Raw genomic sequence first — 235,884 nt, forward strand, 5'->3', positions numbered from 1 at the left:
AACTCAGCTTATGTCCTGGGGATCCAGGTTCGAATCCTGCAATAGCAGATGGTGGAATTTGAAATCAATAAAAAATATCCGGAATTAAGAATCTACTGATGACCGTGAAACCATTGCCGATTGTCGGGTCCACTAACGTCCTTTAGGGAAGGAAATTTGTCGTCCTTGCTTGGTCTGACCTACATGTGACTCCAGAGCCACAGCAATGTGGTTGGCCCTCCATGGGCAACTAGGGATTGGCAGTAAATGCTGGCCAGCCAGCGACACCCCAAGTCATAGAATCCCTCACCTATGTCCTCTCCCCTGCCCTATCCCTGTAATGCCACACATTTCCCATGGCTAATCCACCCAACCTACACCTCTTGGGACACTAAGGGGCAATTTAGCATGGCTAATCGTGAACGAAGCCCATTCCATCACACAAACTAGCCTCCCATTCACTGATTCTGTCGACACTTACTGCTGCCTCAGAAAATCAGCCAGCATAATCAAGGATCCCATGCACCCCGGACATACTCCTTTCCACGTTCTTCTGTCGGTAAAAAGGTGCAAAGGTCTGAGGTTACGTACCAACCGACTCAAGAGCAACTTTTTCCCTGCTGCCATCAGACTTTTGAATGGACCTACCTTGTATTAAGTTGATCTTTCTCTACACCCTAGCTAGGACTGTAATACTATATTCTGCACCCTCTCCTTTCCTTCTCTATGAACGGTATGCTTTGTCTGTATAGCGCGCAAGAAAACAATACTTTGCACTGTATACTAATACATGTGACAATAATAAATCAAATCAATCCGCCTAACCCGCACATCTTTGGACTATCACACGTATGAATAAGAAAAAAAAAACACTGGTGTGTTTCAGAGACATATGCAGCTGGTTATTCTGCAAAGGCAAATTCTCTTGGGGTGCGCGCGGCTCGCGCGTGTACGTGGGCGCTGCTGGCTCGCTCGCGCGTTACGCAAATGGTGCGCGAGACCCAGTCACGGCGGAGGGGAGGAAAATAGAAGCTCCCCGAAAGGAGTGGAGAGGGGGGGGCGGGGGTAGGGAGTTAGTGTCTCCGGGAGTTCCGGACCAAACGACGAGGTGGGAGGGCCCAAGGATCAGGAGGAAATTGAGGCCACACGACGCTTCCTGGGAGTGGAGAAGCGAGCGGTTGCCTGCCAGCAGGATTGACTTTTTAAGTAGGTGCGGAGAGAGGTGGCGCTCCGACTGACTGGGAGGCAAAGGGACCAGGCGTCTCCTGGACCCCCCCTTTACAAGAGGCACGGAGACGGGGCCACCACGTCACCGAGAAGTCAGCAGATTTGATAGAGGGACTCGCACCTGATAGAAAAAAAGAGGACGGACGGAGGGAGAGGAGGAGCCCCCAGGAGGAGGAGAGCCATCACCATCGGTTAACTCACTGACACGAGTGGCATCGGGCGACTATCCCGCTCCGGGTCGGTGTTGTGCCCGCGGACGGAGTGAGGCGGCGGCTCGAGCGCAGGGCGTCCGTTACTGGGGAACGTTCCATTTGAACGCTCGCGGCTGCCTCTCCCCGCACGGGGTGCCTGCCGCGCGCTGGCTGCCCATCGCAGCCGCCACTGCGGTGCTGCTAACTCCCGGCTGCTTTCGGTCACACTTGTATTTTGCGTGTGTGGCTGTTGTTTATAATCTCTCGCCCCCACCACCCGCCCCTTCAACGACAATCCCGCGGTAGATGTTTAACACCGAGAAAGTGGCCCCGGGCGGCGCTGCTGCTGCTGGTGGTGGTGGTGGAAGTGGTGGGAGAAGGAACTCGATTTCTCCGGGCGAACGGGGATCGGTGAAAACAAACACCCAGGAGAGGGCGAAGAGCAACTGCAGCAGCCCGACCTCGGCGGCGGCAGCAGCAGTGGAGTCAGTGCCCTCGGTGCGGTTAGCTCCAGACGACCAGCAACAGCAGCAATACCATCCGGAAGCTGGCAAGGTTGTGGAGGGTTTGCTCAGCAAATACACCAATCTGATCCAGGGATGGCAGAACAGGTACGGAACTAGGGACATGCAACGACCTTGTTTAGGAAGCATATCAGGAACAGGCGGCTTTTATGTTTAACTATGTGAAGCGCCTCGCAATCCATAAACGCGAGGCAATCAAATCATTCAACCGTCTCTTTAGATATAGTTACACCGAAAATATCTACATTTTCTGGATTAGCAATAGTCTTCTGTTATGATCCTACTGTGCAACTTCTTGTTGAAATATGAGTAGACAAGATTGATCCCCATTAAGGGCCAGTGAGAGAAATCATTGAATCCGTGCCTCAGATAGGGATGCTTAAATATCACTTTTTTTCCCTAAATTGCTGGTGCCCGCTTCTGATTAAAGTTGTTTACCCGGGTAGTACTAAAGTTTAAAGCTTATTTATTAGTGTCACAAATTAGGCTTACATTAACACTGCAATTAAGTTACTGTGGAAAATCCCCAAGTCGCCCATGCTCCAGCACCTGTTCGGGTACACTGAAGGAGAATTTAGCATGGCCAGTGTCCCTAACTGGCATGTCTTTCGGATTGTGGGAGGAAACCGGAGCACCTGGAGGAAACCCACGCAGACATGGTAAACGTGCAGACTTCTCACAGACAGTGATCCAAGCCGGGAATCGAACCTGGGTCGCTGGTGCTGTAAGGCAGCAGTGCTAACTACTGTGCCACTGTACCTAGGAATAAGAATGCTTAAATATTACACAGCCACTGGAACCAACTTTTTTTTCCTAAATTGTCATTCAGTTGTACTCTTGCCGGTGCTCTCTTCAGATTAAAGCCGTTTACCTGGATAGTACTATGTTATGAGATGTAGTTTGTAGCACAAATTTATTGGTTTGCACTCATTGACCAAGTATATTAGTTTGCACTCATTGATCTACTTAAGCTTTGAGTTAGAGTAGGAAAATAAATAGTACTGAATTATATATGTAGGGTACATTTTATTAGTTTAGTAGGTAAGTGCTGATCTGAGAAATCAGTCTGCTTAATATTTAATATAAATATACTTTAATTGGTAATCTTCCATTTCTCATTTTGTATTCCTTACATTCAGGTATAGATTTATTATCTGTTTGATATAATGGTACTCAAACTATTTCCAGGCCTTTTGTGAGCTGATCATAACTGTCTGATTTTGCTTATGTTATGATATTGTCCAAGTTGCATCAGACAATTTTACACTAGTTTTATTGGTATCTCCGTTTATCATTTAATGAGAACATGTAAGATTGCTCTTGAATGAACAATCAGCACAAAATATTTTTAGAATAAATAATATTGAAGATGTAAGTTTTACCAACTATCTTCCAGTTCTGGGAAAAAGAATTTCAAACTCAGTTGCACGAGCACTGATTAAATTGCAGGGATTTACTGTTTCATGAGTGCCTCAATAATAGCTACTGTAGGTTGAGGATGTACCTGCACTTCCCAGAGATAGTGTCCAATTGGGTGAATGAACCGTCTCCCTTCATTGCACATCGTAAATTCTAGTAGGAGATGCTGTCAGGACTCCTTTTTGTTGTTAGATTCCTCTTTGGTTTTTTACTTTGAGTAAGTGCTTTATAAAGCATTTTTAAAGTAAATATCAATGCCAGTAACGCATGTGGCCTGTTGCACTGTACTGTCACCCAAACTGATGCAATATGTGTTTCAATTGTTTTTTGTATATTGAAAGATTCTAATACTCCTGATTTTTTTAACGTCCTGTGATGTCATAATATGCATAATTTGTACAATTATTTTCCCAACTACTTCTAAGTAACAACTTGAGTAAGCGAGTGTGTGACAATCTTTTGACACTACAGCAATTGCTGACAAATTGGATTAATACTGTTCAGCACAAGTGGAAAACATTTCCTTGTGGAGAATAAAAGCTAAGGAACTAAAATCTCCTCAAGAGCTTTATTAAGATGTGGTATTAGAACATAGAAAGCCACAGCACAAACAGGCCCTTCGGCCCACAAGTTGCACCGATCATATCCCTACCTCTAGGCCTATCTATAGCCCTCAATCCCATTAAATCCCATGTACTCATCCAGAAGTCTCTTAAAAGACCCCGACGAGTTTGCCTCCACCACCACCGACGTCAGCCGATTCCACTCACCCACCACCCTCTGAGTGAAAAACTTACCCCTGACATCTCCTCTGTACCTACCCCCCAGCACCTTAAACCTGTGTCCTCTCGTAGCAACCATTTCAGCCCTTGGAAATAGCCTCTGAGAGTCTACCCTATCCAGACCTCTCAACATCTTGTAAACCTCTATCAGGTCACCTCTCATCCTTCGTCTCTCCAGGGAGAAGAGACCAAGCTCCCGCAACCTATCCTCATAAGGCATGCCCCCCAATCCAGGCAACATCCTTGTAAATCTCCTCTGCACCCTTTCAATGGCCTCAACATCTTTCCTGTAATGAGGTGACCAGAACTGCGCGCAGTACTCCAAGTGGGGTCTAACCAGGGTCCTATAAAGCTGCAGCATTATCTCCCGACTCCTAAACTCAATCCCTCGATTAATGAAGGCTAGTATGCCGTACGCCTTCTTGACCGCATCCTCCACCTGCGAGGCCGATTTAAGAGTCCTATGGACCCGGACCCCAAGGTCCTTCTGATCCTCTACACTGCTAAGAATGGTACCCTTCATATTATACTGCTGCTTCATCCCATTGGATCTGCCAAAATGGATCACTACACACTTATCCGGGTTGAAGTCCATCTGCCACTTCTCCGCCCAGTCTTGCATTCTATCTATGTCTCGCTGCAACTTCTGACATCCCTCCAAACTATCCACAACACCACCTACCTTGGTGTCGTCAGCAAACTTACCAACCCATCCCTCCACTTCCTCATCCAGGTCATTTATGAAAATGACAAACAGCAAGGGTCCCAGAACAGATCCCTGGGGCACTCCACTGGTCACTGACCTCCATGCAGAGAAAGACCCCTCCACAGCCACTCTCTGCCTTCTGCAGGCAAGCCAGTTCTGGATCCACAAGGCAACAGCCCCTTGGATCCCATGCCCTCTCACTTTCTCAAGAAGTCTTGCATGGGGGACCTTATCGAACGCCTTGCTGAAGTCCATGTAGACCACATCCACCGCTCTTCCTTCGTCAATGTGTTTGGTCACATTTTCAAAGAACTCAACCAGGCTCGTAAGGCACGACCTGCCCTTGACAAAGCCGTGCTGACTACTTTTGATCATACTAAACTTCTCTAGATGATCATAAATCCTGTCTCTCAGGATCCTCTCTATCAACTTACCAACCACTGAGGTTAGACTCACCGGTCGGTAATTTCCCGGGCTGTCCCTGTTCCCTTTCTTGAATATAGGGACCACATCTGCAATCCTCCGGAACCTCTCCCGTCTCCATCGACGATGCAAAGATCATCGCCAAAGGCTCCGCAATCTCCTCCCTCGCCTCCCACAGTAACCTGGGTACATCCCATCCGGTCCCGGCGACTTACCAACCTTGATGCCATTCAATAGTTCCAACACATCCTCTTTCTTTATGTCCACATGCTCGATCCTTTCTGTCCACCGCAAACCAGCAGTACAACCACCCAGATCCCTTTCCACCGTGAATACCGAGGTAAAGTATTCATTAAGCACCTCCGCCATTTCTAACGGTTCCGCACAAACTTTTCCCCCTTCACCTTTTAAGGGTCCTATGCCTTCACATCTCATCCTTTTACTCTTGACATATTTGTAGAAAGCCTTGGGATTCTCCTTAATCTTACCCGCCAAGGTCTTCTCATGACCCCTTCTCGCTCTCCTAATTTCCTTCTTAAGCTCCTTCCTACATCCCGTATTCTCCTCTAAATCCTTAACACCTCCTAGCTCTCTGAACCTTCTGTACGCCTCTCTTTTCTTATTCACCAGGTTCATCACAACCTTCGTGCACCACGGTTCCTGTACCCTACCAACACCCCCCTGTCTCATCGGAACATTGTCATGCAGAGCTCCAGACAAACATTCCTTGAAAATCCTCCACTTTCCTTCAATTTTTACATGGGGAAGTAAGATAAAACACACTTTCCCAAAATTTAGAGGAAAAAAATTTCTTCCTGACTGGAGAGCATGCAAGAAGTAGGAATAATACTTGGATATTATAGTGTTAACTTGCACTCTGGAACTTTTGTTATAAAGGAATAGATTTTTAAAAATAACAGTTAATGTAATTAGGTCACACTCTCTGATGTTTAAATTTTCCATTCTTTAAAAGATGTTTCAATGACCTGCTGATTTGCACGTAACTCGTTGGGAAATAAGAGAACATAGTCTGGTGTCTTGCTGCGCATTTTAACTTGTTTTATTGTTTTACTCTTTGCCTGTAAACAAAATTGCCCCTGCTTAGTATCTGATCTGTGATTACATGCTATAATCAACAACCCTATTGACCTGCATTTAGAAAATTCGGCACTGATGGAAATCTGCTTGCTTGCCAAATAGGCGTTTGGTAGATGGCTAGAACACTCTAGTTGTTAGGAAGCTTCTTAATTTTAGATCAGATTGCTAATATGACAATTCCATATGAAAGTGGCTTCCTTTTATATTGTCAGCTAGATTTACTTCTAAATCTCAAAAGTTGTGCTAAACCAAACCACTACTGTTAGGCCATGTTATTTTCCTACCAAATTAATTAAACTTGCTTGGGCAAGGTGCTCCTACAAAAAGCTCCCCTTTCAGGCCATTATTGATTCAGTCAGACTTGAAAGTGAATGCTGAGCATGCAGTTTCCAAATTTGATCCTTATGCACTCTTGTATCCACAAAGGGTTACAAGCTAGTGATCATAAATAGGAACCACTTAAGGGAGCCAATGGATTTTTATTTCTGTTTTAATTAAGTTGATAAATCTTTAGTGCTTCTCATAGCATGGATGAATAAGTGATCACTGGCATTGACAAAGTTTCATAACTTCATTGGGCAATCAAGTTTTAACACACTTCTGAAATTAAAATCTGAAAACTAGATTAAGAAATTACATTTGGACATTCAAACAGTTCAAACTTTAGATGGTAGACATTGTATCCCATTGTAGATTTATATTCCATTGTAGATTTTTGCCCCAGCAAGTTATATGTCCTGAAAATAAATTCTGCACTGTTTCCTGACTCGAGGGCAATCTAACAAATCTTAAGTGGTGAGAAGTAAATATTCTTTCAACAAATAATTTGCCTCTGAATTCAGCAACATAAAATCTCTATGTTCTATTGAATCCCTGATTTTTCTTTTTCAGTATTTTTCATTTAACATATTTTTTAATTCCATTCCAAATCAGAATTATGAACTTTCGTTTAACAATCTTCATTTCCACTTTGGTCCAAACATCTGCTACCCTTGAAGGAAGACTAATTTTTCAGAGGTTAATTTGGTCCTTTTGTTGTTGAATGTTGAACTTAGTCCAAGGTTGATCAGATGCATGTTATCAGTACATTTCATGATCATTCATCCTTTCTCCAAAACAGTTTTGTTTTTGAGTTGCTTTTCATTTTTCAGCCAAGTTATAGAATTGTTGTTGCTTTTCTCTTAGTCTTTAGCCAACAAGTTAGTTTATTTGAAGGAAGAATGCCTGAAACAATATTCTACTGTGGCCTTGTCACTGATGTATATTAAATTAGAATAACATGTTTGAACTTGATAATCAAGCACCCTTGAGATGCCTCTTTATAGTTGATTTAGTTTTGTTGATAATGGCTTGAGATTGACTGGAAACTCAGCAAAATGGTTTCTTATATTCAAATATCTGTGTTTGATTTTGAAATTCACTAAGTAACCAAAGTTGTTATGAATCCAAGTAAATTGCCAACTTTTGCAGTCATTTGCTAATTATTGTCTTTAAGATTTTCAACAAACTTTTGATGCATAACCTATTGGTACTAAATAGTTAAAAGCAGAAAATGTTTGCTCAATTTTAGTTGAGTCATGTCCAGTTATGCATGTGGAGTAGACAGTTTGTATTTAAAAAGATTTTAAAAAGGAGTAGATATAGTTGATTTAACATTATACCATGTTGCTTAAACAACCATAGAAACTAAAACTAGTGCTTTTGCTTTCAATGTATCCAGTAATGCAGTGCAGAAATTGTAAACTAGTATTATACAGTTTAATGCTGCATTAATTCAATTAATGCTTATTTTGTTTATTGTCTGATATACTGTACTATTCCCTAACTGGACAGGCAGGTGACTGTTCCCAAGACTCTGCCAATACTGTTCTAAAGCCAGCTGGTAAGAGGTGTGCTCCATTTTTCATACCCACTGGGAAATGCATAAGACTTGGTGCTTCAACTCAACAGCTGTCTTTCATTGCACAACTGAATTGTGAGCTTGTCATTTGATAAATTATGGATGAAAATCCATCTTCTAATACCATATAGCAGAGTGCATACATGTGGAAAGGATTGTTTAATTTGCATGTCATTGATTCAACCTTGCCATGTTGCACTATTATAACAGTGCCTGTTTATATCCTGTATTACAGATAATTGGTCACATTGTTACAGCAATAAATTCAGAAAATCTTATAATTTATTTTAGAAAGCCGGTGGGGGGAAGGGCACGGGGGAGGTGGTGTTATCTGCACATAACTCAAATGCCTGAAGTGTGTTAACACTGAACATTTATTAATATCAGTTAGCAGGCAATAGTTTAAAATCAATATTTAATTTAATTATTTCATTAAGAACAGTTCATTAATTGCTGTAAATTTTATATTTTTAGAAAAATACTGCATTGCCATGGAACTATGGCAGATGCCCCATCCTTGAAACAAGTTGCAAGGACGAGCTGAGTGGAGACATTCCTCTAACGGGGTGTCAAACTCATCGTGGGCCTTATCCTGCATCGTGGTGCTTGGCATAAGCTATGTTCAGCAAAAGTTAGAAAGTGATATTCTGCAGTCTTTTGGGTGTAAATTGATATACACTGAGCCCATTTGTTGGGTGTGAAGTCTGTACCTTATCACATGGGCAATGTGGCTGCCACCATATTGTTCTTCACTGTTTTCAGGCGCACTGGCAGCTACCTGAATTCAACCGTGCAGTGTTCTAAACATGCAAGGATTGTTCCTTTGTCTCTTTTATGATCCTTCTGCAAAATCTGTGGAAAATTGTATGGGGCATGTACTATGCAAGCTCCAACTAGATTTTCTAGTTTTAATGTGGTCCAGAAAGAATCACTGGATGCTGCGGGAGAAATAGCAAGGTTATTTTTACTTCCCCCTTTTATGGTGCTTGGAGAAGCATGGGTGTTTGTACTGATTCCACAGTACCACCAGTGGCTACTCGTGACGATATTTGGCCCTTCTACAGCTCCTCTATGTCGCAGAATTTGTGATGTTCCTTGAATGCAGTGGGGATCCTCAGTCTCTCTCCTCATTCCCCATTTATCCTCCAGTGGAAATTAGCTTTGATCATTTACCCACATTTTAAGATCCCTAGATTTTGCTCACCCCTTTATTCTCTCATTACTCTCATTCGTTACGTTGCTACTTATTCCATGTGAGATGCGAGACCCCTCACCACCCCAGTTGCCATTGCACAGTTCAGTGCAGGACACTAAATATGTTTGAGCTGCCTGCTCAAAAAGAGGAAAAAGTTATGGTTAAACCAGAGGGAAAGAGCAGTAATAGTGTATGTTATATATACTCTCAGGAAGTTGTAACAAACAAAATTGATTGGGGCAAATTTTTATGTATCTGCTGCATTTTTGTAACTTTGCACCTGCTTTATTCTCCCATCTGGCCTGACAATTGCAGCTGAGAGGATAATTCAAAGTCAGAAAATTGGCTTGAAGCGCTGCACGTGTTTTGTTTGTTAACAATAGTAATGCAGATTAATCAGATCAATAGAAATGAAAGGATTATTATCAATTGGCAATTCAGATCAATATGACTCAGTTTGGGAACTGAGCCGGTTATGAATTGAACTCGTATCCATTTGTGGCACTGAAGTCTGGTATGTACGATCACCAGGGAAGAAAATTGACAAGTAGAAGCTGCTGAATCTTCCACAGGACAGATAGAATACCCATAATTAAAACCTTTGCATGTGTGGTTCTTAGCTGTTCCTAATGGAACCTGAATGAAATAGAAAAAATGAAATGGAGTGGGCCATTTGACCCTTCCAGCCTTCTGTGCCATTCAGTAAGCTCATGGCTGACTGGTTGTAAGTTCAATGCCACTTTAAAAAAAATTTGTGTCACAAGTAGGCTGACATTAACACTGCAATGAAGTTACTATGAAAAATGTTCTGCCTGCAACCCCCCAGCACATCCCTTGGTTCCCTTGTCAATCAAAAATCTTTGTCTTAAATAAATTCGATGAACCAGCCTTATTGCTTTCTGGGGAAGAGAGTTCCACATCTAATGGTGCTCCGAGAGAGAAAATAAATCTCTCATCTCCATCTTAAAAGGGAAATGCTTAATCTTAAACTTTGTCCGCTAGTTCTTGTCTCTTCCACAAGTGGAACCATCCTCCTGGTATCCAACCTGTTAAGTCTCCTCAGTATCTTGTATCTTTCAAAGAGACCACCTCCCATTCCCCTCAACTCCAATAAGTGTAGGCCCAACCTATTCAACCTTTTTTCATAAGACGAGCCCCTCATCCCCGGAATGAGTCAAGTGAACTTCTCTGAACTGCTAATGAATTGTATCTTTTTTTCAAATAAGGAGATCAAAGCTACATAGTACTGAAAATGTGGTCTCACCATTGCACTGCACACCTGCAGTAAAACCTTCCTATGTTGTTCCACTTGTCTTCCTAATCACTTGCTGTACCTGCAAATTAACTTGTGTTTCATGTACCAAGAAACATTTACTATTATTACATTCCCCCATTATGGCATCTGTTACTACTTTTATTAGTCAGACATGCATTTTGTCACATCTGAATTCCCAACAAACGCCAGGTAAGTAACATTTATGCTGATGAAAACTAAACTTTAATTTACCGATTTTGATTTTTTTTAAAAAGTGCATTTTGTAATAAACTTTTCAGTTGGCATTCACTGGAGTTAATGCCTTTGATATCGAAGAAAATTTTTAGTATTTAGTGTTTTATTTTTAGTGTTCTAAATAAACACTCATCAATGGCACAACATGTCTATATATTTAAGTATCAGTGGTAACATTCTCACCCAAGTTGGGTCATTCGTTCAAGCCGCATACCAAAACATGGAAGACCTAATTTAGTCTGACACTTCATGCAAGGACCATTACCTTTTGCTGGAAGTAAAATCCCATAGTGCTATCCTGACAATTATTTATCCCTCAATCAATGTAACATTTTTAATTGACGATCCCTACCTTATCGCAGTGACCATATTCCCAAATTATATTCTTGACTGAAGTGATTTGGGATATCCGGAGGTGTTACATAAATGTAAGTAGTTTATTTCTCAAGTTTAATCTATTTACGTTATTTTATAAGTAAGAATTTTCTGTTGGGTATCTAATGCTGTCTTTTTGAAGTTTGAGCAAAGGATTAGTCTAATGTGTCAATTTGCACATGATCCATTTTATAGGAAGGATTGAAAGCCACTGACTGTTCCTCATGAAACTTGTTTTCTTGGGCCTAATGCCATTAGTATGAACATCTTGTACTCTTCACATTGAATGAAAGACTTCAGTTTCCTATGTTGTTTACTGTTTTGGCAAATGCTTATGTTTAGTCTTCATGAAGTGGGACTGTGGAGACATGGAAACTGGTAAATTGAATTACAGTTTAAATTAATGCTAAATCTGTCCTGTTCATCAACCATCATATAATCCAGTTCTCCCCAAACTTCTTTGCCACCGTCACACTATTTTTGTTTTAATGCTTGAAAATTGGTGCCACACCAGAGTGTAGGAGAGCTGAGCTGTGGAGGAAGGAGAGTTCATAGATCCCTACAGTGCAGAAGCAGGCCATTCAGGTCATCAAGTCTGTATCAACACCAATCCCACCCAGGCCCTATCCCCGTAACCCCATGTATTTACCCTGATAATCCCCCTGGCACTAAGGGGCAATTTAGCATGGTCAATCAACCTAACCCACACATCTATAGACTGGGGGGGGGGGGGGGGAGGAAACCTACACAGACTCGGAAAATGTGCAAACTCCACACAGTCACCCAAGGCCAAAATTGTACATGGATTCCTGGCGCTGAGAGGCAACAGCGCTAACTGTTTGCAACCATGCTGCCCTTGTTGAGTGGGAGCCAATGGTATTGTCTAAAACAGTTTTGGAGGTATGAATTAAGAATGAATATGTAGTGGAGCTTTGTTGCCAATCCCTGGGCTCTCCTGCCAGAATCTCCACTCAATAGTAACCAGTGCTGCCTTGGAAAACTCGATCCCAAATGATCGATTATGAATCCCTGATATGATTGCTTGATAATGGATATATTCAAAATGATCAAGTTTAGTTACAATCTGAAAGCCACCACTTCCATTTATATAACACCTTAAGCATAGAAAAATATTGCAGGGTGCTTCAGAAGTGGTAGAAAATCTTCCATTGAGCCAAATGTGAAATGACCACAGCTTGGATGATTTGGAAGGCCTTAAAAAGGATGATCTGTGGAATATCCCAGAACATGGCGGGTTTGGAGGTGGTAGTTCATTAACATGAGGCCAGAACTGGAGGAAGGTGGATGTGTGGGGACACGTGTGTGCATCTGAGAGGTCAGTAGTAAGTGGGAATTCATGTGGGACAAGATGCACACAATAAATGTTTCAATAAGTAGAAGTTCATGAAGGGATAAAAGATAAGGTGTGTTGGGAATGCATTGCAATGAATAATTGAGAATGGAGGTAGCAAAAGGCATGGAATGAGGATTTCAGAGACACTGCCTAAGATGGAAGTGGCTGCCTTTGTGATGGAAGAAATATGGGTTTGGAAACCCTGGGAATATCTAAGAATGAGACTAATACTGTTTTCGCAACCCCTGGACGTCTCGGTGTCTTGCATCACGGTAACAATTGCTAGCCAATTTATGTACAGCAAACAACTGGAATCTGATAATGATCAGATGTGTGAGATTGACTGAAGGATAAACATTGACCGAGACAGAAGGGCTAACTTCCTTGTTCTTTGAAGTAACACCATGGGATCATTTATGCCAGTCTGGTGGGCATATGCGTGCATGTGATGGGGCCATGTCCACCTTTACTCTCTCAATATTGTGCCATGGTGTCAATCTTGAAGTATGTGCTCAAGTCCTGTGTTTGACTGGAACCCAGAGCCTTGAGATTCTTACAAGAGTGCTACTATTGTAATTGCAGTTAAACCGGGGGTAAATATTGGATGCAACAAATTGATGGACCTTTTGAGAGAACAATAAGGTTAGAGATGGAGTAGTAAGTGATAAATAGGATGCGTCATCAAAAGAAATACCTGATAAATAGGGTTGCGTGTTCTTTGACGTCAAGTGAAATTATTAAACTTCAAAATTTGCAACACTCAAAAATGGAGTTTGAATGATCAAACATAATGTAATCGTTTTCAAAAAATACTGAGGGGAGCATTCACTATTCCCTACTTATCTAAGTGATCACTGTTGCATTTATCTTGGGTTGAGTAATCATAGTGCTGACATATCTGTGCCACCTCTCATTTTGAGTAGAAAGTTGAAGTTTTGTGTCAACAACTGGATGCTAAGGAAATACCTATATTTTCTTAGAGTAGTGCTACAGGATTCTTGATGTTCCCTCAATACTGGACCTTCAGTTGAAATGTGACTTGAGATTCAGTCTCCCATGTGAATAATTGGTGAAATGTCACACCTGAAACTCCTGTTCATACCTGTACCTTCTGACTTTTGTAATTTTTATGTTACCATTGCTATCTCTCCTAAAGAGAAAATAGACTGCGACTCACTTTTAATCTTCAATTTTAATATTTTTAGATTATTCCTGAACATCCCACCCCAACCTCATTGTTCCATTCCATTGCTGTCATAGTTGTCAAGTTTAACCTCCATCTCGACTGGTGGTGTGGAAATCTGAAATAAAAACAGAAAATTCTGGAAATATTCAGTAGATCAAATAGTACCTGTGGAGGGAAAGTAATGTTTCGGGTCTATAATTTTTGATCAGGACTTGTTCTTTTGATTTGAACAAAATTCGGAGTTTTATTTCTCTTGGAATTCTCAAGGTATGTATCTCTGACTTGATCCTTTCAATGTTGCTTTACTCTTGGTCTAGCTTTTGTTACTGTTCAACCCATTGCTAAGAAGGTAATTCTGCTTGACATTGCTTTCTAAAGTAAAACTGGTGTCACATTGAAGGATCACCAAGGTATAAATTATCTTGAATGTACGGGTTTGAGTCAGACTCAAATGTGGCATTTGATAATGTACTTTTCATCAGGGACATTGCCTGTTTGAGCTTTAGTTGTTCAAAATGGGGTAATTTGTTTGTCTTTCAGTATCTTTTTGACACTTCCAAGAGTGCGGGAACACAAACATCTACGCAAGTAGCTGTCATATAGTTTCCACTTGGCCAACAGCTATCTTCTCTGGGTGATTAAGGGTGATTTCTCCACCCTTAATCCTCCATCTTTTCACATTCTTGGTTCCCTATATCCTCTGTCCTAAATTGAGTGCGCATACATCCTTTAAAATGTCACCCCTCATGTCAGTTTTTTTTCTCTGTGAACTGTGTAAAGCTCAAGCATATGCAAACCTTGGCACAGTCTCTCAAACCTAAGTAGGATGCAACAAAAAGCATTTTATCCGAGCTTAAAGTCATTGACCTCAAAGGTTAACTCTATTTCTCTCCATGGTGTTCCCTGACCTTCCTGATAAATAGTGAAAACTTGAATCACATGTGGCTTTCCTTCAGGCTCAGGTGGTGCCACAAGCCTGTGTTTTGCTCTGTATTAGTGTTTGACTCAATGCCACTCCTTTTCCAAGAATGTGTATCTGATCTTCCTGGAATACCCATGTTTTTCATGTTCATCTTCATTGTTTTATTTCCTTGTTTGATCAGACTTTCATAGCAACACCTCCCTCTTTAGCCACTGTCTCTGGCTCCAACTCATTCCGTTTGAACACCAACTGAAATTCCACCCTTCATGCTTTTGGTCCACCCACAATTACAGATGTCTGCTAGTCATTCAGTATTGCTTGAACCCAGTTCTGCTGAAAGATCATCAACCTCCAACAATAAGCTAGATTTCTCATCAACCTGCAACGTTGAGCTAGATTTTAAAATGCCCATTGATGTTGATCAGAAAAATCAGTGTGCGAGAACTGCCTACTGGTTCGCCAGCATTATCTTGTCTCCAGGACACTTTGAAGTACAAAGAACAAAGAACAATACAGCACAGGAACAGGCCCTTCGGCCCTCCAAGCCCATGCCGCTCCCTGGTCCAAACTAGACCATTCTTTTGTATCCCTCCATTCCCACTCCGTTCATATGGCTATCTAGATAAGTCTTAAACGTTCCCAGTGTGTCCGCCTCCACCACCTTGCCTGGCAGCGCATTCCAGGCCCCCACCACCCTCTGTGTAAAATATGTCCTTCTGATATCTGTTAAACCTCCCCCCCCTTCACCTTGAACCTGTGACCCCTCGTGAACGTCACCACCGACCTGGGGAAAAGCTTCCCACCGTTCACCCTATCTATGCCTTTCATAATTTTATACACCTCTATTAAGTCTCCCCTCATCCTCCGTCTTTCCAGGGGGAACAACCCCAGTTTACCCAATCTCTCCTCATAACTAAGCCCCTCCATACCAGGCAACGTCCTGGTAAACCTCCTCTGTACTCTCTCCAAAGCCTCCACGTCCTTCTGGTAGTGTGGCGACCAGAACTGGACGCAGTATTCCAAATGCGGCCGAACCACCGTTCTATACATCTGCAACATCAGACCCCAACTTTTATACTCTATGCCCTGTCCTATAAAGGCAAGCATGCCATATGCCGTCTTCACCACCTTCTCCACCTGTGACATCACCTTCAAGGATCTGTGGACTTGCACACCCAGGTCCCTCTGCGTATCTACACCCTTTATGGTTCTGCCATTTATCGTATAGCTCCTCCCTACATTATTTCTACCAAAATGCATCACCTCGCATTTATCAGGATTGAACTCCATCTGCCATTTCTTTGCCCAAATTTCCAGTCTATCTATATCCTTCTGTAGCTTCTGACAATGCTCCTCACTATCTGCAAGTCCTGCCAATTTTGTGTCGTCCGCAAACTTACTGATCACCCCAGTTACACCTTCTTCCAGATCGTTTATATAAATCACAAACAGCAGAGGTCCCAATACAGAGCCCTGCGGAACACCACTAGTCACAGGCCTCCAGCCAGAAAAAGACCCTTCCACTACCACCCTCTGTCTTCTGTGACCAAGCCAGTTCTCCACCCATCTAGCCACCTCCCCCTTTATCCCATGAGATCCAACCTTTTTCACCAGCCTACCATGAGGGACTTTGTCAAACGCTTTACTAAAGTCCATATAGACGACATCCACGGCCCTTCCCTCGTCAACCATTCTGGTCACTTCTTCAAAAAACTCCACCAGGTTAGTGAGGCATGACCTCCCTCTCACAAAACCATGCTGACTATCGTTAATGAGTTTATTCCTTTCTAAATGCGCATTCATCCTATCTCTAAGAATCCTCTCCAACAACTTCCCGACCACGGACGTCAAGCTCACCGGCCTATAATTTCCCGGGTTATCCTTCGTACCCTTCTTAAATAACGGGACCACATTAGCTATCCTCCAATCCTCTGGGACCTCACCTGTGTCCAGTGACGAGACAAAGATTTGCGTCAGAGGCCCAGCGATTTCATCTCTCATCTCCCTGAGCAGCCTTGGATAGATTCCATCAGGCCCTGGGGATTTGTCAGTCTTTATATTCTCTAACAAACCTAACACTTCCTCCCTCACACTTCTCCAACACTTCCCCTCCAAGACACTCCCAGTCAACACATCCCTCTCCTTTGTGAATACCGACGCAAAGTATTCATTTAGGATCTCCCCTACTTCTTTGGGCTCCAAGCATAATTCCCCACTTTTGTCCCTGAGAGGTCCGATTTTTTTCCCTGACAACCCTTTTGTTCCTAACGTATGAATAAAATGCCTTGGGATTCTCCTTAATCCTGTCTGCCAAGGACATTTTGTGACCCCTTTTTGCCCTTCTAATTCCCCGTTTGAGTTCTTTCCTACTTTCTTTGTACTCCTCCAGAGCTCCCTCCGTTTTTAGCTGCCTGGACCTAACATACGCCTCTTTTCTTTTTGACCAGTCCCTCAATTTCCCTGGTTAGCCACGGTTCTCGAATCCTACCCTTCCTATCCTTCTTTACAGGCACATGCCTGTCCTGCAGCCCTAACAACTGTTCCTTAAAAGACTCCCACATGCCAGATGTGGATTTACCCTCAAACAGCCTCTCCCAATCAAGAGCTGCCAATTTCTGCCTAATCCCACTAAAGTTAGCCTTCCCCCAATCCAACACCTTACCCTTGGGACACCACTCATCCTTTTCCATCACTATCCTAAAGCTAACAGAATTGTGGTCACTATTTGCTACATGTTCCCCAACCGAAACTTTGAAGACCTGACCGGGCTCATTCCCCAGTACTAGGTCCAGTATAGCCCCCTCTCTAGTCGGGCTATCTACATATTGTTCCAAAGAACCCTCCTGTACGCATTTTACAAATTCCTCCCCATTCAGACTCCCAGCCCTACGCAATTTTCAGTCTATACCAGGGAAATTGAAGTCTCCCACGACAACAACCCTATTTTTCCTGCACCTATCCAGTATCTCCTGACATATTCGTTTAAGTCAGAGACATAATACTACGTACTTGCAAGTGATGGGTAGCTAATTTAGTCCTATACTCATTGGAGTTTAGGAGAATGAGGCGTGATCATATTTGAAATAGATTCTCGGGGGGCTTGACAATACAGATGCTTAGAGGATGTTTCCACTTGGGGGATCCAGAACTAAAGAACAGTTTCAAAATAAGGGATTTTGCATTTAGGGCACAAATGAGGAGGAATATCTTTGCGGGTCCTTGGTGTTTGGAATTCTCTCCCTCGCGAGCAGTGGCGGCTGGGTCATTGATTTAGACAGATTTATGATTGAAAATGAGGTTGATGGTAGTTGGTGCAGACAGAAAAAGAGCTAAGGGAACAAATTGGATCCATCATAGTCTGATTGACTCCTGGGCAGGTTTGAGGGACTGAATGGCTGACTTCTCCTATTCTGATTTATTTCTTAAAACTTGCTGTGAAACACCATGCCTTCAACCAATCTTCCATTGCTGCAGTCACTTTTCCAGTGCTGTCATTTATTAACTTCACCATGTAAGTTCTATTCCTGATGGTCATTGTGTATTTTGTGCCAGGTATGATTCCAGTTGTTCTAGCTAGTGGAGAGAATCCCCCAATTCCCATAACTTCGATTTTATTTTCACAGTGCAGGCTGCCTTGGTGCCAAGGGCAGTCAGTTTCACCTCTTTTTTTTTAACCAATAATCTCACCACATGAACTGAATTTTCATTATTTTGAAGACCTCGATGCATAAGATTATAATAAAGAGTAGGAGTACACTATTCGGCCCCTCAAGCCTGCTCTGCTATTCAATAAGATCATGGCTTATCTGATTTGTGAATTCTACAACAAGTGATTTAACTCACCTTACCTGCTGCCCCCCACCCACCAATAATCCTTGACTCCCTTGTAGATTAAAAATCTGTTTAACTCAGCTGTACATGGAATAAAAATAAACCCCAAGATTAGTAAGTTTATTGTGGTAATCTAGTGTCCCTTCTCTGAATCTCTTCTAGGGTCTTGATCACCTCCCATGCAGGTGGACAAAATCTGTAAAGATTTGAAGCCTTTTACAAAGACAGTGGACCTTTTATAGCTTGGTATTAAATAAATGCATTACTACACAGTTATTAATTCAAATTTTACATAGGTGTTGGCTTTGCTTGTAAGGGTTTGTTCAGTAGGTCTCAAAAAGAGGTTCAGATGGTTGCTTCTGCATGCCTTGGACTGACCTAGATCCTGTATCATGTCACATTGTGGGCAGTATTATTTTCCTGTCCCAGTTTAACCCTTGCAATGCTAAATACTCTTACATTGACTGTCCTTACATATTTAGAGTAGTTTTTTTACACGCTACCCCGAACTTTGATTTTGTAAATTCTGATGGTCGGGAGGCTTGTTCGTTCCTCCGTACCCTGTTGTGCTCCCATTTTGGTTCAGCTGCTATGGGCTAGCTTTATTGATTTGGTGTTTGACTTGTTGTATTCTGTGCTTCTGGCACTTCGTTGTCCCATCTGATTTACTTTTTATGCTCCTTGGAGTTGATCTTTTCTTTATCAACCATTCATCTGCTCTATTCATATTCCATAGGCTTGTCCAGTTCCTTCCAGAGGGAGTGTTCACTCCATAGCTTCATGCTTGGGGTTTTCTTTATCTTGGGGTCCATCGTGATCTTGCTGGAAGTTTACATTTCAAAAGTGCAACCTTCATTTTTGCTTGTGACCCCAATATTTGTTTACGCTCAAGTTTGAAAGACAATTGGAAAATAAGAGTTTTTTCATTCTGCTCAGCAGTTACTTTGTTCAGTTGTCTTTGTTTCAGAGTTATCTGAATCCTTATACAAGCTTAACAATGTCACCTGGGCATTCAGTTCCTTTCAGAATCTTTCTTTCATAATGGTACAAAGAAGATTTGAAAGAAACCGAAAGTTTGAATGTTATTAGGAATGCAATAAATGAAAATCTGAATGGTGTGCCAACTCACTATGTATCTCCAGAAAAGCACAAGGAGGAAATAACCCTGAATTCTAATGTTGGCAAATCAAAGGAGGAGTTGAAAAAAAATCTACCAAAAGCGCAGCCAGACACAACAGCAGGCAGAAAATGTACTCCCAAGAAATTGCTCAATACATACCCCTGGAAAAGCATGTATTATCAATAGCAACAGAAATGCAGTCAGGCAAGAGCTGAACAAGAAAATAGACAGTTGAAAGAAAAGCTGATTCTCCTTCAAAATCAAATGTAAAGGTGTATGTAGTTCTTCAGCATTTAAAAAGAATGAAAACTGCTCTGAACAGCAGAAAAAGTCAAGATGACTCTTAATTACAAGGAAGTTCAAGTGAAAACGATAGAGCTTTACAAAAAATGGAAAACTGTTGACTGAGCTTCACATATTCCAAGAATCCCTAGTGTCACAATTTTTTCCTCTAAAATTACGAAGAGAAGCAAAATAAGTTTAATGTCATGCTGAAAGAACAAGAACCTTTTAGCAGAGTAGGCTCAACAATGTTATATATTCCAGGAGAAAAATGCCAGGCTACAATCGGACATCTAGACATTGAAAGAAGGATTACAGTTACAGTACATTTTTTGAGACAATGGAAACATTAAACAGAGTTTTGGAACTGTAAAAGGGAAAGAAGATGATGAAGAATCCTTATATACAGGGCCAACAAAAGTAGAAAATTTATAGTTCCAATTCGACAGTCAGTTTTTAAAAAAAAGTCCTCGATCACTTCTGCAGCATACCCAAGTGAAAGTAGAAGTTCTCACAAAGCATGATGTGTCTCAACAATTATCAGAAGTGCAATTCCAGATTGTGAGTTTTAGAGAAAGCAAAGAGAAGTTATGCTTTAAGGGAAAACTCATCTATGTGGAAAACCAATTTTCATGTATGAAAGATGAGTTAATGAAAAATGAGACTTCTTGAGAACACGGTGTCACTTGCAGGAAGAAGAACACTTGAAGAGGACTTGAAATGCTGTAGCGGGTCTGTTTCCTTCACTCCACTCACAGGCTGGTATCCGTGTGCAGCAGTACCTGTGGGGTCTCTTTCCAGCAGGCCCTGAAACTTCAAAGCCGAGGAACGCCGCACTGGGGCAGTTTCCGCCGGAGAGAGTGCTGGGCCAGGCTCACTGTTTATACTTAACCAGTGACCTGGACCTTATTCCACACCAGGTATCCTGACCACCACCAACGCCTGGGTGATTCTCTCTCTCGTTGGTGGAGCAAACGGCCACCCTGTAACCACCTCACTCAGGTAGTTTCCACGAGAGAAAGAAAGAGGGAAACTGCACTGTTTATCCCTGACCAGTCGTTTCCTCCGAGTGAGCATTTTCGAGGCGCTCAGATCACCCTTGGTTCTAGACTCCGGATTTACGATGAGAGCCCTTGAAATTGTGACCCCGCCAGAGTACACGGATGAGAGAACAGAAAAGCAAGACGAGCTCCAAACGGGTTTCAAAGTTGCAATTTATTCAAACAGCAAATCAACCTTCCCAACACCACACCATACAATAACAAAGCTTATACTTTAAACTATTTTCTATGGGAGGAAACACGATCGGCACAACGTAAATTCTTACTTTTACACAGTCTTATCACACTTAACTTCACTAAACACCACCCCCTTTCAACCCTCGTCCACTACCTTATATCGGGAACTTCAGCCGGCGGAGGTACTTACAACTTTGAGAGCGGCTTTACTTGTCTTGATGCGAGTCCAGCTGGCGGGCAGGAGTGGGTACACGTGGTGTGAGAGCTGAAGAGCTAAGTGCCAGGAGGAAGAGGCTTTTTCCGGCTGGATGCCTGTGACTAGTGGTAGAGATTTGCATTCTAATTAGTATTCTGTAACTTGATTTCTGTGTCTGTGCACTGTTGGAGAACAGATATCCACTCCATCTGACGAAGGAGCTGTGCTCCGAAAGCTTATGGTATTTGATACCAAATAAACCTGTTGGACTTTAACCTGGTGTTGTGAGACTTCTTACTGTGCTTACCCCAGTCCAACGCCGGCATCTCCACATCATGACTAGTGGTGTTCCGCAGGGCTCTGTATTGGGACCTCTGCTGCTTGTGATTTATATAAACGATCTGGAAGAAGGTGTAACTGGGGTGATCAGTAAGTTTGTGGACGACACGAAAATGGCTGGACTTGCAGATAATGAGGAACATTGTCAGAGGCTACAGAAGGATATAGATAGGCTGGAAATTTGGGCAAAGAAATGGCAGATGGAGTTCAATCCAGATAAATGCGAAGTGATGCATTTTGGTAGAACTAACGTAGGGGGGAGCTATACGATAAATGGCAGAACCATAAAGGGTGTAGATACACAGAGGGACCTGGGTGTGCAAGTCCACAGATCCTTGAAGGTGCCGTCACAGGTGGAGAAGGTAGTGAATAAGGCATATGGCATGCTTACCTTTATAGGACGGGGCATAGAGTATAAAAGTTGGGGTCTGATGTTGCGGTTGTATAGAACGTTGGTTCGGCCGCATTTGGAATACTGCGCCCAGTTCTGGTTGCCACACTACCGGAAGGACGTGGAGGCTTTCGAGAGAATGCAGAGGAGGTTACCAGGATGCTGCCTGGTATGGAAGGGCTTAGTTATGAGGAGAGATTGGGTAAACTGGGGTTGTTCTCCCTGGAAAGACGGAGGATGAGGGGTGACTTAATAGAGGTGTATAAAATTATGAAAGGTATAGATAGGGTGAACGGTGGGAAGTTTTTTCCCAGATCGGTGGTGACGTTCACGAGGGGTCATAGGTTCAAGGGGAGGGGGGGGGAGGTTTAACACGGATATCAGAAGGACGTATTTTGCACAGAGGGTGGTGGGGCCTGGAATGCGCTGCCGGGCAAGGTGGTGGAGGCGGACACACAGGGAACGTTCAAGACTTAGCCACATGAACGGAGAGGGAATGGAGGGATACAAAAGAATGGTCTAGTTTGGACCAGGGAGCGGCACGGGCTTGGAGGGCCGAAGGGCCTGTTCCTGTGCTGTATTGTTCTTTGTTCTTTGAAACAGTATTTCATTGATTTGTATTGTGCCTTGTTTGATCCCCTTGGTTTCAGTGTTCGAGTCCAGGAGCTCCCTAAGTAGCTTCTAATCCAAACTGGTTAAAAATTAAGTTGATGTATAATACCATGTAGTTCTTTTAACCAAAGTAACTAGTTCTTTTAATTTCTCTCTGGACTTTGGCATGCTCACATCATGTGTGCACCACAAAGCTAAATGCGGACACTGATATTTGAGAGGTTGGATGGCATTGTGAGTTACTGGACTGCACTTTCAATTTTGGGATGCATATTTCAATTTAGTTGAACTACCTTTATTCACCAGTATTATTTCAATAAGCTACAATATATTGCTTCTCTCTGAGTTATTCTTGTGTTGAACTAATTTACTGACAATGTGCAGGAAATTCAGAGACCTCAAGTTTTGATTAACTGGATGTTTATTTGTGCTGTCACACCAGGGGGAAGCACTTCCTGCACATGCACAGTCTGTGTCAGCTACTTGCATTAAAAAGAATAAGTTGTTTGATGGAGATGAGCAAAAGTTCAAGTTAAACATTTTTAGGTATGAGGTCCTTGACCAACTGCAATGTTGTTGTATCTGGTTTTTGGTTTTTCCATCTGTAAGACGTACTTCTCATGGTTCAGTATATGTTCATCTGGAATTTCAGTGATTGAGATTTACAACTTGCAGTGAACTCCGGAGAATTGATTGTAATTTTAGTTTAATGACAATTATCATTTTTTAAAAATCATTCAAAGAACATTCAAAAAATACTTAAGAAAAATTAAGTGCCCAGTATGGGGCTTAAACCTATTATCCATCAACTGGGTTGTATAGGAACTTCCTGCACAAAGACAGGATGTAAATGGACACTGTTCACTTCATGAATTGTCTGTAGCAAGTAGTATGTGCACACAACTGTAGCCAGTGTGTCTCATTGTTGCCTGGTGTGTGGCTGCTGAGGGACAAGCTTGTGGGAAAGAGATGGAGTACAAGTCTCTCCCCAGTAAGCGCCTAGCAAAGGGACCGGGTGCCTGCTGGTGCAAATTCAAACAACAAGGAGTGTAAAGTTAATGCTATAGCAAAGACTTGCTGGAGCCCTTGTATTCCAAGTTTCTGATGCCTTTCTGGTTGGTGGCGAGAGTTAGTATACTAATTTCTGGATTTGGTTTGGTTATATCTATTGTTTGGAGAAGTACAATCTTAACTTCAAATGATAGTCATTCAAGGGGAGATGGTGGCCTAGCCTCTAGTGGATGATGGCATGGTGGTAATGTCACTAGACTAGTAATCTAGCGACCCAGTGGCTGGTGGAATTTAAATACAATTAATTTTTTAAAACTTGAAAACGTTGTTCTCAAATGATGACCATAAAAGCATTGTCAAATGTCATATAAACCCACCTGAATGACTGACTGCTATCCTTACCTGGTCTGGCCAGAACATGACTCCAAACCCGTGGCAATATGGTTGATTCTTAATTGCCCCCTGAAATGGCTATTCTGCCCTTTTTGACAGTTGGGAATGGGAAAAATTGCTGCCATGTTGGTGATGTCCACTTCCCATGGAAGGATAACACATTTAATAATTGAAATTCTCACTTTGCATTATGAATTTAAAATGATTGTCATGCTTTGCTTGTTTGGATAACATTTAGTGTTTAACATCGGCCCAATCATATTTGCCAGCTGCTCATTGTATGTGTACTGTGCCCAGGTAGTGAACGTGTATGTTGGGAACTAATATATATTTGGCAAATTCAACTTTTATTGCTTGGAGGGTACTGTTTTAGGTACATAGATGGTGAGTCTATTGATGTGAAGGCTTTAGAAGTAACACAATTGAAATGATCCAATTACACCTATTGTATTGCTAATTTAGTTCCTTCTCTGCAAAATCAGCCCTTGTTTTAAAATAATTTTCATGATATCTTTGATACTGGGAAGGAAAATGAGGGGAAAAGAAAATTAGTGAAAATACTTCCAAGAGTATGCATATTATTGTATGAGTTTGTGGATATTTAAATAAGAAAACAATGAACATGGTGAGTGTTGATCCTATAGGAAGTGAGTCTGGGGAATTCATAATGGAAAGTAAGAATTTAATAGGTATTTTGCATTGCTGTTCACTGTAGAGGAGACAAGTAATATCCCAGAAATAGATGTAAATCTGGAAATGGAAGTGGAGGAGAAACTCAAAATTTCAATCATCCAGAGAAATGGTGTTGAGTAAATTGAGTGATACTGTACAAACTCCAGATGTGGTCTCTTTAGTGCTCTATAACAACCATAACCTCCCTACTTTTGTATTCAATAAATGATAACATTTTATTGGCTTTTTGAAAATTTCTGTTAGCTTTCTTCATGGTCATTTGGCAGGAAGAATAAAACAAAATGTTATCTGAATGGTGAGAAATTGCAGAGCTCTGAGATGTAGAGGGATCTGGTGCCTTTGTGCACGAATCACAGAAGTCTAGTATTTGGGTACAAGAAGTAAATAGGGAGGCTAATAGAATGTTTGTCATTTTCATCTGTTTGTCATTTTTGTAAATGACCTGGATGAGGAAGCGGAGGGATGGGTTGGTAAGTTTGCCGACGACACGAAGGTTGGTGGGGTTGTGGATAGTCTGGAGGGATGTTAGAAGTTACAGAGGGACATAGATAGGATGCAAGACTGGGCGGACAAGTGGCAGATGGACTTCAACCCAGATAAATGCGTAGTGGTCCATTTTGGTAGGTCAAATGGGATGAAGGAGTACAATATAAAGGGAAAGACTCTTAGTACTGTAGAGGATGAGAAGGACCTTGGGGTCCGGGTCCATAGGACTCTGAAATCGGCCCCGCAGGTGGAGGAGGTGGTTAAGAAGGCGTATGGTGTGCTGGCCTTTATCAATCGAGGGATTGAGTTTAGGAGTCCGGGGATAATGATGCAGCTATATAAGACCCTCGTCAGACCCCACTTGGAGTACTGTGCTCAGTTCTGGTCGCCTCACTATAGGAAGGATGTGGAAAAGATTGAAAGGGTGCAGAGGAGATTTACAAGGATGTTGCCTGGATTGAGTGGCATGCCTTATGAGGATAAACTGAGGGAGCTCGGTCTTTTCTCCTTGGAGAGACGTAGGATGAGAGGAGATCTAATAGAGGTATATAAGATGTTGAGAGGCATAGATCGGGTGGACTCTCAGAGGCTTTTTCCCAGGGTGGAAATGTCTCCTACGAGAGGACACAGGTTTAGGGTGCTGGGGGGTAGGTACAGGGGAGATGTTAGGGGGAAGTTTTTCACAGAGAGGGTGGTGGGCGAGTGGAATCGGCTGCCGTCAGTGGTGGTGAAGGCAAACTCAATAGGGTCTTTTAAGAAACTCCTGGATGAGTACATGGAGCGTAATAGGATGGAGGGTTATAAGTAGGTCTAGAAGGTAGGGATGTGTTCGGCACAACTTGTGGTTCGAAGGGCCTGTTTGTGCTGTAGTTTTTCTATGTTTCTATGTTTCTAATGTTGTTGTTTATGGTGAGCAGAATTATTTACAAAAGTAGGGAGATTATGCTTCAGTTGTATAGCACACTGGTGAGATCACATCTGGAGTACTGTTTTCAGTATTAGTCTCCTTAATTAAGGAAAGATGTAAATGTATTATAACAGTTCAAAGAAATTTCCTCGACTAATACTAGGAATGGGTGTGTTGTCTTGGAGGGAAAGTTGTACTCAGAAGGTTAACTCGGTTTCACTCTCTACAAATGCTGCCAGAACTGCTGAGTTTTTCCAGCATTTTCTGCTTTTACTTCTTGCTTTCATACTCTGCTTTCATCTAAGGTCCAAGATTTCTAAGATGCCATATACATGCAATCAAAGACTTTGTGCACGTACACACAAGGTTGAATGAGTTAAGCTTGTATCCATTGCAAAGGTGACTTGATTGGAACCTTTAAAATCCTGAGAGGTCTTGACAGGGTAGATGTCAAGACTACTGAGAGGGTGTCTTGTCTCCTCCTGTGGGTGATTCTAGAACTAGGGGTCACAGTTTAAAAATAAAGCGTTGCTAATTTAAGACGAGAATTATTTTTGAGGGTTTCTTACTATACTTCCAATAGGAACATTTTAAATTAAATTATTTAATGTCACATTTCTTTAGTGTGTATATTTAGAGTTTGAACAGACCTCACTCCTTCAAAAGAATGAGCAGGCTTGCAAAAACTTTGGCTGAACACACCTATCCCACATGTAATTTGTATATGTCTCTAATCTTTCAATTCACTAAGGGGCAAAAAAAGGACTAAATAACATGATTCAAATCTATGAAAAGCTCTGGTCAATTTCTGCTCACTTCCAATGTGCTCAAAGCTTCTTCCAACAAATTTATCTTCATTTTACTCAAATGTTATTCCCCCTCATGAACTTTACCACCTTTTTTTCTTGTAACTTTACCAGCTCTTTTTTTCCCCCCCAAGGACCACAGGAAGCCCATAATAAACACATGCCTCAGCAATCTGTTTTATGAAAGATGATGACTGACTAAATACTGCAAGTTTAATGGGTATGTGTGTACGTGCAAAGTCTTTGATTGCATTTATATGGCATCTTAGAAATCTTGGATCTTAGATGAGTATGAAAGCAAGAAATAAAGCAGAGTTAACCTTTTGAGTCCTCATACAGATTTGAAATGTTAGCTCTGTCTCTCTCCCCACAAATGCTGCCAGACCTGAGTATTTCAGGTGTTCATCGTCTATAGTATTTTGCTTTTATAAAAGCAAGGAAGTTGTGCTAAGCACAAGATGGAATATGGCAGTTATTTATAGATGCCATTTGAGAAGGTGTTGAGATTTACTAACATAGTACCAGAGATGAAAGACTTCACCTTGGATGGGGGGAGATTTAAATATTCAAATGTTTGGAGCAGAGCCAAAGCCTCAGTCAGGATTGCTATGGTGGACCCATCATCTTTAGCCTGAGGGCCGCTGTTTTCTGCTCCACTGAACTGATTTTTCTTTCCTTGACTTTTTCCCCCTTCTCTGGTCCAGTCTGCCCCCATCTACATCTCTGACTCTTGTGCTCTTCGCCGCTTTCACAGCAATCTCTCCACCTCCGTTCCCCACCTAAGGCTACTGTTTCTTCCTTGAATGGAAGTCTATACAGTTTCCATCCTCCACCACCTCCTTCCACCTGGTTAAATTTCTTATTGAACAACTTCTCTTTGAAGTTATAATTCTTCTAAATAAAAGTCTTGCTATGGGTACCTGCATGGGTTCTAATTATGTCTTTTTGTGGGGTATTCGTTGCATGGAGGGTGCGGATGACTGTTTCCTGCTCTCTTCTTGAATTTGAATTTTTGCTTCCAGTTTCAATCCTCCTCTTGCCTTCACATGGCCCACCTCTGACTCTTTTCTTCCCTTCTCTTCCCAGAAGAGAAAACTAAAATCCTGAATTGGAAAACTATTTTAACTTTGTTTACCAACTTGGTGAAGCAGATCATTCTGCGTGTCCCTTAAATTTTGGGATCATTTATTTGGGACCTTCTTAGTCCATTAGAGTTTACCAAGACTTCAGATAGCTTTGAAATCAACAGCTCATGCGATGAATCTCCCCATTATTTTCAGCACTTGATAGATTGCATTAGCTCTAGCAACATGCTCAAACTTGTCTTTTCCTAAATCCATTTCTATAATTAAATTTAAGCACTCGTTCCACCGTGGCATTTTTCAGCAGTGAAGTCTGTTAGGCACTTCAGCCGAACCTCATTTCTGACCTCCTGTTAAATATCTCAAAAGATTATTGTGATCCTTAATCATCTCATGGCTTCTGACTGTATTTTGCCACTATAGTTGCCATCATTCATTTATTTTAGCCATGCTTTCATTAGACCTACTGACTTTGTTTTTAATGCTTACTTTGCACCTACTTTTGTTTTTAAACATTATTTCTTTATGAATTTCTGATTCTGGCTTCACTTATCATTTGCAGAGCATACACACTTTTTATCATACAGTTACTTTAACTATGTAGCCCCAAAATCTTCCTCGGTGAAAATTTGAGCTCTCCTTTTTAAAAAAAACACGTTAAATTATCTGTAGCAGTAATTCTCCTAATTAATACCTAATAAAGTGATCATTATTGCAGAAATGTTCCCACTCAACCCGATATAGAGATCATATATCATCCCAGGACAGTGGTAAAGGACTAGATTCAGTAAGTTTATTCTTGCTCTCGTATTCTACCAAACTTGTGTACAGAAGCATTTGTTGACCATTGCCAATTGGTCTGCTTAATGGTTGATGATTGAAATTCCTCATGATCACAAAAATACAGCTACACTCTGGACTAACCTTTAATTTCTCACCCATTTCCTCCCCTAAAATTGGTTTAAACTATCCCCATTTCACCTTAAACTCCTTATCGCTTGAAATTGGTATTTCCAAAAACACTGGGTTCTTCATTTTGCTCCAACCAGCCGGCTAATCATTTTTTTAAAAAAAAGAATAATTTCTTGAATTTCTTTAAAAGCTTCATAATTCGCTGATCCAAAGAAGAAACTTGAATGCATTTCAATTGAGGTGGGGGTGGTCCTCAAAAATTTAACTGAATTTCTGTAACTTGATCTGTTCCACAGTCTAGGTAAAGATACGGGGCATGGTCTCATTGTGCTTGCCAACCAGTGTGGCGAGCTGGGAAAGTAGTGTGCAAAGCAAAAAATCCAATTTGCTCAATGCAGAATGGTTTACTATTTTCCTGGATCCTTTTGAATGGAATGAACCGCTTCTTGCCCAGAAAGGGTGTGAAGCTCATTAGCATGAGATTGACTGGATATCATTATTATCCCGTCTGCTTTGCACCTCTTTGGCATCACGTCACGTTGGCGTGAATCACTACTGCTTTATAAAAGTGTGGCTCAGGCACAGCAGTAGCGAAGGGGAGCAAAAAGGTAAGTACAACTGATCAGCAACCCTCGGGATGCAGGTTGCGGGGGGTGTGGGGTGGGGTTTCAGCCACTGCCATGGGGAGTTTGCATGGGTGCAGAGGTTGGGATTGGGGGCTTATACTGGTCTGGGGGTCCTCGGGTTGGGGGTTGTCGCTGGTTTAGGGCTTGTATTGCGTGCATTCCCCCTGTCTACTGGATTGTCCCTGAGGGGTTATAGATTGTGTCGAATCCCAACCCCACTAATGTCACTCTTGCCCTGCCATCTGTCTGCTGGACAGGCTCTGTGGTTTATTGCTGACATTCCATCTCAGGGCCCACTAACAGTTACAAGCACCAGGCTTAGTAGCTGCTAATCACAGGAGCTCTGCAGGTGTTAACATAGCTCGCTAAACTGCATGGACCCTAGAGTGCCCCCTACAATGGCTACCTGTCGCATGAAAGTCACAAGGGTGTTTCTCCTCCACCTGTCTGAACTGCAAGCCATTCCTGGAAGCCAGTGCACCAGATGTCCAGGTGGATGCACGTCTATGCTTCTGGGGTTCCCAATGGAAACCCCCGTCACAGCCACCCTTATGCTGTCCATGTCCACCTCGGTGAGGATGTGGCAATGGTAAGCAGCCCATTAAGGTGGCGCATGTCATCAGGGATGCGGTCTGGTTGCCAGCGTCCACACTCATGGGGACACAGGTTGCTGGGAGGGAGTGAGGGGTCCAGGATGGATAACCTTATGGACTGTTTCTTTCTCTCTGCCTCCCTTTCTCTCAGTCGCTCGCACTCTTGTCCCAGACCAAAGTGGAGACCCACTACAATGAGGCCCACGCTGCCATCTGGTCAATCGTGAGCATCAGTCTCCTGAGGATATGGCTCTGCTGTTGGGACTGCACTGGTGGGGCCCTCCACTACCGTGCCCTAAGGGTCTCCCACATCATGGTCTACTGTGTGCTCCACAACATGGCACAGCAGTGGGGGGACATCATGAAGGAGGAGGGGGACCAGGTGAATGCCCCCAAGGAGGAGGCGGACCAGGAGGATGTGGCGGATGAGGCCAAGGAGCAACCAGAGGATGGAGGACAGGTGGCAGCAAGGGTCCGGCAGGATGGTGAGGGAGGCCCTTATCGTTGCACGGCTCTACAACTAAGAGGTCTATAAGAAAGAAACAGTCCGTAAGACTATCCATTCCGGGCCCCTCACTCCCTCCCAGCAATCCATGTCCCCATGAGATGTGTACTGCCGCTCCAACATGCAACTGCCCCCACTCCTTGCCATGGGTCTCATTGACATCACATCAGGATGATGGGCCTGGGTGGGCCATGTTAGTGAGTTATTGGTCCAGATAGGAGCGTGATGATGACTTGTTATGCAGAATGCTGTGATGCTGCCTTAGTGCGACAGAAGTCTGACTCCCACCTGTCATGAGTGCACATTGGTGCCTAGGTCCATGTTTTGAGTGAGGGTTGGTGGCACCACCATGTGACCCAATGCCCCAAGGGTTGGGGGGGGGTTGATGTTTGGGGGGGGCAGTCCTAGGGTCTGATGGGTGCTGGGGATGCCATCCAATGCTGTCTGTCACTGTGGGCCTACATGTCCCCCACTGCTGGAATTGGAGCAGAGGAGCTCGGACTGCTGAGTTCTCCCATCAGTGGTGGGGGCTGGTGACCTCTTAACCCTTAACGGCGTTTTCAGATGAGCATTTGGAGTACCGTGGCAGTCAGGGGTCTGGCACAGGTGCTTCGAACTGGGGATCGCAGCCCACTGCCCATGAGATGTACTGATGTCAGAAGGGCTGGGGATGGCTGGGGGCTCCTGGGTGAAAGGCCCCGGCATGGGTTCATGTGCTTCCTCCTCCCTCAAGGTGCTCTCTGGGCCCTGGGGCACCCCACGGGATGGTGGGGCAGCTGGAGTGCGCTCCGGAGGCCTCTGCGTCACCTCCAGTCTTGGAGGTTCAAGTGCATCTGCCCCATGATGCGTGAGCCCTCAGCAATGGCCCTCTGAGCCTGTACCAAGCTATAGATCCCCTCAACGATAGCCCTTTGAGACTGGGCCATGCTCTTGAGGCCCACTGCGTGCCCTCTGGGACTCTCCAGGCCCGCAGCCTTGGCCCGCTGTGGCGCCAGCATTCTCCTGAGGCCCTCAGCCATGCCTTGGACCCACCAGCCATGGCTACCACTTCCTGCCCCAAGCTCTCCATTGTGGTTGCCACCCTTGCAGTGCTGGCCTGAGTGCCACCCGGCGGCATCTCGTGCGCCTGAAGGCTGTGGGACTCCTCCAAACAGCCTTGTGGTTGCTGCAATGTTGCTGAGAGCCCCTCCTGCAATCCTGGCGCTGCCTCTGCATCTCCAGCAGGTTCAGGAGAACTGATCCCAGTGGCCCGGCACCTGGCTGGGGGCCAGCTGCTGCTCTAACAAGGTCATTCATTTTCTTGCAGCACTGGTCCTCTGTGTCAGTACATGGGCACTGACAGCTGCTGCTCAGGCCACATTGCTGGGTCACCAACCGTCTTGGGGGAAGAAGATCTCCTTCTGCTCTTTCAGTGTCCAGCAGTCATCCCAACTCACCTTCCATAAACCATGGAGTTGTTCAACGAGATGCCGTGACTGTGGGTGCATTGTTAGTGTTTAAGTGCAGCTCCCCCTTGTTAATGGCACACAGCTGCAGACACTTTGGGCGAGTCACACACCTGGTGCGTCCATGCGGACGTGATTTGCGCAGAGACTCTTGTTGCACTAAGCGTTGAAAGATTGCGATGCGGAGCACACCGAAGAGACCGGCGCAGAGCACTCCTGTTTTCTCGCTGTTAAAACACTTGGATGAAATTTTACCAAATAATTTCTAAGATTGCTCACTTGCCAAATTGTTTTTATAATTTTATTTGAGGAGCTAAATCTGGTTCTTATGCTTCAAACAGCTGCTCATGACAAAAATTTGCTTGACTCAATAGCTTCCAAAAGCAATAGTTTTTGGATACAAACTTTGCTTGTATTCCAAAAGCAAGTTAAGTAAGCAGTAATATTAATTTTGAGTTGGAGCTGAATTAACTTTTGAAAAGAGAGAGATTATTGTGATGCTGAGCTGAGTATAGTTTATATCAAATTCCAGAGAAAAAACGCCACCTGTGCACAAGTCACCTTATTTTTGTTTTTGCCAAATCAGTTCTGTGCATGACTCTTCCTGCGTCACTTGCTGTTTTGTTTATTTACACTGATATTTCAATAATTAGCTTTTTTACAGATGACATTAGAAGTATTTATTTGCTGTTGTCTGCCTTAAAAATTTACAAATTTTGTTTCATTTTATTTTCATTTGTGTCTATAATATGAATTTAATCTTCCTGTTTTATTGTCTTCACTGTTATGCAATTGTCCATTTGCAGGGTAATAGACCCTAAAAATATTCTGAACTTGAGGTTTTGCCATGGACCTCAAATTGCATCCCCACTTCTAGTTCCAAGCATTTGGTCAGTATTTTTATTTGTATTTTCCAATTTAAATTCAAACTATTTTTCTCTAAAAGTATTGACCTAATGGATATTGTTGAGTGTTGGGAAAATATAATGCAAGGTAGAGAGACACGTCACATTTAAGTTGGCTTTATGCATCTATCAATGTGCTTGAATGACCTGTGGCACGAAGATCCTTGACAAAAGCTTATTTCTTGTTTTTTAAAACACCTAGAGTCGTATAACACCACTTTGTTGACTTCGAACAAAGTTTCTTTGCAGTGATGATGCATTCCTCTCGCTCTCACGTCCCTCGATGCATCTCTTGGCATCCTTTGAAGGGCCCATTTCAGCACTTGATACTGTTGCCCTTGAACTCTGGTCAATTGATCCTGTGACTCAAACTCTCAAATTATTATGCAACAAATCTCCTTTATTGTACAAGTTACCACAAAATTATGCTAGACATCAAACTTTGTTATACTCAAAGCATTTAACCTCTGACTTTGTTACACACAAAGCAATTAACCTTTGACCTACTCTGTTCTAGACGCAATTATCCAAAAGGGTATCACAACTTCACAAAATATCCAAACTGTCAACTTGAACTTAGAGATACTACCTGTGGCGAGGTGAATTGATCAAATTCTCTACTGATGGGTTTTGTTTCAATGCCTGAGTCCCAGACTCGGGACCTTGCTTCTACAGTGGTTGATCCTGGATTACTGTTGCCGATGTTTCATTGTCTCTCCTTCGAGATCCTGCTAGTGATCATGCTTCCAGTCACAAACTCCAAGGACAGGCACTAATCAATCGCTGTCTTTTTGTTCACAAATACTGAGATTCATGCCTCTGTCAGAGTTGTAATTCTTCTCAGGAACATGACACACAAGGATCTGTGTTTAATCACTGTCTGTTTAACGGCAAAGCAACAGCCACTGTCCAATCAGTTCCTGTGTTTATTCCATAGCTACACAGCTGCTCCCAAAGTCCTTAACCTGATACAGTGTTAGCCCTTTTACCCATCAGGCTTTGTTGGTGACCTGGGTTCAAATTGCACTATGACAGACTGTGAAATTTGAATCTGAGACTAAAAGTCTAACGACCATGAAACTACTGTTTGGTTTTTACAACAATCTGGTTCACTAATGTCCTTTTCAGGGAAGGAACCATACCAGGTCTGGCCTACATGTTACTCCCTACTGTTAGGATCTCAGCTGATGTTTGACTGGGCAGTCAGGTCTCAGAGCGGAACCCCGCTCAATAGATCGTAGCTTTTATTTTTGGTTAGAGACATGGATGAATAGAGTCACAGCACTGCTTTTTAACAAAAGAATAAAACATTTATTAAGATTAGCTATAATATAATCCCTCCATACTGGGGATCATCCTAATAAACTTTCTCTGAACTGCACCCAATGAAATAATATCTTTCCTTAAAAACAGGGACCAAAATTGCTCTCAGTATCCAGTTGTGGTCTCACCATTACCCTGTACAATTGCAGCAAGACTTTTCTGTTATATTTCAACCCCCTTGAAATAAAGGCCAACGTTCCATTAGCCCTTCTGATTATCTGCTGCACCTGTGTGTTTTGTGCACAAGTACCCCCAAGTCCCTTTCTGTTGCAGCTTTCTGCAGTTTTCCTCATACTCTGTTCTTTTGTTCTGCCTTCCAGGGTGAACAACTTCACATTTTCCCACATTATACTCCATTTGCCAAGGTTTTGCCCACTTAACCCATCAATATCTCGCAGCTTGCCTTTCCACCTATTGTTGTCATTGCAAATTTGACGACAGTACATTCGCTTCCGTCCTCCAAGACATTAATATAAATTGTAAACTGTTCCGGTAGCAGTCCTGATCCCTGTGAAACCCCACTGGTTATAGGTTGTCAACCTGAAAAAGGACCCCTTGTCCCCACTCGCTGTTTCCTGTCAATTTGTTATCCATGCCAATATACTATCTTCAACACCATGGGCTTTTACCTTATGACTTAATCTTTTGTGAGGTTCCTTGTTGAACACCTTCTGGAAGTCTAAATACAACTCTTCTACTGGTGGGCTGTATTAAGGTCACCAACTTTAGGATTACTTTGGATGTCTGCCTTCTGCTGAGCTTTACTTCTCTAGGTCTGCACCTTTATAGCGCTGTCTTTAACTGGGAGTGCCTCTGTCCCTTTCGTTTGAACAGTTTCTTGTTCAGATTCCAGTTCTTTCGTCCCTTTGACTTCAGCCTTCCTGGGTTTCTTTTTATTCCCTGATTTCTGACTGTTATTTAGCTTCTGGGACTTGTTTTCTGCCCTTTACTCCATTGTCCTGCTTGTACTGGCAGGCTCTGTAAACAATGTCTTGCTTCTTGGGTTACCTGGTTCCAGCTGAAAACAGCTGCTTCTACTCTTCAGTGTTGGCTTCTGGTTGCTAAGCAACAGCTTAGTTTTTTCAAAAATTGTTTTTACGTTGTAAACTTTTAATTACAATGACCAAGTTTAATGTGAAACTCAAACCTATAGACATGCAGGCACCTTTGTTTAACATGAAGCTAAACTAAAGTTTTAACCCTTGGCACACACATACAGAAACATAAAACTTAAACTGATACCAAATGAGATCCACTGCTATGTGGCTGACTCTTAAATGCCCTTTGAGCAATTAGTGATGAGCAATAAATGCCCAGCCAGTGACGCTCACATCCCATGAACGGATTTTAAAAAATGGACATCCTCACTGTTTTCCTCCTTCCGCCTCTGCATTGAATTTCTCATCCCAGCTGATTTCAATCTGTCTCTCCTGCTGTCTCTCGCATCATGTAACCTCCCCAACCCTTGTTCATGACCACCCATTTGACCTTGCCATCTCATGTGACTTTCTGGCCCCACTGTATCAATCACTGTTAAGAGCATCCCTGATCACTGCCTTGAATCTCTCCTTTACCTGCCCCAACCCTATCTCCTTCTGTACTTGCCTCAGAAAAACATAATCCCCAATTCCCTTATTGCCTTTTCAAAATCCCAACTGTCTAGCCTCCTGCTCCATTCACCACAATATTTTGTTACTATTGATTTGCTCGACTCTACCTTCACATTAGCCCTGGTCCCCAACGCAACCATTATTCTCTCACCCTCGTTGTTCGTCTGCATGCTCCACTTCTCTTTTTCCCCCAGGTCTAGGGGATGCAGACTTGAAATGATCATAGAATCATAGAATCCCTACAATGCAGAAAGAGGCCATTTGGCCCATCGAGTCTGCACCGACCACAATTCCACCCAGGCCCTACTCCCATATCCCTACATATTTACCCATTAATCCCTCTAACCTACGCATCTCAGGACACTAAGGGGCAATTTTAGCATGGCCAATCGACCTAACCTGCACATCTTTGGACTGTGGGAGGAAACCGGAGCACCCGGAGGAAACCCACGCAGACACGAGGAGAATGTGCAAACTCCACACAGACAGTGACAAGCCAGGAATAGAACCCAGGTCCCTGGAGCTGTGAAACAGCAATGCTAACCACTGTGCTACCATGTTGCCCAATCCATGAGACCCAACCCCTGATCCCCATGTTAGCCAATATTATTAATAGTTCCTGCTGTTCAGGTGCAGTCCCTCTTCCTTTAAATCTGCTATCGTTACCCTTCCCCTCGTTAAACCAAAACTTGACCCCTGCCTCCTTGCAAATTATCATCTCATCCAAAACTTGCATTCCCCTCAAATCTTTGATATGATGGGCAATGTCATAAAGATCAATTGGGTCTTGTTCCGAGCTGCTCAAAGTGCTCAGTATTTCAGGGTCATCCTGGAATGCAAAGATAAGCTCTGGCTGCTTTTCCTCCATTGCAAACTTTTTAAATTCTTAATGGCCACCTTTATTCTCCCCTTCAACATAAATGTGAGGAATTCATGGATTTCTTTGATCCCAAGATTGAGAGTATTTGATTTGTTGCCTCTGCCATAAGCCTTCCATCAGCCCACCTAATCAAACTTCCTCTAAAGCTATTCCCCACCCGTGTCAGAAGACTCATTTGACCTCATTCATATGCCAAGCACATCTTATCCACGAGACCCACCCTCTGATCCCCATGTTAGCCAATATTATTAACAGTTCCTGCTATTCAGGTGCAGTCCCTCTTCCTTTAAATCTGCTATCATTACCCTTCCCCCTCATTATACCAAAACTTGACCCCTGCCTCCTTGCAAACTATCATCTCAGCCAAAACTTACTTTCCCCTCAAATCTTTGAACATGTTCCCATCTTTACTGGAGCTCTCTGTTCGAATCCCTTCAATTTGTTTTCTGCCTTGCTACAATTTGAAACACTCTATTCAAAGTCACAAATAACATCCTATGTGACTGTGACTAAAAGTTAATGATCTCCTCTGCAGCTTTTGATACAGTTGACCACATCATCCTCTTCCAACACCATCTGTTATCCAGCTTGGTGGAACTGCTATCACAAGGTTTCATTTTTATTTAAACTTTGACACAACATCATTTGCAGTGGCTTCCTGCCCTTGCACTATTGCATCTGGTGACCTTGGGTCCATTCATATTTCTTATCTATGTGCTGCTCTTTGGCAACGTCATCAGAAAGTGCAGTTAGTTTTCACATATATGTTGATGACGCCCATTTCCACTTCTCTTGACTCCTGCGCTGCTGCTAAATTATCAGACTGCTAATTTTATATCCTGTGCAAGATGAGCAGAAATTCCTTCCCATTAAATTTTGGAAGACTGAAACCATTGTTTCTCCTAGCTACTGATGCCATTCCTTTCCCTGGCAACTGTCTTGAGGCTGAAGCTGAATCTTGTTTACAGCCTTGGCATCACATTTGATTTCTTGAGCTGCAGACGTAATTGCTTAACTTTATCCCTGTCTCAGCTTTTCTGCTGCTGAAATCCTCATTCGTGCCTTGTTACCTGTTAACTTGCCTTGCATTCTTTCTGGTATCCCATATCCTACCCTCTGTAAATTGGAGGTAATTTAAAACTGCTGCCTGTGACCTAACTTACACAAAGTCCTGTTCATCCTTTTATCCTTGTGCTGGCTGAGTTATATTGGGTTCCTGTCCTCCTCTCTCCTTCAAACCACAAGCATGGTCCAGAACTTTTTGTGGTCGGTCATTCTTTTTAATTCTCCACCTTGCTCTCATGCTGACATCTCTGTCCTTGCCTGCTGCACTGTTCCATTGCAGTTGAATGTAAGCTCGAAGAACAATGTCTCATCTTTTGAATAGGCATTTTACAACCTTGCAGATGTGATATTAACTTCTACAATTTTGGACCTCATTTTGTTTCCTTCGCATGTTTTGGTTTTTCTCTTATTTTGTTTTCAGACAGCAGCACACTTGCTTCAGGCGCATCTTTTGTTTATCTTCTTGCCTCATTACCATTCCCTTTGGACTTGTATGACCAACTCCTTTCGACATTCAATCTCTTCCATCTTCCACCCTATCACAGACTTTCTTTTGCCCTTGCCCCACCAACCCCTTGCTCAAAACTTATTACATCTCTAACTTTTCCTCAGTTCTGATGAAACATCATCAATTTGAAATGTTTTCTCTGTTCACAGGTAATTGATGGAGGATTTTAGCATTTTCTGTTTTTTATTTTGAATTTCTAGCATTCACAGTATTTCGCCTTTCTGCATGTTCAAAGTTGCATGTTATGCTTAGATTTGAGTTCTGTTTGTATGTTTCGAAGGTGCTGCCAAATAGTGTGCTGTACAATCCTATTGCAGTTGGTTTTTACCTTGGCCAGTTCAACAGTGCAGAAATCTGTTCAGGCTCAAGTTGGGAGAAGACATGTGTAACATCATTGTGTTCATTCATAAATTCAATTTGGAGCTCCCAGAGACTAAAAAAACATAACTGGCAGCCTTGTCTGCACCTAATTGTCTATCTTGAAAGTCAGTTACTGAGATGCAAGCATACAGAAGTACACTGGAACAATGGAATTTCACTGGGGTGGAAAGCACTGTCTGGTTATTACTTCATTGTGATTTCTTACAACATTGTGGTTAAATATTCATTGTTCTCTACTGCATTCTTCTTCCTGAAAATTAATCAGTTTAGTGCATTTGAATCTTGTTTGACAGGATATATGCAGCCTGGTAATTTAAGTCTATCTCTGTTATGTATAATTTGATGTCATATAGTTGCTGATGTGTATGTTCATGTGAAATCTTTTTTTGATGCAGGTATTTTGTTCTGAACTGCGAGTTGGGTGTGCTGCAATACTTCGTAAACGAGCAATTCAAAGGTCAGAAGCCACGAGGAGTTCTGCATTTGTCTGGTGCATTGATCTCTCCCAGTGATGAAGTTTCTCACATGTTTATAGTTCAAGCTGCCAGTGGTGAACTGTATAAACTCAGAGGTACTGAAAACAACTACATTTTTACGAGCTGAGATGTTGCATAAGTTTTTAATCTAATTTTAAAAATTTCACTAGATTTACTAAATCAACTTAAGTAATTGTCAAAGTAATAATAGTCATCTATTTTTGCACAAAATTCAAAATGATTAATCCTGAATGAGGCCTGTGTGTTATATATGAAGGCAATGACCACAGTTCAAGTGGTTGACCCCAATCTGAAGGCCGTAAGTTCCATAGTATCATCTTATTGGAACTCACTTGTCTCTAGGGGAAAGGAAAAAGATGCAAGTCTGCTTGGATCATTCTTCTTTTCTGGGGTGCTCCATCCAATGGAAGCAGTTTAGGAGTTACAGGCTGTACATAGTTAATTTTCTTTCTGTAATGTTCGAACTATGTTGGGGGTTGAGAGTTTTAACAGAAAGGAAAAAATGTGGTTTGCACATGTGGATTCAAACAAACACACAACAGGTTTTATTGAAAGCTGTTCTCTGCTCTGCACACTATACAAAACTGAAAGTAAAACAACAGTCTAAGCGCACACCTACTGACATCCCAATCAAATAATGTGATCAGCTCTTAAAGTAACCTGCACCCTTTCTTACAATATATAACATCTCTCCCCTTTTACTTCTGTGGTCATGACAACAAATTACAATGTTATACATAGGATCAGTAATACTCTAGACACAGTACTATGCATCATTAATCATTATACACAGTCAATAAGAAAGTTGATCAGGAGGACATCCATTCCCCATTGGTTGTGTATGACGTTCTGGAATTTGGCTGTCCTTGACCCTAGAAGTATGATTTGGAACTTCAGTAGACCATTTTCTTGAAACTAATTCTGTATTATTGCTACTCAGTATAGTAGCATAAACACAATGATCAGGCAACTAAGTCTTCCGTAGTAGTATTCACAACACTTTGCATTAAAGAAGTTGGTACTTCTGGAAAGGGTTCTGAGAAATCATTTTGAGATGACAATTGGTTAGCATGGCATCACCAAACTAGTTCATTTTTGGTTTGATCTGTGTAAGAAGTTGGAGTTGTTTTCACTAAACTATGGCTAGTATCCATCTCTTACCCATGGCATAATTACGTGCTAACACTCAATCTCCTTGTTGAAATGAACAACATTTTGCCTTCTCGTCAAGCAATGTGAGATGGCTGTTGACGCTCTTCTATCTCTGAAGTTTCTGGAGGTAATAACCAATCAAATGTAGTTCTCAACTTTCCTTAATTGTAATGCAGGTTTGGGTAGTCGCATGAGCAGTGTTCTATAAGATGACAAAAAACTATTCACATGATGCGATAATGAACCTTGCTCTTTTGAAGCTTTTAAAGAATGTTTCAAGGATTGTATGAATCTTGAAGCTAATCCATTGGTTGGATGATAAGGTGCGGATTTTATATGTTGAATATCATTTACTTTGAGGTAATCCTCAAACTCTTGTGAAGTAACTGTGAAGTATTATTGCGAACAATCTGTTCCAGTTTAACAAACCTTGAAAAATTTCATGAAGTTTGTCGATAGTTTGTTCAGATGTAGTAGATCTCATAACTTCTAGCCATTTTGAGTGTGCATCAGTTAAGATTAAGAATATGGACCCTCAAACAGACCAGTAAAATCTGCATGTAATTATTGCTAAGGCATTTTTGGCCATTCCCAAGGATGTAAAGGAGACAACAATAGTGTATTGCTTATTCATGCACAGGATTGGAGCTGTCCCACTTTTCAATCTGAACATCCAGCCACCAAAAATAACTGTTAATTCATTGTTCTGGAATGTACCAGGATGTCATTCATAAGGTTGTTTAAGAACTCTTCCACGCAAACTAGAGGAATGATCACTAGGATTCCCCACAATAGTGGGCGGCACGGTAGCACAGTGGTTAGCACTGCTGCTTCACAGCTCCAGGGACCTGGGTTCGATTCCCGGCTTGGGTCACTGTCTGTGTGGAGTTTGCACATTCTCCTCGTGTCTGCGTGGGTTTCCTCCGGTTTCCTCCCACAGCCCAAAGATGTGCGGGTTAGGTTGATTGGCCACGCTAAAATTGCCCTTAGTGTCCTGAGATGCGTAGGTTAGAGGGATTAGTGGGTAAACATGTAGGGATATGGGGGTAGGGCCTGAGTGGGATTGTGGTCGGTGCAGACTTGATGGGTCGAATGGCCTCTTTCTATACTGTAGGGTTTCTATGATTCTATGATACACACCCACGTTGGACGGTCAACTCCATCTTTCTTCACACATTTGGTTTCAAATTAGCATGTGGGTGATACATTCCAGCCATTGTTCCTTCCAATACCATATCCATCATGGAATAATTTCTGGTATGTCTCTGAACTTGAGAAGCTGTCACAGGCAAATTATACACTAGTTAGTAATAAAGAATATTAGTAAAACTAGTTGATATGTGCTCAATAAGGTAAAGGTAAGCATGATGATGCATTAGGATGGCACTCTGATTATTGATACTTTATATTACAAGAATGTTTAGATAAGACCAGTAACCATCTTTGTAATCAACCAGCAGCTAACAAAGGTTTATCTTTATATGGCCCAAAATAGTTGTTAATGGTCAATGATCAGTTAATAATGTGAAATGACAACCATATAAATAATGATGAAACTTTCATATGCCAAAAATTGTACTCCATGCTTTTACCAGCTGAGCATAGTTAGATACAGAACCAGAGTACAAGAAGCAAAAGCTGTTAGTCGTTCTTCTCGTAAAGGCATAAGCCATGATATGTGAAACTACTATCCCCAGTCCATAAGGTGAAGCGCCGGAAGCAAATGCGAACAGTAGATTCAGATTAAAATGAGCTAATACTTCAGACTTCTGCAAAACATCTTTGACATCCTTGTATGCTTTCTCACATTGTTGTCCAGTCCCATGACTGTTTCACACATAGCTACATTATTGAAACCATTGCATAATTTACGAAGTTAGGGACAAATATGACAATTTATTAACCCTAGAAAGGACCTCAATTGTGTCACGTTTGTTGGATGTGTGGTGTCTAAAATAGTATCCATCTTTTTTAGGTGCTTTATGTAGGCCTTCACTATCAAAAACTGTGGCATGGTAGTAAAGTGATTAGCATTGTTGCTTCACTGCACCAGGAATCTGGGTTTAATTCAAGCCACGGGTGACTGTGTGGAGTTTGCATGTTCTCCCCGTGTCTAAGTGGGTTTCCTTCAGGTGCTCCGGTTTCCTTCCATGGTCTAAAGATAAAGAACAAAAAAAATTACAGCACAGGAACAGGCCCTCCAAGCCTGCACCGATCATGCTGCCCGACTGAACTAAAACACCCTACCCTTCTGGGGACCATATCCCTCTATTCCCATCCTATTCATGTATTTGTCCAGACGCCCCTTAAAACTCACTATCGTAACTGCTTCCACTACCTCCCCCGGTATCAAGTTCCAGGCACCCACCACCCTCTGTGTAAAAAACCTTGCCTCGTACATCTCCTTTAAACCTTGCCCCTTAAACCTATGCCGTCTAGTAATTGACTTCCATCCTGGGGAAAAAGCTTCTGACTATCCACTCTGTCCATGCCCCTCATAATCTTGTAGACTTCTATCAGGTCTCCAACCTCTCCTCATAGCTAATGCCCTCCATGCCAGGCAACATCCTGGTAAATCTTTTCTGTACCCTCTCCAAAGCTTCCATATCCTTCTGGTAGTGTGGCAGCCAGAATTGAACACTATATTCCAAGTGTGGCCTAACTAAGGTTCTATAAAGCTGCAACATGACGTGCCAATTTTTAAACTGAATGCCCCGGCCGATGAAAGCAAGCATGCCGTATGCCGCCTTGACTACCTTTTCCACCTGCATTGCCACTTCCAGTGACCTGTGTACCTGTACACCCAGATCCCTCTACATATCAATACTCAAGGGTTCTTCCATTTATTGTATATTGCCTATCTTTATTAGACCTTCCAAAATGCATTACCTCACATTTGTCCGGATTAAACTCCATTTACCATCTCTCCGTCCAGACCTCCAACCAATCTGTATCCTCTGATGGTTGTCATTGCTATCCGCAAATCCACCAACCTTTGTGTCATCCGCAAACTTACTAATCAATCCAGTTACATTTTCCTCCAAATCATTTCAAACAGTAAAGGTCCCAGCGCTGATCCCTGAGGAATGCTACTTGTCACAGCCCTCCATTCAGAAATACACCCTTCCACTGCTACCCTCTGTCTTCTATGACCGAGCCAGTTCTGTATCCACCTTGCCAGCTCACCTCTGATCCCATGCGACTTCACCTTCTGCACCAGTCTGCCATGAGGGACCTTGTCAAAGACCTTACTGAAGCCCATGTAGACAACATCCACTGTCCTACCCTCATCAATCATCTTCATCACTTCCTCGAAAAACTCTATCAAGTTCGTGAGACATGACCTCCCCTTCACAAAACCATGTTGCCTCTCGCTAATACGTCCACTTATTTCCAAGTGGGAGTAGATCCTGTCTTGAAGAATCCTCTCCAATAATTTCCCTACCACTGATGTAAGGCTCACTGGCCTGTAATTACCTGGATTATTCTTGCTACCCTTCTTAAACAAAGGAACAACATTGGCTATTCTCCAATCCTCTGGGACCTTCCCTGTAGTCATGATGTGGAGGTGCCGGCGTTAGACTGGGGTAAACACAGTAAGAAGTTTAACAACACCAGGTTAAAGTCCAACAGGTTTATTTGGTAGCAAAAGCCACACAAGCTTTCGGAGCTGCAAGCCCCTTCTTCAGGTGAGTGGGAATTCTGTTCACAAACAGAGCACATAAAGACACAAACTCAATTTACGTGAATAATGGTTGGAATGCGAATACTTACAACTAATCAAGTCTTTAAGAAACAAAACAATGTGAGTGGAGAGAGCATCAAGACAGGCTAAAAAGATGTGTATTGTCTCCAGACAAGACAGCCAGTGAAACTCTGGGGGTTACAAATAATGTGACATGAACCCGATATCCCGGTTGAGGCCGTCCTCGTGTGTGCGGAACTTGGCTATCAGTTTCTGCTCAGTGACTCTGCGCCTTCGCGACACACGACGGCGCAGAGTCACTGAGCAGAAACTGATAGCCAAGTTCCGCACACACGAGGACAGCCTCAACCGGGATATCGGGTTCATGTCACACTATTTGTAACCCCCACAGAGTTTCACTGGCTGTCTTGTCTGGAGACAATACACATCTTTTTAGCCTGTCTTGATGCTCTCTCCACTCACATTGTTTTGTTTCTTAAAGACTTGATTCGTTGTAAGTATTCGCATTCCAACCATTATTCATGTAAATTGAGTTTGTGTCTTTATGTGCTCTGTTTGTGAACAGAATTCCCACTCACCTGAAGAAGGGGCTTGTAGCTCCGAAAGCTTGTGTGGCTTTTGCTACCAAATAAACCTATTGGACTATAACCTGGTGTTGTTAAACTTCTTACTGTACCTTCCCTGTAGCCAGTGAGGATACAAAGATTTCTCTCAAGGCCCCAGCAATTTCCTCCCTTGCCTCTCTCAGCATTTTGGGGTATATCCTATCAGGCCCTGGGGACTTGTCTACCTTAATGTTTCTGAAGAACCCCGATACCACCTCCTTTTTGATCTCAACGTGACTCAAACTATCTACACACTCTTTCCCAGATTCATCATCCACCAAGTCCTTCTCTTTGGTGAATACTGACACAAAGTAATCATTTAATACCTCGCCCATTTCCTCTGGCTCCACACACACATTCCCTCCTTTGTCCTTGAGTGGGCCAACCCTCTCCCTGGCTACCCTCTTGCTCTTTATGTATGTATAAAAAGCCTTGGGATTTTCCTTAATCCTGCTGGCCAATGATTTTTCGTGACCCCTTTTAGCCCTCCTTACTCCTTGCTTAAGTTTCTTTCTACTTTCCTTGTATTGCACGCTTGTTTAGTGTGTTCCCAGCCTCCTAGCCTTGACAAATGTTTCCTTTTTCTCTTTGACTAGGTTCACAGTATCTTTCGTCATCCAAGGTTCCCAAAACTTGCCATATTTATCCTTCACCCTTCCAGGAATGTGCCGGTCCTGAATCCCTATCAACTTGCACTTGAAAGCCTCCCATGTGCCGAATGTTGATTTGCCCTTGAATATCTGCCCCCAATTTGCATTCTTCAATTCCTGCCTAATATTGTAATTAGCCTTCCCCCAGTTTAGCACCTTCACTTGAGGACTATACTTTTCTTTATCCATCAGTACCTTTAAAGCTTACTGAATTGTGGTCACTGTTCCCGAACTGCTCTCCTACTGAAATGTCAACCACCTGGCTGGGCTCATTCCCCAATACCAGGCCCAGTATGGACAGTATATACTATTTCAAGAAGCCCTCCTGGATGCTCTTTACAAACTCTGCCCCATCCACGCCCCTAGCACTACGTGAGTCCCAGTTTAAAATCTCCCACCACAACAACCCTGTTACTATTGCACCTTGCCAAAATCTGCCTACATATCTGTCCCTCTATCTCGTGCTGGCTGTTGGGCGGCCTATAGTAAATCCCCAGCATTGTGACTACACCCTTCCTATTCCTGAGCTCTACCCGTATTGCCTCACTGTATGAACGCTTCGAGGTGCCCTCCCGCAGTACAGCTGTGATATTCTCCTTAACCAGTACAACTCCCCCACCCCTTTTACATCACCCTCAATCCCACTTGACGTGCAGGTTAGGTGAAATGGTCATGCTAAATCGCCCCTTAGTGTCCAAAGATATATAGGTTAGGTGAATTAGCCATGCTGAATGAGCAGGGTTACAGGGATGGGACAGAAGGGTGAGCCTGGGTAAGATGCTATTCGGAGGGTTGCTGCAGATTTGATGGGCCGAATGACCACCTTCAGCACTGTGGGGATTTTATGGTTCAAATAATGTGATCCAAGCATTGGACTGCCTCCTGGAAAATGTCTCACCTTTTTCGATATGCCTACCATTTGCTTGAAGACATTCCGATGTTGCTACTAAGTTATTTCAGTGCTCTTGTTCACTGGACCCTGTAATTAGAATATCATTCAGGTAACATTGTAGACCAGAGAGACTCCTTAAAATCTGACATTGATCTTTGGAATAGGGCTTGTGCAAAAGGCAATCTTTTACAATGAAAAAGACCTTTCATGAGTAACAATGGTAAGCAATGGTTGTGATTCATCTGTAAATATGCTTGAATTTCTGCCCACTTGATAAGCCTGCAACAAATCTTCAACTAAAGGAAGCGGATATTGATCAGCACACAACACCAGATTTATGGTGTTGAAATTTATGTTTTAAAATCACCACAAATACTAACTGAACCATCTGGTTTCATGACAGGTACAATGGGAGTAGCCCAGTCACTCATTGTAATCGGCAGAATCCAGCACTGACACCCTAGTGTTAACAAGTTGTACTAATTTTTTGACATTGGGGCAAATTGCATAAGGGAGTATTCTTGCTCAGACTTTTTTGGTTGACTATTAGCCTTTATCTTGTTTCACTTGAATTCCCTTCATTGAGCCGAGTGTTTCTTCAAATACACTCTTGTAATTATCTGGAAGGTGCTGTACGTCTGTTTTGGTATCGACCAATCTGTTGACAACACTCCAGTTAAGCTTTATCTTCTCAAACCATGGTCTCCCAAAAAGAACAGGAATATTTCTACGCACCACATGGAGAGACAACTCTGCCTTTTGTCCACTCAACTCTAGGTTAACCATGATGTAACCGTTTTAACGGCACAATCTCTTCCATGTATGTCCTTAAAAATCACATTAGCTGGTTTTAAAAGGAAGATGCTTTTAACGGCACAATCTCTTCCATGTATATCCTTAAAAATCACATTAGCTGGTTTTAAAAGGAAGATGCTTCAGCATTTGTTTGTATGTAGTCTCCGATATTAAAGATGCAGCAGCACCAGTTTCAACCTCCATCCTAATACCAAAAGAGAAAACACTGGAAAATCTCAGCAGGTCTGGCAGCATCTGTAAGGAGAGAAAAGAGCTGACGTTTTGAGTCCAGATGACCCTTTGTCAAAGCTAAAAGGCATAGAAAGTGGGAGATATTTATACTGCAGGGAGAGGGAATGAAAGATGAGTCAAAGCCATAGAAACCAGGGGGGAAATTAGGTCAACTTACTGTTTAGCTCTCACCCTCCATCCTAATATGATGTCCACTTAACTTTAGAATCACCCAAAATCTATATGATTCACCCTGCATGGATAAGACATTCAGTTGGAGCTCTTCTTCATATTTCAGGATATTCTCCTCGGTTGTAATTCTTTACTTCCATATTTTTAATTTTTTTGAGGAATGCAACTTGTTCTTCTTGAAGGTACCCAGATTCTTTGAATATTTGTCTCCAGGGAAGCTGATCTAGCCCAACAAGCTTTTGCAATGTGATCCATTTTGCCACAATTCTTGCATTGACTATCCTTCCTCCAGCATTGACTTGCTCAATGGCTCATTTTGGCACATCTGTGACCTGCTTGTTGCCGTTTTGACTTCATATAGGTAGTTCCCAACTTGTGGATCTTCATTCCTGCACTAAATTGTGAAGGCTCTATAGTAGCCAGTTCCAGTGACACTGTGATTTCTTCTGCTGCCTTTAATGTCAATGCATGATCAGTAAGCAATCTTCTTTGGATAGCCTCATTTTGCAGACCACAAACTAGACAATCTCAGAATATCTTCTAATGACCCAGCAAACTCTATTACGCCAGCCTTTTTAAGGTTGCCACAAACTGAGTGAAGCTTTTTGCCTTCCACTTGATTCCTTTGGTGGAACCTGAACTGTTCCATGATGATCAGTGACTCCTGGCTTTGCTGGATGAACCAAGCTTCGGAGCAAATTATAGGTTTTGGATCCAATTGTACTGAGTTAAAACTGGTACGCGCAACTAGTTTTCAATTTTATTCACTTGTACAAAGCACTGAAAACTCTCTACGTAGGAACTCCATGATTCATTTGAAAGGACCCACGGATCCTAATTGACCTTCCATTTCTTTTGCAGGCACTAACAACTTGAGACAGCTCTATTTTTTTAACATGCTGTCTTCCCAGTGCTCCACTTTTTTAATCTGAAGGCTGTTGACTTGAAGTATTTTTTTTCAAAAGGTCCCAGCTGTACACCAAAGCTTTTTTCAAATATACCAGATACTGTCTGGAATGTCACTCCTCTTTGAAAAGCAACACAGATCGCTTTTTCTTATTTGAGTCTTCCTGCAGTAGCAGTTTAATCTTTAATCCTGTTGTTGCTTTTTCCCAGCTTCTAGTATTGTGAAGACCCACATTTTTTTCTTCTTGGGATCTTTTCTCGATGAAACATGACCCATCTCGCCACCAATTTTATTTCTGTAATGTCGTAAATATGCTAGGAATTGTGGGTTTTAACAGACAGAAAAGAACGTGGTTTTCACACTGGATTTGAAGAAACACACAAAAGATTTTATTGAAAGTTGTTCTCTGCTCTGCGCAGTATACAAAACTGAAAATAAAACAGCAGCCTAAGTGCACACCCTACTGACATCACAATCAGCTTATGATCAACTCTTAAAGCAACGGCACGGTAGCACAGTGGTTAGCACTGCTGCTTCACAGCTCCAGGGTCCCGGGTTCGATTCCCGGCTCGGGTCACTGTCTGTGTGGAGTTTGCACATTCTCCTCGTGTCTGCGTGGGTTTCCTCCGGGTGCTCCGGTTTCCTCCCACAGTCCAAAGATGTGCGGGTTAGGTTGATTGGCCAGGTTAAAATTGCCCCTTGGAGTCCTGAGATGCGTAGGTTAGAGGGATCAGTGGGTAAATATGTGGGGGTAGGGCCTGGGTGGGATTGTGGTCGGTGCAGACTCGATGGGCCGAATGGCCTCCTTCTGCACTGTAGGGTTTCTATGATTTCTATGATTTCTATGAACCTGCACCCTTTTTTAATACGATTTAACACTTTAAGTAGTACTCCACATTCAGCAACGCTTAGTATCATTGAGGGCAGAAAGAGCAATGAATGTGCATGAGTGGAGGGCTTAAATGTCTGTCATCATGAGTAGCTTGGTGACACCATTGTGGCAGCGCTAACAGTCCTAAATAGCTGCCATATTTGGGCTTGTGGGTTCTTCCACCATCTGCTTCTAGAGATGCTACTTGACCTCGTCATCCCCAACCTACTTATTGCAGGTGCATCTCGCCATGACAGTATGTAGGAGTAAATACAGTTCTTGCGAAGACTCAAGTTCAGTCTTCAACTTGAGAATGCTCTACATCATGCCACGTGGTACTACCATCATGCTAAATGAATAAATTCAGAACACACCGTGCAGCTGGTTATCCATGGAGGTGCTCGGGACCATCATCAGCGGAACTGTATTCCACCACAATCTAACTTTGTGATCTGGTAAATCCCACTGCCATGTTCCCAACCCTGGTTCCATAGGAACGTAGGAGAGTATGCCAGGAGCAGCCACAGTCCTACTGACACAAGTATTACAAGGTGAAGTTACAATACAGGGCGATATGCATACATAACAGTAGAGATAGCATATTATAAGTTGAACTGTGATCCACAACCAATGGGTCAGATCAAAACACTTCAGTGCTGCCACGTTCATTCATGACTGGGGAGCTGAACAACTAATGGGAGCAGGATGCAGCAAAAGTTTTGGCCTCGACAACATCCTGGCTGTTGAGTAATGGACTTGTGCTTCCAGAGCTAGCCACATGTCTAGACAAGCTCTGGCAAGCTGGGCAATTTTCCACATTGTCAGAGGTTCCAAGCACATGTTCTATACCCATCAGCAGTTTTAATTAATTGCAAAGTGATTGAAGCCCAAGTGGCACTTTAAACCAATAACTGTGCACCGATGTTCAGTTTGGTTTCCACCATAAGTGCTCAACTCCAGATCTCATTACAGCCTTAGTCCAAATGTAGGCAAAGGAACTGATTTTCAAATGTGCGCTAAATTGGTAACATCAAGCCAGCATTTGACTGAGCATGTCATAAGAACATAACATAAGAAATAGGAGCAGGAGTAGGCCATCTAGCCCCTCGGGCCTGCCCCGCCATTCAACAAGATCATGGCTGATCTGAGGCGAATCAGTTCCACTTACCCACCTGCTCCCCATATTCCTTAATTCCCTTATCGATCAGAAATCTATCTACCCGTGATTTAAACATATTCAATGGGCAGAGGATTCCAGAGATTCACTACCCTCTGAGAGAAGAAGTTCCCCCTCAACTCTGTTCTGAACCGGCCCCCACTTATTTTGAGGCTGTGCCCTCTAGTTCTGGTTTCCCTTCTAAGTGAAAAGAATCTCTCTACCTCTACCCTATCCAGCCCCTTCATTATCTTATATGTCTCTATAAGATCACCCTTCTAAACTCCAACGAGTACAGACCCAATCTGTTCAATCTCTCCTGATAAGCTATACCCCTCATCTCCGGTATCAACCTGGTGAACCTTCTCTGCACTCCGTCCAAGGCCTTTCGCAAATAAGGGGACCAAAACTGCACACACTACTCCAGTTGCGGCCTCACCAGTGCCTTGTACAGTTGCTGCAAGACCTCCCTTTTATATTCTATCCCCCTTGCGATAAAGGCCAACATTCCATTTGCCTTCTTGATCACCTGCTGCACCTGCAGACTGAGTTTTTGCGATTCGTGCACAAGGACTCCCAGGTCCCTCTGCACAGTAGCATGATGTCATTTTTCTCCATTTAAATAATATTCCAGTTTTCTATTATCTCTTCCGAAGTGGATAACCTCACATTTGCCAACGTTATATTCCATCTGCCAGATCCTCGCCCACTCGCTCAGCCTATCCAAATCTCTCTGCAGACTTTCCGCATCCTCCACGCAATTCGCTTTCCCACTCATCTTCGTGTCATCAGCAAACTTTGATACCCTACACTCAGTCCCCTCCTCCAGATCATCTATGTAAATGGTAAACAGTTGAGGCCCCAGCACCGATCCCTGCGGCATGCCACTGGTCACCAACTGCCAACCAGAAAAGCACCCATTTATTCCAACTCTCCGCTTCCTGTTAGATAGCCAATCCCCAATCCACGCCAACACCTTACCCCCAACTCCGTGTACCCCAATCTTCTGCAGCAACCTTTTGTGAGGCACCTTATTGAATGCCTTCTGGAAATCTAAAAACACCACATCCACCGGTTCCCCTCTGTCAAGCGCACTAAGGAGCCCTTGTAAAATTGAAGTGGGTATCAGGAACCAAGCTCTCTATTGGCTGGAGTTATACTTGGCACAAAGGAAGGTAGCTGTTGGAAGCCAATCATCTCAGCTCCAGGGCATCAGTGTTGGAATTCTTCAGCACAGTGTCCGTGGCCCAACCATTTTCAGTTGTTTCGTCAATGACTTTCCCTCCCTTCATAAAGACAATTGGGGATGTTTGCTGGCAATTGCAGTTTTCAGCAGCACTTAAACAAATCACTTGAGGGCAGAAAGGGCAATGAATGTACATGAGTGGAGGGCTTCAATGTCTATCGCCACGAGTGCTTGGTGACACCATTGCTGACTGAGCTATCAGTCCTGAATAGCTGCCATACTGGATTTGTGGGTTCTGACTATTTACATATTCATAATTATTAATGAAGCAGTTGATTTCTGTATGCATCAAGACCTGGTTTACATTTGGGTTTATGATTTAAGTGGCAAGTAACATTCATGCTCCAGAAATGGCAGATATGAGCACTTCTAACAAAGAGTCGAATCATCTTTCCTGGATATTAAATGATACTATCGACTTCCAAAAGCCTGTCCATCTATTACAAGGCACAAGTCATCCACCATCTGCAAGGCACAAGTCAGGAGTGCACTGCAGCATCTCAGCTAGACTTCTTGGGCAATTCCCCATGCCCATATTCTTTGCCACAAAGGACAGGGGCACAGATGCACACCATCTCAAAGTTCTCTTCCAAATCACACATTATTCTGATTTGGATATTTTGCTGTTTCTTCATTGTCACAGAGCTTAAAATCCTGGAACTCCGTACATAACAGTAACGTTTTTTCATCCCATGAACTGCAATGGTTCAAGAAAGCAGTTCATCACCAGCCCCTTGGACAAATAGGAATGGGTAATTTGCTAGCAATGACCATGTCCCATCCAATTTTGAGTAAATAATGCAAGTGGAAATATAATATCACAGATTGAAAGCTGGTGACCAAATACAAATGATTATGGCTAACAGTTACAGTTTGGATTGGGGCGGGTTGGAAGTGGTATAGTGGATGTATGTGTTGAGTTTGCATTTACTCGCCCATGTATAAATATTTTGGACAGGCACTATCGAAATTTTCAGAGACACAGGTCAGGGGTTTACAAATTGTGAGCAATGAAAGACTTTGGACCTAGGCAATTCAGCGGAATGCATATATGTTTGGCAGGTGTAATCCAGTACATAGAAGTTTGTGGTGATTCATTATGGGAATACTTGCTTAATGGATAAAGTCCAAAAGGTGAGAAAGAATAGAGATCAGTGAGTGAAACTACATAACTTTCTAGGATTCTATAAAAATTCTAACTTGAAATTCTGAGACTATTTCACTGGAGCAGATTGTTACTCTCAAATAGTTGTGATGGAAGAATCAATCCAGACAATCGATCCTTTTAGGTTTAAGCTGGTTTATTGTAAGACACTTCCTCAGTCTTACTAACCTTGGAGAAGCTCTTGCACCAAAGTGTTCCAGCTATTTATTTATCGTGCAATCAGTGCCACATGTATAACTAGCAGTTCCTTTAAGGAAATTGCAATACACTGATTGATAGTATACTGACACCGATAGCTGCAAGGTGATGTTTTAACAATGAGCAGTTTGGGGTGAAAAGGAGAGACTCTTTACTCCAAGGAATTGATGAGTCACTAATATAGAATCCTCTAAGAGTGAGGAGAGGTATTAGATGATATTTATTTATGCAGGAAGTTATTAGCACACAGGATGCTTTGCCATAGTAAGTAGTTGAAACCATGACCCTTGAGGGAAATCTGGCTAAGTATTGGAATAATGGAAAATACATGACTGAGGAGTGTAGGTCAGTACCATTGCTCTTGGGTTGTTTTAGCCATGGGCACACACATACAATAGAGTGAAAAGCCTCCTCTTCCGTGTTGACAACTTGGTGGTTTTAAGCCTCCATTTATTTCATTTATTTAAAAATAATTTGGCCCATGTATGAAGTATAGATTGCTGATGTGTACCATATTCACAACAATGCAGTCCTTCCATCAAATATGGATTCAGACTCCTCACTAAGCTGATGGATCTCGGTTTCTTTCCTTATCTGGCTTTTGGGGCACCACTGAGATTTCATTTGTGGAACTTGGATGAAATATATCAACTATTAAAGCTAGAACTTCTCTGGTTAAAATTATTACAATAATTGTATTCCATTCCAAAAACTGAAGCAGGAGAATCCGTCAAAGAAAGTCATGCAGTGTTGGTCTGAGGAATCGGATGATCTCCTATGGGACTGCTTAGAGTCAGTAGACTGGTCAGTATTTAAACACTCTGTGACCAGCCTGAATGAGTACGCCACTCCAGTAACTGACTTCATTAGTAAGTGTGTAGAAGACTGTGTGCCAAAGAAGCAAATTCGCATGTTTCCCAACTGGAAACCATGGATGAACAAGGGGCATCCACTGCCTGCTGAAGTCCAGGTCTAAGGTGTTCAAGTCAGGCGACCTGACCTATACAAGAAAGCCAGATATGATCTATGGAGATCCATCAAAGATGCAAAAGACAATACTTCTTAACAGGTAATCAAGTCTTTACAGGTACAGACAATGTGAGTGGAGAGAGGGTTAAGCACAGGTTAAAGAGGTGTGAATTGTCTCGCTAGAATCCCAGGCTAGCCGCACGGACTCCCGCCGACTATGGCAAGGTCTGCAAGACATAACAGACTACAAGATGAAGGCAGGTAAAATCGCCAGCTCCGATGCATCCCTCCCTGATAAGCTCAATGAATTCTATGCCCGTTTTGCGCAAGAGGTCAGCCCTCGATCCTGGAAACCTCGGACGAACCTGTATCCGAGGTTACCACTGTAGATGTCAGAGCAGCCTTCTCAAAAATCAACCCACAGAAAGCAAGTGGCCCAGATAGGGTACCTGGACCAGCACTCGGGTCCTGTGCGGACCAGCTGGCAGAGGTATTCGCAGACACCTTCAATCTCTCTTTATCCCAATCTGAGGTCCCTACCTGCTTCAAGAAGGCGACCATCGTCGGGGTACCAAAGAAAAGCCAGCAGCATGCCTTAATGACTCGTCCGGTGGCTCTGACACCCATCATTATGAAGTGCTTTGAAAGGTTAGTCAAGGCACTAATCAATTCCTGCCTAGTAAGAAGTCTCACAACACCAGGTTAAAATCCAACAGGTTTATTTGGTAGCACGAGCTTTCAGAGCGCTGCTCCTTCATCTGGTGAGTGGAGAGTTGGGTTCACAAACAGGGCAGATATAGACACCGACTCAATTACAAGATAATGGTTGGAGTGCGAGTCTCAACAGGTAATCAAGTCTTTACAGGTACAGACAATGTGAGTGAAGAAAGGGTTAAGCAGAGGTTAAAGACGTGTGATTTGTCTCAAGCCAGGACGGTTAGTCAGACTTTGCAAGCCCAGGCCAAATAGTTACAGGTAGTGTGACATGAACCCAAGATCCCGGTTGAGGCCGTCCTCATGTGCAGAACTTGGCTATCAGTTTCTGCTCGGCGATTCTGCGTTGTCAAATGTCTTGAAGGCCACCTTGGAGAATGCTTACCCAAAGATCAGAGGCTGAATGCCCGTGACTGCTGAAGTGCTCCCCAACAGGAAGAGAACACTCCTGCCTGGTGATTGTCGAGCGGTGTTCATTCATCCTTTGTCGTAGCGTCTGCATGGTCTCCCCAATGTACCATGCCTCGGGACATCCTTTCCTGCAGCGTATCAGGTAGACAACGTTGGCCAAGTCGCAAGAGTATGTACTGTGTACCTGGTGGATGGTGTTCTCACGTGAGATGGCATCCGTATTGATTATCCGGCACGTCTTGCAGAGGTTGCTGTAGCAGGGTTGTGTGGTGTCGTGGTCACTATTCTCCTGAAAGCTGGGTAGCTGGCTGCGAACAATGGTCTGTTTGAGGTTACGCAGTTGTTTGAACGCAAGTAGTGGGGTGTGGGGATGGCCTTGGCGAGATGTTCGTCTTCATCGATGACATGTTGAAGGCTCTGAAGAAGATGTCGTAGCTTCTCCGCTCCAGGGAATTACTGGATGACGAAGGATACTCTGTCAGCCATGTCCTCATTCCTTTGTCTCATCAGCAACCGGATATCTAGAAGGTGAGGATTTACAGACAAAAATCTCAGACCAAATGTCACATCAACATCTGATAGAGTCACTCAATTCATCGGGACCTGAATATCATCAGCCTTCAGTTCTAAAGCCTTGTTTCCGGGTGCTCATTGAGGTGCATCAATTTAATACATTAACTGAGAATATGGAACAGATCCTAAAACCGGATCGTCTGACACTGGACCCACGTGCGGTCGGTGCAGCTAACACGTTCGAACATTGGTGGAAGTGCTTCGAGGACTACCTGGCAGCCTCGGTAGCTATCACTACAGACAGTGATAGACTCCAGGTCCTCCACGCAAGGGTAAGCGACACGATTTACCTAGCCATTCGTGCAGCTTCCACTTACCAGGGTGCCGTCGAGCTCCTAAAGAATAGGTACATTACGCCACCCAACGAGATTCACGCTGCGCATTTCTTTTAGGCTGTGCAACTGAAGCGTTTTCCACATGCAATGCACTGGAACAATCCTGTGTTTGTCTTCTGAGGAGGTCGGTGCGGTTTTTCGCTTTGGGATGTTGGAACTGTTGATTGATTGAGTCGAGCACTATATCCTGTTCTTACGAGGGTGTCTTTCAGCGTCTGGAGGTGTCTGTTGCGTTCCTCCTCATCTGAGCAGATCCTGTGTATATAGAGGGCTTGTCTGTAGGGGATGGCTTCTTTAATGTGTTTAGGGTGGAAGCTGGAGAAGTGGAGCATCATGAGATTATTCGTGGGCTTGCGGTACAGTGAAGTGCTGAAGTGACAGTTCTTGATGGAGATGCATGTGTCCAAGAATGCAACCGATTCTGGAGAGTAATCCATGACGAGTCTGATGATGGGGTGGAACTTGTTGATGTCATCATGTAGTTGTTTCAGTGATTGTTCGCTGAGAGTCCAAAGGAAGAAAATGTCATTGATGTATCTAGTGTATAGCATTGGTTGAAGGTCCTGTGCGGTGAAGAGGTCTTGTTCCAATTCGGTGCATGAAGATGTTGGCATATTGAGGTGCGAATTTACTCCCCATGGCTGTTCCATGTGTCTGGATGAAGAACTGGCTGTTGAAGGTGAAGATGTTGTGTTCCAGGATAAGCGAATGAGTTGTAGAATTGTGCGTGGAGATGGGCAGTTGTCGGCGTAGAGTACTGAGGCAGTTGCAGCAAACACATCAATTCCTGCCTGCCAGACTGCTTGGATCCATTACGGTTAGCCAGTTCTTTGTCGGTATAGTGTGCAAGAAACGATACTTTTCATTGTATACTAATACATGTGACAATAATAAATCAAATTTGGTCTCAAATTGCTTAGATCATGTAATATCACATGATTCATGGGCGGCATGGTAGCACAGTGGTTAGCACTGCTGCTTCACAGCTCCAGGGACCTGGGTTCGATTCCCAGCTTGGGCCACTGTCTGTGTGGAGTTTGCACATTCTCCTCGTGTCTGCGTGGGTTTCCTCCGGGTGCTCCGGTTTCCTCCCACAGTCCAAAGATGTGCGGGTTAGGTTGATTGGCCATGCTAAAATTGCCACTTAGTGTCCTGAGATGCGTAGGTTAGAGGGATTAGTGGGTAAACATGTAGGGATATGGGGGTAGGGCCTGGGTGGGGATTGTGGTCGGTGCAGACTTGATGGGCCAAATGGATTCTTTCTGCACTGTAGGGTTTCTATGATTTCTATGATCACTTTTCTGTATAATGACTTGATTGTATTTGGCTGTCTTCCCAGCATTCCTCCTATACTAAGATAATTTGTTTGCCATCTTTTGACGACCTATTTTAATTGTCTTTTTTAGTTGTGCTCTTATTAAACTTGGCACTTGAAAGCAGCAGTTCACAGTATTATGTACTAACGTTTATTTATTGAATACACTTCCAGGCCGACACAATGGGAATTAAATAAATTAAGTTGTGATGTACTATCCAAATTTTAAACTGCTCAAGAAATTTATGTTAAGTATATGATGTAGCAAAAGGATTTGGTTTGATTGTGCAATTAAATAGAAAATTAAATCTAATACATGAGGTTGGAAAATATTTGATACTGTTTAAACATATGATGAGTGAAAATAGCATATGGAAACTTGGGCATATTATGTGGAAACTTCGGAATAGACTTTCAGCAGTATTAAATGCCTCTTCATTGTAAAGCACTTTTTATTGTAAAGCACTTAAGATAGCAAGCCAGAAAAGGAGGATATAGAATAGTACTCAAGGTTGCCAGAAATAATGGATGAATGTTTATACGCTGCAGGATTAAAGTAACTTTTTTTGGTGGGCTCTGAGATTTTCCCCAGGTATCTTTTACTATCTAAACTCCATTATTAGGTGACGCAGTCAAGAAGTAACATTATCTTCAGCATTGTTGAATTTTTTGAGTTTTCTTCTTTGGATAAATAGCACAAATAACAAATATTGTGTATACACATTATTAAATCTTTGACTTTGGAAGATGTTTTTGTTAATTTATTATAAATAAATCTCCCATACTATTTCCAAAATAAAAATTCTAACTATTTGGCACAAAGTAACTTATTGGGAATGTGCCTGGCACCTGCAGTCCCATTAAAAAATTAATTGCAAACAATTAGCACACTCTACTATTTGGTTTTGTTCTGCCAATTTCAAGTTTCCTTTCTTTCAAGACTTCCTGTTGAAAATGACTGTTGACAAACATGTCTTCCTGAGGTCCAACTGTGCAAATATGAGAATACATACACATTTAATCTGCAGCACCATCAGATAGTGACCAGTTTGATTTCTTAATACTTCACGTTTCAGTATTTCTTTTTCTAAGCAAATGCACCTCATAGTTATTGTAATGAGGCAGATTGGGTGGACTAAAGGACCATTAATTTGTGTCTATATGAAAAATGAGCCATGTTCTTGAGACTTTTCTTCATAATATTGTTATGCTACTGTTGTCAGGGAGTTGAATGATCCATTTTATAAATACAATTTTGGGAAATTGAGTCCGATGTTAGGATCATGGAAGAACCTGAACTGACAGTTTGAGGTTGAATGATTCAACTTTAGTAGATGATGAACTGGGGGTTTTCAATTGAAACTTCGGCTTCAACAAATGAATTGATTGAATTCCAAGTATGTTCTTGGGCAAAATATCAAAAGTTTTATTTCTTCAGTTCCACAGCCATGTGTGCACATTATCATCGTCCCCTACCTCATTTTCTTCCCCCCCCCGCCCGCCCCTCTTCCCGATCTCTATCCATCTATTTGTTCAACAGCTGCAAGGTGCGCTGCTGTCCCTCTCACTAATTCTGGCCAACACTGTCCTGGCACGCCCTCCCTGACAGTGCTGAGCACCACACACCATCATCTTTGGTAGCATACCCCAGCTAAAACTCAAGTCTGGCACATATGGGTACTAGTCACACTCAACAGCTCCACAAAGTTGTGTGACGGTTGCTGCGGGCTCATTGAAGTCTCCTGCATGGTGACTGCAGGACCAGATAGAATAACTCCTTCAGCTTATCCAATTGCAAATTCCCTTGCTGCTCCTCCAATCACAGAGATTGTCTCTTGAGGAGCAGCAAGAGTGAGAAAGAGGAGACTTGTAATTGGAGGAGCTGAAGCAGTGAGCATGAGTGAGACTGAATCTGCGATTGGCGTAGCAGCTCCTCAGAATACATGTCTCCCATATATGGAGTCGACTTTTTCTTTTGGTGCCTCAGATTGAAATTTCCGTTGGTGTTTTGGGGGCTTTTGAGGATGAATTCATCTGTCACCCTTACATTTGGAACTATTTTGACAGAAGCACTAATCTATTTAAAGCACTAAAGCTCTTACTATAAAGCCCAGGCAGAAGAATGTTATTGGAATGTGTTAAATACTCATCTGGGATAATACTCGGCAGGTAAGGTGCCATTTATGGAGAGAGAAACAAAGTTAACGTTTTAAAGTTGTACACATTTTGTTTTGTATTGAATCAGAAAAAAAAGTTTTATGGTCTAGAAAGGAGACAAAGCATAACCTTTTTCAACATATGAGAATGTGTAGATACTAAATAATGAAGTAATATACACTATACAATTGTCGTAACATATACCAAGAAAGTAGGCTGAAAGCAGTTCAAAAATTGACATTTGATGAGATTTATAAATGATCAAAGTCTTTAATAATTTACCAAACTGAATAATGGCAGTAAAAAATTTGGGGTTATTGTCATCTAATTATATCCTGTATGTACTAGTGATGTGCGCCATTGTACCAAATAGTTGATCCCTTATTCATTGCATATTCTTCTGAATAGAATAGAATAGAATAGAACAGTACAGCACAGAACAGGCCCTTCGGCCCACGATGTTGTGCCGAGCTTTATCTGAAACCAAGATCAAGCTATCCCACTCCCTATCATCCTGGTGTGCTCCATGTGCCTATCCAATAACCGCTTAAATGTTTCTAAAGTGTCTGACTCCACTATCACTGCAGGCAGTCCATTCCACACCCCAACCACTCTCTGCGTAAAGAACCTACCTCTGATATCCGTCCTGTATCTCCCACCACGAACCCTATAGTTATGCCCCCTTGTAATAGCTCCATCCACCCGAGGAAATAGTCTTTGAACGTTCACTCTATCTATCCCCTTCATCATTTTATAAACCTCTATTAAGTCTCCCCTCAGCCTCCTCCGCTCCAGAGAGAACAGCCCTAGCTCCCTCAACCTTTCCTCATATGACCTACCCTCCAAACCAGGCAGCATCCTGGTAAATCTCCTCTGCACTCTTTCCAGCGCTTCCACATCCTTCTTATAGTGAGGTGACCAGAACTGCACACAATATTCCAAATGTGGTCTCACCAAGGTCCTGTACAGTTGCAGCATAACCCCACGGCTCTTAAACTCCAACCCCCTGTTAATAAAAGCTATGTTTGAAAACCAAATCATACTGCATGAAATCTCTTTTGTTGCTTTTTGGTGCTTCAGTTCTAAATTTACATGGAGAATCAATACGTGCTTATGGTGTTTAGTCTTCATAGAATCCCTACAGTGCAGAAGGGAACCATTTGGCCCATTGAGCCAGCACCGACAAAATTCCACCCAGGCCCTAACCCCATAATCCCACATATTTACCCTGCTAGTCCCCCTGACACTAAGGGGCAATTGAGCATGGCCAATCAACCTAACCCGCACGTTTTTGGACTGTGGAAGGAAACCGGAGCACCCGGAGGAAACCCATGCAGACATGGGGAGAATGTGCAAACTCCACACAGACAGTGACCCGAGGCTGGAATTGAACCCAGGTCCCTGGCGCTGTGAAGCAACAGTGCTAACCGCCGTGCCGACTGAGAATGCTGAGAATAAATATGCTGTTTTGTTGTTACCAGTTTGCTTTGAAAACGGGGTTGTATGTCTGTTTTGTATTAAAATGTATGTCTACTTTCTATACTGCAGCAGGGGATGCCAAAGAGAGATTATACTGGGTGAACCAGCTTCAGGCCTCTGCCAGGCACCACACAGAAAATAATGCCAAGGTAAAGAGTTACTGAATTTAAGTACCAGGCAGTATACTTCAATGGAACATTGTAAAATGAAGTGAAGATTACTAGCATTTAAAGCTGTAATATTCCTGTTGTATAAAATGTTTGTTTGATATCTAAATTATTTTCTGAAGGAAAATAAACCCAACTCAAAAAATAGTGCGACTAATGTACCTTGGTAATTTTTGTTTTTTAAAGGTTAAAAATTGAATAATCAAGCACATGACTGTGGCCAAGCACACACATTACAGCTTGGGTGTATTTTCAATCTAGTTGTGCTAATATAGTTGGCTCATAGCTGTTGAAAGGTGTACTAACGGGGAGGGGGGGGGGGGGGGGTTTAAATTACATGATCTATTACTGTAATTAAAAACCTGAACTTTTGCATTATTTCAAAATCTTAAAGGACAATTTACACGTGAAGATACTAACTTCAGTTGAATATTTGATGAACTTTTTTTATATTCAATGTTTCCACTTAATTTCTGTCTTGCCTGTTCCAATATTTATTAAGTGGTTCACCTTCATGATAGTCCAATATTGTGTCTGGCATCATATTATATCAACCAGTAATTGGTAAGTCAGGAAAATGTAATGAATGACCAGGTTATGTAACCACGAATAATAATCATTGTTGTGCTGAATGTAAAGAATCCATGACATTCTAGAGCAGAAAAGCTGTTGACCAACAGCATTTGGTAGTATTGATCAAAGATAGTTCAGACTTTTTGAATAGCATTTCTGTAATTTGCATCTGATGAGATGGATATCATTTTAGGAATGACATTTTTCATTTTCATCATCAGGGTAATTTTATGTTTTTGTTGTTGAGGTGGAAATTTGTAACAAAGCACCATGGACTTTTGCTTCCATTGTGTAAAATGGGTTGGCTTTGCAAGATATGGGAATAAGGAGGAAACTGAGGGATACTCCCATCTGGCCATTTAAATGTTGATCTAAAATGTGGCGGAAACTCTTGGACTATAGATTTTTGTGGACAAAGTTCTGATAGGTGGATGCTGTGCGCCTCCTGTGCTGCTATATCAGCTCTCCTTACCTTGTTGCTGATAAAAGCAAGATACAAGAGTATTCCCAATGGGAAAGCTTAAGCAAAATCAATAGGAGGATTTGCAGCATAGTCAACATTTACCTGTATTCCTCTTTTTTTTAAAAAAGCTTCTCTCAAAAATGTTAACTTTCCAGTTTAGGGGAGTTGGAAATAACTTTGTACCTACATTTAAAGGAGCTGCAAACCAAGCTGTATTCTGTATGCTTCCTGAATAGAATTTAAAATCTGCATATATCTTGTTCATCTAATATAATTAATGAAAGCTTTTATATTTCAGCTTAAAAAATATGCATTTTTTGGCATTATTTGTGTTTTTCACCACATCCTTGTATTCACAGCTAATCTCTTGAGGCTGCTATTTTGCATGATCTCTGCTACGAAGATCAAAATGGTCACCCTGGGCATTTCTCCTCTGCCACTTTTGCTAATAAGATCCTATCTTTGTTCCCTCAGGTGCTATTCCTGATTTTTGTATTTAAAACTTTTCATAGCCATACCTTTTCTATCTTTAATCTCTGAAGAACATAAATGGGAGCCACCATGGACCATATAGCTTTTCAAACCTGTTCAGTTATGCAATGCGATCTTGGCCAATCTTCTATCTCAACTCCATTTTCCAGCCTGTGCCCCATAACATTTACTTCTCTGAGAGATCAATATTCTATAATGAAACATTCCCAAACCTCTTGGGGTAGAGAATTCTAAAGATTCACAACCTTTTGAGTGAAGCAATGTCTTGCCTCATTGCTAATTAATTAAGCCTTTATCCTGAGACTGTTAACCTCCCATTTTAGATTTCCCAGCCAGGCAAAAGAAACTCTGTCTACCATGTCCAGCTCCCACAGAATCCTGTGTGTTTCCATGAGATCACCTCTCATTCTTCTGCACTCTTTATGTTTGGGTACATTCTAAGTGACCTTTCATCAAAGCAATCTCCATCCCCAAAATCTATAGAATCCCTACAGTGCAGAAGGAGGCCATTCAGCGCATTGAGTCTGCACCGACTCTCCAAAAGAACATCTTACCCAGGCCTACCCCCCTGGCCTATTTGCATAACCCTGCACATTTACCATAGCCAATCCACCTTACCTACACATCTTTGGACTGTGGGAGGAAACCTGAGCACCTGGAGGAAACCCAGGCAGACAGGGGGAGCGTGCAGACTCCGCACGAGGAGCGCCAAAGGGAGTGGTAATGGGACAAGTAAAGAAATTAAACAAAAATGGACAATGCTTTAAAATCTCAGCAGGTCTGACAACATCTCTGGAGAGAGAACAGAGGTAATGTTTTGAGTCTGGATGACTCTGACAAGAAACAAAATAGGGGCAGAAACAGTGGCCTGGAATTATTGAATCTCATGTTGAGTCTGAAGGCTGCAAAATCATTAAGATGCGATGCTTTTCCTCAAGATTGCATCGAATATTGCAGAGGCTGAGTACAGAAATGTCAGCATGAGAAGGAAATGGAAAATTAAAATGACAGGTGACTGGAAGCACAGGATCTTGCTTGGGAATTGAATGGGTGATCACCTTGCAGAAATCTCCAATTTGCACCTAGTCTCTCGAATGGAGAGCAGGCCGCATTTGTGTGTAGTGAATGCTGTATACTAAACTGAAATCACTGTTTCACCTGGAAGGAATACTTGGTGCTTTGGATGGTGAGTAGAGGCGAAGTAAAAGGACTGCTGCTGCATCTTCTGTGCTTGCATGAAAGGGTGCAACATTTAGAAACCTTGTTTTCAGGTCTTTAGGTGCTGGTAACCTGACTTCAAAAGCTGTTCTTTGAGTTAGTTAAAGTCTGGAATCGTGACAATTCCAATCTTTTGCAATAGTTAGGTGTGAAAAATGATTTTTGCTATCCCGCAGTGTTGCTTGTTTTCGCATCCTGTTGTTTTCCTTGGATTCCATTCCTCTTCTTGTTTCCCTATAGACTTTGAAATCCTATCTGCTGAATAAACTTTTGTAAATAGTGTAATTGCTCTTAGTATCATGAAATATCTACTCTTCACTACTTGCAGTTCAAAACACCTATTTAAAAGGCATAATGTTATCTACATTTTACTGAAAGATCAAGGTAGGGTGACCAGACATCTTGTTTTTTCTGAGACAGTCTGGGTTTGTCAAGGTGGCCTGTTTGGTTTTCTCCAGATTGGTCAAATGTCTCGATTTTCAGCTCTGCGGAATCCCCTTGTCTTTAACCCACCCCTCTATTGTTGTGTGTGTGTGTGTGTGTGTATATTGCTCCGTGTGTATATGTGTGTATAAGAGCTCCGAAAGCTTGTGTGGCTTTTGCTACCAAATAAACCTGTTGGACTTTAACCTGGTGTTGTTAAACTTCTTACTATATTGCTTGCCAGTGTTTTTTGTCTGTTTATTATTTTCAGTGTTAAAACTTAATGTAATAAAATAAATATTTGGGAGTTATTTCAAAGCTGAAATCTAAAACAAAGACACTCTATTTGTCCTTGGGTTGTGACCATCTCTGGCAGTTCAGTGTTATTGCTCATCCCCAATTTCCCTTGAGATGGTGGTGATAACTATTTACCAATTGCTGCTTTCTGTTGGCTAGACTCCATCCATTTTGTAATAGGCACATGCGCTGTAGCCCTCATTCTAAGTTTAAAGTTACCTTGAAGCATTCTTCATCCCCTGATCGTGCCAAGTCTTTTTCATCAGTGAGTGCTGAATCTTTGCTTAAGTTTGGCTTCCAAATTTCACAATGCTATGTGATTACAATATAAGACTCAGCTGCTGAACTACTGGTTTCTCAGCTGTATTTTTTGCTATTGTGTGGTTCCTGACCAGAAATGTGTTCTCCTAGGCTGAAATACAATTCTGTGCTGTTTTTGGTTCTGACTTCCAATATCGTCACTCTCTCTTTTGTCTACTGAGCTATTTCACACACTTCCTAACATTTTATTCCTGTAGGAATACTTTAGACAGTGCGCCCTCTCCCCTTGAAATAGTTTTTGGACTCATTTTCTTCCACAGCTATCCTCCAACCTTGCCTTCAGCTTATTTATTCTCCAAGCTGACTCTGTTCTACATGCATACATGAACTTTATCCCAGCATAGGACCCCTCACTTTAACTTTGGACTTCCTGTTAGTTTCTTCCTTCCTGACTTCATTAACTGGATATATCTAATGACAAGTAGGATATCGTATCCTAATCCGAAACATTAACTTTCTCCACAGCTGCTGCCTAACTTTCTCCACAATGCTGTGTGACTTGCTGAACACTTCCACCTGCTTTTCTATCCCAATCTTGCTAGGTAACCATGTCTGTATAAATTAACTTTCCATGTATCAATTAACATGTGAATTTGGCTGTCACTCTGGACCGTGGTTCTCACGTCTGGTTTTCCTTTTTTCCCTATTGTTTACATCTCCAAAGCTGCTCTGTCATTGTACCTCCTTTCTTTCCAACCCATTTGGGTAGTCTGTCACCCTTTAGCACTTCTCTAAACTTCCTGCACCTGCTGTTTTCCCAGGATTCACTCTCACGGAGTGTGATTCCACTGCAGCCAATTTTCTTCAGTTTAAATAGGCTGTCTCTGCTCGGTGGTTGAACACACTGATTAGATCAATATGTAGTGGTCTCCTTTGTTCATGGCACTTCTCTTAACACTGCTGGACTGAGAATATCATGTCAATTGTGGATCTTCCCTGTTCTGAAACTACACCAAGATTCAGGACAGATGTGTTCAGCCAAGATCTGCAGTCGAACAAAGTCAACATTAGCAAATACTTTACCATGATGCTCAGCATGGTGGTGCTTCGGCAATTGTTGCAGTTGCACTTGTCACAAGGTCACAATCTTTATATCAAGCATGTCTTGAGGCACTGCCTCTTCCCTTCAGCAGAGACAGAGTAGTTCATGCAGATGCTGCAAGAATGCCAGTAAATAACTATTAAACAATTCATCACATTTTGTCTTTTACAACACATTTTAACATTAGTTGGGAGTGATTTCTGACTTCCATGTTGCATTATTGTTTGGTGCACACTCAGGTATAGGCCTATCACTTGTGTGGTATCTTCATGAATTTCTTTAATACTTAAAATGCAAGTGTTAAAAATAATACATATAGCAATATATGATTTTGAAGTAGTCCATATCCAAAATACCCTTCCTGTCCTCTGCAATAGCAAGCTCTATGCCCATCATCAACTTTCATTCTCTCCAGTCATTTTTTAGCCCTGTCACAGCCTTAATCCATGACGAGGTGCATTCCTTGTGCTCCTCAAACTCCATGTAGGCTTTAACACGGTCAACCACACGATGATCCTGCAGTCCATTTCTTGTAAAACTTGATGGGATTACTCTTGCTGTTCAACTCTACCCTGTGGAGTCCCATCCAGAGCACTTCCTTAAATGGCTTTTCTTTCTCTCCCCACACATTTTCTGTCAGAAGCCCCAGGATTGATCTATTGCCCTTGTGTTCTGCATCTATATGCTTCTTCTTGATGAAATCATTCAATAGCATGTATGTCAAAAAAATATACTGCTGTAACTCTCCACCACTATCACAATTCCTCCTCTGCTACTGTGCTGTCAGATGCTTATCCAATGTTGGTTTTTGATGACCTTCAGTTTCTGTCATTGAAACATTGGGAGTAATGAAGCCATTGTTTTAGCTTCTGACACAAACTTTGTACTGATGGCATTAATTTTGTATTGATGGTATTGATTAATTTCCCCCTCACCAGCAGTTGTATCTGGTTGATTCAGATGATTCAGAACCTCATCTTCTGGTTTGAAGTCTAGTTTAGCTTCTGAGTCTACATCCTCCTTCGCAACAATATTGCCTACCTTGACCTCCACCTCATGCCTTCGTCTCTTATAGCTAACCCAATGCTTTCCTGGTATTACAACTAAGCTTCGCTGCCTGAACTTTATCTCATACCAAGTCCTGTTCACCCATCATTCTTGTCCTTGCCAACCTGCATTGGTTCCTCAACATTGTTACCATCCCCCGCACATCTCCAATTAAAAATGCCATCTTTGTGTTTAAATACATTTACGAATTGTGCTCATACTTCTGAAACAACAACAACAACACCCCCCCCCCCCCCCCCCCCCCCGTGCCGCAAGTCAGCTAAGCTCCATGCTCTTGGAATTCAAGTCTACTACATCTCGTCGTCAAACATACCCTCCTAAGTCAAGGTGAATAACCATAATTCACTTATCCTATCCTTGCAGCCAAAGGACCCATATTAAGGTATCTCCTTCTCTGCACCTTCTGAAGCTTCAATATTAAAACCCAGATCTCCAGAAAACTGGACCTAATTTCTGATCCACAGAGCTGTGATTACTGGGAGCTGATGTTGATGAAATTGTGTACACAAGTTATGGTTATCCATCGTAGATTTCACTTTTGAGTTCCTGATATGCATTCCAGGGGATGAAGCAGAGCATGCAGCCTGAAAAATTGCTCTGTCCAGTTTGGGTGATGCATAATCCATGATCAAATGTTTGTTGCTATATATTCTACGTGAAATAGCTGAGAAGACCTATTGGGTAGGTACTGGGAAGATGTTCCCTCTTGTGGGGAAGACTAGAACTAGGAGCCACAGTTTAAGAATAAAGGTGTTCTTTTTAAAACTGAGGAGAATTTTTTTCTCTCACAAGGTTGTTAGTGTATGGAATTCACTTTGTCAGAAAGCAGTCAAGGTTGGATCATTGAATGTATTCAAGGCTGAGTTAAGTAAATTCTGATAGACAAGGGAGTTGAAGTTTATGGGGAGTGGAGAGTAAAGTGGAATTGAGGCCACAGTCAGTTTAACCACTATCTTATAGCCAATTCCTGCTGTTAAGGTCTGAGCTGTCTTCTGAAGGTCCATTGGTAAACATATCCCCCAGTCTGTGGTACAGTACTTCCTCCAGAAGCGTTGATAACTTTTCCAAACTTCCTCTCCTGGTAATAAGGTTTCTACTTGGTTGGACTTGGTGCCATTTAGCCAACAGTCCAGAAATTAGACGACAGTACCCAAAACTGCCATTCCCAAACTGAGGGTGGAGAATGTGTTATTCTATCTGACCCATGTTGCATCTGCCCTTGAAGTGTTTGATAGGGCAATATAAAGGATGTTTTACTCTGTATTTAACCTGTGCTGTATCTGCTCTGGCAGTTTTTTGTAGTATTTTGTCTGGTAAGGTTCTTGATTTGATTAAATCGAATTGGCTCTGGACTAAAGAAATTGTTTACGCTTCTAAATTTTTTCTTATTCATTTTAGACTACTCCATCTTCAATAAGAGCTAGAAGTTTGTCTTTACTTCCCCCTGGGGTTTCAAACCCACCACCTCCTGGAAACCAGAAGCACCTGACACACAGTGGGCCAGGAATTGTCACTATTACCCATCACAAGTCTCCTGCAACTGCCCGACGTGCCAAGAATCCGTGTCCAGGGCGCCTTTTAGATGTTAAAGAGGTAAGTTTAAAAACTAATTTAGAATAGTGATGATTAGGATATTTGCAGTAGTTAATAAATAGATCATTGGATGGAAGAGCTTTGCATTTTATTAGAGCCCTAAAATATCTCTGCAGCTTTTTATTGAGGACTGCTCTGGGCCCAACCATCTTCAGCTGCTTCATCAATGATCTTCCTTCCAGTATTAATGTCAGATATGCACAATGTTCAGTACCATTCATAACACACACACTGAAGCAACAGGACATTGACAGCATTCCAGTTTGGGCTGATAAGTGGCAGGTATCAATGCCATTCATCACACACAAGTGCTAGACAGTGACCATCTTCAACAAGAGGTAATCTATCCAGTTCCCCTTGACGTTTCATCATTGCATCCCCCACCATCAACTTGGCCGTTACCATTGATCCAAAACTGAACTGGAGTAGTCATACAAATAACTGACTACAAGAGCAGGTCAGAGGCTGGATCCCAGGGGGAAGTATGTACAACGTATGAACTTGGAGCAGGAGTAGGCCACTTGGGCATTCAATAAGATCATGGCTGATCTAACTGTAACTTCCTGCCTGTCCCCAGTAACATTTCACCACATTGTTTATCAAGAATCTATCCACCTCTGCCTTGAAAACTTCAAAGACTTTGTTTCCACCCCACCACCTTATCCGCTGAGGAAAAAGAATGTCTTCTCATCTTGGTCTTAAATGGAGGATGCCTTAATTTTAAACAATCCCTAATTGTTCTAGATTTTCCCATAAGAGGAACATCCTCACCACATCAACCCTGTCAACACCCCACAGGATCTTGTATGTTTCAATCAAGTTGCCTCTTACTCTTCTAAACTCCAGTGGTTGCAATCCTAGTTTACCCTATCTTTCCTCATATGATGACCTGCCCATTCTTGGTATTTGTTTAGTAAACATTCTCTGAACTGCTTCTAATGCTCACCTCTTGACTCCTCAAAACCTGTCCACCATCTTCAAAGCACAAGTCAGGATTGGTCTTGAATACTGTACACTTGCCTGGATGAGTGTAATCTCAACAACACGCAAGATGCTTAACATTATCTGCGACAAAGTAGTCTGCTTAATTGGATCCTATTCACCACCTTAGCATTAATTTTCTCCACTAGTGTACAGTAGCAGTATACACCATTTTGTAGGTTGCACTGCAGCAACTTACCAATGTTCCCTCAACACCTTCAAATCCATCACCTCTACCACCAAGTTAAATATGTGCAGTAGGGATGTAGGAACACCACACCTGCATGATCCACTCCAGGTCGCATACCATCCTGACTTGGAACTATAGTGTCATCCCTTCACTGTCAGAGTGAAAGTCCTGGACATTCTTCCCAAACAGCACCGTAAATGGGTCAACATAACATGAACTGAATAATTCAAGGTGGCAGCTCACTATCATCTCCCCAAGGACTATTAGGGATAGGCAACAAATACTGACCTTGCTTGTGATGGTCGCATCCAGTGAGTGATTAAAGAGTAAATTTTCTGTGTCCATGCCAACAGTCAACACTGATACAATGTGTACACATGGAAAATGGTGGCTAATCTGTTCTGTAATTTTCCAATCTGTGTTCCCTGTAGGTTAGGTACTTAGATTGAAATGAGGATTTGGAAAATCTACCATTCATGTGTGAAATAATGCTTGGTTAAGTGGTTTCAGAGTCTACACTATACTTGCCTGTACTTGTCTCTTGTCGAAGTGAATAGTTAAACATAGTTTTAAATAAATATGATCTAATCTTTCTCGTACAAGTTAAGCAAATTTCAACTTTGAACAATCGTCCAGCATTGAATATTGATATCAAATTAAGGGCAGTTTTATGTGATTGGCAATCAGAGTTTGGGGCAAAGGAAGTTTGAATTGTTACCTACAATTTGACCACATAGTTTAACCAGTTCCAATTGAAACTGGTGTGAGCAAATATCGCAGTTTGTGAAAAATCATGCATTTGAACTGTATATTGTCAGTGAGTGTGACTGTACTAAAGGCACTGTGAAATTTGTAGATATCAGCCTTTAAATCAAAATTACTGCTACTGATTCAAATTAATTTTAGCACATTGGAAAATTTGAAACATTTTTAATCCTTTAAATTTAATGAGACCCCAGTGCTGAAAAGTTTGTATTATCAGAAAAATTGAATTCACAGAAAAATATTACATTTTAATAAGGGGAGTAGATATTATTCTGAATAGTGTTGCGAAGTTGGGCAAAGTAATTGTAGATTGGTGTTTTTAAATTTGTAAAAAGCTAGGGAGAAAGTGTTGCATGGTCCCTTTAAAAGGCGGCATGTTTTCTGTGCTTATAGAAGTTTTTAAAAATTGCAAGTACATAGAGCCCCAAACTGAAACATTTGTATTGAAAGGCCAAGCAGCAGTTTTTACCAAGACGACAAGCTTTTGAATTTTTTGAATTTAGCCAATCAATTTGAATAGGCAGTTAGATACCAAGGACCTATTAAATTTAAATCTGATGGTTTTGACAACCTAGGACCAATCTTGTTGTGGGGAATATTGATATGTCATCACGGGTATAAAAGAAGGGGAGCAGTGGGACAAAAAGAGAGAGCAACTGCCTCTGTTGGCGATCACAGCTCAGAGAGAGAGAACCTCTGGCTTTCATAGCTTCATTTATATCCTAGACAAAGCACCATCTAGATAGCAAAGGTACCAAAGAAGAAATAAGTTTGAGACAGAAGAATCAACAGAGGGCCCAGAATATTCCAGAAGAGAGAAAACCTGGTTGTAATTTAGAGAGTGACTAAATTCTATTTTTAATGAGTGGGAATTGTATTTCTTGGAACATCATAGCACTAGAATCTTGTTTTATTCGGGAATAGTTGATAGAAGGGATTTATTCGGTTTGTTAACAGTTTTTAGTTAATTTGTTCACTAGTTAGATAAATTTGTTACATGTTGATTTTAGAGTGAGTGTCAGGGATTTATTTTGTATTTAACCACCAGAAGTTGCTGAAGCGCAGGCCATAGCACTTCACACACAATTTTTTTACAGATTGTGTTGTAAGGTGGCACTCTTTTTGGGTGTTTCGGTGTTAATTCTCGGGGGTGGAGGGAGGAAATCAACCTCCGCTTTATAGCAGAAATGAAAGCGAAATACCGTGGATGCTGAAATTTTTCGGGTATGGAGCAGTTTTGAAGGTGACTTGCTCTTTCTACAGATGCTGCCAGACCTGCTGAGTTTTTTAATTTACGCTTTTCATTTTTTCCAAATGGAGTGCTTTTTCTGCTTTCCATTGATGCATTCAAAATAGCCAGACCACTTCAATATTATTGTGTAAAATAACAGTAATTGAGAGATTAGGACCAGACACTATATATGAATCCATGCTGTTCCTTATTTCCCATTGCCCTCTCCATGTAAACCCAATTCTAAAATGTATAAATCAAAAATTTTTGGACTTCTAACTTGATTGGCTTTGGCTTATCATTTGAATTGCACCCGAAAAAGTCTTAAACCAGGAAATATGAGCATTTTCATCCTAATCTCCTGAAATTTCTTTTCACGTTGAATAAACACTGGTGACATGATTTGTATTTTGTAATTATGTATTTATCGTCACTTCATGGTATGATCATTAGAATGTTGCTGAAAAAAGAGACATGCTGTGTAGCTTTTTGTCTTGCGCTCATTAGGACAAATGCAAGAATGCCAAATTTCAAAGGGAGCAACAATTTGTCCTGCATGAGAAAAGTGTGCTGATTGCTTGGCAAGTCGACTCTGGTCGAGGTGCAGTTCACTGGTGCATTCTCCATGGTAAGAAGTCTCTCAACACCAGGTTAAAGTCCAACAGGTTTTTTTGGAGCACTGCCCCTTCATCAGGTGAGTGAGGAGTTGTGTTCACAAACAGGGCACGTAGAGACACAAACTAAATTTATAAGATAATGGTTGGAATGCGAGTCTTTACAGGTAATCAAGTCTTAAAGGTTCAGACAATGTGAATGGAGAGAGGTTACGTACAGGTTAAAGAGATGTGTGTTGTCTCCAGTCAGGACAGCTAGTGAGATTTTGCAAACTCAGGCAAGTCGTGGGGGTTACAGATAGTGTGACATGAACCCAAGATCCCGGTTGAGGCTGTCCTCGTTTGTGGAACTTGGCTATCAATCTCTGCTCAGCAATTCTGTGTTGTCGTGTGTCATGAAGGCCGCCTTGGAGAACGCTTACCTGAAGATCAGAGGCTGAATGCCCGTGACTGCTGAAGTGTTCCCCAACAGGAAGAGAACACTCCTGCCTGGTGATTGTCGAGCGGTGTTCATTCATCCATTCATTGCCTCGGGACATCCTTTCCTGCAGCATATCAGGTAGACAACGTTGGCCGAGTTGCAAGTGTATGTATCGTGTACCTGGTGGATGGTGTTCTCACGTGAGGTGATGGCATCCGTGTGGATGATCTGGCATGTCTTGCAGAGGTTGCTGTGGCAGGGTTGTGTGGTGTCGTGGTCACTTCTCCTGAAGGCTGGGTAGTTTGCTGCAGACAATGGTCTGTTTGAGGTTGTGCGTGCGTTTGAAGGCAAGAAGTGGGGGTGTGGGGATGGCCTTGGCGAGATGTTCGTCTTCATCGATGACATGTTGAAGTCTCCAAAGATGTCATAGCTTCTCCGCTCTGGGGAAGTGCTGGACGATGAAGGGTATTCTGTCCACTGTGTCCCGTGTTTGTCTTCTGAGGAGGTCGGGGCGGTTTTTCACTGTGACGCGTCAGAACTGTCGATCGATGAGTCGAGCGCCATATCCTATTCTTATGAGGGCATCTTTCAGCATCTGGAGGTGTCTGTTGCGATCCTCCTCATCTGAGCAGATCCTGTGTATACGGAGGGCTTGTCCGTAGGGGATGGCTTCTTTAGCATGTTTAGGGTGGAAGCTAGAGAAGTAGAGCATTCTTCATGGCCAGAGCTGACTTGCCAAGTAATCAGCACCTCTTTCTCATGAAATATGAATGGTTGCTGCTTTTGAAGTTTGGCATTCTTGTGTTTAAACATAGAACAGTACAGCACAGAACAGGCCCTTCGGCCCACGATGTTGTGCCGAGCTTTATCTGAAACCAAGATCAAGCTATCCCACTCCCTATCATCCTGGTGTGCTCCATGTGCCTATCCAATAACCGCTTAAATGTTCCTAAAGTGTCTGACTCCACTATCACTGCAGGCAGTCCATTCCACACCCCAACCACTCTCTGCGTAAAGAAGCTACCTCTGATATCCTTCCTATATCTCCCACCGTGAACCCTATAGTTATGCCCCCTTGTAATAGCTCCATCCACCCGAGGAAATAGTCTTTGAACGTTCACTCTATCTATCCCCTTCATCATTTTTTCTTGATGAACGAAGATGAAAAGCTTTAGCATGTCTCTTTGCAGCAATTTTTAGACATATTGGGTGGGATTTTACGGCCTCGCTCATCGCAAAACCGTAAAATCCCGCCGAGGTCAATGGACCTTTTCATGGTCCGGGGCGGCCCACTCCAATTCCTGTGATGGGTGGGGCAGTAAAATTCCGACCATTAGGTTTTATTATGTCTTGATCATTTGGGCATGAAAGTCGTATTACTAAATTTGCTGATTCTGATTGTTCACCCAGGCAATACTTTAAATGGCCCTTACTTGTGACTAATAAACAAACTTAACTATTTTTGAAATAGTTTGTGAAGCTGAAATAAGTAATTGTAATCTGCTCTTTGCTAGAACGGAGGCTTATTATGCTGTGAAACTTTAGTAATCTGTCTGTAGTCACTTGCAATTTTAGTAAATTGAGTATGTGCTTCTGATATTAACCAAGCTCGAGATTTATCCTCATTAAACCTCTTTTTGTAGTGGATCTATTCAGAACACACATCTTTAAAAATACAATTGCAAGTGGTCAAAGGGCAAATAACCTTTTGGGTTTGTGCTTTTGTCATTGACAGAAAGCCAATAAGCAACTGCTTTTATTTCATTGCACTAGGGAACCACACTTCAAAAGTACTTAAATGGCTGTAAAATACTTTGAAATAGTGGTTCTGAAAAGTGTTATAGAAATGCAAGTCTTCCATTTGTTTCTTTGTTACTGTCACCAACTTGTGCAGTGATGAGTTTCCTTGCTACCTGACCAGGCAATATCCGCTTGTAGGGCATTATTATTTAGCGCCAAGTGAAAAGAACTGCAGCTTCAAGTGATAAGTCTACTTCTCAAGGTTCCATCACTGAGGCTAAACTGACAGTTTGTGTGATTGGTTTTGCACCATTTTCCAAGTATTTCTCCTTTCATAGAAACATAGAAGATAGGGCCAAATGGCCTCCTCCTGCTCCTTCGAGCCTGCTCCGCCATTCGTTATGACCATGGCTGATCGTCCAACTCAATAGCCTGATCCTGTTTTTTCCTGATAACCTTTGATCCCATCCACCCCAAGTGCTATATCTAGCCGCCTGTTGAATACATTCAATGTTTTGGCATCAACTACCTCCTGTGGTAATGAATTCCACAGGCTCACCACTCTTTGGGTGAAGAAATGTCTCCTCGCCTCCATCCTAAATGGTCTACCCTGAAGCCTCAGACTGTGACCCCTGGTTCTGGACTCCTCCACCATCGGGAGCATCCTCCCTGAATCTACCCTGTTTAGTTCTGTTAGAATTTTGTAAGTCCCTAATGAGATTCCCCCCTCATTCGTCTGAATTCCAGCGAAAACAATCCTAACCTAGTCAATCTCTCCTCTTACATCAGTCCCGCCATCCCCGGAATCAGCCTGGTAAACCTTCGCTGCACTCTGTCAAGAGCAAGAACATCTTTCCTCAGGAAAGGAGACCAAAACTGCACACCATACTCTCCCAAGGTCCTGTACAATTGCAACAACATATCCCTGCTCCTGTACTCTAAACCTCTTGCAATGAAGGCCAACATACCATTTGCTGCCTTTACCGCCTGCTGCACCTGCATGCTTACCTTCAGTGACTGGTGCACAAGGACACCCAGGTCCCGCTGCACACTGCCCTCTCCCAATTTACAGCCATTCAGGTAATAATCTGCCACCTTGTTTTTGCTTTCAAAGTGAATAACCTCACATTTATCCAAATTATACTGCATCTGCCATTGATTTGCCCACTCACCCAACCTGTCCAGATCATGTTGAAGGATCTCTGCATCCTCATCACAGTTCACTCTCCCACCCAACTTGGTATCATCAGCAAACTTTGAGATGTTACATTTTGTTACCTAGAATCATAGAAACCCTCCAGTGCAGAAAGAGGCCATTCGGCCCATCGAGTCTGCACCGACCACAATCCCACCCAGGCCCTACCCACATATCCCACCCGCTAATCCCTCTAACCTACGCATCTTAGGACACTAAGGGGCAATTTTAGCATGGCCAATCAACCTAACCCGCACATCTTTGGACTGTGGGAGGAAACCGGAGCACCCGGAGGAAACCCACGCAGACATGAGGAGAATGTGCAAACTCCACACAGACAGTGACCCAAGCCGGGAATCGAACCCAGGCCCCTGGAGCTGTGAAGCAGCAGTGCTAACCACTGTGCTACCGTGCCACCCAAATCATTAATTATCTCACCCAAATCATTAATATATATTGTGAATAGCTGGGGCCCCAGTACCGATCCCTGTGGCACCCCACTAGTTACTGCCTGCCAATTTGAAAATCACCCATTAATTCCTACTCTTTGTTTCCTCTCTGCCAGCCAGTTTTCTATCCATCTCAATGCACGGCTCCCAATCCCATGCACTTTAATCTTGCACGATAATCTCTCATGCGGGATTTTGTCAAATGCTTTCTGAAAGTCCAAATATACTACATCGACTGGCTCCCCCTTGTCAACTCAACTAGTTTACTTTCATAAAACATCATTTTGAAATTAAGATTTGCATTATCTAGCAAACCATTATTTAATCAATTGCCAGATCTGGTTGTGGTTACCTCCTGTAAGGGAAAGAAAAAGGTGATGAGGGTAACTTTTATGATTTGTTACAGCCAGTGGTGATTCTTGCCCATTAGCCTTGTAAACTAGAATTTTGGATATAAAGTGGTTAAAATTTTAAAAACGGAGGCCAATTTCCCATTTTTGTTGTCAGTGGGGAAAGCTCCCTCCAGCAAGGCAGGCTTTTTAAATTTACTCTGGTGTCCTTATGCTGGGTCATTATTGTGTGCTTCTTGGCACTCATCTAAGTGTAGCATCACTAAGAGGCATTCCTTATGATTCGGTGGCTAATGTTGCATGTTGTAATGCTTCCCATTCAGACCAGTTTCAATGCCTGCATTGTGTTGAGTTAGCCAATCTCAAGTGTAGTGTGGAGACGCTAAATTTTCCCAGTGTTTCTGATTTCCGAAGACTGTTACTATAAGTCTGTGTATAAACATCACTTGAGGACAAAATCAAGCTCTGCTCTGAAAGTCATGACAGTTACACAATCTGTTGACACTTGGGTGCAAGCCAATGTGATGTGTGACTAGAACAGAAGTAGGCACCACAGGATCGCATGTAAGAAATATACATACATGACGAAAATAGCACACCACATAATGTTCTTTTCAACCCAGGTGCAAATGTCCAAAATCTTGAAGTCTCTGCTGCCATATGATACATCCTAAGGGAGTGAATACAACCAGTTCTGAATTAAACCAATGATGACAAACCAGCAGAAAGATGAAATGCTCAGTTTACCAGCATTTCCTATTTTAATTCTACATACCATATTGTAAATATTTATGGATGCAAAAATCTACAGAGTATAAATTTATAAAAGAGGTGCTTGTGGACAAAAGGGAATATCAGTACAACCCGTATCACTATTACAAGAACCACAATGAAGTATATGTGTCACTGTTGAATTTGGAAAGCGGACAATTTTGCTACGCCCGTGGGATAGATTGTAAGGCTTGAACACTAATTCATATATTGAAAGAATGGATGTATTTTTAAGAACTAATAATAACCTTGTGGAATTTGAAGGTGAAGGGAAAGAGGTTAAGACTCAGAGGCTGTTTCTTGAGTGCAAGAAAATAATAATTGGCCCAGAGGTGTACAGCATTCAAACACATCTTGCCATCAATAAGACATAAAGGGCAGAATTTTTCCCCAAAAAATTAAGTGTCATATGGGGAGAGAACATGAGTCCTCTGTGCCGGTCTTTTCGATGCTCTCACTTCTTTGAACAGCTTCTTCCCCCAAAAACACTCCAGAGTCGCCGGCATCAGGGCCCTCCTGATGGGTTCCTTGGCGGACCTCTGACATAACTTCCCCCTGCCCCACCCTACAAAGAATGCATGCCTAACTTTCCAATCTTACAGAAATCCAGTCAATCTGATGCTAATTTGTGCTCTTAAAAAGGGACCAGGAAGATAGCAATCTGTTTTGCATAGGGCACAAATCAGATTTTTAGGCCTGCATATTATTTTCCCAGCTTGCCATGCCGATCCAAGGCTCAACGAGGTGGTAAAATCCCACCTATGATGTGCCATTCAAAACAGCCATCATTAATTTGGAAGAACTGAAGGAGATCAGTATTAGTAGAGAATTGGTGTTGGGGAAACTGATGGGATTGAAGGCTGATAAATCTCCAGGGACTGATTAATGACATCCCAGAGTACTTGAGGAAATTGCCCATGAAATAGTGGATCCATTGGTGGTCTTCTTCCAAAGTTCTATAACTCTTGAATAGTCTCTACAGATTGGACTTCACTATTTAAAAAGGAGGTAGAGATAAAACAGGGACTTATGGACCAGTAAGCCTGATGTGAGGAAAATTCTAGGATCCATTATCAAAGATTTCATAGCAAAACACTTGGAAAACAATGGCAGGATTGGACAGAGTCAACATGGATTTATAAAAGGAAAATCATGCTTGATGATAAATCTACTGAAATTCTTCAAGGATGTAACCAGTAGTTAATGAGGGGGAGCTAGTGGATGTGGTTTATTTAGATTTTCAGAAGACTTGGTGTATAAAAGAGATTAGTATATAAAATTAAAGCGCATGGGATTGGGGGTAGTGTATTGAGATGGATAGAAAACTGGTTGGCAGAAAGGAAACAGAGTCGGAATAAACGGGTCTTTTTCCAAATGGCAGGCAGTGACTAGTTGAGTACTGCAGGGATCAATGCTGCTCCGCAGCTATTCACTATATATATTAATGATTTAGGTGAGGGAATTAAATGTAATATTTCCAAATTTGCAAATGACACAAAGTTGGGTGGAAGGGTGAGCTGTGAAGAGGGTGCAGAGAGCCTTGTTGAGTGTGCGGATAAATGATTGGCAGATGTGAGATTATTCATTTTGGTAGCAAAAATAGGAAGGCAGATTACTATCTCGATGGCCATAAATTAGGAGAGGGAAATTTGCAACAAGACCTGGGTGTTCTCATACACCAGTCACTGAAAATAAGCATGCAGGTGCAGCCAAATGTTATGTTGGCCTTCATAGTGAGAGGATTCGAGTACAGAAGCAAGGATGTCTTGATGTCATTACACCAGACCTTGGTGAGGCCACACCTGGAATATCGTGTGCAGTTTTGATCTCCTTATCTGAGGAAGAATGTTTTTGCTCTAGACGGACTGCAGAGAAGGTTTACCAGACTGATTCCTGGGCTGATGGGATTGACGTACAAGGAGATAGGGTTAGTTAGGATTGTATTCGCTGGAGTTCAGAAGAATGAGGGGAATCTCATAGAAACCTATAAAATTCTAACAGGACTCGACAGGGTAGATGCAGGAAGGATGTTCCTGATGGTGGGGGTGTCCAGAACCAGGGGTCACAGTCTCAGGATACAGGATAGACTGTTTAGGACAGAGATGAGAAGTTTCTTCACCCAGAGTGGTCAGCCTATGGAATTTGCTGCCACAGAAAGTAGTTGAGGCCAAAACATTGAATGTTTTTGAGAAGCAGTTAGATATAGCACTTGAGGTGAAGGGGATCAAAGGATATTTGGGCGGGGGGGGGGGCGAAGGAGAGGGTTGAGGTTGGATCAGGCTATTGAGTTTCAAGATCAACCATGATCATAATGAACAGCAGAGCAGACTCGAAGGTCCTAATTGCCTCCTCTGCTCTTATTTTCTATGTTTCTGTGTATGTTTCCATGTTAAGTCATATGCCACTAGAGATAACTAGTTGAAAACTACAAATTTGAAACCAGGAGTCAGACAATCAATGAAACAGTTGGGTGAGTATATCATGGCTCTGAATGATCATTATTGTTATATATTTAATTGGTTGTGTGATTGCTTTAAAAGCACATCACATGACTTGACTTGATCATGAGGACATTGGGTGTTTCACAGGCTTTGTCTTGGTTTTATTTTCTGTTCTGTGCCAAGGACATCTCTTTCAATAAACTTGTATGTTACTTTGAATCTATGTGCACAAACCACATATTTTTCTTTTTTTTAAAAACCCACAACTCTTTTGTAAGAGGAATTTTCTGAAGGTGTTCCCCTGGGGTGCTCTGTACTTGTTGAACCTCACTCAATCAATACGTAGACTGTGAAAGACAGTATATAGTTAAAGAACGAAAAGGAATTTATTTGCTAATGCATGCATCAGGAGAGAGACACCATCAATGAGGGTTGACAGTCGAGCTAATATTGTATGGTAAAATTATTATATTATTCTGAACATTTCAATATCCTGTCTAGCCTTATCAATCAGACTGGAGGATCCAATCACAATATTCAACATTATTAACTTAGCCAATAACATTCCACCTGTCAACAGGAATAGGAGATTGCCCATGTAGGTTCCTTCCCCTTTACCTAGGAAATCTAACCCACGTCATTACTAGCATCCAAGGCCATTATTAACATCTGTGATTTTTAATTGGTGAAAGGAGTCATTCTTTCGCTGGAACCTGGGCCTCCTTTATCAGCTTGAAAGACTGCTCCAGCCTCGCTACCCATGAACAAATTTACTCCCTTAAATAGCAGGCCTGTAATTTAAACTTGTTTTCGTGTATCCAAAAACAAATAACAGAAGCTGCCTTTCTATGCTCCATTGTATGAAAAGAATTTGGCCTGTCTACCACTGTTTCCATCATGCTGCATTCAGAATGAAGATTTAATTTATAATAAACAATTGTTCTGTATTTATTGCAAGAGGTTTGGTTAAAGTCTCTCTTATTCTGCCTACCAGTAGGGAAGGTAAACAATTAGCCATTTTGGTGAGTAAATTGAACTTGCGGGGTTCTAGGGCTACATCATACGAGCATTCCTCCCATCCCAATAGTAACACCATTATATTCCTCAAATAAAAAGACCAGAACTGTACAGAGTACGTCAAATGTTGAGTATTGCTGAAAGAGAGGCATGCTCTCAAAGCTTTTTGGCTTACCAGGATAGCTTGCAAGAAATTACCAACAGTTAAGGGGAACAACAATTTGAACTGTGATGGAAGAGATTGTTAGAGACATTGCTATGGAGAATGCAGCATGGAATAGTTATCTGCCTAATTTTGTTCAAATTTAAACAGGGCAGGTTGACTCTGGTCAAGGCATCGCCCTGGGAAATGAACCAGGGAATAGCTATTCCCCAAGCTTTTGTTTAGTTGAAAAAGACACAATGTGTAGACATATTCTTTTTGTCCCTACTTCTTACTCCATTCCCGTTGCAGTGAAGGCAAGCCAGAATCCATTTGTCTTCCCAATCACTGTGCTAACCTTTTGTGATTCCTACACCAGGGAACCCAGATCTACAGCTACACAATACATTACATCTACTGGTTTCCTATTATCCACCCTTAAGGAACTCTGTGAAGCAAGCTTAATCTTGTAGTTTCATATATTTTAGAGGCATAGCTTTTTATTTTTAGAAGTTGAATTTTAAATGTAGGTTCAGTGGAGGGAGGGAAAAAGAACCCTGGTAAATATCCAAAGGCTGGCAAGCTGCACAGGCTTAAGATAGTTCAAAAGGTAACTTGTGCTTACTGGATAAAGCCAGGGTAAAAAAACAGCCATAAGACAGCAGATGGTCTGATGTGCGGACGACACAAAATTGGCAGGACTTGCAGATAGTGAGGAGCATTGTCAGAAGCTACAGAAGGATATAGATAGGCTGGAAATTTGGGCAAAGAAATGGCAGATGGAGTTCAATCCTGATAAATGCGAAGTGATGCATTTTGGTAGAAATAATGTAGGGAGGAGCTATACGATAAATGGCAGAACCATAAAGGGTGTAGATACGCAGAGGGACCTGGGTGTGCAAGTCCACAGATCCTTGAAAGTAACGTCACAGGTGGAGAAGGTGGTGAAGAAGGCATATGGCATGCTTGCCTTTATAGGACGGGGCATAGAGTATAAAAGTTGGGGTCTGATGTTGCAGATGTATAGAACGTTGGTTCGGCCGCATTTGGAATACTGCGTCCAGTTCTGGTCGCCACACTACCAGAAGGACGTGGAGGCTTTGGAGAGAGTACAGAAGAGGTTTACCAGGATGTTACCTGGTATGGAGGGGCTTAGTTATGAGGAGAGATTGGGTAAACTGGGGTTGTTCTCCCTGGAAAGACGGAGGATGAGGGGAGACTTAATAGAGGTGTATAAAATTATGAAGGGCATAGATAGGGTGAACAGTGGGAAGCTTTTCCCCAGGTCGGTGGTGACGTTCACGAGGGGTCATAGGTTCAAGGTGAAGGGGGGGAGGTTTAACACAGATATCAGAAGGACATATTTTACACAGAGGGTGGTGGGGGCCTGGAATGCACTGCCAGGCAAGGTGGTGGAGGCAGACACACTGGGAATGTTTAAGACTTATCTAGACAGCCATATGAACGGAGTGGGAATGGAGGGATACAAAAGAATGGTCTAGTTTGGACCAGGGAGCGGCGTGGGCTTGGAGGGCCGAAGGGCCTGTTCCTGTGCTGTATTGTTCTTTGTCTTTGTTAATGAAAGAGCTGGAGACATGGTTGGAATTTTTTGGTTTTGTATGCCCCACTACTGATAGCGAGGGGTGCTCAGCCAAAATCCAAAGGTAAAGTCAGGCCTACATCCTACATCTGAAGTAGAGTACATTTATTACTGTATTTATTGTCAATTTATTAAATTCTTTCATGGGATTTGGGCATCGCTGGTAGGACCAGCATTTGTTGCTCACACCTAATTGCCCTTGAACTCAGTGCCTTGCTAGGCTATTTCAGGGGACAGCTGAGAGTCAACCACATTGCTGTCAGTCTGGAATCGCATGTATGCTAGTCTGGATCAGGATAGCTGATTTCCTTCCCTAAAATGCGTTAATGAAGTCGATCGTTTTTATGTCAAGCAATAATAGTTTCATGGTCACCATTATTGAGACTAGCTTATATCCTTGATTTTATTAATTTAATTTATTTCCACAGGCTGCCCTAGTGGTATTTGAACTTCTGTCCCCAGAACATTAACCTGGACCTCTAGATTGCCAGTTGAGTGACATTGCCACTACCCCCCCCCCTACGATGCAGCCTGAGAGTGGGAACAGTTTCTCACAAAATTGGAAAGGGGATATATGACTGGAAGGTTTGATTGCCCAATAGCTAAAGAGGGAAAAAAGCTGCAGTAATCCTCAATAAAAGGAAGTTAGCCTTGTGGAGTTGGAGCTCTGGAAGTAATTAGCTTGGTTGTAGTTTAAAACTATAGGAGCAGGCCAATGGAAAACAAGGGTGTTTTCTGATGTTTTAAGCCACCATGCAGGTTTTGCAGGGAGGCCTGTGTTTGAGCTGTAGAATCCAGAGTTGTGACATCGGTAAAGAAATTAGAGTTGCTTAGCCAAAAGTTAATGGAAGGACACCCATGAAATCTTGTACAGCTGGGACACTTGTACAACGAAGAACAGTAGGAATGAATTTCAGAGAGTGGTGATGGAACTTTTGAGTTAGAAACATAAAACAACTACAGCACAAAACAGGCCCTTCGGCCCCACAAGTTGTGCCGAACATATCCCAACGTTTTAGGCCTACCTATAACCCCCCATCCTATTAAGTCCCATGTACTCATCCAGGAGTCTCTTAAAAGACCCTATTAAGTTTGCCTCCACCACCACTTACGGCAGCCAATTCCACTCGCCCACCACCCTCTCTGTGAAAAACTTACCCCTAACATTTCCCCTGTACCTACACCCCAGCACCTTAAACCTGTGTCCTCTCATAGCAGCCATTTCCACCCTGGGAAAAAGCCTCCGAGAGTCCACCCGATCTTTGCCTCTCAACATCTTATACACCTCTATTAGGTCTCCTGTCATCCTACGTCTCTCCAAGGAGAAAAGACCGAGCTCCCTCAGCCTATCCTCATAAGGCATGCCACTCAATCCAGGCAACATCCTTGTAAATCTCCTCTGCACCCTTTCAATCTTTTCCACATTCTTCCTGTAATGAGGCGACCAGAACCGAGCACAATACTCCAAGTGGGGTCTGACGAGGGTCTTATAAAGCTGCATCATTATCCCCGGACTCCTAAACTCAATCCCTCGATTGATAAAGGCCAGCACACCATACGCCTTCCTAACCACCTCCTCCACCTGCGGGGCCAATTTCCGAGTCCTGTGGACCTGGACCCCAAGGTCCTTCTGATCCTCGACAGTACTAAGAGTCTTTCCCTTTATATTGTACTCCTTCATCCCATTTGACCTGCCAAAATGGACCACTACGCATTTATCTGGGTTGAAGTCCATCTGCCACTTCTCCACCCAGTCTTGCATCCTATCTATGTCCCTCTGTAACTTCTGACATCCCTCTAGACTATCCACAACCCCACCAACCTTGGTGTCGTCGGCAAACTTACCAACCCATCCCTCCACTTCCTCATCCAGGTCATTTATGAAAATGACAAACAGCAAGGGTCCCAGAACAGATCCCTGGGGCACACCACTGGTGACCGACCTCCATTTAGAAAAATACCCATCTACCCACTTTCTGCCTCCTTTGGGCAAGCCAGTTCTGGATCCACAGGGCAGCAGCCCCTTGGATCCCATGCCCTCTCATTTTTTCTAGAAGCCTTGCATGGGGGACCTTATCGAACGCCTTGCTAAAATCCAAAGAAACCACATCTACCGCTTTCCCTTCGTCAATTTGTTTAGTCACATTTTCGAAGAACTCCACCAGGCTCGTAAGGTTCAATCTGCCTTTGACAAAGCCATGCTGAGTATTCTTGAGCATACTAAACCTCTCTAAATGCTCATAACTCTTGTCCCTCAGGATCTTCTCCATCAGCTTACCAACCACTGAGGTTAGACTCACCGATCGGTAATTTCCTGGGCTACCCCTATTCCCCTTCTTGAAAATAGGAACCACATTCGCAATCCTCCGGCACCTCTCCCGTCTCCATCGACGATGCAAAGATCATCGCCAGAGGCTCTGCAATCTCTTCCCTCGTCTCCCACAGTAACCTGGGGTACATCCCATCCGGACCCGGCGACTTATCTATCTTGATGCCATTCAAAGATTCCAGCACGACCTCTTTGTTAAAGTCCACATACTCAATCTTTTCAGTCCACCGCAAGCCCGCAGTCCATCCACCCAGGTCCTTCTCTGTGAAAACCGAGGCAAAATACTCATTAAGCACCTCTGCCATTTCTACTGGTTCCGTACAGATTTACCCGCCTTCACCTTTTATAGGCCCTATTCCTTCATGTCTCATCCTTTTACTCTTCACATATTTATAGAACGCCTTAGGGTTCTCCTTAATCGTACCTGCCAAGGCCTTCTCGTGACCCCTTCTGGCTCTCCTAATTTCCTTTTTTAGTCCCTACAAGCCGTATACTCATCTAGATCCCTATCTTCGCCAAGCTCTCTGAACCTTTTGCACGCTTTCCTTTTCTTCTCGACTAGATCCCGCACAGCTTTCATGCACCACAGTTCCTTTAACCTACCAACTCCTCCCTGTCTGCTCGGAACTTTGTCCTGTAGAACTCTAGACAGATATTCCTTGAAAAACTGCCACCTCTCTTCAGTACATTTCCCCAAGAATACCTCCTTCCAATTTACTCCCCTAATTTGCTGCCTTATGTCTTCATATTTCCCCTTACACCATATAAACGCTTTCCAAGCTTGCCTGATCCTCTCTTTTTCCAATGCAAGCATAAAGGAGATAGAATTATGATCGCTATCCCCAAGATGCTCTCCCGCTGAGAGATCTGACACCAGTCCAGGTTCATTGGTCAGTATCAGATCAAGTACAGCCTCTCCTCTTGTAGGAGTTCATCCCAGGAATAATGAACAAACCTAATGAGGCAATTCTTGAGGGGAAATAGAAAGATAAATATTTATGAGATAAATTCAGTTCTAAAGTTAGAGTGTTAAATTAGCAGAGCCTGCATTCTTTTTGATGTCCAATAAAGATGTTTTTGTTTTCAAAAAAGTGAAATCTTGTGAAGTAGTTTAGTCAGGTTAATTGCTGGATGCTTGGATTGCTTGTTTTAAATGTCATTGGTCCTAACAAGATTGTAACAACTCGAATAAATTAGTCAAACACTACTTCTCTTTCACAAAACCATGTTGACTGTACCTGATTTCATGGTTTTCTAAATGGATTTGAGCACTTGATTTGATTTATCATCATCACATGTATTAGTATACAGTGAAAAGTATTGTTTCTTGCGCTACAGAGTATTTTCTCCATAACAGATGTTAGGCTAATTAGCCTTAGTTTCCACCTTTCTCTTCCTCCTTTCTTGAATAAAGGTGTTACACTTGTTTTCCAATCTGCTGGGACCATTCCAAAATCCAGGGAAGTTGGAAAATTACAATCAATGCATCAGCTATCGGGACCAGGGGACTTTTAGTCCCATTAGTTTTCCTAGTACTTTTGTCCCCGAGTGATCATGATTATACTTTTTTTTCTGAATGAGGTCATCTCTCAGTACAGTACTAGCTCATCCTTTTAATAACCAAGCTCCTTTAACGAGCTATATCAAGAGCTATGCCCTTCTGAAATGTCAAATATCCTTGATTATTCAGATCCCAGTCCTAGTTGCCCTGTAGCCATGTCACAGTAATGGCTATCCATTTAAAACTTTCTCTGTAGACCTAGTTAAATGATTCACAGAGCACTGTTACAAACACAGTCCAGGTGAAAGCCCTCCTAATGATACAGCTCCCTCTCTTTTTCCAGTATCATTGCCAGTACCCCACAAGTTGTTACAATGGGGAGGGCTACATGAAGTGAGGTCACACAGTAGTGCTATCTAGTTCTTTGAGAGAGATTAGTCTGGCGGTGCTCCATACTGAACAAAGATGAATAATTGGTATGAAGTCCACAGCAAGATATTTTGCTTATTGGTCTAGTTTAGAAAGTGACCTGGAATCACTGGTAAGCAAGTGTATTATCTGACAAAACAATAGAAACAAGCCACCAAAAATTCTTTTGTAGTCGTAGTCATGGCTGACTTGACCGTTTCAACAGTTCATACTGTCTTTTGTTAAAAGGGAAATAGAAAGTTCTTGGCACTCATTGATAGTCACTCAAAGTGGATCAAAGTAAAACACATGGCTCAAAGTATCATTATTGAGCAAATGATGAACGAGGTGTGCTAGTTGTCATGGATTGTCACATGAGCTTATCTCCGATAATGGCCCTTGGTTCTGTTCTACTCTGTTCCAATCTTTCTTGAAATAAAATGGTACTAAACGTACCTCCATTCCTTCATGCCATCTGGCATCAAGAAGGGCAGCTGAAGGATCTGTTAAGATTGTTAAAGAAGCACTTCAGAAACAAGGACTCCATGGGTGTTGAAATTTCATTGTGAAACAGTGGTTGGCTAATTTCCTGTTAAGCCACATTCCACTAAAGGACATGTACCAGTGAGATTTAGATGAAGAGATGGTTAAGGACATAATTGAGTATGTTTAAAGTTGAACACAAACAGTTCAGCCAAAAATATCAGAATGATGCTGAAAGGAGTGCAGTTTCCGACAAAATGAACATGTTTATTTTCTGTACCCCTGCCTCCCCTCAGAAGCCACACAAATGTGATGTGAGAAGTATAGTAAAACCAAAAGATACTTGGTTGATGTTGATAGGCTATAATTTTCAAATAATCACACCATCCTCATATGGGATTTGCCAAAACATGAGCATGGCCCATTTGAGCATAGCTTGTGCCAGAGCTTGAACCAATTCAGACTTCAGTGTTCAAAGTACCAATTTCTGAGAAAGAATAGGATTTTTTTTGGATACTGAACAAAATACATACGGTCTAAAACCTGACTCTACACCCCAAAACTGTGAGATTGTCCAAGAAGGCTTTATAAATCAGTTACTAAGCTTGATTTGTAGATGTGGCTTAAGAGGGGAGAAAATAACAGTTGTAGTTATGCCAGGTGAGCATGTTGTTAAGCTGATGTGCTAGGGCAGTGGTTCCCAAAGGGTGCGGCAAGAGAGGATGGCAAGTGTGGCGGGAAGATTCAAGGACAATCAAAGAAACATTTAAACATGGATTAGATATTTTTCCAAAGTGATTGTTTTATACTTTCTGGATGTCCCATGATCATATTATAAAGTAGTTATGTTCTGTGTTATGAATCAAGCACTGCTGGGAGTTGTTTTTTTTTGTTTTAATGTATTTCTTATCAATAAAAAATTCGGTGTGGCGCAAGCAAATTTTTATTCCGAAAGTGCGGCCCAGTGAAAAAAGTTTGGGAACCACTGCGCTCGGGTATTCCGAAACCCAGAAAGGAACTTTAACTTGCCTGCTCTCAACAATATTTTTTTAAATTTTGTATAATGTGAGGAAAGATGTGAAGACCAGTGAAAGATGCCCCAGACTCTACTGTGACGATTTTAAACAAAATAAATGTTGACAATCAAAAATACAATTAATAACATTAAAGGCTATCTGTAATATCTTTACATTTGTCCAAGTCCAAACCCTTCTATTTTCCTAACCTCAGAGCTAAACCTCCCCAAACAACATCCCATAGGTTTTAAAACTATAACAAATAGTTACTATTTGAGACGCCTATATTTTTGGGGGTTGCTTCTGATTTGGAATACAGAGAACTGGCTCTGCAAAACAGGCATTCTCCAGACAGAAGTTGATAGGAGTGAACACACCTTCTTGCTATGTGGGCTGCGATCTCAAAACAGCTCCCCAAATGGGACAAAGTTGTCTCTGATACACTTTGTTGTTGCTCTTCCCATATGAGAACTAACCTTATCAGAAGTTACTCTTAATTACCTTTATTACATGAGTTCACCTTTTAAAATGTAAATGTGAAATCCACCCCCATCTTCCACTGTTAACAAATTTGCCTTGGGTAAACATTTGTTCCCAGTGTTGTATGCTTATCAAAGCCCTAGTTCTATCAACTCGGACGATCTGCCTTCCTTCAAATTCTCATTTAAAAATAATTTATTTTTCCCTTTAAAACCTACAGCCATCAGAACAGTGATGGGCAACCTCAGCTAGAGAGTGGGTTGCACGAATGGCCCTCCTTCACCTCAGTGAACCGCAGGATTGAAATCGTGCTTGTGCATTAACCATGACCTCATGAATAAGATACATTTAATACACATCAAATATTTCAGAATGAGCTACAGAAATGCTACAGCATTCATATACTAATAGGACTGTCAGCTTCAAATGGGGAAAAGCAAAAATATTTATGCTTACCTCAGGTATATTGCAATTTTCTGTGCTTATCAAAACTACTACCAGCTATAGCTAAACGTTATAAATTTCTTAATTACACGTGCTTTAGGTGTTTATTTTATTTAATTCATATTTATCTTTTTATTTTAGTAAACCCTACTGCTCCTGATAAGCTTTACTACTGGTGTTATAAAAACTTGATTATGAAGAAAGCCTTGCGGTTACCAATAAATCATACCAGTACTTTTAAAGATCAACTTTTAAAGAAACAAGTGAAATACTCACTGACCAATCACTCTCCTCAGCCTCTCTCTCACATTCATTTATCCTCTCGGTCTTGCTCTCATTTATCCTCCTGGCTCTGCTCTCACTCTTTCTTGTGCCCTTTTACTCCCGGCCCCGCTCTCACTCTTGTAAACTGTGCTCTCACTTTCTCAACAAAATGGCTCATGAGCTGCAGTCCGAGCTCTGAGCTTTCAGAGCAGTGCAGCAACATTGGGGGAACTGAAGCTGGACCCCCTTTTAACAGCAGTAGCTGTAAACTCGATCAAAACCTACCAAGCTCATGACCGTTACTATTTAGAAAGGCAAAGGCAGCAGATGCTTGGGAACATCACCACTTGCAAGTTTCCCTTCAAGTCGCACGCCGTCCTGACTTGAAACTATGGTTTGGTGGGCCGTGGTTAGTCAGGTTAGTCAACTATAGTTGTCCAGGAGTTGCAAATGCCTTTAATTTTCTGGGTTTTTTTTCTGGGGAACTGTTCTGATAAGATAGTTACAACCATTCAAAGTCTCTGATTTAAATTGGACTATCAGTTGGTTCCACATGCAGGGTAATTTCCCATTGGAAGCTTGGACTTCCCAGGCAATTAGTGTGCAATCCTTGCTTGGCGATTTCTGGGGGCACCCACCATCACATCTGCTGGGGTACCTCTTGGGTATGATCCCTGGAGATCATTATTATGGGCCAATATATACTGAGAAAATGCACAAAGACATTAATATATTTGCAGACTGCTTTTGTTATAGACAAATTAATTTTGATGAAGGTAAGTGTGGGGTGGTGTAAAGAAGATGTTTCCACTTGGAGGAATCCAATCTAGGGTCAGTAAATATAAAAATCACTATGTCCATTTGGGAATTTGGAGCAAACCTCTTTGAATCGTACAGTGCAGAAGGAGGCCATTTGGTCCATTGAGTTTGCACCAACTCTTCAACGGAATATGTTAGCTAAGCCCAATCTCTCCTATTTACCCTGCTAATCCCTCTAACCTACACATCTTGGGACACTAAGGGGCAATTTAGCGTGTCCAATCAACCTTTAGAGTATGGGAAGAAACTGGAGAACCGGGAAGAAACTGGAGAACCGGGAAGAAACTCATGCAGACATTGGGAGAATGTGCAAACTCCACACATACAGTCTCCTACAGGAATTGAACCCGGGACTTTGGTTCTGTGAGGCAGTAGTGCTTGCCACTGTGCCAGCCTTTTGGAGCACTTGAAATTTTAAATTCTTTCTTCACATTGCGATTGATATTAAGCTCCTCCTGGATGGTTGAGAGTGGGTTGAGGCTGGGTTAACAATGACAATTTGTGAAATGCAAGCCCACCCTACTGTTTTTAAACAGTGACTGGTTGTGTGGTGTGCCTGTGCCTTGTCTTGAGGAGCTGCGCTCTTCATAATATTTAAACTAGGCTTTCATGGACCTCTCATGCTTCAGAAAATCCAGCAGTTAATTTTCTTTAGTAATCTGATTTAAATAGTTTGAGTCGTAAAGTAAGAAAGGGGCCGTCATACTTGGCCTTCATAGCCGCATAGGTGGTCAGCTAGACAACGTCCCCCAATATCATGATATCAATGATATCAAGATTACCAAAGGGGCGCAATCCTTTGTGAAATTTCCACCACTGCTTGTTACCATAGGAATGGTCTCCTTTGTGTGAAGAATTCCTTTATTTAAAGGTGAACATGATGTTGCTAATTTTGTTTGGAGCCAAAATAACTTCATAACTTTGTACTTTAAGGAGGCAAGGATGACCAGACATCTAAGTGCAGAGATTTAGGTCACTCGAGAAAAGTTGCCCAAACCCTTGTAGCATATGGCTACAAATTCACTTAAATGTTTGTAACAGTAATCCTAAGCACACTAAAATATTTGTTTTACTTTTAATATACAATTACTTTGACCTTGCAGCATCTTAAAATTTATTCAAATTTCTAATGCTGACTGCAGTAAAACAAGCTTAGTTTATGAGGCATGAAACCTTTCATAGACCATAATTTTGGAATCCATACACTTTATTCAGATTATGTTTTTATTTTGGTGTGAAGGTGTTACTGCAACCTTCGATGGTTAGTTCAAGAAATTTGTGATTTTCTTCATTTTGATCTTTATTGGAAAGCTAATCCTGTGTGTTGTTATTCTTAGAAAAATACTGTCAGGGAAGTTTTGTTTATTTCTGATAATGAATTTTGCATGTTTTGGCTTCAACAGTTATTCATTTACAGATCCATTAGACTCTTGATTTTTATTTTAATAGATGATGAACCAGGCAGAAGGACAACAAAAGAGTCTTGTGCATTCAATAGAATCTCTCCCACCTTATGGGCCTCTGTCTGCATTGGATCAAGATTTGCTGCTTTTGAAAGCTACCTCAGCTGCTACCATGAGCTGCCTTGGTGAATGCTTGAACATTCTACAACAAAGTGCACAGCAAGCAGCCCAGCATAGCAAAAGATTGTCAACAGGCAAGTATTATGGTGTCGTGAATCAGTGGTAGCCTAGTAAAACACTGGGTCCCCAGCTCATCTCAGACTGTACCCCTTTTAAAATTTGTTCATGGATTGTGGACCTTGCTGTCAAGACCAGCATTTATTGGCTGCCCTTAATTCCTTTGACACAGTGCATGGTGGCACAGTGGTTAGCACTGCTGCCTCACAGCACCAGGGACTCTGGTTCGATTCTGGCTTGGGTCACTGTGCGAAATCTGCACGCTCTCCACGTGTCTGTGTGGGTTTCCTCCCACAGTCTGAAAGACATGCTGGTTACGTGCATTGGCCATGCTGAATTCTCCCTCCGTGTAATCGAACAGGTGCCTGAGTGTGGTGACTAGGGGATTTTCACAGTAATTTAATTGCAGTGTTAATGTAAGCCTACTTGTGACACTAACAAATAAATAAACAGTTGTGATAAGCTGCCTGCTTGAATCGCTGGAGTCCATTTGTTGTACATAATTGCACAGCCCTGTTGGGTAGGGTGCTCCAAGGTTTTAGTCCAATGATGATTTATTTCCAAGTTAGGATGGATCTGAAACTTGGAGGGAAGCTTGCAGAAGATGACCTTATGCACCTGCTACCCTCCTTCCTGACATGGGAGGTTGAGAATTCGGGAGGCACCCAACAAGTTGCTGCAGTAGATCTTGTAACTAGTATGCACTGCATCTACAGTGCGCCTGCGGTGTAGGGAATTCATGTTTCAGGTAATGAATAGTGTGCTAAATTTGGAAAAGATTTATTTGGGATACTAACTCAACACCACATGGGAAATGTTACCAGAAGGTCTCTCCCCTTTTCATCACGGGCATATTAATTCCAGTTGCAAGGAGACCTAGGTTCCAGGTACACATTATTAGTTGCAGCAAAAGTTGTGGTAATATGAAAAGGTAATATTGATGGCAGTAGACAATCGAAGAATAGTACAGCACAGGAACAGGCCTTTTTTCCCACCAAGCCTGCAATGACACATGACGCCCTTCGAAACTGAAGATCTTTTGCCTCTATGCATTCTGTATCACTCTCTTCCCTGCCTGTTCGTGTATCTGTCTAAATACCCCTTAAATGTTGCTATTGTATTTGCTTCTACCACCTCTTCTGGCAGCGCATTCCACCTCTGTGTAAAAAAAAAAAGAAAACTTGCCTCTCACATCTCCTTTACAGTTTTCCCCCTTTTACCTTAAATCTATGTCCCCTAGTAATTGACATTTTGACACTGGGAAAAAGACTCAGACTATCCACTCTATCAATGCCTCTCATAATTTTGTAAATTCCTATCAGGCTGCCCCTTTACCTCCGACGTTCAAGTGAAAACAAACCAGGTAATACCCTCCAAACCAGGCAACATCCTGGTAAACCTTTTCTGTACCCTCTCCAAAGTCTCCACATCCTTCCGATAGTATGGCTATGAGGGGAGATTGGACAAACCTGGTTTGTTCTCAGCACCAGTAAGAAGGACATTAAAAGGCTGCAGAGCCAAGTAGTTACAAATATAAACTGTACTTAAAAGAGAATGAAGGTCTTCTTCCAATCTTGCCTCTGAGTCAAAATAAAATGAGTCCAGTTTTCACTTCAGGGTCTTGTTTGCATAATCCAGGCTAATATTTCAGTGCTGTACTGTTTTAGGTGTCGCCTTTTGATGGGACATAAAACTAAAACTTTCCTGGATGCAAAATTTGACTCATTTGTTCAGTCCTATATTAATGGCTCTGATCTGGGCTGTGCTGAACACCATTTTGGTAAGAGCACCTTAGCAGAGATGTTCGGAATATATGTCAGAAGTATGCAGAGTAGGCAGATCATGATATTAGTCAACATATTACACTGATTTTACTGTAGCGGTACCACTTTGACATCAACACTTCATGTAATGCCCTCTTCTACCATCGCAGAGCTAAACTGGAGGAAACCCTCCACTAACACTATTTAAATAGATCAAGCGTTTTCAGATTAGCTGCTGATTAATTTCTACTGGCTGTTGTTGAGTTGGTAGAAGATGCTTGATTGTTTGTTCTTGTATTTAAGGTTTGTGAAACCTCCAGTGTTGCATGCGGTGAAGGCCTTGGTTCTTACTTAAAAGGTTCTGCTCACAAAACTTGCTCTCACTCCTGAATGCTGTAGTTGCCACCAGTGTTTCCTCCAAACTGCATGCCTGTGCAACAATCCATCACTTAATTCTTTCAGTCACGCTATCTTGAAGGCTAAATGAGATTTAGTGCCACCCTAACCCACGAGCAAAGAACTGGTGGATTTCCCCATGGCAGAAAATTAATGGATGAAAGCCAAGCCTGACAGGATTAACAGGCGGAATTAACAGCTGAAATTCACTCGTATCAGTTCCTGGAGCCTGAAGCTATGTCAGCACTTGTCTTTCATGTGGTTCGCTTGCTGTCCCTCCTGCTTGCTGCTTCTGATCCTGATCATCCACTCAGGTTCTCTTGTATGCTTCCTCTGCCTCACCACCCTTCTCCTGAGCCATTGCTCAAAGTGAGGGCTCAGTTGAGGCATGTGATGAGCAGGAAGGTTGGGGAAAAGCGGCAAGTGGGAGGGAGGTGGTGAGAGGGAGAATGGCACTGTGGAGGAGGGTTAGTGAGCAAAACACAGTCACAATCAGCTGTGAGTTGGGTGGAACAGCCAGATGGAGGAGGGAAGCTGCAAGCAGGAGGAAAGCTGAAAGAGTGCAGAGCTAATCTGTTATTAAGAGTTAAGAGAATTTTTGGGACCAGTTAATACCACTGATCTGGTCATTTTTCTGCAGCTGATTTTATAATATTATCAAAGGAAGATTGATCCAAAGAATTTTGACACATTAAAAGCACAAGGGCATTCCCAGATCTCCAAATAATAATGTAAAGGTTCCTCCTATGTTATCTCATGGGACATTTTAAGCTGTCCACATTTCCAAATACTGACCAGGATTTTTCGCTGCCGTTCACATCAGGCAGTTTCAGTGACGGGGGCAGAAAATATAGCGATAAGGCTAAAGTCACATTTGACTTTAAACCAGGAAACAATGGTCGCTTCCCCCTCCATCAGTGGGTCGCGTTTCCCAACATCCAATGTTAGGAACCTCTTTATAATAAATTATCATATCTTTATCAGGCCATAAGCTGGAATCATCACCCCCACGTCAAAAAAATCCATATATGAAGGTGTGATGGTAGAACCGCATGAACAATGATTGATTTCAGAAGGCGTGTAGCACTTGGAGGGGAGAGGGTCACATCCAGGTAGTGCTGCGGGTGCTCTGGTGTGCCAGGGATTGCCAGAGTAGCGCAGAGGGGGTGCACCTGAATGCCTTTAAAAATGGCATCCTGGATCATTGAGTGGCAGGCGGGCGAATCAGAGGCCAGTGATACATTGTGGAACCCATGACTTCAAGGGTGGGATTTACTGCACAACCTGCTGCGTGTTTTACAGAAGGGGTCTGTCATTGGTTGGGGGTGGGATCTTCTGGTCCCACTGTTGCCCAAGGACTTTCCCATAGAATACACTCTCACTGCCACGAAACCCATGGCAGGAGTGCGCCATCGGTGAGACCAGAAGATCCTACTGGCATGAACAGCTATAAAGTTCCATGCCAGGTTTTTTTCAAAGCCCTGCATGATATGGCAGAGAAAGCTACCGTTGCTGTCAGCAACTCCCAATGCTGCTTTTCCTTCCCGACATCAGCCATTACTGATCTCAATTCAAGAGGCAAGTCTCCTTAGCTGTTGCTATTTTGAGCTCGTCAAATTGAAACAAATGATCCTTGTTCGTCTTGAGTGATCGTTACCAACTCTACTTTTCTTCTGTCAAATGACTGAAAAACAAGCTGTCATATAAAAAAAACTAATAAATACCTCTACCACAACCAGGTAAAAGGCAATTCAAAGTTCCCTCTTCAGGTGCAATTTTCTAAAGGGGCCAAGGTTTTCATATCTTCCGGGAAAGCCATTGTCTGTTTGCGGATTCATTGAATTTCATGTGTAGGGTGTATTCTTTTCATGTCTGGGTATGTGCTGCAAATTGCTTGGGAGCTTTCTAGGAGCTCGACCGCATTGTGGGGGAAAGGGCCAGATGATTTGGCATCTATCTTTAAGACTTCTTGTATTTAAAAAAAATAATTGTTTTACAAAATCTAATAACACGACTAGATGTTTGTGACCTCTCATATGTGCTAGTGTAGTGGATTATTGTACTGAACTCAGCCTAGAGGCATGAGCTCAAATCCCACCATGATGAATTTAAAATTGAATTGCATAAAATCTTGTAATTTGTGTTACTGCGTGGCGTGTTACTGTGTCAGTGGCTGGGACGTGATATTCTTTCTACTTCCGTAACTGTGGTAACTTTTTAAATATGTTTATTATTTATAGCTTTTTTGTTTCTACTGATGGCACACATTGAAATGATACCTTGATATTGGTGCACATAATAAAATTCATTCCACACATGGATGGAAATATTTAGAGGAAACTTGGTTGCCTTGACATGACAGGGAGATTGAGCAGAAGATAGCTGAGTGGACAGAGGTGAAGAGGAGGGGGAAAGAGGGCTTTTAGCGAGGGGCCACATACACCTGGAGTCTTCAAGGAGTAATTCTCTTAACTGTATGTGATGCCTCCATATTACCAACGAGGTGCTCATTGAAACCTGTCACCTGTTGCAAGCAGATCTGCATCCCAAGTAGGGCGAGGTTAGCGCTTGCCAGTAGTTGGCAAATTGCAAATAGAGAGCAGGCATTCCAAGTTTCCCTTCTGGAATTTGGAGCACCCTTGCATTTAACATCAGCTGTGCTCTTAATCCAGCTGAAACCTAACCAGTGTTATTATGTACAATTCTGGGCACCACACATTAGGAAGGATACCTCTGGAGAGTAGAGAGTAGGGATGATGCCAAAGGTGAAGACAGGTGTTCAGAAGCTGGGACTGTTCTCCTTAGAGAATTACAGGTGAATTACATGCTGCATAATCCATGTTGTAACTTTCTAATTCTACATTAACTTCTTTGCGTCCAGATCTTTCTAGCTGAAGCATATCTGATGTTTCTATTCGATTTCTATCCATTGCTATACAAGAGAGGTGACAGACTCGCTGAATGTCAGGCTCTCTAACCTCTGGTTACTGACCCATTTGTGATGTGGAGATGCCGGTGTTGGACTGGGGTAAACACAGTAAGAAGTTTAACAACACCAGGTTAAAGTCCAACAGGTTTATTTGGTAGCAAAAGCCACACAAGCTTTTGGAGCTCCAAGCCCCTTCTTCAGGTGAGTGGGAATTCTGTTTTGTCTTTATATGCCCTGTTTGTGAACAGAATTCCCACTCACCTGAAGAAGGGGCTTGGAGCTCCAAAAGCTTGTGTGGCTTTTGCTACCAAATAAACCTGTTGGACTTTAACCTGGTGTTGTTAAACTTCTTACTGTACTGACCCATTTGACAGAGGAAATAATTTCTCCCTGCCTGTTCAATCATAGCCTGTCATAATTTTGAATACCTCTATTAGGCCTCCCATTAGCCGCCTTTACTCTTAGGAGAACAGTCTCAGCTTCTGAACACCTGCCTTCACCCGTGGCATCGTCCCTACTCTCTACTCTCCAGAGGTATCCTTCCTAATGTGTGGTGCCCAGAATTGTACATGATAATCCAGCTGAAACCTAACCAGTGTTAAGAGCACAGCTGATGTTAAATGCAAGGGTGCTCCAAATTCCAGAAGGGAAACTTGGAATGCCTGCTCTCAATTTGCAATTTGCTATAATGTGAGGAAAGATGTGAAGACCAGTGAAGAATATCCCAGATGTTTTAATGATTATTTATAAACAAATAAATATTTATTAAACAGTAAAACACAAAATTACTAAAAATACACTTAACTACATTGAAGCCTATATACAGTGGGCAGGATTTTCCTCCCTTTCTGTGGCATGTTTCATGGTGGCGGGAGATGGCATGCCACTCGCTAAGTTGTCGATGGGGTTTCCTGTTGAACGCACCCCTTTCCGCTGGGAAACCCGCGAGGTGGGGGGGCGGGCGGTGTGCTGTTGGCAGGACTGTAAAATCCCGCCAGCGTGAATGGCAGCAAGATCTTGACCATTACCTTTAAATTTATTCAGTTCCAAATCCCTCTATTTTCATTACCTCAGCACTAAACCTCCCCAAACCACATCCCATACTTTTTGAAAACTATGAGTAAAATCCAGCAATAGATACCACACCAGGCACCCATATCCTTTGGAGTTGCTTCTGACTTAGGATAGAGGCAACTGCCTTCTCAAACAGGCTTTCTCCAGGTGTAGCTAGTTGGGAGTTGACACAACTGCCTGATATGAGCTGTGGTCTCAAAACAACTCACTTGCAGAGTAAACTTGTCTCTGATATACTGTTTTTCCTTTTGATCTTCCCTTATCTGCACTAACTTTCTCAGAAGTCACTCTTAATTGCCTTTATTAAATGAGCTCACTTTTATAATATAACATGAATTTCAACTCTATCTTATCTTTTGGACTTTTTTTAACCATCTTTACTATAACTTTTGACACTCTATTCTCCATTGTTATTAACTTGTTTTAAGTAAACAAGTGTTCTAGGCTAATCCGATCAGAAACCCTAATTCCATCAACCCAGCCAATGTGTCTTCCTACAGTTTCTATTTTAAAATAGTTTGTTCTTTAACCATGCAATCACCAGAACATATGGTAACTCATGGTAACGCAATGATTTATTTTCTATTTCGTCATAAGAACATAAGAAGTAGGAGCAGGAGTAGGCCATCTAGCCCCTCGAGCCTGCCCCGCCATTCAACAAGATCATGGCTGATCTGACGTGGATCAGTACCACTTACCCGCCTGATCCCCATAACCCTTAATTCCCTTACCGATCAGGAATCCATCCATCCGCGCTTTAAACATATTCAGCGAGGTAGCCTCCACCACCTCAGTGGGCAGAGAATTCCAGAGATTCACCACCCTCTGGGAGAAGAAGTTCCTCCTCAACTCTGTCTTAAACCGACCCCCCTTTATTTTGAGGCTGTGTCCTCTAGTTTTATCTTCCTTACTAAGTGGAAAGAATCTCTCCGCCTCCACCCTATCCAGCCCCCGCATTATCTTATAAGTCTCCATAAGATCCCCCCTCATCCTTCTAAACTCCAACGAGTACAAACCCAATCTCCTCAGCCTCTCCTCATAATCCAAACCCCTCATCTCCGGTATCAACCTGGTGAACCTTCTCTGCACTCCCTCCAATGCCAATATATCCTTCCTCATATAAGGGGACCAATACTGCACACAGTATTCCAGCTGCGGCCTCGCCAATGCCCTGTACAGGTGCATCAAGACATCCCTGCTTTTATATTCTATCCCCTTCGCAATATAGGCCAACATCCCATTTGCCTTCTTGATCACCTGTTGTACCTGCAGACTGGGCTTTTGCGTCTCATGCACAAGGACCCCCAGGTCCCTTTGCACGGTAGCATGTTTTAATGTCATGATTTCCTAACACTGGTTATTTGCAAAGGCTTAACATGATTTTCTTATGTTTGTCTTTGATGCCTCTATCTAAAAAGCCAAGTAACCCATATGCATTGTTAACTACAAGTGCCACGGATTTGTGAATATGCATCACAGGTTCTGCTTTTTTACCCCCCTCAAAATAATGTCATGCCTCTGTTCTCCCAAAATGTATCTGTATTAAGTTGAATCCACCATTGTCTGTCTGTCTTGAAATCTGCTACTATACTGATCATTTTTTTTATGTTGCCAGATATGTCTAGTTAATTTTTATGTAAAAGTTAAAGCAATAGCCCTGTATACTTTCCTACTGTTGCAAAGTTGAACTTGTAAGATGTAAAGAATGTAAAAATGCTAGAGGGAAAGAACATTGCGTGGTCCCTTCAAAAGCTGGTGTTTTGTTTGTGTTTGGAGATTTAAAATGCAAAGTACATACCAAGTCCAAGCTGAAACATTTGTATCCAAGGTTGCCTTAGTAACAAGCTTCAGGCATTTGAATGTTTTTGAATTCAGCCTGTCAATTTAAAGCAGACGCTCAGATACCAAGAACCTATAACATTTGAATTTGATGATGTTGACAAAATCAGACCAATCCTATTGTAGGAAAAGTGATTGGTCATCACTGGTATAAAAGAGAGTGCAAGGGAGGAAAACAGGAGATAGCAACTGCTACCTCTCTAGCCTCGAGAGGGAGAGAGCAAATGCCAATTGGCGAGAGCTAAGAGTTCTCGGCTCTCAACTATGCCAGCTTTATGTATGTCTTAAGAGAACACACCATCCAACCACTGAAAGGTACCAAATCAGAAAGACAGAGAAATCAACCGAGAAACTCCAAAAGGTTCTGAAAGACACAAAACTGGTTGTATATTTTTTGAGAATGACTAAATTCTATTTTTTTTGTTAATGAAGGGCATTGCATTTATTTGAATGGCATTCCATCAGAATCTTATTTTATTCAGTACGTTACTTGTTTAGTTAAGATTCCCTGTTAGTTAAATAAATTAAGAGTTCATCTTAAAGTGTCAGGTATTTCTGTGAGTTAACCACGAAACATTACAGTTCACCTTCCCACATACTTTTAACAGATTACAAGGCGAGATATTCCTCTTTGGGGGACTTGGCGTTCACATCTCAAAAGGGGGCCAATCTTTGTGTCGTAACACCACAGTCAAGAAAACATACATTCACCGTGACTTTCTCCGCCCTATCACTTAAATTGTGTACCCAGGCACTAGCATCATACTACTGTGCTTCTATTTTCCAAATAAATATTATGCAACTCTTTACTAAATGTCTTAAGTCCACATACAAACACACAACAATGACTGCTGATGGAAGATTTAAAAACCTGTCCCTGGAATTGCTGTGTAATGGCTTTCAAAACAAAATTTCGCATGCAGCCATGACTGCTGATGCAAGATTTAAAAATCTGTCCCTGGAAGTGCTGTATAATGGCTTTCACAAACAATATCTCTCATATAGCAATGACTATTGATGCAAGATTTAAAACCCTGTCCCTTGAAGAGCTGTGTAATGACTTTCAAAACAAAATGTGCAGCGTATCAAAAAAGCAAAATACTGTGGATGCAGGAAATCTGAAATCAAAACAGGGTTGGTAAACTGAAGAAAAGTCCAATTTGACTCGAAACATTAACTGTTTCTCTCTTCACAGGTGTTACCAGGCTCTGAGTATTTAAAGCATTTTCTGTTTCTACAGTGTATCAGTTGTGGAACCTAAGCATTTGTACAAAAAATAGCTTAAGAATATTTATGAAACAAAAATCTTGTCAAAGCTTTTTGTCTTGTATTTATCAGGACAATCACTAGTATCAATGCCAGGGAAACAACTTTATGTTATATGAGAAGAGAGTGCAAATGAACTGTCACCCATTGCCATGAAGAATGCATTAGTTAATGTCATGGCAAGTCCACCTGCCAACCAATCAGCTCGCTCTTTTACAGTATAAAGTTGGTGTTTTCCCTGAAGTTGGTATTTTTGTGATTGCCCTGATGTGTGCAAGATGAAAAGCTTCAGCAAAATATTTTTGTTGAGCAATACTCAATTCTGTACTACCAAACGATTACAACTTATGAACCAAATCATGTGACGGAGACTGTAGCTATAGTATTTTTTAATAACTTCAATGTAGATGACCTAGATTACCTTCCAAATAATTGGAATTATTAACAGAACTCCGCTTTCTTTTCAGATAGTGTGCTAGGATGGCAGGGACCAAGGTCTCGTTCAGCCGAGCAGCTGAAGAATGGAAATGTGTGTTCTTCACCTTCTATGCCTTCAAACAATGTAAACATTGTGTGGTCTGCAACGCCCAATCAGGTCAAACCAGGGCTGCAGCAACCCTCTGAGGTATGTGGCTTAGGATTTTACTTTTACAGTCTAAGAATTTAAATAAATGGCCTCCGTGCTATGGGACCGTTGCAAAATTTTCTTATTTTGATATTGTTTCTTTCTTTGTAATTGAATCGGATATGAAAGGCACGTGGCAGTTGAACGGTCTGTTTCCTTGTTGTAATTTCTTTGCAACTAAATGTTGTTTTATGTATGATGCTGAGAAGATGTGGGATAATTTTTTTTCTGAACAAAGTGTTTCAACTAAAATCAATGCAATTGAAGAAACAATTTGGAAACTTGGGAACAGTTTGTTAATATCAGAATGTCTCCAATAACTTTACATCATATGGTATAAAGGTTATAGTAGTATAAGGGTTCCTATGTTAAGCAAATATTTAAATATTCATGTTATTCTGTCAATGTCAACTTGTGCGTTAATCACCAATAGCTATGCAAGATTCCTCCAATGATCCTTCCTGTTGTGGGAAAATATCTGACTTTTTGGTGATTTCTCACAATGTTATCAGTATGGTTGGGAGTTCAGAGGGCGGCACGCTGGCACAGTGGTTAGGACTGCTGCCTCACAGCGCCAGGGACCCGGATTCGATTCCTGGCTTGGATCACTAGCTGTGTGGAGTTTGCACGTTCTCTCCGTGCCTGCATGGGTTTCCTCCGGGTGCCCCGGTTGCCTCCCACAGTTTGAAAGACGTGTTGGTTAGGTGCATTGGCCATGCTAAATTCTCCTTCAGCGTACCCAAACAGGTACCAGAGTGTGGCAACTAGGTGGTTTTCACAGTAACTTCAATGCAGTGTTAATGTAAGCCGGCTTGTGACACTAATAAATAAACTTTAAAACTGGAGATGGACTCTTGAACTACGTACCACAGACATATCACAGTGCTGTCTGATATTTTATATATTGTTGATCCATTGTACCAGTGATTAGTCAAAACTCTTCCAACTCCGATCACCCAAAAAGGGCGTGAGTCTGACTTCTAAATTTAAATGCGTCTGTCCATGATGGATCCTTTTCAAAAGCGATAACCAATCATGCTGACTACGTCAGGGGTGCCTGTAGGCCCTGTGGTTTGAGGGATAAGGCTTGGAATTGCTCCTTGGCAGTACCCAGGAGGCACATAAATGGGGCTCTGGCAAGGGGGGATTACCCTCCTCCATTGGGTCGGGAGGGAGGGGGTTCCCCTTGTGGGTGGGAGAGGGGAGAGCCCTGATGCCTGTGAGGGTGAAGGAAAGAGGGAAAAACCGCAATGCTTGCGGAAAGTGGGCATGGGGAATGAGGGGGTGTCTCAATATTGGCATTGTGATGAGTGGGGTCCTGATATACCCAGTGAATCAACACTTGCTGATTCTGAATCTCTAATATCCTCTACTGTACTTGCAATGCCAACATCTGAGTTGGTGGCTGCAAGTGTAATAAGAAATGGTGATGCTTCTTTATCAGGGCTTTGCTGTTACTTTTTTATGATGGAGCTGCACTGTCTGGCCACATGGCAGTTCTTGGGTAACTGCAAGCAAAAATGCCAAAGGGGCGGTTTGGACTAGGGGAAGGGATTGGGATGGAAAGCTGGAGGTCTATGGCCACATCATCTGCAGCTTGTACTTCATGCCAGATATCAGGGTGATTAAGATTGGATTTGAGAAAATAAATAGGGCAGAATGCATCGTCATCTTGAATGCTGGCATGCCAAATGCAATGGCCTCAGTGACTGTTATAGAACATAGAACATAGAACATTACAGCGCAGAACAGGCCCTTCGGCCCACGATGTTGCACCGACCAGTTAAAAAAAACAAAAAAAAAAAACTGTGACCCTCCAACCTAAACCAATTTCTTTTCGTCCATGAACCTATCTACGGATCTCTTAAACGCCCCCAAACTAGGCGCATTTACTACTGATGCTGGCAGGGCATTCCAATCCCTCACCACCCTCTGGGTAAAGAACCTACCCCTGACATCGGTTCTATAACTACCCCCCCTCAATTTAAAGCCATGCCCCCTCGTGCTGGATTTCTCCATCAGAGGAAAAAGGCTATCACTATCCACCCTATCTAAACCTCTAATCATCTTATATGTTTCAATAAGATCCCCTCTTAGCCGCCGCCTTTCCAGCGAAAACAATCCCAAATCCCTCAGCCTCTCCTCATAGGATCTCCCCTCCATACCAGGCAACATCCTGGTAAACCTCCTCTGCACCCTCTCCAAAGCCTCCACATCCTTCCTGTAATGTGGGGACCAGAACTGCACACAGTACTCCAAGTGCGGCCGCACCAGAGTTGTGTACAGTTGCAACATAACGCTACGACTCCTAAATTCAATCCCCCTACCAATAAACGCCAAGACACCATATGCCTTCTTAACAACCTTATCTACTTGATTCCCAACTTTCAGGGATCTATGCACACATACACCTAGATCCCTCTGCTCCTCCACACTATTCAAAGTCCTCCCGTTAGCCCTATACTCAACACATCTGTTATTCCTACCAAAGTGAATTACCTCACACTTCTCCGCATTAAACTCCATCCGCCACCTCTCGGCCCAACTTTGCAACCTGTCTAAGTCTTCCTGCAAACTACGACACCCTTCCTCACTGTCTACCACACCACCGACTTTGGTGTCATCAGCAAATTTGCTAATCCACCCAACTATACCCTCATCCAGATCATTAATAAATATTACAAACAGCAGTGGCCCCAAAACAGATCCCTGAGGTACACCACTTGTAACCGCACTCCATGATGAATATTTACTATCAACCACCACCCTCTGTTTCCTATCCGCTAGCCAATTCCTGATCCAATTTCCTAGATCACCCCCAATCCCATACATCTGCATTTTCTGCAGAAGCCTACCATGGTGAACCTTATCAAACGCCTTACTAAAATCCATATATACCACGTCCTCATGATGCAGAGTCCTGTCTGTCGTTAAGAACTCAGAGGAGTTGCAAGCATCCCGATCCCCATCAGTTCTTGGCTTCTCTCTCTGTTCAAGTACAACCTTGTTTGGTAAGAGAAGAGAGAAGATTGTCATGGAGTGTATTGCAATGTGTTTGGGTGATGTGCCCGTTATAGCTGAATTGCTGGAATTATTTGGAAACTGCGAGAGTTGGGTGTTGGGATGGCAACATTGGTAAGCGTGTGAGGGTGAGGTGGAGTATCTGAATATTCAGCACAAATTCTGGTTGCTGATGAGTGAGTGATGTGGCTGTAGTACATTAAGCAGCATGTGGTGCAGTGCATGAGAGATTTCATTTGAAGAATCATTCGCTTACCTGATCATGTGAGGTTTCTGACCTTGGGGCCAGACTATGGAAATTTGGCTTCCCAGCCACTCACTCCAATTCCTTTTCTATGTTATACCTTGAGGGTCTCATGGCCTCCTGTAGAAATGTGGTCCCTCTCTTTTTCTCAGTCTCCTGGGCTAACGCCTCCAACGCCACATCAGAGAACCTGTAAGCCCTCACTCTGGCTTGTTCCTGTCATTGGTATCCTTCCATCTACTTAAAATGATGTGGCAAATCCATTGGCGATGCAATAATTTCATATGGTGCTTTATTGCTGATGGTTGAAAAGACCAATCTGGCAGAGGCAGGTTCTGCCACAAGTGCTGCGAATTTGGTAATTATCAGGTGTCATGTCTTATTTTTCAACATTAGCCCTGGTTGTCAAGCTGCTGTAACTGTTGATCGTCATGGTGACCCATACTGGCCCAGGGGTAATGTCGCCATTTCCCTCTGCATTTGTTCGTGTCTCGTGTACAAAATGATGTTTAGGGCCGCCTTGTCACCCATGCAAGAATTCTGCTGGTCTTCTGGCCCCAACTTCCTCGCCATCAAAATATCCTTGGGAATGCATCCATCTTCCACCCTGCAAAAATGCCCAAGCCAGCAAAGTTACCTCTGGTGAGTGCTGGCATACTTGGGAAGATTTTGTCTTTGTGAGGACTGTCACATTCATAATTTTGTCCTTCCATGAGGTGCTGAGAATGAGCTACAGACATTGAAAATTACAAATTGTTGGGCTTTTTTTGATAACTAAGTTAGCCATGCTTCACAATCGTACACTAAGTTGCTGAGAACACAAGCCTCGTTAACTGGAATCTTGGTTTTTCATCTTGTTGTTGAAAAACAACAAAGTCAGCTTGTTTTTCCATGAAGTTTTGTGAATTGGTCAAAGGTGGCAGTTGCTTTCCAAATGCATGCACGAGTTTTGCATCAGAAGTCGGGGCCACTGTGGACCCATGGGCTGGAATTTTACTGCCCCGTCCATCACGGAAATTGGAGTGGGTGAAGAGCGGACAATGGAAAGGTCCATGGACCTTGGGATCTTACGGTTTCGGGACAAGGGAGGCCATAAACTCCTACCCATGGTATCAGGATTTTCTAAACACAAAGAGCTGTTGTTAATTGTGATTGAAGGTGGAGATGTGACACCCTGGCCCATAACTGTGGTTTACTTGATGTTTATTGTAAGGGAGAACAACTTCATAGGCTTGGGAGAGAAAATCCATGTGTCTGTAGCTGAGTTTCTGTGTAAACAACTTGCATGGCATCACCAATGTGAAGGAGTTCTGTGATATAGATGTGCTGTATGTTTGTTTCAGCTTTTAGTCTGGACTGATTAAATATCTTGTCAGATGACCTAGTGTGCAGGTAAACTCCTTCCATAAATGCAAGGAAGGTGAAGGTCAGGAGCATGGAGAAGAAAATATCAAACAAGGTGGGGGCTAGGATACAGCCCTGTTTCACTCCACTCTTGCCCTGAAACCATCAAAACCCCCAAACTGTAAAGTGCATGTTGTCACAAATGGTGCAGATGAGACTAACGAACCTCATTGGGAAGGCAATTTTCTCCAAAACCTTATCATGTTCTACTCTGCTGGCAGTCTTGAATGTTTTTGTGAGACCTATCAAAGTAAGCTAGAGAGTTATGTCCTGTTCCCTACACTCCTCTCGTAGCTGGCATATGGAGAAGATCGTGCCCACTGTACATCTGCCAGCATGGAACCTACACAGTTCTTCAGGATATTCTCAGCCTGAAAGTTGGAATTTTTTAAGCATGGCTCTGATAAAGACCTTCCCAGTGGCATTGAGGAGTGAGAGATGCTTTCGTTGTTGTTGCAATCTCCTCTGCTGTCTTTGTTTTTGGATAATGTGATGCTTTGTGTATCATGCATGTTCTGTGGAACAAATCCTCCCCTTATCCAGAAAACAACGAGGTCATAAATATGTGAAAGTAGATGGGACTTCCTTTGCTTAGGCATCCTTGCCGGGTGCCATTCTGCTTGCTAAGGAATTAATGACCTCACGTGATGAGGGCTTTGTATATTACTCAACCATGACAGAAAACCCTGGGAAAGTGTCAAGTGCGGACTTGAAGCTGTACTCTAGAGGGAATGCAGCTTGCAGTAGTGTGCAACCGTGTAGGACATCAAGCTATGTCCTGATGGTGTCAAGCTTCTTGAGTGTTTTTGAAGTTGCATTCATCAGGCAAGTGAAAAGTATTCCATCACACTCGTGATATCTTGTAGAAGGTGCACAAGCTTTGTGGAATCAGGAATTGAGTTACTTGCTGCAAGATTCCTAGCCTTTGACCTGCTCTTTTGCCACAGTATTTATATGGCTGGTCTAATTCAATTTTTGGTCAGTGATAACCTCCAGACTGTTGATAGTGGAGGATTCAGTGTTGGAAATACCATTGAATGTCAAGAAGCAATGGTTAGATTTTCTCTTGTTGGAGATGCACCTGTGTGGTGCATTTGGGGTAGCATAGTGGTTAGCAGTGCTGCCTCACAGAGCCAGGACCTGGGTTTGATTCCAGCTTTGGGTCACTGCATGTTCTCCCTTGTCTGTGTGGATTTCCTCTGGGTGCTCCAGTTGCCTCCCACAGTCAGAAGAAGTGCAGGTTAGGTGGATTGGCCATGCTAAATGTATGGGGTTGGAGGTAAATATATGGGGTTACGGGGATAAGGGGGGGGGGGGGGGGTTAGTTAAGAAGCTCTTTTGAAGAGGCGGTACAGACCCAATGGGTCGAATGGCCTCCTGTAGGGATTCTATGAAATATTACTTGCCACTTGTCAGCTCCAAGCTTGGAAATTGTCCAAGTCTTGCTGCATTGAATATGGACTGCTTCAGTATCTGAGGAGATGAGTGGTATTGGATGTTGTGCAATCATCAGTGACCATCCCTGTGCACACTTTGAAACCCCCAGTGATCGTGCAGGTAGTTAAAAGTACTTTTTATGCTAGGCTGCAAAATACAATTATGTTGATGGGATATGCAGCTTAAAGTTGCTGCTGGCTACCTTGATGGAACTGGGCATGGGTTAATCACACACCCCAACGCCTGAAAGTGAGCTTTATTGAACTTTTTCATGATTCTTAATTTCAAAATGGTAGGGAGGAACAAATATGCATAAGTTCATTTGTAACTGAGCAGGATCAAGAGAGGAAGGTTTACAGAAACATTGACTGTATTTGGATTCTTAAAATTAAGAGACAAGAAATGTTGTAAGAGAGAGAGAAGTTACAGTTTAGAGTTTAAAAGAAGATTGAGTTTAGCAACTCAACAATTTCAATTTCAAATCGAAAGAACATTGAAAAATGCTGCAGAATTGAGGACGTAGACATTGATGATGAGTGTGCTTAGACTTTAAGTGCCATTAAAGGTCATCTTAACCTCCCTTAATCTTTCTATTCTCTCAATTTAAAGCCCAAGGTTAGTCTCACCTAATTACTACTGCCTGATTTAATCTCATCTTTTTCTTCCACCAACCTGGGTACCAGGTTTCTGGACCAGTGACCTGCCGGCCATTGGATTGGCAGGGGGATGACTTTCTTCCAAGTTTGTTGAGTGGGGAAGGTGGAAGGCCTGCCTCAAAAGCTCACCCCAATTTTTTACGCCAGGACTGTACTCCCTCCCCCACCCCCACCTGAAAGCACCTTGAAACCCCCCTCTATGGAACTTTGTCAAGCCATCCTTAGAACCACTATGTGCAACATATGGCAATCCAGTGCCCCAAGAAAATGCTTACCTCTGAATGAAATTATCTTGCCTGTGATATGCGAAGTGGAGGAAAAAAATGCACAATTCTCAAATCCTGATATTGTGTAAATTTTCAAATCCTGATATCTTCTTGCTGCTGAACAGTATTGAATAGGAAAATTGGAATTACTAATCATTTTTACTAAAATGTATGCTTTTCATGAAGTATCATTTTATTATTGGCACTGAATTGTGCCAACATTTCTAGAAATAGAATGCATGGTCAAATTCTAGTAATTAAAAAAAATAAGTGCAAGAAATGAGCACTGAGTTATTTGTATTAAATGATTCATGAACTTCTATGCCTTGTGCATGGCAGTAAGCAAATTGATGAAGCCAAGATGTTTTAGTATCCTTGGGTCTGGAACATCATAAATGCAAAAACTGTGTATGAACCAGTTTCGTAAATTCCTGTGAGATTGCCTGAATACTGTGTCATTAGCAAAACATAATAAGAATCAAGTTATTTTATAGATTTATACACAACATAAGAACTGTGTTTGGGCTCATTCAAAATGCTTCTAATTAATTATTCCCCAATAGTTAAAAATTGTGAAATGTCTACCCTCCCTCAATCCATCCTCATGTCTTAAAGGTTTTAAAAACCCAATCTTTGTATTTATCACTGCTTCCTGTGTTGTAATCTTAGTGGAGACTGGTAACTTAAAAAAATAAGTTAAATCCTGGTTATTTAAAAAGAATAAGGACACAAGATTCCACTATTTGAAACAGAAGTTTGACTATTCAAAAGTTAACAAAGAAATACCATATACTATCTATCTTATGCTCTACATTCAGAATTAATAGGCAAATTACAGTTGATTACCAACTATAATACAACTAAGGGCTTCTTCTCAAAGAATTTCAGTTACAATCCTTCTGAGAGCCAGTTTGAACCCCAGCTGACAGCAGCACACATTCGATCCGAATCTGTCAGGCGCAGTTCATCACAAATGGCATGTCAGCAGAATCTGCCCACACATTCTGGATGATGTAGATCTGTTGATGTTATCTTCAAGTAGCAGCAACGTATTCTCAGCTTCTGGATCTGAACTGCTTTCTTCAACCTGCCTATTCTGCATATCCGAACTCCTGAACTACCGCTATCCAGCTTGGACTGATCTGTCCTTTTATATCTTTCAACTAGATTCAGTTTGCCAGAAGTTTTGGATTCCAAACTCCAGTGTGTTTTTGTTTCCTGACAAACTGGGAGGGTCCGTGCTTCCTATGTTTATCCAGTCTGTTTCCTTTTCTGTTTCAATTTTCAATTCAGTTTCTGTTTTAGATAGGGTTTGTCTCAAGAAATGCAAAGTAAATTTTAAAATGTAGATTCCTTCACACCTGGTTTATCTTGTCGTCTTTGCTACGGTTTTCAACTTTAGTATCCTGCACCATAAACTTTCACCTTTTATTTTGTTTTTCTCTCGAATTACTCAACTGTTATCAGTATGACCATTTTAAATGACTCTTTAAAATAAATAACCTTCAGAGATTTGGTCCCCTTCAAAATGTTGTCTACTAATCGGAAATCAAGTTCATCCATTTTACATGATAAAGGCAGGAATTTTCATTACTTTTAGTTAAATTTATTATGTTCAGAGCCATGCATGCTATATGTTTGCTATCTGTTAAATGCATCTTGAGATTAACGTTTTTATGTGCAAGCGTTGCCAGTGATCACTTTCTTCTGCAGTATTAAGTATTTCTACATTCTGCAGTTGCCCGAATTAGAAAGGACATTTAATGCTGTATCATGGAACCTTTAATGATCGAGTGGAAGTTCATATGAGACACCCACTGAATACAGGAAAGTTTTTGACCTGAATGCTGCATTACCATTACTGCACTTAAAGTAAAACGTTTATTTATTAGTCACAAGTAAGGCTTACATTAACACTGCAATGAAGTTACTGTGAAATTCCCCAAGTCGCCACACTACGGTGTCTGTTCGGGTCACTGCACCCAACCAGCACGTCTTTCAGTTTGTGGGAGGAACAAAAGGGAAAAAATCGGACCTCTCGGGGACAAAAGTGGGGAATTATGCTTGGAGCCCAAAGAAGTAGGGGAGATCCTAAATGAATACTTTGCGTCGGTATTCACAAAGGAGAGGGATGTGTTGACTGGGAGTGTCTCGGAGGGGAGTGTTGAACCGTTGGAGAAAATCTCCATTACAAGGGAGGAAGTGTTAGGTTTGTTAGAGAATATAAAGACTGACAAATCCCCCGGGCCTGATGGAATCTATCCAAGGCTGCTCAGGGAGACGAGAGATGAAATCGCTGGGCCTCTCAGGCAAATCTTTGTCTCGTCACTGGGCGCAGATGAGGTCCCAGAGGATTGGAGGATAGCTAATGTGGTCCCGTTATTTAAGAAGGGTACGAAGGATAACCCGGGAAATTATACGCCGGTGAGCTTGACGTCCGTGGTAGGGAAGTTGTTGGAGAAGATTCTTAGAGATAGGATGTATGCGCATTTAGAAAGGAATAAACTCATTAACGATAGTCAGCATGGTTTTGTGAGAGGGTGGTCATGCCTCACTAACCTGGTGGAGTTTTTTGAAGAAGTGACCAGAATGGTTGACGAGGGAAGGGCCGTGGATGTCATCTATATGGACTTTAGTAAAGCGTTTGACAAAGTCCCTCATGGTAGGCTGGTGAAAAAGGTTGGATCTCATGGGATAAAGGGGGAGGTGGCTAGATGGGTGGAGAACTGGCTTGGTCACAGAATAAGAAGTCTCACAACACCAGGTTAAAGTCCAACAGGTTTATTTGGTAGCAAATACCATAAGCTTTCGGAGCGATGCCCCTTCGTCAGATGGAGTAGTTATCTGTTCTCCAACAGTACACAGACACTGTGTCTGTGTACTGTTGGAGAACAGATAACTACTACATCTGACGAAGGGGCATCGCTCCGAAAGCTTATGGTATTTGCTACCAAATAAACCTGTTGGACTTTAACCTGGTGTTGTGAGACTTCTTACTGTGCTTACCCCAGTCCAACGCCGGCATCTCCACATCTTGGTCACAGAAGACAGAGGGTGGTCGTGGAAGGGTCTTTTTCTGGCTGGAGGCCTGTGACTAGTGGTGTTCCGCAGGGCTCTGTATTGGGACCTCTGCTGTTTGTGATTTATATAAATGATCTGGAAGAAGGTGTAACTGGGGTGATCAGTAAGTTTGCGGACGACACAAAATTGGCAGGACTTGCAGATAGTGAGGAGCATTGTCAGAAGCTACAGAAGGATATAGATGGGCTGGAAATTTGGGCAAAGAAATGGCAGATGGAGTTCAATCCTGATAAATGCGAAGTGATGCATTTTGGTAGAAATAATGTAGGGAGGAGCTATACGATAAATGGCAGAACCATAAAGGGTGTAGATACGCAGAGGGACCTGGGTGTGCAAGTCCACAGATCCTTGAAGGTGACGTCACAGGTGGAGAAGGTGGTGAAGAAGGCATATGGCATGCTTGCCTTTATAGGACGGGGCATAGAGTATAAAAGTTGGGGTCTGATGTTGCAGATGTATAGAACGTTGGTTCGGCCGCATTTGGAATACTGCGTCCAGTTCTGGTCGCCACACTACCAGAAGGACGTGGAGGCTTTGGAGAGAGTACAGAGGAGGTTTACCAGGATGTTGCCTGGTATGGAGGGGCTTAGTTATGAGGAGAGATTGGGCAAACTGGGGTTGTTTTCCCTGGAAAGACGGAGGATGAGGGGAGACCTAATAGAGGTGTATAAAATTATGAAAGGCATAGATAGGGTGGGAAGCTTTTCCCCAGGTCGGTGGTGACGTTCACTAGGGGTCATAGGTTCAAGGTGAAAGGGGGGAGGTTTAACACAGATATCAGAAGGACATATTTTACATAGAGGGTGGTGGGGCCTGGAATGCGCTGCCAGGCAAGGTGGTGGAGGCGGACACACTGGGAACATTTAAGACTTATCTAGACAGCCATATGAACGGAGTGGGAATGGAGGGATACAAAAGAATGGTCTAGTTTGGACCAGGGAGCGGCACGGGCTTGGAGGGCCGAAGGGCCTGTTCCTGTGCTGTATTGTTCTTTGTTCTTTGAAACTGGAGCACCTGGAGAAAACCACGCAGACACGGGGAGAACGTGCAAACTCCACACAGACAGTGACCCAAATCAGGAATCGAACCCAGGTCTCTGGTGCTGTGAGGCACAGTAAGAAGTCTCACAACACCAGGTTAAAGTCCAACAGGTTTATTTGGTAGCAAATACCATAAGCTTTCGGAGCGCTGCCCCTTCGTCAGATGGAGTGCTGTGAGGCAGCAGTACTAAGCACTGCGCCGCCACTTTAACGGAGCAAGAGTTGAGCACTATTCTAAGAATACTGGGAAATTTCTATGTTGTGTTGCTAATTACCAAAACTAACTTAAGAGCAGCAATAGGCCATTGAGCCTGCTCCACCATTTAATCAGATCACAGCTGATCCTCTACCTCAATGCTCTATACTATGCCTGACTGTACATATCTTTAATTTCACTGTTGTATTGAATCTTATACTGGCCATAAGACCATAGGACATGGGAATAGAATTAGGCTACTCAGCCCAGTGAGTCTGCTCCACCATTCAATCGTGGCTGATATTTTTCTGATCCCCATTCATTTTCCACATAACCCCTGATCTCCTTATTAATCAAGAACCTATCTATCTCTGTCTTAAAGACACTCAATGACCCGACCTCCTCAGCCTTCTGCGGCAAAGAGTTCCACAGATTCACCACTCCCTGGCTAAAGAAATTCCTCCTCATCTCTGTTTTAAAGGATCGTCCCTTTAGCCTGAGGTTGTGCCCTCTTGTTCTAGTTTTTCCTACTAGTGGAAACATCCTCTCCACGTCCACTCTATCCAGGCCTTGCAGTACCCTGTAAGTTTCAATAAGATCCCCCCCTCATCCTTCTAAACTACAATAAGTACAGACCCAGAATCCTCAACCGTTCCTCATACGGCAAACTCCTCATCCCAGGGATCGTTCTTATGAATCTCTTCTGAACCCTTTCCAAGGCCAGCACATCCTTCCTTAGATACGGGGCCCAAAACTGCTCACAATACTCCAAATAGGGTCTGACCAGAGCCTTGTATAGCCTCAGAAGTACATCCCTGCTGTATTCTATACTGAATGAAATATTCCTGATTAAAAGTAGTTGAGAGGTAAATTGATGGCAAATTATGACTTGGGCTTTCATTGTCCAAATAGTTTTTTAAAAAGTATACATCAGCCGAAATCGAGCAGAGTGTGAAAACAGACAGCTTGGTGTCTGGGAACTGGAAGATAAACACCATTGCAGGATCTCAGAAGTCCACATGTGGGCTAGAACCAATGCAAAATAACTGGTTTCCAAGGCCACCACGCTTTGGCCTATGTTTCTGAGTTGATGTGTATTGGAGTGTGAAAAGCCAGAGATCTTGCTGGCCTAAAAGAGCAGATAATGACAGGACAGTTAAGAGATTTTTAAAATAATTATTGTTCAAATTATAGTGTGATAATGATTGCGTTGAACTTGTCTTCCTGGACTTTGCTAATTAAAGAAACTGTAAGAATGGATTGCTCTAACACATAAATTGTAGAAGCATTGACTAATGTGACAGTACCTGGGACATGAGAGAGTAGCTACGAGGTTGCACTTCTACCCAGGGCAGAATGGTACTGCTGTTGTACTTTACTACTGCTGAAATATGAGCATGTGTCAGGTCTTTATACTGAATAATATATAACCATTGTCACTAATAAGGGTTATCAAATTAGAATTATTTCAGAACTTGAGAATAAGAAGTTAAAGGGTTAATTGATATCCTAAACCTGTAACACTACCCATAATGGACTTTTACAATGTGGAATGTAATACTGAATATATGATTTCAGGGGTGAGATCCTGAGTTTATGACCCATATTCCCTTCCCTCTCCTAACATAAATACACTGGTGAATGCTGGCTTTGTATACTGCACAATCACTTTGGTCATTCTCCATGTTTTGGCTCTGTCATTGCAATATAGGTTTGGAAAGCTGTAATTTGATTAAAAGTATATACCACTGTCTTGATAAGCTTCATGTTATGGTTGTGTTTCCAAAACTGGCAAGACTGAAGAATGTACAGTTTTTTAAAAAAACTCAGGTCACCAGAGGCACAACTTGTAGATGCCCCAATGCAGTTTTTTGTATTAGTGGAACATGGACTCATGGTTACCCCATGAGTGAGCTTCCAACCGAAGCTGTGCAGCAGTTGTCGGGCGTCAGATTCAGGCTAGCTGCTTTTTCACAAGGAGAGCAGGAAAGGTCAGTGGAGAATGCCACCAAGCAACCCTTCCACAACTCCTACTTGGCCAGATCCAGGTACTGTTGGTGGAACTTGGGATTAAACTGTGATTTGCCAGTATGGCTAGAGAATGGCAAATGGCTTCAGTGAATCTAAGAAAGAGAAGAAAGAATAAATAAGATTCAATAAAAATATATGGGGAACAAACCAAAGGAAAAAATGTGTTGAACAGTGAAATTAAAGGATAATTTAATTGAGAAGAATAAATTTAGTAGATTTTCTCATGATCATATTGTAAACAAAACTAAGTTGATGTGACTCCGAAAAGTTTTCTATATTTATCTAAATTGAACTCCTGTGCAGTACTGAGGGAGTGCTGCTTTGTCTGAGAAACTGTTTTCTGGATTGATGTTAAATCTGGCTTCACTGCTTCTTCAGTTAGACATAAAAGCCAAAGAATAACTTTTGAAGAGCGGAGAGTTTTCCTTTTGCAGATTAACATTCTCCCCTTAACCAGCACTACAAAAACAAAACAATTTATGCTCTCACTCATTGATTTACTCTTTGTGCTCTAACTGTGGTTGTGTATACAACAGCAGTTACTGCACATCAAAAGTGATAGGCTGTTGAAAGAATAGGTTGCTGAAAGTGAAAGGTTGCTGAAGAAGATTGGGTCACACGGAGTTGGGGGTAGGGTGTTAGCGTGGATTGGGGATTGGCTATCCGACAGGAAGCAGAGAGTCGGAATAAATGGGTGCTTTTCTGGTTGGCAGATGGTAACTAGTGGCGTGCCGCAGGGATCGGTACTGGGGCCTCAACTATTTACCATTTATATAGACGATCTGGAGGAGGGGACTGAGTGTAGGGTAACAAAGTTTGCAGACGACACAAAGATAAGTGGAAAAGTAAATCGTGTGGAGGGCGCAGAATGGTCTGCAGAGAGATTTGGACAGGCTGAGTGAGTGGGCGAGGATCTGGCAGATGGAGTATAATGTTAACAAATGCGAGGTTATTCACTTTGGAAGAAATAATAGCAAATTGGATTATTATCTAAATGGAAAGAAATTACAACATGCTGCTGTGCAGAGGGACCTGGGGGTCCTTGTGCATGAGACGCAAAAACCCAGTCTGCAGGTGCAACAGGTGATCAAGAAGGCAAATGGGATGTTGGTCTATATCGCGAGGGAGATAGAATATAAAAGCAGAGATGTCTTGCTGCATCTGTACAGGGCATTGGTGAGGCCGCAGCTGGAATACTATGTGCAGTATTGGTCCCCTTATTTGCGGAAGGACATATTGGCCTTGGAGGGAGTGCAGAGAAGGTTCACTAGGTTGATACCAGAGATGAGGGGTGTTGATTATGAGGAGAGACTGAGCAGATTGGGTTTGTACTCATTGGAATTTAGAAGGCTGAGGGGGGGATCTTATAGAGACCTATAAGATAATGAAGGGGCTGGAGAGGGTAGAGATGGAGAGATTCTTTCCACTTAGAAAGGAAACTAGAACTAGAGAGCACAGCCTCAATATAAAGGGGGGTCAGTTTAGGACAGAGTTGAGGAGGAACTTCTTCTCTGAGGGTGGTGAATCTCTGGAATTCTCTGCCCACTGAAGTGGTGGAGGCTACCTCGTTGAATATGTTTAAATCACGGATAGATGGATTCCTGATCGGTAAGGGAATTAGGGGTTATAGGGATCAGGCGGGTAAGTGGAACTGATCCACTTCAGATCAGCCATGATCTTATTGAATGGCGGGGCAGGCTCGAGGGGCTAAATGGCCCACTCCTGCTCCTATTTCTTATGTTCTTATGATATTCGCTGTAAAGTGCTTTGGAAAATCGTGACGATGTTGTATGGTGTTGCAGATTTTTCTTTCCTTTTACTGTGTTAGTGGAGGCAAGAGCTAATGCTCGCCTGGATTTTAGACCATAAGGAGCTATGGTACAGGTTTACAATTGTGGGGTGCACTGAAGAGAGTAATTGACATGCTTGTATTAGTATATTAATTTGTTTTCATGTACTGAAACCAGGGCAGTAGTAAAATTGTGATCTACAAAATGTGTATGTTAACTTTTGTCCATCAGATGGCGCCAGATATGTGATTACTTGAAGTTTGTAAGCATAAAAATGTTTGGATTAAACAAACCATTTTCTATAGCTCTTAGCTTAATTTCCTATCTCTGTAATTTGATTTATTCTAGCCCTTTTTTATTTCCTGCAACCCACTAGCAATGTTATCCATACCTATTGCCAGCACTTGTGAACAAAGGCATTAGAGTAGCCCATTCGTCCCCTCAAACTTGCTCCACCATTCACTTAGATAATGGTTGACCTATATCTTCGCTGTTTCCTCACTTTCGATTCAAATTTCTAATTTTAAGCATCTTGATTAGATGACCCATCAGTCAAGTAAACTCGAGGGAATACAAGCTGAGTTTATCCTTGTAAATCTTTAAACCCCAGCATTGTTCTTGTGAATCTGTGCTGTGCTTCCTCTGCAATCAGCGTTTTAACCACAAAATGTAAGTTATGTTGGCTATGTATGAGAGATAACAAGAAGACATTTGAGATTAAAATAGTTCTATAATTAAACCAGTTACCTGGTTTTTCAATACTGTGAGAGTCCCTTGCGGAGTTGCACTTACGTTTAGAGCCATATACTGGAGGAACAGGAATGAGTGACTTAATACCAAGCAATGTATGAACATAACAATCTTTATTGGACAACTATTAAATATTAATGCTTCAAAGAAAATGGAAGGAAGATAGCTATTAGAAAGCGACCATCAAAAAACTGGGTGGAATTTTACGATTTTTTTTCCGAAGTGTTATCCTGTTGCCTTGCAATCTTTTCCTGCCATATTTTCAAACATTGTGCAGGATAATAAATGGGAAAGGAGGTCCTGAATGAGCCCGTCCTGCCAACAACCTCAGCCCCTGGGAATCGGGATGCCATTATTAAAGGGTGCCCCAATCTAAAAACAATAAAGATACAAAACCCCATGGAACCGCCCCCTTCCAACCCACCAGTGCCGGAGACTGTGCCTGCTTACTGCCCAGGCATGACATCCCCATTCTCCTGCCCCACCCCTCTCCAGGAGACTATACTTAATAGTGCATCCTAGGGGGGGGTTCTGTTTACCAGACCTTCGCTTGTCAAAAGCTGTTGTAAACTCTGCCGACGTGATATTGCGAGGGGGAGAGGTAAATGTGGGGGAATGATGCAGCAAGGAGGCCTGCTAATGACTTCTAAATGTATGGTTATGGGCTACCTATCCTTTCATGGGAGAACCTCATTACATCATTGGCAAGGGGCAGGGACTATCGCGACTGGAATTGTGCCAGCATAAATGTCATTTTGGGACTACTGTTGGATTTTCCGCCCTCTCTGGCTTTCCCGCCAGCTGGAAATGGGCAGAAAATCCTCCCCATGTGTATACAATATACATTAAAAGAAGGGAAGAAAGACAACTTTGCATGCATAATATATTACAAGTACATACTGTATTACAAATGTTAATTCCAAATTGGTCTGTTCCATACAGCTCCTCAAGATTGTAAAACAATCCCAAATTGGTTTGTTCAAAACAGGTTCCCAAAATGGTGAAACTGTCCTTGGTTCCTACATAACCTTCCACAGGGGTTGATACTCCATTGTTGACGCTTCCTCCCATAGTCTTGAATGGTTTACTACTCCATTCCGACAGCAGCTCTTGTCTGTTGGAGGCTGTGCTCCTTTTCAGTTCAGTTTCTGGCTCTAGTCTAGCCTTCCAAGGTTTCATTGCAGACTTGTTCAAAACTAGGGTCTGGTAAACATAAGTCCTTAACAAATTTTCCTCCGAGCATGCACAACTTTGCAAACTTGCAATATTCAAGTTGTTTATACATCCTCTGATGGTGTCTCCCATCTGCCATCAATTGGGTTGTAGGTTCATCAACCAAACTCCGTCTCCTGATCCCACACAACAGTTGACCATCTCACGTACAAGGTTCATTGCCCTGGTAATGGGGTTCAAGGGTTTTCAAATACAGTAAGAAAAATGACTTCTGCTAAACAAAGATGACTTTTATTTTAGTAAGGCTAGCTTGAAAAAGGAAAATAATGATGCAGATAAAATTCCAGTATGAGAAACCAGGACTTGGAAAAATGCATCTACAGTTAATATCACTACTGATTACTATTGATTAAATTTGACTTAATCAAAGCACAATAACACTTAATTTTAAATCAAGGTCTATAAATTAACTAAATATCCAATACAGGCTTAAAATCACAAGCAAAGCAGAAATAAAATGCAAAAATACAAAACAGCAAAAATTGGTGGCTGCCGGCCTCAGACCTATAGTACAGAAACCGCTGGTATTTGTTAATTCAATGGAATCCAATAACTAGTGAGATTTAGAAAGTCAATTTCCAAATCTGGCTTAACCCGTCTCAGAACTTCACAGGTAAGCATTTGCATGGCAATTGCCCAGAAGTGCAAACTTCCTCTGGACAATTGTGTTGTGCTGTGAACCATCCAAATATGCAATTTAAATCGCACACTTTCGGTAGTTCCAGCTGTGTTACACTATAATTAATGAGAACATGTTAGGAGATTTAAAGCTCTATTCCTCCTGACCTGACCACCACTACCACCCCCCCACCCTCCCAATGTTCAACATCCCATCCACTCATTCATTGCCTGTAATCGATTCGCCCCCACCTCTCCAACCTTCTGTTCCCCCGATGCCCAATCACTGCCCCCTCCCCAACTCCTGATGTCCGACTCCCCACTTTCTCAGGCCCCTGACCTCCAAACCCAACCACCACCCCACTATGTCTGACCCCCATCCCCCCAAATCCTATCCACTTACCTTAGGCACTTATCTTCTCCCTGGTCTGTCAATTTCAATTAAATCTTTAAACTTATTTGTTTTACGGCAGCTAATGCCAAAAAGAGAATGTGTCCTCCTTTAATCTGACGCTGTACTGCAGAGACAACTGCACTGCCTGGATCTTACCCGTCCTGAGTCGGAAGGTCTGGCAAGACAGGTATGGAAGAAATTTAGCATAGGTTAGTGAACGTGAAGTGGCAACCCACTCAGAAGTAGTAGTTGTGACCCACATATTTATGCAACTCTTTGAATGTAGTAAAATTTGCAAGTTGCTTATGATATGGTGTCATATCATAAGTAGAAGGAGTATTAGGATAGATGACCAAAATCTAGGCCAGTGGGATAGATGTTAAGGAGCATCTTAAAAGAATAGTGAGATATTGTAAGAATTAACATCCCTCTAATGATTGTGACTCTAAGGAGACAGGAACAGACCTGAGATTCTGTTATTCGCTTACCCTCAAGTGAAGCTTCATCATTTGTCTACCTCTTGTGAACCATTTTTCATTCTGGATAATAAATACGCCATTAACTTCGATAGTGACAATCTTCTTTGAAAATCTAATGTTTAACTTTGCCAGGTGCCTAAATTAGTTGTCTTTTGAAAGCAGTGGAGTTGTGAGGCATGCTCCTTTCCTTCTAATCTATAGGGAGTGATTTTCATTTTTCTCCAGAAGAGTTAAATTTTGAAACTGGTAGACACATAGCTTAAGGTTGAGCTAGAAAACCCCAAGCACCCTTAATTGTAATAACTTGTCATTTTCTTTTAAATGAGCAACGGCATCAGGCTTAACTGTTAACTAGGAAGTTATGTGAGACTCAGATGTTGAAGCAGTCTGGCACAGGGATTAAATTCTTGTCTTGGGGAACTCCTAGGAGTTAGAAGAGCTGTGTTTAAAGCTCAACTCCAGAGACTTAACCTCATAATCTAGGCTGACATTTACATGTGGTTCTGAGAATGCTGCACAGTTGTCTTCAATCTGAGATTTCAAACAAGGCCCTGCCTACCCCTCAGGCAATGCAGAGATCCCACGAGGCCATTCTAAGAAAAGTAAGGGAGTTCTTCTGTTTTCTGGGCAACATTTATCCTTCAAATAAATCATAGAATCCCTACAGTGCAGAAAGAGGCCATTCAGCCCATCTAGTCTGCACCGACAACAATCCCACCCAGGCCCTATCCCCTTAACCCCATCTATTTACCCTGCTAATCTCCCTAACACTAACCTACACATCTTGGGACACTAAGGGGCAATTTAGCAAGGCCAGTCTACCTAACCTGCGCATCTTTGGACTGTGGGAGGAAACCGGAGCACTCGGAGGAAACCCACGCAGACACGGGGAGAACACGCAAATTCCACACAGACATTCACCCAAAGCCGGAATTAAACCCGGGTCCCTGGTGCTGTGAGACAGCAGTGCTAACCACTGTGCCACCGTGCCGTGTTGTCAATACCTAGAAATGAGAATGATGTCAGCCAGGCTTCATGATTTGAGTGTTCCCTGATGAGTCAGCAGGCTAATCCTGGAACTACAGGTCTTTGGGCACAGAGGACAGGAGTTGTCTAGAGGAAGGGCAGTTCTTGAGCCAGGGTTCTGCACTCTATCTTCACTTTTATGCTTCTCTGCAACAGAGTTTATACGGCCAGTTTCCGACTGTTGCAGTTTGTTGGCTCAGGTGCCACAACGTAGTGTGGTTTGTGACAAGTTCCTCCCATGCATCAGTGTCGACTTCGCCTCTTCAGAGTGTTCTTAAAATGTTTCCTCTGTCCTCCTTGGGATCTTTCAAATAATACCAACAAAATTTGATTTGTCTGGTCTTTTGCCTCAGATGTAGGCCCAAACATGTGGTGCATAAACTGACTGCTGCTTTTCCAATGTTACAACAGTAACTTCAATTGAAATGGACTTAATTGGTTATGAAGTGCTTAGAAACATCCTGACGTTGTGAAAGGCATTATATAAATTCAAATTCTTTCTTTTCAGTGTCCTCTTTTTCCATTTTTCGTAGGGAGTTTGAAAACAGTGCTTTTATGGTGGTGTGCCACAAATGGTGAATTAAATTTTTGAGCACTTGTTATCAGGGCTGATTTACAACTTATGCATCAGCACTCACAGGCTTCCTGACAATTATATGACTGTCATTTATTTTTAGGTCCTGTCGGCATTAAAATGCTATCAAAAACTGAGGGGTGACCTAACGGAAGTTTTTAAAAAGTGTTTTGGGTAGGGTCTATGCAGGAATCACCTAGGGGATCCAAAGTTAATTTTCACGATTTTAAATTTGAAAATAAGCTGTCCAATTAGAGAGGGGGCTTTCATACTGCATTGGCTTCTGATAGAGGCATTGGAGAGACGTGTGCATGAGAGAGAGGCATGTGAGTGTGTGAATGCGTGTGGTTGAGAGAGAGAGAGGTGTGTGAATGTGCGCGTGAGGGAGGGGCGTGTGTGTGTGCGCGTGAGGGAGGGGCGTGTGTGTGCGCGTGAGGGAGGGGCGTGTGTGCGTGCGCGTGAGGGAGGGGCGTGTGTGCGCGTGAGGGAGGGGCGTGTGTGAGTGCGCGTAAGGGAGGGGCGTGTGTGAGAGTGCGCGTGAGGGAGGGGCGCGTGTGTGAGTGCGCGTAAGGGAGGGGCGTGTGTGTGAGCGCGTGAGGGAGGGGCGTGTGTGAGAGTGCGCGTGAGGGAGGGGCGTGTGTGAGAGTGCGCGTGAGGGAGGGGCGTGTGTGAGTGTGCGCGTGAGGGAGGGGCGTGTGTGAGAGTGCGCGTGAGGGAGGGGCGTGTGTGAGAGTGCGCGTGAGGGAGGGGCGTGTGTGAGAGTGCGCGTGAGGGAGGGGCGTGTGTGAGTGCGCGTGAGGGAGGGGCGTGTGTGAGAGTGCGCGTGAGGGAGGGGCGTGTGTGAGTGCGCGTGAGGGAGGGGCGTGTGTGAGAGTGCGCGTGAGGGAGGGGCGTGTGTGAGAGTGCGCGTGAGGGAGGGGCGTGTGTGAGAGTGCGCGTGAGGGAGGGGCGCGTGTGAGAGTGCGCGTGAGGGAGGGGCGCGTGTGAGAGTGCGCGTGAGGGAGGGGCGCGTGTGAGAGTGCGCGTGAGGGAGGGGCGCGTGTGAGAGTGCGCGTGAGGGAGGGGCGCGTGTGAGTGTGCGCGTGAGGGAGGGGCGTGTGTGAGAGTGCGCGTGAGGGAGGGGCGTGTGTGAGAGCGCGTGAGGGAGGGGCGTGTGTGAGAGTGCGCGTGAGGGAGGGGCGTGTGTGAGAGTGCGCGTGAGGGAGGGGCGCGTGTGAGAGTGCGCGTGAGGGAGGGGCGCGTGTGAGAGTGCGCGTGAGGGAGGGGCGCGTGTGAGAGTGCGCGTGAGGGAGGGGCGCGTGTGAGAGTGCGCGTGAGGGAGGGGCGCGTGTGAGAGTGCGCGTGAGGGAGGGGTGCGTGTGAGAGTGCGCGTGAGGGAGGGGCGCGTGTGAGAGCGCGCGAGGGAGGGGCGCGTGTGAGAGTGCGCGCGAGGGAGGGGCGCGTGTGAGAGTGCGCGCGCGAGGGAGGGGTGCGTGTGAGTGCGCGCGTGAGGGAGGGGCGCGTGTGAGTGCGCGCGTGAGGGAGGGGCGCGTGAGGGAGGGGCGTGTGAGTGCGCGTGAGGGAGAGGCGTGTGTGTGTGAGCGCGCGTGAGGGAGGGGCGCGTGTGAGTGCGCGCGTGAGGGAGGGGCGCGTGAGGGAGGGGCGTGTGAGTGCGCGTGAGGGAGGGGCGTGTGTGTGTGAGCGCGCGTGTGGGAGGTGCGCGTGTGGGAGGGAGGGGCGCGTGTGGGAGGGGCGGGCGCGCGTGGGAGAGGGGCGCGCGCGTGTGAGTGCGCGCGAGGGAGGGCACAGGATGTGGTTGATGTGAATAATATAGAGCTAAAGGAAAGCTCGACATGCAAAAATGGGAGGAGGTAGATAGTGGGTTACAATAATAGATTTAGATGAGGAAAGATGGAGGAGGTTTGAGTGGGGCATAAACACAAGCATGGACTGGTTAGGCCTAACAGCTTTTTTTTGTACATTGTATCGTGTGCGTGTGTGCGCCCTTTTTTCAGCAATATATATATCGCAAGACACCAATGGTCCTAATACCAATATACTTGCACCGGAGACAATTTTGAGAGGTTCACTAGGTTGACTCCTGAATGACGGAATTGCCTTATGAGGGAAGGTTGAGTAATTAGTCATTCGCGCCTCTACTTGATTGGAGTTCAGAAAAATGAGAGGTGATATTATTGAAACAGAAGATTCTGATTGGGCATGATAAGGGAGATGCTGAGAGGCTGTTTCCCCTAGTGGGGGAATTTTGAATTAAGTGACATAGTTTCAGATTGTCTATATAATACTGAATTGAGGGTTATAAATCTTTGGAATTCTCTATCACAAAAAATTGTGGAGACTGTGATTGAATACATTCAGTGCTGAGTTGGACAGACATTTGGACGAGCAGAATCTAGGGTCATGGGGAGCAGGTAACCAAGTGGAGTTGAGGTCAAATTCAGATCAGCCATGATCTTATTCAATGACAGAGCAGACCTGAGGAGCCATATAGTCTACTACTCCTATTTGTTATGCTCCTTTGACCCCTGGGGAACATCATTGTATACCTCCCTCCAATCTGAAAAGTAGTATTCACCACTTCTCTGCTTTCTGTCCCTTAGTCAATTTTGCATTCATGCTGCCACTGTCCCTTGTAATCCCACAGGCTTTAATTTTGTCATCAAATCTAATCAAGGGAAAGTCTAATAAGTGAAATTAGCACACAGGTTCGGTGACATTGTATGGAGAAGTAAAAGTTGCATCAAATATACAGCACAGGCCATTCAGTCCCAACGAATCTGTGCTCGTGTTTACACTCTACAGAAGTTTTCTCCCATTCCATCAACTTCTTTCTCCCATTCCATCAACTTCTTTCTCCCATTCCATCAACTTCTTTCTCCCATTCCATCAACTTCTTTCTCCCATTCCATCAACTTCTTTCTCCCATTCCATCAACTTCTTTCTAGCCTTTTAAGCACATCTTTCTATTCATTTTTCTATTGTGTACTTGTCTAAATTTCTTTTGAAAGCATCTAAACTTTTTGTCTTAAGCACTGCCTGTGGTAGTTTCACTTTGTAACTACTCTTCTGAATAATGGAATTTTCCCTTCTCTATTGAATATCATAACTATATGGTTTTGATTGCCCTTAGTTTTGGATTTTCCTCACAATGGAAGGATTCTCTTCTCATCTACCCTGCCCAACCATTCATAATTTTAAAGTCCTTTAACTAATCTTCTTCAAGATTTATCTTCTAAAGAAACAAGTCCCAACTTCTTCAATCTTTCCTGATAGGTGAAATATTTTAATTCTGGTACTGCCTATGGAAGTTCTTTCACATTTTCACTTGTGCTTCAATGTCATAGAATGAATACAGCATAGAATGGGGTTAATGGTGTAATAATTGTAATGTCACTGCACTGGTAATCCAGAAGTGCAGCTATTGCTTTGAGGGCACTGGTTCAAATCCCACCACGGCAGCTGGTGAAATTTGAATTCAACTAATAAATCTGGAGTTAAAAACTACTATCTCTAATGATGACTATGACAACCATAATCGATCCGGTAAAGACCCATCTGGTTCATAATGCCCTTTAGGGAAAGAAATCTGCCATCCTTATCCGATCTGGCCTACATGTGACTCTAAACCCACAGCAGTGTGATTGACTCTTAACTGACCTCTGAAATAGCTGTACAAGTCATTCAGTTCAAGAGCAACAAATACAAGCCTTGCCAGTGATGCCTACATCCCGTGAAAGAATAAAGAAAACAACTAGAATGTTTGGCTGATTGTGTCAGTACCAGGTCTTTTCTATCTAATTAATTGTTGAAAAAAGATGTGAAGCTTTTCGACTTGCGCATGGACATTTGCTAAATAATCCTCAAGTGTGCTGACAACCGATTTAAGGTTGTTAGTCAAGCTTGCAGTGCATTTACGTGTACTGGAAGTTACATACGTCAATACACAGGGCCCTGTTCTTTCCAGACAAAAGGACCATGTGCACCCATTGTACCTGTTTCAGCTAAACAAATGAAGTGATAGTCATTCACTGGTTCATTCCTCAGAGCAATGTCTTGACCAATAGGATCAAACTACCTTGTTGAAATTTCAAACAATTCTTGGCAGTTAATTGTCAGTCACCTGGTGTATTCTCCATGGCATAATTCATACCAATCAGAGTTCACTTGCCAACCAATCCGTACTTTCCTCTTGTCGTATGAATTGTTGTTTTCCCCTTATTTTGGCATTGTGGCGCAGTGTTCTGATTCGGCAAGATAATTAACGTTTATCTTTTTTGCAGCAGTACTCAAGTTCTGTACTACCAAATGACTATATCCAATTAATCTCATTCATTCTCTTTCTCCATAGCCTGTAAACTATTTCCTTTGAAGTGTTCATCCAATTCCCTTTTAAATGCTACTATTGAATCTGTTTTCACCTATTCCAGACAGTGCATTTGTGATCACAAATCATTGTGCAAAAAAAGTTCTCATGTCACCTTCTTTTGCTAAATTAACTTAAATTTGCTGCCCTCTTGTTACTAACCCATGTACAATGAAGAAGGGGAAGATGAAGGCCTAAGATGGAAAGTTGCAATGGTGAGAGATTTAAACACAGCAGGGTTGCAAAGGGAGTGGGTGACACTGGCAGGAGAAGATGGATCAACCAACATTGTGGTGACCCCCAAGTAAAATGGGAGAAGCTGAAAGAAGTCCATGTGAAATTTCTCATTTGCCTCTGGTTTTTTTATATGGAGATCAAAACCACATACAGTTCTCCGAGGTGTCGCTTGGCCTGTGGTCTCTGCAGACTTAACACTTCATTGCTTTTGAATTCTATTCCCCCAGTAATTAATCTCAATGTTTTTGTTAGCATTTTTAATTACTTTGCCAACCTATTTTACTGCTAATAAATTGTTCACCCTGTATTCCTGGATTCCTTTGCACTTCAGTTTCTATTTTCTTCAAGGTATAGGTGATTTCTGTTTTTCCTGCCAAAGTACATCACATATTTTTCTATCTTAAAGTTCACTTGTTATTTAACTGCTGTGAAATGGGTGGGGAATAACTTCCTAGATTGGTGAAGGATATTGCTGGTATAGAGTCAGGGTAACATATCATGGGCAATTACTTGTAGCAGTACTGGAGAGAAATTATGATGGGAAATATTTTATTTAGACTAGTCTTACTATTTTCAATCAATCGTGTTCTATCTGTTTTTTATCGTAATTCCTAGTTCTTTGCACCAGATGGTGCTGTACAAGAGCCTCAATTTGAACATTGAAATATTTTGCCTCGAAGTGTGATCTCCATGCCAAGTGCAACTTGCTCAAGTGTTACATGTAGTTATCACATGACTTAACATAGTCTGTAGGTGTTTGTTATTCATCCTCTGCGATCTTATTAGAATCATATTCTACCTGCTTTCTTGTTCTAATGCTAGTTAATGTGCTCATTGAACCTTTCGTGTTTATGCAAGATACAATTTATGCTGTCCTCAGTGGTAAGTGATAAGATGGTGAAAGCTGAAGGATTTCTATTGATTATAATTTTTTTCTTGTAAATGTGCCTCGTTGATTTAGTAACTTGGTAAAACTAATTTGTACCTGCCAAATGATTTGGCTCTCTTAATACTTCTAGAGTACTGTCTATCTCTGTGGCTTGTATTCATGTTTTTTCAGTTGGCTGCTTATTTAATAATGCTGGCGGATGAATGAAATATTTACTGTACTGCGCACTGAAATGAATGCTGATTTGAATTTGCTTATTGATGTACGAATCCTGAAATTCAGCGATGTCCAAAAACCAGACTTTTTTCCCCCTGCTCCAGGGAACCTTGACCCCAGCCCACGCAGTTCTGAAAAGTTTGCGGAGTTGCTGAGAACTGATTTGTGCCTGACACTTCCCGCCCTCCAGCAAACCTTGACCCCACCCAGCCCAGTGTAGATGTAGCAGGTCTTGGTTACACTCACTCTGGAAGTTGCAGACTCCAATGAGGTCGAATACTTGGCCATTGAGATCAGGAAATGTGCCTGTTCCTGCCACAATACAGAGTTTTGATGCCATTAAGGTCACCCAGATAGAAGCCAACAGGCTCAAAGTCAAACACTGTATTTGATCCCCAAACTTCATTTCAGCTTGATTGATTTTTTTTCTTGTTTTTAAACATTTCTCGCTGATGTCAGGAAGTGAGGAGAGACATAAGAGTTATTAAATCCAATGCATGAGAAATGAATTTATATCAGCAGTGACATGGCCATTAACCTAAAATGCTTTGCAATCATATCAGTTGGTTTTACTGCATCCCCTATTCACTGAGTTAAGGCATTTTGATTTGAATTGTGTTATGATTTTTTGCCCCAAAACCAGCAAGTTCTGAAATCCAGCACTGACTTAGTCTTGAGGTTGCCAGATTTGAGGTACTCTACCTGAATTAAGTGATGAAACGCCGGTACTCATTGGACGCATAGCAGGCGATGATCTTGGCTGCGATTTACATTTTTAGTGAAGTAAACACCAGTTTCTATGTCAGTAGATTTCTCACCATGAGAGTTTGTTGATTATTGACACAATACATGCCAATGAATTACATTGACATGTTTCCAAAGCTCCCAATCTGTTTCCAATGCAGCATTAATTTGCACTGCATTGCTAAAATTGGCGCATAATTCATGAACACATTCTGATGGTTAATTTGAATAACCTTTTCAATTTTGAGGTGTCAGGAAATTAAATTGACTCAATCAACAAAATTTAAGATGTTGCAGTCTTTCTTATTAATTTATCTAATGTTGAGTGCAGTTGTGCTGTTGAATACGGTGATGAATGAAGACCTTCGTAGATTGGATGCATGTGATGGTTAGCTAGTTTTCTATTTCTATTCCTATCATTGGTTTTTCTTTTAAATTTCCACCATACCTGATTAGTAGGATTGATGGGAGATGTGCTTCAACTCTCTCTCCAAATGTTACTTTTGAACATGATCATTTAACAAGCCGTTCAGAGGTATACAAGAGCAACATCGTTTAATTTGTCCATCAGCTTTCCCCTTTTTAACATTTCTTTCATTAACATTTAGTCTTTATTTTTAGATTTAATTCAGGAACTTATTGTTTGACGGTGCAAATGAGGAAATGAACAATTTTTTTGTACAAATTGTTTAAATCAATAGCAAGGGAGGTTTTAAATGTATTTGTGTAAACAGGTTCAGTCTATTTTCCAAAGCAGTAAGAGGTGATCTAATATGATTTTCCAGATGATGAGACGTTTTGATAGAGAAGGTGGAGAAAAATAATTCTGTGATGAGTAGACCAGTAACTAGAGGTTGTAGATTCAAAATCATTGGCATAAGACCTAGAGATGGGATAAGGACAAATTTTTTGTTCAAGAGTTGTCAGGATTTGGAAAGCTCGCCTGTTGAGGTCGTGGAAACTGAATCCAGAGAAAATTTTAAAAGGGAGTTGGACAGGCATTTGAGGATGAGGAAATTAACAGGGATATGGATAAAAGTGGCCATGCAGGACTAAACCTGATGGCTCTTTCAATGAGCCAGCTCTGCAAAACAGACTGAATGACCTATTTCTGTGATTCTCAGTGGCAATATGGGTGCTGGATAATCATGCACAATTACATAGGATATATAGGATATATGGCACAAAAACAGGCCATTTAGCTCAAATTAATCTATGCCAGTGTTTATGCTCCACTCTAGCCTCCTTCCATCTTTACTCATCTGATCTATCATCCTGTCCCTCTATTCCCTTCTCCCTCATATGCTTGTCCACCTTTCCCTTAATTGTATCTGTACTACTTGCTTCAACCATTTCTTTGGTAAGTGAGCTGCACAGTCCTATCATTCTGGATTAAAAAAAATATCTATTGCATTTTATTGTTATTTTTATTTTCCAAGTTCTATTCTCAGCCCCTCAAAGTCAGCTTTTCTCCTTCTGTTAAACTAATTTTCATCATACTTATGCCCTGCACTATCATCTTAACGTGTATTACACTATGGTCGCTGTTGCTTAGAATTTTACTTCTCTTGTCTGCTCTAGTTCATGTCCCATTACTAGAACTGATGGCTAATGTTCCCTTGGGCTTTTCACATATTGGGTTTGAAAGGTGTGTGTATGCATTGTAGGAACCTCATTCCCTTATCGTCTTTAGCTGCCTCTTCAGTCCAATTATCATGGTAGTTGAAACCCCACTTTGATTATTATTCCATTTTTTTTACTCAATTCTTCAATTTTCTGCATATTTGCCTGATAGCTGTGTTCCTTTTTTCGACTGACAATGCATTATGTCTAATAATTAAAGCTGCTCCAGCTCCCCATTTTCACTTGCTATCTTTTCTAAATGTCTTATGTCCTGCTATGTTTAATCACCAATCCTGGTTATCCTGTAGCCTTGTCTCAGTAATCTGCACTACGTCTGGTTCCTCTCAACACATGATTGTATTCAGCTCTCCTGTTTTATAATGGACATTATTTGCATTGCTGTACACATTTTAATTCATTTTTAATAGGATTTCCCCCTACTTTGTTTAACTTTCCTCCCAATCAATAGCTCTATACATTCCCTTGCGGTCAATGTCCTCCCTTACTTTATTTTTTCCTAAGCTCTCGTGTCCTCTTTTTAGGGTGCTGTGTTTCTTGTTCAATCTTCCCACCAGTATAGCCTTTGCTACCTCCCTATTTACTCTTTCCACTAGGTCTCAGGTCACATCCTAGTTGAGGTGGAGCCTGTCATGTCAATAAAGCTCCTTCCTATCACAAAACTGGTTCCAGTGTCCCATAGAAAGGAACCCCTCTTTCCTGTACCAGCCCTTCAGCCACACATTAATTCACCTGATCTATCTGCTCCTAATGCCAATTTTCATGTGGCTCAGGCAATAACCTGGTGGTTTACAGAATAGCAGAATTTTTACAACACAAAGAAGCCAATCGGCCGATTGTGTTTGTGCAGACTCTTCAAATGATCAGTTCCCTTAGTGCTATTCTCCTGTCTTTTCCCCATTATCCTGCACATTTTTTCTTTTCAGATAACAGTCTAATTTCCCTTGGAATGCATCAATTGAACCTGCCTCCACCACACTCTTGGACATTGCATTCTAGACCTTAACCACTTGCTGCATGAAAATGTTTTTCTCGTATCATTTTTGCGCTTTTTGCAGATTTCTTTATTGAGTCCTCTCATTTTCAATTCTTTCATTGTAGGAACAGTTTCTCCCTATCTACTCTGTTAAGACCCTGATGATTTTGAATACCTCTATCAATTCTCCACTCAGATTTTAATTTCTCCAAGGAACTCATTCCTAACTTCCTCCAATTTATCGTCATGACTGAAGTTTCTCATTCCTGGAACCATTCTTGTGAATCTATTCTGCAATCTTCCCCAATGTCCTTCACGTCAGGGTGGTCAGGTGGCAGAGTGGCTAGCATTGCTGCCTCTCAGCGCCAGGTACCTGGGTTTGATGCTGGCCTTGGGTGACTGTCAGTGTGGAGTTTGCACATTGGATTTCCTTTGGGTGCTCTGGTTCCTCCCACAATCCAAAAATGTACAGGTTAGATGGATTAGCCATGGTAAATTTGCGGGGTTATGAGGATAGGGCAGGAGTGTGGGCATGGGTAAGGTGCTCTTTCAGAGAGTTGGTGCAGACTTGATGGGTCGAATGGTCTTTTCTACACCTTTGGAATTTTAGGGATATCCTTTCTAAAGTGCAGTGTGCAGAGCTAGTCTACAGAATCACCCGAGTGGAATCCCCTCCACCCTCGTCTCCTCCCGAGTGGAATCCCCTCCACCCTCGTCTCCTCCCGAGTGGAATCCCCTCCACCCTCGTCTCCTCCCGAGTGGAATCCCCTCCACCCTCGTCTCCTCCCGAGTGGAATCCCCTCCACCCTCGTCTCCTCCCGAGTGGAATCCCCTCCACCCTCGACTCCTCCCGGGTGGAAACCCCTCCACCCTCGTCTCCCCCCGGGTGGAAACCCCTCCACCCTCGTCTCCCCCCGGGTGGAAACCCCTCCACCCTCGTCTCCCCCCGGGTGGAAACCCCTCCACCCTCGTCTCCCCCCGGGTGGAAACCCCTCCACCCTCGTCTCCCCCCGGGTGGAAACCCCTCCACCCTCGTCTCCCCCCGGGTGGAAACCCCTCCACCCTCGTCTCCCCCCGGGTGGAAACCCCTCCACCCTCGTCTCCCCCCGGGTGGAAACCCCTCCACCCTCGTCTCCCCCCGGGTGGAAACCCCTCCACCCTCGTCTCCCCCCGGGTGGAAACCCCTCCACCCTCGTCTCCCCCCGGGTGGAAACCCCTCCACCCTCGTCTCCCCCGGGTGGAAACCCCTCCACCCTCGTCTCCCCCCGGGTGGAAACCCCTCCACCCTCGTCTCCCCCCGGGTGGAAACCCCTCCACCCTCGTCTCCCCCCGGGTGGAAACCCCTCCACCCTCGTCTCCCCCCGGGTGGAAACCCCTCCACCCTCGTCTCCCCCCGGGTGGAAACCCCTCCACCCTCGTCTCCCCCCGGGTGGAAACCCCTCCACCCTCGTCTCCCCCCGGGTGGAAACCCCTCCACCCTCGTCTCCCCCCGGGTGGAAACCCCTCCACCCTCGTCTCCCCCCGGGTGGAAACCCCTCCACCCTCGTCTCCCCCCGGGTGGAAACCCCTCCACCCTCGTCTCCCCCCGGGTGGAAACCCCTCCACCCTCGTCTCCCCCCGGGTGGAAACCCCTCCACCCTCGTCTCCCCCCGGGTGGAAACCCCTCCACCCTCGTCTCCCCCCGGGTGGAAACCCCTCCACCCTCGTCTCCCCCCGGGTGGAAACCCCTCCACCCTCGTCTCCCCCCGGGTGGAAACCCCTCCACCCTCGTCTCCCCCCGGGTGGAAACCCCTCCACCCTCGTCTCCCCCCGGGTGGAAACCCCTCCACCCTCGTCTCCTCCCGGGTGGAATCCACTCCACCCTCGTCCCCCCCCCCCCCCCCCCGGGTGGACACCCCTCGCCTCCCCCTGGGTCCAGGCCCCACCCTCCCACCTGTCTCCTCCCCCCAGGTCCAGCCCCCCTCCACCCCTTGTTATTACCCCATCCGCCGGCCTTCCCTAAGTTGAGAATCTCTCGCCCCAGTCTCCACTGACCCCCCCCCCCCACCTTCCCCAACGCGTGCCCCCCCCCCCCCCCCCCGCCTTCTCCCTCCTCCAGCCCGCTGTGGTTTCCCCCACCCCCCCTCAGTCAAATATTTTATTGGAGAGAATGACACAGGCATCCTCTTTCACCATCATGCAGCCATTTATAGTATAAACAGATTTCAGAGAGCAGTTCACCTGTCGATCCTCATGACGAGTGCATAGTCCAAAGGGATTAGAGAGAGACCTTGATGAACAATCTTTGCTAAGTCAAGTATAACTGTAGGTAGCTAGAAAATGTAATTTCTATCATTTATTCCTGAGCTGCTCGATATTCTGGTTCAACTTTATAGAAAAGGAAATCTGTCATTTCATTCCTTCCTGCAGTTTCATTTCCTATTTAATTTTTCATATTCTATTTTGAGAGGGTTGAATAATTAAATGACAGCTGAATCTTGTGTGTATGTATTTTATTGACATTCGGAATGATCCCAGATCAATTGCAGCATCTGTTTAACTGATCATTGCATTAAGAGCCTTTTAATGCCTCGACAGCAAGCTTGGGGTTACAAAGGCAAATAAAGAACAAAAATAGTGTTCTCCATGATGAAATAAAAAATCTTAACCGCGTGCACCAGCTGAAGCTGTCAAATTTGCTTTCAGAAGAAACTGGTTAAACCTTGCTGAGAAGGTCATGCTTGAGGAGCTTCAGAGCGTGCTGCTTATCATTAAGGCTTTAAGTCCGGATGTCACATGACTGAATGAAAAGGATGGTTTCAGATTTGATTGATTTCTAATCCAGTGGAGTAAGGGAGGGGGGGGCGGGGGGTGGGGGGGGGGGGTGGTTGGAGGATGTGAGAAAGCCGTAGAAAGCTCAGAGTAAAACGTTGCCACCTTAATTTGCTTGTTCTCAATAAGCTCTCTGTATCTTTATAAAAAAAGACCTGCATTTAGACTAATGTCAAACTTAGATGCAAGATCAAATGGTTTGCAGTCTTGCAGAGTGAGTTCATTTTTAAAACATGGTTGATGTATGTATTTCAGAACAATGAAATTGCTGTGCTGTGGAACCTTACTAACAGTTCCTGCTTCTAGCAACGTTGCTTTGTCTGTACAAAGGGAATTCCAGCACATAAAGAGGATGGGGGTTGGGGGGTGGTTTTAAAACAGACTGACGTTTGTATCAAAACTGTCTTAACATTTGAAAGGGTTTTTCCATCCCACCCAATCATCTAAATTATTATTTTTTTGGCAGCAACAAAATCCTGAAGTGATAAATCCTGAAGATGAGATAACAGACACTGAGGAGAATGTAGAGGAAGACTGGGGAGTCATGGATGATCAACGTAGCGTCATACTACACCTCCTTTCTCAACTGAAACTCGGCATGGATCTTACTAGGGTATGTAATCAAATCAAACATTTAACTGGTTAAATCAGAAGTGTATAATATGGAATGAACAATGTTTTGTTGGTATCTGTGTACAGCATTACATATTTAACCAGCTGTTGTGAAAAGTAGGTGCAGAACAGTGGATGTTGTGGGAGATTTTGTAATTTACATTTAATGATTTAATATTAACTATTATAGAATAGCTTTATAATCTGCCAATGTAGCTTTAAATATTTCTGTTCTTTTCACCTAGTATTTTGAATTGATAACATGTACTATTATGACTCTTCTACTTTTGGAAGAGTCGTGAGTCGCTTTTATGAATGGAAGTTGGTAGCAGTACTGTGGTGACTTGAATTGGTCCTAAGGCTTATTGTGATACTGTGTATCAGAATTTTCTCATACAATTCACTGGCAAATTGATACTAATTTCACTATTTTATTGGTACAGTAAATTTTTTATTATCTGGTATGTGTGGGGAACGGGTGGTTATAGTTAATCAAAAATGACCGTTACCCAAGAGTTCCACGTTTTCAACCAATCAGAAAGCTCCTGGGTGATCTCTTGGTAATGCAGGTGTTGAGGTCCCGCAAGAGGTGTGGGACCAGGCAAATCTAGTGAGTGGTGCTGAGAAAACATGGTGCTGCAGAATAATGGAGACTGAGATCAATGAGAGGGCGCAGGCTGTGGTTAACGACTACCAGTGAATTTGACCATTCTTAGCGGTTGTGTGAGAGTGGGACTGACAGGCAACAGGTGATGGCGTCATTCTCTGAGGGATGAACCAGCTCCTGTCAAAAAGCAGACTTGACAAATTCTGGGTGGTAGAGAGCTGGATGGCATAAAGATGAATATAATTATGTAATTTGCGATGAATACTAACATATCTCTGGCACAGTTGTCTAATTCTGTTTACTTCCAATTCATGCTACATCAAGCCTTGTAAGAGAACTGTACTGAGATCTATAGATGTTCCAAAAATGGCAGCACGTTGATTTTCTCATTTTAATCCTTTTTCTCTTTTAAATTGCAATTATAACTTTAGCAAAATCTTATAGTATCTGTTCCTGCAGTTTTACTGTATATTAAACTTTAAAAGGCTAGACTATAATATCTTTAATTTTGTTTTGCTTAGTTTGAAATGGTCAAAAATAAGTATCACATAAGTGAAGCATCTAGAATACACATGTTTTGACCTTTCTTTCCACATCTGCTTTTGAGTATGTTCAAATCAACTCCGCTTTGTTCTTCAAAAGCGATAAGGATAGGAAATGGGGAAAATGTTATTAAGATGACTGCACTTGTATTTGTAAATGTAGTGTAAATGTTTTGTAAATAAAAATTCAGTAAGCAAGACAAATACTTATGTGCTTGATATTTTTGTAATTTTATTCCCCCACCCTGTATTTGAAGTATGTTGTCAGCATTTTACTGCAAGCATTTCAGTATGATATCCACAATCTCATGGATCAGGTTGCAAAAGTTTGAAGCAATGTTAGGGAAATACTGAAAATCAGCAAAGATCTCTACTCTCAATATAAGGTTAACCAAGTCAAAATATTAAATCCTTCCTTGTGCATTCAATTTCCACATAGACATGGAATTTCTCCATCAAAAAGGGAAAAATAAGAAGGGGTACCAGCCATAATAACTTTGCTGCTTATGCTTCCAAGTTGGTCAGGTGCTTTTCCTTACCCTTGTTACATAAGTAGACTTTGATTGAGCTTTACAAGTCAAACAAGACCTTTGTGCATTTGTCTTATTGATGCAAATATCCAGGTTTAAGATCTGCAATAAATATCATGACCCCTTCTCAGTAACTAACACCAGTCATCTTGCACAATTTCTTGGAGCGTGATAGGTGCTCCAATTCCTCTGACCCAGATCAATAAGCAGCAAGCAAAGATTAGGACTGCTTTTGGAAATGTTGCATAAATACAGCACACAGAAGGCCAGAAGGAAGGTGTTGAGGGTCCTTAAGCACGGCATATCTGATCACAGAATTATCCAACCTCTGAATTTGAAACAACCCTTGTGCTGTCTGACTTGCAAGAGAGTGATTAAAGCATTGAAGGCTTAGCAGAAGTATTGCAAGCATGATTGTTAGCAAAGTAACCTACAAAGGTATGCATTCCAATCAATTCAAATTCAAACATATTGTTTGGTTGAGCTTCCTAGACACAGGGATTAGTCTTGTTCAGTAAATATGGTTACTGATGCAATACCTATAAACCCAGAAATAAGTTTTTGAAAGTGAATCTTATAACATGTATTGAAAAGTATGTTGGAAACCATTTCCTTTTTATGAAAGGTCTTTCAAATCAGTGGACAGAATTTATACAAATAATCAAAGTAATGATTTACCAATACCAACACCAGTACTGTGGTAGACATCACTAGTTTCTCAACAGCACCAGTTATGACTGCAGAAACTTTCAAACTATACGATTAACCAAAACAGGTTGACTCTACTCGGACATCTAGGAAGAGACCCAGCACCGCACGTTATTTCCCTTTTGGAAATAATCTAACTCAAATGATGATGAATCTTAGCTCCTTAAGTGCGATCTCAGAATCCTCTCCCACCCAGAAGACTGACTAGTACAGTGGATTAATGCCCTGTCCTTGTGCCTCTGGTGCCTTGGTATGATTGTCTCTGGTGTCAGTTAAGTTCCTAGGTGAAATTAGTAAAGGTTATAATTGGTAGATGTGGATACATAACACAAATCTGCTCATAATTTGACATAGAATGACACTATATTGGTGATGATATTGAGAGAGTCCATTGTGACAGTTACTTATAGAAGTGGAAAAGTTCTCAGTTGTGTAGCAATGGGCACACTCAAGGTTGAGATTCAAAGAACTTCCATCCACCAATCTGAAAATCTGACAGTGTATGGTAAAAAGTCTTTCATTGCTTGCTGGTGACCAAGATTGCAAAGGTTTTCACTTTTGTATTGGGATTATAAACCCCACAGAATGGACTTGATGCTTAATATTAAAGACAGTATACTATAAAAGGAAAGGTTTCTTGTCTGACTTTTAGGTTAGCACTCAAAATATTCGGGAAACATGAAACATTCATCTGTAATGATGGTTTTAACAGATTGCTGCACATATATCAGGATTTCTTGTTAATATAAAATAATAATTTTCATGTCCCAAAGTACTTTATAGTCAATGAAATACCTTTGAAGCATGCTTATTGTTGTCATATTGGAAACCAATTTTCACACAGCAAGTTCCCACAACTAGCAATGTGATAATGGCCAGATACCTTATTTAGTTAAGTTGAGTATGCTCCAAGGCAGTTGTTCAGTTGGCTTTAAATTTTCAAAGGATATTGATTTTGTTCTTGGTTTACAAGGAAAGGCAATTAGAATAGTGCAGGGCCAAGTGTTCATAAGGAGTCTATTCTGATGCAACTTTAGGCACAGTCTCATTATAACTAGACAGTTGAACTGTAGAACTCAAAAGCGCTCACATTCTTGCAGAAAGTAGGAATCAAACTCACTATTAAAGAGTGACCTTAGACTGATGGTGGCAGCTATTTTGTGACATTTGACACTGGGCTTTTCATGAGAGCATTCCTGTTGAAATGTCTTTGTGTTTCTTGAAAACCACCAGTGCAGGATGAATCAAATTATGGTAGATTAATTGAAATGGTGGTAGCAAAAGGCAAAAATAGTTATTTGTCACCCTGATGACTAATGCACATGTGAAGGGATAACATTAAAATAGGAGCCTAACCATACTCCTAACGCAGAAAAGGATTTAAACCATCTCAGGGCTTAGTGTAACTCTTCAAATAACAGCTCTGCAAATTAACGATGGATACGTTTGAACAGAACTTTCTGCTGTAGTAAGGTACATAAATGATATGGAAGTCACTGTCTTAATGCTTTGGAGATATGGCAATGCTTTCAGGAAAATCGCATGACAGATCGCCTTGCAGGCATGTAAAAGTTCAGCTACCAAAAAATAATTCAGATGATCTTCGACAAGAGGTGAGACAGAAAATATTTCTTGGCAACCTTTTATTACAAAAGATTACCAAGATTTTGTTACAGGGGCTTACAGTGCCCTGTCTGGCTCTTGCAAAAGGAATTTCCTTTATGCTTTTTCTGTTTCCTTTTATACCCAGGATCAAAATATTTGGAGAAAACCACAGGCATCTTAATGACTCCGTACTTACCATGGAAAACTTGGTTCCTGGACATCTTAGCAGGAGCATCATTGAACCCTCATGATTTAAGGCTAAGGATCGAAATACATATATGCCTTAGTGTCCCTCAAAGCTTCTAGTAGATGGACTGACTCTTGAGAAGGATCAGACTAATCAAATGAGGTTTCTTTTCTTCCAGTGGAAGAGACACTTCAAGAGTTTCTATTTACGAAAAGCTTGGCAGATAAGAATAAAGTAATAATCAAAACAATAAAGGAAAGTGAACTAAAATAGTTCATCATTTGTTATGTGTGTATATATAAATACATATATGTGAAAGAAATACATCATGAATTTGCCATTTTTAACAATAATGCCACAAAATCAATGTAAACACTGAACTTGTTGGATGAAAGTCTTCCAGTGCTCCAAACGGGGATCTGAATCAGTTATCAATGACTTCCAGTTTAGAATTTATAGCAAGAATAGAAAGTGTGTATCTGTCGGTGACAAATTCAGACTCAACTTAAAATAGGGAAACTCGTAAAATATTTCACACTAGCTTTTCACTAACCATGGACAGAAGAAAGTATACTCCACTATTTGATCAATTGGGATGTAACAATACAGCTTCCGTTACCCTATGAAGGACTGTTTGCTACCTCATTGAGAGACTGTGTTGCTTTTAGTCTCTTGTCTGTCCCTGGAGAAAAGTTAACATCCATATTCACATAGAGCTCTTGGTAAGAGCAATGTACATAGATAGAGCAATGTATGTAGATAGAAGAAGGTGTCAGTTCTTATTGCAACCTCCTTTTGGCCTAAAAAGGATTTGACTGGACATTGTGGAAGGTGTTTTTTTGCATTGTGATTTATATCTAACCTTTCAATACACCAAGCATTTCAATGTAGCTGTGTTCCAGACTGGTTCTGACATGAAGTTGATTGAAATCTCACTTCCAGTTATTGCATGACTTGGTATAAAATATGTGCTTGTAGAAGTTGGACAACTAAGGCAGAACGTAAGATTGCCTAGCTGTGGTCTTTCTTTCTTCCATGCATTTTACCCTCCATATACAATATTCCTTACCTTGCATCCATATGATCCTATTTCTGACTTTGGAGTAACTATGAACTTTGATAATTTTTAAGTGTATGCTACATTCTTTTATTATTTCTATTGGTCTTCCTGCCACTTTTAGTCAAAAGAACTAGAGTGGCTCCGAGCCGTACGTTATATATAGTGGATGTGAGATAGAACATCTGAACATGAGGGCTGCAGGTGGCACAGTGTTTTTAAAGAGCTGATGTCCCTAGATGTTTTTTTTTCCCCTGTTGTATGACTGCATTTGTATGTGGAGGTTGAAATGCTTCCAAAGAATGAGGGAAACCATACCTGTGGCAGGTAACCTACTCTTACCTGTTGGATTAAATAAGTGATTTTGGTAATTAACATGGCATACTTCTGCAAAGTGTCAACTCACTTATTGCCATTTGTTGGCCAATCAAAATCACATATTGACTTTATTAGTTCTGTCTAAATTTTACATCCCATAGGATGAAGAATATTGAGTAACCCTGAAATTATCCTTAAAAATTTAATCCTAACTCGTAAGTGGTTATTGATGGATAAGCGCTTTTAAACCTGCAGATGTCAATTTGCAGTGAACAACAGACGTAACTTAAAAACTATACATTTCGGAATATCACATCCTGTACAATATCACTGTGAAAGCACTTTGTACTTTAATATTGATGTACTACATTGGAACCCAATAAATTTGCCAATGAACAGGTGATGGGTGTAACTGATTCACTGGATCATTAAATACATTCTAACATGAGGTATTGCACTTGCATGTTTGGGAATCTTCTTGTGTGACTATTTTGTAAATCATCAATCATTTGATGCACTTTCTTTGTGTCAGTTTCTCTCCATGCCTTCCTGTTTGGATATAGTTTCACAAGCATCGGACCACTTTCTGATGTCTTATCTAAATGTCCATGTTTTTAATGCATGACCCCAATGAATGTTGACATTTTGTCCAACTTTGGTGGTATTACTGCTGCTCCTGTAATCACTTGACTTCCACATTTTCCAACAATAATCACTGGATAAAAATCAGGAATTGGAAACCAACTGATTTCTGCCCACCATGAACAACTCAAGACTCTGAAGTCATTTATGGCTACATGTCTGAGAACAACTAATTTAACACAAACCCATGAAGGAAACACACTTTAAAAAATACAATCTTACAGAAATATAGAATTTATTATTTTGTCATTGTACATCAGTGATTTTCTCAGCTATAGTTTATTCTAGGTAAAAATAATATTGGGCTGTGTTAACCGACTTTAAGAAATAATTTTAGTTTTGAATTTCTCAGCAAAAATGAACATTCATAAATTATACAATATATAAAATATCAAAACACATTTAAAGGGAAAGTTAGGGGAAACAAAATTAATGCTTATCATGATGGATATAGGAAATGATAGGGGAAATGATTGGAAACAAATGTTTTCTATCAGTTGGCGCAACTGTATGACCTATCATTATAGCATTATTAATGTTTGGCTGCTTTCCAAAACCCATCATCACAGAAGGTGCTGCAAGTTCACTGTTTGATTGACAGTTCAAATATATTATTACAGGATTAGATGTCTTAGATATGGGGTTGTGAATGCAAATATTTCTTTTTATAAGGGATTAGATACTTGAGGGGATTTAAATCTATTGAATGGAATTTCATGAATTCAGGATGGGTGGTGAGGGTCCATGAATTAACACTGTTGGCATAGAGGTTATAAGGCGCCATTAGGGTATCATGAATTGGCATGTATGGGCATGGGGACTGGGTGGGGATGAATGCATGTGAGGAGTGAAGGTTAGATGGCCTAAAGTTTAAGAAAACAACTAGGACAATGTGGCGGGCCTTTTAAACAACCTACCTTGGCACTTGCCAACTCCTGTGGCCATTTCCGATCTGAAATGGGGGTTTGCCTCCATTCTGCACCTGCCCTCCTGGAATTGTTGGGGACCAGATCAGAAACTCCAAGGTATATTATGCAGTTAGCCAGGACTCCACCCTTATCTGATTTTGGCATTAGTGCGAGCATAAGATAGTTTTGTCCCAGGTGTGATTCTATAGATCCACTAGCTAGTTTTATTAAAACAAGCTTAATTTAAGAACAAGAGTTAGACTATAATAAAAAATAATTAGCTTAACCGTTACCAATTAAAATACTTAAACACAACAAAGTATAATTCTTAACAGCTATCTATCTCTTTAGTTCTAATTTAAGCAATATCCCCATAGACATAAATCATACTTCAGAGCCAATCAGCACCAAAAACAGATGAGCTCTCGTGAGTGCTAGATTTCCAGTCTTTTAAGCCCTCTGCTCAGTTGCAGAAAGATATGTGCCCTCTGACTCCCATACAGCAACTTCGAGAGAAAGATCTACCTTCAAGTAGTAGCACGTCAGGGAGAGAGATCTATTTTTTGACAGAGCCCAGTCTCCAAATCCAGAGAGGGAAAGAGACAGACAGACAGAGCTATTCCTTCACTCTACAGATCCCAAATAGCAACTGAGCTGGGTTTCTCTCTGTGAGCCTAGCCCCACCCAGTCACATGACCTTACTTATCAATCAACCTCATCAAGCCCCACTCTGAAAAACCTCAGGAGAAAACACGAAAATAACAGCCCTGCATTAATCCATATTAAAATAAACACTCCAGCAAATAAAATCAATTATGCTGCTGCAGTAACAACATGGGCTGCCGGGTACAGACACGACAGCACCGATCATGGAACTAACTGCTTTAAAAAAAGCCTGTACAAGAAACATGGCACAAATACATTGTCACAGAATGAACATCCTATCATTTGGGAACTAATTCCTAAGGTGGATGCACCAAGCCAGGAAATATCCTGAACCATGCGACGCAACTCTAGAGTGAAAATCTAGGCCTATGTCAACGCAAAGAAATTTTGCAAAATTGATTTTTGCTTGGGCCTTATAATTAAGGGCGGCACGGTGGTTAGCACAGCTGCCTCACAGCTCCATGGACCTGGGTTTGATTCCTGGCTTGGGTCGCTGTCTGTGTGGAGTTTGCACATTCTCCCTATGTCTGCGTGGGTTTCCTCCGGATGCTCCGGTTTCCTCCCACAGTCCAAAGATGTGCGGGTTAGGTTGATTCACCTTCTAAATTGCCCCTTAGTGTCCTGGGATGCGTACGTTAGAGGGATTAGCAGGGCAAATATGTGGGTTTACGAGGATAGGTCCTGGGTGGGATTGTTGTCGGTGCAGACTCGATGGGCCGAATGCTCTCCTTCTGCACTGCAGGGATTCCATGAAATAATACCACTTGCTACATTTAAGAATATTGTTTTTGGTTTTGCTCAGCACATCAAAATACTGTTTCCTTTTGCAACAGATAATCAAATGGGGTTTGGAAGAACCAATTGAGTCAATGCAATAAGAGAAAGAAACATCGAGCAAAGTTTTGTCTTGCCTCAGTTGAGAAGTAAAAATAGTTGTCCTAGGAAATTTAATGACTAGTCAGACCAAAATTGAAGTATGACTTTTTTTAAGGATTTTTTTTTGTCAAGGAGTAATTGATCATTAAATAAATAACATGTTTTTCGGTTAAGGCATGCACACATTTAAAATATAGACAGAGCAATGTTTTTTATTAAAAAAAGCAGTAAAGTGCTATACATTCTACCTAAGTTTTACTCTATCTGTTTGTGTCCCCTTAATCTCTTGTATTTTTCCATCTCTGATGTGCCTGCTTCAAGACCAATTTCTGATCTCCTTGGTAATATGGCATCCAAACATGTTTTTTACATTTAGGTCAATGTTATCCACTACATTAGTCATTAACCACAGGTGGCTAATTGGGAACCCAGATAATAGTTAATTGTATTTCTGATTAGTAAATTAAAAGTGGACACTGTTAGGCATGGCATTTTAGTGCTCGTGTGCATTGCATTTGTGTATGTACTTTAACATTTAATATATTTACTGGTAAAATGATGAGCTGAAAAACTGTGGTGTTTTTGATCAATGTGAATGCATTACTTGATTACTGAATAGCAGTAGATGTTTGGTATGTGAATATACACGTGATATTCTGTAAATGTATAAAACCTTTCTACTAAAATGGGTGCATGTGTTTAAAATGCTATCGCCCTAACAACATCTGTGGTTAGTCAGCAATTTGTATTGGACAACCCTGCTTTACACACAAATGTTGCCTTCATCTTTGAGTGGTACAGTATGTACATGTTGGACATTCATTATGTGAGTTTTATTAGGTAGAGCAATAGGAAACAAGACCTCATTGCTGGGGTTCCAATCTCAAGTTGACCAGGATCAGAGTCAATGCATGGGAAGTCCTCATGGCAGACCGGCATGCCTGGAGTTGCAGTCAGGAAGAGCGTGGAAAAAACAGAAGCTAGGTATCAGAATAGAGAGCCTGCTGAAAAGGGAAAATCATCAATCAACCTTGGGTCAATGCTATTAATCTGTGTTAGCTGCACAAGAGACAGCCACTTGCAAATTGGCCTCTATAGCCATAATAGATGATGCTCAATCCAGAAGCGACATCCACCCTGGGCATAGTCCATCGACTCCCAAGATGGACAGATGCCATCACTTCAATCTTAAGAATGAGGTTTAGTTAATTTATATAATCATCAGAACCCTCTGATTAGATTACAGCATGAAATAAACCACTCATATTGTTAGAAGTGATACGCTCTTTCTCTTCGTTATTCCCACACCCTTGGTCCTGTGCTTCGAAGCTTGACAATGATGGTCAATTTGTTTTGTGTTGGATTAGAAGTACAGTTTTACCATCTACAGGACAGCACGGAGGCATGGTGTTTAGCACTGCTGCCTCACAGTTCCAGGAACCAGGGTTCAATTCCGACCTTGGGTGACTTTGTGGAGTTTGCATGTACTCTTGGTGTCTGCGTGGGTTTCTTCTGGGTGTTCTGGTCTAAAGATGTGTAGGTTAGGTGGATTAGCTATGATAAATGCACGGGGCTGCAGGGATAGGGCAGAGAGGAAGGTTTGGATGGGATTATCTTTCGAAGCCATCAATGGGCCTGATGGCTTCTTTCTGCACTGCAGGGCTCTATGATTTCTGTCAGGCTTCATCCCTCCCAGGGCATCCACAAGACTGTGGGGCTATTTGCCTATAGCTGCAAGTTTGGTTCAAGAGCGCCAGGGTGTGTTCATATGCTAGTGAGCCTGCACATTGCATGTCTCCTCTGTGTTCCTCTGCCGCTTTAGCCAGGGGGCATGAGGACCTCAGTTTCCATGTATTGCAATGATGCACAACAGAGGACTACTATGTACTACCTATGGAGGGGCTATGTATTAACAGAGAGAAACTTACACATTTGGTTCTCCTTTTCACATTGCTGCTAGTCAATGGTAGACTAAACTTGAGAAGCACAGCACGCAAGAAGCACACTAACTTTCTTCGCAATGCGCTGGATGCATCACTCCGACCTATTGGAGTGGAGCCCAAAGGCAGACTGATGCTTAATTCGGTCATCCTTCTAGCAACTGTTGAAATCGAGTTGATGCCAATTGTAGTGCTGTGCATTCCTTTGGACCCAACCAGGCGTTCAAGAGGAGAATGCTGACGTTTGGACTGCTGAGAGTTTCCACAGATTTTGACAAGGCTTGCACTCTGGAGAAAACATTTCAGTTTTGCTGAACACAGAGTTGACCTCCAAGGCGCATGAGACAGGTGGCTGCCACAGAGAGATAGAGATGATGAAAATGCTGTTTTCAATCCTCATACTTGTTGTACTGCCTTTCCTAACATCTGTTTTCATTGTAGGTTTCTATGCCCGTATTTACAATGAAAACTTCCCATTTAAATTTATTGCACTATACTTGCACCCTTCCTCCAATGGTTATGCTGCAACTCCAGCACCAGTGGAACAGTACAATTACAGATGAACAAGTTTATTGAGCAGTTTCTATTATGGACATCGGCATTTATAAAGGAAATACATGGGAAGAAAGTATGAATGTGAATGGGAACAGAATTATGTCTGCACGCTTTAGCTTGCTTCTATCACAATCACCTGAACACAGCACTTAGTATGGATTCCCCCGATGCAACATCATAAGTGATCAAATGGAACTTATAGTTGTGAGATCTTTGGAGTCAATTTCCATTTTGCTGAGCCAGCATAAAGCTTCACGCAATGGTGAAATTTGGGTCAATGCAAGATAATTGTTTATTATGGGTAGAAATTTGTCATGGATACTTGCCCAAATTTCCATAGGATAAAAAATGAGCAACTACCTCCTGTGTTTTTAGTCCTTTAAAACATTGTAGCAAAGTTACTGTAAAGAACACTGACTTTTAGCATACATAAATGTTATATAAAGAAGAAGGTTTCTTGCTATCAGCTCCATTTAGAAATATATCTGGGAATTGGGGAAGGGGGTTTGGCCTGGGGGGCGGGGGGGGGGGAATGCAGGTATTAGAGCGACGATTGACCAGGGAAGCCAGCGATCAACTGGGGAGGGGTATTGGAGTAGAGATCGGCTAGGGAGGCCAGCGATTGGGGAGCACAATATCCGGGGGTGATATCCAGGGGGGGTGGGGGGACTGACAGATTTTCAGTGTTCTATGTGCACTTTAACAGAACAACAAGAGATCAGCGCATGCGCAGTGGCACCCTCTGGTTGTGAGCAGCTGGCTTTCTGGCAATAATAGACTCCGTCCACTCCCCCTACTGGCATGAATCACACTTTGCCTCTTTTTTTGCACTAAGTGGCATAAGATGGTGTCTGAAAGCTCGCCGAAAAGATGGACGTGATTCTCTCCTGTTTTCACACTCATTCAACACTTTTATAATTTTTTTTGGTAAGTTCACTCCCAAATCTTTCAGCCCTGACCCCATTAATTATGCAACTGAGTGCTTTGCACCATATTCAATAATGGGACAAGGCTGATGCCACATAGTCCACCATCATATCCAGCTGCCATATTGAAAAGGGGCCCAATATCACTGACCCAAGAAGCAAGAAGTTGGACCTCCTGAAAATTAAGATGGATCTCCAGGAGCATTCTGGAAGATGACACCCCCCCCCCCGTCCCTCCAAGCGAAGGATACTGAATCTGGAAGGTCCACTGCTGTGGTTTTCCGGCACCCAGGTGTGCCGTTGTCCTCCATCCTGAACTCCGGAAGTAGCCCCAGGCATTGCTCAGGTGAGTCCCGACGTCTGCACACTATGTTCAAGCTGTGTTTCACATGTTTTGCTGTTGGCGCCATGGAGAATCGGGCATGAATAGTCTGGCCTTTTTTCTGTATCGCATTAGTGGGATGCAAATGAGTTTCACACCGGCCTCATTGTGTTAACTATCCATCTAGTATTGCTGTGGGTAGTCATAAACATCGTGACATGTTTAATTTAACTCCTCAATAGGACATTTATACTGAGGGCACAGTGGTTAGTGCTGCTGCCTCACAGCGCCAGGGACTTGGGTTTGATTCCCAGCTTGGGCCACTGTCTGTGGAGCCTGCACGTTCTCTCCATGTCTGTGTGGGTTTCCCCTCTGAATCTGAAAGAGAAGCTGGTTAAGCGCATTGGCTGTGCTAAATTTTCCCTCCGTGTACTCGAACAGTGTGGCGACTAGGGGATTTTTACAGTAACTCCATTGCAGTGTTAACGTAAGCTTACTTGTGACACTAATAAATAAACTTAAACATTTCTTCTGTATTAGTAATTTCCAGTAATTTTCTGTTTGTGATTTCCAGTGATTCTGGATGAGCAATATCCAATGATTTTGTATTAATGATTTTTAATGAATTTGCATTAGTGATTTCTAGTGATTCCAAACTGGTAATTTCTTCATAATCTTACATGTTTCAGTAAAACCACCTTTCATTCATCTAAACTACAGTGAGTATAGGCCTAACGTACTCAACTTTTCCTCATATGACAAATCCCTCATCGCAGGAAGCAGCCTAGTGAACCTTCTCTGAACAACTTCCAATGCAAATATTTTCCTCCTTAAGTAAGGTGACCAAAACTATATGAAGTACTCAAGGCCTGGTCTCACCAGTTCCTGTACAGTTGTAGCAAGGTTTATCTAATTTTATACTCCATTTCTCTTGCAATAAAAGCCCACATTCCATTTGCCTCAATTACTTGTTGACATTTTGATTCATGTACAAGGTCACCCAGGTTTCTCTGTACCACAGTGTTCTGGAATCTCTCTGCATTTAAATAATGTTCTGTTTTTCTATTCTTTCTGCCAAATTGGGCAGCCTTACATTTTCCCACATTATACTCCATCTGTCAAATTTTTGCCCACTCGCTTAACCTATCTGTATCTTTTAACACACTAACTATCCTCTGCGCAACTTGCTTTCTTACCTATCTTTGTATTGTTGGCAAATTAGCCAACAATATAGTCAGTCCCTTAATCCAAGTCATTAATATAGATTGTAAATAGTTGAGGGCCCGGCACTGATTCCTGAGACACTTCACTAGTTATTGCTTGAAAATGCCCCATGTAGACTGACTCTGGCCAGTCCTCTATCCATACCTATCACCTGCATCACTATATATTGTTAGCTTATGTGGTAACCTTTTATTCAGTGCCTTATCAAATGCCTTTTATAAATCCCACACCTTCTGCTTCCCATTTCTCCACCCTGCTTCCCATTTCTCCACCCTGCTTATTACATTCTCAAAGAACCTTTTAATAAATTTGCCAAACATTATTTCTCTTTCACAAAACCATGCTGACTCTGCCTGTTCGTATTATGATTTTCCATATGTCCTGTTGCTACCCCTTTAATAGTGGATTCTAGCATTTTAGGAGTGACAGACTTCAGGCTAACTGCCCTATATTTCCTGCTGTCTGTCTCCCTCCTTTCTTGAACAGAGGTATTATGTTTGTGTTTCCAATCCACTGGGACCTTTCCCGAATCTAGGGAATTTTGGAAGATTACAACCAAATTCACCAATTATCCAATTAACTGCAGATGCTTCTGATTGATTTCTGTCAGAGCAGTCAGATGTTGGCTTAGCTAAGCTTCCTTAGTAGAATTTATTAGGATATTTTGAGAGCCCACATGATCTGCAATTGAGTCTGAGTTTGAGTGTTAACCAACCTTAGTGTCCCGATCTATACTTCAAACTCCATTTGCATCCAAGATGATGTGGTGGCAAAATGAGACTCCATTGGTGCCACCGGTGAAGGTAGTGCAAAAATCTTGAAATTGAATAACAAACGCTGGAATGCTTGTAATGTGGCCTGTGCAGATGGATTGATGGGCCATCTAGCTTGGGATCAGCAAAGTTAGATATATTACTCTGTCTCTATATCATAGTTATGTCAGAATCTAAATAACTGAAGCCCCAACACTGATCCTTGCAGCACCCTACTAATAAATTCCTGCCAATCTGAAAAAGCTCCATTTATTCCCATTCTGTTTTCTATCCATTAATTAATCCTTTATCCATGCCAATATATTGCCTCCAATTCTATGAGCCCTTATTTTGCCTATTAATTTTTTTGCGGCACCTTATCAAATGCCTTTTGGAAATCCAGTTCTACTACATTATCGATTCTCCTTTATCTTCCCTGTCAGTTACATCCTCAAAAAACTCCAATAAATTTGTCGAACAGGATTTCCCTTTAGTAAACCATGCTGACTTGTTCTAATCATACTATGCTTTTTTAAGTGCATTAATGTTAAAACTTTCTTGATAATAGATTCAGCATTAGCTGATGTTATGCTATCTGGCCTATAGTTCATTGTTTTCTCTCCTTCCTTGCTCGAAAAGCAGTGTAAACATTTGCCAACTTCCAATCTAATGGGGCCATTTCTGAATCTAAAGAATTCTCGGAAATCAAAACTAGCACATCCACTATCTCTGCCGCTATCTCTTTTAGAACCCCAAGGTGTAGGCCATCAGGTCCTGGGGATTTGACAGATTTTAGCCTCTTTAAGTTTCTCCAGTACTTCATGCTGATATTAATTTCCCTAATTTCCTCACTGCTGTTAGCTGCTGGATTATCATCTATTTCGGGTGTGGAACTTGTCTTCCACTATGAAGGCAGAGACAAAATATTGGTTCAATACTTACTTACTTTAGCTACTCTCTCCCTTTTTATATAGTTAGAAAAGCTCTAACAATATGTTTTTATATTTCCGACTAGTTTACTTTCATTCTGTTTTTTGCCTTTGTAATCAACTTTTGTGGCCATTTGCTGATTTCCAAAACACTCCCAAACCTCAAACTGTCTTTTGCAACATCGTGAGCCTTGTCCTTTAATCCAGCACGATCCTTAACTTCCTGAGTGAGCCACGGATGTGTCCTTCTTACTGAGTTTTTGTTCTTCAATGCAATGAATTTTTGTTGAACGTTTTGAGTTGTTTCTTTAAGTGTTTCCTACCGTTCTTTTACCTCCATACTGTCTAGTCTATTTATCCAATTAACCGTAGCTAGTTCTCTCCTCATACCTGCGTAAAGGGCCAGCCATCCATGTTTCAGTGATTTGGCTTGCTTGTGCTCTGTTGTCTGCCATTTCTGAACTCATCATTCAGATATTTAACAGATCTTTGACTCATGGTCAACCTCCTGTAATCTTCCCTTTTAAGTCAGCAGTGCCCTATTGCTATCAATCACTCATTTCAACAGATCTATTGAGATCAAGCCAGAACACATTTGGATATTGTTGCACCATCCCAGCTTGCCAAAATTGCACATTTCAGCCTTCATTGGCAGCAATGCTTGCTGTCTACCACTTATGCACCTCGACTGTTTTGTGAAACCGCTAACCACCAGCTAAACATAGCCAAGTTCTTCAATTAGCATCACCTGTTTCTCCAATTCTCCAAGAAATTTCCAGAATAATTGTATCATTGTCCTTCCGAAGGCTGGCCCTACTTTCCTTCCGGCTATCCATCATTTATTAAATCTTGCGTGGTCTGTATCGGAACTCCATTGATTGCTTTTTTTCCCACAGCAAGTGGTGGTGGCAGAGGAGGACTGGGAAATTACTGGTTGTCATCTAGGATATTAGACAGTCATGTGTCCAATGCTAGTCATTAGTAAGGAAGATTAAATAGTTGGCTGTGCTGATCACTGAAAAGCATCAACCAGGATATTTTGACCAGATGTCATTACTGACCAACAGATTCCCTAATGACCCAGAGCCTGACAACAGCTGACTATTCATTGCTGTAGGGTAGGATTAGTGGCACTTGTATTTTGTAAACCTGAGATTTGGAGAATCTGAATAGGAGATAACACCCACTTTATATCCTTTCCATTTTGTTCTCTTGTTGAAGTCAAGTGCAAAATTGGACTGAGTGTAAATCGGAGATCCAGAAAAAATAGGCTCCCTTCTGGAAGCGAATAGGTTAAAATCGGGGCTATGATTACAGGTTATTCAAGGCAGCAGAAATTGGTCCGAATTACAGTTTGTTAAATGAAAAGCCCTGTTTAAGTGCAAGTTGTAGGACACAGTCACAGTTCTTTTATGTCTAGGCTATTACTCTCTTGATGGCTAAATTCTGGAAGATACATAGTCTTCGTAATCCCATTGAATTTTCAGATACTGGCAGTGATTGACTCGCATAATGATGATTGAATTGCTCTAAGTTATCTACCAAGCTGCAAAGGAACTGGATAGGAAAAATTCTGTAGCATCTTTGAGCAATTATAGCGGTGAAGCAGACATTTTCTTCCAAAATTTAATACTGGAGAACACAATTGGCCATGAAGCAGATTCTTACATTTTAGGATTCAGGTAGAAGGGAAAGATACTGACCAATGTTTATACTCCCAGCAGTAACCTGTGTTCTTTCTTAGCTTAGATCGCTTTGAACTAAAATCAGCTGATATTTGTTCCATTATAGTTGGAGATAAATAAATTGAACAAATATTCAGTAATGCATTCTGCAAATTTCAGGGTCTTTAGGTCCTGTTTTCAGGCCTTGAAGCAGCTCCTTAAGAGCAGATAGACATATTTAATGGATGGCCCCTGAGAGAAGACATTACTCCTGTTTCTTTACAAGCAGTTTGACATTCACAAATAAGGACTGCTGCTTTCCTCCCAAGACAAGCCTGTAGCACTCCACTATGAGTTTGTCCTTCTCTTCACCCATCACCAAAAGTGTTCTGTAGTGCTGCTCCTCTCCACCCCATTCCTGTTGCACAATACACATTTTATAAAAGGCTTCCAGCAAACTTCTCTTCCTTCCTAATACCAACTTGTAGATTTAGAAGATGTTACAGTGCCAAAACAGGCTATTTGGTCTATCACGTCTGTGCTGACGTCTTTCTCCATAAGAATCATCTAATTTAATCCCACACCCTTTGTCCCTCCCTATACTTTTTAACATTCGTTCTCAAAAAATGATCCAATTCCATTTTTAGAAGACTTTATGAACTCTGCTTCAACAACAGTTTGTAATTGAGGGTTTCACATGCTTAATAATCTTTTTTAAAATGCCTCAATAAAACACCCGTTGTAATATCAATTGTGAAACCCAAAAGTGACAGTTTGGGAAAATGGACAATTACAAAATCTACTTGTTATTAACCTGTGTTTTATAAATTTAACAAAATTAATAGTCAAAATCAGAACTTCAGGTCCCGCCTTTTCCCACCAGTAAATCTCCTTTAGCTTTTTTACCTTTTTCTCTGTAGAATAAAGGGTTAATTCTAACACTATTCTAAAAATAGCTACTGAGCATGTGTGTAAGGAACTAAGTCATAATGATGTCTCTCAGAGATGAGTGAGAAGACCCTCAGAGGGGAGCAGGACATTTCTAGTCCTGATGTTCTGTATCTTGCCCATGTAGTTAATTTTGTTAATAAAAGTACTTTTAAGGAAAGATCTTCACCTCCAGCCATATCTCTAAGTGCCAAACGAGCGTGAAAATGGGAGAAATTCACACTGTTTTGTTGAGCAACTTAAAAATCGAATCTTACCTAATTTAGTTTTTTTTAAAAAAGGCTAAACTTGAAATCCGCCAGCAGGGGGAGTGGGCAATGTCTAAATTGCCTGAAAGCCAGCTGATAGCTGCAAATGGTGCCATTGCGCATGTGCAGGTTTCTGTGCTCTAAAAGCTTCTCCTAGCTATAGATAGCTTCCATGGTTCACCCTGCCCATCGGCTGATGGGGCGCAATGGTATGATCGCTGCCCGATATCTTCCGGGACAACACAACAATGATAGATCCCCTTAAGCAGAACCTAATGTTAGCTTTTCAGTAAATCACTCAAACTAACAAAGCTATTGCTAGCCATTTCAAAGAACTCATTCCAACTCCGGTTGCACACAGTCTTCCACAGTAATATAGTGGGCCACATCTTTCTTTTAAAAAGTCAAAAAGTCCATAGATACTTGTATTGAAACCAATTAGAATAATACCTGAAAGGGGGAAAAGAAACAAAAATATTTTGTGGAGAAAGCCATGGATCAATAAATTATAAGTGACAATGTGGTGGAAGGATCCAAGAACCAGAGGATCATGTTTAAGGTTACTGACAAAAGGCGCAATGGCAACATAAGGGAAAACATTTTTATGCAGCGAGTGGTTAGACTCTAAAATTCACTGTCAAAGTCTGTGGTGGAAGCGGATTCAATTGAGGCACTCGAAGTTGGATTAATACTTGAAAAGAAAGAACATGCAGCGTCACAGGGAAAAGAGAGCAGAGTGGGACTAAGTGAATTGCACCATCAGAGAGCCAGTGCAGAAACAATGCACAGGATTACCTTCTGTGCTGTAACCATTCCATGAGTCTATAAAATTGTTCAATTATTAAATATTTTACTATGGCCTCCTGTGACACCCAACATCAAAATACCTGAAGTTGTTTAGGTCCTGAGCTTCACAGTACTAATTGGTGGTAATGGAAGGTCAGAATTCAAGAAAGTTGCATAGAATATCTGACAATTAGTCGGCAGTAATACCATTATCAGGTACAACTGAAAGATTGCTTCAGAATTATTTGAACCCTCCCAATTAGATTACGTTACCATCTTCCAGATTATTCTGTTTTCAATATAGTCCTATAGTATCTTCCACACAAAGTTGTCATGATTTTCTTCACTAGAAACATCTGTTATATTGTGATGATGCTGTGCTTTTCAGAAATGTATTTATATCATGTTTCTTGGAAGGGGTATGTTTAAAATTCAGCTGTTTTACATGGTGCCAATTTGGCTAGGCACCAGGCAGCTCACATGCTGAGAATGCAGGCTAATGATTGATTTTAGCTAGAGATGTTTTTATTTTAATCTGAGTTAATTCATTTTTGTTTATTTGGTTTTTCCCCTAGGGTTTCAGAGTAGGGTTTTGATGAGGTTAATTGACAGTCACGTGCTTAAGGGGAGGAGCTAAGCTTACAGGGACAAACAAGCAGTTAGTGCCGGGATCTGAAAGAAGTGAGAAATGTCGCTCTCATTCGCTCTTGCTCTCCCTCCAGAGGTGTTCTGGAGGCTTAAGGCTTGAGCACATAAGCCTGTGTGTTGCTAACTGGTTTTGAAGAGGAGTTTAAATCTATAAGAGGAATATTGCTTGAATTGGAACTAATAGAGATAGGTTAGCAGTTAATAATTGTATCTTGTCATGTTTAAGCATTTCAATTGGTAAAAGTTAAGCTATTTCATTTGTTATGGTTAAACTGTACTGTTAAATAAAGTTTGTTTTGATAAAAGCTCCCTTGTGTGTCAGTAGCATCATACCTGAAGTGAAACACACTAATGTCAAAATTGAAAAACTATTGAGATCTATTTGAGCTTCATAACATACTTTGGGGTTTCTGATCTATACCTTAACAAAACCTTGCAGCCTGCTTCCGGAATGAACGAACATTTTCCCTATGTTAAGATGCTCTTTATTTTTCAAATTGATATTCAAGATACTAGTAGTTTAGAAAGAACTAAATTGTCATCTTTGTTCATTCTTAACACAGGTGGTGCTTCCAACTTTTATTTTAGAGAAGAGATCACTACTGGAAATGTATGCAAATTTCATGGCCCATGCAGACATGTTTGTGTCGATCACTGCTGGTACCACAGCTGAAGAGCGGATTATCAGCTTTGTGGAATATTACTTGACTTCTTTCCATGAGGGCCGAAAGGGAGCGGTGGCAAAGAAACCATATAATCCGATTATTGGAGAAACTTTCCACTGCTCTTGGGATGTGCCGAAAGATGAAGTAAAAGCCAACAGCACTTTAACCAAGGATCAGCCCAAGACCCAGCAAGCCTTCGAGTCCAGCAAGGACTCAACAGAGTGTTACAAAGTCAGATTTGCAGCAGAACAAGTTTCCCATCACCCACCAGTTTCTGGTTTTTACTGCGAATGCAAAGAGAGGAAAGTTTGTGCGAATGCACATGTGTGGACCAAGAGCAAATTCATGGGGATGTCCATAGGGGTCACCATGGTAGGGGAAGGTAAGAGCAGTTTGCAAATCTATCATTCTTTTTAAGTCTATGCCTATTGTATTACAGTGGATTGTGAACTGCTATGATATTCAATTATTAATCAATGACAGTGCGTTGTGGCCATTATCTAGTTAGATTTCTAAATATAATTTTCAAAGACAAAAAGTTCACGTTGATCCAATCCAATATTTGTTGGAGAACACTCTATTTAAACCTTGATGCTGCAAATGTTTGTTTAAAATGTCAAAATTTCCCAGAACATGGAAATTTTTATATTCAAAGTTAGATGAGGTAGCGTGGGAGGAGGTCCATGTGGAGCAGAAACACAGGCATAAATCAGTTGGGTTGAATGGCCTGTTTCTGTGCTGTTAATTATGTGAATGCAACCTTGAAAAATAATCCTTCCTTTTCTCAAAGTAGATTTCCAACCTGGTGGGTTGTAATGCCAAATGTTAACATTTCAGGGGTAGAATTATTAGACTCAGCATCAAATCAATATCAGCACTGCGGTGGGCTGTTGTAAAATCTCAGCTCATATACCAGGATCATTGATCTTAGAATGTGTGTGTGCAATCCTCTTGCCATTTTTTTTGTGATGATGGATTTGATGATGTTGGGGTGTCTTGGGGAAGAGGTGGATGGGGGACAATTGGTTCACCTATTTAAATCAAGTAATTCAGCAGATTATGCACATGTTTCCCAGGGCTGAAGAAGGAGAGGCAGGAACTGCCCGCTTTTACAATACCTCAATACCTTCACCCTCTTCCACTCTGGCCCTGAAACCCCACCCCTCTCCTGCTCCAGTCCAACGCACCCCTCTCTGTTTCACCCCCCCCCTGCTCTGGTCCCCCCCGCCCCGGTCCCCCCCCGCCCCCTCTTCTGAGACTTTGGGACACTCCCCCCATCCTCTCCCATCTGGCCTCCCCCATCCTCAGCCCCCACTTAAGAGTGAAACTTACCTGCTCCCTGTCCCTTTAAACATCTCCTTTTACAGCAGCTACGGTCATAACAAGGGGGACTGACTTGCATCTGTACACCCCAGTTACTCTGCAGTGATGCTACTGTGGGTGGGGGGCGGGGTTCAGTTCCTGTTTCTCAGCCTGAGAGAGGAAAGTTAGGGGAAACAGGAGCTATGCAACTACAATGAAGCTAAGTTTGTCGAGATTGGCAATCCGACAGAGATTGTCACTGCAGAAGTTAGGGGTCATTGTATTCCCTGGGACAACCAAAGTACGGGTTGAGAGCGAGGCCAGAATCCATTCAGAATCTATCATTTGAACTCTTAAAATATTATTAAAATGATGTACATCTTTATTACTAAAATCAATACAATTTAAAATAAAAACTGAAACAAAATAAACACTAAACCTAAACGTAACAACAGAAAGATAGAGTATGACGAAAATATAGTCAAGACAAAAATCAATCGTCCATAAAAACTTGTACTACCTGTAAAATTAAGAGCATAGCAAGACTGGACTCTTGTTGGGCAAAGCTTTTGTAATGGTTAATCCTTAAAAATGTCATTAATGAATTGTCCTTGTTCATTTACCTCATGATCCAGCCACAAAACCAAAACGTTTTACATTCCTACCACCTCTCAGGTCTTTAATTTTATCTGTCAAATGTTGGTACTTTTTGACATTGTCTTCCCAGGCTTTTTGTAAGGAATTATCATTGTCTTCGAATCTAACTGTAGTGCCCATGACAGAGACACCATCACCTTTACAAAAGATTACACCTGGCTTAAAAAGTGATCTGTTATCTGTTCGTATGTGTGGCTTCAAATAGGCGGTATATTCATTTTAAATAATCTGTGCAAGATCTCCCCGGAAATAGGCAAAGGCCGATGTCAAGCGGGGAAAGTGGAGTTGGAGCTGTCAACAGTAATGGGACTTAAAAAAATAACATCAACAACGTGTCGCTGGCGGGGTGGCTTCTGATTCGCCCGTGCCGCAGACAACTTAGTCAACTGAGGATATGGGCACATTTTTAAAGGCCGTCCCAGCGCAGAGAGAGCAAAAGAGTTGACCCTGGATCTCCCCCCCCCCCCTCCATATACCCCTGGCACTACTCAGGCACTGTCCCTTGGCATGACCCTCTCTTCCCTGAACGTACCAGTCGCTGTTCTACCCTCATGCCAACATGGATGAATTTTCTGAACGGGAGGGATGATTCGGATCCAGGGGCCTGGTAATTATATGTTAATATATTCAAATGATGTTCCCAGCATTGAACATCAGGAAAGGGGGGGGGGTAGAATTATTAGAATTATTGATTTGATTTATAATTGTCACATGTATTAGAATACAGTGAAAAGTATTATTTACAGACAAAGCATATCGTACATCTGTACATAGAGAAGGAAAGGAGAGGGCAGAATGTAGTATTACAATTATAGCTAGGGTGTACATCGACATGCAATTCTCGTGATATTTTCTGCTCCTGTCACTAAACCTGCCCAATATGATTGGAATTTGAAAATCCTGGCCTTTATCTTTAAGAAGATCGATGAATCCTTGCATTTTTGACATATGGACAACTGTGGGAAATGATCTCATTGACTGTATTATATCTCCTGCATTTAATGCTATTTGCAGGTCTGCCAAATGATAAAAAGTACCTGGTTGGATAGGCATTACACCCGAGTGAAAGGGCTCTGAAAAAAAAGCTAATTATTTCAAACAATTAAAACATAGCTATTGATTCAAAATAATTTCATTGTAAAATTACAAAATGCCAATTAGCCTGAAAATTTAATGTAGCCCATATGTTAAATTCATAATTGCGTTAATTGAGGAAAGTTTCGCTATTTTGGCTGCTCGTTATTCCTGGGGCCGATGGCTCATCAGTCGACCCATTCTGAAGCGTATTGGTTAAGACATCCTTAATTATATTAAGTATGTAGATCTGACTCCTTTTTGATCAAAATCTTCGCCATTATATGAAAAGGAAGCTTTAATTATCTCATCCGAAGTTAATTTTAATGATTCAATCTTCTTGAGTACAGCTATGGGAATCTGCATTTCTAATTTTGGCAATCAAAGATTGCTATTTCTCGCTTTCGAATATAGAATGCCATCAGAGATATCCTTTGGGAGGTGTAACATATTCTTAGTCGTTTTTTTGATAATGCCATCTAGCTCAATTAAAGTGTTTTAGGCTGGTTCTGTTAGAATTAAAAGCAAGAAATGAAATAGGTTTTTAAAATATCGTACCACTGTGTAGGTTTAAGAGGACTTGGGTGGTACAGAGATTAGCACTGTTGACTTACAGCACCAGGGACCTAGGTTCAATTCTGTCCTTGGGTGACTGTCTATGTGGAGTTGCATGTTGTCCATGTACCTGCCTGAGTTTCCTCCGGATGCTCCGGTTTCCTCCCACAGTCCAAAGATGTGCGGGTTAGGTTGATTGGCCATGCTAAGTTGATCCTAGTGTTGGTGGGATTAGGAGGGTAAATATGTGGGTTTACAGGGATATGGTCTGGATGGGATTGTTGTTGGCGCAGACTAGATGGGCCAAATGGCCTCCTTCTGCACTGTAGGGATTCTATGATTCTTTGATTGTATGACTTAACATTAAAGTTATCAATCCAAGAATGAAGTTTGGAGCTTTGGGACTCCTCTCTGTGACCAACACAGGGGTGAATCTTTGCTCCTAGATATTTCTCGAACTCTCCTGATATACTGTACTTAAGATTGTTTCCTTTGATCTTCCTTGGGCTCTTATTATCGTCATGGAATGTTTTATTCGTTGATATATTAAAAAACAGCTGTCTTTTTGATATTAACTTCAAGCTTCGTCTTCTTATACAATTTATCGAAAATGAGTACATTCTCTGTCAAGGCTGTATAGGAATCACTTAGCAGAGCGATATCATCGGCAAAGACTAGAGAGTCCCTGGAGTCACAATTTAATCAGAAACTGACACCATTTTCTTCCAATATACACAATAATGTATCCATGGCAATATTGAAAAGCATTGGTGACAAGGGATTCCCTGTTTGACACCTTTCTTTGTTGGAATTAGATTTGCCTTTCCTTTATTTGTTTTGATTATAGTAGAGGACTCATTATGTAGATTATCGATCAAGTTAATAAATTTACCATTAATTTCTAGCCTTTGTAAACTTTTAAAAGCCAATTTGAATCAAATGCTTTGGCTAAATCTATATATATGACTGCAAGATCTTTCCTATGATTTCTAGCGTCTTTGAAACAATTTTATAAAATTGCCATGATCTCATTGCAGCCAGAACCAGTTATAAAACCCTTTTGCCTCTTATTTAATTCCACCACCCTGGCCAGTTTACTCGCTATGATTTTCGTAAATAATGTTAAAGTTATAGAAATCATAGAAACCCTACAGTACAGAAAGAGGCCATTCAGCCCATTGAGTCTGCACCAACCACAATCCCACCCAGGCCCTATCCCCATATCCCCACATATTTTACCCTCTAATCTACGCATCCCAGGACACTAAGGGGCAATTTTAGCATGGCCAATCAACCTAACCCACACATCTTTGGACTGTGGGAGGAAACCGGAGCACCCGGAGGAAACTCACGCAGACACGAGGAGAATGTGCAAACTCCACACAGACAGTGACCTGACCCAAGCCGGGAATCGAACCCAGGTCGCTGGAGCTGTGAAGCAGCAGTGCTAACCACTGTGCTACCGTGCCGCCAATCATTATGTCCTCCACTAATCTATATTTTCAAGGTCCCTGGGATCATCAGATTCTGGAATGAACACAGTCCTATAGGTTTTAATATTGTTTTTATTCCAGATTACAGCCAAATCATAAACACATGAGAGAGTAAATTAGCGTTTTTAGTATTCAAATATTTCAAATCCTTAATCGTAATCTTATTGAATCCCAGTGCAGTTTCTTTTTTAAATTGGTCAATAACAATCTTAATCTCACTTTGCACGATTGGATTGAATAATTGCGAATTATCAGCCATCCTCATATCTTTAGAAAATTCACCTATGTCTGCTTTACTACCCTCTGGTAAGCTCTGCATGAAATACACTTCCAAATCAAGCATGTTTAAAGACATTAGGCGAGATTCTCCGGCCTCCCAGCTGTGTTTGTGGGAAGTGGCACATTGTTTGCAAGCAGCAGGATTCTCTGGTCCTGCTGCCATCAATGGGAATTCCCATTGACATCACCCCACACCGACGGGAATCATGTGGACAGGGGTGCGCTGCTGGCAGGATGGGAGAATCCCGCCGGCGTGAACGGCCGGAGAATTCCAGCCATGATAAGCATTCTCCAAGAAGGCTTTCAAGACACACGTCAATGCAGAATCGGCGTGCAGAGACTGATAGCCAAGTTCCGCATGCATGAGGACGGCCTCAACCGGGATCTTGGGCTCATGTCACACTACTTGTAACCCCCACCATACTGCCTGGGTTTGCAAAATTCTACTAACTGTCCTGGCTTGAGCCAATTCACACCTCCTTAACCTGTGATTATCCCTCTTTCTACGCACACCGTTTGTACCTGTAAAGACTTGACTACCTATAAAGACTCACATTCCAATCATTATTCTTATTCCAATCTGTAATTATCTTGCAATTGTATCTTTGCCTATATATGCCAAATTTGTGAAGTTATCTCCACTCACCTGATGAAGGAGCAGCGGTTCGAAAGATCGTGATTCCAAATAAACCTGTTGGACTTTAACCTGGTGTTGTGAGATTTCTTATTGCGCCCACCCCAGTCCAATGCCGGCATCTCCACCTCATAGTTTTCATAGAAATCATAGAATCATAGAAACCCTACAGTGCAGAAGGAGGCCATTTGGCCCATCGAGACTGCACCGACCAGAATCCCACCCAGGCCCTACCCCCACATCCCCCTATATATTTATCCTCTAATCCCTCTAACCTACGCATCTCAGGACTCTAAGGGGCAATTTGTAGCATGGCCAATCAACCTAACCTGCACATCTTTGGACTTATCAAGACTTTATCAAGATTTATCAAGACTTTAAATTTATTTTTTGCCGATTTCTTTCTGGCTCCTGAATTTTTAAATGGTGGGTTTTCATTTACATAATCATACTCATTAATTAATTGCTTTTTTAACTCCACTAATTTTTAAATTTATATTAATTACTCTGTCTAGCATCTGATTGATCAAGTTATCTGCTCATTATTTATTCTTTTATCATTAACTATCAATTTAAAGGTCATATTTTCCAAAGTTAAGGCATCAATTTTATCATATTTATTTTGTGCCAAATTTGTCATAGTTATGTTATCCCCTATTTATATTTTGTTCTGCCTTGTTGTTTATATATCTGCCCCTTCATTGAATAAGGATGTAAAACCTGCAAGAAAATTAACATTTGTTTTTACACCTGCCTTTACACTATTTCTAAGTTCAGCCATCTCAGCAGTACACCTTGTGTCAGAAATTTGTTAATTAGTTTTGGATGTCAATGTCTTGTCTTTCATAACATTGATTTTTTGTTTAGTGGCCACAATATTCTTTCTACAAACGAAAAGGAGCAACATCTCCACTTTAGACAGAGTAGAATTTTTACTCACAACAGGAAATGATCACCACTGGGTAGCTACTTGTTTCTAATTCCTTAGTTCAGGATGTAGGTGAAGCTCATGTTGACTCAGATCTCATTGGGTCTTGATGTTCTTCTCGCATAGACTACATTGAAAGGCTAAAATAGCCCAAGTAACATGAACACCATGTGTGCACTCCCCACATTTTACGCAATGACAAACAATTGAGTGATACTTGCCAGTCTTCTGACATTTGCTACAAATGACTAAAAGCTGAGAAATTTTGTCTGTTACTCCTAAGATGTTTTCTGAAGTTGGTTGTATAATTTCAAATTACTTCTTGGATTTGACATTTAAATTGACTACAAGGACAGGTTATTTTAATATTCTCATTAAAATCATTATATATTGGACTTGACTGTTCATAGTTTTAGATCTAATGGCTTCCTGATTAACAGGGATGTCACTGATTAAATTGATTAAAATTTGTATCGTAAAATGTTAATATTTGTAAAATTATCTCACGACTCCGTTTCAAATGATCGCCTGGCCTCAAGGTGTCCTCTGGTGTAATGCACTTTTGTTGTTATAAGCGACTCCATTCAAATCCATCTTTGTTAATAATTGGTTGTTGCCAATTGTTGACCCCAGTAGTCCCATTTATTAGCAATACGGAATCAGTGAATGGTCTTATGAAGTCTTATAGTTTGTGTTGATGAGGATTTATTTAACATCAGTGTTTGCAGGTGTGTCTGCTGCGCCCCAATCAATAGAATAACAAAATTTAGCGATGTTGGTAGTTGGAGAAAGCCTGAGATGTTTTTCAACTGGTTATCCTCCCAGCTAGAAAGGACATATCACACAAGTCCATCCATCGTATTCTTTCTTCAATCCTATGGGCGTGATCTTAACACCCATTCACGTCACACTCCTGTTGCAGCGAAGCCGGAGAATTTGCTGACAAGCCAAATGTCCATTCTCTGCAGCGGGATGGGAAAATCCCGCTGGCATGAACGGTCAGAAAATTCCCACCTATGGGTCTTCCACCTGTGGAGAAAAATGGTTTCTGCAAACCGACTGACAAGATTCATTGCATCTGCAGTCATATTCACCACAGTGCCAGAGTTCAGGAAACCAGGGAAGAACGGGAATTTAATCCAGATTACCAGAACCAATCTGACAACTAGATCTTGAAACAATGTTATTGGGAATACCATGTGACAGTCACAACCCGCCATAGTTAGAAATCATAACACCTATAACCATTGCACCTTGGGATCTGTAGACATTCACTCCAAGTCACATCCTCTACAACTCTCCATATCCTCCCATTTATTGTGCAATCCTTTGCCCAGTTTGATCTTCCAAATGGATCATCTCACACTTCTCAAGATTGAATTGTGTTTGCCAATTTTCTGCCCACCTGGCCAGTCCATTACTGATGCAGTTTACAGCAATCCTCCATGCTATCAACCGTACAGCCAATTTTTGTGCCACCTGCAAGCATCTTGATCATTTCCCCTACATTTACTTTCAAACCATTAATGTATACCATAAAAAGCAGGAGATCTAGTATTGAGCCCTGTGGAAGCCCACTGGAAACAGCCTTCCTGTCGCAAAAACACCCACCAACAAGTAGCCTTTGTTTCCTGCCACTGAGCCAATTTTATATCCAGCTTGGTTCATTCTCCTCGGTCCCATGGGCTTTTATTTTTATCAGTCTGCCATGTTTATGTTTATTTATTTGTCACAAGTAGGCTTACATTAACACTGCAGTGAAGTTACTTTAAACTTTGCTAAAAAGTGCCTTGCTAAAATCCATGTAGGCATCATCAACTACACTACCCTCATCAATCCTCCTTGTTACTTCCTCAAAAAGTTCAATCAAATCAGTCAGACATAACTTCCCCTTAACAAATCCATGCTGTCCTTGACTAATCCACACTTTTCTAACTGACAGTTTATCCTGTTCCTCAGAATTATTTGCCCACTACTGAGGTCAGGTTGACTGTTCTGCAATTATTCGATCTATCGCTCGCTCCCTTTTTAAACAAAGGTACAATGTGAAATCATAGAAACCCTACAGTACAGAAAGAGGCCATTCGGCCCATCGAGTCTGCACCAACCACAATCCCACCCAGGCCCTAGCCCCATATCCCTACATATTTACCCACTAATCCCTCTAACCTACGCATCTCAGGACACTAAGGGCAATTTTTAGCATGGCCAATCAACCTAACCCGCACATCTTTGGACTGTGGGAGGAAACCGGAGCACCCGGAGGAAACCCACGCAGACACGAGGAGAATGTGCAAACTCCACACAGATAGAAAAGCAGATCTCCAATCGTCCGGCACTTCACCTGTATCCAGTGAGGATTGGAAAATTATGGTCAGATTCTCTGCCGTTTCCACCCTGACTTTTAACAGCCTGGGGTAGATTTCATTTAGCTATGATCATTTATCTAAGGGTGCTAATCCCTTAATACTTATTCTTTCCCTTTGTCTAACTCATTCAATACTTCAATCTCCTCATCCTTATCCACAATGTCTGTATCATCTCTTTCTTTTGTGAAGGCAGACCCAAAGTATTCATTACGAACCATACCCACATCATCTACCTGCACACACAGGACACGTTTTTGGTTTTTTATAGGCGCTAGTGTCTCCTTAGTTCTCCTTGTGGCTTTCTGAAGTTGGCGTGGGTGGGAGCAGATGTGAAACCGCTCGTGCCCAACATTGTGGTGTTAATGTGATATTACACTGGGTGGCTAATTAAGGCCTGCCTGACATACGACGCGTCCAACCCTGGTTGGATCTCTGTTCTTTGGGTGCCAGGTTCAGAGGGAAAGGGGACTGACGGAGGGGAGGGCTGAGGAGATTGTAAGGGGGAAGGGAGGCTGTGGGGGGGTCTGAGAAGGGAAGGGGCTGGTTGGAGGAGGAGGGAGCTGAAGTGGGGTTGAGGAGGCATCTGATTGGGGATTTGAGCGGGTCTGAGTGGGGATCTGAATGAGTAGGGGAGGGGGCCGAGGAAGCTCTGAGGGTCAGAGGGGAGGGAGCTAAAGGGGAATCTGAGGGGGTCCTGAGTGGGGATTTGGGGGGGCCCAAGTCAGGATTTGAGGTACAGGGGGGGGCTTAGAGGAGGGGAGCTGTGGGGGGTCGATTTTGGGTCACCGTCCTGCCTGCGTTGTGTGTTGGGGATGGGGGTGACCCGTTATTTAAGTGTTGTTTGGGGGGGGAGGGGGGGAATGTTCCTCTTTGCTGGCTCCCCTGGACCCTCGAGGTCCAGCATGCCAGGTCCATGTTGGTGATGACCAACATCAAAGCCTGCCCAGTGTATTTCCCAGTGGAGAGGCCGGTGAATGACACGGAGTTGGTGAATGGGCTGTCATACCCACTAAGTTTTCATATTAGTCGAGTTGTCACCTGCTTTGGGTGGGATCCCGATCAGGACCGGCAGGGTGGGCTGGGTGAATCCCAAATAGCCCTCACACCCGGAGGGAATCTCCCCCCCCCCCGAAGTCCAATTCAGTGGCAATCAGGATTCACGCCATCGGTGAATGGGGCCAGTGAAACCCCCCTCCCTCTCTTTTATATCTTCTATAGTCATTAATGTTGTGATGTATTTATCCACTTTTAAAGTGTGTTACGTGCTAAATAGTTCTGTAATATACTTGTAAATAAGTTAGTAAAGTGTAATATCTCTTGTGGTGTTCCGCATGCAACATAAGAAGCCACTTTTCTTGAATTTGCTGAAAGTGGGGAGATTCAGTTTCTAAAGAGAGCCCCACTGGGCCCTTGTAATATCCGAGTAGTTACAACTTGGCCAACAAATAATTTAACAGACTATCTGGGAGAAGGTAATATTTGTTAATAGTCGCTTTCCTTAGGGGAGACATGGTTCACTTTCCCAGACCCAAAATAAGGGTCGGTGTGAAGTTGCTGCCTTGAACTCGGGTGAGAGTGATTGTTGAGGGAGTGTGCCTGATCTAGGGTAGTCTATATTCGGCGCTAGAGTTATAGAATCATAGAATCCCTAAAGTGCAGAAGAAGGCCATTCAGCCCATCAGATCTGCACAGACCACAATCCCACCCAGGCCCAATCCCTGTAACCCCACATTTTATCCTGCTAATCCCCTGACACTAGGGTCAATTTAGCATGGCAAATCAACCTAACCCACACATCTTTGGACTGTGGGAGGGAACTGGAGCACCTGGAGGAAACCCACATAAACACGGGGAGAACATGCAGACTCCACACAGACAGTGACCCGAGGCTGGAATTGAACCCGGGTCCCTGGTGCTGTGAGGCAGCAGTGCTAAGCACTGTGCAAACATGCCACGCCCATATAATCCACTTCAGTGCATCCAATTTACACACACTCCCACTAGCCTTGAAATCAGTTCGGGCACACACCTGGCCCAGACATGCAAAATTCTGGCCTTAATGTATTGTTTACATCAGAGGATTATGCTATTGCATGGATTCATACAATTAAACTAACAGGTTTTATTTCATTGTTACTTATCCCAGATTCATGCATAGTCACGTGCACCTTACATGACAATGAAGACTTTCTCAGTGTGTCATGTCTCTCAATATTACTTCATTATTCAGTGCAGTGAACTGTAGCCCCACAAGGAAGTCTCGGGAGTATGATTTAACAAAGGCAGTATCAGAGGAGCAGTGTGAGGCTTTGTCATGCTGCTCTGTGTGCGTCTCGGACAGCAATTGTTTATGACAAAGGTCAATTCAAAAACTTTTATGAAATATATCATGACGTACGCTCCTGGACTTGATAATATAACACAAGCATTGTAAAGGAATTTTGAAAGCAATGAGGAGCGGCTTCTTTAGCATCTTCTAAATATGCCCAGTGGCATTTACAACCTCTCGGTCTGATAAATGAATTTATATTGGCTTCGATCTTTTTCACTCTTTGCTGGAACCATTGACAGCGATTTATCCTCCCCATTACTCTGTATATCCTCCTTCAAGCCCCATGCAAGTGCACGTTTTTGCTATTTATGAAGGTGTGGTTGATGTCTTGTAATGCTGGAAAAAAACTATTCTAGAGAATGGCTAAATGAGGCAAGAATTAGTGTAGGTCCATTCATTTCTCTGAATAGACGGAAACGGCACTGATACGAAGTTGAATTTCTTTTATTGAACAGATTTTAAAATTAACACATTACAGAAAACAAAAAGAAACTGGGAGAGAGAGAAGTACAGAGATACTGCCAAAAGTCAGGCCTGTGCTGATTAAAGCAGCAATCAAAACAGATTCTCGATTGAACTAACTAAACATACAACTGTGACTACAATACAAGTTAATTCTTATCTGTGTTGAAATTGTTTGGTACGTGCTGTAAAATAAGGAGTCTCACAAACCAGGTTAAAGTCCAACAGGTTTATTTGGTAGCACAAGCTTTCGGAGTCTCAGGCTCCTTCTTCAGGTGAGTGAGGACTTGTGTTCACAAACAGGGCATATATAGACGCAAACTCAATTTACAAGATAATGGTTGGAATGCGAGTCTTTACAGGTAATCAAGTCTTAAAGGTACAGACAATGTGAGTGGAGAGAGGGTTAAATAAAAGCAGGTTTTTGCAGCTGGTTATGAGACTTTGCAGCTGTGGCCATGAAAAGCTGCTATTTATGAAAAACTTTGTTTGGCTTGTGAAAAAACCTGTCTTTGCTGGCACTGTACTTTCAAAAAATGGAGTCAATTTTTCTAGCTAATCCCAGCATGCCTGCTGAACTTTAAAATGTTGTCAAGTTAGCTTTAAAAGCTTAGCGTTTAAATGTAATTGCATAGGCAGAAATATCTTAAAACTAAGTATTTGCATTAATGAAGCAAAATGGGTGGCACAGTGGTTAGTACTGCTGCCTCACAGCGCCAGGGACCCAGGTTCGATTCCCAGCTTGGGTCACTGTCTGTGCAGAGTCTGCATGAGTTTCCTCCGGATGCTCTGGTTTCCTCCCACAGTCCAAAAGGCTTGCTGGTTCGGTGCATTGGCTAAATTCTCCCTTAGTGTGCCCGAACAGGCACCGGAGTGTGACGACTAGGGGATTTTCACAGTAACTTGATTGCAGTGTTAATATAAGTCTACTTGTGACTAATAAATAAACACCTTAATCTGGCTGTTTTTTTTACATTTCATAATATACATAGATGATAAGGAGCCTTAGATGGATCAATTTTTCTTGTTATTGTAAATTTTAACTTGGGGATTAGTTCTGAAAGATTTTTTTTGAACGCAGTTATAACGAATGCCAATACTGAACTCAGAGTACCATAGAATCCTTACAGTACAGACTCTCTGAAAGAGCATCTTACTCGGGCTCAACCCCATGCCCAAACTCTGCTCATTTGCCATGCCCAATGCACCTAACCTGTACATCTTTGGACTGTGGGAGGAAATCGGAGCACCCGGAGGAAACCCTTGAGTACTATCAGTACTCTTCTTTTTGGTATAGGTTTCTCCCGTTGCTGATGTTCACAGAATGGTCAATGTGACCCATGGCAACGATTTGCTAACGTTTGTAACAGGAGGAAATAATCCCCCTTTCTTCAAATCAGTGTTAACAAGAAACAAGAACCATGGTACTCTCTTCAATAATATCTAAATTAGCAAAGTATTGACAACATTGGATGGTAGAGTTGCATTCTTACATTAGAGCCTTCTGGTTGCAAAAATCTGTGGAGAAAGAATGTTTAAACTTTGAAATGTTATGTTAGCAGTCATACTGTAATGTCTTAAACACAATCGCTGTAAAGAGTGGCGGCACTTCATTCCCAGTGATAAATTCAGGCTTGATCTTAATGAACCTGATATTTGTTGATCTTTTTTTTGTGCTTTGTTTCTCAGTATTTCTCAGTGTTCTACCATTCATTGTATATCCTCTTGCCTTGTTGGTCTTTCCCAAATGCATTACCTCACATTTCTCCAGCTGGAACTTCAATTGGCACGTTCTGCCGACCTGACTAGTCCATTGATTTCTTCCAGCAGACTGTAACTTCCTTCATTATCAACCACACGACCATTTTACGTGCCATCTGCAAACGTCTTAATTATGCCCCCAACAACCAAGTTCTAATCATTGCTTGCTCCCTTGCCTTTTGCTGTATATAGCAATGTGGCCTGTGGAACCCCACTGGAAATGGCCTTCCAGTCACAAAAACATCTTTCGGCCATTACCTTTCACTTCATGCCACTCTTCCTTATCAAAAAGTCTAACTAAAATCCATGTACATTCATCAATCCCTGTGTCCTCTAGGTGCTCCAGTTTCCACCCACAGTCCAAAGATGTGCAGGTTAGGTGGATTGGCCATGGTGAATTTCCCCTTAATGTTTAAAGATGTGTAGGTTAGGCGGATTAGCCATGGTAAATATATGGGGTTATGGGGATAGGGCGGAGGAGTCTCGGGTGGATGCTCTTTCAGAGAGTTGGTGCAGACTTGATGGGCTGAATGGCCTCCTTCTGCATTGGAGGGATTCTATGATTCTATGAACATGCTATCCTCCTTGATCCTCCTTTTTACATCTTCCGGAATTCCAGTCAACTTAGTCCCTTAACAAATCTATCCAAATCTCACGATCCTTGTTTAATCTACGCCATTCTAACTCATAAGGAATACTGTTCCTCCGAATTTTTTCCAATAGTTTGACCACCATCATGCTTAAATAAATTAGTCTCTAATTACTTAGTCTATCCCCTTTTTCCTTCAGAAGCTGAACCTATGAATGTTTTGAAGGTAGAGGGAGGTAGATTCTTGATAAACAAGTGGTTAACACTGCTGCCTCACAGCGCCAGGGACCCAGTTTCAGTTCCCCACTGTAAGGATTCTATGAAGAGGACAAAAGGTTACCAGGTGTAAGCAGGGGCTAACAGTCACATCAGCCGTGATCTCATTAAATGGCGGAGCAGGCTTGAAGGGATGAGTGGCCGACTGCTACTCCATATGAGGCTGCAGAAAGATTTAGACAGTTTAGGAGAGTGGTCCAAGAAGTGGCTGATGAAATTCAACGTGGGCAAGTGCGAGGTCGTACACTTTGGAAAAAAGAATAGAGGCATGGACTATTTTCTAAACGGTGACAAAATTCATAATGCTAAAGTGCAAAGGGACTTGGGAGTCCTAGTCCAGGATTCTCTAAAGGTAAACTTGCAGGTTGAGTCCGTAATTAAGAAAGCAAATGTAATGTTGTCATTTATCTCAAGAGGCTTGGAATACAAAAGCAGGGATGTACTTCTGAGGCTTTATAAAGCACTGGTTAGGCCCCATTTGGAGTACTGTGAGCAATTTTGGGCCCCACACCTCAGGAAGGACATACTGGCACTGGAGCGGGTCCAGCGGAGATTCACACGGATGATCCCAGGAATGGTAGGCCTGACATACGATGAACGTCTGAGGATCGTGGGATTATATTCATTGGAGTTTAGGAGGTTGAGGGGAGATCTGATAGAAACTTACAAGATAATGAACGGCTTAGATAGGATGGACGTAGGGAAGTTGTTTCCATTAACAGGGGAGACTAGGACGCGGGGGCACAGCCTTAGAATAAAAGGGAGTCACTTTAGAACAGAGATGAGGAGAAATTTCTTCAGCCAGAGAGTGGTGGGTCTGTGGAATTCATTGCCACAGAGGGCTGTGGAGGCCGAGACGTTGAGCGTCTTCAAGACAGAAATTGATAAATTCTTGATTTCTCGAGGAATTAAGGGCTATGGGGAGAGAGCGGGTAAATGGAGTTGAAATCAACCATGATTGAATGGTGGAGTGGACTCGATGGGCCGAATGGCCTTACTTCCGCTCCTATGTCTTATGGTCTTATGGTCTTATGTTTGTATATGCCTTTTGAAACAACAGTAAATTATAGCAGTCCTCCGGCATCATGTTTGAAATCAAAGACAATGGGCAAATGATGGTCAATATTTCTGCTATTTCCCCTCTCCCTTTTCTTAACAGCCTGGTCTGGATCAGGAAAGTTATCTAACTTAAAAGATGCTAAACTCAGCAACTCCTTATCACAACCATGTTAATACAAAATTGTTATTTTAAAAAGTACAGCCCACATTCAGTAAAATCTGCACGTGTGTTTTCAATCTGTATTTTTCATAATGTGCGGAAACAATACAGCACATGCAGGGATGTTGAAATGTATAAAATGTTTAATCTGTATAACTTGTCCCTTTCATTTCCTTTCCCAGAAAATGATGATCTCCGTTGTTCACTTGAACAATAAATGCTACATTACCTCGTTATGTATCATTTCAATGCCTTCCCATCTTTTACAGGTGTTCTTTTCCTTGGGGAGCATGATGAAGAGTATGTTTTTACACTGCCCTGTGCCTATGCACGTTCGATACTGACAGTCCCCTGGGTAGAACTGGGGGGTAAAGTCAGCATTAACTGTGCCAAGTCTGGTTACTCTGCTGCTGTCACATTCCATACCAAGCCTTTCTATGGAGGGAAGGTCCACAGGTAATTTATAAATGCTTAACTACACATTCATAACATTGTGAAAACATTATTTTGTTGAAGATACAACTTGGTAAATTATAAATTCTTACACTTCCTGGAATCAGCGTCAGTCACAAGGGGACAATTGACCATATGAGGTGATTAGTAGTTGCTTGGAGGCAGTTGCTTTGCAGCTTGTAGTAATGTGCTGATTTAGATTTTATGGGTATGTTTTGACTTTGTGTGACAAATGTAAAACGGGACAAAACAAATCCACTTAAGTCTCTGCACTCTCTCCTTTCCTTCTTTATGTACGGTATGCTTTGTCTGTATAGCGTGCAAGAAACAATTTCACTGTATACTCATACATGTGACAATAATAAATCAAATCAAAATAAAAATCAGAGAGGGGCAAGTTGGGCTGTCAGTTCTTTTCGACTGCTTTCGCCAGTTTTACACAATTGCACAAAGTCTGTGCTGCCTGTTTTTCAACAGACTGACAAAAATCAGGAGTATTTTGTTGCTGGATCACAGTTCTTTGTTCAGTGATTCCCCAGTGTCAGCTAACCCTTTTGGCACAAATATTAAGGTAAAGATAAAGGGATAGAAAATTCCAGGATAATTAATATGAGTCATATGGTGCAATGTCCTGATGGGAAGTTGTGGATTTGGGAGCAAGTGACCATGCTGCTCAGGTAGGGAATGAAATGGTCAAAAGAGAGGGGGACGGCTAATTAAAATTACTTTGGTAAGGTGAGAGGGGAAGGGTGGATTGGAAAAAAGTAAATAATTTGGCTAGTTCAGGTTGATCTTAGACACTTCAATTTGAAGAGAAGAGAACCAAATACTCCAGTAATTATTTATTAGTCACTGCTGATCTTCTAATGCTACACCCTTCCCTTTCCTTATCTTTTTAATCTCATGCCATTAAACATGACCTGTCCTTATTTTTCCCCTTTCCCAAATATTCCCAGCTTTTTCCAGTATTTAAAACCTATTTAGTACTGCTACCTTGTGTTAGTTCAATGCTGTTTATACATTTACTTACCATAAGCCCAATTCCCCATCACTTACATCAGTCCCTTTCCCAGTTTCAGTTCTCAATATGTACTGTTTGATTTGCGCTCTTCTTTTCTCAATCCCACAACAACCTCCATGTATCATCAGGTATGTAGTATTTGCACCTACCAATGCATTGAGCTCACAAACCATGTTGTCTATTCCAGCATTAGTAGAAAATGGTTTTGGGAAATTGATAGGATTGCAGGTGGATAAATCTACAGGTCCTGATAATCTTTATTCCAGAGTACTTAAGGAAATGGCCCTGGAAATAGTAGATCCATTGGTGGTTATTTTCCAAAATTATTTGGACTCTGGACTGGTTCGTACAGATTGGAGGGTAGCTAATGTAACCCGCAATTCAAAAGGGAGGTAGAGAGAAAACGGGGACCTATAGACCAGTGAGCCTAACGTTGGTACTGGGGAAGTTGCTAGAGTCCATTATCAAGGACTTCATAACTCAGCATTTGGAAGGCAGTGGTATAATCAGAGAAAGTCAGCATGGATTTACAAAAGGGAAATCATGCTTGACGAATCTATTGGAATTCTTTGAGGATGTAACTACTAGAGTTGACTGAGGAGAACCAGTGGATGTGGTTTATTTAGATTTTCAGAAGGCTCTCGACAAGGTCTCACATAACAGACTGCTATGTAAAGTTAAAGCACATGGAATTGCAGGTAATGTCTTGAGATGGATAGAAAGCTGGTTAGCAGATAGGAAGCAGAGTTGGTGTAAATGGGTCTTTTTCTGATTGGCAGTCAGTGACTAGTGGGTTTCCGCAGGGATCTGTGCCACAATCCCAACTGTTCACATTATATATTAATGATTTGGAAGAGAGGACTGAATGTATTATCTCCAAATTTGTGATGATACAAAGTTGGGTGGGAAGGTTAGCTGTGAGGAGGATGCAGAGATCCTTCAGTGTGATTTGGACAGGCTGTGTGTGTGGGCATATGCATGGCAGATGCAGTATAAGGTGGATAAATGTGAGGTTATTCACTTTGGTAACAATAATAGAAAGACAAATTATTACTTATGGGTGTAAATTGAGTAAGGTGGATACTCAGCGAGACCTTGGTGTCCTCATGCATCAGTCGCTGAAAGTAGGTATGCAGGTACTGCAGGCAGTAAAGCAGGCAAATGATATGTTGGCCTTCATAGCGAGAGGATTTGAGTATAGGGATGTTTTGCTGCAATTGTATAGGGCATTGGTGAGGCCACATCTGAAGTGTTGTGTGTGCAGTTTTAGTGTCCTTATCTGAGGAAGGATGTCCTTGCTATAGAGGGAGTACAGAGAAAGTTTACCAGGCTGATTCCTAGGATGCCAGATCTGTCATATGAGGAGAAACTAAGTTGGTTAGGATTATATTCACTGGAGTTTAAAAGAGTGAGAGTGGATCTTACAGAAACTTATAAAATTCTAACAATGTTCCCAATGGTGGGGGACTCCAGAACTAGGAGTCACAGTTTGAAGATAAGGTGTGAACCTTTTAGAACTGAGGTGAGGAGAAATTTCTTCACCTGAGAGTGGTGAATGTGTGGAATTCACTACTACAGAATGTAGTTGGGGCCAAAACGTTGTCTGATTTCAAAAAGAAATTAGATATAGCTCTAGGGGCTAAAGGGATCAAGGGATATGGGGGGAAGGAGGGATCAGGATATTGAATTCAATGATCAGCCATGATCAAGATGAATGGGAGAGCAGGCTTGAAGGGCCGAATGGCCTATTCCTGCTAATTTCTACGTTTCTATGTTTCTATCCTATCCTTGGTATTAAAAAGTGCTCTGAACAGAGCATCTCTCTTCTAAACTTCTAGTTCTGATGATTGAGTACAGACCACTGGAAGGATAAAGCAATATTTCTCTGACTTTTTATGAGCCAATAATGCTCACGACAGCAGCTTTCAATTGTAAACCGAAAATAAACAGCAGCATTTAATACACACTGCTTTTAATAGTCTGGATTTTGCAGATAGCGACGAAAGGTGCATGCACCTAGTTGACAGCGGCCCAGAAAGTTTTCCTGGGCTTTAGAGTTCAAACTCCTGTAATCCGTTGTCTGTTTCAGCATCACATCTTGTACAGGCATTCTTTAGTGTTTGTGACCAGGGCAAGTAACTGCAAAGCTCTTTAACCCTTTAGACTGAAGAATCCTCATTGAGACACGCAGACCTGTATCTTGATACAGTAAGAAGTTTAACAACACCAGGTTAAAGTCCAACAGGTTTATTTGGTAGCAAAAGCCACACAAGCTTTCGAGGCTCTGAGCCCCTTCTTCAGGTTCTGATGATTGAGTACAGACCACTGGAAGGATAAAGCAATATTTCTCTGACTTTTTATGAGCCAATAATGCTCACGACAGCAGCTTTCAATTGTAAACCGAAAATAAACAGCAGCATTTAATACACACTGCTTTTAATAGTCTGGATTTTGCAGATAGCGACGAGCCTCGAAAGCTTGTGTGGCTTTTGCTACCAAATAAACCTGTTGGACTTTAACCCGGTGTTGTTAAACTTCTTACTGTGTTTACCCCAGTCCAATGCCGGCATCTCCACATCTTGATACAGTGGCAGAGGTGGGTTAGATGGTGGACAAGCAGACAAATTTGAGTTGCAGCGCAGTGCCCCAGTTACTTGACATGAAGACACCTCTGCAAGAGTTTTCCAGAGGTGACCTCTCTGTGAAGACAAACACCCGCCCGGTAGTGGCTGGCTGGCAATTGGCTTTGTTAAGGAGGCAGTTGAAAGGAAGCTTCATTAACAAGTACATTTCACCAGAGGTGTCAAGACTCCACATTGTACTAGTATTTCATTCAAGCAAATGAGGTGGCTGCACAGCAGGCATCTCTTGACTAAAGCAGCAATCATTTAAAAATATGTCTAAAAGGAGGAATGATTAAGCACTAGTTCAGGCACAGCCACTAATCAACTATTTCTGAAACCGAGCTGTATGATTGCGATTGGTGACAGAGCGAGGGTCTTAGAGAATATCTCTTTCTATGTTTCAAAGGAAATTTGGCAGCTGAGGTCCTAGTGCCTGAGACTGTCAGATAATGGGGGGGCTACTTAGAGAGGTGCTGGAGCAATGGGAGGAGCAGCAGCTCCAACAACAAGGACAGTCACATGGTGCATATAGCGAAGTAGTGCTAGCCGAGGGACAGCGCACGTCAGAAGGCGATATCCATTGAATTGAGTGTACCAACAGATGATCAGCCTCCTGAGCATATTGGAGCAGAAGTGCCTTCAAACACTTTACCTATCTAGGCAGTTGGTGGCTGCATATTCAGAACGACCTTATACCACAAGGTTCAGGGGGACAATCAATGCCAGTAGCTATTAAGCTGATGGTGGCCTTGAACTTTCTAGCTTCCATGTCCTATCAGAGTTCAGCAGCTGATCTGCATGTGATCATTCAATCAGCTGTCCTCATCTTAGGTGAGGGGCATCTGACTTTGATGCAGCCAATCGGATACAGAGGGTTGTCGGGTTTGTCTTGATGGCAAGATTCCCTCAAGTGTGGGGCACGATCATTTGTTGCCATCAAAGCCCCATAGTATCAGGCTGGAGCAGTCATCAACAGGAATGGCTTCCACTCGATAAATGTTCAGCCGGCATGTAATCATCATGAGCATTTCTTTCAAGTGTGCATGAGGTTTCCTGGGAGCTGTCATCATTTATGCATTCATTCTAAGACAGTCGTGCTGCAACTGTTCATTTTGACACACAACCTTCAAGGATAACTCCTGCTGGAGAAGGAGTACCCGGTGAAGAGATGACTGCTGACCCCAGTGTGAAATGCCACACCTGAAGTACAAGAGCAATGTAGCCATTGCTATCTCAACAAAAAGGGCCATTACTGAGCAGGCCATCAGCCTCCTAGAATGCATTTCTGATGGAGTGCCCTCCCATGGTCTGTTGTGCTGTGTGCAACATGGCCATCTACGTAAGAGTGGAACTGGGGGGAGATCTGTGGGAAGAACATGGCTCTCATTGGAGGATGAAGATCAGCTGGCAGCATACCAAGGCAACCCAGATTGGACTCAATGTGGCATCACACTAACCATGGTGGTTGTGAAGCCTGGGATGGCTTAATCCAGGAACTCTTTTTCCAATTGAAGACTCTTATCAAAAAAATATAAATCACACTACCAATTTATACATAACAGCCTCTCTCCACAGAATGATGACAAATCCAATACTCATGGGATTTAGCATTCATGTCATGAATGGATTTTTCCATTTTGCTACTCCACTAGCATCCACCTTGTATATTTTTCCCAAGGCTCAGCATCTCCAGCCAGGTAAACATAACTGGAGCTACCCCCCATCTTCTGATGGGACTGCCCAGAATGGCCACTGCCTCCATCACCTGCTCACATGTACTGTGATTCTTACCTCAAGTCAACTATTCCAAAGTCACTGGAGGACCCACTGAGATGCATCACTGCTGGTGAAAGATCTCCTATGATGATGGTTCTTCACATTTCAAATTGTCTTCAGAAGCAGCCTTGACCTTCATATTAGTTGCTGCTGATCCTTCAGTGTTGGCCTTGTGTAAGTGAGAGAACATCAGTGGCTCCTACTCCTTCATCTCAGCAGGTGCTTCAGAAGATATCTTCCAATACATAAATGGCATCTACTAGAAATGACTTCTGCTCTGATGTGTATGCATGGAGCGTTCATTTAACTTTCACACTCTGCTGCGCAACCATTTGGCCATCATTGACTGTTCGCACTGTGGCAACCCTTCCAATCTCAATGAGCCTCCTTGAGCATCAATATTTCCAGGTTAGCCACCCCCACCCCTCCCATGAGTGACTCCACTCATGGGTGCTGTGTGCCCATCTGTCCTGCAATGTGAGGATGGAGAGGTCAGCTACACTTAATCTACCATTTTCTCATCATGATCCACTATCAGAAGTGATGCTTCTGTCATTGCCTGGTCTTACGTTGCTTTTCACCTTTTTCTTGAGGGATTGCAATGGGCATAATCTCCTCAGTGTTCCTAATCACGCTTTCCTTGAAGCTCTCCTGTGCAGGGGTGTGCTGTTCCTGCAAGATACTGCTTACAACTTGCCTGTGCTGTATACACACCTTGCCAGACCCCAAAAGATCATTGAAGGACTTGGACCCAAGCCCAGCTAACCACGCTGGCTGTTGACCTCTATCGTGACCTCCAGCCATACCTCCTTTTGTTTGCCTGACAGGCCTCCTCCTGCCACTGTCCGGAAACAAAATGTTTTTCCTGGCTCAACTGTCTTTATCATTGCCCCCAAAAGAGAGATCGGTGAACCTTGGGGCCTGACACGATAGATTACCACGTTACTGCTCTGAAAGTCTGTTCCCTCAGGGCTGGTTCTCTCTAGCAGCTTGCACTTTGAATCTGAATGAGGGCTTATTAAATGGATCAATCTCCCATCTCCCTGCCTCCTGCTCACATCTGCTGTCTGTAATTGGATGAATATTGTAAAGGCAGACCTTTGATCACCACCCACAAAATGCTGACATTCATTGCACTCCGATCTCCAGTGGGAATGGTCCCAATATTGGGATGCTGACAAAATCAAGAAAATCCAGCACAGAGTCCAAACTAGGAGGTATAAAGCACAGTGTGGATTCTATTTATTAGATTTCAATGATGTCCAGATAAGGAAATGAAGACTTGGAAATACAGATGGGATTAAGGGAAAGAGGCAAAAGAGACGGGAAAGAAATAGTAAAAATTATTATTTAAAAAATCTCCAGCATTATCATTTAATGTACTATGCACTAACTCTTCAATGCACCTTTTTTGACTGTTTTTAGTGGGGAAGTAGCTCTACATTCATTTCAGTGCAGTGTCTACCAGCAAGGGCTACAATAGGCAAGCATGTGGATGAATGGGGTAACTCTGTCAGTTCCATATTTGTGTGTTTCACTGCAGGTATACAAATACCAGAAGTTGCTGTCCAATTTACCCCATTTACCCGGTGAGCATAAAGACCTTTTAAATCCACCGAACAGACAGATAGGAGCTTGATTTAATACCTCCACAATATTTAATCGATTAGAATAGAATCCTTACAGTGCAGAAGGAGCCATTCAACCTACCAAGCCTGCATGAACAACAATTCCACCCAGGGCCTATCCCTGTAACCCCACGTATTTACCCTGCTAATCCTCTTAACCTACACATTTTTAGACACTAAGGGGCAATTTAGCATGGCCAATCCACCTGACCTGCACATCTTTGGACCGTGGGAGGAAACCAGAGTGCCCGGAGGAAACCCACGCAGACACAGGGAGAATGTGCAAACTTTAGACAGCCACCCGAGGCCGGAATCAAACCCGGTTCCGTGGCGCTGTAAGGCAGCAGCACTAACCACTGTGCCACCGCGCTGCCAATATTCTGTATTTCCCTCAGTAATGCAGCGGACTATCATCATAGATTTTTGTGCTCAAAGCCTGGAGTCGAATTTGAACCCGAAACCTTGTGACTCAGATGAGAATGATACTGAGCTATAGCTAACACACAAAGTCCTTAGCAGTAGTGGGATTCAAAGCCATGTTTCCAAAGAGCCTGGAGCCTTAATCCAGCACTTTAGACTGCTCATCCATTTTACTGGCTTCAGGCCTATATGAATGCAACAGACTACGGTAATGTTATTTAAAATATTTTATGTCCCTGAATGATATTTCAAATGTAAACTGTTCCTGTGTAGTGTCTCCCATCATGAAAATATTACAATTTTTAAAGAGGTATTCGTGGACCTCATCTTCCATCACACTGGATAGAATAAAAGCACTGTTTGGCTGTATATTTTTTTAAATTTTATTTTATAGAATCATCTGTCACCCATCTCTGTGTCATGTTCCTATGTGTTCTTTACACACAACTCAAAATATTTTCTATAAAACAAGATTCACCATTTTAAGAATCTCTTAATTTCTGAAATTTAAAAGAAAGGATTTATTGGTTAGCGATGGCTTTCCCTTCTTTGCGAAACAATGAGAGAGATTATTGCTTTTGTTTCACTTTCCATTGCAGACCCTGATCTGTCTGAACTTACAAATTTCTTAGTTTTAAAACAACGTTAAACAGATGCCTTGAAATGGCACTATGGAATAGTAGTAACGGAATACTATGCATTAGCCAAATTCCTGTCTCTTAATATATCTAAAGCATTGCTGATGTGTATAAAATAAATGAGCTATCACCTCAATTAAAGTAATAGGAATAGGATGTCAAACAAACACATTCACCATTCATTCATAGTTGTTGCAGAACTCAGTGTGAAGGCCTGGAAAATTAATTGGCAATTATTCTGATAGATCTCAGTGGACAGAAAAATGGGATAACTTTTAAACTATAATGTTGAATGAACAAGACAACTATTAACCCAAGAACTTCAATGCAAACGAAGTAAGTTGTCCGCAAGATGGATGAATAGGACAATTAAAATGATAATTTGGATTTCCAAAAGGCCTTTGATAAGGTGCCTCACAAAAGGTTGCTGAAGAAGATTGGGTCACACGGAGTTGGGGGTAGGGTGTTAGCGTGGATTGGGGATTGGCTATCCGACAGGAAGCAGAGAGTCGAAATAAATGGGTGCTTTTCTGGTTGGCAGATGGTAACTAGTGGCGTGCCGCAGGGATCGGTACTGGGGCCTCAACTATTTACCATTTATATAGACGATCTGGAGGAGGGGACTGAGTGTAGGGTAACAAAGTTTGCAGACGACACAAAGATAAGTGGAAAAGTGAATCGTGTGGAGGGCGTAGAAGGTCTACAGAGAGATTTGGACAGGCTGAGTGAGTGGGCGAGGATCTGGCAGATGGAGTATAACGTTAACAAATGCGAGGTTATTCACTTTGGAAGAAATAATAGCAAATTGGATTATTATCTAAATGGAAAGAAATTACAACATGCTGCTGTGCAGAGGGACCTGGGGGTCCTTGTGCATGAGACGCAAAAACCCAGTCTGCAGGTGCAACAGGTGATCAAGAAGGCAAATGGGATGTTGGCCTATATCGCAAGGGGAATAGAATAGAACTCATAGAAACCCTACAGTGCAGAAGGAGGCCATTCGGCCCATCGAGTCTGCACCGACCACAATCCCACCCAGGCCCTACCCCCACATATTTACCCACTAATCCCCCTAACCTACGCATCTCAGGACTCTAAGGGGCAATTTTTAATATAACATTTTTATATAATATAAAAACAGAGAAGTCTTGCTGCATCTGTACAGGGCATTGGTGAGGCCGCAGCTGGAATACTGTCCCCTTATTGGTCCCCTTATTTGCGGAAGGATATATTGGCCTTGGAGGGAGTGCAGAGAAGGTTCACCAGGTTGATACCAGAGATGAGGGGTGTTGATTATGAGGAGAGACTGAGCAGATTGGGTTTGTACTCGTTGGAATTTAGAAGGCTGAGGGGGGATCTTATAGAGACCTATAAGATAATGAAGGGGCTGGATAGGGTAGAGGTGGAGAGATTCTTTCCACTTAGAAAGGAAGCTAGAACTAGAGGGCACAGCCTCAAAATAAAGGGGGGGGTCAGTTTAGGACAGAGTTGAGGAGGAACTTCTTCTCTCAGAGGGTGGTGAATCTCTGGAATTCTCTGCCCACTGAAGTGGTGGAGGCTACCTCGTTGAATATGTTTAAATCACTCATAGATGGATTCCAGATCGGTAAGGAAATTAGGAGTTATAGGGATCAGGCGGGTAAGTGGAACTGATCTACTTCAGATCAGCCATGATCTTATTGAATGGCGGGGCAGGCTCGAGGGGCTAGATGGCCTACTCCTGCTCCTATTTCTTATGTTCTTATTAAAAAAACGCAAACTATAAGAATGACTTCATGGAGAAAGAATGAGAATTGTGGATGGAGTATAGACTTTTGCTGATTAAAAGAGATACCAAAAGTACAGAATGAGCTTTATAAATGAAGATAGCAAAAGGTGTTGAAAATAATGCCAGTGTCATAACGGTTAGTGTATTTGGGGAAGAAAGTGAATTATCTATATGTAAAAGTAGCACTAAAATTGAAGATAGAAAATAAGACTTTCTAGATTTATTTACCCAAGACAAATTATTTTTGTGAGACACCCAGTACCCAAGAGGATTATGAATCAGTGTGGTAGAAATATTTGATAACTTAGTGATTTATGACTACAAAATGTCATGGGTTAGATGACACATATTTCTTGGTTATGAAGGAGTTTGGGAGAAAATCTGAGAGTAGCATTTATAATTATGGAGAATTCATTTGCATGACCTATTGTTTTAGTGTGAACGAATAAGTCAAAATTAATTTTATTACATGGGATTCCTGTGTTTTTAACAGGTGTTTTAGAGATCATGGTATCTGAACATAGCGTACAACTTGTGTTAATGACCAAATCCAGCTTAAACATCTCGGACAACATTGCAACCTCTTCTCTGCTACCAATTTCTCTTAAGACTTCAAGATCACCCTTGAGGATCAGAACAATCTCAAAGTTCTCTCTCTCTAATTTAAACTATAATTTCCAGCCTCTGCTACCAATTTCTCTTAAGACTTCAAGATCACCCTTGAGGGACAGAAGAATCCCAAAGTTCTCTCTCTCTAATTTAAACTATAATTTCCAGCCTCACCCTGATGCAACAATGTCATAAACATTTTGGGTTCTGTGTAACTTGGTCTCAAAGGGGAAGTTGAACACGTTGTGATATTCAATCTTCTTTATTTATAAAAATATCGAGATACAGTACAGCTTGGACTCAGAACTGGAGGCAACAAGTTTCGCAGGTCCCTCGTGATAAGACTAAACTTGCAAAAGCCCGCACTACTGATGACGTCACTCATGCATGCTAATACCCGTTAAAGACATCAGTATGTACATTCAAATAGGAAGAAGCTTACTATAACACTCTATAGCAGGTTTCAAAGTTGATGCCCCTCCCTGCACAGCCCACACCCTCCTCCCTCCTCTCAGCTTCCACACACTTGTTTGAATTCCCCATTTTCTCCCAATTGTCATCTATCTCCAACCTCTCCTTGTTTGCAAGCTAACTCCACCCAGATTGTTTGGAATATTAAAATCCCTTCAGCCCATCTTCCATTCTGTTGACAGTGCCAAATCTGTTCATGCCAAAGTTACCACTAATTGCACCTGGGGTTTGTCCCTTGTTTGTCCTCCTGGATCTCTGCAGTTACCTAGATAGCCAAATCTGTCATCTTCATCTCTGGACTTTCCCCCTTGGCACTGCCTTTTAATGGTTTCTTTGTATATGTACCAATAAAGCAAGTATATTTCCTGCAGTAGCTTGGCCTCCTCTACATACACTAGCCCTGTAGAACCCCTGTTGAGCCACTTCATCTCATTGGGGAGATGGTAGGGTAATATCACGAGTCTAATAATTCTGCTAATACCCTGAGAACTTGGATTCAAATTCCAACATGGCAGTTGGTGGAATTTGAATTCAATTAATAAATCTGGAATAGGAAGCTAGTCTCACTAAACTATCATTAATTGTCATAAAAACCTATCTTGTTCACTAAATGTGGTTAGGCCACATTTGGAATACTGCGTCCAGTTCTGGTCGCCACACTACCAGAAAGATGTGGGGGCTTTGGAGAGAGTGCAGAAAAGGTTTACCAGGATGTTGCCTGGTATGGAGGGTATTAGCTATGAGGAGAGATTGAGTAAACTAGGGTTGTTCTCCCTGGAAAGACGGAGGTTGAGGGGCGACCTATTAGAAGTTTATAAAATTATGAAGGGCATAGATAGGGTGAATAGTTGGAAGCTTTTTCCCAGGTTGGAAATGACAAACACAAGGGGTCACAAGTTCAAGGTAAGGGGGGCAAGGTTCAATACAGATATGTGGGGGACGTATTTTACACAGAGGGTGGTGGGGGCCTGGAATGCACTACCAAGCAAGGTGGTTGAGGCAGACACGCTAGGATCATTTAAGACTTATCCAGATAACCACATGAACAGACTGGGAATAGAGGGATACAAACGGATGGTCTAGTTAGGAACACATGATCGGTGCAGGCTTGGAGGGCCGAAGGGCCTGTTCCTGTGCTGTATTGTTCTTTGTTCTTTGTAATGCCCTTTAAGAAAGGAAATATGTCATCCTTACCTGGTCTGGCCAGAATGTGACTCCAGACCCATAGCAATGTGGTTGACTCTTAATTGCTCTCTGAAATGGCCTCACAAGCCACTTTGTTCAAGGGCAGTTAGGGATCAACAACAAATGCAGACCTTTCTAGCGATGCCCACATCTCATGAAAGAACTTTTTAAAAAGCATATATATGGTGTTCTATTAATTCCACAAAAGTGGCAGTGAGTACTATCATCTTGGGTATCAATGTAGTCAAACCCAAGTAGCACCAGACAGCTTCATTTCAGACATACTTTGCTGTGCTCTATAATAACTTCAAAATAACTGCCAAAATAACTTCAGCTAAGTAATTTAATCACTGTCACATAAAAAGTAGTAAGGAGTCTAACAACACCAGGTTTAAGTCCAACAGGTTTATTTGGTAGCAAACGCCACTAGTTTCGGAGCGCTGCTCCTTCGTCAGATGGAGTGGAAATCTGCTCTCAAAACAGGGCACAGACGCACAAAATCAAGTTACAAAATACTGATTAGAATGCAAATTTCTACAGCCAACCAGTTCTTAAAGATACAGACAATGTGAGTGGAGGGAGCATTAAGCACAGGTTAAAGAGATGTGTATTGCCTCCAGACAGGACAGCCAGTGAGATTATGTGAGAATGCTCCCTCCACTCACATTGTCTGTATCTTTAAGACCTGGTTGGCTGTAGAAATTTGCATTCTAATCAGTATTCTGTAACTTGATTTTGTGTCTCTGTGCCCTGTTTGAGAGCAGACTTCCACTCCATCTGACGAAGGAGCAGCGCTCCGAAAGCTAGTGGCGTTTGCTACCAAATAAACCTGTTGGACTTTAACCTGGTGTTGTTAGACTCCTTACTGTGTTTACCCCAGTCCAACGCCGACATTTCCACAACATAAAAAGTAACCAGTATGTAATTGCTTCATTGTTGTTTGTCGGTTTACAGGGTACACTTGTGGTGTTAAGTCCACAAATGTTAATTATTTTATTTAATGTCAGTAATTTAATCTTGGTTCATTTCTCTTTCACTTTGACTACTTTTCATTTCTCTTCAAATCACAATTTAAGTGAGTGTTAGGTGTCAGTTTATTTCAGCAGTTCCTGTAGCAAGGTATCAAAATCTTTAAATATAAGTAACCTTATCCAAACTTGACCAGATTCATATCTTTCAACTGGTCCATTACAGCTTATTAAATGGATGAAATGTAATCTTTTAACCTCCTCCTATGACTTAGTGATGGAGGCAGTAACTGAACCAGAGGGATCAGGAAGGTGCTCGGCTTCAGCCCAGTTGAATCAGTTCAGCTAATTGGGTCAACACTAAGAAGGCCAGAACTAATCTCCCCAGAGGAAGAGAGGGGAAAGCACTGACCTCTGCTAGAAATGTCAGAGGAGGTCAGAACTGGATGACTGTGAAATCCCTTTGTTATAAAGCCCACCAAAAGGCAATGTCTCAGCAGTCATGCCATCGTGAGAGGCCAGAAAGACTCGCAGAACTGTACCCAGCTTGGATTGAATGGTTTTAGGAGGGAAGGAAGGAAGAAAATTGACCGAACAAGAGAAAAAGAAACACCTTTCTCAATAAAAAACATTAATTTGACGTGGTTTGCATCATCAAATTAAATTTATCAAATGGTTGCAGCACAGAGGGGAATGTCATTCAGCCAAAATGTTCATGTTGCGCTTTTCATTAGCAACTCAGCTCACCCAACTCCCCTGCCCTTTTCTTGTAGCCTGGCAGATCATCTTCTCCTGATAATTATCCAATTCCCTTCAGAATCAAGACACTGAAGAGGGAATTGGGTTATTATCTGAAAAAGGAACAATGGTACAGGGCTACAGAGAGAAGGCTGAAAAGTGGTACTAGGTAAATTCCCCCTTTGGAGATTCAGCACAGACATGACAGGCTGAATGGCCTGCTTTTTGTGATTCTGTGAAAGACATGATTGATTCTACTTCCACCGCACTCTTTGACTGTGCATTCCAGATCTTAATCAAATGCTGCATAAAAAGGATTTTCCCTCATGCCACCTTTGATTATTTGCCATTCACCTTAAATTGGTGTCCTTCTGTCAGTGGGAACAGGTTCTTCCCATCTACACTATCCCGAGCCCTCACGATTTTGAAAACCTGTATCAAATTTCCTTTCAAACTTCTCTCTTCTCAGGGGAACAGTTCCATTTTTTCCAATCTATCCACATAACTGAAGTCCCTCATCTTTGAAACTATTCTCACAAATCTTGTCTGCATCCTCTCTAATGCTTTATATCCTGCCTTAAAGTGTGGTGCTAAGAATTGGACTCAATATTCCAGTTAAGATCAAATTAGTGCTTTGTATATTTTCGTGATAACATCCTTGCTTTTGTACTCTATGCATCTATTTGTAAAGCCCAAGATTTGGTATGCCTTATTAACTACCTTCTCAACCTGCCATGCCACCTTCAATAATGTATGCACACATACTCGTAGGTTCCAATTCAGTGACATATTTCAGTAGGATAGCACAGGCTTATAACTTGTCATCGAGTTCAGCTACAAACTTCTGTCTTGGTTATGATGCTCTTTGCATGTGACAGATTATAGAGTACATTCAGTTACCCAACATTCCCAACGATGTACTCCATGAGAGCGCAGTTTGGAAAAAGGGCAGCATTGTAATATGCATCTCCTAAACTATGTTCCTGTTAAGCAAGGCTCCTTCCTAGAAGCATAAGATTGCTGAGTAAATCAATACTTGAATTATTCTTGCATTTGGCCAAGATTGTTCTAACTCAGTAGTAGGAGGAACTGCTAATTGTGTACCACACCAATATGGTATTCTGTACTTACATGTGGTTATATTATTTTATTGTTAATGAAGAATTAGTAATAAAAGTTTTGTTATAGAAAGGATCTTAGTAAGAATGTAAGACCCAATTAACATGGAATAATGAACTTGCAGCTCATCAGTTATGAGTGAACAGGTGAAATTGATTTGTTCATTCCACTTTGGAACATGATCTTTGGCTGTTATTAAATATCACAGATGACATCCAATGTGACTGTGAAAAGGGTATAAACTATCCCTCCTCATCCTTTTTGATCTGTCTGTAGCTCATGACATGGTTGACACACCATCCTCATCCACCTTGACTATTCCACTGCACCCCTAGCTGCCCTTCTACATCCTGCCCTCCATATACCTAAGGTCGTCCAAAACTCTGCTGCCAGTGTCGTAATACACACCAAGGGCGGGATTTTCTCAGAAACTGGCAAAGGCCGATTGCGTAAGAAGAAAACGGCATTGAAGCCACCGGTGGAAATGGCATTTTTCTCCGCCATATCGTGCAGCACTTTGGAAAAGAAACCTTCAAGGATTGGGTCCACTGGTGGAGTGGCCTCTGATTCGTCTGCCCTGCCAACAACTTAGAAGCATGAGGATCAGGGTACCATTTTTAAAAGCCACTCCAGCACATAGCGAGTAAACCAGTTAATCCTGGAAGCTTTCAGGAACACCCCACTCCAGCCACTACCTGGCAATATCTGGGCACTACCAGACATTGCCTGGTTGCCCCTTAGTATTGTCAGTTGGTACCTGGACAGTGCCAGAGGGTGTCTGGGCAGTACCCAGGCATAACCTTCTCCGTCCTGAACAATGCATTCACCTGAGCTCCTCTGGGAGATCTGCTCACAAGGTGCACACCTTCAGAGACCAATGATGATTCACGCCAGTCTGCCGTCACACTGCCGTGGATGAATTTTCTGATGTGGGGAGGGTGGTTCCAGCATAGGGGCATAATAATCATGTGTTCACTTATTATAATGATGTTCCCGATGTTCAATGTCAGGAAATTCACCCCATCGCTGACAATCGCATCACGCGTTTATGTCGACATAAAATGTGACTTTGCAGCGCTCACAGTATTTTCCACTCTCATCGTCAAACCTGCCCGACATGAACCGGAGCAGAAAATCCTGGTCTTATTCACCCACCACCCCTTTGCATACTGACCTACTTTGGTTCCTGGTTAAGCAAGAACTCAATTTTAAAATTTGCATTCTTGTTTTAAAATTCCTCCATGACTTCACCACTTCTATCTCTGTAATCTCCTCAACCATATAATCCTATGAGACAGAGCATTCCTCCAGTTCTGGCCCTTGAGTACACCTGGTGGTAGCTGTAGCCAGGCAGGCAGACAGGCCTCAAAGCCTGTCTGAGGCACTGGACTGTTGGTCTTCAATGGGCCGGGCAGTTCCCTACTGCCTCTGGGTGTCTAGAGGCCAACTGAATAACTTCAATCAATCTCTGACAATAGGTCTCCAAACAGTCTTAATTGCCTTGCAGTCTCTGCACAGCCCCTCCCACTCCTGCCTCCAGAAATGGCATGGTGCCAGGAAGAACAGCTTGGTTGTCTGCTTGTGTGCTGGACCAAAGCACTTTGCTAGAACAATGAATTGACAAAAATTGACACCCAGCCAAGGGAGGGGACATTATGCTAATGAGAGCTTGGTGAAAGAGGTACAATAGGTTTTAAGGAGCATTTTAAATGATGAGAGAGAGACATGGAGGTAATTCCAGAATTTAGGGTCTAAACAGCCGAAGGCGTAGCTACCAACGATGGTTTTAAAAAAAGGTTGGGCTATACAAGAGGCCAGAATTGGCGGAACACACAGTTCCCAGAAGACTGTAGGAACATTAGAGGTTACTAAGCGAGGGAAGAGAGGCCATGGAGGAGTTTATACACGGCAATGATAAATTTAAATTTGAGGCTATTTAACTATTTGGTTAAATGATTCTAGATCTGCTTTTTCCTCTCTTAAATTGATTCCCACTTTTTGCTTGCAGAGTTACAGCTGAAGTGAAGCATAATCCGACAAATACAATTGTATGCAAGGCACAGGGAGAATGGAATGGAACACTTGAATTCACATACAGTAATGGGGAAACAAAAGTAATTGATACGACCAAACTTCCAGTAATAAGAAAGAAAATACGACCCATCAAAAAGCAAGGATTGTTTGAATCTAGGTTTGTAGAATCTGAGCTCTGATAAATTCATTGAAACTGCTTAGTTACCTATGGCCTTTCAGGCATCAGAAGCCTAAAGCCCACAGTGTTGCATGTTTGAACTGCAAATTCTTAGCTCTCATATTCAAATATCTTTGCTTGGATAGTTATATTTCTTATCAAGTCTATTGCTGATGGCTTCATCATTCAATCCACATGCAACTCTAAACATTTTCCATCATTTTCAAAGATCAGGATGTCAGAATTAGGAAGTGGATCATTTTCCATTTCAACCATCCAGTGTCAACTCCAAGAATTCCTAGATCTGTAGTAGCACAGCCAGATTCAGAGCAAAGCTTGCTCAATTCTGCCACAACCGCAAAAAAGTACCTTCATACTTGTGTGGCACTTTTCCCTTGTATTGGGACTAATTAATTTGCGCCACCTTTGGGCAGTGGGCTGCTGGGAGCTGAGTTGATGCTGCCCAAATCACTTTGGGCAGCATCTTTTCCATCAGTCATGTTGACGCAGAGGTGAAAGACTAATTTCTAGTCCATGGTACCACCCAACTTTCCATTTACTTTCATTGTTGTGCTTGAAGTGGGAAACTGTAGTGACAGTTGGCAATGCAGTTGGTACATTGGGCAGGATTTTCCCTGCGGGCTTCTGAACCCTGCCATCAGGCTCAAATGGGAGTCAGAAGCTTGTACTGTGGAGGAAACTCTCACTGTGATTTATCCCAGAGCAGCCAATTACTGACCAGGGGACAGGCTCACCCTCCCGTTGAGAGCAATTGGTGGCATCTCAAAGCTGAAGAGCCAATCAGAGGCCCTCCAGCAAGAAAGCAGCAACACAGTGCCATTGAAGATAATTGAGGGAACGGGCACACAAAATTCAGGAGACCTCTCTCCATCTTTCTTACATTTAAAAATAGATTTAGAATCTGGACCGCCACTGGGGACAGTGGAGAGGAACCCCTCCACCCACCCTACAGGGCACCTTGCAGCTGTTTCTGCTGCACCAAGGCAGACATAGAGGACCTCCAAGCCTGCTTAGAGCGCTAGGCCCCTGGCCTGCTGCTAAGAGATCACATCCAGGTAGCTAGACTGTACCTTGCCACCTCCGGGAATCTGGAGCCAATGAGGATTTTTTAGTTTTCCAACCGAGAAACCCCAGTTGGCCTCCAACAATTGACATAAGTGGCCGTTGATTAGCTGACTACCTGTCGCTTGCAGGAAAATAGCCCAGGGGCAGGATGGATCTGGGGAACCATAACAGACGCAGAATGGAGCTGGCTTGTGCTGTGAAATTCCGGACAGTCCCAAGTCTGTTCAGAGCCTTGAAAGACCTTAAATTCCTCCCCATTAGGTCATGGGTGTAAACCTTCCTATCTACACAGATACATGTCACAAGCGCTAGTGTTACCTTTACTCAAGTATGCAAATCATAGCATACCACACCCCTGAACCCATGACGTAACTTGATTAGAAATATTTTCCAGAACAAGCATGTTGTCCTTTCATATTGCAATTAAATGATCTATTAAATTGCAGACACCACATTTGTAACTTGTGATACTGTTCCTATGATGCTGTTCCTGATCTTTGTATGATAATTGAGATTTTTTTTTAAGTGTTGAATTCCTGATCACTATATTTACATAATCTCTTATAGACGTCTGTGGGAACTGGTTACCAACGCTCTGCAAGATGGGAATATTGGTGCAGCTACTGAGTACAAGCACATCCTGGAGGAGCGGCAGAGAGCTGAGGAAAGGCAACGAGCAGCAACAAACACTCCTTGGAAGCCAAAGTATTTTCTGAAAGAGGTAATTAAAAATCCAATCGATTGAGAAAAAACAGTTATACAAGGACCCAATAGATTCTGCATAACCTGATTATGGATTATATGGATTCTAATATTTGGTTAGCTCTTGTGGTGGCACTATATAATGGAGCTCCAGCAACCTGCACTAGTCTAGGTTTTCCAGTTTGGCCTTGTCATTCTCTAAGGTGAGTTTTAAGGAGGAGAGTGAGGTAGACAGGTTTAGTACAGGTGCCTAAACCACTGAAGGCACAGCCATGGCACAGTGGTTAGCACTGCTGCCTCACAGCGCCACAGACCTGGGTTCGATTCCCGGCTTGTGTCACTGTCTGTGCCGAATCTGCACGTTCTCGCCATGTCTGCATGGGTTTCCTCTGGGTGCTCTGGTTTCCTCCCACAGTCTGAAAGATGTGTTGGTTAGGTGCATTGGTCATGCTAAATTCTCGCTCAGTGGACCCAATCAGGCGCTGGAGTGTGACGACAAGGGGATTTTCACAGTAACTTCATTGCAGTGTAAATGTAAGCTGACTTGTGACATGAATAAAATTTTAAAAAGTAAGAGGGGAATGCATATGCCACCAGAGGTGGAGGAGCACTGAGTTCTTGGAATGTTGTAGGACAACAGGGGGTTACTGAGATATGAAGGAGTGAAGCCAGTGAGGGATTTTATTGCCTCTCTGAACCATGTTGCTGGGAAGGGCTGAGAAAGTCACTAACGAAAAGAAGTTTACAAAAACTTTAAACTGATTAGTTGATCGATAGAAGAAAACTCAAGCCAGTTAAATCACTTGCTTGTTTGCTATGTTTGTGTCGTAGCATCATCAATAGTGTCAGGGGTTTCATTCCATTCTTAACGTTGTTACATTGTCAAACTCTAGAAGAGTCACAATTGCATTTTGCAACAAAATAAGAATGAGTGGTGGAATTGATTTAATTCTGTTTCACAGCATTTGGAACCGAAACAGTATCGCATGGTAGGTTGTTGCATAAGGTTAAATCTCACGGGATCCCGGGTGAGGTAGCTAAATGGATACAAAATTGGCTTCTTGACAGAAGCTAGAGGGTGGTTGTAGAGAGTTGTTTTTCAAACTGGAGGCTTGTGACCAGCAGTGTGCCTCAGGGATCAGTGCTGGGTCCGCGGTTATTTGTCATTTATATTAATGATTTGGATGAGAATATAGGAGGCATGGTTAGTAAGTTTGCAGATGACACCAAGGTTGGTGGCATAGTGGACAGTGAAGAAAGTTATCTCCGATTGCAATGGGATCTTGATCAATTGGGCCAGTGGGCTGATGAATGGCAGATGGAGTTTAATTTGGATAAATGCGAGGTGATGCATTTTGGTAGATTGAACCAGGGCAGGACTTACTCAGTTAATGTAGGGCGTTGGGGAGAGTTACAGAACCAAGAGATCTAGGGGTACATGTGCATAGCTCCTTGAAAGTGGAGTCACAGGTGGACAGAGTGGTGAAGAAGACATTCAGCATGCTTGGTTTCATTGGTCAGAACATTGAATACAGGAGTTGGGACGTCTTGTTGAAGTTGTACAAGACATTGGTATGGCCACACTTGGAATACTGTGTACAGTTCTGGTCACCCTATTATAGAAAGAATATTATTAAACTAGAAAGAGTGCAGAAAAGATTTACTGGGATGCTACCGGGACTTGATGATTTGAGTTATAAGGAGAGGCTGGATAGACTGAGACTTTTTTCTCTGGAGCGTAGAAGGCCAAAGGGTGATCTTATAGAGGTCTATAAAATAATGGGGGGCATAGATCAGCTAGATAGTCAATATCCTTTCCCAAAGGTAGGGGTGTCTAAAACTAGAGGGCATAAGTTTAAGGTGAGAGGAGAGAGATTCAAAAGTGTCCAGAGGGGCAATATTTTTCACGCAGAGCATGGTGAGTGTCTGGAACAAGCTGCCAGAGGTGGTAGTAGAGGTGGGTACAATTTTGTCTTTTAAACAGCATTTAGACAGTTACATGGGTAAGATAGGTATAGAGGGATATGGGCCATTGGAATTAGCATTGGGGTTTTTAAAAAAAAGGGCGTCATGGACAAGTTGGGCCGAAGGGCCTGTTTCCATGCTGTAAACCTCAATGACTCTCTGACTCTTACCTTGTGTTCTTGAATAACTTTGAAAATACATACAGCACATTAGAGATGAATTATTTATAGGATGGGATGTCAGATTGTTGCCTGCTGGTTGGGATGTAGGAAACTACTTTCATAAAATCTTAAATCACCAGTGCTAAAATTGCAATGTGCTCACATTGAGATGTCAAATAAATTCCATCCCCATCTCTCAATGTCATTGTGAACCTAAGCTGCTCTGAAAATGAATATGTAATCCATTTATTTGGGTGTAAGATGGCCATTGGGATGTTTAAAACATTAGAATGTGTAAGAAAGACAATTATAAATGTCGACAAAGGTTTCCGTAGGAATTTTCTGTTTTGCATGGATTTTCGCTACTTACAGTTCAAGATTGTTTAAGGATATTTTTGCTCACATACTTAGCTGAAATTTGCAGAAATAGAATATTCTCTATCAATTTGACCTAGTTATAATAAACAAATGCTAACAATTTGCAGCAGTGTACCTTAGCAACATTCCTAAAACCAGCAGTTGATTATTCTTGAGCTTGTGATTTAGCCGAAGTGCACAGCATCCACACATTTACCATAGCTAATTATTCTAACCTACACATCTCGGGACACTGAGAGGCAATTTAGCATGGCCAATCCACCTAACCGGCACATCTTTGGAGTGTGGGAGGAAACAGGAAGAATCCACGCAGACAAGGGGGGAATGTGCAAACTCCATACAGACAAGGCCAGAATTAAACCCGGGAATTGAACCCAGCCTTGACTTCTCCCTGATCTGTAATTTTTCACACGTTAAATGTAGACTGGGGTAAGTAGAAACATTTTATTATTTCTCACAGGCAATATTACACTGTTGTCAAGGGGTCATAGAGGTCTACAGCATGGAAACAGGCCCTTTGGTCCAACTTGTCCATGCTGCCCATTTAAAAAAAAACCCTAAGCTAATCCCAATTGCCCGCATTTGGCCCATATCCCTCTGTACCCATTGTACCCATGTAACTATCTAAATGCTTTTTAAAAGACAAAATTGTACCCCTGTCTACTACTACCTCTGGCAGCTTGTTCCAGACACTCGCCACCCTCTGCATGAAAAAATTGACCCTCTGGCCACTTTTGTATCTCTCCCCTCTCACCTTAAATCTATGCCCTCTAGTTTTAGATTCCCCTACATTTGGGAAAAGATATTGACTATCTAGCTGATCTCTGCCCCTCATTATTTTATAGACCTCTATAAGATCACCCCTCAGCCTCCTACGCTGCAGAGAAAAAAGTCCCAGTCTATCCAGCCTGTCCTTATATCTCAATCCATCAAGTCCCGGTAGCATCCTAGTAAATCTTTTCTGCACTCTTTCTAGTTTATTAATATCCTTTCTATAATAGGGTGACCAGAATTGCACACAGTATTCCAAGTGTGGCCTTACCAATGTCTTGTACAACTTCAACAAGACACTCCAACTCCTGTATTCAATGTTCTGGCCGATGAAACCAAGCATGCCGAATGCCTTCTTCACCACTCTGTCCACCTGTGACTCCACTTTCAAGGAGCAATGAACATATACCCCTAGATCTCTTTGTTCTCTAACTCTTCCCAACGCCCTACCATTAACTGAGTAAGTCCTGCCTTGGTTCAATCTACCAAAATGCATCACCTTGCATTTGTCTAAATTAAACTCCATCTGCCATTCGTCAGCCCAATTGATCAAGATCCCGTTGCAATTGAAGATAACTTTCTTCACTGTCCACTATGCCACCAATCTTGGTGTCATCTGCAAACATACTAACCATGCCTCCTATATTCTCATCCAAATCATTGATATAAATGACAAATAACAGTGGACCTAGCACTGATCCCTGAGGCACATCGCTGGTCACAGACCTCCAGTTTGAAAAACAATTCTCTACAACCACCCTCTGGCTTCTGTCAAGAAGCCAATTTTGTATTCATTTAGATACCTCACCCTGGATCCTGTGAGATTTAACCTTCTGCAACAACCTATCATGTGGTACCTTGTCAAAGGCCTTGCTAAAGTCCATGTAGACAACATCAACTGCACTGTCCTCATCTATCCTCTTGGTTACCCCTTCAAAAAACTCAATCAAATTTGTGATACATGATTTTCCACTCTCAAAGCCATGCTGACTGTCCCTAATCAGTACTTGCGTCTCTAAATGCCTGTAGATCCTGTCTCTCAAAATACCTTCCAACAATTTATCCACCACAAATGTGAGGCTCACTGGCCTGTAGTTCCCAGGCTTTTCCCTGCAGCCCTTTTTTAAACAAAGGCACAACATTTGCCTCTCCAATCTTCAGGCACCTCACCCGTGCCAATCGATGATTCAAATATCTCGGCTAGGGGACCCGCAATTTCCTCCCTAGCCTCCCACAATGTCCTGGGATACACTTCATCAGGTTCCGGGGATTTATCTACCTTGATGCGCTTTAAGACTTCCAGCACCACCTCCTCTGTAATATGTACACTCCTCAAGACCTCACTATTTATTTCCCCAAGTTCCCTAACATCCATGCTTTTCTCGACAGTAAAACTGATGAGAAATATTCATTTAGGATCTCACCCATCTCTTGTGGATCCGCACATAGATGACCTTGTTGATCCTTAAGAGGCCATACTCTCTCCCTTGTTACTCTTTTGCCCTTTATGTATTTGTAGAAGCTCTTTGGATTCTCCTTTGCCTTATCTGCCAAAACAATCTCGTGTCCCCTTTTTGCCCTCCTGATTTCTTTCTTAACTCTACTCCTACACTCCCTATACTCTTCAAGGGATTCACTTGATCCCAGCTGTCTATGCATGTCATGTGCCTCTTTCTTCTTCTTGACCAGGGCCTCAATATCCCGAGTCATCCACGGTTCCTACTTCTGCGAGCCTTGCCCTTCACTCGAAGAGGAATGTGTTTACCCTGAACCCTGGTTAACACACTTTTGAAAGCGTGCCACTTACCAGACGTCCCTTTGCCTTCCCACAGACTCCCCAAATTAACTTTTGAAAGTTCCTGCCTGATACCATCAAAATTGGCCTTGCCCCAATTTAGAATTTTAACTTTTGGGCCAGACCTATCATTCTCCATAGCTATCTTAAAACCAATAGAATTATGGTCACTGGTCCCAAAGTGATCCCTCACTAATACTTCTGTCACCTGCCCTTCCTTATTTCCCAAGAGGAGGTCAAGTTTTTCCCTTCTCTAGTCAGGCCATCCACATACAGAATGAGAAATTCCTCAAAGAACAAAGAAAATTACAGCACATGAACAGGCCCTTCGGCCCTTCAAGTCTGCACCAACCATGCTGCCTGACTTAACTAAAACCCCCTACGCTTCCGGGGACCATATCCCTCTATTACCAGCTCATTCATGTACTTGTCAAGACGCTACATGTTAAAAGTCACTACCGTATCTGCTTCCACTACCTCCCCCGGCAACGAGTTCCAGGCACCCACTACTCTGTGTAAAAAATCTGCCTCGTACATCTCATTTAAAACTTGCCCCTCGCACCTTAAACCTATGCCCCCTAGTAATTGACTCTTCCACCCTGGGAAAGAGCTTCTGACTATCCACTCTGTCCATGCCTCTCATAATCTTGTAGACTTCTATCAGGTCTCCCCTCAACCTCCATCACTCCAGTGAGAACAAACCAAGTTTCTCCAACCTCTCCTCATAGCTAATGCCCTCCATACCAGGGCAAAATCCTTGTAAATCTTTTCTGTACCCTCTCCAAAGCCTCCACATCCTTCTGGTAGTGTGGCGACCAGAATTGAACACTATATTCCAAGTGCGGCCTCACTAAGGTTCTATAAAGCGTCAACATGACATGCCAATTTTAAAACTCAATACCCTGGCCGATGAAAGCAAGCATGCCGTATGCCTTCTTGACTACCTTCTCCACCTGCATTGCCACTTTCAGTGACCTGTGTACCTGTACACCCAGATCCCTTTGCCTATCAATACTCCTAAGGGTTCTGCCATTTACCGTATATTTCCTATCTGTATTAGACCTTCCAAAATGCATTACCTCACATTTGTCTGGATTAAATTCCATCTACCATCTCTCCGCCCAAGTCTCCAACTGATCTATATCCTGCTGTATCCTCTGATGGTCCTCATCGCTATCCGCAAATCTACCAACCTTTGTGTCATCCGCAAACTTATTAATCAATCCAGTTACATTTTCCTCCAAATCATTTATATATATTACAAACAGCAAAGGTTCCAGCACTGATCCCTGAGGATCCCAGCACTGATCCTCCTGAATACACTCAACAAATATCTCTCCATCCAACCTTCTAATACTCTGGCTGTCCCAGTCAATGTTGAGAAAGTTAAAATCTCTGACTATTACCACCCTATTTTTCTTGGAGCTATCTGTAATCTCCTTACATATTTGCTCCTCAATTTCCCGCCGACTGTTTAGGGGCCTATAGTACAACCCTATCAAAGTGATTTCCCCCTTCTTATTTCTCAGTTCTACCCATATAGACTCAGTGGCCGAACCCTCGGATATATCCCCTCTCAGTACGGCCATGATGCTTTCCCTAATCAAAAGTGCAACTCTCCCTTCTTTCTTCCCTCCTGTTCTATCTTTCCTATAGCATATGTACCATGGAACATTGAGCTGCCAGTCCTGTCCCTCCCTTAGCCATGTTTCAGTAATTGCTATAATATCCCAGTCCCATGTGCCCATCCATGCCCTGAGTTCATCTGCCTTGCCCGTCAGGCCTCTTGCATTGAAATAAATGCAGTTTAATCTGGACTTCCCTTGCTCTCTGTCCTGCTTTTGCCTGATCTGTCTAGTACTAGGATTACTAACACTGCCTTTACTACTTAATGTGCTCTCTTTAACTTCTGTGTTGTTCTCAAACTTCTCTTCTGTCTCCCTACTGCTTTGGATCCCACCCCCCTGCCAAGCTAGTTTAAACCCTCCTGAGTGGCTCTAGCAAATCTCCCCACCAGGATGTTAGTCCCCCTCCAGTTCGGGTGTAACCCGTCCCTCTTGAACAGGTCAGCCCTTCCCCCAGAAAAGATCCCAATGATCCAAAAATCTAAATCCCTGCCCCCTGCACCAGCTCTCAAGCCACGCATTCATCTGCCTAATCCTCCTCTTCATACTCTCACTGTTGTCATGGAATGCTTAAATTAAGCATTTCCCTTGCTTGTGATATGACAGAATATTTTACGGCTGTCAGAAAAATCTTAGGCAAATTTCTACTCTTGATCATTGTGAATTATGAGATCATTCATGAGATCATTTTCCATGGCTCCTCTGCCTTTCATCTGCCAATAAATACGAAAGAATATTCTCTATTTTTGCTGTTGCTGAACATGTGCTTTCTGTTACCCTAGTTGTGCAACTGAACTAACTAACTTTTTGTTTCCATAATAGGGAGATGGTTGGGTGTACTATAGTCCTCTCTGGAAGACAAACTGCTGACAAGCTGACAGACTCAGCTTAGCCTTTACGACCTACCTCAGATTTCCTCTGATTTGCCACTTGCCATCTGCAAATAATTCTGAGGTGATGTTGAAAAGACAAAAAAACTGAAAAGCTAAAAAGTGACTACGCCATATTAAAAAAAATGAACTTGTACCGAACAAGACATTATATTGTGTATTGACTTAAAATAATTGCAGGTTCACCAAAACGGATTTATTCAGGAGTTGTCCTTGTACACCTGCATGAGAGAGATTAAAATGTTAATGATGGAGAAATTTTATTTTACTGTTTTAAGATTTTATATTTTTCACTTGCAAAAACTTTTTTTGCACTTATATAAAGAAATGTGCCATTGGTGTAGTCACTTTAGGCTGTGTGTGTGAACCAAATGATGTAATACATTGTCAAAGTATTTTAATGTGGTTAATGGGCATGCCATTACACAAACGTTATAACATACAGCATTATAGTGCATGTGGACCCCTTTGTACTGCCGTGAGCTTCATCACCTGCACAACTGAAGCCAAAAGACCTGGCTTCTTTTCTTAAATTATTCAAAATGAATAGTGGCTTGAAAAAGCAGGCATCTGATGAGAGACACAACCATTTGTATCTGGTGTTTATAAGGTTGTAACATGCAGCTGAACTTTGTATTCCCATTAACTAAGCAGAAAGGGCCCCATGCACAATCACCTAAACCTCTATACAATGAAAATTATTCACAAAAAATGATTTTTATCCTTTCAATATCCCTAATGTTGTCTTCTCTCATGTTCGGAATAATAAATATGAGGAGAATTAAGCTGCCTAAGAATTTTAGAAGTGCCCTTATCTCGAAAGCAAAACAATAGTCAACTGTGATCTTAAGCAAAACAATAGTCAACTGTGATCTTACAATTGTTTGATCTGACATGCACATTTTATTTCTTGATGAATAATTTGAAGCTCACAAGGATTGTTGATGGCTTTCTGACTTTGGAGCTAAACTCAGAAATATTCCACCAATTTGATAGAGATCTCCTCTTGTCTTTGCACCTATTTGTGATTCTGTATTCATATATATATTTATATTATGCACTCTTCCAATTCTGCAGACCTATGCACCAACGAGTAAGACACCTACTTGTCACTGATAGCACTGGCATCTCATTTGTGTCAGTTTTGCACTCCCTTCTCACAATGAATTGAAAACATGTAGATGTGTGTATTGCCATGCTAAAATAAACTTCTGTAATGGACTTGCATTTTTGCTCCACAGCACAAACTTTAGAAAAAGAATTCCCTTGATAATGCTAAAAAAGTGAAAGATTGATTCAGAGCAAGCATTCAGGCATGTTTGACTTGGAACTTCTTGCTTAAAACATATCTTCCAAACAGGAGCCATTTTTGGATTTCACAGTAGAGGCTGGGAACATTATGGTTATAAAGAACAAAGAACAGTACAGCACAGGAACAGGCCCTTCGGCCCACCATGCCTACACAGATGCCTCTCTAATCTAATATTTTCTTGCCTCTGTAGTCCACATCCCTCTATTCCCTGCCTATTCATGTATCTTTCCAAATGCCTCTTGAACGTTGTTATAGAATCTGCTTCCACCACCTCCTCCGGCAGCGTGTTCCAGGCATTCACCACCCTCTGTGTGAAAAACTTGCCCCTTACATCTCTTTTAAACTTTCCCCCTCTCACTTTCAAACTATACCCCTGAGTAATTGACCCTTTGACCTTGGGGGAAAAAGACTCTGACTATCCACTCTATCCAAGCCTGTCATAATTTTGTAAATATCTATTAGGGCCTCCTTCATCCTCCGACGTTCCAGTGAAAACAATCCAGGTTTGTTCAACCTTTCTTCATAGTCCATATCCTCTAAACCAGGCAACTTCCTGGTAAATCTCTTCTGCACCCTTTCCAGTGCATCAACATGCTTCCAGTAGTGTGGCGACCAAAATTGTACTCATTACTTCAAATGCGGCCTAACCAAAGTCTTATACAGTTGCAACATGATTTTCCAATTCCTATACTCAACGGCCCGACCGATGAAGGCGCATGCCATGCGCCTTCTTGACCACCTTGTCCACCTGAGTTGTCACCTTCAGGGAACTGTGGATCTGCACGCCTAGATCGTCTGTATGCTAATATTCCTAAGGGTTCTACCATTTACTGTATACTTTCCTTCTGCGGTAAACCTTCCAAATCGCATCACCTCACATTTGTCTGAGTTAAATTCCATCTACCCCCATTCTTTTGGCCCAGGTCTCCAGCCAATTTATATCCTGCTGTATCCTCTGACAATCCTCCTCACTATCCACTACTCCTCCAATTTTTGTATCATCTGCAAATTTATTAATCAGACCATCTACATTTTCCTCCAAATCATTTATATATTAAATATATATAATATATATATATATTACAAACAAAAGAAGCCTCAGCACTGATCCTTGTGGAACACTGCTTTTCACAGACCTCCAGTTAGAAAAGTACCCTTCCATTGCTACTCTCTGCTTTCTATGCCCAAGCCAGTTTTGTATCCATCTTACCAGCTCACCTCGGATCCCATATGACTTCACCTTCTGTATGAGCCTGTCATGAGGAACCTTATCGAAAACTTTACTAAAGTCCATGTATACGACATCCACTGCCTTGCCTTGCCCTGGTCAATTTTGTTTGTCACTTGCTCAAAGAACTCAATCAAGTTTGTGAGATATGACCTCCCCTTCACAAAACCATGCTGCCTGTCGCTAATAAGTCTATTCTGTTCCAGATGTGGGTACATCCTGTTCCTAAAAATCTTCTCCAATAATTTCCCCACCACTGATGTAAGGCTCAGTGTAATACAATGTGATACTTTATTTTTGTGGGGGGAAGCAGCACAATAGAAATATACTTTCCCAGAGGCAGGGGGCATAACTGAATGTTCAAATGACATTGAATTCACAAATATAATTGGAACAAAATAATTACTAAAATATAAGTATGCAACCATTTCAATACAGCAGCTCAAATTGGTACAGCGTAGGTTCCACAGAATTGCATAGACTATACTGCACAAAAGCAGGCCATCCAGTTCAATTAATCCCCCCTGGGTTTACGCTACACTTAAGGCTCCTCCATCTTTCCTCACGTAACTTTATCAGCATAACTCTCTATTACCTTTTCCATCATGAGCTTGTTTTTCTTCCATAAATGCAGCTATGCTGTTTGCCTCGACTACGCCCTGTACTGTTGATGTCCACATTCTCATCATTCCCTGGGTATAAAAGTTCTTCTCAATTCCATATTTGATTTCTTGGTGACTATCTTATCTTGTTGACTTCTCGCCTTGCTTTTCTGCACCATCCCTATTTCATTAAAATTACCATAATGCTAAAGGCCTCTATCTGGCCACCTCCTCACCAAGAGACCCAGCCTGTTCACCCTTTCCTGATAGGTAGAGCCTTGCAGTTCTGATATCTTTCTAGTAAAGCTTATTTGCACCCTCTCCTGCACCTCTTTATATATTTTTTTATGTGCCAACCAGAATTGTATTCTTAAGTGTGATTTAGCCAAGCTTTGCTACAAGTTTAGCATAAGTTTTCAATTCGATTTTCAACTTTTCAGTTGGATACAAATGAAGACAGAAAGGTTAGAAGATGTAGTATTTATTCTAAACCTGATTTCACAAAGCTAAAATAATTGGAGATTCTAAATGTATTTCTGATTTTGCTCTCTTTTATAAATGTGACCTTTCACAACACTAATTTTCAAATAACCACTTTCTGCAAAGCCTCCAGCACTTTTGGATAAAGACAGTTTTGATGTGATGTGAATTTTAAAGCGGTGGGATCAGTGATGCAATTGAGCTCAGACAGACAACGTTAGAGAAAATACAGCTGGCCTGGGTATTCAAATAAAGAACATTACAGCACAGGAACAGGCTTTTTGGCCCTCACGAACTGACTTAACTAAAACCCCCTACTCTTCCGGGGACCATATCCCTCTGTTCACATCCTATTTATGTATTTGTCAAGACGCCCCTTAAAAGTCACTACTGTATCTGCTTCCCCCGCAATGAGTTCCAAGCACCCACCATCCAATGTGTAAAAATTCTGCCACGTACATCTCCTTTAAACCTTGCCCATCTCGCACCTTAAACCTATGCCCACTAGTAATTGACTCTTCCACCCTGGGAAAAAGCTTCTGATTATCCACTCTGTCCATGCCTCTCATAATCTTGTAGACTTCTATCAGGTCTCCCCTCAACCTCCGTCGCTCCAGTGAGAACAAACCAAGTTTCTCCAACCTCTCCTCATAGCTAATGCCCTCCATACCAGGCAACATCCTGGTAAATCTTTTCTGTACCCTCTCCAAAGCCTCCACATCCTTCTGGCAGTGTGGCGACCAGAATTGAACATTATATCCCAAGTGCAGCCTAACTAAGGTTCCATAAAGCTGCAACATGACTTGCCAATTTTTAAACTTAATACCCCGGCTGATAAAGGCAAGCATGCCGTATGCCTTCTTGACTACCTTCTCCACCTGCTTTGCCACTTCCAGTGACCTGTGTACCTGTACACCCAGATCCCTTTGCCTATCAATACTCTTAAGGGTTCTGCCATTTACTGTATATTTCCTATCTGTATTAGACCTTCCAAAATGCATTACCTCACATTTGTCCGGATTAAACTCCATCTGCCATCTCTCTGCCCAAGTCTCCAACCAATCTATATCCTGCTGTATCCTCTGATGGTCCTCATCGCTATCCGCAAATCCACCACCCTTTGTGTCGTCCACAAACTTACTAATCAAACCAGTTACATTTTCCTCCAAGTCATTTATATACATTACAAACATAAAAAAGGTCCCAGCATTGATCCCTGAGGCACGCCACTTGTCACAGCCCTCCATTCAGAAACACTCCCTTCTGCTGCTACCCTCTGTGAAAGCTAATGGCATTTGCTACCAAATAAACCTGTTGGACTTTAACCTGGTGTTGTTAAAACTCTTACTACCTTTGACCGAGCCAGTTTTGTATCCACCTTGCCAGCTCACCTCTGATCCCATGCGACTTCACCTTCTGCACCAGTCTGCCACGAGGGACCTTGTCAAAGGCCTTACTGAAGTCCATGTAGACAACATCTACTGCCCTATCCTCATCAATCAACTTCGTCACTTCCTCGAAAAACTCTATCAAGTTCGTGAGACATGACCTCCCCTTCACAAAACCATGTTGCCTCTCACTAATACGTCCACTTATTTCCAAGTGGGAATAAATCCTGTCTCGAAGAATCCTCTCCAATAATTTCCCTACCACTGATGTAAGGCTCACTGGCCTGTAATTACTTGGATTATTCTTGCTACCCTTCTTAAACAAAGGAACAACATTGGCTATTCTCCAATCCTCTGGGACTTCCCCTGTAGTCATGATGTGGAGATGCCGGCGTTGGACTGGGGTAAACACAGTAAAAAGTTTAACAACACCAGGTTAAAGTCCAACAGGTTTATTTGGTAGCAAAAGCCACACAAGCTTTCAGAGCTCATGTAAATTGAGTCTGTGTCTTTATATGCCCTGTTTGTGAACAGAATTCCCACTCACCTGAAGAAGGGGCTTGGAGCTCCGAAAGCTTGTGTGGCTTTTGCTACCAAATAAACCTGTTGGACTTTAACCTGGTGTTGTTAAACTTCTTACTGTACTTCCCCTGTAGCCAGTGATGATACAAAGATTTTTCTCAAGGTCCCAGCAATTTCCTCTCTTGCCTCTCTCAGTATTCTGGGGTATATCCCATCAGGCCCTGGGGACTTGTCTACCTTGATGTTTCTCAAGCACCCCAATACCACCTTTTTGATCTCAACATGACTCAAACTATCTACACATCCTTTCCCAGACTCATCATCCACCAAGTGCTTCTCTTTGGTGAATACTGATGCAAAGGACTCAAATGTTAGTGAAGTACAGACTACAGATACCCACTCTCTCAATTGAAGAACTTGCTACTGGTCTTGAAACAGTGGCATTGCAGGGCTGCTGTTTATTGTAGTGCTGCACTTTGTCATGAGTCACTGACATCAGGAGAGGTGGAGGGTTCATGCAATCTGGTAAAATTACATAATTATCAACTGCTTATGCCACCAGAGCTGTAGTATATAATTTAATACAGAAAAGTATCTTCTTAAACAAATGTTCCAAGCAACATTATTGTGGGAGCTACACAGCATATACTGTACAACATGATATCATTTCCCCAAGTAGGTGCTGGTATCAGGCAATTGCTGGGTTTGATAGAATCATGGTTCTGAAAATTGTGATTTTGAGTAATTTGCAAAAAAAGCAATGTGACAGAAGACAGAAAAATATTTATAAGCGATATAAAGCAGAAAAACTAACGGGCATTTTTGGTTCCAGTACAATTTTGTGACTCCTGCTGGAAATGCACATGTTGTGCTCATGGGCACAGAGCTTCAATTGATGGGATTGTGGATCAGCAAATTGTAACTGCAATGTTGTAGTGCCCTCGCTGACCTGCACTTTTATCTAGTGAAGCGCAAAGGTGACTTTGCCCGCTGGAGTAAGGACCTGTTTGGACAGAGCTGTGATGACCTCTAAAGTGGAATAGTCAACTAACAAGAGCAGTGTACTTGAGTGGTGTACAAGAGAACCAGGGCTGCATCGTGCAAACTTGTCATAGTGGAACAGCCTAGTTTAGGAGAGAAGACGTGGATGGATACTGAGATTGGGAGTTGGAGATAAGACAATGCATCCTTGGTTTATCTGCATAATTGCTCAGCAATGACTAACTTAACTGATTTCCAAATGTATGGACTTACTGACATTCTTGGAATCACTTTATCCTCCAATATGCAGTGATGTTTCATTGGAGTTTCAAACATATATCAGAGACCCCCCACTCTGCGCCATGTTTTCCAGCACATAGGTGGCTCGCCATTGGCCCCCGGCAGGATCTACCAGGCCCACCGATCTCTATGGTGTTTTGCGCGGCTCACCTGAACTGCCACCGGGCAGCCTGCCGTGGGGGGTCCCCTTTGGCTGGACAGGAAGATCCTGCCAGTGGGAAGGGCTGGAAAATCCCACCCTTAAGTAAAAATAAAGTAAATAAAATATAAAATAAAGATTATTTATTAGTCACAATTAGGTGTACATTAACACTGCAAATCCCCAGTCGCCACACTGTGGCGCCTGTTTGGGTATGCTGAGGGAGAATTTAGCATGGCTAATACGCCTAACCAGCACGCCTTTCGTATTGTTGGAGCACCCGGAGGAAACCCATGCAGCCATGGGGAGAACATGCAGACTCCACACAGATACTGCCCCAAGCCAGGAATTGAACCTGGGTCCCTGGCACTGTGAGGCAGCAGTGCTAACCACTGTGCCACGACCTGACCTGTATTTGTATTAGTAAAGACTAAAGGCTTTAAATAAGAAATATTTGTGCTGTATAATTAGTCATCTTTGTTCACCCCTATTAAATATATATTTTCTATATATTATGCTATATTATCAGGGATAAAAATTAGTGTGAGAGATTTACCATCGTGCAAAGTAGCATTCTAATAGTAATTTCTACAGATTTTGGTATTGCTTTGGCATTGAATTGCTAGGTAGGACACGTTTGACATAATTCCTTCACATAACTGATTTCCAATTTCAACCAAGCCTGAACAGTGGGAAGGCTGACGGATATGTCAAAACAAGCAGCTCATTGCACAGCAGTATTGGTCATAGTGTGAAGATAAGCCACCTTGCTGCTCACTGCTGGAAACTGATTTATACTGAGGGATTGGAAGAGAGAAGCAAGAATTTGTATCTTTTGAAAAAAAGGGAGTTAAATTATCTTACTAATATATATAAATTCCAAAGAAGTGCAGGTTAGGTGGATTGGCTATGCTAAATTGCCCCTTAGTGTCAGGGGGACTAGCTAGAGTAAAGGCATGGGGTTACGGGGATAGGGCCTGGATGGGATTGTGGTCAGTACAGTCTTGATGGGCCAAATAGCCTCCTTCTGCACTGTAGGATTCTATGAAATTGAGATTCTGGGGATACCAAAACTTCATTAACTCACTCCAAAGTTCCATAAGTTTAGGGCTAAGGACCGAGGCTTCATTTGGCCCATATCCATGCTTGTCATACCACATATTGATTCCGTAGCTGGTGTGTTGTTTTTCCCTCCAGTGCATTTTCATCAATGGCTAGCCATTCTTATTTCCCCGTTTTTAAGTATTACAAGACCAGTTCAGACCAGTATTCTTATTTTCCCATTTTACTTTTTTTTTCCCCTTCTGGGCTGCTTACCTGAGAGTTTGGAGTTAAAAAAATGGACACAACTCAGTTGCTGAACTGCTTGTCCTCATGGATATTTCCACTTGATCTTCGCTAATCAAATGGGGGTAAAAAATGGCTAAAAGGTTTAAAGCCTGTCTCGCCACTGCTGGCATTGCAACACTAATTCAGTCACATGAAAGCAACAGCTCCAGATTCACTTGTGAGTTATCAGCCAGGCCCCAGTGAGTTATTTTACCTTTGTGTCATTCTAAATTGTTAGAAAGGATTCACTGGAATTAGGGCACAATGAAATAAGGAAGACCCACAGAAAATGGCTTTCATAGTTCAGGTGGCTTCTATACAGGATTTATTTAAAGTATGAAACAGGAAATAATTGCACAGGAAGTAATGCATTTAAGAAGAGGATTAATCTCTCTTCTCTTTTCCCCTTCCCCCACCACCAGGGGTGGGAAAGTGATTATAGCTACTGCCTCACAGCACCGGGAACCCGGGTTCAATTCTGGTCTCGGGTCAGTGTGTATAGTTTGCACGTTCTCCCTGTGTCTGCATGGGTTTCCTCTGGGTGCTCTGGTTTCCTCCCACAGTCCCTTTAGTGTCAGGGGAATTAGCAGGGTAAATATATGGGGTTATGGGGATAGGGCCTGGGTGAGATTGTTGTCGGTGCAGGCTCGATTGGCCGAAGGTCCTTCTTCTGCACTGTAGGGATTCTATGATTCACAAATATTCAGAAGTTCCCACTAATGCAAACTGCTTTGTAACTTCTATTGTTTGAATGTGCAACATGCGGTCTTACTTGAAACCTTGTTTATTTGACCTGTTTACTTGCGAATGATTTGTTCAGGTGATGCTGGAATGCCAGTTCTTAGAGAAGAGGCAATCAATCACTTCTAACCGCACCTAGCTCGAGACAGGTTCTGAAAAGATGATTCATGAGAATATCATTCAACCATGACCCCTCTCTCAAATGAAAGCAAAACACTGTGGATGCTGGAGATTTGAAACAATACAGAAAGTGCTGGAAACATCAGCAGGTCTGGAAGCATCTGGGAGTGAAACAGAGTTATTGTTTTGAGTCCAATATGTCTTTAGTTCTCAAAAAAGTCATATTGGATCTGAAGCATGTTTCTCTCTCCACAGATGCTGCCAGACCTGCTGAGTTTTTCCAGCACTTCCTGTTTTTATTACAACTCTTCTCTACTTTGGGCCCAAACTGGATGATTGTGGGAATGTGCTGTCTGTATAATGAGCTACGCAGTTTTGAACAGATTTTTTAACTTTTCAAGAAATTCATAATTTTGTGTCCTGTAATCTCACTGCACCATTCACAACTGTAGTAATGTGATCTAGTGCCTTCCAGAGTGTAACTGATACTGTGTTGAAACTGTGAAGTGTTTGTAGTAAATTAAACCATGGCATATGTTAAACCATGCCAAGCTAGGTGAATGTGCAAGTTATTAGCACTAAAGTTTGTTTATTAGTCACAAATAGGTTTACATTAATACTGCAATGATGTTACTGTGAAAATCCCCTAGTCGCCACACTCCGGTGCCTGTTTGGGTACGTTGAGGGAGAATTTAGCATGACCAATGTACCTAACCAGCACGTCTTTCGGACTGTGGGAGGAAACCGGAGCAACCGGAGGAAACCCATGCAGACACGGGGAGAACATGCAAACTCCACACAGACAGTGACCCAAGCCGGGAATCGAACCTGGGTTCCTGGCGCTGTGAGGCAGCAGTGCTAACCTCTGTACCACCGTGCTGCCCACTATGTAACAACACTAAATAAATGTTTATTAACGACCAAATAATGATCACTTGGTGAACACTTAACCAGATGAGAAATGCAATGGAGTGAAGCCCAATTTAAAATAATAATATGTCAGTTTAATACTTATCACATTAGAATGTTCAGCAGTGAAATTTGTGAATTTACGTGTTGAATTTCCGGATCTACTTAATTTGGTCCTGATGTTTCACTTCCGAGTCAGGTACACAGTGTCAAGAAGTTGCAGGACTCTGCAAACCTTACTTGGGAGTAACTGCCCAGACCTGCCGGCTTGGTGGTGGGGAGGGGGGTGGGGGGGTGTTGGAATGCTTGTAGCATAGCAGAGTTGGGCCCTCTACCCCCAGAAAAAGTGTGGAGACAGTCATGGGGCCTGCCAAATATCAAGGCAGGCTGTTCAAGGGGCCTCCCTTGGTGCTCTGGGACTACATTTCAGTTGCTATAAAAATAATAAAACAAACAAAAGCCTTCTAACCCACACCTCCACATACTCCATGCCAACTTAGCCCCCCCCCCCCCATCCATCCTATGGACCCTCATACCCTCTGTGCCCCCTCATATTCTTCTTGCCCACCTCCCATGGCCTCTTGTACCTTCCATTCCAACCAATGCCACTCTTTCCACCCCCCCACTCCCATTACCCTTTATCGTCCCTTAGTGCCAACTCATGCCAACCCATGAAATCCTCACCCATGACCCTTCGCCCATACACACTCCATGCCAACTCAGTATCCAGTATAGGCAGACCTCAGGAGCCATGCTGAGAGGAAATAAAATAACATTCTAAATATATTACATACTTTTCTATATTTCAAAAAACAATCTCATTTAAATCTCTTTCAAAGTACTTAATCTCTTCTAAAACTAAACTTTTGTATTCATAGCCCCACTTCAAAGGCAGCTAATCTTTTTATGACTGTTTGGAGCTGTCAATCAAACTGAACGCACAGGTCCCCATTGTGATAATGAAATGTTGTGGAAGCAGTCAAGCCAAAATAATGCTATAATGATAGCACTCAGGCTTATGCCAACAAACATCTATTGAAATTGTAAGCACCAATATGTTTTTTCCCCAAAATTTAAAGAGCAGGGGATTTAAAAAGACACAAGAACTTGACAGTCCCATAGAACTTACCCACTTTTTATGCACATTCATGTCTACTCTTAATCCCAAAAGGGTACCAGACTTCTCCCAAAGGGCACCCGACCTCTCCCAAAGTGGTACCTAATCCTCCAAAAGTGTACCTGACCTTTCCAAATAACTTCGGTCGGTTTAGACCTTTCAATCCTTTAAACCCTCGAGTTGTGTTTCAGAAACTTGAGTGAACAAATTGCCTCTGCATGATGGCAGCTACACGTTTAAATGTGCTGCCGCCTCAGTGAACTGCGATGCGTGAAGTACATCCCCCTCCATTCCCCCCACCCACCCCCTCCGAACTCCCCCAAACTCCTGAATAAGAGAGTCTAAGTGACCATGCCTCAAACTGTCATAGTACTATTAGGAATATTTCAAAGTTCATATATATACCAGGCCAATTAATCATCCTACAATCTTCAACTGTTTCTTAAGTCTAGCAGATAGAAAGGATGCTGTCCATCTTACCCTGGTCTGCACGGTGAATCACTTTTAGCTTGTCCATCACAATATAAACAGAGGTTGATGCCCTCTAAAGTAGATTTTTGTATAGGTCGGCATTTAATAATTCATGTTTAAGCGCATTTATTTGAGAAATGTTTAGAATCAAATTATTTGCAGGGATCAGCAAATCATCAGGAACCAACCCTTAAGTAAGCTAGTCTTGGGGTAACATTTATCTTTCATTATCTTATATATGCATTTTCCAAGAACGGAATCTTGTAATTTTCTTAAATTGCTGCAAGTTGCATTATTTAGCTAAAGTTCACTGTTTGTGTTTGAGAGATAGAGTTCACTGTTCACATTTAGCCACAGAGTCATGATTGTTGGCACTTCGTTAAGCTCACTGTTTGTGCTTGAAAGATAGAGTTTTGAACTGAGATGATGACCTTCCTGGCTAGTTCCTGATATCAGTGGGTATTAACTGAGGATAAAGTAGTGGTGAGTTTTGCATCAAATGTAAGTTTTATTTCTGTGCCCCTGTGATTGAACATTCAGCAAATGTGCTGCAACTTTGAGAGATTGTCTTGCCAGAATACTGCAGGGGGAACCACACTTACTGCTAATCCCATAACTGTTTATTTCCGTTACTGGATACGGAGCAGAAAAACATCAAGGACCTGTAAAAAAAAATTTTAATGTTACTAAACTTGAGGTGTGGGGGATGACAGTTTAGTAAAAAAAGATTTTAAAGTATAAAGTAAAGTTTGAAGTAAAGTAAAAGTAAAGTTTATTTATTAGTCAAAAGTAAGGCTTACATTACACTGCAATGAAGTTACTGTGAAAGACCCCTATACTACCTTGTTCCATATCTATCCATCAATCAAGCAGCAAATTTACAAAATACTATGTTCAGTCTCAACTCTCCTACATGTTTGAGGTTTATTTAACGTCTAATAGACCATTGATTGATCTTTTTGTAATTAAGTCACTTTATTAATAAGTGAAACATGCAGAAACTGTTTAGTTTTCCCCTGCAATATGGCCCTGGATTAATCTGGTGCATATTGAGTTCAGCAGAGTACATAAATACAAATCCAAAAACAACATAAGGAGAACAATTCAACAGACATGCCTCTTAAATTTGCATTAAATGACAATTTTTGCCAATGAGTACAATACTAACCATCTACTGTTGATACTTTAAAGGGACAGAATCAGATATGTGTATCTAAATACAAAGCCTCCTGAGGTTTAAATTGTCTAGAAAACAACAACTTAAGTTAATGCAAGCTCTTGTTGGCTTTCTGTTAAGTGCTTGAAAGTGCTGTGTATTATGCAAGAAACTGTGTGTGAGGTTTGTTGAATGTATTATTAAACAGAGCTTCCAAACACATGAACTGCTCAGAAATTCAGTGGCTCCAGCTGGCCTCTCTAGATGAAGCTCTGCTATTTCTGGAAGAACGGAAACGCCAGGATGACCTACTTGACTCTGTCAGTTGAAAATTAATTTGTGTAGACGTCACTACAGAAATGGAATTCGCTACAGAAATGGAAGTCACAATATATAAACAGTGTCCTTGACTAAATGTTAAATTGCATAGCACTGCATAATTTTTTATCATTTCTTATTGATGTCTGTACTCATTTGATCAGTGTTACCTTTTAAAATCAATCTTAAGCTTCCATTATGGTGTGCTCTCAAGTCTGAAATGTTTGAGTTTTATACCTAATGAAGCTGATGTTTTATTTCCATTTTCTAGAATGTTTTAACACAATCCATTGCCCTCAAGAATTTAGCATTTGTAGGTCCATAACTAATTCCACAAAGGTTACTTTTCATGATGCCAAGACAGTGGTTTTAACTAACCTTAATTCTTTCGAATGTAGGTGTGTAATATGGTTAACCTGTGTCGCTTTGCAATTTCTTAATTAGCATTCACCAAACTGTCACGTGCTTGAAACCTATGCAACACTCATTTTGTTATATAACAAATTAATTCACAATGGTGTGAAGATGATTTATAATTCTGTTTTTGGTTTAGTAATAAATATGCCTTGGCAGTCACATTTTGTATTTTACTATGTTTCCTTTGTGGTTCATCAAAGATTTGTTTTAAATAATCTTCCTGCTGCTGACCTCTTTCGCATGGACCAATCTGACCAACTCTCAATGCAGATTAACTTCACCTCTCACTTCCCCTACAAAAACACTCAAATCAATAGGTTAGCTGTGGAGCACAACCGTAAGTTTTCAGACCAGCTGACTGTGATTATATTTCATGCTATAAAGTCTAAGGAACTGTTTGGAATAAAAAAATTGCTATAAAATCTAAGCAGCTGTTGAAATAAGCTATTATATAAGTCTAAGCTGCAAATTGCCAAACAACCAAATTCTCCAGGTGACCAAATATTTGACTTACTAAACCCAATCCCATTTTAGTCATACTATTTCACGGCAGTGGAGCTTTTAAAGTATTTTTGTCATGTACAAGGTTCACTCAAAGATACTATTTAGAAAATTGTGTGGTTCTAAGCGTTTACAGGGACAATGTTTTACTTATTTGATGCAAGACCACAAGACGTAGGAACATAAGTGGGCCATTCAGTCCATCGGGTCAGCTCCGGCATTCAATGAGATCATCACTGATCTAATAGGATGATCCTCAACTCCACTGTCCTGCCTTATCTCCATAACCCTTGATTTCCTTACTGATTAAAAATCCATCTATCACAGCCTTCAACATTCTTAATGACCCAACCTCTACAGCTCTCTGTGGTAAAGAACTCCACAGGTTCACTACCACTGAGAGAAGCAATTCCTCCCCATCTCTGTTTTAAATGGGTGATCCCTTACTCTGAGATTATGCCCTCTGGTCCTAGACTCTCCTGCAAGGGGCAACAACTTCTCAGCACCTACCCTGAGAAACCCCCTGAGAATCTTATATGGCCAATAAGGTCATCTCTCATTCTTCTAAACTCCAATGGGTACAGGCCCAACCTATTCGAGCTTTCCTCATAAGGAAATCCCTCCAAACCTGGGATCAACCAAGTGAACCTTCTCTTACTGCCTCCAATGTCAGTATATCTTTCCTTAGATAAGGGGACCAAAACTGTTCACAGTATTCCAGGTGTGGCCTAACCAATTTCTTGTAGTTTTAACAAGACTTCCCTATTGTTTTACTCCATCCCCTTTGAAATAAAGGCCAGTATTCCATTTGTCTTCCCCATTACTTGCTGAACTAGCATGCTGGCTTCTTGTGATTTATGCATGAGAGCTGCCAAATTCCCCTTTGCTACGCCTTTCTGCAGTCTTTCTCCATTTAAGTAATAGACAACTCCTTTATTCTTCCTACCAAAGTGCATAACATCACATTTTCCTACATTATATTCCATCTGCCCAGTCTTCGCCCATTCACTGAATCTGTCTATATCCCTCTGTAGACTCTGTGTCATCCTCACCACTTGCCTTCCCACCTGCTTTTGTGTCATCCACAAACTTGGCAATTGTACATTCACTTTTCTCTTCCAAGTGATTAATATATATTGTAAATAATTATGGCCCCAACACTGATCCCTGTGGTGATCCATTAGTTACAGGTTGCCATCCTGAAAATATGCTTCTTATCCCAATTCTGTGAATTTTGACTGCTGTACCAAGGGGTGACAACTTTGTTTATTTTTTAGCTACATAAGTGTGACTATCTACATCCAAGTGGGATAGCCAAATGGACAGTTTGCTAAAAACAACAAATAAATGGATGTTTTTCTCAAATCCATCATCCCTCTCAGATTTCTTGGCTAGGATTTTGTCAGGCTGAGAGGTTGGAGAACCGGTGGAGAAACCCTATCAGTTTTGTGAGGAAGGCCCATTAAATGCCCTTCAGTCCCATGGGCTGAGAGCTGCCTGCCTTGTACAGCTTGTCATTAGCACCAATACAGGTGAGATCAGTGGCTGCTGGCAGCACTACTCCACCTGAGGGTCAGGATCGACAAAGGACCCCAGGCCACAGGTGAATGAAGGCAGAATGGCAGTTACAGGAGGGGGTTTCAGCAGCCAAACCCTGCCTGATGCTAGGTCCCTCAGTCAGTGCCTGATAGCGAGGGATTACCTGTCCCAACCCGGTGATGCCATTAGCAGGTCCGACAGGGTTTGCTGGTCAGCCGTTAGGGGGGCATGAGAGACCCATGTAGACTCTTTAATCCCTGAGCCACACTAAATTGTAATGGGCTCAGGGAATGATGTGTCAATTGGCTCATTACTGAGTCTAATTGAAATCCTGCTGGAAACAGCCAGGAACTCCACGAAAGCCCCTTCTGCCATTTGACTTCATTGGGTGGTTTTCCTGCCTCCAGGTAACTATCATGGAGCCTCTTCCATGATGAGGTTGAATGTCAGTGTTGGCTATTTTAGTAGGGAGGTGCCAGGAGAGAAAGGAATGATGGAACTGGAAGGTGGCTTTGAAAAGCGTTGTGCACGCTAGTGCTGGGGATGTCAGAGTGTGGGTGTTGGCACCTGAAAGTGTTACGCCTCTCACCTTTACTGTCTTCCTGAGATCCTTGAACCTCTTGATGGACTGTCTCCAGGTTTAAGGGACCACATTCCTGCTGCTCACTTCCTCCATGCCTGCTAAAGCCACAGGAATCAATGCACAATTCAGCCATTCTGACCCCTGCTGGGTTTCCTTTATGTAGAAATCTTTCTTTTAACATCTTCAGTGCACCATCCCACCTGCACTCTCTTCAGAAACCCGGATACTAGTACCATGACTGAGTTCTATGGCAAAGCCAGTTGACAGAGAAAATGGGATTCTGACTTGCTATTGGTCTCCCCACTCCCTGTGGGTCTGTGTAGATAAAATTCTGTGCATGGTCTGAGATGAATAAAACTGGTTTAATGTGCTAGCTTGATTTAATGCAATCATTGATATCAGTGGATTAAATAGGACCCTTGATAGGTGACAGAATGGCATGTTATTTACCAGTCATTGCAGAGCATATCAAATGGATTGGGGTGAACATCCTTTGCGATTGACAACCCGTCGCTGCCCTTGAGGGACAATTGTTTGACAGCTACATGGATGGTGAGGCCAATGATTGTTTATAGTCCATAAGACCAGAAGACATAGGAGCAGAATTAGGTCACTCGGCCCATTCAGTCTGCTCCACCATTCAATAATGGCTGATTTTTTTTCTCATCCCCATTCTCCTGCCTTTTCCACATCACCCCTGATCCCCTTATCAATCGAGAACCTATCTATCTCTGTCTTAAAGACACTCAATGACCTGGCCTCCACAGCCTTCTGCGGCAAAGAGTTCCACTGATTCACCACTCTCTGGCTGAAGAAATTCCTCCTCATCTCTGTTTTAAAGGATCATCCCTTTAGCCTGAGGTTGTGCCCTCTGGTTGTAGTTTTTCCTACTAGTGGAAACATCCTCTCCACGTCCACTCTACAGGCCTCGCAGTATCTTGTAAGTTTCAATAAGATCTCCCCTCATCCTTCTAAACTCCAACAAGTACAGTCCCAGAGTTCTTCATATGACAAGCTCTTCATTCCAGGGATCATTCTTGTGAATCTCCTCAGGACCCCTTCCAAGGCCAGCACATCCTTCCTTAGTTATGGGGTCCAAAACTTCTCACAATACTCCAAATGGGGTCTGACCAAAGCCTTATACAGTCGCAGAAGTACATTCCTGCTCTTGTATTCCAGCCCTCTCGACATGAATGCTAACATTGCATTTGCCTTCCTGACTGAACCTGCACATTAACCTTAAGAGAATCTTGAACAATGACTCCCAAGTCCCTTTGTGTTTCTGATTTCCTAAACATTTTCCCATTTCGAAAATAGTCTATGCCTCCATTCCTCCTTCCAAAGTGCATAACCTCACACTTTTCCACATTGTATTCCATCTGCCACTTCTTTGCCCACTCTCCTAACCTGTCCAAGTCCTTCTGCAGCCCCCCCTGCTTCCTCAATACTACCTGTCCCTCTACATTTCTTTGTATCATCTGCAAACTTAGCAATAGTGCCTTCAGTTCCTTCCTCCAAATTGTTAATATATATTGTGAAAAGTTGTGGTCCCAGCACTGACCCCTGAGGCACACCACTAGTCACTGGCTGCCATCCTGAGAAAGACCCCTTTATCCCCACTCTGCCTTCTGCCAGTCAACCAATCCTCTATCCATGCCAGGATCTTACTCTTAACACCATGGGCAATTAACTTATTTAATAGTCTCCTATGTGGCATCTTGTCAAACCTAAATAAATCATGTCCACTGGCTCTCTTTTATCGAACTTGCTTGTTACCTCCTCAAAGAACTCTAACAGATTTGTCAGACATGACCTCCCCTTGACAAAGCTGTGCTGACTCAGTCCTACTTTATCATGCACTTCCAAGTACTCTGCGATCTCATCTTTAATAATGGACTCTAAGATCTTACAATGACCAAAGTCAGGCTAACTGTCCTATAATTTCCCATCTGCTGCCTCGCTCCTTTCTTAAACAGCGGTGTTACATTCGCTACTTTCCAGTCCTCTGGTACCCTCCCTGCCTCCAGTGATACCTGAAAGATCACCACCAATGCCTCCACAATTTCCTCAGCTATCTCTTTTAGAACCCTGGGGTGTAGTCCATCCGGTCCAGGTGATTTATCCACCTTCAGACCTTTCAGTTTCCCCAGAACCTTCTCCTTAGTGATGGCCACTACACTCACCTGTGCCCCCTGACTCTCCTGGAGTTCTGGCATCCCACTGGTGTCTTCCACCGTGGAGACTGATGCAAAGTAACTATTCAATTCCCCTGCCATTGCTTTATTTCCTACTATTACTTTTCCAGCCTCATTTTGCAGTGGTCCAATGGCTATTTTTGCCTCTCTCTTACCTTTTATATATTGAAAAAAACTCTTCCTATCTTCTTTTATATCACTAGCTAGCTTACAGTCATATTTCATCTTCTCCCCCCTTATTGCTTTTTTAGTTGTCCTCTGCTCGCTTTTAAAAGCTTCCCAATCCTCTGGATTCCCACTAATCCTTGCCACTTTGTATGTTTTTTCTTTTGCTTTTATGCTGTCCTTGACCTCTCTCGTCAGCCATGGATGCCTCGTCCTCCCCTTAGCATGTTTCCTCCTCCTTGAGATGAATTTCTGTTGTGCCTCCCGAATCACTCTCAAAAACTCCTGCCGTTGCTGTTCCACTGTCTTCCCTGCTAGTCTCCCTTTCCAATCAACTCTGGCCAGGTCCTCCCTCATGTCTTTGTAGTTACCTTTATTTAATTGTAATACCATTACATCAGACTCCAGCTTCTCCCTCTCAAACTGCAGGGTAAATTCTATCATATTGTGGTCACTGCTCCCTAAGAGTTCCTTCATCTTAAGTTCCCTAATCAGGTCTACCTCATTACACATCACCAAATCCAGAATTGCCTGTTTCCTAGTAGGCTCTGTCACAAGCTGCTCCAAAAAACCATCTCTTAGATATTCCACAAATTCCTTTTTTTGGGATCCACTACCTACCTGATTTTCCCAGTCCACCTGCATATTGAAGTCCCCCAAGATTATTGTAATATTGCCTTTTTTATATCTTGATTTATTTTCTGTCCCACACCCTGACTACTGCTAGGGGCCTTGTACATATCTCCCATCAGGGTCATTTTACCTTTGCGATTCCTCAACTCTACCCACAGAGATCCTATGCCTTGATCCTGTATCACTTCTTGCTATCGATTTAACTTCATTCCTTACCAACAATGCAACCCCGCCGCCTTTGCCCATCTGCCTGTCCTTCCGATAGGACACATATCCTTGGATATTTAGATCCCAGCCCTGATCCCCTTGCAGCCACGTCCCTGTGATGCCCGCAACATCGAACCGGCCAATTTCAATGTGCGCAACAAGCTCATTTACCTTGTTCCGTATACTGCACGCATTTAGGTACAACACCCTCAGTCCTGCATTGACCACCTCCCTTCTCATACTTGTCCCCTTTTTTGCTCTGCCTGAAGTTAGATTCCTGCCACCTTCTATACTCTCTGTTCTATTATGTGGTCTGGAAACTTTACTACCCTCTCCTGAGCCCTCGGCTCCATTAACCTGCACTTCTACCCTCTCCTTTAACTTTGATTTTCTAATTCTCCATACAACTGAACCCTCCCCTCCCCACTATTCAGTTTAAAACCCTATCTACAGCCCTAGTTATAGGATTCGCCAGGACTCTGGTCCCAGCATGATTCAGATGAAGACCGTCCCATCGGAACAGGTCCCCTCTTCCCCAATACTGATGCCAATGTCCCATGAATTCAAACCCATTCTTCCCACACCAATCTTTGAGCCATGCATTTACCTCCTTAATCTTATTGACCCTGTGCCAATTAGCTCGTGGCTCAGGTAGTAATCCAGAGATTATTACCTTTTTGGTTCTGCTTTTTAATTTAGCTCCTAGCTGTTCATACTCCCTTAGCAGAACCTTTGTTCCTGTTCTACCAAAGTCATTGGTACCGACGTGGACCACGACAACTGGATCTTTACCCTCCACTCCAAGTTCCTCTGCAGCCCAGATGAGATATCCCGACCTGAGCACCAGGCAGGCAACACAACCTTCGGGATTCTCAATACTGGTCACAGAGAACAGTGTCAATGCCCTTAACTAATTTCTTTTTCCTCCCCCCACTTGAACGGCTCCCTGTACCACGGTGCTGTGGTCAGTTTGCTCTCCTTCCTGCAGTCCCCGTTCCCGTCCCCACGGAGCAAGAATCTTGAACCTGTTGGACAAGTTCAGGGACTGAGGCTCCTGCAACCCTGCCTCCTGGATCCCTCTACCTGCCTCACTCGCAACCACACCCTCCTGTCCCTGTCCACTGGTTGAATTCAAGGTATTTAATCTAAGGAGTGTGACTGCCTCCTGGGACGCAGGGTCCAGGTGTCTCTCCCCCGCTCCCTGATGTGTCGCAGTGTCCGAAACTCAGAATCCAGCTCATCCACTCTGAGCTGGAGTTCCTCAAGCAACAACACTTACTGCAGACATGCTCGCTGGGAATCACAATGGGGATCCACCAGCTCCCACACCATGCATGAACAACACATCACCTGACCCTTCATCTCTATTTTATTTAATTAGTTTTTAATTTGGGTTTTAAATTTTTTAATTTAATTTTTAAAAAAATTATATATCTCCTTTTTACCTCAGTCTCAATGCAATGTCTAATTTAAATGGGTTTTCAAATTTAGTACAGCTCCCTGTTAGCCAATCAAATCACAGCCCTCCTGTGATGTCACTTTTAAGTCTTTTTAGTCCAAACTCTCTGTCAGTTTCAGAGAATCAAGACTAACACTTACTGACCAATCAGCACTCTCCCTTGTGACCTCTGTTGCCTGTTTGACCTAACTCCCTGTTTTCACCCAACTCCAAAAGCACTCCTCACAATCAGGCAGTCTCAACGTGCAGTCCGTTTGTTGTCTAAACCTTGACCTGAAGGAGTGTACATTAGAAAACACAAAACACATCCCAAGAACAGTAAAAAATGAAGAGGCAAAAGGGATGGAGGAGCTTAAAACAATTACTATCACTGGAGAAACAAATACTAGGAAAAATAATGGGACTAATGGCTGACAATTAAGGTCCATAAGACGATAAGAAATAGAAACAGGAGTAGGCCATTAGTCATTTTGCACCCACTCCCCCCCCCCCCCCCCCCCCGTACCTGCTCTGCCATTCAATAGGATCATGGCTTATCCAACATTCCTCTATGTCCACTTTCCTGCAAAAATCAAAAATCTATCTCTGTCTTAAATATACACAAGGACTCTGGCCCCACAGCTCTCTGTGGCAAGGAATTCCAAAGACTCTCAACCCTCTGAGAGTAGAAATTCCTCCTCATCTCAGTCTTAAATCGGTGCCCCTTTATTTAAAGACTATGCCCTCTGGTCCTAGACTCTCCCATGAGGGGAAACATGCTCTCAGCATTTACGCTGTCAAGCCTCCTAAGAATCCTATATGTTTCAATGAGATCACCTCTCATTCTTCTAAATTCCAATGAGTAGCGTCCCAAGATATTCAACCTTTCTTCAGAAGGCAATCCCTCCATACCGGGGATCATCCTAGTGAACTTTTTCTGAACTGCCTCCTTAATCATATCTTTCTTTAAATAAGGGGGCCAAAACTGCTCTCACTACTCCAGTTGTGGTCGCACCAGTACCTTGTATGGTTGCAACAAGACTTCCCTACTCTTCTACTCCAAAACCCTTGATATAAGGGCCAACTTTCCAGTAGCCTTCCTGTTGCACCTATGTGCTAGCCTGTGTTTCACGCACAAATACCCCAGTACTGCCCAGCCCTGCTCCTGACCACCCAGGGGCTTCAATGGCCTCCGATCCCCTCCCCCGGTAAGGCCTTCGCACCTAGTCCCTGTTGGTGGGGACTATACATGATTCTCACTGGGGAGAACGTCAGCCGGCGAGGTGGTAAAGGTAAGTGAGCCTGGAAGATAGCATCCGGGACTCTCATTAATATTTAAATCTGTTCAAGGGCGTGAAGCCAATTTCACTGGCAAAACAGTGCTGGCATGATTGAGGGAGGTGAAAAACCTGGCGTGAATCTGATTTTTCATCTCCTGCCACCCCCAATCTTACCACCTCACTTCACAATGTCGGGTAGGACAAGGTCATAACGTTGTGCCCGTAGTAGCAGGACATTTAGAAAATCATAATCATAAAGTCAGCATAGTTTTGTGAAAGGGAAGTTGTATTTGACAGATTTATCATAGCCCTTTGAGGATGTAACAAGCTAGGAAGATAAAATTGATATAGTGTATTCGGATTTCCAAAACACATTCAATAAGGTGCCACATAAAAAGTTACTACACACGCTAAGAATTCATGGTGTTGGAGGATAATAGCATGAAGAGGGGACTGCTTCACTTATAGGAAAGAGAGTTGGGATAAGTAAGTCATTTTCAGGCTGGAAAGCTCAAAGTAGTGGAGTGCCACAGGGATTAGTGCTGGGGCTTTAACTGTTTACAATCTATATTGATGACTTGGATAAAGGGACCAAATGTGCCATAGCAAGATTTGCTAATGTGAAGATAGGTAGGAAAGCAAGTTGTGGGGAAGGAACAAAGAGATATAGATGTGTTAAGTGAATGGGCAAAAAATTGGCAGATGGAACACAATGTGGGAAAATATGAGCTTGGCCACTTTTGAGGGAAGAATGGAAAAGCCTTTATAGCAATGGGCATTGAGTATAAAAGTAGAGAAGTGTTGTTACAACTGTGCAGAGCATTTCTGAGACCAAGCTAGAATACTGCATACAATTTTAGTCTCCTTATTGAAGGAAGGATATACTTGCATTGGGAGCGGTTCAGAGAAGGTTTAGTAGATTGATTCCTGGGATGAAGTGATTGTCTTGTGAGGAAATATTGTGCAGGTTGGTGCTACATTCCTCATTGGAGTTTAGAAGAATGAGAAGTGATCTTATTGGAACATATACAATTCTGAGGGTGCTTGACAGGGTGGATGCTGAGAGGATGTTTCCTCTCATTGGGGAATCTAGATCTACGGGGCACAGTTTCAAAACAAGAGGTTTAAGATGGAAATGAGGAGGAATTTCTTCTATTGGAGGGTGATTAATCTTTGAAATTCTCTACCTTGCAGACATTGGATATATTCAAAGCTAAGTTTGACAGATTTTTAGTCTACAAGTTAGTACAAGGTTATGGGGATCTGCTAGTATAGTGGAATTAAGGCCACAAGCACATCAACGTTGATTGTACTGAATGACGGAGAAAGCTTGAGAGGCCAAATGGCCTACTCCTGTTCCTATTTCTCATGTTTTTACGTTCTTATGAATCCACATACAGAATGTTACAAGATGACAAAAGCACATGGTGTTGGGGGAACATATACCACGGATAAAGTATTGCTTAGCTAACAGGAAGCAGGGAGTAGGGATAAATATAAAATTGGAGGGAGTGAATGTTGAAGGTGGTGGATGGGATACCAATTAAGTGGGCTGCTTTGTCCAGCATGGTGTTGAGCTTCTTGAGTGTTGTTGGAGCTGCATTCATTCAGGTAAGTGAAGAGTATGCCATCATACTCTTAACTTGTGCCTTGTAGATCGTGGAAAGGCTATGGGAAGACATGAGATGAGTTACTCAACGCAGGATTCCTAGCCTTTGACTAGGCACAGCATTTATGTAGCTAGTCCAGTTCAATTTCTGATCAATGGTAACCTCTAGGATGTTGATAGTTGGGTATTTGGCAATGGTAATGCTATTGAATGTCAAAGGTTGGTGGTTGGATTCTCTCTTATTGGAGCTGGTCATTGCCTGGCACTTGTGTGGCATGAATGTTGCTTGCCATTTATCAGTCCAAGACTGAACGTTGTCCAGGTCTTGCTGCGTATTGACACGAAATGCTTCAGTATCTGAGAAGTTACAAATAGTGCTGAACATCAGTGAACATTTCTGACCTTATGATGGAGGGAAGGTCATTGATGAAACAACTGAAGGTGATTTGGCCGAGGACACTAACCTGAGGAACTGGTGCAACAGTATTCTGGGGCTGAGATGTTTGGCATCCAACAACCACAACCATCTTCCTTTGTACCAGCTAGTGGAGAGGTTTTCCCTTGATTCCCATTCAGTTTTCCTAGGGCTGCGTGATGCTACACTCGGTCAAATGCAGTCTTGATGTCTAAGGGAGTCATTCCCACCTCTTGACTTCAGCTCTTTTGTCCATGTATGAACAAAGGTTGTAATGAGGTCAGGAGCTGAGTGGTGCTGGTGGAACATAAACTGAGTGTTCGTGACCAGCTTACTGCTTTGTAAATGCCGCTTGAAAGCACTGTCAACGACAGCCTCCATCGAGAGTAGATTGATGGGGCAGTAATTGGCCGGGTTGGATTTATTCTGCCCCTTTTGGACATGACATACCTCGGCAATTTGCCACCTAGATGCCAGTGTTGTACCTGTACTGAAAGAGCATGGCTAGGGTGTGGCAAGATCTAGAGCACATGCCTTCGGTATTATTGGCAGGATGTTGTACCTAGTGCCTTAAACCATTTCTTGATATCATTTGGAGTGAATGGAATTGGCTGAAGACTGGCATGTGTATCAATGGGTACCTCATGAGGACGTTGAGGCAGATCATTCGCTTGGCACTTTTGGCAGAATCTGATTGCAAATGTTTCAGCCTTGTGATTTGCACTGATATGTTGGACTCCCCCATCTTTCTAGGTGGCATATATTTTTGGAGCCTTCTCCTCTGGTTAAATGCTTGAATGTCCATCATCATTCACTGTCTCATCGTACCGCTGTATACACTCCAAGCGGAGGAATCTCCTGCATAAAGAAAGTAGAGTTTCCAACTCTTGGACATATGACTGGAGATTTTGTCACATGACACCCTGTTTCCAACCATGAGTTAAAAACTTCATCCAATCTCCCCCTAGTTACAAAAATAATTTTAAGAAGTGTTCAAATGAAAATACATATTTTACTATTTATTGTCCCTCTGATTTGTCTCAACGGTTACTTGTTGCTGTGTCCAGACGGTTTGTTCTTAATTCCTGGAGACTCCACACAATCCTTAATTAAATAAGTGACTTGAAATCTATCAAGTTTATTTATTAGTCACAAGTAAGGCTTACATTAACACTGCAATGAAGTTACTGTGAAATTCCCCTAGCCGCCACTCTCCGGTGCCTGTCAGGTCAATGCACCTAACCAGCACATCTTTCAGACTGTGGGAGGAAACCGGAGGAAACTCACTCAGACACAAGGAGAATGTGCAAGCTCCATACAGACAGTGACCCAAGCTGTGAATCGAACACGGGTCCCTGGCGCTGTGAGGCAGCAGTGCTAATCACTGTCCCACCGTGCCGCCCAGTACAGTTAACATGGTTTCCTTCTACACTATAAGTATGCTTCTAAATCAAAACATCTATTTTAATCTAAATTGGATACAAACTTCTCAAAGTAGTAATTACAAAAGTTCAGTCAATTATGGTTGGAAAGTACATCATTCTTCTTCAGTGATGTACAGAAGCCACTTGTAATATTGAACGGAGAGGTCAGTCTCACTGGCGCTATCTAATTTTTGAGATTTTGTAAAAACCGATTAGGGAGTTGAGAAATCTCCTACTGTCCGGGTAAGATTAACCTGCAATTAAAAAACAATTAAGAAAGAAGGGAACAACTAATATTGTAATTTTGTCTAAACATTTAATTTTACCAAAAGTAAAGTGTGTGCTGCTAACTTCAGTACAAACTCAGAATATTTCCTATTGCAATTTGCACCGTTATTAATCCTATCCAGACATTAACAGATGAAAATAGTTAGAAACAAACTCACCAGTATACTGATTACTGCATAAATCTGCCATGGCTTCACACAAAACAGCATAGAGGGAGGCGGATGGGCATGTGGGAGTGATTTGCCTAGTTAGTATTCCATTCCAACCAGGGTGTGAAAGTGAAATTTGCTAATTTGTTAGTCATCTTCATTTGGATTCATGTTTCTGATTCTCTCAAGCCTATGTGGAGTTTTGCCTTCGTTGGTGTCCTTGGGTGATCATGGGGGAAGGAGTAATCATAAAGTGATGCAGTGATACCACTCTCTCCTGTTAGTGTGAGGTTGTGAATTCAAGCCCCTCTTAACAGATTTGAGCACATAATCCAGGTTGATATCGAGTGTAATGCAGATAGAGGGCAGCGCTATTCGAGAAAACTGTCTTTCAGATTAGGTGGTGAACCTAGGTCCCCATCTGCCCAATCAGGCGGATGTTGTGGGGAAAACCTCTCCACAAACCGTATTCTATTTTGCAATATGGAAGGACACAGTGGATAGGATTTTCTGGCCATGTTCTCCCTAAAACCGGAAAATCCCGCCTGAGGTCAACGGACCTTTGCATAGTCCACCCCTCACCCCGTGGAGGGCAGGATGGGAAAATTCCCCACCCGGGGTATTTTTTGGACACTCGAATTTGGTTTAAAGATGGTCAAAAGTTTACCTTGGACTGTCAAGAAGCATTCCTTTTCCAAGAAATCACCTGACCAACATGGTACCTGAGAGGTCAGAGCTGTCAATTTGCAGTTGGTGTCCAACTGCACAAGAAATGCCATCTTGGTAAGTGCCCACTATTGTGGCAGTATCCTGCAACATTTAGCAGTTACCACTGTCTTCAAGCCTCATAGACACACCATAGAATGGCTGCTTGGCACCAAGGACTAACCCCTCCACATTTGCTTCATGACCCTCTGCCGACTTCCCACCATTTGAGGTCAGACAGCTTTAAATGAGAGCCATGGATCCACACCATACCAATTTGCTGCTTAGGTTGCTCAGGAGATGAATGCAGTTGCTGTCTAATAAGGTGTCCATGTTTGTGCTGCATTCTCCACAACCTTGTCATCAAGAGGGCCCAACCACTACATCCTGGAGGCAGCTCGGCTGGAAGATAAGGTCACATATCACATGGAACTGGATGGAATGAGACAGATCACATTGTGAGGCTTTACTTCAGTTCAGATGAACTCCCCCACACTCGGCATGGACCCACTGTTCCCTAACGGTACATCTATTTTAGAATTCCAATCAGGTCCCCTTGATCTATACCATTCAATAAAGCCCACAGCAAAAACCTTCACACAACCATCCAGTAATACAGAGCTCAGTTCAATACAAATACAGGTTTTGCACAAAGGGAGCAGCTCGTGAATGAGTGCAGCTTGTGACAGAGTGTGAACTGGGAAATGTGGGAAGTGAGGGAATTCGGTGCAGTGAGCAAGGGGCTGTTTGTTCTGACCTTAACAACAGCAGGACATGAGAGCTGAAGTTTGAAAGCATTAGTTAGGTGAGTGCTGTTTTCATATTCATTCATGGGATGTGGACATTGCTGGTTGGGACAGCATTTATTGCCCTTCAACCAAGTGACTTACTAGGCCACTTCAGAGGCCACTTCAACTTCAAAGAAGGAAATTAAAGGGCATTAGTGAACCAGATGATTTTTCTGACAATTGACTGTGGTTTCATGGTCATCATTAGACTTCTAATTCCAGATTTTTATTGAATTTAAATTTCACCATCTGCTATGGTGGGATTCGAACCTGGGTCCTCAGAGCGTTACCCCGAGTCTTTGGGTTAGTAGTCCAGTGATAATATCACAATGCCATCGCCTTCCCTTAATTGGTGCGTTTTAAGTTTTATTTCTCTTTATAAAGAAGGGCAGCAGTTTTAAATGGTACAAAGAGATTTAAGTATGGCACTAAGTTTATAATGTGGAGATGCCGGCGTTGGACTGGGGTAAACACAGTAAGAGTTTTAACAACACCAGGTTAAAGTCCAACAGGTTTATTTGGTAGCAAATGCCATTTGCTACCAAATAAACCTGTTGGACTTTAACCTGGTGTTGTTAAAACTCTTACTAAGTTTATAACTCAACTAGTTAAACCACTTGATGTAGCTACATTGAGTGATATTTGTAAATGCATTTTGTTAAATGAAACACAGTAAAGATGGCAGGGCAGGTGATATGTAGCAGCTATAGCATGTGGAACCCATGGATATCTATGTGATCCACAGAAACCACATCTACACTAGATTTCTGCAGCCTGAGGAATTTCAGCTCAAAGTTAATGAGCTGGAGTCTGAGCTTTGGACATTGTGTTGCATCAGGGAACGGGATGTAACCTGGACACTTTGTCCTAGGTGGCAGTCACACCCTTTAGGAGAGGGCACTTGGAATTTTACTTTAGGTACTCAGAATTTTTCTGTGCTGAGGGACAGGAATAAGGCAGTTTTGGGGATGCAGAGGTTGCACTGGAGGAACCAGCATCCTAGCCATTGTCCCACAGGTTTGAAGTTCATGTAGATGAGAGCAAGGATTGCTGAAAGCATGAGCATTCTGACCACGGCACCGAGATGCAGGGAGCCATTCAAGTTGGAGGAGTTAAAAAAAATGTAATAGCATCATAGAAGCCCACAGTACAGAAGGAGGCCTTTCGGCCCATTGAGTCTGTACTAACCACAATCCCACCCTGACCCTATTCCCATGACCCCACACGTTTACCCTACTAATCCCCCTGACACTAGGGTCAATTTAGCATGGCCCATCAACCCAACCTGCACATCTTTAGACATTGTCGTCAGGGGGATAGATCCGATTCTCTGAAGCTGAGAGTGTGAGTCCCGAATGCTCTGTTAGCTAACCAGTCCCTGAGTGAAGTACATCTCCTCAGCTCTGGACAGAAACCTGGAGTGGGAGGCGCAGGATCAAGTTGTCATGGTGCACATGTGTCCCAACAACATAGGTAGGATCGAGAAAGCGATTCTGCTTATGGGGTATGAGCAACTTGGGGCTGAATTAAAAAACAGAACCACAAAGGTAATAATCTAACTGAGCTACAATCAAATAGCCATAGAACTAATGAGATCAGAGAGTAGAATGCCTGGTTTAAAGATTGGTGTGGGAGAATTGGCTTTGATTCATGGGACACAGCATCAACACTGGGTAAAATGGGAGCTGGAGCATTGGAATGGCCTTCAACTGAGCTGAGCTGGGGTCAGTGTCTTGGTAAAAGGCTTTAAACTAAATAGTGTGAGGGACGGATGGAGGCGGAGAGGGTTTACTTGAAGGGAGATTCGGAAAGCTAAAGAGAGAGGACACGGCAATTGTTCAGGGGGATGAGAACCAGTGTGTGTCAGGGAAGGACAGAGTTTACAAATGCAAAAATCCATCAGCAAGTAAGGTCAGAGTAGGCAAAAAATGGTAAAAAAAAGGCAGCCTTTTTTATCTGAATGCTCACAATATTGTAACAAGCTGGATGAATTGATAGCAAAAATAGAAATAAATTAGCGTGATTCCCATTATAGTGACATGGTTGCAAGGTGATCAAGGCTGGAATCTGAATATGCAAGGGTATTTGATATTTTGGAAGGACAGAGGAGAAAAAGAGGCAAAATAGCCCTGTTAATAAAGGATGAGATCAATACAATAATGAGAAATGATCTTGGTTCAGAAGATCCAGATGTGACGTGTACATGCATTCACTCACCTTGGCTAATTGAGTGCTGCTGCCACGTTTGCAGGGCAATGCTCTGGGCTTTCATGACCATCACCACCTGCTCCCACTCCCTTTGCAGTTGGAATAACCAGGTCAGGAGGCAACAAAGGCATTGAGAGTTTCAGCAGCAGGTGAGCTGAGGCTGAGGCAGAGGCAGAGTTGGACAATGTTACGAAGGGGGAAGTAAGTATTCTTAGCAGTGGCACAGATATGTGGTTAGAAGCTCATCTTGGGGTCAAATACACCTGTCAATAACAGTCGATGCAGAACTCTTTCCTACCACTCTGTGGCACTAAGAGCCAACATTGGAATACAATACTTTTGTTTTCAGCCTCAGTATATCCCTGTGTTCTGCTACAGTTTACACTGCCGGTGGCTCAGTGTCAAATTTCGTTTAATAATACTCCTGTGAAGCATCATGGGATGTTTTATTACATTAAAGGATGCTACATAAATGCAATTGGTTGTTGCTAAGTTTATGCTAAGTAGATCTGGCATGGGGATTGAAATCTCACAGAAACTTGTTGAGAAAATCTTGGCCTTTTAAACAACAGGTAAAGACAGAAGAGAAATTAAAAAGGACATAAAATAGAGACTTACGGTAAAGCAGAGCAAGGCGTTGTTAATGTTGGGGAGATGTTAACATAGGGATTGCCTGGAATAGGATACACATTTATTCTGGAGCACCCCACATGGTCCTTTCCCAGATTTCTACATACTGTGGGAAATTCTACAGTGACAATTCAACTGGGATAAATATCATCTTCCCCCGTGTTTAAACCAGGGGTTGTTTTGAGCTACAGAGAAATTTGATTCCCAGTCAATTCTGACTCAGGCCTTAGCACTCGGATAACTTGGGGGTGGGGGGGATCGGGGGGAGCGGAAGAACAGTCAGGATTGGGGGAGGGGAGGGGGGGGGGGGAGAGAACAGTCAGGATTTCCTCATCTGTTTACCAGCTAGAAAGTAAGATTGTGGGGGGAGGGAGGGAGAGAGGGAGGGAAGGAATGGGGGGAGCTGCGTGGGTTTATGAGAGTATGCTTGTGTGTTTAATTTTAACAGGATCAGATTCAGTTATATAACGAAACAGATTGTACAACTTCATTGCCTGCACTCACACACGGAGAATGGTTACTTTGACAGATACCAAAGAGATCCCAGCAAGTGTATGCACCTTCAGTAGAAGGGAATCATGAAAAGGAAACAAAATATTAGTTGCGACGTTTTAAACCTGATTTACTCATATAACACTAAACCATTTGAATTAATCTATTCCAGAGTACATTGTAATTTCTGCATTAATCTCCCAAACTTGACATTTGTGTGGTAGAGATTTGAATCAGATAGACATTGGGTAAATTTCCTGGAGGGAGCCAGTATCATGCCCACATTGAAGTGCCATTCAACACCTCCTCATTGGTATAATGTACTGCATGTGTCACCAGCATCACAGTTGTTATGTAACTTATCCTCTCCAACTTTTTTTTTCTTTTTATTTCTCCTCTTCTGTTTCTAGCCTTTACTTATTTTTTTAAAAGTGTGATGTGCAGGGCTGGGGGGCTGAAATATCACTAAACTAAGCTGGTAGAACTTGGCTAATATAACGAGAGATCTATGGCTCATTCCATGTTTGTTCATTTTTGGATTAATCTTCACTCAAGACTTGTCTTGGATATTCTTTCACAAAGTACATACTGGCATCACATTTTGTATGAGTGGGTAGAATGATAACAGTAGGAAGATGGTTATGATGGAAAGATCTGCGAGTGTTCCTACAAAGCAACTATTACACAACACAGGTCACTGTTAACTCGTTCTTGGTCTATGTTTTTATGAATGCGTGGGACATGGGCATTGCTGGCTGGCCAGCACTTATTGCCCATCCCTAGTTGCCCGAGGGCAGTTGAGAGTCAACCATATTGCTGTGGCTCAGGAGTCACATGTTGACCAGACTAGGTGGGGACGACAGATTTCTTTCCCTAAAGGACATTAGTGAACCAGATGGGTTTTCCGACAATCAACAATGGTTTCATGACTGTAACACTACATTCTGCACTCTCTCATTTCCTTCTCTATGAACGGCATGCTCTGTGTATAGCGCGTAAGAAACAATACTTTTCACTGTATGTTAATACACGTGACAATAATAAATCAAATCAAATCAAAATGGTCATCAGTAGATTCTTAATACCAGATATGTTTTTATTGAATTCAAATCCCACCATTTGCTGTGGTGGGATTCAAACCTGGGTTTCCAGAACATTGGCAGAGTTTCTGGATTAATAGTCCAGTGATAATACCACAAGGCCATTGCCTGCCTCCCTTTGAGGCAATCTTTCTTTCAATGGAAGTGGAGAAGACAAATACACCATTTAAAACTCACTCACGTGTCAATAACCTGACTCTTCAGTGTTACAGAATTTCTGCTTTTCCCATTTAAAGTAGAATTGGATCTCCATCCATGTGCTTCATCCCAGCAGTTTACACTAAACCTGACCAGAAAGCTGCTGCTTAATCGTAGAGTCATAGAGGTTTACAGCATGGAAACAGGCCATTCGGCCCGACTTGTCCATGCTCCCCTTTTTTTAAAACCCCGAAACCAGTCCCAATTGCCCGTATTTGGCCCATATCCCTCTGTACCCATCATATCCATGTAACTATCTAAATGCTTTTTAAAAGACAAAATTATACCCGCCTCTACTACTACCTCTGGCAGCTTGTTCCAGACACTCACCACTCTCTGTGTGAAAGAATTGCCCCTCTGGACACTTTTGTATCTCTCCCCTCTCACCTTAAACCTTTGCCCTCTAGTTTTAGACTCCCCTACCTTTGGTAAAATATATTGACTATCTAGCTGATCTGTGCCCCTCATTATTTTATAGACCTCTATAAGATCACCCCTCAGCCTCTTACGCTCCAGAGAAAAAAGTCCCAGTCTATCCAGCCTCTCCTTATAACTCAATCCATCAAGTCCCAGTAGCATCCTAGTAAATCTTTTCTGCACTCTTTCTAGTTTAATAATATCCTTTCTCTAATAGGGTGACCAGAATTGCACACGGTATTCCAAGTGTGGTCTTACCAATGTCTTGTACAACTTCAACAAGACGTCCCAACTCCCGTATTCAATGTTCTGACCAATGAAACCGAGCATGCCGAATGCCTTCTTCACCACTCTGTCCACCTGTGACTCCACTTTCAAGGAGCTATGAACATGTACCCCTCGATCTCTTTGTTCTGTAACTCTAATCATTTCTATTTGCGAGGTTGTGGTACTACAGAAATAAAATGGAAAAAGCTGGAGATACTCAGCAGATCAGGCAGCATATATGGAGACAGAAACAGAGTCATGCAGGTCAGCAACTTTTTATCAGAACTGAAAATGTTAGAAATGTAACTGGTTTAAATGAGTGAAAAGGAGGAGGCTGGCATAATATAATTAAGGGAAGGTCTGCTTTGGGGTGGAAGTTAGGAGGGATTAAATGACCAGTAATTAAAAGTAGGGTGGCACGGTTGCACTGTGGTTAGCACTGCTGTCTTATAGTGCCGGGGGGAGGGGTGTGGCTGGATAAGATTCTCTGTCGGAGAGTCAGTGCAGACTTGATGGGCTGAATGGCTGCCTTCTGCACTGTAGGGATTCTATGGAGTTGGTGGTGCAGGGCCATAAGGGGTGGTAATGGGACAAGTACATAAACAAGACACACGGTGGGAGATGTGCCCAGCGCGATGGACAGCAAAACAATGAATTAAATCAAACCAGTAAAGTAAAAAAGAAACTATATTGAGGTGGAGATGGTGAGTCTCTGAAAAAGAACAAAGTCCTGCCGCCAGCAGAAAACCTCCAAATGTTATCAACCCTGCCTAAGATGTGGTGGCAGAGGATGTCAGTGCCAGCAGCCTCGCCAGGACAACCGGTATCCAATGCAGGAAGAAGATGAATGACCTCCTTCTGGCTGCAAGAGTGCGTACCCATCTATCTGCCCCGGCCCTAACCCCTGGCCCCTCATTATAAACCCCCTCTATGTCACCTCACAGCCTCCCAACACTCCACCTGTCAGAACCCCCTTCACTACCCCTCTTTAGCTGGGTGCCATGCCCATAATGCCACCTGCCGTAACCCCCCCCCCCCCCCCCCCCATTCCTGCCTGCACCCAAGAAATGAGAATCCGCTGCGTCTTCATCCAGATGACCTGTCTCCAGTGAGTCTCTTATCTCCGTGACCCTTGTTATTTCCAAACACTGACTTTTATCTTCCATCAGATGAAGCTGGGCCATCCGGAGACGCTGCCACCAACCCCACAGAGTACCTCGAAGCAGAGCTCCAGGGAAGACATGGAATTCTCAGCACTTCCCTCACCAGCACCATCCACCAGCACAGAGACACTTCGGGTGGCACATGTTAGTGGATAGGCTTCTGGGTCACTTTCTAATGAGCACCCCACAGCTGCTGAAGCACATCAGGTGGAGGCAGGAAGATTCAAAGAGATGGACAGTTGGGTGGTCTACTTTCCCAGGAAACAGGTGCCCCAAGTCAGCTGGTGGGCCTCTGGAACTGCTCAAGATGGAAATGCAGAGCCAGGCATTACAGGAGGAGGTGTCAGCAACCTTCCAGCAACTGTACGGCCAACTGGAGGAGTCCAGAAACCTTCCTTTGCAGGGGATGGTGCCGGCAATGTGTGGTACCCAGGCCAACATGCAAGGGTGGCATCTGCAGTGGAAAACCTGGGGCGAAGTGTTCCAGCCATGTCTGACGGCATCCAAGGCTTGGCTCACTCTGTGATGTCCATGGCAGAGGCCCAAGATAGTATGTCCTCCTCCTCTTGGTGCCAGGCACAAGTGTCTCACAATCTCCCTGTGCAGTCTGAGTGCTCATTGAAAGACCAGCACCTCCTGTAGACACACAGCCTATTCTGGCACCATTTTCTGATCCCCTTCTTGGCCCGATGGGAAGCCCCCCCATTTTTTGGGTGCTGGGTCAATCCTGGACTGGCCCTGGCACTCTTGCCAGTCTTTCTGCCTTGGCAGCAATGTTGAGGAATATTGCCAACTGGGCTGGCTGCAAACTAAAATGCATTGTTATGCTGTGAGGAGGTGGAGGTGGTGGAGGAGGGGGTCAGTCAGCAAGGTCATCTATCCCTGGACTTTCAGGTCCTCCGTACTCCCATTATCATCCTGTGAATGAAGACAGCCCAACCCTCCCCAAACCTGTCTCTCAGCACAGTTTTTGCTGCCTATAACAGCTAGCTTGTACAGATACAGACAATGCCCATGGCCCCTTATTATCATCAATGACCTCCTGCCCAGGTGATCCTCTCCTTCACTTCAGCAATGGTGCACCTCATTTTACGGTGCGAGGTTATGTCTGCTCCATGGGCCTCAGGCCCTGCCTGTGACTGCCTCTTCCCCTGAGCCTAACTTGCATATCGAGGATGGTGGGATAGCTGCATTATCAATGATGATGGGCTGCTGTTAGGAGGTTCATGACTATCAGGCAATGTGAGAGGGCACAGGTGCTCAGAGGTGAAGATGGATGCCCAGTGGACATCACGCCATCTTCTTACTGTCAACTAACCAAACTCTATAGGACAGGACAGCCAGTGTTGGAACTGCAGCTTCAAGAACAAATGCCAGTCCACAACACGCCCCCCCATTCCAGGACATTGACTGGACAGTCCAGCCCTGTCCCCATTAGTAACATGCAGCCAGGTCCTTGCTGTGAAGATTCACTCTTCACTATCACCCAAATCCACAGCCTTTAACCCCAGGGCCAGTAGCAGCAACTGGCGAAGCTCAATTCTGTGACCCTACTGCTGAGTTTCCCAGGGACTCAAGTAGATGTCCACATTGAGGAACCTTTGAGCCTTCCTGTCTGAGTTGGGGCAGATGCCAGTGTGTTGGAGATGCAACTAATGTCCAGGCATGAGTCTCATTTTTCAGCTGCTGAAATGAAGCCACAGCCTGGAGATTAATGTTACTGAGATATATGTGCCTTTGTTGGAAGCTTGGCAGATATGAAATAAGGAGCATTTGGAGGGTATAAAACAGTCCAAAGACATTTCCTGCTACTGCTAGACGTTTTGCAGGCAAGAAAAAAATGCGAGAAAATATGGTACTAAAGGCTGAGACTTATAAAGAAAATGAAGTTCATAAAAATGGGTCTAGACAGAACAGCTGGGGTGAAAAGAGGAAGTACTTCAGGGTTAATGAAGCGTGCAATGATTGTATCAACAATGTAGTCTTGAACTCCCCCGCAGCCTTAAAAGCCTTTGGCAGCAAAAGGACCGTCTAGTCCTTATGTGGACAAACTCTGGCGAGTCCACTGATTTGCTGTGGAGCTGTCAATCAAACAGCCTCTTAAAACTCAATGGAGCAGTAGATCATTGTATAAACAAAGCCTGATGTACTTATTGAAGTTGCACACTCCTGTCAATCAAAAGTGTTCAAAGAGATCTGATTACAACTGGGGGCTCCTGAAGTCAACAAACAGCAACCCCACATTTTGAAGAGTGCTGCTGTAACTTTGAAGGCTTCCAGATGTTCGGGTGCATCGATTTCCATTGAAACAGGAGACTTCAAAGCTCTAGCATGCAATAGACAGCAAACAACAATAAAGGGCCTGAAATTTACACGCCAGCAGTGACTTGCTTCTTCCTTACAGCGGACACACGTCCTGGGGAACCTCCCCCTCCACCCACCCCTCAACAATGTCAACCTCTTCCCCAGCACTAGAATCACCTACCCCCAGCTCCCTGGAATAAACCCCCTAGACATCCCCAAAGAAATTTAAAGGGGTGTTTACCTTCTTGCTCCCCCTCAGAGTGCACAGCGCCTGGCTCCTGCTTCTAAAGAGCTGGACTAATTGCGCCTGTGGGACTTCTGGCAGGGAGAGTGGGAGCATCACAGGAGGGGGTCAAATCAGGTTTCCAGCTTGCAAGTGATTTTCAAATTTATTTAAACAATCTGTCATCAGGTTCTCGCCTGCTCTGGCTGAGAACCTGATTTGTAGGCGCAGCAGACCAGGAGACTGGGAATGGGATCAATGCCCGCCAGGAATCCCGTTTTGGCCCTCTTGCCCAATTCAACAGGCTACTGGGATTCCCGCCTTGGGCAAGAGGCCCTGGAAAATCCCCTCCCCCCCCCCCCCAAAAAGCTTGAAATTTAAATCAAAGTTCGAGGAACAGTACCTCCTCCCTGATTATGCAACTTAACAGAGTTCAAGATCTCATAGAATCCCTGCAGCACAGGAGGAGGCATGTGGCCCATCGAGTCTGCACCCACAACAATCCCACCTCGGCGTTATCCCTGTAACCTCACATATTTATCCCGCTAATCCCTTTCCACAGGGACTGCCAGACATGAATACTTACAGCATTTTCAGTTTTAATTTCAAATTTCCAGTACAGCTTGGCTTTCAGAGAAGACAACATAAATTGAATGAAGCCAGGTCACAAAGTGATTTGAAAACCAGGGCAAAAATCATTAAAACAAAAGCAAAATACTGCAGATGCTGGAAATCGGAAATAAAAACAGAAAATGCTGGAAAACTGAGCAGGCTTGACAGAGTTCACGTTTTGGATCTAAATGACCCGTCCACAGAAAATCATGAAATAGACTTGTTGTGTATTCATGTTATTTTCTAGTGTTTTCTCACTAGCAGCTTTGCAGTGGAACAGGGGCACTTTAAGAGACCAATCACGTGACTTCATTGATGACACCATCAGCTGTTTGCACGGCCAAATGGGCAGTCTATCTTAACAGCCTGTAGTGTTAACATCCTTTTAATAAAGCTCCTCATTTGTTTAAACTTCAAGGCCTGCAGCCTGTTAAAACCACAAGATTCAATGAGGCATAGATACAATGATGGGTATTGCAGGAGGAGAGGGCTCTGCCTGCATTATTCCGGATTTAGCTGAAACTCAGGAAGGCCAGAGGCAAGGTGAAAACAGCAGAATTATTAAAGCTCCTGTTGATGGATTCAGCATTCAGGAGTAGCAACAATGAGGTAAGTGTTAGTGGGGAATATTAAGAGAGCGCTGAAGGTGAGATTACAAATCCTGCTTGGATCAAAAGACAAAAGTTACTGTGACAATATCATGTTTCTCTGCAGGATGTTTTAGCAATCCCTGGGATTTGGTCAGAGCCGTGTTGTCTGTAGCTGGTGTCCTTTATTGTTACTGAAACAGTATAATTGACAGTGCGTTGGTTTTAGTCTGAACTAATGCAGTTCTCTGTTGTTTATGTTGCCCTGGGATGGCAGAGTAGAGCTTGATTGGAGGTGACTGACAAATCAGGTCATATGGCTAGGGACAGCTATGTTTTCACAGAGAAGTCCA

At 42.4% G+C, this 235,884-nt stretch overlaps 1 protein-coding gene across 2 annotated transcripts; it reads left to right on the forward strand.

Moving 5' to 3' along the window:
• Positions 1-968: 968 nt before the first annotated feature.
• LOC144511797 (oxysterol-binding protein-related protein 10-like) lies at positions 969-199,132 on the forward strand. 2 transcript variants are annotated; one of them, XM_078242146.1, is made up of 12 exons: positions 969-2,008; positions 39,327-39,502; positions 61,217-61,296; positions 68,610-68,804; positions 91,905-92,112; positions 101,830-101,987; positions 134,571-134,717; positions 154,868-155,351; positions 171,169-171,355; positions 188,326-188,508; positions 190,162-190,315; positions 197,814-199,132. In XM_078242146.1, the coding sequence occupies exons 1-12, from the start codon at positions 1,704-1,706 to the stop codon at positions 197,859-197,861; spliced, it is 2,325 nt and encodes a 774-aa protein (XP_078098272.1). In that variant the 5' UTR covers positions 969-1,703; the 3' UTR covers positions 197,862-199,132. The 2 variants fall into 2 exon arrangements, with proteins under 2 accessions (XP_078098272.1, XP_078098262.1); XM_078242136.1 differs by having other exon boundaries at positions 1,080-2,008; positions 91,905-92,116; positions 101,834-101,987.
• The last annotated feature ends 36,752 nt before the right edge of the window (positions 199,133-235,884 follow it).

This window comes from Mustelus asterias, chromosome 2, assembly GCF_964213995.1.
Source record: "Mustelus asterias chromosome 2, sMusAst1.hap1.1, whole genome shotgun sequence".
NCBI lineage: Eukaryota > Metazoa > Chordata > Chondrichthyes > Carcharhiniformes > Triakidae > Mustelus > Mustelus asterias.

What these genes read in the sequence shown, in the direction of transcription:
- LOC144511797 (XM_078242146.1), top strand. Translation starts at nt 1,704, where the DNA reads ATGTTTAACACCGAGAAAGTGGCCCCGGGCGGCGCTGCTGCTGCTGGT. An exon ending in GGTCACCATGGTAGGGGAAG is followed by an intron (nt 155,352 to 171,168) that starts GTAAGAGCAGTT and finishes CATCTTTTACAG; the next exon opens with GTGTTCTTTTCCTTGGGGAG. An exon ending in TATGGAGGGAAGGTCCACAG is followed by an intron (nt 171,356 to 188,325) that starts GTAATTTATAAA and finishes TTTTGCTTGCAG; the next exon opens with AGTTACAGCTGAAGTGAAGC.